This window comes from Protopterus annectens, chromosome 11.part0, assembly GCF_019279795.1.
Source record: "Protopterus annectens isolate FY-2018-M chromosome 11.part0, PAN1.0, whole genome shotgun sequence".
NCBI classification, from domain to species: Eukaryota; Metazoa; Chordata; order Ceratodontiformes; family Protopteridae; genus Protopterus; species Protopterus annectens.
Window position 1 is genome coordinate 900,440,501 of NC_056745.1, and position 288,358 is coordinate 900,728,858.

A 288,358-nucleotide genomic window follows, 5' to 3' on the forward strand; every position below is an offset into this window, starting at 1 on the left:
ATACCCTCAGAATTAAACTATTTTCAGAATTTTTCCTGTGTCATTCTTGCCCCCATCACAGCTGATTATCAATTCACCTCCAAATAGACTCAGTCCATTCATCACCCCATATGAAGAACTGTAACTCAGTATTGGATGGGGCAAAAGTCATCCAGAAGAACCAACATACAGGTGTCCATGAGGGCTGCTTGTGGCCTTGCTAATGTCCTGGCAACAGAGGGCATTTTTATATTCCAACCCCATCCCCTAGGTAGAGGGGAAGAGCTACCTGTATCAACATAAGGATACACTACTACACTTCTCCCCTTATAAGTGAATATGTTTTATGGCATAAATGTGTATATACACTACAACAATGTTCTGATAGTTTTCCCTATGTAGAAAGGCACATATTTGCATACTGAGGTTCTACTGACATTTCTTTAAATGCAGATCTATTATGGATGTGGTTAGGATCCTCCAAGTGCTATTGCAGCCTGGAATGCACAAGGGAAGTTCCATTATAGTAAAAACATATTGATACCCAACATATAATCTTAAGTAATGTCTTTTAAAAGTGTGCATGTGCTTTCAACCATCTCTCTAAAGTAAGATTATTTTACTGCTGGTTAAAGAGAAAACTGAAATTTAAGATGAAAGTTTAATTGCAGAGCTTTTAGTCATCATTTTTGAATTTCCTTATTTCTGCAGCATTTTTGTTATTTTGATATAAAAGAGTCTGTAAAAGGTCCTGTAGTAAGCTCGCAATATTCAAATAAGCAGTGCACATGATCTACAGTGCAGTAGCTCACTAAATGTATACTCACTGCTAGGAAGAATGCAGATTAAAAATTAGGATTTTAATTTTCTTGGAGATATATAAGCCATGCTCCTTGGAAGATAGGCACTTGCTCCCATTTAATTTTGGTGTGCTACTCAATAACAGTACAGCAAAGCATAATGATCCATAACTAGAAGGCGATAATTGCCGCCAAGGAGGCAATGTGCTACTATAGCCAAAAAAAATCACACTGCAATTTAAGGCCAAAGAGAAGGCAATGAAGAAATAAGAAAAAATGTGGGAGTGACTGCTATTCAGTATTCATCCTTGCTTATATCATAGGCATTGAGCTATAGTCATCTTCTTCTGGCTTTTCCTGGTTAGGGGTCGCCACAGTGGATCACCTGTCCGCTCATGATTGGCAGTGGAGTTTTACGGTGTCGAGTTGCCAGCCCGGCGCCCAACCTTCCACAAAAGGCACACACACACACACACACACCTAGGGCCAATTTAGAGTGTCCAATCCACCTACAGCATGTATTTTGGGATGTGGAAGGAAACCAGAGCACCCAGAGAAAACCCACGCGACCACAGGGAGGACATGCAGACTCCGCACAGAAGGCACCCCAGCTGAGGATCGAACCGGAGAACCTCTTGCTGTGAGGCAGCAACGCTAACCGCTGCACCACTGTGGCCGCCCTGTTGAGCTACAGTCATCAACACACAAAAAGGGCAGAAAAAGCATGAGAGACTGAAATAGAACTATTGCAATACACAGAGGAATGTATATCAGAGTGGAGCGGAGTACAGCTGAAACTATGTAAAATGGAAAACATAGAATGTTCAGATTTGTTTAAATAGAGACAGATCCAACAATCATACAAACAGGGAAGAAACTGATGGTGAATGAGTCACAAACTGTAGGTTATCATTGGAAATGGTACAACTAGCTGGTACCAATGCCTGCTGTAACCTGAATCTTGAGAATTTGCTATTTTTAACTCCTATAGTGGTCCTACCAGTCTGTGTCCCTTCTCTTCTTCATATTATGCTATAAAAGTTAAACAAAAGCTTCATCCTCATAAAATGGGGCAATTAACTGGAAATAATACATAAAAATAGCAAATGATTTAATATAGAGCTTATGTTGTGCCATATCTTGTTCAATATAGCTTAATTTTCAAAAAGGACCAGAAACAATATGGCTGACATAAAATCTATCAATTACATAGCGCACATTTCCGAACCTGTTCAATAAAGATGAAGTGAGGAAAGGAAGGCTTAACGCATTTTTTTTGTACATTGCTATATGGCAAGGTGTCTTCATACTGATGTGTATTTAGTATATCTCCACAATGGAGACAGAAAAACCTGACAGCAAGTAGTATTGAAACAGAGAAAATGACCAGTATCATCACAGATAACATAAACATGGAGCTTATCGATATAGTTATGCAATACCAGCGATGCTTACTGTTGTAGACCTGTGCAACTGTATTCAGGCAATCTATATTAATAAATTTGTAAGGAATAAAATAAAATGTAGATATATCAGATATCCAGTAGTCAGCATGCAAATCAAGACAGTAAACCAGAATGCAGTAGCCAATCAAGAAAATTAAACACCTGAAGTCCTTCAAATAATGCAACAGATTAGCAAAAATCATATATTCAGAAGTCTAAAGGCTGTTCTGAGGTGAGCTGTGTCCTGCTTTTTGAGCAATTTAAGACCTCTTATTTCATTACAAAACTAGTGGCTCAACAAGTATCCATACTGTGAATTACATCTACACCAACAAACAAACAAAAATGCACTGAAGAGATAGGTTCCTAACTCAATGTGTTTCCAGCCTACATAATAAGTTAATATTACAGGTCAAGCAAAGTACTGATTTGCCTGTCTTTAAGGCTAATCAACAATTGGATGGGTAAATACAAATTTAGACCAGTGTTATCAATCATGTATGGCCCTGCTCGATTTGGGAGGTAAGAACTTACATAAAGGGGCAGTAAAGCAATGCAAAACAGTGCAAAAAAGTATACAATACATTATATATATATATATATATATATATATATATATATATATATATATATATATATGGGTCTAGGACTAATGCGCGAACGGCTGTTTCACTGAATCTGTAACGGCCGGGCATACTTACACGAAAGTGCTTTTCACAGAGGAAGCACTTTTGCACAAGTATGCCTGGAGGTAGAGGGAGTTGTGGAGGAGTGACTGTTGCGGAGATCATACTATGGTGAGTTTAAGGGAATTTTTCCCTTTTCCCCACTGTAGTGCGATCTCAGAGTGAGAATAATAAAGTAGAGGGGGGGGCTGGGGGGTGCAGGGGGGCTTGCCCCCTGCATAAACGTTAATTTCCTGTTTTTTTTTTGTTTTTTTTAACACACTTTAGTGAAGGTGCTTTTTCAGTGAAAAGCTTTTTCACTAAAGTGTGTTCGGTGATAATGGATTCAGACTTTTGATCTTTCGATCAAAAGTCCTAGATCCATATATATATATATCTATATATATATATATATATATATATATATATATATATATATATATATATGGTTCTACCTGACTTCACCGACACGCCGGAACATCGACAGCGAAATCGGGAGCCGCAGAAGAGCGAAAGTGCAGAAGACCCACGCGACGGGACCCAGAAGATCGACAGTGCAGAAGACCGACCCGACGGATGAAAGCACCGGCGCTGAGGATGCCGAAATGGGAAAAGGCTGTGTAAGTATGCGGTAGTGACGGACGTTAGGGTGCGAGTAAGGTAAGTGTGGATAGGGGTGGCTTAAGTGAGTTAGGCTTAGGGAGCGGGTCAGGTAAGTGCGGTAGTGAATGTGTTTGGGTTAGGGATAAGTGAGTTAGGGTTAGGGAGGGTCAGGTAAGTGTGCGTAGTGATTGTGTTTGGGTTAGGGGCGGATAAGTGAGTTAGGGTTAGGGAGGTCAGGTAAGTGTGCGGTAGTGACGGACCTTAGGGTTAGGGTTTGGGTCAGGGTTGTAGGTAGTTGTGTATGTGAGGTTTAGTGTGGGTTTGCAGGATTTTGGTGTGCTTGTGTTGTGTATGTGGTTTTGGATGGGGAATGTGTTTTGTTTGTTGATTGTGGTGTGAAGTGTATAAGGTTTCGTGTTTGTGTACCGTCGGTTATTTCGTTGTCGGGCATGTGGATTTTCGTGTTTTTGTACTGTCGGTTATGTGGTTTCGGTGATTGCGTTGTCGGTGTTGTGGTGTTTCGGTGAAGTCAGGTAGAACCATATATATATATGGGCTCATTTGACTGACACCCATTTGACTGACACCCAACTGACCTAAATTTCATTTGACCTAAAACTCATTTGACTGACTCCCACTTCACTGGCAGCTTACAATGCAAAATTTCAACATACTAAATCTGAAACCATAGACAAGCACACTTAGAACACCAATAACTAACCCTTTCCAGAACTTTAAAACTACTTACTAACCCTCTTAACAGAAACGGGACAATGTACAACCAAACTAGGTGGGGGGACATTCCCCCCATACACCCCAATGTGGGGGGCTGTGCCCCCCAGCCCCCTAATTATATATACTAACTCCAGGATTGTACTACAGTGGGGAAAAGAGCATATACCTGTAATTACCTTATAGTACTCTACACGCTCCCACTACTGCTGAGAACACACAAAACCTTTGTCAAATTACTTTAGATACTTCCCATAAATATGTAAATAGAAAAACCCACATTTAAAACACTACAACACTACTTTCTACATGACTATCAGAACAGTCAGCACTATAAGTTACACAATTTTTTTTTATCACAAGCAAGTCACAGGTTAAGGAAAACACACAGCAAGTCTATATCTTAAATGTCGGTGAACTGAGAGTCAGTCAAATGAGTTTTGGGTCAAATGAAATTTACATCAAATGGGTATCAGTCAAATGATATTTAGATCAACTGAAGTAGACCCATATATATATATATATATATATATATATATATATATATATATATATATATATATATATATATATATATATATATGTAATGGGGAGAGTGAAAGCTACAAACAGTACAAAGCAATGCAGTCCAGTCCAGAACAATATAGTATAACTCAATACATATTGATACAGTATAACCCAGTGCAAGTCAACCCAGCTCAGCAAAGTGCCATACAATATTATAAGGATCAATAAAATAGCAGGGATGGATTCCCAGCACAATAAACCAAGATGTGTTCAATAGAGTAATAGCGGTTTTACTTCGTATGCACTGTGACTGGGAGCATACATCATGCTAAAGCTCCAATGCTCAAGAACGTTGCTATTTAACTGCCATGCTATGATATAACACCTCAGCTCTGCATTTTATATCTCTTGTGTTCTTAGACTAGTGTGATATCGGGGATAGTATGTGTTATAGCGGGGATCCCCCCTAGCATCTCTGTATGCTGGTTTATATCCTTACCTTACACAGCTAAGCATTGTGTCTTTGTTTTTACCACCCAACCTAGTGCTGTAGTAATTATGCGCACAACTCATTGTTTAGCCAGGCCTGTATCCTGTATTTGCCATCAGTATTTGCCTCCCACTGTAGTTGGGCATAGTAGCTTTTCACTTTATAACTATTGGTAGTGTTGCTATCTTGACACTGAATTTACTAGTAAATTGTAAGGTTGTTTTTCATTTGTTTCACAAAGTGTCTGCTGGAATTGTGTTACATTTTGATAACTGTATAGCTGAACTGTGATAAGCTCTAAACTAAGTAGTCTGCTTTTGATATACTGTATATTTGAGTACTGAATTACCAGAAGCTCTAAACCAAGCTCTGCTTTTGTTGCACTGTATATTTGAGTACTGATTTACTAGAAGCTCTAAGCCAAGTAGCCTGCTGTTGTTTGACTGTATATTCAAGTACTGCATTGCTAGAAGTAATTGCTTTTCAAATATTGTGCTCTAGTGGCATATGTTCTGACTCTTTCTTCACCCTGTTGTATAGCTTCTATTCCTCTATTATTTAATTTCCCCCTGTCTGGCCCTGTTCTATTCACTTCTCCTCCCTCATCTTTTTACAACTATGCATTTCTTATCTACTATCCCTCACCTCCTTTCACCCTGTATTTCTCTCCTATCCTTCTCAATATAAGTAACTTTCTCTTTTCTGTCCTACAACTCCCTTTCTCACCGTCTATCGGTTTGTCCCTCCTAATATTGCTCTCGTTTTTCTCACCCTTGTCCTTTATTCTGTCTTTATTTTACAGGTCTCTTGCACCACCACAAAGGCTTTGTAAACCCTTGCCAACCGAGGAGAACCATCCATTCCCTCTTTGAGTCTTGCGTCAGTGGTGGTATTTTCCCAGAAACAGTTCTGTTTAAACATAGTGTATGTGTCATTGTATAATTTTTCTCTGTCCTTATTCCATTTTATGTACCTTCACATATAATTGGTCCCGGACAGCTACAATACATATCTGTGCACCCCTCCCCACCCCTTTGCTTTTTTAGCCTTCAGTTAGATATCCCTACTTAGTTAACTAAATGCTTGGCTGTTTCTTCTGCTAGCTCTACTGCTTTCAAACTCCTTTTTCCCACTGGCATAGCTCTCCATATCTTAACCTGCTTACTGTGTATTTTTTTTTACTCAACCTGGTTAGAGCCTTACAGATGTTCACTCATAAGACCTCATACCCAAGTTTTCTGTTTTTGCCCCACTAACCTCTTAGGTTTATTTATAAGCTCTGCAGCCTGACAGGCCTTCCTCCATAGATTAAGGCAAAAAAATAAACAAATAAAAGAAAACTGGCTGTCCATTTTTGGCTTAGTTGCAGTTTTCTGACCCTAAAAAAACTCACTGATTGTTTTTGGCTTTCTCTGCCCTGGACAGTGTAGCCCTGCTCTGTTCACCTTTGCTAACACTCGGGCTCACTTCGCTCCCCTACCTTACCCTCATTCCCACACCCTCCCACATCACTTACATTTATTCTCATCCTGTTCTTACCACACCCCATCAGCCCCACCTCACCCATCAAATTTCCACCCAGTCAAATCCTCTATTTCATTTTTCACTACCACTCCCACCAAATTCCCTCCTTCAGCTTCATAACTGCCCCCCACTCTTCCAATTACTCATACTGCCATCCACTTTCCCACCTAACTAATACTCTATTGCTACCTCTTTCATTGTCAACTTTCACACTCCCATTTGAACCTTCCAGTCTCCTCCATACTGCTACAACATGCTCTTACACCTACTCCTTTTGATACCACTACTTACAGTTCCCACTCTAACCACATCCTACCATAGACCTCTTCCTGATAAATCCTCTAGTTCCACCTTACCTTATATTCACTCTGATAACACATCACCATATCCTTCCATATACTATCTTCACTGTTCTCTCACCACTTCTTACACCTATTCAGACACAATCTATCCCCTAATCTCTACTACCCCTCAAACTCAAATCCAAACTCCTTCCACTACACCCCCTTAGGTATACCCCCCCTCATCTCTATTCTTTCCCTACTTCTCACAGGTGATATTCATCTTAACCTCGGTCCACTAATCCACTCATCTGACCCCTTTATCCCACCTAATTCCGCCTCCACCCAGATGACCACCCCACCTCTCCCTACCTCATCTGCTAAACACCTTAAAATCTTAGGTCTCAATATTTGTAGTGCAGCAAATAAACTCCCTGAACTCCTGGATATCATTACACTCTCCAGACATCCTCTCCATCTCCTGGCTAAAACCTCACATATCAAACAAAGGAATCCTCCCCTCAGGCTACAATATCTTCTGCCAAGACAGGCCTTCTAAAAAAGATGGAGGAGTAGCTATCCTATAGTCAGAAAGCCTCTCTCCATCCTCTACCATACCCCCACCCCCTGTTTCCACCCAGCTGAAAAACTCATAGATAACTATAACCTAAATAATTACAAAAAGATTGCCATCACTACTATCTGCATACCACCTGGTAACAATATCCCTACACTAGCACTCTTTCTAGCATGGATCTCCCAAACCATCATCTACAAAACCATTATTATTGAAGATGTCAATGTAGTGTCTTTCGGCTTTTCCCCATTAGGGGTTGCCACAGCGGAACTCCGGTCCACTAATGATTGGCAGTGGATTTTTACAGTGCTGAGCTGCCAGCTCGACACCCAGCCTTCAAGGAAGGCACACCCATTCACGCACATACCTACCTGCATGTCTTTAATGTCACTCAACCATGGGGAGGACATGCAGGCTCCACACAGAAGGAGCTCCAGCCGAGAATCAAACAGGAGAACCTCTTGCTGTGAGGTGACAATGCTAACCGCTGCACCACAGCTGCTATTATTGGAGATGTCAATATTGATTGGAATTCTCTCACCACCCACTCCCCCAGTACAAGCATTAACCATTATGGCTTCAACCAACTGATCACCTCCCCAACTCATATTAATCAACAATCCAATACCAGCGCCACTCTAGACTGGATACTTACCTCCCACCCTGACCGTTATCATAACCCCTCTATTCTCCCTGACACACTAAGTGATCATCACCCTATCTCTATAAATCTTCACCTATTCCAACCATCTAAACACACACATATAGAGGGACTGTCATAATCTATCCAACTTTAACACTGATTTATTTAATCAAACACTCTCATCTATAAATTAGTCCTCTCTCCAGTAACTCCCCCTCAAAGAAGCTGTTCTCACATTGAACAGCGTCTTCCTTAACACTCTTTACTCCCTAGCCCTTACCAGAAAAGTTTGTGTTAAAATAAACTTTGCACCTTGGATAAGAAAAGCCACTATGTCTCTCATGCAGAAAAGAGACTCTGCATGGAAAACCTGGAACAAACATAGAACCCTTTCCAGCCTCCAACTCTATAGAGAACTTTGTAATACCACAAAAAAACAAATCACCCTTGACAAGAAACATTTTTACCTAAATCCTCAAAAAAAACACTCCACCCCCAAAAGATTCTGGAGTACCATCAATAAGCTTTTACACCCAGGTAATCCTTCCCCTCCTAACTCCTCCTGAAACGTCTCCCCCCCAAGAAACTGCTACATCCCTCAACTCATTCTTCATAGACTCCATACAGAAACTAATCAAATCTAACACAAAGATTAATCATGACACCCCTCCCCCCACCAACCACACCACCTTCTCTATCAAGCCTATCCCCACAACTGTTATCAGATTCCTACTTTCTAAACTTAAATACTAGCCCCCTTCAGCAGATAATCTGCCTTCCCTTTACCTCAGAATAGCAGCCCCTTCCATAGCTTATCCAGTCTCCATACTTATTAACCGATCAATTCAGGAAAACCTAGTCCCACAAATATGGAAAAAAATCTTATATTGTTCCTTTGCACAAAGGTGGCAACTCCACCAACCCCTCAAATTTCAGACCTATCGCTATCTTATCCGCTATCTCAAAAATCCTAGAAAACTGTATTCCCAAACAACTCATGGCACATATAATTCAAGAAAATCTCCTCAACCCAATCCAAAATGGCTTCTGCCCATGCCATAGTACCACTACCACTCTACTGTCCTTCACTAACTCCATCTCCACTTCTCTCAATAACAACAAACTAGGATATTCCCTCTTCCTGGTCCTCTCAAAGGCTTTCAATACTGTTTCACATAACCTTTTGCTCTCCAAACTTTCTTCCTTCAACCTCTCTACCTCCACCCTTAACTGGTTCTCTTCGTACCTATCAAATAGAGCTAAATCTGTCAAATGGATGTCAGCTACTTATCCATTCCTTCTCATTCTTACTGGAGTCCTCCAAGACTCTATCCTGAGTTCCCTACTATTTAACATTTTTACTAATGATCTCTTCCAGTCTTGCCCCCACTCTAAACATATATAATATGCTGATGACTCTGCTATCATCTCTATGTCTGATAATCTAACTTACCTATATACCCTAACACAAGACACATTACACTCTGTTGAAAGATGGCTCACTACTAACCAACTCCTACTTAACCCCAGCAAAATTAAACTTCTTCTTTTCCTTCCCAAACCTCTCCAATGCCTCAAATCTTCCTTCTCAATCTCATCCCTAAACAATACAACTATTCTGGCTGAGTCACATACTAAACTACTTGGTATTCTCATAGATGACAAACTAAAATTTGACACCCATAGGTTCATAGGTTCATAGGCTGGTACTAGGCTATCAGCCTTAGGGCCTATAAAAGCCTAGCCATAACAATTCCCCGGCTATTTCTTCCCACAATATTTACTTCCTTGGACACCTGTCTAGCAGGGTGAATGACGTAATCCCTGGGGTGAATTTCCTATTTCCCATCCAATCGTCAAGGTTCCTTTTGAAGAGGGACAAAGAGGCGCTCTGCTTGACATGTATGGGCAGTGTATTCCAGAGTCTGGGGAGTCTCTGGGTTAGGAACCTATCCCTCCAGCATGTTTTGTTCATTGTGATGACAAGGTTTAGATCCCTGGAGCATGTAGCTCTGAGGTAAAGGATTTCTTTAAGTGTAGTATGTCCAACCGCTCTGGGTTTGACATGGCCTTGTATGTTAAGCAGAGATCGCCTCTGAGTAGACAATATGCAACAGAGTATAGCTGGAGTTTTTTTAGATGATTAGCATAGGGCATCTGCTTTAGGCCTGTGATTCTTTTAGTGAGGTATTTCTGTGGCCTTTCCAGTTGTTGCAGATGTCTTGAGAGGTACATACCAAATGGGGCATTATATTCTATAATGGGTTTAATGAGGGATGAGTACAGTGGGACAATGACCTCCTTTTTCTGGATGAAAAGCCCTTGGTGATGAGGTGTGCCACATAAAAGTATTTCCTGACTGTTGTGGAGATGTGGTTATTGAAGGTGAGACCACTGTCCATCTGTGTCTCTAAGTTTCTTATCACACTTTCAGTGTTTAGTGTACTGCCACCTATGTGGGAATTCATGGATACATTTTTTTTTCCCAAAGGGGATAACTATACATTTCTTGGCATTGAGCTTGAGCCCATGGCTCTGGCACCAAGCATCTGTTTCTGTAAGGCCATTTTGTAGAATATCCACATCATTTGGGGATTTAATATTGTCTCCCTGTTTGCAGTCATCTGCGAACTTTTTTAGCCAGAGTCCCTTAGTGTTGGCCTGTACTTCAGAGAAGTAGATGCCAAACAAGAGCGGTCCCAGGACTGAACCCTGAGGTAGTCCACTTATCACTTGTCTGGAGCTGGATTTGAAGTCAGCTACTTTTACATTGTGGGTTCTGTCAGTAAGCCAGTTGGCAACCCATCGAGTGACATAGGGATTAATGCTCAGCTTAGTAAGTTTATCTATGATTTCAGAGTGGAGGATGGTGTTGAAGGCCTTGGCAAGGTCCAGATAGGCTGTGTGGACCACCTTATCCTCATCCAGAGCTCTGGAGACTGATTCGAAGAAGTCAATCAGGTTCAGGAGACAAGATTGGCCCTTCATAAACCCAAACTGGGTGGGGTCCTGTTTTTGAAGGTTGCCAATGTCTTTGTTTATAAGTTACATGATAATACATTCCATGGCCTTGCAGATCAGGCTCGTCAGACTGATGGGGCAGCAGTTCCCAGGATCCAAGGTGGATCCCCCCTTGTGGAGTGGGATAACTAGCTGTGTGCCACTCAGTGAACCCACATCAACAACTGCATCAAAAAGACCCACCAGAAACATGGATTGCTATACAGAAATAAAAAATTCCTTACACAAGAATCCAAAGTATCCCTTGCCTAAGCCTACCTCATTCCTACTTTACTATATGCTGCTCCTATTTTCATCAACCTCCAAAAAAATCTCTTAAACAAACTTGATCTAACTTATAATAAAATCGCTAGGTTTGCCACAAATCTCCCCTATCACACACACCACTGCCTCTCAATAAAAAAACTAACCTGGCTAGAGTTCTATAACCAACTCCATCTGCCTCAACTGCATTTGACACACTCCATCTTGCTACAACCCCTAGCTTGTCCCACACTAACAACTCTCGTCTCCCCTTACATCCCTAACCATGAGCTTCATAGCTCTGACCAACACCTACTCCAAGTTTCCAAACTTAATAAAACCATAGGTAAAAGTTTTTATAGTCATGCAGTCTCCACATCTTGGAACAAGTTTCCTCTCCTCATCAAATCTCTCCATAATTCACTCAGCTTCAAACTTGCCCTAAAGGACTACCTACGCAACTCCTGGTCCTGTCCCTGTAAAGAACCTACTTGAAGCAATTTTTCTCCCCAGCCCTCTTCTCCCATCAAGCCAATGCCTCTGTTTCCTCTATCCTAGACTCCCCTGCTAGTAATTTTTTTTCCTCCATTTTCAGTAATCTATGCAACTAGTTTCTTAAATACTTTTAGTGCATCATACAACTCTCACCTTTGTCTTTCCTGCTCTTACCCTGCCTCCCATCTATTTTCTGGGACTTAACTCTATGCTATAAGTAGGACCTGCCTATCCTCTAGTCCTTCCTTCCCTCTTTCCCTTATTTCCTACCATACAACTAGATTCAACTACATGTTATTGTAAGGTTATTAATTGCACCTTTTTAAAAATGTTTAACACAATTTATATTCTCATTTTATGATTTTGTTTATATCTTTATTTTCTCTTTTGTATACATCTGTAACTCACATTTGTAACTAATTGCAAACATTGTATCTGGAACTTTTCTCCTCAGGTCTCTGCTGAAAAAGGGCACCTGCCCAGCCAGACTAACCCAGTTAACAAATGGCAAATAAATAAATAAATATTATATGAGTGCCTGAGCAGCACACAGGCAGGAATATTCCAATGCAATGATTCATGCTGTACCTAGTTGCAGATATAAAAATGTGTAGCGTTCATTGATGCCACATCACAATAGGCAAGAAGTCTTAGATATAGCTGACCCCAACACTTCACAAGGCAGTTAATGCAGTAGGTAAAATGACATAGCATTTTGAGATGTGGGTAATAAAATAGGAAGAATGTTAAAAGAGATGGTGGGTACAACAAGCATGTGTGTCAGAACAGAGTATTCAAGGTATCAGCAGCAGGCTCAGATGTCACAGATTTAAATACCTGCATAGCTAGCACTTTTTTCACAAAGGTTTCAACAGACTGTGAACTGGAAAACAGCTTTCATATATTTAAAACAAAAAAAGGCATCATGTGACTATGGCATACCAGCCCAATCAATGTTTACAAGCTCATCCTGTCCAAAATCTCTGTAAATGTTCAGCATCATTAATTCCTGGCTCATGGTAGGTATCTAATTTGACCTGCCATACATACTCCCAACATTCCAGTAGTTCTTCCAAAAAACTCTGCTCATATGGAGAGACAACCTTCTTTAATTCTGCAAATGTACAATTGCAGTTCAAATATTTTGTGGAAAGTTTGAGCAAAGCATTAGCTCTGTCCCTCTCCTTTAGAGCATGCATGGCATATGCTCATAAATTCATTCGGACAACATCCTAGACATTTTTCCCACATAAAATGCTCCTCATCTTATGCTGCATGCTATATATATATATATATATATATATATATATATATATATATATATATATATATAGATCTAGGATTATTGAACGAAAATTCAAGAGTTCGAATCCACAATCACTGAACACACTTTAATAAAAGCACTTTCACCGAAAAAGCGCTTTCGTTAAAGTGCGTTAAAAAATAAAAATAAAAATAAATCTACTTTTATGCAGGGGGCCAAGCCCCCCTGCACTCCCCACAGCCCCCCACACCCTCCCTACTTTAATATTCTCACTCCGAGATCATACTACAGTGAGGAAAAGGGAATATTCCCTTATCCACACCATAGTACAATCTCCACAACAGTCATCCCCCCACGACTCCCTCAAGCTGCAGGCATACTTCCCGAAAGTGCATTTTCGGTAAAAAGCACTTTCATGGAAGTATACCTGGCTGTTTGTGCTGTAGTGAAAAGTTCCTTCGGGGAGCAGTACCGATTGCATATATATATATATATATATATATATATATATATATATATATCACATCTTGCACCATGCAGGTAATTTTCCCAGGGAATAAAATACTGGATACCCCCAACTATAGGCCTTTTCTTCCTTTCCAAAAGGTCTTTCAAAGTCTGTCCCCTTTCAAACACAAATTCTGGACCTTTATCCACTATTCTGGCTGTAAGGAAAAAAATGTAATATTCTCCAATTCTTCATCATAATATTCATAATAGCAGTGGCATCCACTGAATGAATCTGTCAACAGTAACAGCTATTTACATCCACTGAATGAATCTGTCAGCAGTAACAGCTGTTTAAGCTTTGATAGTATGTAGTATGCACATAATATGAGTTAAGAGAAATGTGTTAAAGGACAGATGGTAAGGGTAAGTAAATTAATTCAAAATGAGGATGAGTTTAAAAATGGGAAAGATCTTTTATTTTGTAGATTAGAAAAAAGAGGTTATCCTAAGAAATTAATTGATCAACAGTTTTCTGAGGCTTTAAATGTATGACAAGAGAAGCAGAAACATGTATGCCAATTGATACAGAATAAGAAATATATGGTAAGAGGTTAGAAAATAAAGACAAAAATAAGGCAATGAAATTAATTCATTTGGTGGATGCCATTTTACAGTTGTAAATGTAGGGCAAAAACATAGAAGTAATGCATTAGGGTGTGTGGTCCAATATAACAGGGCACTAAACAATCATCCACATCAAGGATGCAATATAGCAGGCAGTAAACAATCATCCACATCAAGGATACAACATAGCAGGCCAGTAAACAATCATCCACATCAAGGATACAATATAGCTAGCCAGTAAACAATCATCCACATCAAGGATACACTACAGCAGACAGTAAACAATCATCCAAATCAAGGATACAATATAGCAGGCAGTAAACAATCATCCACATCAAGGATACAATATAGCAGGTAGTAAACAATCATCCACATCAAGGATAGAATATGGCAGGCAGTAAACAATCCTCCACATCAAGGATAAAATATAGCAGGCAGTAAGCAATCATCCACATCAAGGATACAATATAGCAGGCAGTAAACAGTCATCCACATCAAGGATACAATATAGCAGGCAGTAAACAATCATCCACATCAAGGATACAATATAGCAGGCAGTAAACAATCATCCACATCAAGGATACACTATAGCAGGTAGTAAACAATCATCCACATCAAAGATACACTATAGCAGGCAGTAAACAATCATCCACATCAAGGATACAATATAGCAGGCCATTAAACAATCATCCACGTCAAGGATACAATATAGCAGGCCATTAAACAATCATCCACATCAAGGATACAATATATCAGGCAGTAAACAATCATCCACATCAAGGATACAATATAGCAGGCAGTAAACAATCATCCACATCAAAGATACAATATAGCAGGCGGTAAATAATTTAGCTTAAACTAAACATGGATACCACTTTAGGCACTGAAGAAGGATTAGTCCTCAAATAAACCCTGTCCCTATGGAAAATGAGGTACAGTTGACTCACCATAAGAGCTTGTAACCTGAATACACCTCTTGCAGAAGTCAGAACAATTAATAAAGCTATTTTCTATGTAAAAAACCTCAAGTCAGCCAGATTAGCTGATTCAAATGGAGAAAATATTAGCTTCTCTTACAAAAAATTAAGATCCCAAGGGGAGACCACTGGTTTTCTTGGAAGCCTGTTATGCAAAACTCTTTTCAAGACTATTTTGACATGTGACTGCCTTGAAAGAGAAGGATCCATGGGCAGACATGCTAACATGGCCAACAAATGAACAATAATAGTGGAATAAGAAAGGCCATAGGATAGTAACTACTGTAAAACCTTGAATGAGTGCTGGTTATGTTGTCGCTACCAACTAGAAAACCTTTTCTATTTGCTAATATATGATTTTCTAGTAGAAGGCTTTCTTACCTCCATTAGTACCTGCTGCGCATTCTCAGAAAACAGTTGCCTAAAAGGAATTAAGACAGTATCATCCAGGCAGTCAACTGAAGATGATTAATGTCGGGGTGTATCAAAAACCCCTGTTTTGTGTGAGTAGATCCATTCTGTGAGGAAGCTTGTGGTAATTGCTACTGGCAATTTCCAAAAGCAGGGAGAACCATAGTTGCTTGGGCTAGAAGGGAGTCTCCACAATGATCTTGGGGGTATTCCTTCTGAGTCTTCAGAAATACCTGGGATATTAGTGGAATGAGTAGAAAGGCATACAGGAAAATTCCTGTCCAAAGAAAGCAAAAATCATCTGTCTTCCAGGTCTTCTTGCATGGATTCCTGGAACAGAGTTTTGCCAGTTGATTGTTCAGAGAAGAGGCAAATATGTCTTCTTGAGAAACTCCCCACAAATCAATCAAATTTTGGGAGAATCCCAATCTAGTTTCAATTCATGAGGGTTTAACCTGGTCCTACTCAGTTTGTCTGCCACATAATTGTGCTCTGACTGAATGTAGGATACCTGTAGACTGAGATTGACCTGTGAAGCTGTAGTCCAAGCTAACATGGCTGGTCTGCAAAGGATGTATGTCCTGGTTTACCCTTGCTTGTTGATGTACCACATCACTGTGGTATTGCCTGTAACCACTTGAAGAAGTCCTGGGGACCAAAGATGGTTCAGAGAATTGAGTGCCTTGATCAGGACAAGCATCTCCTTGATATTTATGTGCTTGCTTCTGTCTTTGGTGTCCTACACCCCCATATGTTTATCTCTCCTGAAACTGCTCCCCAAGCAAACTCTGAAGCATCTGTGGTGACTGACTTTTTTGGAGGAGAGGAGAGTTTGATTTAAGGATATCTTTTGTTGCCACCAAATGATTTCTCTTCTACCAAACCCCAGTACTAGGATCTAAAAAGATAAAGAGTGTTGATGCTGGGACCAAAGAGATTTCAGAAACAACTGTAGCTTTCTAATAGGGAGTCTTGCCAGGGGTATAATAAGAATCATAGATGCCATAAGACACAAAATCTTGAAATATTCCCTCACAGTGACTGAAGCCTGACTGGAAAACCTTAGAAATAGATCTAAATAAAGATCTATTTTTCCTGTGGAAGCAAAGCTCTTTGAACTGAGGTATCTAGTTGACATCCCAAGGACACAAACTTGGGTGAGGAAGTCAAGAAAGGCTTTTACACTTTTAAAATTTCCCTTGGAATCCCAGTTTTTGCAAGCAATCTCTTACCCAAGACATAGATTCCTGATATTTTCAAAAAGCCTCTGCAAAGAGAAGCAAGTCATCTAAATATGAAAAATTGTGGACACCCTGTAGACTGCAATGAGCTATAACTGAAGCTAGATACTTTGTGAACACTCTTGGTACAGTGGATAGTCCAAAGGGTAAGGCACAGAACTGATAATGTCATCCATACATAAAAAAAACCTTAAGAAATTCCTGAAATCTGGACAAACAGGAATGTGATGATAAGCATCTTTTAAGTCTAGTGTTACTAGAAAACTTGAAAGAGGAAGAAGAGGCAACAGGTTGTGGAGTGACATCATTTTGAATAGGGGCACTATCCCAAACAGGTTTAGGAAAGAAAGATCCAGAACTGTATCCAAGGATTTTCTTTCTTTGAGACTAGGAACATCCTTTAATAATAAACCTTCCCCACCTGGGATTGAGGAACTGGTTATATCACTACTTGGGATAGCTTGTGATGAAGAACAGGTGGAAACAAAACAGTCTGATCTGCAGGATGAGGAAAGACCCCATGGAAAGGATGAATTTCCTCCCACTGCCATCTGTAACCCTAATGAATGATTTTCAGAAGCAATTTGTCTGAAACAATCTATTGCCAAAGAGAAAATTAGAGATTCAGACTTTGTGGAATAGAAAGATGGTCAGGGTGGGAGGGGGCCACAAAGTGTCTTGAATAGTTATTCAGACTTGTTGGAGTGTCCCTGGTTTGGGAATGTCTGAGACTTCTTTTTGGAACCTTGCCACTTCTTAAACATCTGTTTCCCTGAATTCTCTTGAGACTGCTTATTCTGTATTTTGCTGAATCTGGATGAGGAGAAAGAAAAACCCTTGGACAATTTTGAAAAGAAGGGCTGAAAAATCTTAGAGATTCTCTGGATCAGCTTGCCCCTTTCATCACACTTTTTGATCACCTCTCAAGCAGAGAGGTCAAACACTAAATCTCTATGCAAGGGAGAGTTTAAAATCTGATTTTTAACATCATCTGGATGGTTCTGAGAACGCAGCCAAGCAAACCTTCTTAAAACCATGCCAGTGGCCATAGCCCTAGAAAAATGATCAGCAGAATTGTACGCACAGTGTAACAGAAGAAACTAAGTTATCTAAAGCAGATTTTCTTCACAAGACAGAACTGTAGATAAAACATTCCTCATACTTTCACAATATATCAGATTAAACTTTAGCATATACGCCTAACAATTTAAAATTCTGAAATTCTAAGTTGCAAAAATATAAACTTTTTTCCCATACCTATCAATAATTTTCCTATCCTTATTAGAAAAAGTAGGACTGGAATTAATTAAGTGCTTAAGAGGAGTCAACTAAAGTGATAACTGCTGGGTCAGGTTTGGGAATAGTGTATAAAAGTTTAAAAGACTTAGGAACTTTAGACATCCTATCTGCCTTTTTAGGGACAGATGGTAGGGAAACTGCAGGCATTAAGACACACATCTTCTAAAGCAGAGAGGACTGGAGGAACGGGAGAAGGTTCTGGAAAATCCTTCTGTAAAACTCACAGTATTTCTAAGGGATTAAAACACCTCTGTGTTCTCCCACTGAAAACATTGGGACACCCTACAATAGTCTTTTAGAAACAGAAACCTCCCACAGGGAGAATCAGAAACTGAGTTCTCCTCAGAATCTGAATCAGAAATCTGAGGGCAAAACCTTGAATCTGTCTCTGCATCTTCCTGTTCAGATTTAGAATCTTGATTCTCTTCAGGAATGGAGGCATCTGTCTTTCTTTTACCAGAAAATACTCCACAAGAAGGATCAATAGCCTAAATCAAATCCTAAGCCAGTCCCAGTAAAACTACTCATATCCAAAGAAATTTGAAGAGAAGTAGATGCATGTTGGTTTTCTGTTACTTTTTGATAGGAAAAACAAGGCCAGCCATGTTACTAATGGCAACTGCTGCTTCCCCAGGGATGGGCACAGCATTCTGATATAACAAAGAAACCTTCCCCGTTGCCTCTCCCAGGACCAACAAGAGTAGTTTTCCCTTGCCCACTGGGGGGACCTGGGTTCATATTACATTGTCGAACTTTAAAAAGTCTGAATGCCATATGGTCGAACCTATACGTTCGAACTTTCAAAAGTTTGAAAATGTCAAAAAATAAAATTAATAAAAAAAAAAAAAACTACCTGACAGTTGTAAGCTGGGGGGAAAGCACCCCTGCACCCCCCACCCCCCCCACTCTTTAAATATACCAACTCCGAGATCACACTACAATGCAGTAAAGGGAAATCTTCCCTTTCCGCACTGAACAGAAATCCCCATTGAAATGTTCGAATTTTCCAAGTTCGCACATATGGATTCAACAATATGGCGTTCAAACTTCTTACGATTTGACAATGTAATATGTATCTGGGGGGCCCCAACACCGACAGAGGATGTGGCTAAACTCTGATCAATACTGTATGTAGGTGCTACACCAGAGGGATCCAGGGTAAAAGATGAGTGGTCCAAGTTACAACAAATGGCTGCAGCAGAGTTACCCACCTGCAGCTGTGGCACATTGCTAGCTTGCTGTGGCGGCAGATGGTGTTTGCTTAACTTTTTCTTTTTGTGGCTGGGCTGTGGGAGTGACAATCTGTTCCACTGTCAAGATGAAAATAGTGCCTCTGTCCTGGGGAAAACAAGCATCAATTCCAGTATAACTATGAGTCACAAGAGTTACTTTATTTTTTCTGAGGAAAACACAGTAAAAAGCACATTCAAACATTATGGCAGCCCCACAATATTAAAATAAATACAATTTCTCCACAGAAAATGTTCATCAGTTAGATAATTCTACTTTTAAACTGACAGAAACAACAAGTACTCCATTTAAAAGTATGTTACAGTCTCAAGACTATCCATTAAAACACAACAATTCTAGTTTTAAAATAACTATCCTGAAGAGAAAAGTAATAAAACATCAGTAAAAAATTTTTAAAAAATGACGTTTTTTTTCACCTAAGAGAACTTATCTGCCCAGCTAAAGAAAGCCCAATCTAACCACTGATCCTCAAAGCCTTGGAGAAGTGTACTCTTCAGTGCAAGTAAAGCTCAGAAGGGCACCACACCTAAACCTGTCTTTTAGTCAGCTCAGCTCGAGCTGCTTCACAATTTGGGCTCATGGAAGGTACCCTGGCCAGCTGTTTTATTTTTGGCAGGATATAACCCATATTGCTAAGGCTATTACAGCAGTGATCAATATGAAGAACACTGTGCGATACTACAGATACTTGTGTAAAAGATGTTGAGGTAAATGCAGACGCAGGTTAATGGAGTAGCAGAATAGCCAAGAACATTCAAGAGATATCTTTTCTAAACCTGTCCCTCCAGATACACTGCTGACTAATCCATGGCATTTAGGCAAGGGTCTATATTAGATAAACGAAAGTTTATCTTACTGAACGTTAAAATGATCGAACATCCCGGAACTCAAAACTGCAGTTGTGAGGGGCTGTGCCCCCCACACTCCCGCTAAATATATATTCCAACTCTGAGATCGTACTACAGTGAAGAAAGGGCAAATATTCCCATCTTCACTGTACCACAATCACACAATTGCAGTTTTGGGTTCCAGGATTTTCGCTCATGTCAGCATTCGGCAAGATAAACTTTTGTTTATCTAATATAGACCCTTTAGGCAAATTAGGATGTACACAACACCCTATAGCACTGTTGTCCAATTAATCCATTTGCCTGGCTCCCCCTAATCCATCCTTTAACAGGAATTTACATACCAGTGGTTGCTCTTCCCCCACCACAGCCAGGGTTCCCCGCTGTATAACATGAGAAAACTGCGATTAAATGTTTAAGTCAAATAAGATCTGAAGAAGCCATTTTGCTGAAAGTGTTTATCTCTGAGAATATTGGATCTATGTTCAGCTACTGAAAAATAAAAAGTTGAATGGCTAAATTTCGAAATCAAAACAGTGAAAGGAGCAATTACGGAACAATAACATCTGCAAAAAAAAAAAATCATCAAATGTCCACAGTCGGCCAACATCGTAAACACAACCAGCTAAGGGGAGGGCTTCACCACCACACCCCCAATGTAGGGGGGGCTGCACCCCAACCCCCCAACTATATATACCAACTCCAAGATCGCACTACAGTGGGAATAGGGCAAATTTATAAGGTTTCCCTTCACTTACGTTGGCTATTAGCCAACTATGGCCATTCAGTGATGTTTCTTTTTCACAGATGTTATTTGGTAATTGTCCTTTTCACTGTTTTGAGTTTGGGATTTAGCCATTTGACTTTTTTATTTTTCGGGTAGCTGAACTTAGACCCAAAATATTTAAGGTGGTTGAAAATGACATGGACTGTATGGTTTTGCTTTTTTGACTAAGAAAGATACTGGCCAACAAGATCTGGATAATTGGTTGATTTTGCCATACTAATTCACCTTTTAGTTTTTAGTTAGTCCTGCCATAATTAGATGAAAATTGTTGAAACATGGCAGCTTCCGAGTGGGTTTGATTTCCCTCAGTCTACCAAGATTTAGTACATGAAGCTGTCAATAAGAAAATAGCATTCAATAACCCCATGTAGCTACTATGGCAGTAAAATATTTTTTCAACATTTCTTTTTCCAGCCAAACTGGAAATGAAATACAAGAATTTAACTCTGGCCATCACTTCATTGAAGGAGACAGAAAGCAAACTGAAGGCAGTAAATTTATGGAACGAATACTTCCCTGGTTAGCAGATATTTAAAATGAAACACTTGGTTGTGGACTCATGGATTTTTAATTTTATTACTGGTACAATTTGCAGTTAACTGTTCTGATTTTAAGCTTTTTGAGGGAAGGAGGAGTGTGGGGATTTGTATGCCATTTTACCCTCTATATATATAGTTATGATAATTTATGCTTAAATGGGTTGCACTGTTCAAGTCCCCGAAACTATGTTCTTTGAATATATATGGGATGACTTGTGGCATCAAAGGATTTAATCGTTTTAAATACTGAAACTATCATATATCACATATAACTTACCTGCAAAAAATATATATTTATTAACTGACAAACACAGATTACTAAAGTTCAAAAGTATTTTTGTCTGGCAGGTATACTATATAGTATACTGTAATTAATTCAAATAATGACAACTCAACTGGAGTAGCCATTCTCATTCACACAGATTTTATCTAAGTAACAGATGGCTACAGAGATTCTAAACAATAATTTTACCTCTCAAAATCCATACTATCAATATTAACATGACTATAAGGTATTTTATGTTCCTTTCATGAACTAAAACATTGTCATCGTGGCCTAACAAATTTAAAAATCACCATTTGTTACATTAGCTGGTAGGTTTAAGACCATTCTAAACACTAAAAGCAGTAAAACAGAACCTAATATATCTTCATACAGTGATAGTCATAAACTTTTATCAATTTTTTGAACCTTCAATGTCTAGTAGGCATTTTGTCAGTGCAGAATCTTTCACAGATGGGAATAACAATATTAACATAGTTCTAAATTGCTTTATCACACTTTTTTATGTTCTTTTTTTTTTTTGCACATGTTGTAATAGCAGTATTGCTTACCATAGTGCTAACTTTTACGTGTGCTTTTTTGGTGATATTATTTATTTTCTAGTTACATTTTTCTAGACAGAACTTCTATCAGAATGCTAAAATGAATTTTCTGTGAAACGTTGCCCCAGTATGACATCATGTTAGGTAAACAGCACTGGAGTAAGATGGAAGTATTGCAGAGGCTTCTAATTTTTTTCTTGGACTTCAGTTGTGACAGGATAAAAGCAATATAAACGTGTTCACATTCAATTTTGTAATCTAATCATTAATGCACTTTACAATTTAAATGGCACTACTTTTCAAGTAGTAACCTTTAACTCATTAAAGCCTATAACTCCTTCTTGTATACTTCCAGTTAATACCCATAGTCCCGTATGGTGTCTAGACATTTTTTGAGTCTGGCTTCTTTAACTAAGTGACTTACCACCTAATAATAGGTAGTATCAGAAAGGTCAAGTAATTAACAAAATGACACCAAGATTGTTAATCTAGGATGTCCTGCAGCTGAGAAATTAATTGTTTGCCACTTATTTTTCATATTTTCATAACTGAGAAACTATTGTATTGACAGGTATGGTGTGAAATACCATAGTGAGAGACAGGAAAATGTATTGTCAGTTTCCATTTATGTTATACTATACCGGCAATACTGCAAAATGTCTGTTAGTAATAATAAAAATGAGTAATATTTCCATATGTACTTAATACTTCAAAAAACAAGTGACTTACAAACTATTTCAAGGCATCAAGATAAATCTTAAATGTTGAATAAAACTGTCATTTTAATTGCAGTGTAAGTTGCACACCTTGAGAGATATTTAGTAATATTTATACTGAAAATTATATAATTAAGCATATGGTTTCATATTTCTATAAATATCTCAATAAACATGCACACAGAGAAGAATTTCTTGCTGTCATGTGAAAGCTTATATCTGCTTGTACAGTTTTCAGGATATGACACTATAGCAAAAATATAATTTTGGGTTTGCGTGCATTAAATACATTACAGTATTGATGGAAAAACTCTGACTGCACTATTATTAATGCAAAGAATACTTCTTACTAAAGAAAAACTGGAACTTTCTTTAACAGAAAAACTCAATATACATAATTTCTACAAGAAACTTATCCATTCACAAAAAATGTTCTACAAAGAAATTAGTTGGTTACACCTGTGTCATATTAGTTTCAGTCAAAATGAAGATTTGTCCCGGTCCCCTTCAATAATAAACATCACACCAAATGACATTTGATGACCTTTATTAAATTTCCATAACATAGCTTTGATCACCAACTTTATTAATTACAGCTATTCATGATATAATTGATTCTAAATACAGCATAACATCCTTATAATGTTAATCAGGGCAGGGTACCTACTCACCCTGCTCCAGTAAGCAGCATCCATACCTCTACTCACTTTACTTATGAAGCAGCGTCCCATCTCACTTCACTGTTAATCAGGGCAGCGTACCTACTCACCCTGTCCAACAAGCAGGGTCCATACCACTGCTCCCTTACTTTACTTATGAAGCAGCGTCCCAACTCACTTCATGCAAAATCCATGAATTACCTTCCACCAAATAAGCACCATCCTTACATCAGCTTGCTTATCTATCCAGCAAGCTTTCTCCAACTACTCATTTCCTTTCCCCAGATCCTTGAAATGAACATCCAGACATCAGCGGGGGGGCAGAAGAGGGCAAGCCTATCCCTCTTCTCCGCCAACCAGCCTGACCAGGCTGTTCCCCCTCCCTTCTACCCAAAATTCTTCAATCCACTTCCCATAAAGGGAAGGGTCAAGCCAAACATCATTTGGTGTACCCATCATCTGTAAAGCACCTTAGAACCCCATCAAACTTCAATCCATGCCATCACTGAAACACACCCTAATGAAACTAAATAAAGTAGGATTACCGTGACCCCGTTGTAACACCCTTTTAGCCCTCTGCCTTCAAAGCTGGAATCATGGCTCAACCTGAATGTATTGACAGCTTATAACCACAACAAAACCACACTATAACCCCTTGAACTCAAGATGGCACCCAGTCAAACAACTAGTAACAAGTCTCTCACCCAAAACCCTGTTAATCATAGCATATCACCTTAACCCACCCACTACCCAGTTCTATATGTGCAGCAACTCCATTACCATAGGGAACAGTCTAATTCCAACTTTAATGCCCTACCTTAGCTAGCAAAAACTAGCACCCCTTGACCTAGTTCACGAAAACCCGCCTATGCTCAGCAACAAAATATTCTACATACCCAGCCATAAACACCCCCAATTTGCTCATTACTGAACCATTCTTAACCCCTGTTTGGCCCTGGCCTTTCCCCTGGAGAGCTCTTTCCTTATATTACCTGTACCACTAGTAGGCAATTAAGACCTGTCCTACCACAGCCTTATCCTGCAACCAAGCTTCCTTTAAACCTTTTAATTCCCCTGTAACAACGCACCAAATGCAAGGAGGGCACGCAAGGCCCACACAACTGGGTGAAATGCTGCAAACCACTGCATCACTGCATCCCATGACTTTTAATAATAGAACTCTTAATTCTACCATGTATTGTACATTATCCTGTATCACAAATCAAACAATGGTCATAATACATTAATACTTATTCTAGAGTAAACAAAATGTTGGTTATGCTTCATCATCCTGGACAGTCACAAATTTCTTCTTCTGGATCACTGTGCTTGCCTTTACACCTATCCATTTCTGATTACTCACCCAATGACCCCACCACTTAATCGACACCAAAGCATGATCATCTGCGAACTCACTGCATCTCACCACTGGAACTCGGCACACCATCATCTACAAAGAAAAGGACAAAATGAAACCCTCTAATAGGAACGAGAAGGCTGCACCCTATACCCACCTATTCCAAACTACAGCCACAGTGTTCCAAGACCCCATCTGCAAGAAAGAAAAAGACATGTAAAACATCCAAAATACATAACATATTCCAAGACATCTTCATGGACAACCTATCCTGCCAACCCGGGAAGGAATGTACCACTGACACTCCCATCTGTGACAAAGCAGCCATAACTGAAGCAATTATTCCTCTGACTCTATCAAATACCCAAGATAAATTTAACTACCAGTGGAATATATTAAAAGTAAAGCAATCTGAAGGGACCTATCCCTAACTACAAGCAATTCCAGACCACCAAAGCTGTTGAACATGCTACACACAAAAAAAAACAAAACAAAAAAAACCCACCCTCAGAGCCACACGGTCCAGGGATCTAAACCTTGTCATCATCCTGAACAAAACCTGCTGGAGGGATAGGTTCCTGACCCAGAGACTCACCAGACTCTGGAACAGACTGCCCATACATGTCAAACAGAGTGCCTCTTTGGCCCTCTTCAAAGGAACCTTGATGACTGAATGGGATATAGGACATTTACCCCGCGGATCACGTCAGTCACCCTGCTAGACAGGGATCCAGGGAAGCAAATACTATGAAAGGAAAAGTGCTTCGCCCAACTGACAACGGCCCTGCCTAAAACCACAGCCACAATGGAACCTCTCTTTCCACTAAACGTACCAAGCACTACTTTTATGGCTTATAAATTGCCAACACAATAGGATTTGCTCTAACCTACCCCCTGCCCAAAAGATTCAAAGTCCAAAACTCAAATGCACCTCACTGCCCAGTGCCTTGCTCTCAGCCTTCCATTTCCAAAATGAAAAACACCAGCATTTGAATTGTGGAACAAATAGGAAAATGAGTAACACATACTAATGGCTTACTAACAATTTCAGCCAGGAAGGTCATAGGATGGTTAAAATTTGTTGATTTTATTTCTAACAAGGATCTCTTAATGAATTAATACAAGCTGCAACAATCCCAAAGGTTTCTCATTTGTTCCATTGCTCCTGCCCATCACTCCGGCCACTTGTGGATCCCACCTGCACAGATCTTTGGCTCATATACCAAACAACAATGAAGAGCAGGACCAAGGACCACCCATTTATGTGAAGTATAAGCTTAGTTTTACCCATTTTTTTTTATGTTTATTCCCCAACTGTTTTCTTACGTGTTCAAAATAAGTTCATGCTAATTGCATTTCCCCTTATACTTTACTATAACTTAATAGCTCACCCTGCCCCATAGATGCAAACAAATGCTTACCCTACTGACAACAGTCATAATTACCGTGTATAAACTAAAATACCATGAGCTTCAACACTGTCCAAAATCAATTTAGCAAACAACACAGTATGTTAGTTTCCCCCCCATAAAGCTTCCTACACAAACGGCAAGTTATCATCTAAGAGATGGCAGCATACATAGTATAAATGCATATGTAAATAAATAAATACAAGCATGTTTGTTAAGTACCAAACTGGCATGAACAGTTGTCCCAAGCATCCCCACTGCCCCCCAATCCCCATAAACCGACTGAGACTAGACAACTCCAATGAAACCATAAGCTATGGGTTAAAATATTAGCAATTTAAATTTTTTTTATTAAATGTCTACCTTCCACCAGATTCCTGAAGATGGAGGCTATCGACTGACAAAAGGAAAATCTGCCATGCATGCGCCTGGTGTACCTGCTAACACCATATCAGCAAGCCCGTGAAAAGCCCCTTGCAGCTGAAGTGAAATGTGCCAGCAATGAAAAGCTACGGAGAAAGCAGGAACCCTCCACCCACTAAACACAACTGACAGAGCCGCCATACACCTCCGTTACCTAGTCATCTTCCACCAAAGTCAGTGGAACACAATTGACAGGCATGAACTGGAAGCAAATCTACGCACATACAAACTGAAAAATATCCGTCTCCCCAATCCTGCACCGAGCAAACGTCCAACTGCACTTCCCTCCTGACTTGCCAGCTGCACGCATCAACCAAATGCAACACCTTATTAACTAGTGTTGTCCTTACTGACATGAAAATTTTTTAAGACAACCTATTCAAAATGGTTTATTTTGCTACCATTTATGTAAAAGAATCTATCCTTTAAACAACTCCAAGAAACCATTGCTGCCCAAAAGCCTTAAACAGATAAATTAAATCACACTACTGACACATCTCCTAAGTACATCCCTTTTATTATTGTGTGTCATTTCTGTCACAGTTCAAAGAGCTGACAGCTCAGGGGCTATAAGCATTGCTGTACGCAAATACCTGCCTTCCTAAAATAAAGCCTTTAGCCTACCAGAAAACACTAAAAGGGGGTCAACTCTGAAGCTATTGCTGCCACTTTGGATGGTTGAGCAGCATGCCCTGCTGTACCCTGCTCCATATAACCAGTACCGCTACACAGCACATGCGCAATGAACGGCCTACACATGGACTACCTACTAGCCCACGAAAACGTCTCGTCAGAAGGCCGGTCCATCTTTCATCCCACAACTACACCCCACATTCCCTTTTTTTTTTTTTTTTTATGAAGCGCAAGTGAAGGCAAATCCATGCGATGAACAGGAACCGCCAACAATGGCAAAGGGGGTGGATGGGGACCAAGCCCCTTACAGATTAAGCCCCTTACAGATTCCATGAAGGGGAGCACAGGAAATGTGGCCATAGTGTAATCAGTTGTGACCCCGTGAAAGCACCTGAACTGCCACAATTCACCAATTCCTATAAACATGCGGACAGTGAACAATCAATTATTCTGAACGCCACCTCAGCCTGTGAAAGCCAAGCTGTCATCTAACAGGAGAAACTCAACGGTGTCACGCCAGCATGGTTATTCCACCACTAACTGAAAAGTAAGCAAAATCCTAACTCTTGCATCATGAAACCAATACTGAGAACCTGTCATGATATAACTAAACCTGGTGCTCTGACTACCACTAACCCAGACTCCTGTCATATAACTCAGCAACAGCCAGCCAGCTTCATGGACAAAAGCACTCCACTCAAGACACTCTACAAACCGACAGCTCCCACTACCGTAACAAAACTTAGGAAAGTAATAACTGCAAATATCGGAGCCTTGTTACCTGTATAACACTGAACCTGCCATGCTCCTGGTGTTTGTAAGTGTCATAACTGAACATACTATCGTTCTGCTATACATATTTACACCAGAGGAAATTAAGGGAATTCTCTTGATATACTGCTGCTTAAGAGTCAATATACATGTTCAATAGTGGAATACCAATGACCATAGCTTTATGGATCACTGTCAAAGTTATGTAGCATACCGAAAGAATCCATCATGAAGCTCCTTTTAACATCATTAGCCACCCACTCCCAGAAGGACAAGGCCCCCTTCACTACCCAAAATACTCAAACCTCCCATGCTTTAATAATACCCAGCTAGGAAAGCAGAAGAAATAAATTAAGCCTACCCACTTTCCTCCCTGCACACATTATTAATCCAAGGCCTACCTGATCCCTTAGTACCAACTGGTCATCATGGACGTAAACCTGCACTGTTAAGTTCTAATCTAGGATGTTCTGCAGCTGAGAAATTAATTGTTTGCCACTTATTTTTCATATTTTCATAACAGAGAAACTATTGTATTGATAGGTATGGTGTGAAATACCATAGTGAGAGACAGGAAAATGTATTGTCAGTTTCCATTTATGTTATACTATACCGGCAATACTGCAAAATGTCTGTTAGTAATAATAAAAATGAGTAATATTTCATATGTACTTAATACTTCAAAAAACAAGTGACTTACAAACTATTTCAAGGCATCAAGATAAATCTTAAATGTTGAATAAAACTGTCATTTTAATTGCAGTGTAAGTTGCACACCTTGAGAGATAGTTAGTAATATTTATATTAAAAATTATATAATTAAGCATATGGTTTCATATTTCTATAAATATCTCAATAAACATGCACACAGAGAAGAATTTCTTGCTGTCATGTGAAAGCTTATATCTGCTTGTACAGTTTTCAGGATGTGACAATATAGCAAAAATATAATTTTGGGTTTGCGTGCATTAAATACATTACAGTATTGATGGAAAAAAGGACTGCACTATTATTACTGCAAAGAATACTTCTTCCTAAAGAAAAACTGGAACTTTCTTTAACAGAGAAACTCAATATACATAATTTCTACAAGAAACTTATCCATTCACAAAAAAATGTTCCACAAAGAAATTAATTGGTTACACCTGTGTTGTATTAGTTTCAGTCAAAATGAAGATTTATCAATTTCCTTTTAAATAAGCACATTTTTCCTTAATAGCAATATATATATATATTTACAAAGATTATTGGGAGAAGGCAAGGCTAAAGGAAAGAGAAGAGAGTAGGTTGTTTGAAAAGTTGTATTGTTTTACTCTATAAATTGTGCTGTTATTATCTGATTTAACGTTTTGGTTGTTTGTGTTAAAATGTATCAGATTTCTTAATAAGTAAAAACATGAGAATCACAAACTGAAGTATGTGAATTAAAAGATTATTTAGTTACAACTGCAGACCTACTACAGTTGGTATACAATCTGTATCTGATATCCGTATAAATGTAATTTGCTGTTCAACATAACATAAAGGGGGGTGTGCAACATCAGTTGTAAAAGAAAGAAAATGGGATGGCAATTAAATTTAAATAAAGGGATGCAAAGACACATTATTTAGCTGTGAACTGTGTGCAAGTGCAGACTAGTACAACATCAAATCACACCCTCAGTGCACTCATGACATCGCTGACATGAACCTCAAACAAATGGGAGTGAAACTGAAAACAGATCTCTTCCTTTAGACAATATTCAAAATAACCAGTCTGTGTCGACTTGGCTTTATGAGGTTGAAATGAATTCCTCGAGATGATGTTTGCAGAGATGAGACAAATATTGTTGTACCAGCATCCACCATTGTCAAAAACAGTATTAGTAGTACCCAAAGTGTTATACGTGCAAACACACACACACACACACACACACACACACACACACTCTCTCTCTCACTTAAAATACTGTGTGTGCATGCGTGTGTGTGTGTGTGTGTGTGTGTGTGTGTGTGTGTGTGTGTGTGTGTGTGTGTGTGTGTGTGTGTGTGTGTGTGTGCATCCAGTGATAGGTTGGTCTCCACATCTCAACCTCTGTGCCAAAAAGACCTGTCTATAGTAGTAATAGTAAATTATAGATGCCAACTGTAGTACATGAGCTGGGAAATTAAACCAACTTTTAAAAAGGTTTTGCAAATATAATTTTCTATCATTAATTGGCTTGTCCAGTGCTGCATTATACTTTTGTATTCATTTTGTGAGTCATGCATTATAACAGTGCTTTTTCCATGATGTGTCCTGCAAAAGCTGCAAATACAAATTCTTGTAATAAATACCTTTCATTTGTAATCATACTTTGCCCTGCCACTACCAGCTGAACTTTTTGTTGCTGAAACTGTGTCAGGTTCATATTCATAATTGTTTATGAAATGACATAATAATCTGGGATGATAGAACAAAAATAGAGACAACATATGAGTTAGCAAGTCAGTTGCCCTATAGTCTTGTTGCAGATGTTGTAGGTGATCCAGCTATTTGGTACTTCTGGCTTCAGTCTGTGTATGACTGTCTAACTATAGGATGATTCATTTTTACGAATCATGCAACTGCCATACCAGACTGTGCAAGACCCATTTACGTTTGTAAATCTGATTGTAAATAACTAAGCACATAAATAAATGGGCAAGTGCATACACAAATAAAATACAGTTGATGGAATAAGAAAACACAAGCAGTGATGAAAGGAGGTTGAAGATTTGCATATGACCTGAGTGACCAGGATAGCATAAACATGGATTACAATAGAAGACAGATAACAGAGAGAGAACAAACAATGTTATGCAAGAAAAGGTCAAAACAGATTGAGAGAGGTATTAATGTGGAGGTGTGAGGGTAGAAGTAATGGTGATAAGTGAATTTCTAATGAAGAGAGGAGTTCAGCACAAGATAGTCATAGATAGTGAGTAGACAATGTAATGTGGATGAGATACCAGACTGATAGGGATTCATACCATACTTTGAACTTTGATTTATAGTGACTAGATATAGATTGCATTCCAGAACTATTATCTTTATTTCCAGATTCTTTCTAAATATTAATCCAGTTTTCTGATATGTTTTTTCCTCATATGACAGCCCCATGGCAGTATTTTTTTTACTTCATTTGTGAGAGTGTCATTTCTGCAAAAGTGAGTTAGACTGAATGTTAATGCGTGAGAATGTTACACTGTATGAAACACCAGAACAAATAAAACAGTAATTGTCAAACTGTAGTCACTCCAGCAAACACCAGATGGATACATTAGTAAAATAAAGTTCTCAGTAACCCAGAATGAATGAATGCCCAGATCTCAGGAATAATCTTTAGTCATAACTAATAAGAACATCAAAAGAATCAGTCACGTGCTACTGGGATGTGTACTGAACCAACTGTTGCTCATGTTATAGTTGCATGTTGTAGGTCACAACTCTGAATGAGCTAAGACACCTAGTATTAGGGTTGCTTTCTGTGTTAACCTTCTCCAGCTCATCTCCAAGGCATTAGCACTCTTTTCAAAAGATTAAAGAGATGCAGATGTGCTCTTCATTGCCCTCTAAACTGTCAGCCAGCAAGCTTGATAGAATACCATGTAGCTTTCAGTAATGAAAAAAGCATAATACAAATCGCAATTCTTTCATTCTTTACTATGTAAACTCCCTTACCAACTGTGGCATTATACTTTCAGGAACCCCCATCTCCATAAATGTACTGTGCTTATATGAAATCTTTACCTGTCAGTGAACCAAACCAGCAGAATCTTAATCTAAAAGCAACCATGGGCTCTCACATGTGTATTAGCATTAGCTTTTAGTTTCAGTTGACCAAGCAATGAAGTATACAAGGTCTCCTGCTTTAATATGAGGTATATCTTATACTATTACATGGAATCAACTTACCTCCAGATATTAAAAACTAAGAATTAGTCGAGTCATTCAAAATAAATCCCAGGCACCATATGGTGAAATAAACTAAATGCAACTGATTTGCCAAAGGTTATTTCTAAGTCTTAGACTGTATCTGTGGGGTGCCCATGGTGGTGCAGCAGTTAGCATTGTCACCTCACAGCAAGAGGTTATCCGGTTCGATCCTCGGCTGGGGTGCTTTCTGTGCAGAGTCTGCATGTCCTCTCTGTGGTCACGTGGGTTTCCTCCGGGTGCTCCGGTTTCCTGCCACATCCTAAAGACATGCTGTAGGTGGATTGGACACTCTAAATTGGCCCTAGGCATGAGTGTGTGCATGTGTGTGCCTTCTGTGGAAGGTTGGGTGCTGGGCTGGCAACTCCACACTGTAAAACTCCACTGCCAATCATGAGCGGACAGATGATCCGCTGTGGCGACCCCTAACCAGGAAAAGCCAAAAGAAGAAGACTGTTTACTCTGTATTTTAACTGCAAAAATGTATATATTGCAGATCTGAATAAGATTCTCCCATATATTCATACCTAAGTACTGGTTAAAATATCAGTTCTACAACTTTACAGTCTAGATAATAATTTTAACCAACATAGAACTGATATCATATGTCTTCTCAGCTCTTGTAGTAAAGTGTACTTTTTACCCAAGTTGTAACTGAAACTAGACAGTAGACCAGTTTACTTACCTGGCTATTAAATTGGAAAATAAATAAATAAATAAATAATGCTTATTACCAAAATAAACATACCTAGTATGGTTCGTCTGACATATGAGCCATCTACTGTTGAATCAGTTGCTTAGAATCTGCATTTCTGTTTGTTTATCCTTTTGTTATAAATCTCTAAATCCCTTATGATTTCAGCAGTCATCTAACCACCTGCCCACACAAGTCAAATGTCTCAATGACTTGTTGATTACACTGATTTTATTTTAGATGGTTTGCTTATTAAATGTATTGTCTCCCTTCCTTTTCTGTTACTGCATTAAACTCTTGTATTACTGTGTACATTGCTTGTACTGTCAGCCACCTGCTTTCTGAGCTATTTTGGATCCATTCCCTGCACATTTTTTTCTGTTTCATGCTTCAGAACTCCTGCTGAAAGCAATATATATGTTTTATTCAGCTGGAACTTTGTTATGTTTCTTACAATTGGTCTCTTAACATAATTTACATTCCTGAATTTCTCCATGTAACATTATTCTTCAGGATCTTAATACTTTCTTAAAATGTCGTGCAATAACTTTAGCTTGGCTGACTGGTTTGGACTCTTCACTCTAAATGATGCATGTTAGCCAGTTTGTAGTCAAGGCAACCAGAAAACGGTATTATAGTGGTGTTTCTAGGGAACTTTCTATTGGGCAAGTACTTTTTTCTTCGTTGTCATTTTTGTAGCCATACCATTCCTTACATAGTAATACAACTTTTTGTATGTCTAATGAATTATTAATACACATATGTACAAAACTCTGAATTTCATGTGTCCTGTTAAGCTGAATGCCTGCTTTGGTTGCTGCTAAATGTGATTTCTGTTCTCTACTCAACACAGTAGGAATGCCACTTATCAGCATAGGCAGCTATGTGTCATTTATTTCCCTGCACAGTGATAATACGATTCTCCACAAACAGCATAAAATTTTACCAAGATCAACAGACTACTGCTGGTGAACACCTCACTAGAGGCAACAAGAGGAAAGTTATGATGGCTTTCAGTCATACTCAAATGTATGACCACACAGAAATATCACAAACTGTTGGATATGCTGTGTGTTTTTTTTCAACCAAAACTTTGCACCATATATGGAATTAGAACTATTAGAGAAAAACCTGTTGCTACATCTTAAATCACAGTTCATTTATTTCTACAACAATAATTAACTTTGATCAGAAAATATCTCTTTTTATTTATTTATTTGTTTCTGACATTTTAGTACATTCAATTTAAGCGAATGGAAGGCACTTATCCAGGGGTTACACTGAAATCCCAAAACCCCAGAATAAATTTGTAGGTTACTTAGAATGCCATATCCTGTAAAACAAATAATCTGCTTAACCCATTTCCCTAGATATAGTTCTAATTTTCAAGCCTCACTAATTAATAATACATTGCAGGTCTTATATAGTTCCTCTAATGATTCAGTGTCACTCACGTGAATCCTTATAAGAATATCCAACATTGCTTTCTATTTACATTGGTGCTTACATTTGCACGCGAATCTTGAACATTTTATATTTTCTGAAGTGCTTGTACTCATAAGTAAAGCAACAGAATTAGCCCATTTTTCATTCAGAGAAAAAAAAGTTATGTGACTTGTCTGTTTCTCACCATTAGTTACAAAATCTTGAGAAATGGGCTGGTTACAGGTTTTGTGGAGAAATAAATATACTTTTTAAGAAAGCAAAGACAGGTACCTAGGTTTGAAACATGTATATTATATTGTATCTTTTAAATGTTCTGTAAACTATAGCACGATAACTACAGTAGAGGACATGAAAGTAAATATAGCATGTGCCAAAAAGGAGAGGAAAAATAAAACACAGTCATACTCCATTGATTCGGAGTTGTCCTTTAAATGCGCATTTCCTCTTGTTAACATGGTTGCTAGGCAGCACATCTGAAGAGAGACACTAATCCAAATGTTTCTTTTACAGCCTCTGTGATAGCATGTTAAAGACTGACTGGTCATTCATCAAAAGAGCTGAAAAGTATTGATGTTCTGCCTAAATTGTATTCATTTTGTAACGGCAGTGAACAAGTATGCATCAGTGAGAAAATTCTGAGTGAAGAAGGTACGGTCTACACAGCTGAATTCTTAACTACTGTGTGACAAAGCCACAGACAGTCAAAGTCTGAGTATCATGCAATACATCCATCAGCATATCCTACAATACAACCACCCTCCCAACCCCAAATGCTCTAGATACACAGATGTCAGAAACTGGTTAAACAATTTATTCATTTGAAAAATTGCTGTCATCCAGCTCTCCTGATCATTCTGTTATATAAACTTCTCTAAACAAAACAGTAAAATTCAGCCTGGGAAACCATGAGAAAATCTTTCTAAGTCATTCAAAACCTGTGATGATTGGAAATTATTTCAACTCAGCTGTGTTTTGCTTTAGTAACGGAGAAAATCTTAACTTATTTTGACTATTTTCAATACAAAGCCAATCTACTAAAAGTGTATGTTAATGCATTTCGATCTGTCCTTAGACTGACAGCACATTCTAATCTACATAATTTCTGAAGGAAAATGAAAGTGCCTTCCACTTCAGGTTCTTACCTGCTTCAAGATAAATTAGTCAAAACTGTAGTTAAGGTTATAATTAAGTCATTATTTTCACTATTATAAACAATGGTCACAGTCTTCGATATGGTGCCACACTCCCAAGTGAGGCACAGTCATCACTCAGATGCTTTTTCACCTGATGCACACGCTGAATACTTAACAAAGAACTCTGGGAAAATCTACTACCATGTAGTCTGACAGTTAATGTAGTTGGTTATGGCTATGAACCATTAACAAGCTCTTCTTAATGACCAGGGTTTGATTCCCTCATCTTCAACTGGCATATTATGCAATCCTGAGTAGGTCACTTAACCAGTCAGTGCTCCCTGGTTGAATCTGGAAAAGATCCATGTGTGTATCCATGCTCAACCCTGGTTTTCAAATGCAAAATAAAAATAAATAAATAAAATCCTCAGATAACTGAATGTCGCAATGGCTGGAGGTTCTTTGAGTGGTAGACAAACAATATGATTTCAGAAGGAATCATGGAACAAACCTGGAAATTATCTACTTTTCTAATGTCATTGCTCAATGAATGCATGGTTATTACCAGATTCTGCTGATTTGTTCATAACTTTTACCTTGGTTGATCATTCCATTTCTTTATTAAACTATCTTCCATTAATTTAAAATGTCATAGTTCAATGTAGTTTTCTAGCTATCAAGCAGAAAAATAAAAACATTGAATAGTTTGGTTGGTTTAGTTCAATATAATCTGGTTCAGTTGAATTTTATCTAGAACCCTCATGGTTACAAATTAGGTGGACTCACCCAGAGGGCCTGTTTCAGACACAACCTGAAATACAATGAATAACTCATTATTACACTTTAGAACAAATAAGTTTTAATACTCAATGCCTATTTGTAACCTGCTCCTAAGAAGCAGATGAAGGCATCAAATCAATAATAACCCAGATGGAAAATCCTCCTTCTCTGTAGTCTTTGTCTGTGAATTCATGGAGATTTGAAGCAACTTCTATGACAAGAGTGGATGTTTCTGTGGCTGGAGTGAGTGGTATATAAATATATGGGTCTGCTTTGATTCACTGAAAACTCATTTCACTGAATTTCAAAACACGCACACCAAATCGCTGAAAGCTCAAATCACTGAAAACTCATTTCACTGAATCACATTTCACTGAATGTAAGTTCTGTTGGGCAGATAACATGTATATGCTCTTTTCCCCACTGTAGTGTGATCCTGAAGTTAGTATATATAGTTGTGGGGGCACAGCTCCCCACATTAGGGGTGAGGGGGGCACAGCCCCTCACCTACTTTTGGTTTTATATTGTTAGCTTTCAGTGAAATGAGATTCATAAATATAAAAGTGGGGGCTGTGCCCCACCAACTATATATGATATAGATATATATATATATATATATATATATATATATATATATATATATATATATATATATATATATATATATATATATATATATATATATATATATCATATATACTAACTCCAGGATCGCACTACAGTGGGGAAAAGGGCATATACATTTTATTTGCCCAACAGTACTTACATTCAGTGAAATATGATTCAATTAAATGAGTATTCAGTGATTTGAGCTTTCAGTGATTTTTTTTGAGGGTGAATTGAAATTCAGTGAAATGAGTTTTCAGTGAATCAAAGTAGACCTCATATATATATATATATATATATATATATATATATATATATATATATATATTTTTTTTTTTTTTTTTTTAGAAAGTTTATAAAGTTAAAGTTGATTCTGTCAGAGGTTGACTTAGCAGAATGCCCTGCTGTCTTTTATCATCAAAACTACTCTTAGTTGAGAGATGAGTTAACTGAATGGAAGAATGTTTTCTACTCTCTTTTGGAGTAGGGGATATGTTTGAGTTATGGTGAGTGGCACTGTATGCTAATGGCAAAACACTGGGAAATACCAGGGATAGTTTTAGAGTTGTGCATGTATGCTAGTACATAACAAATGAGAGTGAGTGTCTTGTGTAGTGATACTATAAGAAGAAGCTTTTTTTTTAATGTAAAGTCTACTGCTAACATTATGGGTATTGTCAGGATTAGGGTTAACACACATGAGACATATGGTGCAAGGAGAGTACAGCATGAAGATATTAAACTGCCATAAACTTAATTTCATCGGTCTATTGTTAAAGTGAAACAATGGAGAAATGAGCACACAGGCACAGTATGTGATGGCCATCATTAAAGACTTGCATCAACTGCAGATGTACAAAATGAAATAATGTCACATTATTATTATTATTATTATTATTATTATTATTATTATTATTATTATGTAGAATATGAATGGTCAAAGCATGCGTTCAAAAGATATTGAGTATGTGAAAACCTGTATGTATTGATTTGAACTCTGTACTATGAACTATTAAGTAAACTTTGAATAGTGGAAAAGTACTGAAAAGCAAGAGCCTGTCTGATAGCAGGAAATGTGCCTTATATGGAAGTATATCCGATTTTCTTTCTCTGCCTAAAGATGTAGTAATGTGAACTGCTTCAAGCTTATGGGCAAAACACTGATTGGTTAATTGTCTTTTGTACTATTTTAATTGGTCTAGTTTATATTTTTGTACTGTCAGCAATATCACCAGCATATAAGCTTATGCATTCCTTTGTTTGAGGAGTCTCCCTGGTACTTTCCAGTAGGCTTCAACACGTGTGTAATAAATACCACTGAAAGAGAGGAAGAAGTGTCTTGTCTTCATTTAAGGTAAAATGCAAACACAACAATTGGTGCCATTTACTTGGGTCTGAATTGACAATGGCTGTGGTAGTTGGGGATTGAATGAAGTACTGCTAGTAAAAGGGCCCATGACAGAATTTTCTGTTCTGGCAGTGTTTCTTTCATTTCCTATACTTATCTGCTTCCCAAATTTGGTATTGATAATTTTATAGAAATGTAATAATTCCTCTCATTCAGTTGTTTTGAGGTAAGTGGCATGTATTTTTTTTCTTTTCCCTCTGCTCTTGATTGTGCAGTATGAGAGTGGGATAAAATGAAACACTGGTGACATAAGAGTGAAAGGAGATATGAGAGTGGAGAAAACAATGTTTACAAAATGTCATAGCTACCTATGTAAAATACAGAATAGCTTATTGTGTGAAAATGGGAGTGAGTGTGGGAACCATAAAAGAGCCAGAAAGAGGTACACCAGCTGGTTATATGTTTTTTCGTGTGTCCCGGGAAAGTTGTATGTTTATAAGTCAGTGGTCGCCCTCACTGAGGACGATGGTAAACTTGCCTTTCCAGAGAATGGAAGTTTTAATAAAAATATTTTGCTAAATCTCCAAGGGAAATTAAGAAGTAAAGGGAGAAGAATACCAGGGTTGAGCTGGGCAGCATTTAATGATTGGATGACAGAGGCGAAAGAAAGAGAAAATGATTTGGTTATTAGTACTTTAAAGAATAATCAGCAGAAGTTAAAAGAGTAACTGAAATAATTACAATAAACTACTAGTAATTTAGATATAGTAAATGGTAAATGTTTGAAGGACCCACCCTTTAAGGGGCTTTATCCTGTGAAGGAATTAGCTAAATTACAGATAACTGAATCGTCGGACGACGATAATGCTTGGCTCCCCCCATCACCAACTGCACCACCGATTGCACCCCCGCAGTATCAGCCCCCCCCCCTCACTCAACAAGGAGCGGAAGGACAGCAGCCAGATTCCACCACTAAAGACCCCACCCCTAAAGAAAGAGAACGAGCAGTGGATAGTCACTCTAGTGACTCAGATCCAGACACAAGCGATAGAAAAAAGGGACCAAAAACTCATAGTAAGACTCATAAAGAAGCAAAACTGTAATGTATTTTAAAGCTAAACCCTATTATAAAGGTAACGGAAAACAATATTTACACCATCGAAGGCTTTTTGGTCAGTTCCCCGCTATAATTGACAGTGGGGACGGGTAATTTGGACAAGATAAATTTAATCCTGATTCAGGGTTGGTGTCATCAGACGATGACAGATTGTTACCTTTGAGGGAGTTACCTAACCCGGCACATGCTAGAAGTGCACAGGAACCACCGACCATTGTAGTATCTAAGGCATGGTCGGCGGTTGATATTCAAGCCATTACTAAATCGTTACCGCCTATTCGTACTAATCCAGCTAAATTCCAGCGTGTGCTGGCAGGACATATTTGTTTACAAAATCCTACGATAGAAGAAGTTAAGGCAGTTCTTCAGAACGCCATACTGGCTGATCTGATGAAATGGATTTGGGACCATGCCAGTGTCCCTACTCCGATTCTGAAACATGACTCACATGGAGATAATGGGTTTGAATCGGTTAGACAGAGTATAGTAGATGCTATCACAATAATAGTTCCACCCACACCCAACTGGTCCAAAATCAAGTCAGTTCTTCAAAAAGAAGACGAACCCATGGACAAGTATTTAAATCGTCTCACTGAAGCCTTTGAGGCTTATTCTGTGTACCCCAAACCCACTGAAGGGCCAGCACAAAGTGGATTGTCGGCTGCTTTTGTAGATGGGTTATGCCCACAAGTATGAGATAAGCTAAAAGAAGTGTGTTTAAACTGGCCTAGTCTTGGATTGCATGAATTAGTTACACAAGTGCAATACCTCTCTGACCACTCAGCACAGGAAAAAAAGAATTTACAAGAGAAATTGGTTAAGGCACAGATTCAGATGTGTACTGCCTTCGGGCAGTGTGGACAGGGAGGACGTGGATGGGGAAGAGGGAGAAGTGGACGCCAAGGGGCTGGAAACCATAATAGACAAAACTGGCAGGATGATCGATCAGCCACACCCCAAAATCAAACAGAGTGTTTTAATTGTGGCCAAGTAGGCCACTGGATAAATGAATGCCCATATCTGGTTGAACAACCTGCCCCACCCATTGATACGTCACCTCAGTGGAATTCTAATTGGACTCCAGTCAATCGGCAGTCATCACAATGAAGATTCCCTGAGCAAGGACAACAGCAGTTGTGCCCTTTCATACCTGTGGATCAAGATGGACCACATGTTATGTTACTTGTCAAAAATAAACCGTACCCCTTCTTGATTGATACTGGAGCATCCAAATCTATGTTAGCCGGTGAAGCAGCAATAAATGTCCCCCTCTCCAATAAAGTAACCAGAGGGGTAGGTGTCTCTGGCATTGCTATTGAATATTCTGAAACCATTCCAGTCCCAGTGACTCTGGGACCTTTGCAAGACAATCATGCATTTTTAGTAGGACCCTCAGTACCTTTAAATTTATTGGGAAGTGATTTGCTCTGTAAGATGGGAGCAACTATCTTCTGTACCACTGAAGGAGTATATTTACAAGTACCTTCAGACAAACAAGATAGTATTTTGGCTACTTTAGATGAAAACGTCACTCTGCAAACAATGTGTATGCAGTCTGACCTCGATAAGAATAAACATTTAACCTCATTACCCTCTCACCTATGGACCACTCATGATAATGATGTTGGGTTTCTAATTTCAGCCACTCCTGTTAAAATAACCTTAAAACCTGGAGCAAAGTTATCTCAGGTACCACAGTACCCTTTGACAGTAGAGGCCACATCTGGTATTGCCCCCGTCATTTCTGCCCTGGTGCAACAAGGAATTATAGTACCTGCAACAAGTCCATGTAATACCCCAATTCTACTTGTAAAGAAACCTGGTAAACAAGCTTACAGATTTGTGCAAGACTTGCGAGAAGTCAGTAAAGCTGTCTTGCCTGTTTTCTCAATTGTACCAAACCCAGCTACGATTTTAAGCTGTATCCCACCTACAGCACTTTGTTTTACAGTTATAGATATTTCATCAGCTTTCTTCTCTATCCCAGTACATGCAGATAGTCAGTATTTGTTTGCATTCACTTATAAGGGTCAGCAGTACCCTTGGACCCAACTACCTCAAGGGTATGTAGAATCTCCAACCTTGTTTTCCAGAGAAATGCATAGACAACTGCAGAATTTACAATTACCACCACATTCAGTATTGGTTCAGTATGTAGATGATATTCTTCTTGCTTCACAAGATACCCAGTCTTGTATAGAGGACTCACTTTTGTTTTAAGATTTTTAGCCGAACGAGGTTTTAAGGTAAATAAATCTAAATTGCAGTTTGCGCAACAAAACGTACAATACCTGGGACATATCATTTCCACAGGTTCATGTCAAATACTTCCAAGCAGAATCACCTCAATTCAGACTCCTCCCTGCCCTGTAACTCAGAGACAACTCAGGGGATTCCTCGGCCTATCAGGTTATTGTAAACAGTGGGTGCCCAATTTTTCAGAAATGTTGGCCCCTCTGTTACAGCTTTTAAAAAAGGAGGTCGCAGACCCCCTACCTTGGTCCCCTGAACATGAAACTGCCTTTCAGCCTATTAAAATGACATTGATTAACCCATCTGCCCTGGGGCTCCCAGATTACTCTTAACCCTTTGTTTTCTTCTTTTGCAAAAGAAATAAAACTGCCCTGGGCCTGCTGGCACAAGTGCGCACAGGAGGCTATCGACCTATAGCATATTACAGTACTCAGTTAGACCCTGTTGCTTCTGGCTACCCATCCTGTTTATGTGCAGTAGCAGCCGCTGCTGTTTTGATAGATATGGCAGCACCATTGACATTAGGGCATGACACTATATTAGCAGTACCTCATGCGGTACACGCATTACTTTTAAAAACAAAGACTCAATATCTTTTTAATGCTCGCCTCACTAAATATGAATTCAGTTTATTAAGTAATCCTGCTATTCAAATTACACGTTGCCCACCACTAAACCCTGCTTCATTAAGTGCAACTAGTGGCGAGGGTGAACCACATGACTGCGTGCTTGTAGTTAACACTGTTCTGTCTCCTAGATTAGATTTGCAAGATGTTCCTTTGCTTAATCCTGATTTAGTTCTTTTTGTGGATGGATCCTGTTTACGAAATAATTTTGGTGAACTTCAGGCTGCATGGTCAGTCTGCTTGCCATCTCAGGCTTTGCAAACTGGACAATTACCGTCTGGCACTTCCACACAAGCCGCGGAATTAGTGGCACTTTTGCATGCATGTAAAATGGCCAAAGACAAATCTGTTACTATTTATACAGACTCACGTTATGCCCATGGTGTTGTTCATTATTTTGGTACCCTATGGAAGGAAAGGGGGGTTTTGACATCCTCTGGGGCACCAATAAAAAATTGCCTGTATATTGATCACCTCTTGCAGGACTTATTATTACCTTCCAAAATTGCTGTTGTCAAGTGTGCAGCTCACCAGTCTAATGACTCCCTAGTAGCTAAGGGAAATAATTTAGCTGACTGGGCTGCCAAGCAGGCTGCTCTTTCGAATACTGTTCAGGGAATATTTCTGCAGCCTATTGTACAAACACTTAATTTTGACACTACTGTATTGAAAGCTTTACAAACTGAAGCATCGGAATCAGAAAGAAAAACATGGCTGGCCCATAACTGTTTTCAATGCTCTGATTCAATTTGGCAGCACCTGGATGGAAGATTAATTTGCCCCACATCCATGTTAAATTCTCTTATAAAAGCGTACCATTTGCCAGCTCATGTCGGGGTACAAGCATTGATTAAACAAATCCAGAAGGATTGGTTTGCCCCAGGACTTTCTGCTTCTGTGCAACATTTTTTGAGCATGTGCTCCATTTGTTTACAGCACAACATTTCAAAGGGCACTCTGGCTCCCACTCAACCTGTGCCAAAACTAATGGGATCATTTTGTGCCTTACAATGGGACTTTATTGAACTTCCACCCTGTGCTCATTTTAGATATGTTTTGACTATTGTTGATATTTTTTCTGGATGGTTAGAAGCCTACCTATGTGCTAAGAATGATGCTATTTCAGTTGCAAAAAACGTGTTATGAATTGATACCTCGCTTTGGTGTTCCTTGTCAAATATATTCTGACCGAGGGACACATTTTACTGCTACGTTAGTTGATTCATTGTGTACAATGTTAGGCATTACTTTGAAATTTCATTGTCCATACAGACCACAGGCATCTGGTATTATTGAACGTATAAATCAGACTTTGAAAACCAGACTTGCTAAAGTCACTTCAGAAACAGGCCTAACTTGGGTACAGGCCTTACCACTAGCTTTACTTTCTATGTGGTCACAACCGCATCCTACTAAGGGTCTTTCTCCACATGAAATCCTCAAGGGTCGCCCTTTGCGTATGCCCATGACACCACCACCACCTTTTTCTGAATATGATGCATTTGATAATGATGTTCTTTTGTATTGCAAATCTTTTGTTTCTTTCTTACAGTTTCACCACCGACAAGTAGCAGTTGCTCAACATCTTCCTGATCCTTTTCTAGCATCTGCTTTGCAACCAGGGGATTGGGTCTATGTTAAATCCTTCTCTAGAAAAACAGTGCTCCAGCCACGCTGGAAGGGGCCCTTCCTGCTTCTTCTAACTACATCATCTGCTGTGCGACTGCATGGATCTACAACTTGGATCCACATTTCACACGTCAAAAAAGTTGTGCTGTCTGAAGATCAACAGCCTTTACCTTTTTCAACTCCAGATTCTCCTCCCATTGCTACACATACTCACAGTAGAACTGTTCCAGTACCTGACAATGCCTAATATTTACCCTTTTGGAAAACTCCAAACTTCTGAAACTACACAGTCTCAACCACCATTTCCACACAAATACTGGACAATCATTTTGGTGGTCATTCTTGTTGTACTGTTATTTTTGCTGTGGCCATTTTTATTTCCTGCTCCATCGATGCATTACACCAAATGAGCCATTTGGCACCTACCTTTCAATACCTATCAAGCCATCAAATATGTTTATGCTTCTACATTCAACGTCTCTAACTGCTGGATCTGCACTTCTATTCCCTCCGTACATGGGGGATTGCCATTGGCTGCAATTCCACTAAGTATCATTGATACATGGACTAGTCTACTTGACAACACTGCCAACATTATATCCAGTAAATCTATTGCATTACAACTTTCTCTCCGCCGGAATGGCACTCTGTGTTTCCGACAGAATTACTCAAGTCAACATCACTGGACTCAAAAAATGGGACAAAGTATCTGCAATATGACAATTGAATACCAGTGCAATTATACAGAAGGAAAATGGTTAGCCTCGGGCTGTCGAGTTTCATTTGATGCCATTCAGACGATATTGAGAAATGCCTCATTATTTGGTTCTCATAATATCATATTTCTTCCCATATCCCATGGCATAACCACGGGCAGTGACCATTCTTCAAATGTTACCACCCTGGTACAAGACTGTAATTTTATATGCGGAAGAAGGGCCTATAAGTGGCTACTGGAAAATTGGTCTGCTAGCTGTTTCTTAGGTTATCTAGTCACAGCCATCCGACATATATCTGCCTTACCCCAAGGGAAAATTCAGAACGTGCGAGAAGTTAAAAAGCCTACCAATCCATTAGGCCAAATTGATGCATCATGGATTTATCATCATGACTTAGCTCATGCTAGCACCAAAGGACTATCTCATATGGACTTGGGTGATGATGTCATATCATGGGCTGGTATAATCCCAGCATACAGAGCAGCAAAAGCAATCTGGGAACTGAGAAAACTGTCTAAATTGCTTGAAGTATTAACCAATGCCACATTTTCTGCCTTAGAACTAGTGACTGATGAACTGACTACCATGACAGCTGTAGTCCTCCAAAACCGTATGGCTCTCGATTTCACCCTAGCGGCGAAAGGCGGAACTTGTGTTTTAATCCAAGAGGAGTGCTGTACATTTATTCCTGACAATCAGCACAAAATAGAAAGTCATCTTGAACTCATTCAGAGAGTCTCCGACCTCTCTAAGGCCAAGGAGGCCGATAACTCAACGTGGGCATGGCTAACCAACTTGTTCTCAGGTTGGGGAAGTTGACTTTTAAAGTTAATCCTATTAATCGCAGTATTAGCTGTTATTGCTTTTCTTGTTGAGTTTTTAATCAAAGCATTGATTTTGAAATTAATGTCTTTCAAGACTACTAAAAAGGTGCCAAAGCTTTATATGCCTATAGTTATGAATGATGAAATAAAAATATGTGACAATGTTGAAGGAACTAGCCACATGGTTATGTTAGACATAGGGCAACTGTATGATAGACTAAATGGTGATGCTTAAACAGCATCAAATGGGGGATTATAGAATATGAATGGTCAAAGCATGTGTTCAAAGGAGATTGAGTATGTGAAAACCTGTATGTATTGATTTGAACTCTGTACTATGAACTATTAAGTAAACTGTGAATAGTGGAAATGTACTGAAAAACAAGAGCTGTCTGATAGCAGGAAATGTGCCTTATATGTAAGTATATCCGATTTTCTTTCTCTGCCTAGAGATGTAGTAATATGAACTGCTTAAAGCTTACTGGTAAACCACTGACTGGTTAATTGTCTTTTGTACTATTTTAATTGGTCTATTTTATATTTTTGTACTGTCAGCAATATCACCAGCATATAAGCTTATGCATTCCTTTGTTTGGGGAGTATCCCTGGTACTTTCCAGTAGGCTGCCACATGTGTGTAATAAATACCACTGAAAGAGAGGAAGAAGTGTCTTGTCTTCATTTAAGGTAAAATGCAAACACAACAATTATTATTATTATTGTGCATGGGGTGCGGTAATTATACTCTGATATCCGGAATAAAAATCAGGTAAGTGCTACTATAGCAGGAGACCTGATGTTAACAAATGTTAAGCACCACCAATTTAACTTGTTAAGGTCAGAAAAAAACAAATTTGTTTCTGCCTGCTCTCTATACTGATAATATATCCCATACTCTCATAAACCTAGAAAGTAGCTAGAATAACAGGATGGGTGTTCATCAGTATTCTCTGAAGGATGCAAAGTCTGAAACTGAAATTAATAGTATTATTTAGTGACTTCAATCCTCAGTGATTTGTTCAAAAAACATTTTATGAAGAACCAACCAAACATATAAGGCAAAGTTCTTGACAGTCTGTGAAAATCTGAACATTTGATCGGCATGGCAAGGTGAATATAAACAAAAGGGACTGTGCTACACTGTGATCCTGACAGCACTTGCTAAGTGCTTTATGGTTTTGAAAGCCAGAAAACTTGCAACTAGTAGTACATGGAGCATAAAAAGATGCATATACTACAAAGAAATAGGATCAGGCCCCTGATTAGAACTTTTAATTATGTGTTCTAAACATGGATGCCAAGATTAACCACACAAGCATAGCTCTCAAGGTGAATTTAATGGCATCTATGTTACAAGCACATAATGAGCAGGTTATGATTGGTGACATAATCATAATTCGCTGTATTATAGGTTCCTAAGTAAATGCTAGGCAATCAGTCTGCAGAATGTTACACATTTAGCCAATATCCTGACAGTGACTCTAGACTCAAACCCTTAACCATTATGCCATCCCCACCCCCCATTCCCAATGGGATAGCATTAATTAAAAAACTGTCAGAACGTTTCTTTTTTATATAATACTCTAATAAAAATAAAACAGTTTTATGCATATTTTACTATTTCTTACCTGTAGCATTTTGTGAAAAAATACCTTGCAGAGACAGCAAACACAAACTAAGCAGTAGACTTACTAAATACACATATATATATATATATATATATATATATATAAATATATATATATATATATATATATATATATATATATATATATATATATATATATATATGGCTCCACTTTCTGAATCTTGAAATACTTACATTTCGAATTTTAGTATCTCAAGACCAAAATACCTAACTTCCAGAAACACGAAAACTCACAACACTGATGTGCACAATATCGATAAAAACAGAATAAAAGTAAAAATCCACCCCTCTCCAGACATAAAAATAAAAAAACACTAAGAAACTCATAACAAATTATACTGCCATACATTTTTGCAGTGGGGAAAGCTCCCCTGTCCTCCCCATGTGTGAGGCTGCACCCACACACCCCTGCACACACCTTGAGGTCGCACTAAAATGAAAAAAACAACAAACCTACTTTTACATGCCCTACACTCCTATTGCACACTGTCATACCTGCACACACTAGTAACACACACTGCACATGTACAAAAATCACCAACACTAACACACACACACACACACACACACACACACACACACACACACACACACACACACACACACACACACACACACACCTACTCCAACCTACTCCTAACACATCGCAAAAAATTACAAAATAACACATTTCTACCCAAAACCCTTACACAATAACAGCCTACCTGAATCTCTACACATAACCACACATTAGCTGTAATGTCTAAATCCAAGATCACACTGCACTTTAAAGAGACAGCAAACCATAAAAAACATACCGTACCGCAACTATCATAGGTTCAGTAAACTACAGTTCATCAAAATGCAGTGTTGAATAACTGCACTTTCAGTATTCTGGTCTTGAGATACTGAAATTCAAAATTTCAGTTTTTCAAGATTTAGAAGTGGACCCAAAAATATATATATATGGGTCTACCTGACAAGGTCAACAAGCCACAACATCGACAACCAGTTTACCGACACCACATAACCGACAGTTCACAAACACGAAACCTCACATGCCCGACAACGAAATCACTGACACCACATAACCGACAGTTCACAAACACGAAACCTCACATGCCCAACACACCATAATAACGACAATCAACAAACAAAACAAATCCCCTGTCCAAAAAGCACACACACAACACAAGCACACCAAAATCCTTACAAACCCACACTAAACCTCACATACACAACTATCTACAACCTTAACCCAAACCCTAACCCTAAGGTCCGTCACTATCGTACACTTACCTAACCCGCGCCCTAACCCTAACTCACTTAACCCGCCCCTAACCCAAAGACTATCACTACCGCACACTTACCTAACCCGTGCCCTAACCCTAACTCACTTAACCCACCCCTAACCCAAAGACTATCACTACCGCACACTTACCTAACCCGCGCCCTAACTCTAACTCACTTAACCCACCCCTATCCCTACAGACCGTCAATATCGCACACTTACCTTACTCACACCCTAACGTCCGTCACTACCGCATACTTACACAGCCTTTTCCCATGTCGGTGTTCTCAGCGTCAGTGCTTTCATCCATCGGTCTGCTCAGTTGTCGATCTTCTGGCATCGGTGTTCTCGGTGTTGGCGTTCTGAGCTGCCGACGTTGTCAGGTAGACCCATATATATATATATATATATATATATATATATATATATATATATATACATATATATGTGTGTGTATATATATATATATATAAATATATATATATATATATACTGATTTTATTCTTTTGATTGAAATGCTCAAAAGCCAACATCTGTTTGATGGACAGAAACAGATGGCTGACAGATGTGTGAAATTGTCAGTCACAGGGGAAGGAGAATATGCCCTTTCCCCAGGAATTGTGTGATCTTGGAGTTAAAATATATAACTAGAAGGAAGTGTAGGGGATGCTCATATAAGGAGTGCAAGAGATGCTTGTCCTCCACAAAAACACTTGCTTACTTGCTTTTTATTTTATATGTTCCTCATAGCATGCACAGTTAGCTATCATCATTGTGTTGTTAATGTTAGTTCATTGAATTTTGTCCATCGATATTATACTATTTTTTTAAATAAATATAAAATAAAAAAAATAAATACAATTTTACATTCCATAATAACAATATATCATTTTTGGTCATGGGTGATTTAGTGCTGAAACAGCTTGTCATCAAATTTGGGTAGCTGTCTATTTGGTTAGGGGATGATATAACGCTATACAGAAACATGCATTAGAGAAGTAATGAGTTCACAACCTTTTCCTTATTTGCCTTCCTCTAGCTAGAGACTATATAATAGCTGGAGGTGAGGATTATCAAACTAACAGTTTCAAAAATGTGTGATATTTCTGTTGATTTTATACTTTGCATGTTATCTAGTCTTTTAAACAAGATTTATCATTATTTTTAAAAGTGAGGCATGGAGGGTGAAATAGTTCAGTTTCAGGCAAGTTTAAGAGACAGCTGTAACTCTCTTTGTGTACGGCACTGCCCAGGCCTCACTCTTTTTTTCTAATGCTTCCTAAACTGATGTGGCCTATACTGAGACTATGATTGGAGCTTTTAGATGTCAGAAACTGCAAAGGTATAATTTGCATCTATTCATGCTGTAGTCAACTTTTTTTGTTAGTTGACTGCACTATTTAGATGTGTGCTCCACTTTGGTTGCAGTTCTACCATGAAATAATATATATATATATATATATATATATATATATATATATATAAGTAAGGGGGTGTGAGGCATGAAGCTCTGTATGCAATTTTTTTCTTCTCTGGTCTTAGCTGCAATTGGTGATATCCAGGTTTTTTCAAATATAATTTTACTGAATTGTTTGGCACCATCCAGTTCCAGGATGTGTGTGTGTGTGTGTGTGTGTGTGTGTGTGTGTGTGTGTGTGTGTGTGTGTGTGTGTGTGTGTGTGTGTGTGTGTGTGTGTGTGTTTCAAAGAACAGAGAAAAGTGTGAATCAATTCCTTCATTATTTTACACTTCTGCCTGAAATAGGGAGCAGATTTCAGACAACAGTGGAAGTATAAACTGAATACTTTGTTATTTAGTATTTTAACTGTCCGTGATAGCAGGTAAATCTCAGATGACCAAGAATGTATACTTCACTAAGTATCAGTGGTATCTTGCATTGTGCATGGAGGGAGTTGTTGTCTGTGATGATTTCATTTTCATTGTACTGTGTACTTAATGGTTAGTGTTTTCATTGGGTTATGTTTAATGTTATGGGCTTTATTACCCTTTTTCTTTCTGTAATGAGCCACACCACAGCCCCACATATCAAAATTCATCTTTTGCTTTGGTTCAAAATATTTTCTCTCTTCTAATACTTTTCAGTAAGCATCTATTCCTTTTTATTATGTTTTCACACATTTGACCTTTTTCATTTGCCACATCTAACAAGTGAGTCTTGCCCCTGCTGTTTTATTTAAAACAATTATACAGTCATGAAAATCATTACCCAGCCAGACAATACTGGACCATAGCAATGATCATCTACATACGTATCTAAATAGTGGTAATCTTGGTATTAACAAAAAACATTTTATAAACATCTTTTGATCAGTATTTTTCTATCTGAGTTGTCTTTTCCCTAAATAGCTATTTATATATAGCCAGTGATGAAAAGAAAGAAGAACCTACATTAGAAGAAGTAAGAATAACATTAAGGAAAATTAAGTCAGGGAAAACAGCAGGCTCAGATGATGTCATGCTAGTAACTTAGGGGAGAGATGACTCTGGGGGGAGGGGTAGTCATAGCAGTATGAGAGAAAGGCATATCTCAGATGAATGCAGAATAAGAATACTAGTACCACTGTACAAGCACAAAGGAGAGCAAGTGCAGGTGGTACAGAGGTATCAGACTTGTCAAATTACATGAAAGTGCTGAACAGGGTGATTGATAAATGAATACACAGAATGGTAGAAGGTAATATGGGAGATAACACTGTGGATTTAGATCAGGATTCATGACAGCCATCTCTATATTTTCAGTGAGTCAGATAGTGAAGAAGAAACTAGAGATGAGGACAGGGTCCAAATGAACATTCCTAGACTTGGAGAAAGCATTATAATATGGTTTCAGCAAGGAAACATTGTCAGAATTAGTGCAGGCTATCCCCAAGGTTACCACGGTCTCAGACCAAAGGCCAAAATGAGTGTAGTATCATATCCTTTGGTAAACATGACTGCCCTTGCCCCTACCACATTAATGGGAACTCCCTCAAAGCAGACTCAGTTATCAGGGGACTGAGCACATTTGTTTACATTGACCATGTAGACACAATTGTTTGTAAATCCTTCAGTTTCTCCTAGATGATTACTACGGGTATTTCCTCCTGGTCCAAGGATGTTACCATACCTCTTTACTTCTCCATATTAGGTCCATAATTGAATACTGTGCTCCTTGTGATATTTACCTGTCCAGATAAATGATCCAACATGAAAGACACAGATTCTTCACAATGAAAACCAAGGGCTTGTGTTCTATTACCTATGCAGAATGCCTTAGAGCATCTTTACTGCTTGGTCCCAGGACCATTATCACTATCTCATAAACTGATTTTCAGTGCTCATCATTTGAAGGTTACCTTAGTGGCTAGGGATTGTTCTTTACAACTTACTGGTCTACTGTTGGCTCCTGTTGTCCATCGGGGTGGCTTGTGGCACTGGCTGTTGGGCTGCAGCCCCACCAATAAAAAAAATAGAAAAAAAGACAATGTTTTGTAGTTATTTTTTTTTCTTTTTTTCAAGGAAATAAACTTTACTACTACAGTTACCAGTCTCAGAATTCATGAAAAAAAATTTGGGACCTTCAAAGATATCTTAAGGGAAAAATATTGCTCATTCCACTTGCTGAACTGTTTTCAAATCTGGGAATAAGGCAATGATGCCTTATCACAGATCTTACTGACTTGTGCAGAAACTCCACAAGAAAAAGGCTCATCAGATTGCTGCATGTAGCAGAGAAGAGCTATTTCAATGGGACCAGGCTGCCTCAGGTGACTAGCTCAGACTGAGGCAGCCTGAGACTAGCAATGAAAGAAGTAACATAGTGTATAAAATGCAGGCACAGTAGCAAGTTTTTTTTTCTACTCCTGCATGTGCATGTTATCTACTTAGTAAAAAGGTAAGTATTTTAACTGTATGTGTGTACGTCTGCATGTATGCTTGAGGGAGGAGCATAAATGCTCTGACGCGACCTTGATTTTTGCAGAATGTGTCTGATTTGACTCATATATTGATCTGTTCCTAGCAAATGTGGTTTTATGGCAAATCAGTGAGAACTGCAGTCTTGCATTTTGGACTTAGAAACCTTCAGAAAAAGCATGCTAATGCAGCCTGCTGCATGACTCTAAAAATGAAAGCAATAGTGGAATGTGTAGAAATACATGTGTGGACATGTGCTAATTATGTAGTAACTAAAAAGTAAGTATTTTAATTGTTTGTGTGTGTGTGTGTGTGTGTGTGTGTGTGTGTGTGTGTGTGTGTGTGTGTGTGTGTGTGTGTGTGTCTGTGTGTGTGTGTGTGTGTGTGTGTGTGTGTGTGTGTGTGTGTGTGTACATACCTGTGTTGGAAGCATGAATGACCTGTCCCTTATTTTTGAAGAGTATGTCTGATGTTAACTCATAATTTGGTCTGTTCCTTGCAAAGCTTGTGTTTTCATGGCAAATCGGTGAGAACTGCAGTCACTAACTAAAGACAGATATTTGAGTTTCAAACTTGGTAGCCTTCAGAAAAAGCATGTTAATTCAACCTGCTATCCAGGCCACTTTAAATACATAAAAATATCTATCCCTGACTTTGGTCCTTCGTTACACGTTATTTTTCAGCTTTCTCCTTGATTTTAAAACTAGAGGTATTGCAGTATGTCAAAGGAAAAATATACTTTAAAAATGATCAAAACACTGTAGGTTCAGGTTAAGGCACTTTAATCTTGCAGCAAGGAGACAAAAACGTGCTAATACAGAGTTTGTCTAACCAGAAACAGGAAATGCATTCATTTTTATAGGTTATCAAATTAATCCTGTCCTACCATGCTGACATAACAAATTACCACCTTTTGGTCATTATCTGCTGACCATCTTTCCCATGATTTTCTGCTGATTTAAACAATTTTTATGTGAAACATCCTGAGGAAAACAACATGGCCTTGGTTACTTTCAGTTAAATACTTGTTATATTACATTCAAGATACTATAGCTAAATCGAACACAATGCTAGCAGTTCATTTCTCTAAAAAGCATTTGTCTAACTTATCTCTAACTACTGCAGCTGCAGAGGTTTCCATCCTCTGAACAAAGCTGTCTGTCTGAAATCATTACATTTATTCAATGGTATATTGTCTGTTCATATGCTTCTGACCTAGCAGATTAACACCTGTTTTTCAAGTACATTTCCACAAGGCATAAACAAGAATATTGCTGTGCTAGCAGTTACTAGGTCAGAGGGAAACTTGCAAGTTTCAGTAAGCATGCTGCAGTTTCAATAAGGATTATTTTCGACCTCATATGAAACTCAATTTATAGAAATCACAGTGCATAAGAAATAGAATGAAAAGCATATTAAAAACACTTGATTATTAATTTGTTATTAAGCAAGCACATATTAATACATATTTTTATAACATCTCCCTCCTGTTAATACTTTTTATTCTATTTTCAAAAAAGGATAAACAGTTTACTTCTTTTCCTAACCTCTTCCATTTAAGATTTGCAGTTAAGAAAGTCATTTAGTTTAAACTTTTATGAAAGCATCTCACATTCTAGGAGCTCTTCAAATTCAGTACTTTGATACATAGTTTCAGATACGGATATATCTATGAATTCCTTAATTAATTTCTCCATGCAGGGGATTCCACAACAAATACAAGCTCCTATTAGGAATAAATCTACCCCAATAGAAATCAGTATGTTCATAAAGATGAAACCCCACCCCCCAAAGGCATTCTGAAAAAACTCTGTAAGAGGGTTTGGGCCTGGTTTGGTCATGGCCGACACTTGCTGAATCACCTCGAGATGATCGTTGATCTCATGCTGATGGTCAGGAATAAACACACAGCATTCTTGTTTGATTAAAGCGCAAGTCCCACCTCTCGCCACTAGGGTGAAGTCAAGAGCCATTCGGTTTTGAAGCACTACAGTTCTCATGGCATTCAGTTCATCAGTTATCAGTTCAAGGGCAGAAAAAGTTGCATTACTCATTATTTTGAGAAGTTTAGACAGTTCCCATATTGATTTAACTCCGCCATACATGGATGATATACCTGCCCAGGATATAACAGCATCACTCAAGTCCATGTGCACAAGTTTGGTTCCCACATTACGATGGTTTTTCCACCCTGCTTCGATTCATCCCACTGGATTCTCTGGTTTCTTAACAGTCTGTTTGGTTACGTCTCGAGTATTTCGAATACTCCCTTGAGGCAAGGCTGCAGTGTGTCGGATGGCCGGAACCAGGTATCCCAAAAAACAACTGCCAGACCAATTCTCAGGTAACCATTTATATGCCTTTTTCCCACATACAAAATAACAGTCCTCTACCTTTGTCATTACTTTGTTACGAAAAGACTGCCCTGCATGAAACATTTTCTTATCTATCACTGATAACTGTTTGAAAAGTACAGGATTGTGCTGTACCTGATCAAGAGTTTTATGCATAGATTTTAAAAATGAATCATAATCTGTACTACAAGATCCACTCAAATCATTTGATTTTCTATAACATTTGTACTGTACAGTAACATTACATTTACTCCACCCAACTTGGATGGAGTCGTTTTTATAAAAACATGCAATTCCTTTTTGTGTCAGAGGCAAATACAGTGCTACTTTATCTTGTGCTTTAATAGCAACTGTGTCAAAAAACAGATTTTTCCCAGGTCTCATTGACCCCTAGGGGGATAGCAGTCATTAACAAACCCCCGTATGCTGTTGGTATGGCCGTACAGACCCAGCAGTTCGAAACATTGAAAGTCTCTGCATATACACGTGTAATTGCCTGATAAGTGTTAAAGTTCGGATGCCAGTCTATGTTTGGTTCATTACGTCTAATCAGTTCAACCTTTGTGGCAGGAAAAAAGTATGGCCACAGCAAAAAGAACAATGTGATCAATATTGCAACAAAAACAATCATACAAGTGTTCTGAAATTGTTCAGTGTCTCTACTCACTCTGTATCTGGCCATTTTGTTCTTGTTGTGCAGCAGTAATAAGGTTTTTGTCCAGTTCAAAGTTTTTAACCAGTTTACAGTGTGTCAAATGGATCCAAGAAGCTCATTCCACGATTTTGATTGCGGTGGTTGTCGACAGCAGTACCTGGTATGGACCTTCCCACTTTGGAGAGCTCCAGTTCTTCCGCTTCATAATCTTCACCCAGACCCAAGTGCCTGGGGCTACTGGCGCTTCTGATTTCGGTTGCTCTTTATCTGAAACAGAATTTAACTGCAAAAGTTTGTTATTCAAAAATCTCCTCATATAACCTGCAAGTGAACTGTCAGCCTCCTGCTCTGTAGACATGAGAGGTTTCCACTGAGGTGTATAGTATGCCCTCCCAAACAAAGTTTCAAAAGGAGTTAATCCCTTTACATTTGGAACAGTTCTCATACTCAACAGTGCTAAAGGCAAACAGTGCACCCAATTTTTCTGTGTTTCTTCTATCAATTTCCTAAGCCTATTCTTCAGTACCCCATTGTGCCGCTCTACTAGTCCTGCAGATTGGGGGTGATACGCACAGTGATTCTTTAATGATATTCCGAAGTAATGACTAAGTTGCTGAATTGTTTGGTTCATGAAATGTGTCCTGTTATCACTATAAATCTTTTCAGGTATCCCAAATCTGGGTATAATTTCTTTAACAAGGACCTTTGCAACCGTAGCTGCATCTGGGTTTTTAGTTGGAAATGCTTCTACCCATTTGGAAAACATGTCTATAATAACTAAGCAGTATTTATTATTCTCACATTTATTCAATTCTATGAAGTCCATACAAATGGTATGGAACGGATATGGTGGTGTTGGAAAATTCCCTCGCTTAGGCTTCAATGCCCCTTGTGCATGATGCTTGTTATAAACATGGCATACTGCACAAAATTTTTTTGTATAGTTTGTAAACCCATAAGTTGCAAACACTCGATTCACTAGCTGTACCATCCCCCCTGTTGAGACATGGCTCTGCCCATGGCTCAACAATGCTGCATATCTAAATAAATTAGATGGCAAAATTGGTTTCTTTTCCTTGGAGATGTACAGTCCCTTTTCGAGGATTGCTCCTCATTTTATCCACTTTTGTTTCTCAAGATTTAAGTGTCTGCATTGTTTTTAACATCTCTAAATCTAAAGTCTCTGAGGGTTGTAATTCCTCGCTCAAAAGAAAAGTTTCTGTGGCTGAAGCTGCCTGCTTTGCAGCTGTATCAGCCCTTGCATTACCTTTTGAAATTCCATCCTGCTGTTTTGTATGAGCTACGCATTTGCAAATAGCTACTTTCTTAGGTAACTGAATTGAATCTAACAAGGCTAAAATAAGTTGCATATGATTAATCGGTTTACCAGTAGATGTTATCATTCCTCTATTTTTCCACTGTTGTGCAAAAACATGTACAGTAGTAAAAGCATACTGACTGTCAGTATAAATGTTCACTTTCTTACCTTTTGCTAAGGTACATGCCCTTGTCAGGGCAATCAATTCTTCTGCTTGTGCAGATAAGTTGTGTGGCAAAGATTTTGCTTCTAAAGTTTCAGTATCAGAAACGACTGCATACCCCACTAGGTTCTGTCCTGTAGGACCCCCTCCTGCACGAGCCATCCACATAGCATGTCACCTCGGCATCATCCAAGGGAACATCCGTAAGGCCTTGTCTAGGTAGTGTCTTTTGCTCAATCTCCTGCAGGCAGCAGTGCAGTTTGCCATCTACAGGGGTTGGAAGCAAAGTTGATGGATTCAAAGTTGTACATCGTTCAATTGTCATATGAGGTTGGCCCAACAGAATGGTCATACAGGAAAGATGTCTAGCTGGAGAAAGATATGCTACTTTTTCTCGCAGTAAAATGATTGTGACTGCATGAGGCACTCTCAATGTGAGAGGGTGGAACAATACTACTGAGGCTGAAGCCTGCACTGCCATTGCAGCTGCAACTACTGCTTGTACACAGTGGGGCAAAGACCGCATCACTGGCTCTAACTGTGATGAATAGTAAGCTATGGGGCATTGTTTGTCCCCATGTTGCTGTGTCAACACTGATGTCATATAACCTTGCTTGCAATCTACAGTTTGAATAAACTGCTTGTTATAGTTTGGTAATCCTAAAACTAAGGATGATGCTATCAATTGTTTTAGCTTACAGAAAGCTGCTTCTGCTTCAGGTGTCCATTGTAATAAATCCTGTGCAGCCATCGATTTTTTAAATATTAAATCGGCCAGTGGAGCAGATTCCAAAGCATAGTTTGGTATCCAACTCCGACAAAAATTAGTAGTTCCCAGGAAGGACATAATTTCCTTCTTGGTAGTTGGTCTAGGTGCTTGTAAAATTGCTGTTTTTCTGTTTTCATCTAATATTCTACCTTCTTTGGATATTACATATCCTAAATATTTAACTTGTTTTCTCCAAAGCTGTAACTTGTCTTTGTTTACTTTGTGACCTTGAGTAGCTAAAAATTGTAACAAAGCTATTGTGTCTTCTTTGCATTCTTGCTGGGTGGGGGCTGCCAGCAGAATGTCGTCTACATAAAGTAGAATCTGACTACCTTTCGGTGGGATAAATCCCGCCAGGTTGCTTGCCATTTCTTGTGCAAATATCATTGGGCTTTCACAATACCCCTGTGGTAATCTGGTATATGTATACCGCTTTCCCTGAAATGTGAATGCAAACCAATATTGGCTGTCAGGGTGTATCGGTATCGAGAAAAATGCATTACGTATGTCTACCACTGAAAAATATTTCTGTTCTGGCTTTAAATCATTCAGTAAGGTATGCGGATCCGGCACCGTTGGTGCTCTAGGTATAACTGCATTGTTTACTGCTTGTAAGTCTTGGACCATACGCCATTCCCCGTTTGCTTTCTTGACAGGAAATAAGGGTGTGTTACATGGTGAATCAGGGGATTCTATTAAGACTCCTTCCTTGAGTAAGGCTGCTACGATAGGTTTGATTCTTACCTCTGCATCCTTTCTCAAGGGATACTGTCTTTTCTGTGGTCTAAAAGCTGGCTTTGGCGTTATGGTAACTGGTCCTGCTGTTCGTATTAATCCTACATCTGATTTCCCTGCAGACCAGAGAATGTCTGGTATGTCCCGCAAGGCTTTTTCCTCTTCTTCTAATAATAGTAATACTCAGCTATCCTCACTAGCCTGTGAGTGTACAGCTGGGTGTGTCTGTGTGATCCAATTCAATTTCTGTTTCTGTACTCCTTGTTCTGTGAGTTCTAGTTCTGTCTGTTTTTCCCACCTCGTGACTTTCTCATCTAAGCCTGCCCATTTTAGAGTTTTATTCTTAGTCAAACTAACATGGGGCAGTCAATTAGATTTGTAGAGTGTCAAAAATTCCTGGGGCAATGAACAGCTTGCTACACTGTTCCCTTCTGTATCTCAGTACAAATTTCGCAATACCACCCTATTTGCATGGTTCTGAAACAATTCTTGTTCATAATCTTTATCAGGTCCTGGTCTATTATAGTAATATAGAGTACAATGCAACAAATGCTGTTTGTCAATGTCGAGGGAGGGGAACTTGCTGATAGCTACATTCATTAGTTCTTCTGTTACTGCCCCTGGACCAGTCGTAACCAAGTCCTGGCTGTAACCAATAATGCATTTCACCCTCCGGTCGCACTACAAAAGTGTCCATTTGTCGCTGTGCTTCCATACCCTGCATGGCTGGAACTACTGCTATGCCAAATATCTGCATTAAATCTCTACCCAAAAGGTTCACTGGGCATTTTGCAGAAACTACAATTTTACTTTTCTGAGTCATCCCTGAAACAGGGTCTATTATGGTAATATCACGGGAGAGTGGCTCCTGATATAGCTGTCCGTTAGCTGCTTTCACTAGTATATAGTCTGGTGATTCTGTATCTTCTGGTAGTTTGGAAGGGTGTATCAGGGTCCGTGAAGCCCCTGAGTCACACAAAAATTTAACTTCCCCCCCCTCCACCAGAAGTGTCACTCCCAGTTTTGTATCTGCTAAGTAAAGGTCTAAGCTCAAAAGAGCTAGGTCCAAAATTTCATTTTCTTCTACATCTGTGTATTCATATACATCCTCTACCCCTTGTGTCACATCCTCTTCACCTGCTATCACTTTTACACTTGCCTTTTCCTGCTCACTTTCACTCAATGATTCCTGACTATCATATAGTTATTCCTCATCCTCCTTATTTTCTGTAGTCGCCTTTTTATTTAGCCTGCAATCCCTTGCTAAATGTCCTTTTTTCCCACACTTAAAATACTCACCCTTTTTCTTACTTTCTTCGAAATCTTCTGATCGTTTGTCAGATTGTTTATTTCCTTGGGCATTTTTCTTACCCTTTTTCCCAGTTTGTACTACAAATACGTCTGTCCCATCTTCTGCTGAAAATACTTGGGTTTTCTTTTTCTTTTTACTGTTAAAATGTCTTTCTGCATGTCTAGCATATTCAAGTAAGGCTTGTAACCTACTTGTTCGATGATCTATCATATGCTTCATAATGAAGCTACTAATAGGTGCAATGCACCCTTTCAAAAATGCGTTTTTCAATTGTTGTTCATACGGGGAATCATTTGCTTGATTTTTAGGAACTGTCATGCTACTATGATTGTTAAAGCATTCTAATAACCTGGCATAGTACCCATCTACTGTTTCTTTTTCCTGCTGTATACATTGATTAATACAAGTCTAATCAGCCCTAGGCTTCCACTTTTCAGAGATCCAGTCTGTCAGACCTTTCACTCTGCCATCTAGTTCTGCATCAGTATGTAGGAGTGGTCTAAGATGTGCGTCACGAGGATTCCAGCTGCCACAAATCATGTGCCAATCTGGACCTACAATTTGTCTTTACTTTTTCTACTTCCTCTCCATTCAAATGGTAACTTAATCTCATACCTTGTAAATCTTCTAAAAACTTCCTAAAATTCATTTTTGGGTGGGGAATACCTTCTGTGGCTTTCTGGATATCTTCCGGTGTCCACGGTCTATAAACTAAAAGAGTCGGATCTTGTCCTGCCTGTCCTGCCTGAGGATTCGGTACTTCTATGAGCGGACATATTTCTTCTTCGCTCATAGCTTGTGAAGCTCTATTTAACTCATTTAATTCAATTTCCCTCCTCAAGTCGCGTGTTCAAGACCTGGTCTCAATGGGATCCCTGACAAAAGGTTGTGCTTTTACAGGGACAGCTGGGTATAGCGGAGGTGGATCAGCATGTCCACTCGCTTCATATTCTGGCAACGGAAGTGGAGGGGGCGAAGGAGGGGCCATCGCTATTACTAAATTATTAGCATCTTTGTCTAAAAACATCGTTTTTTAATTTTTAATTCTTTGTTCCCTACAATTTGCTTCCTCAAGCCACCTGTGTGCCTGAGGGACTCCTAATTGTCTCTGCTTTTTTAATTTGCCTTTTGCGTCTATTTTTAACTGTTTTACAAGTTTCATAAGTGTGAGTTTATCTAAATTACCCTCAAATTTGTACTTATCGACCCATTTGGTATAATATTTAACATTATCGGAATGCTGTAATTGCATATACTTTGCATCTTCGGTTAGGGGTGTGTCCCGGGAGCTTTTTGTGCACTGATTTCCCATTGGTGTCTTAGCTAAGCTGTAAATTGTTACGTAACCCTTTCTATCATGTGGTACCACAAGTCTACACCTTTTTTTACAGTTTATCTAGAATAACTGTCTACCTATTATGTTTCCCTGATCTATGACAAAAAACAGTAATACCTTCTTCTGTCTCTAATTTGTGTAAGCAATTTACCTGACAAAAAAAGAATAATTCTGTAACTAGTCCCTGATCTTGAAACAAAAATAAGGTAATTCCTCCTTACCTGACCCTGCATGAGTTGATCCACCGGATCGTTGACTCGTCCTCCAATCCCAGATCAGAAACAGTGGCTGGCCTCTTTCAAACAACAATTCAGTCGGAGGTCTTTCAAAGCATAAGAGCTGATTTGGCCTCTTCGCCATACGGATGCATGCCACCGGGCCCAATTCTGACCTAGGTCCAGAGCGAGAGATACATATTCCGGTCCGAAGGACCAATCTGTCAAAGGAAAAAATATACTTTAAAAATTATCAAAACATGGTAGGTTCAGGTTAAGGCACTTTAATCTTGCAGCAAGGAGACAAAAACATGCTAATACAGAGTTTGTCTAACCAGAAACAGGAAATGCATTCATTTTTATAGGTTATCAAATTAATCCTGTCCTACCATGCTGGCGTAACAAATTACCACCTTTTGGTCATCATCTGCTGACCATCTTTCCCATGATTTTCTGCTGATTTAAACATTTTTTTTGTGAAACATCCTGAGGAAAACAACATGGCCTTGGTTACTTTCAGTTAGATACTTGTTATGTTACATTCAAGATACTATAGCTAAATCGAACATAATGCTAGCAGTTCATTTCTCTAAAAAGCCTTTGTCTAACTTATCTCTAACTACTGCAGCTGCAGAGGTTCCCATCCTCTGAACAAAGCTGTCTGTCTGAAATCATTACATTTATTCAATGGTATATTGTCTATTCATATGCTTCTGACCTAGCAGATTAACACCTGTTTTTCAAGTACATTTCCACAAGGCATAAACAAGAATATTGCTGTGCTAGCAGTTACTAGGTCAGAGGGCAATTTACAAGTTTCAGTAAGCATGCTGCAATTTCAATAAGGATTATTTTCGGCCTCACATGAAACTCAATTTATAGAAATCACAGTGCATAAGAAATAGAATGAAAAGCATATTAAAAACACTTGATTATTAATTTGTTATTAAGCAAACACATATTAATACATATTTTTCTAACACAGTAGTTTAAACAAAGGGTTATGATCACAGTGAGTTGAAAATATACATTCCTGTATATTAGTTATTAATGTGCTTATCCATTCATTTGATTGCAGTCAAGCTTCTCAGGTACATAGTCACAGTTGCACCAGTGACTGTAATTGATTGTCATTTAGGTCTTCTTCCCTTCATTGTTGTTGGTTTTGTACAGACTTCTTACACAAATAAGTTCAGAGGTATAGTGTGTGTGTGTGTGGAGGTGTGCATAGAAGTTCTCAACTGTCCCTGACTTTGCTCAAATTTTGTTCTGCTTTCTTGTAAAAGTTTGGTGTTCTGGCAAATCAGTGGGGATTGTGGTTCCTAAATGATAGACATTTCAGTTTCAGACTAGGTAACCTTCAGAAGAAGCATACCAATACAAAGCGTGTTATTCTAGCAACTTTCTAAACATGTAAAAACAATATCTGTCCCTAATTTTAGTCCTTTGTCCTTCATTCTTCTATAGCTTTGTATTTTTTATGTTTGCATTTTTAATATTCTTTAAGTACCACACACACACATTCAATTTAATTAGAAAACATAATAAAAATATAAAGATATGTGGATGGTTCACTGAAACAGTTGAAGACATTTTCTAGATATATGATAGAGCCTCACAGCAAGTGGTTCTCTGGTTCAGTTCTTGGCTGCGGTGCCTTCTCTGTGGAGTCTGCATGGACTCCCTGTGTTCCCATGGGTTTTCTCCTGGTAATCTGGTTTCCTTCCACACTCCAAAGACATGCAGTAGGTGGACTGGACATTCTAAATTGGCCAGAGGCATATGTGTGCCTGCATGTGAGTGGTATGAAAGAATAACAGAGGCAGGGTTAGCTACAAAGTGGTTTGAACCTTGGATCTAGATGATTGCCACTGTTGAAGTGACACCTTATCCCCATGTGAAAAATGGGCAAAAGGGGATGTGGATGGATGCATGGAGTAGTCCATCTCCTTTTTAGCTTTCTCACTGATTAATGAGCTAAGATGTTGAGACATATGTGAGGGCTGGGAGGAGATGGATTACTTTGCACACTGTATTCTAACAGCAGTAAGCTGAGAAGATAAATGCCTCTGTTAAGGTTACTTATGTGTTTATTTATTTGCTTGATTGGAACCAAACATCAAATATGTACAGTCACAGTTATGCAAGTTGCTCTAATTGCTGGCCACATTTTTGTATGCGTGTGTGTGTGTGTGTGTGTGTGTGTGTGTGTGTGTGTGTGTGTGTGTGTGTGTGTGTGTTTGCGTGTTTGTGTCTGCAGGGTGTTAAATTTACAATGGCCAATGACTATTTTTTATTTCATTACATCCTGATATCTGAGATATATATATATATATATCTATATATATATATATATATATATATATATATATATATATATATATATATATATATATATATATATATATATATATATATATATATATATATATATATATATAGTCAGTAACACTGTCTTTAATTACTAGTTACAGGGGCTTTAAAAAGTGATTGTTTGCTATTAGTTCACATTAAGCAGTTTTATATATATATATATATATATATATATATATATATATATATATATATATATATATATTATATTATATTATATTATGTGATATCTATATAGCTATATAGATATATTTGATTTATTTATTTATTTATTTATTTACTTTGCAGAAGTTGTATGCATCCTATAAAGCTAGATTGAATACTTTACTCTTTGGATCACAATTATATATCTGAGGTGTACAGCCAATTTAATAACTGTAATTGATGGGAATTAGCTGTGGCAAAAATGACTATGTATGTGAAGTGGAGGTTTTGCAGTGTATCTAAAAGTAACAAGTTTCTTACCATTTTTTTTTATTTTCCATCACAGTAAGACATCAACATTATATTCAATATGTGAATGTCTGTGGTGGTCTGGGCAGCATGCGTATGATATCAACTATTCACTGTCAGATTGTCCATCCGGCAGTATTGTCATCTAACACTACTTGGCTGTCTAGTTAAGCTGAGTCTGCATGTACTCCCTGTCTCTGTATGGGCTTTATCCATGTGTTTTAGTTTATTCACCCAGACCTTCAGCTATATTTTATTATTATTTATTATTTGTTTGCTTTTCTTAACCAGAAAAGTCCACTGGGCTGGTGTGAGCCCATTTTTAGTGGAGGCCTGGGGAGAAAAGCTCAAAAACAATGTGCATAATAAAGAATTTGTTTAGAAAGTTAATAACAGCATATAACAATATACAAGAGTAATGACATAAGAGTCAGAAGTAACATAGACAATATATGGCTATTTTTTTATGGAAGACTTGGGTGCATAGGAAGGTATTCAGTATATCAGACAGATTATAATAATCTACACATACACATTTTTTTTAGCATGTGAGGCAAGATAAGGCACACTGTGCTGTAATTAAGGGTGAATACTTAATTAGGGTGAGTGAAGAAGAGTGTGGGTATCTGAGAGATGAGATAATATATGCCTCTGAGCATTTGTATATTTGCTTTCATCCCAATCTAACTCAAGAGGGGTATGAAGGTAAGCACTATTCTCAGACAAAATGTATGCATCCTTGCAGGAATTTGTCTTCTCAGTTTATTGCAGACCTATTATTGCGATCGCTTTAAACATCAAGTTTTAGAAACGATTCAACTTATTCTTCATTGAAAGAAAAAATTAAACTGAATTCCTTAACTTACATCAGTAGAACAAAAATTTGTAAAACAAGAAAGCTGTAAGATGCATTTCAGAGAATCTAGTACCCTGTGACTTCTTGTGGCCTAGCAGGCCCCAAACATCCAGTTTAATTCATTCAGTTCCTCCAAACTTACTACAGTGGAGTCTTGGCTGGTTAGGTCATGTTAAAAGTATGATGGAGAGCTAAGAAGTAAGACAAAGTGTGAAAAAATAAGCAAGTGTTAATCTATTCAAATGGCATAAAGTCAGAATCAATGGAAAAGAGGAAAGGTAGTGAGGAGGCACAGGGAGACTAGTGTATAGGAGGGTACTCTATGGAGTCCTTTGTCCATGGCGCCATATCACCTAAGGCATTCAGATATCTGATGTGCATATATTCAGTAGAGTGGTTATAATGAGTGGATACTTATAAAAGCAGTCTGTAGATGAAAGTGACTGACCCCGTCTGTTGTTTGGTCCTAGGTAATAGTCACTGACCTGCTGTAATAGAGTCCACACCATTCAATATAACAACACTAATTCAAGTGATTCCTGCAGACCCTCTGTGTTTGAGGTCACCAGCCACAGCTATTCTCTGTTTACTGTCATTTTCAGTTTTCAGTAATCCCTCTGTCCATGAGGGTTAAAGTATGCTCTTTTCACCAACTCTTAAAAATCTGTTGTTTCACTCTTCAAAATCCTTTACGCATGTACATACTGAATTTGCCTTTGCCCTTGATATCTCTGCTATGGTTAAAAGGGTGAAAAAGATCAGTCAACTTGCTCATTCATCAAGTAATTAACTATACTACCTTTGTGCACTAAGCAAACTTATTCAAGCTGCAGAGGAGAGAGATTTACTCCTGTTATTCTCCTGGCAAAAGCTTGTATAGTCAAGTACACAATTCTTGCAAAACAAACATTATTTGTGCACAGTGTAAGCAAACATCTGTTATAATTGCAATGCCTATTTCTTAATTAACAACATTTATTTTTTTCTGTTATGGATTATTGTAGTATATTTTGCTGCAGGAATCATTAAGTGTATTCAGTGCACAAAAATAAAGCATTCAAAAAGCTATTCGTGTGTGTACATATAGTAGTGAGGTCTATAAAAATATAAGCTTTATAGAACTGTGTATAACATGTAAAATCAGCTGTTTTATAATGAGTCATTTGGACGCAACATAGGTTCATTCTACCATAACCTGACTTAAATTTGAAACAGTGGTTGTTTTACTATGAGATTACATTTGCATGTTAATTATCTGATCTGTTAAACTACAGCTGCAGGCCAAAACTCCATTTGGTTTTGTCTTTGTTTCTATGTATAGTTTTTCTTTAGATTTTGTATAATTTGTGTTTGGTATTTGTTGTTATCAGTTCTTTTTTTACCTTTTAGGTGGATTTGCATACTTATCCTGCCATTTCATACAAAACAAAACAAACTTGCCATATTTGCTTTCTAGTCACTTAAACTCATGAAGTTTGTTTGCATGGAAAAAAACTTTACTGGCTAATTGAAGACAGCAAAAGCATTTTTATGCAATATATAAATAAGCTTTGGTAAACTTTCTTATGCACTAAAAATAAGGGTATAAAATTCAAATCTTAACTGTTTTCTGGACCAAAGAATTCTGAGTCACTTAGCTACGGCTCAAGTAAAGGAACCTTTATTTGTGTGCATACCATGTTTTAGTCACATGGTACTTCAACTAATTTGCTTTTAGTACAAATCAATTTCATTTTGCAATACAAAGAATATGCTGTTTTATCTATAACACTGAGATCCCCTGCAATTAACTCCACACCATACCTCATAACTTCTAACCCAGGATTTAGCAAGCTCTTCACGGTGTGCAGGATTAGTGCAAGAGCTGTTGCAGGCAATATGGCCGACATGCGATCCAGGAATGAGCTCCCAGGATGTGCACAAATGCTACTGCACTATTCCTGCATGGACACAGCCACTGTATGCTAATTACCACATTTGCTGGTGAAAAACATGCAAATGAGGTGAAGTAGCAATCCAGGAAGCAGGCAGGCATCCCTGCAGGAATAGTGTAGACTGCAGAAATATATTCAGCCAGTAGCCGAATACATTTCGGCAAACTACAAAATGAAGGCATGACAGCTCATAAAAAAGCATGTATTATAAGGGTTAGGCATGCCAATAGCCAAATATATGGCCATAGGCATGAAAAATAGTTTCAAAATTATAAAAAATAACTTTTTGTTTTAGCCAGTTTTGGCCGTTTAAGCTTAGGGCAGCAGTGCGCAAACGGGATCGGCCTGAAAATAAGGAAAAAAGCTGGAAATAAGCTTTGAAACCAAAATCATCATTTTGCCATAATAGTCAATGGTATGTATAACACAATAACCCCATGGAATAGTGGTTGCTAAGGGGGAAGGCTGAGTGGAAGGGGGTGTTTCTGAAGCTGCCTAGCAGTATTTACATTGCCTAAACAAGTGTGCTTGTCGCACACCAGGTTTTAAACAAAAACAAAAAAAAACAGGAAATAGCAGCTCTGTTGACATCTGAGCACAGGGTTTGCACGGCGTGCCCCGGGGCTTAAACAGGAAGGCAATGGGAAGGGAAAACAGCAGTAGGAAGGTAATCAAAGAGAACTAGCATAGCTGGCGGGTGAAATGTATCAGAATCAACCAATTACACAGACAGCAGTCCAGCTCAGCCCAGCACACTACTATAAATTATGCAAACACCTTTCACTCTGGTTTTTCTCATAAACTCTACAACACCAGTGTACACAAACGAGGATGTTTTATCTAACAAAACCAACAAAATGATAGGAGCTGCTGTCGCTCTCATAAATCAATATGTGGAAGAGGCTGAGGGTGGTGAGGATAAGAGTGCTGATGACCAACCAACAGTGAGGAGAAGGAGAAGAGTGCACAGACCCAGGGTAACCTACCAGGGACTACATGAGCTGGATATAGTGGAGCGCTATAGGGTGGACAGGGACCTTGTACAGCAAATTCTTGAGCTGTGTCTGCCACGCCTCACACACAGAACCAACAGAAGGGAACCCATCCTAGTGGATACCAAGGTATGTGTAGGCTTAAGAAAACTAGCCACAGGTACCTTCCAAAGGCCAACTGGGGATATCATGGGGATCTCACAGGCATCACCATCCAGGGTACTCCACCAGTTCCTGGATGCCATGTCCACAACACCCGTGAGGCATTGACCAGAAATATGCATCTCTTCCACAAAATAGCAGAATACCCTGAGGCAGTGGGTACTATAGACTGTATGCACATACACATCAAAGCATTACCCGGTGAGCAGGGGAGAGTCTACATAAACCTCAAGGGCTTCCCCTCCATCAACTGCCAGGTTGTGAGCCATACCCAGGGCATTATAATGAATGTGTGTGCTGGCAGCCCTGGAAGCTATCACGACTCCCAAATCTGGCATATGACGCAGCTGTACCAGAGATTTGCCAGTGGGGACATCCCATATGGCCACCTAGTGGGGATGCTGGTTATGCACTGAAGCCGTGGCTGATGACACCCATCAGAAATGCACACACACCTGAACAAGAACTCCATAATGAGGCACACACACAAACCATAATCATAATAGAGCATGTGTTTGGGATGCTCAAGTCACTGTTCTGGTGCCTGGACATATCCGGTGGAGCCTTGTAGTACTCTCCAGCTACATGTACCTAAATTTTCATTGTATGTGCCATGCTACACAATATGATCCTGTGGAAATAGGTGCAGCAGGAACAGCACGGGGCAGGGCCACACAGCCCCCCACCATTGCCTAGGCCAGCACAGGCACAGACTGACTCGGAGGAACAACCTGAGCCTGCCCCTGTAGGCAGAAGGAGGCATGCCCAGTATGCCCAGGCTTTGGCAAAGAGGCAACGCATAGCACATACACTGACATGGTAGGAACTCAGGGAATGACACCTCTCTCTGACTCGCACATACAGTAAAAAGGATGCCAAACATGACACTACCTGTGCTTTACCATGTATAGGGAGTATACTATGTGCATCCGACATAGTCAGCCCTCCAGCACCATCCTCAATACTGGCACAGCCACAATAAGTCACTGTCCCTATCAATTGCTGAATGGAGTATAATGTTCTGCTACTTGTATCTATGGTACAGATGTGAGCATGCAAGGGAATCGGGTGGCTGAATGGGATGGCAACAGATAGTAGACACCTATATGGGCAGCATGAAATCCATAACAAATACTGGTGTCAACATAGTAGGCATTAATAGACAAGGTGACAAATCCACTGCAGGACATGTGGTATGCCAAATGTGTGGCCATAGGACACACACATGCATGTCAGTGAGGCTCACATACCCAACAACAGTCTCAGCCAGCAGGACAGGTGTAGATGACCACAAAGAAAGGCTGCACTAATGCCTCCAATTGATGGCAATGGAGAACAGCCCCCCTCCAGACCTACACAGACAGACTACAACAGGTCAGGCAGTTGGATGTTAGTTCTGAAGGGTAAGAAGTCTGAAACTGAAATGTAGGTCAATAAAACCTAAGATCTGTACTCCAATGATATGCCTCTAGTCTGCATGATAGGTCAGAATACAGATGAAATGGAAGCCAACAGGGTACCTGAAATACTAGTACAGTCATAGCAAATGTTTACAGTTGTCAGGTGTGCCCCCCCCCCCCCATAATCCTACATAGAAATGTAGTAACATGTACATTTGGGTATAATAACAAGAGGTTGGCCAAATTAGCAGGATAGATTGTTGCACATGTACAATATGCAGGGCTCTGTGTGTTAGGTTGTTGTGTGTTGTATATTGTGTGGAAGTGGTCAGCATGTAGGCATGGAATGTTGTGTCCCAGTGGCCTATGGCCAGTACTGTTAATGACAGGGCCATGTTCTGACAACTGCAGTGCCAAACAAAATGCATCCTACCGAGACTCAGTCCAGCAGTAATCCATAGTAATTGTTTGGATGTACTATCTCTCACCATCTGAAAGAAGGACATGCCATGAATGTGGCCCCAGACATACACACAATACACAGATGGAAGTACCCTAGACAGAGTATATTAAATGTAACTGTCAAATGTACGGGTCTATATTATAATTGCAAAAGCTGTCTTTCGGAAAATACATGTTCATTGACATATAAACGTTGAAGAACGAGAACAGCGACGTACCAAAAGAGTGAAATGGAGAACGCCCAATGCATTTCCGGAAGTAACGCTGCCATACAGGTAAGGTAAAGCTAACTGTACAAACCTTACCTAAAACATTTTTTCAAACGTTTTTGCCGGGGGGCAAGCCCGCCTGCACCCCATACCCCCCCTACTTATATATACCAACTCCGAGACTGCATTACAGTGGGGAAAAGGGTTCATTTCCTCATCCCCATGATCACCTTGCTGGCCAAGAAAATCTGTTTGGCATTCTCCATTTCACTCTTTTGGTACTTTGCTGTTCTCGTTCTTTGACGTTTATGTGTCAATGAACATGTATTTATGAAAGACAGCTTTCACGATTCTGATATAGACCCAAATGCACACACCTTTGGAATTGTACATACAGGTTTTTCAGCACATTAGTTGTCTGTGTAGTATGGAATACTGATGTAGTCTGGCCAAACACTGGCAGACCACAAAAGGCACAGTTATGAAGTACTAAGAAACTGCTGATGTCCCTGCACAAGCAAGCATAAGGGGAATGTCCCACATATATATGTGAGTCAGCTGCAAAAAGCTTCCATAGCACACATGCACACACCCCACCCCACCATCAGCCACAGGTCCATCACAAGTCATATCCCTGCTGTTGGGAATGAGTACAGTATGACCCCCTATTCTGTATGGGAATACCCACAGAATGCAGCATGCTGAAGAGGTGTCCCATGCAGGTGTGTCCCTAGCTGTAAGTAGCACCCTACCAGCATCCACACCAATGGATTAATAAGTACAGAAACTATTGCCATTAACACCTTACACACCTACCCTGTCACCCCAGGGGAATCCAGTGGCTTGCAGTCTGGAACTGTAGGAGTGACAGAATGCACTGGCCTGCTACAGATGGCCTGCATCACTACCAAATACCCTACAGTCCTCTGTCAAAGGCCTGTGCCTCACATATACTGCCAATGTATGTTATCTCATGGAGTCCCAAGTAATGACATAACACATTCCACAGAACACAAATGCAAAGCCATGTCGACAAATCCCAGTAGCATGCCCACCATGTCCTACTGCATGAACTGTGGACCAACCCCTAAATACTTCTGGGATGAAGGGATAACTATCGGGATACTTATCAGATATCCCTCGCATAATGTTGGGAAGAGACTAGAATAACAGGGAGTGTTGTAGAAGCATGGACGTCATGGAGTGTGTGAAGTCTGAAACTCTGATGTGTGCCCATACTATCCCTACCCAAAAACCCAGTAATGGGTGGCTACAAACCTGCTTGTAAACCACAATGTGAAGGGGAACTGACAAGATATATGAGCCCTGCTTTTGGGTAACCTGTGTGAATCTGCACAACTGAGAGGTATGGCCACAGCAGGATATGGCCATTCTGTCACATCAATAGATGTACAAGCAGGGGATCCTCAGCCACCACAGTAACAATGTGCTGGACCATTTACACAGACCCATCAGCAAGTGTCTGCAGCTCCCCCTCCAGAATGGCATGAGAGTGCAAGAATATGTATGCTGAAGACCACAATATTGGACACAGCTTCATTCATCTTGTATTCCCCAGGAAATTACTGTGAGCAAATAAGTATATCTGCCATTAGTTGATGATGTAATACATCACAGTGTAAAACAGTACACATGTCTGAATATCTCTGCTAACACCAAAACCATGTAGCACAAGCAGCACAGACACAATTAGTTACAGTATCCCACTATCCTTTGCCCATTGTGACTCCATATTGTCACCCTATCTACAGATATCCTGCAGAAACAGGTTGCTAGCTGTAGGTGTAGAACACAAATGTCTGTACTGGAGTACAGCCTACCTGTAATGGATTCACACATTCAGTACAGAAGGTCATACTGGGCATGCTCCCACACTTAGTCTGACAACAACAGTGGACTATACATATCTGTCAGTCACAGATTTCTGTAAACACATACCACATTGCACACCATTCATGCTTTGCAAACACTTCAGATAGGAATACAAACATATATCCAAGGACAACACACTATAATAGGTCAAACATGCACAAACAGAGATGTGAGGAAGAGAGAGACAGATAGTGACAAAGAGCTTCCCATTATGAGGCCTCCCCCACCCACCACACATCCAATTGGCCAATATCACGTGATGTGCTGATGTCTATCACTGTAGACATTTGCTTCTGGTAGCCCTCAGCACTATAGTGCCTGTGGTGCTTGTGGTAACTGTGTAACATGACAGTACAAGTCATTATTCATCTAGCAGTCAAATACACAGTCCTGTCAAATGTAAACTGTGTGATTGAGTACTGTGTGTGTGTTTCCAGAGGAATGGTTTATGGCCCATACACACACACACTGCACTCTTTAGTGCTCTAGTTTAGCTAGCCTACTGAGGTCAGTCACCTTGAAATACCCCTTTGGAGAAGGCTTATGCCAATAAGCTCTGTGGTGTGTGCAATAACTGCTATGGTGTGACATACTAGTTAGGTAGGAGTTCTAATCCCAGACATGGAAACTGTGTGTGTGTGTGTGTGTGTGTGTGTGTGTGTGTGTGTGTGTGTGTGTGTGTGTGTGTGTGTGTGTGTGTGTGTGTGTGTGTGTGCGCGTGTGTGTGTGTGTGTGTGTGTGCGCATGTGTGTGTATGCGTGTGTGTGCGTGTGTGTGTGTGTGTGTGTGTGTGTGTGTGTGTGTGTGTGTGTAGGGATCAATGATTTTGAGGCCATTCACAGACACTATACCTCCCATTGCCCTACTTTAGCAAGACTGCTGATGTCAGTCTCCTTGAAATACCTCCTAGGAGAAGGTTCAATCCTATAAGCAGTGTGGCACGTGCAATAACTGTGTAATGTTATAGTTAGGTAGGAGTTCTAATCCCAGACATGGAAACTGTGTGTGTGTGTGTGTGTGTGTGTGTGTGTGTGTGTGTGTGTGTGTGTGTGTGTGTGTGTGTGTGTGTGTGTGTGTGTATGTGTGTGTGTGGGTGTGTGTAGGGTTTAATGATTTTGAGGCCATTCACAGACATTATACCTCCCATTGCCCTACTTTAGCAAGACTGCTGATGTCAGTCTCCTTGAAATACCTCCTAGGAGAAGGTTCAATCCTATAAGCAGTGTGGCACATGCAATAACTGTGTAATGCTATAGTTAGGTAATAGTTCTAATCCCAGACATGGAAACTGTGTGTGTGTGTGTGTGTGTGTGTGTGTGTGTGTGTGTGTGTGTGTGTGTGTGTGTGTGTGTGTGTGTGTGTGTGTCTGTGTGTGTGTGTGTGTGTGTGTGTGTGTGTGTGTGTGTGTGTGTGTAGGGATCAATGATTTTGAGGCCATTCACCGACACTATACCTCCCATTGCCCTACTTTAGCAAGCCTGCTGATGTCAGTCATCTTGAAATACTTCCTAGGAGAAGGTTCAATCCTATAAGCAGTGTGGCATGTGCAATAACTGTGTAATGCTATAGTGTAACATGCTAGTTAGGTAGGAGTTCTAATTCCAGACATGGCCATTCACAGGCACTACACCTCCCATTGCCCTCTTTAGCTAGCCAGCTGATGTCATCTACCTTGAAATAAACCTTTGGAGAAAGGCTAGCCCTATAAGCTCTGTGGTGCATGCCATAAATGTGGAACAATGTAGTAGCAGGAACTGCACAGTTATGGGTTTGAATCTCATCTGTGGCAAGTGTTTATGTGTGTACCTCAAAAGGTTTTTGTCCCCATTTACAGCCAGTGCACATCTCAGAGCCTGACTTTAGCAGTCCTGCAGATATCATCCACTTTACAAGTATCTGTTGCTAAGCCTAAACCATTTCAGATCAGTGGTGCATGTGGTAAACGTGTAACATAATGGTCTGTAAAGGTTGTTAGATAGAGGTTTTACCTCACCCTTGGCAAATGTAAATGTGTGATTAGGGTAAAATTATTTTTGGGATCTCTCACCCACTACATCACCCAATCCCAGTATTTACAAGGGCTGGTGATGTTCCTCCCCTTAGAAGTACCTTGGGACAACATCCATCCAATAAACTCCGTGGTGCATGTGATAAATGTGGTACACCATAGTAGCAATGCATAGCTAGGGGTTTAAATCTCAGTACTGGCAAGTGTGTGTGTGTCTGTCATCAGTATTCTGTGTGGAGGTTGCTGTGATTGTGTAATGACAGGATACATTCTGGGGTGGGTTTTGCTAAATTATTATATTGAGGACCTACTATATATCACAATGTCCACCTTACAAGGACAACAGATGTCAAACAGCAGAGAGGCTGGTGTAGATAATCCATAGCACTACATGTGACATTATTGATCAGTGAATAATATAGGCAACTCTTGTATTACTTATCGAACCCTCTCCACCCATGTCTCATACACAAACACACTTGGCTGCAACAACCACTATATTGGTAATTCCCTGCATATTACCCACAGATAGTAACCATGGTGTGATTGCAGTGGACTACATGCCTGTTAACCACAACACTGCCACTGACATCAGAATGTACTGTGATGTGCAACATCTCCTGACTGAGTGTGTTATCCAGCAAGTAAAAGGACATGGCACCCTGTTCCATCCCTACAATAGGCAAATAAATGCTTGCAGTGGTCCTTTGCTATGTTCCCCACTGGACACCTGCAACAACTGTAGAGTCTGAAAATGTAACCAACAAAGGGAATACCATGCCTTATACACATGCCCTGTATGGACAGATGCCACTAACTCCACTGAATACCTGTATCATGCTGTCAATGTAGTTGCAGGCACAACCTCAGTTCCATAGCCAGGTCTCACCACATGAGGTCAGGAATGCCACATCAGATGATAACAATCTGTCCACACAACATGCCCCAGAGACCTCAAGTAGACTTCCACACATCACAGAACATGCATGTGGGACATGTACACAACCCAGACACTGTCCCTGTTATAGAATATAGATCACATACATGGCAAGCATTGCACAGCACTGGCCACCCACAAAAGTAACCCAGATGAGTGGATGGTGAATACTGGCACAACTACTACACACCTGTGAAGCAATGAACCCATGGAAATACACTCTTATAACTAAGCACTTCATGTGGATATTGGCCCTTTTCCTTCACTGTGAGCAGGATTTCATGTGGGTGTTTGACAAACAGCATCACAGTGGGTAGTTGGATATACATCTTACAACATACAATGTGGAGACAGGCCAACAAACAGGAGGGGGATGTTCCAGACATGGGGACAGAATGTAAGTACTGCTTTTCTACATTTGATGTAATGTTGGTTTAACAGGATTTGTGTGGATATGGCTGTTCTACATGATTTAATATCTGACATGACAGTGTTATGTGGTTGAGGAAATTCTCACCTATAGGGCTAGCTGCAGATTGGCCAGAGTTTGTAGTCTTACATGTGTTGCTTTACTCAGACATTTCCTATCTTTAGGGATGCAGTAGCATACTCTGAGGATTGCAGTCAGTACATGGTGACATCCATGTGAGTTGCTGACTTCATATCCCTCAGAAGACATATGTCACAACAAACCCTGTTACACCAGTAAATATATCAGATAATCACAGCAACATGTCAATATTGGCCCTGTGTTTGTGCCTACAACCTCAAGTCTGTCAACCTTTGTACATATCTCATGCAGTAAGAGGTGCATATATTCAGTACATCATTATTTACTGACATCATACCTAATAACAAGCCAGTGAGATATCAGACTGCTAGACATGTTATGTATAGTAGGACTTATATTTGCGGTCAAACCCTAGACATTCTGTTGTAGTCTGTACAGTAGTGAGGTCTGTGTACTTATGGTGATTGTTGACAGAGTGTGTATTGTAAATATTTACTTTGGCCTGTGTACAAACTGTGGTAGATGTCATTGTTCTTGGTCCTGTTCTATCTGATGTTACATACTGCTCCAGTGTATGGTACCCAATCAGCATACATGTTTGTAGGGCCAGACCGACATATGTCCCATGCCAAAGTCAGCCCACTTGCTCAGAATACATTGTGTATTGGCCCAGTATATGTATTATTAATGTGTGAGTGGCACATATGAGGATGGTGTTGTCCACACAGTCCATATACTGTAATATTAATTACGCTTACTATATGTGACTGTGGCTGTGTCCAGATTGGTTGTGGGTGTGCACTTTCACACAGGTGTCTGTTACTCCATGCTGTTACATGCCTGTAGAGCCTGCTATATTTGCAAGTACATGTGTATTCCCCATAAGAACCGTAGGCCAGTGCTGTGACAGTCTGCCTGTAGTTTGCACAGTGCTTTGTGACATGCCTAGCAGCTCAGTGTATTTACCCAGTGTGATGTTATGTCCTTATATTTGTCAGATGTACTGTTTCCAGGCCACCATAACTGTTGTGTATTTCTAACAAAGCAGTTGGGTGCTGTACAGATGTATGTCACTAACTAGTGGGTGGTATGTGGGCTTGTGACCTCTCCACCAGTTAATATGTGTCAAGACAGACAGGAATGTGTGAATGCATAAACTGTGTGAGCTTATCTATTCCAGTATTTTTGTGATATCATCATTTATGTGGCTGTAAACATCCACTTTGTCAGGCTTGATCCATATGTTTTGCATTAAGGGGTTCTGTGTATACCTCTGGACTTAACAGAGTGTGTCAGACTGTCCACATTTATTGGTCATATCTCTGCTGTATTCCACAGGATCATTACTGTGATTTGTGTGGTACTGCACTATGATGATCTTATGATGTCTATCAGTAACTGATGATGTACATGTCAGTATCACATGTGACTTCCCACACAACATTTCTGTTAAGACAACCCCTGTTACTATAGCAACATTCTGCATTTATATCTGCAATACTTACATGACATCCCCTTGCACTAAGAGGTTGCGACTATTGGTGCTGAGGTATGACTCCACTACATGTTATGGACATATGTTATACAAATATGTATGTATATATAATATATAAAAAAAAAAATATATATATATATATATATATATATATATATATATATACAGAGAGAGAGATACACACACACACACACACACACACACACACACACACACATATATATATATATATATATATATATATATATATATATATATATATATATATATATATATATATATATATACATATATATATGCATATACATACACACACACATATATATATACATATAGACAAATATATGTTTACAGATATACATATTATATATATATATATATATATATATATATATATATATATATATACACACACACACACACACACACACACACATATATATATATATATATATATATATATATATATATATATATATATATATATGTATATATATAGATCTATATTTGAATATATATATATATATATATATATATATATATATATATAAAGCAATATACAGATGCATATAAATACATATATAAATATAAATGTGTATGTACATGTATACATATATCTACATATGTATGTATATATATATATATATATATATATATATATATATATATATATATATATATATACTTGTTATATGTAAACATGAGTGTTGTATTTACCTTCCCAGACATATCCCACCATATTTCTCTGTGTGTTTATATAGATATAATAACATACTGATTCCACAATATTTTAAGCACTACACAATTGTAAAAGTCAAAGCAGTTGTTCACTACTATTCAGTATGTGTACTGACAGACATATTGGAAAAAACAACAAATGTTTTCATAGCTGTGATGGTTTAGTGGTTAACTGCTGTGACTATAGTGTACAGGGTCCTGGGTTCAAGACCTTTAAGGGCTGTTTATTTTTTTGCTAGGCAGAACAAGGACTGTTGGATAAAGAGTGGTTAAGGCAGTTTTAAGCAGCTTTAAGTGGGTTTGCATGGGTTTGGGTGACGGTAAGCGGTGCTAATGTATGGTTAAATGAAAAGGTGCTTACACCATGTAGGCTTCGCTTACCAGTGCACAACTCTGCTTAGCATTTATATTGCAGCAATGCTGAAACCTGATAAGCATAGCTCAGCCCTGGTAACCAGTGATCGCATTCCTGTCCAATAAAAATAGCAGTGTAATGGCACCTTTGATAAGTGTATTTAATTCCATGTACATAACATGCTTCTATGTGCTGTCATTACAGTAGCAAGGGGTGTGAGTCTACTGTCTGGGACACCTGAGTGTATATGGCTTGTTCCGTTTGATGTGTTTCATAAATGGGCTGTATCCCAAGTTATATGCAGCCACGCTGGCATGTAGTCTATTATTACATTACTACTGTTAACAGTGCTTTCCCAAGTAAGAGTAGATTGCAGATTGTAGTACTGGAACTAAACACCCCTTCACGCAAAGATGGACTCTGAGTCCTGACTATCGTGTTCTTGGTGTGTGAGCTGTGTGTCATTAAGTATTTGCTAATGGATATTGATCTGACATGTGGATATTAACTGCAGACTACTGTGTGTATAGGACATGTCATCGAGGGCTGCTGTCATGTAATAATGGCATACTTATCAGTGTCAAATATCTATCTGTCAAAACATTCATCCTAATGCATAACCAGTTGGCTAGCTGATGTCTGTCTGTCCTCTGTACAGATGTGCATATGTTAGGTATCCATCTTGGCTTCCTACAGGCAAGCTATGATTGACTGACCCTGACATGTCTGCCCAGCTGTGTTATAAATGCCACAACTAGGAAACCCCACCCTGTATGCACCACGTGCCATGGATACCTCAACTATACTACCACAGTCAACAGAGCATGCTTGGGTATAGGTCTCCAAGACAGACACTGGCCATGTTATATAATATATGTTGCATACATGTCAATTGGAGCACCTCACTGGCCCTCTGCAAGAGGCAACCTGATGATTGGATGTTGCATTTAACTCTCACCCTGAGGATCACTCATGTGGCATCAGTTGATAAATGGCCTGCTGACAAATGGCAGGTGGCATGATACCACTGTACCCACATCCCCTACTCTTGTCATTCCTCCTTGGACAATATCCTGGTACACACCTAGGTACACCTGCTTCTATGGACCCCAGTACTGACAAATGCATCAGTGTGCATTACTGAGAATAACAGTGTATGTGTGTTTATAAACCTGTAGTTGATAATACCCCGAGGGCCATCACACCCACTACACCCCCCATTGCCATAGTTAGAAATGACTGCTGCTGAAATGGACATTACATGTACCTTGTTGCACTCTTCACCCTATGGGCTACCTGGAGCTTTCAGAACCAGCACAACACTGTTGTACAAATGGGTAGATAGGCATGGGTTACCCTCTAAGTCCTGGCAAGTGTGTGTATGTGTGCATGTGTGCAAGTATGTATATTTGTAGGATACAGCATTCTGAGGCCACATTCTCCTAATGCAATACACCTTGCCATACAGTATATGGCATAGTGATGTTGCTGACCATAGGAGAGCCATGACAAACCATCACCCTACTATCCCTGTGGCATGTGCAATAGATGCATATCCCTGTAGTAGCACTCTTGAGATAGACAAGGGGTTGTATTGCAGTCCTGGTCCATGTGTTATTGTGGGTATGTCAGAGTATTATCATGGGTTTCAGTGAGTAAAATATCCAATGTGGCATGTGGCTTCTGGGTATATGGTCTTTACACCATGGTACCCCAAGTACATGTCCCATGGTTCATTGTATGGAGACCACTGTCACCATCAACCATACAGGTAACTGATTACACTATCCAGACCAATGATGCATGTGCTGTGTGCAAATTATCTGTAACAGAATGGACTCACTGACAAGGTAGTTAGCACTGATAAACCCAGGTCTCTCGGATGTGTCTATGACTGTTATGTGTTTGCCAATGTGCATATGACAGTATGTCACACTATGTATTGTTCATAAACAACTAGTATATTCCCCATTACCATACTGGGCCTGGTGATGTTCTTCACTTAAAAAGTAACCTGGGACACACCTCATCCTAAAAGCTGTGTGGTGTGTGCAATTAAGACCACATACATTAGTAGCAATAAGTACCTAGGTAGGGGTTCTACTTTCAATGTTGCCAACTAAGCGTGTGTGTGTGTGTATGTGAAGGGATCTACTTCAGTATGCAGAAAATACATGTCCCAGGAGGTCATCTGAGAACTGACAGGTAAATGCTAACATTTCAAAGGTATCATCTTGTGGAAATTCATTCCATCAAAACTAGAAGTAGATGTGTAAATGTCCTCTTCCCCACTGTATAACTGTACAGCGATACTGTATATATAGCTGGGTGTGGATCTTGTGGACACAGCCACCATCATTGTGGTTATTGTTGTGTGTATCCCCCCACTTAGTTGGCTGCAATAGTGTACAGTTTATGTTAACAGGTTAAGTAGTTATCAATCACACTATCTGTGGTTCTACACCACCCCACACCCTCCAAAGGATAAGGCTATGCCACCCACACCAGCAAACCTATGTTTACCAAGTAGAGGATTGCACTACATTGGGGAAGAGGACATATACCCTGCCAGTACCATTGTCAATGATATTAAAATAGCAGACTGATTATTTCCCTATGTGATGTTGTGCCTATTCTGTCTTGGTGGAATTACATAGGCTAAAATGGGTTCCCTGCAGAATTACATACATCCATGTGTACAGTATTCTCTGTGTGTTGCATCATCACTAAAGCCTCTGTGTGTGTGTTATATACAAACATGTGCTGTGTACCACCCAGTACATTTACCATTGTTCACTGTAGAAGGGCTGCTGACATCAGCCACCATGCACTCACCTGTATACACCCCCTCAGACCTATCAGGCACGTGGCACATGAAATAACTGTTATACAGACCTGTGACTTGTGTTCAGCTGTACCCAAGATATGTCACAGTCAAGGTGTCTCCACAGTGCCATACCCCTTGTAGGAAATAGCAGCAGACTAACATCATGCTGACACATACACACCTACAACACAAACGGAATACATTATGGAGACGAAAATCAGTCAGTGTTAATAACAGCTATAATGCATCATGGCTGGACAGTTACACATCCTGACATGTAAGCATTAAACTTTAGTGTTGAAAACATGTTACACAGTATTACATTGGTACACCTTAGTACATTCACCTTGTGCATCAGAACCATATTAGCCTGTCCCTGTATCGATGTTATGGATGACAGGGATGTGGCACAGGTGTCATCATTTGCACAGGGTGTGTTGTGGGTTTGCCAGAGACCTAGGCTGAGCCATGTGGTTGACATTATGTGTGTGTGCTAGGGGGTTTCATTATTAATTGGGCTGTGCAGATGTGGTGTGTGTAGGTATGGGGTTGCCCTAACTGTGTTGGTGATGTGTGTGTGTATGCATGCACACAGTTCTGCCATGTAGCTGCCCTATAGAGGGGTTTCTTGGACAGCTGCAGACCATACCTGGCAGGGTGTGCAGTTCATCATCTCTGGCCACAGACACAAGAACTCTGCCTGCCAGAGGTTCCATAGGTACTACCAGGTACAAGGCCAGATATGGTACTCTCCCCTGATGATGACAAATGTCCGCTGGATCTGGGTCCCTCTTGGGACCAGCCAAGGCCATCTGCACATGGTCTGCTATGTTGTGGTGTAGACAGCACCCCCCCCTGTAGTGCTGGTGCTGGTACTGCCACTACGGGAGTGGCTTTGACTTGTTACACGTCCATGTTGACCTCAACTTGTTGGTGTTGCTCACGTACGTCCACGTGGCTGTCACACTACTCCCATCATATGCTCAAGCACAGACATTGCACGGTCGAGGATTCCCACCATCTCACACAATCATCTATCCAGGACCTCTGCAAAATAACGGTGGGCACCTGCAAGATCACGGATGTTGTCAATAACAGCAGAATGAGTAGCCCTCTGGAGCCTCAGACCCAGACTGGTGTAATGTTCCATATGTGCCTGTGCCTCCATGATGGCCTGAAACATGCATCTGGTGACACCTGCTGTGGCACTTCTGCCAGGGGCATGATGACCAGCAGCCCTCCCATGAGCACCCTTGTACATCTGCCTGTCTGGTACCTCAGCAGTCATACGGCTATGGTTGCTGTGTCCAGACACACTTGCATAGTCACCACACTGTCCTTTCCCATGCCACCACCTGCCAACTGTCCCTCATCTATGGCCACTGGTGATGGGGTATGTTTAGGCAATGTGACTGTATGCGGGGATGGGGTGGATAACAGTGGGATGTCAACCGATGGCACAGCTTCAGCCCCTGACAACCCTGCCTGTGCCTCACCATACCTATCATCATTGTCAGAGTCTGTATTGACACTAACATCAGTTTGCCTGCAGGAGGGACCCTGACCCACCTCGCCACCTGTGAGGGGAAAGCAAGAAATGCACTTTAAGACCTGTACATCATTGATTAACTGTACATGCACTCACACACACACACACACACACACACACACACACACACACACACACACACACACACACACATACACACTTACAGGTGAGATTGCATAATGATATTACACAGAGACCTCTCATTACCCAACTGTCAACATGCATGACATATGGCACTCAACAGCATGCACTGCAGCTATAGTCAATCCCTGTTACCAACATTATACATTTCTGTGATGCATGAGTTGTGTTAGTAGGTGATGCCTCTTCCCCTGGCGCACACTGCACCCATGTACACAGTATTGCTGTGCACCTGTTCAGCACCCTACCATGTACTGTGCACCATACCTCACAGGTGTACATGCCATTTGTGAATATGTATATGTGTGTCAGTTATGTTTACTCTGCTCCTCACAGCCCCTATATGTTTGTCCGACACATACCTGGGGTGATATGAGGGCAGATGCCAATAGCGAATGCCTGATGTCTGATTTGCAGATCGCACCATCAGCGGTGCATTATGAACAATAAATACAATTACACTGACAACCTTCAAAGCTTACTGTGGCTATGAGGAGTGTACACACCCTTATTGACATGGCACTCTCTTCACTGATATGCCATGGGGTCACAATATTGCATATGTTAACATTACACAAACCTGACAAACGCAGTATCAAACAAATGTGTTAGTTTTGCAGATGCTGATTGAGATGCATACAATATGTGGGTGCATAAGTGTCACCCTTAACATGATGGTTTGTTGCATCAACTGTTAAGTGTACTACAGCAGTCACTATTCCTGGAAGGGGCATACTAGCATGGCCCACCTGCACTTGCCAGTATTTGGTCACTCTGCCCTACAAATGTCCCCCAACTCTGCCAGATTGCAAGGTCAGCTCATGTACACAGCCCTTGGAGATCACACAGTGCCTTCACTATTGCTGTGGAGTCAGGGTTATGTCTGCCACAATTCATGACCTTGACTGTGTGCAGATGCAGCCATTCTTAGTGAGCTTTGGATGTCTGCTTCAGTTCATTGTTGTGTTTCAGGATGACACCCTCCCCATCCTCAGCCTTTTTGCAGATGCTTGACAACTATGGGCCACACATGAGTGTCATTTTGCAGTGTCCCAAATTCAGAACACCATGTGTACTGGCCTAGTCCCTGCTAATGAACGGCAAACATACTGGTGTACACTGGCACCAGCAAGGTACAGATGAGGATGGTGGGTCTGAGATGGAGTGAGGTTTAGCTTGTGCAGCCATGTATCTTTATTAATGCTGTCTGTAGGTTTCGAACTTGGTCTTGGTACACCATTACACATTGCAGCACATGCCTTTGGGGGACTTTTGATGTTATGCATATGCTACCTGTAGAGAGCCCTGGATGTTGTTTCCTGTGGAACAACTTTTCCATCTGATTACCTTAACCCATAGGCCACACTTATGCAGAGTCCAGGTGATTGTCGACACAGGTACTGCACAGCCAGTGCTCGCTAGACAGTCCTGCAACTCCCTCAGTGTTGCTGCATGTTTCTAGGCAACCTCCATGACCAGTTTGCAACATGTGTTGTCCTCTGTCTTGGATGGTCATCTGTTTATTTTCTACATTAATGTTGTCCCATACCTCCTCATCACATACATGACTGTCTGCACTGTTTGCCATGGTATATGCAATGGTGAGGTAAGGCTACATCTCCCACTCCTGCGTGCTACATGTTGGATATGGGATCCATTCCATGGCTTGTAAGATCTGTGTAAGCCATGGCTGCCTCTGTTGCAGGTGAGTGGGCAAATGTGATGGACATATGTCTTGGACAGCAGACCATTTCTTGGTGTGACACTGAGGACCTGTACTTGATGGAAGGTGCATACTCATGAAGAGTGAATGCTGTCAGTACCTCAAAAGCTGCTTCCACAATATATTATTTGGAGTGTGTGCACACATATGCTTCAAGTGTCTGTTTAGGTATGTACCCATATTTGCTGTCCTAACATAGGTTTCCATATGACACATTCATTACTCATGTTAGGATCATATTACAGGTTGTAAGGGTTCTGGATTGTGGTATTGTGATATTCCATTGTGTAGATCTGTAACAGTTGCTATTGTAATAGTAGTATATACACTGCTGTAGCACTGTATAAGGGTGATGTTTCAGACATGTTCCTACAGTAGGCCATTTGTCCCACCATTATGTTCATCTCTGTGCACACATCTTGCAATGACAGGTTGTTAGTTATATTGCAGGACTCTTTTTGCCCTGGTATATGCAATGGTGAGGTAAGGCTACATCTCCCACTCCTGCGTGCTACCTGTTGGATATGGGATCCATTCCATGGCTTGTAAGATCTGTGTAAGCCATGGCTGCCTCTGTTGCAGGTGAGTGGGCAAATGTGATGGACATATGTCTTGGACAGCAGACCATTTCTTGGTGTGACATTGAGGACCTGTACTTGATGGAAGGTGCATACTCATGAAGAGTGAATGCTGTCAGTACCTCAAAAGCTGCTTCCACAATATATTATTTGGAGTGTGTGCACACATATGCTTCAAGTGTCTGTTTAGGTATGTACCCATGTTTGCTGTCCTAACATAGGTTTCCATATGACACATTCATTACTCATGTTAGGATCATATTACAGGTTGTAAGGGTTCTGGATTGTGGTATTGTGATATTCCATTGTGTAGATCTGTAACAGTTGCTATTGTAATAGTGGTATATACACTGCTGTAGCACTGTATAAGGGTGATGTTTCAGACATGTTCCTACAGTAGACCATTTGTCCCACCATTATGTTCATCTCTGTGCACACATCTTGCAATGACAGGTTGTTAGTTATATTGCAGGACTCTTACATACCCTTCATATGCCACCATGGCGACCACTGTGATGCAGTGCAGTTAACAGCAACAATGCATAAACATGTACAGCATGCATTATGGGTAGGTGTGTTAAATGTGTGCATGGCAAATACCATGGCCATAACATGGCCGGTGTATTGGCAAACCTGAACAAATGCACCATACTCACCAGCTACAGGCTGCTGCCCCAGATTTATACTAGAGGGACCTACATAGTTATGTGAGAGATGTGAAGTCAGTAGCCACACCAGTGGCATTGATACAAGGTGGGAGCAGCATTTTAGTACATCAACAGTACAAACCCAATACTACAGATTATGCATATCTGTTCATTACTACACTGCAGCAACAGACTATATATATTTTATCTGACATATACATGATGAAACTTTACAGATGCAGATGGATAAGCAACAGTGGTCTACTGATGTGGCCTGTGGCCTTACCTGCATGCTCTTCATCCATTGTGTGGGTAGCACCCACCTCCACAATGCTATTAGCTGGGTCTTGGCTTTGCTGGAGGGCAGGTGCCCCTAGACTGGTGAGGAGCTCCTCAGCATGTGTCGGGGGGGGATGGTATGACTCCCCCCTGGGGCTAGCTGGTCCCTCCTAACTGCAGCAAAACACTGACGGGCATGGTGGATGAGGTCAGTGCAGCAATGTCGGACCAGCTCATAACTGGGGTTATGCAGGCCGACATCATTTGCCCTGTGGCTAAGCTTGTTCCACAGGGCAGGCCTCTCATTCAGATCATGGGCTGTATGGCCAAAGAAGGTTTGGTGGTGCTGCACCATGTAGTTTATTATAACATCATTTTCCCGGGGGGAATAAACTGGAAGCGGCTCTCTAGACATGGTACCTGAAAGACATAAAGAGGCAAAAAGGTCTGAGGAACTCATACTGCAAAAATATAATAGCTATTAATTGACATCTCTGCCCCCCCCCCCAACATATCTGCAACAATAATCTGAACACACAACTCATTAGGTATGTTTACAGCAAACCTACTGTTGGGACATATATCATATTGTACCACAAATATTGCAATGTGTTTCTAGTCAGGTTCCATGTTGAAACACTATCATTGGTGGCCTGTTGCTAACAATGTCACCAGCATGCCATTGTAAGGGCCACTATGGTTCCATATATGCATGTGTTTTGTTTCCTATGTGACTGCTCCAAATCTGGTGTTTTGTGTTAATGGGGATATTGATGCATGCTGTTATAAGTAATCCTGGATAGTGTGGACTATTACTACCCACATATGTTTTATAACTGTGACACAATAGCATGTCTGGGAAGGCTGTTCCCAGCAGAAACACCTCTACCACCTCATCTGGCCATGTTACCAGGCCACAGCACATCTGAGACCCACCCCAGGACCTCATCATCTGCTGGTCCTGCACTACCTTCAGGTGGAACCATATCAGGGGATGGTGTTAGTTCCCCCCCTGGGAGCACACACAGACAGGATCCTGTCACCTGAAGTCAGGTCAGGGGTCTGGTTGGAGGATCTGCTACACCATCTTGAGGTCCTTGGTACATAATTACAGGGTATGCATGCTCCTCCTGCTCATCCTCCAGCTCAGCCACCTTCAGGGCCATAAAGGTGCAGTGGTGACTGTCCATGGGTGGGGATCTTGGTCCCACTGTTTCCATTTAGGGGCTCATGGGCTTCCACTTTCCAAACACCACTCCCCATCCAAAGTGTTTACCCACCACATGTGTCATATACCACCCCTGTATGCTGTCTTCCAACCCAACCTACCTCCCCAAATATACCTACTATCCTTCTCCAACATCCCACTCGCACCTTCACAAACAAGGGCAATGTATTCCACACATGGATTTCACACCAGACATAACTGTCCATTTTGGGCACACGCTTATATATATATATATATATATATATATATATATATATATATATATATATATATAGATATATATGTGTGTGTGTGTGTGTGTGTGTTTGTATATATGTAGACATACACTATATATATATATATATATATATATATATATATATATTTTTTTTTTTTTTTTTGCATATATATATATATATATATATATATATATATATATATATGTGTGTCTGTATATCTGTAGACGTACATATATATATATAGAATGCATTCAGACACTAAATCTCCTTCCTCCACAGCTGCACTGTTCTGCCTTGCTACAAAACAGTAGAGTGTCACATGTGGACACAGCCTAACATTAGGGGTGTATATATATATATATATATATATATATATATATATATATATATATATATATATATATATATATATATAGACAGATAGTAGATATGCCTATTACAAACCTATAAAGTTTGTGCATGATACATTTCACATTAGCATAACTGTTCTGAAGGTGGTGGGGTCTGAAACTCATGTGTCTATCATGGCGTCATTACTTCCACATTCAGCTATTTGCCACACTAATATACATTTCTTGAGGTGGAGAACACACACACTATGATGGCTTACATCTTGTCATTCAGTGCTGATCTGCACAGTTAACAGGTTTGGCCCACTGCCTACAGGGCCAGAAGCTATGTCCATAGCAGTTGTTCAGCAGGACATCATTACAGCAACAAGTCTTGATGGCACATATAAATCTTTCCACATCATCTATCCCATTATTACAGACCAAGTACCACATTCAATTACATGCATATATATTTCCCATACCTGTTTTAGTATTGTCCTCTCTTCTATGTACACTTTATGTGTCCCTTGTATTTAATTTTGTTTTGGTTTGGCTTGTAGTATTTGTTGATGTTCTTGTTCTCTCTCTCTCTCTCTCTCTCTCTCTCTCTCTCTCTCTTTCTCTCCACTACAGGGATTGAGCTGGTTTGAATAGGTTGCAGCATGGATTTTGTAGGTGATGTTCATGATCAGGTGATGTCCTCTGCACCAATCAGTGTTCACCACTTGCTAATTGCATGCAGCCAGCTGTGTGGTACTTCCAATTACCAATGTCATGGCAACCAACTACTATATATTACTACATCATGTGGATGTTGTCCCTTTATCTTTCCTGTATGAAAGACATCCTTCCTGTGTGTGGGCAGTGTTACAGACAGCAGGTACCAATACCTCTTACAACAGGACTTGCGGACACAGGCCAACTACATATTTGTATAAGGTTCTAGACCTATGGACAGTGTGAGTATTGCTGTTATATGCATTGAATACCACTAGTTTTACAGGGTTTGTGTGTACATACTAGTTTTGCATGGAATGCAGTCTGTCTGCATAGCTCTTAGCCATGGGCCTATCCACATGATGACCAGAAGATCGGCTATGCTTTGTCGGTTCACCACACAGGTCTTGTCTCTGATATATCAGTGGCATTCTCTCTCTGTTGAGTGCTATCAATGCATGACAACATTCATTTATGTTTCTGATTTCATATTCCTGAGTAAGGGTATGTTGCAAGCTATCCTGTAACACCAGCAACTTTCACAGTGTATAAAAGCAATATTGCAAATATGGCCCTGTGTTCCAGCCTCTGTCCTCCACCTATATACCAGGCTTTGTCCAGATGTCATGTAGTAAGAGGTTGTTAAGTAGTGGCCTATCATTATTTAGTGCTGGCAGTCCTGCTATCATTCCAGTGATGTTGTGGACTCCCACACAAATTGTGGGGTAGGCTCCATATATATGAGGACTACAGCTGGACAAAATGTGTGTGACCTTGTACAGTCCAGAGGCCAGTGTATGTAAAACACTGTTATATGCCCTTGTAAGACATTTTATGAGGGAGGGGTATGAATTGTTTTTAACCTAAGCTGTTACAACATGTGAGGAATATCAGTAGTAAGACACATTAAGGTATATGGCTGTACATTTTCATATATTTCACCATGGGAATAGTGGTGGGATAGAGCTTATTGTCTTACAGACAGTTCTGTTTGTCAGTGTGATAGTGATGGTTTAAGTTATGCATTGTTATGTAGCAGATATATTTTCATTGTGACAACTTAATTATTTTCCCCCTAAGGGTTGAGTACAGATTGCAATTGGAGACTGCCAAACTACATCTGTAATTAATAAGTGTTGGTTGGTTCTTATCTGCAAGGCAAGTGTATTTTTACTGTTGTACTACTTGAAGGCCTTAACCTGGACAGCAACATATGTTATTTGTCAGATTACTGTATCAAATGTTTTGTTTGAGAGTTACATTACTCAGTTATTATGTATTTCAAACAACTAACTGCTATACGAGATGGCATATACAAATGAAATAGTATACAAATAAACATTTCTAGGTAAAACTTGTGTGTGGTGTCATGTCCTTTGCATTGTTTGTGAGTATATGTTTCATGCAATAATTGCCTTTTGTACGAAAGAATCAAACACTGGCCATTGTAAAAGGTGGCGACTGTAGGAATACTAGCTGTTCGATAAGCTGTACACCCTCTAAATATACTCTTCTTATACATATCTATAAGTAGTAATATATTTATATGTGTATGTATGTGTATACACACACACACACACACACACACCCACAGATATATATATATATATATATATATATATATATATATATATATATATATATATATATATATATATACATTTATGCATGTGTCTGTGTGTGTGTGTGTGTGTGTGTGTGTATAGGTATCATTGGAAAGTTTACTGGTTCCACTTTGTACATTCCCTATTGTAGACAGACTGTTCTGCATGATATGTTAGTGATATCATCCTGACATTATACAGCTGATATGACTTACTGTTAACTTGTTGTGGCTATGTTGTGCAGGGTCCTGGGTTTGGCACTTGCAAGTGTTGGTTATTGTGTTGCAAGGCAGATCTGTTCAGCTGTGGAGGAGGGGATGATGTCAATAATTACAAGAGATACTTATTTTGGGCCCCTTCACCCCCATTAACAGTGCCTTTGGTCAGATGTTTTGCAGTGAGAGGTTCAGAGTGTTGATCCAATGTGCAAACCCAATACACATTTATTTATATATGTATATATATATATATATATATATATATATATATATATATATATATATATATATATTGACATATATATATATAGATATAGATATATATATATATATATATATATATATATATATATATATATATATATATATATATATATATATATATATATATATATATATATATATATATATATATATATATGTATATATATATATATATATATATATATATATATATATATATATATATATATATATATATATATGTTCATAGGTTCATAGGGTCATACTAGGCTATCTGCCCTAGGGCATTTATAAGCCTAGCCAGAGTGTGTTTGGCTTTCGCCACCCATTTTAAATTAATTTTGATATGCCCTTTTTCAAGGTTAGTATACTGTGCCTCTGTCTACCAGTGACACAGAAGTGATACCCGGGGTAAACCTATGATCTCCCATCCACTCATCAAGATTCCTCTTGAAGAGAGTCAATGAGGGACTCTGCCTAACCTGGACTGGGATTTTATTCCAGAGTGAAGGGAGCCTCTGGATTATGAATCTGTCCCTCCAGCATGTCCTATTTATTTCAGTGCTGAGGTTCAAGTCTCTCGAGTGCGTAGCTCGATGGGATTTGGATTTTCTGAGGTGCAGCATGTCCATTAATTCCGGGTTGGACATGGCTTAATACGTCAGGCACAGATCGCCTCTGAGCAGGCGGTATGCCACTAAGTAGAGCTGGAGTTTCTTTAACCGGGCAGCATATGGCATCTGTTTGAGCCTTTGATCCTCTTGGTGAGGTACTTTTGGGGTCTTTCCAGTTGCTGCAGGTGTCTGGTAAGGTACATCCCAAAAGGGCATTGTACTCAATTATGGGCCTGATGAGGGATGAGTAAAGAGGCATGATGACCTCCCCTGATCTAGATGTGAATCCCTTCATGATTAGGTGGGCTATATAAAATGTTTTTCTAACCACTTTGGCCACGTGGTTGTCAAATGAGAGATTGCTATCAACTTGGGTCCCCAGGTCCCTAATTACTTCTTCTGTACTTAATGGATTACCACCTATGTGGTAATTTGTGGGCACTTTGTTTTTGCCAAAGGGGATGACTATACACTTTTTGGCATTTAGCTTGAGGCCATGGCTCTGGCACCAGTTGTCTGTTTCTATGAGGCCCTTTTGGAGGATGCTTGTGTCGACTGGAGACTCGATTATGGCGCCCAGTTTGCAGTCATCTACAAACTTGGTCAGCCACAGTCCTTCCGTGTTGGCCTGTACCTCCGAGAAATATATACTGAACAAGAGAGGTCCCAGGACTGAGCCTTGTGGGATGCCACTTGTAACTGGTTTGGAGTCTGACATGGCTCCAGCAATTCTAACCATATGGGTTCTGTCCTTGAGCCAGTTTGCAACCCATCTAGTGACATAGGGGTTTATATTTAAGTTGGTGAGCTTATCTATAATGCCCGAGTGGGTATTGTATCGAAGGCTTTTGCGAGGTCCAGGTAGGCTGTGTGGACCACCTTCCCCTCGTCAATGGCCTTGGTGACTGTTTCAAAGAAATCAACCAGGTTTAAGAGGCAGGATCTGCCCTTAACAAAGCCGAACTGGGTAGGATCCAGTGTCTGTAGGTCCCCAATATCTTTATTTATGAGGTCCATGATGATCCTTTCCATAGCTTTGCAGACCAAGCTAGTCAGGCTTATGGGGTGATAGTTTCCAGGATCCGTTGAGGCACCACCTTTATGGAGAGGGACCACTGTTGCTGCACGCCACTCTTTGAGTACATATCCTGTAGTAAGGCTGAGATTGAACAGTAGTTTTATGTTTGGGTTTAGCTCTTCTTGGAGTTCATGTAGGACGCAGCCCGGGACACCGTCTGGTCCCATTGATGCTGTGTTTTTTGCTTTGGAGAGGGCGGCTCTTACCTGAGCATCTGAGATGTCTGGGTTTGATATTTGCCCTTTTGGTGGGGAGGGGGGGAGAAGTTTGCGCTGAACCTGTCAGCTAGGATGTTGGCAATGTCTGTGGGTTCAGTGTATTTGTTGTCATTTTGGACAAATTCTGAGCATATCTGGGAATTACCACCCAGGTTCCTAACATAACTAAAGAAAGTCTTGTGATTATCCTTAGTGTCCTGTGCAATTTTTCTCTCTAAGCTGGCCTTAGAAGATTTTATGAGTGCTCAGAGTTTTTGCTAATACTGATCATAGATGTCTTTCTTTTTTGGGATTTTGCTCTATCTTGTAGTATCTTCTTTCTTCTATTGTATAGTTTGTTTATGGCTGGGGTCCACCAGACAGGACGTCTGCCTTTGGAGGATTGGGTCTTGGTTTTATTTGGGATTGCATGATCCATGCATTCCTGAAGGTGTTCATAGAATGCTTATAAAGGATTCTGCGGTCTGGGCCGTATTTTCCACAGGCTTGGGGCTTTGAAGAATTCCACCTCGGTTTTGAGGAGTGTGAAATTTGCTTTAGAGAAGTTTTTCACTGTGGTTTTCTGGGCAGGGGGTGGGGCCAGGATGTGAATATCCAGTGAGATTAGTTTATGGTCTGATCTTACCAGTGAGGGATACACTTCTGGTCTGGAGCATAGAGTCCCCATGTTGGTGATGATCAGGTCCAGTATGTTTTCCCTCTTGAGGAGTGGTAACAAGTTGTTCCATAGCATTTGAGTTTATAAATTCTAGGAACCTTTGGACTAGGGTGTTGGAGCTAGAGTAATGCTCCCAGTCTATGTTTGGGTAGTTGAAGTCACCCAATATAATGGTGTTTGGAGAGACCTTCATATTTTCCAGTGTTCTCAGGAAGGCCGAGTGGGGTTCCTGGGTTTAGGAGGGTGGTCTGTAGCAGGCAGTTTTAGCCACTGTTAGTTGCACATGAATAGTCTCTGATGCTTCGTGCTGTGCCACCAACCTGGATGTGTGGGTATCTTTGCCAAATATTGATACTCCCCCTCCTTTGTGGTTAAGTGCAAGTTTTGGGGCCGAAAAGCATGGTATGAGGTATAACCTGGTAGTGCTGGGGTGCTCTCGGCCTTGAACCAGGTTTCTGTTACTGCACAGATATCAATGTTCTCCATGCTAAGGAGAGTTTTGAGTGCATGCATCTTGAGGTTTAGACTTCTGGCATTGAGTAGCATTACTCTTAGTTTCTTATCCCTTGTGATACCTATGGAGTTGGGTTTGTCTTTGAGCCTTGCCTAAAAAAGGCACTATGGGGGAAGCAAGAGCCTTTGCCAATATCCGAAAGCCCAGGGGTGACAGGTGCAAGCTGTCCCTAGCGAAGCATCGGGGCTTGTCGAGCATGTCATCCCAGGCTGACAGGCATTGATCCTTTGAATGACACCAATACTTAAGCCAATTGTTGAAATTGATCATCTTGTCTTCATATTGTGGTGTCATTCTTGGTGAGGGTAAGATGCTACTCAAGGTAAAGGTCATACCGGCCTGGGCTACATGCTCAGAGAGCTCCTCTATGTCTCTTTTCATGTAGTCCAGGGAGGTACATCTCAGGTCATTCACACCAGCATGGACAATGACAGAGTCATATTTGTACTTGCTTTGGAGTGACCTGAGTGCTTGTGTTATGTGGCGGATCCTAGTGCCTGACAGGCAGCTCACCGTGACCTTCTCCTTGTTCAGCCTGGTGAGCAGGATGTCAGTGTGCCTGATGATAGAATCACCTATTACAAGTGTATCAGGTGTGTTGTTTAGCCTCAAGGGCTGTGACTGTTCAGCCCACTGGCTTTGTGAGCTATGTGTTGCACGTGTTTTGTTTTGGGGTAGTGGTTGCTTGGTGTCTACCTTGGAGGTCCCTTCTGCTTAGATAGATTTTTATTTAGAGCCTCCGAGTATGTTTTTGTGTGTTTATGTGTTTGGTTTGCTGTCGTGGTAGGTCAATGTGAGACTGGAATCGTAGTGAGTGTGATTTCCTTCTCCTCCTGACTGGTTACGCCAGTACTGAGTTGAGAGAGGTTAGCTTCCAGTTTGGCTATATGGTTGCATCTCTCACATGTGTTGGAATTTGTTGGGAGGAGGAGAGGGTTGTCTGTGTACATGAGGCAGTTGTAACATTGCCTCAAGATTCCCAGATTCACCAGCTGGACCGGAGAGGAGATTGACAACTGACCTTTGGACATGCTAGAATAGTATTGGAAATTCCTTTATAATTGAAAAAAGGGCCAATGGGGAACAAGGTACTCAAGGGGAGTTTGTGAGGGTGTAGTGCTTTTAATTTTTTAGTGCTGACATATAATTGCTTTAGTGAGCAAGTGCCAGGTAACTTAAATGCAATGTGTTACAGGTAACTTAAATGAAAAACGACAAACAGTAACTTTCTTTCAAGTGAAACAAGGAAATAAGTACAGTAAGCAATGCAGATATCACTAGGGATCCACAGAAGCACTGAAAAGCCATGTTTTAGGTGGAATTAGCATTTCAGGGAAATAACAAGCAAACAAACAACAAGCATACAAACAAAGCTAGATTCAGCAGGCCTGTATCTAGTCTATGCTACAGCAAACAAGGTGTACCAATTTCAGTAAGAAACAGTTCAAATATGCAGGCACTATAAGTATATATATATATATATATATATATATATATATATATATATATATATACATACATACATCTAAATATATATTTTCCCCCTACTGTTGAATGGCTGTGCTGCATGATATGTTTGAGAAAATATCAAAATTTATTTACATCTCAAATGGCTTAGTAGTAAATAACTTGGCTATAGTATCCAGGGTCCTGTTTGAGACTTGCAAGGGCTGATTATTTTGTTGCTGGGCAGAACAGGTGCTGTTGGAGACAGAGTGGTTAAGGCACTTTAAAGCAGTTGTAAGTGTGTTTGCGTGGGTTTGCATGGAGCTAAGCGATGCTTATGTGAGATTGGCTTAGCTTACTTACGGCCACTTAAACCCACACTAATTTCAAATAAAGAAAAGAAAAAATGGAGACAGGAAAGTGATGAAATCTGGGCAAGCTGGGGGACAAACAAGAGGAGAAACAGGTAAGGATGTGCAGAAAGGGTGTAGGAAAGGACCATAGCTCTGCATTTTGTTTGGCAGCAACAGCTGCTTTCAATGTGGGCAATTTAGAATTTGGAGCCTCACACCCTACAGGGAGGTGTGTGGGCATCATACAATATGGATGATTGGTAGGGTTAGATTATGTGATGTGTACATATCTCTGGGCAAAATACAGAGCTATGTATGGGGACGTGATTTTTTTGTGGGACAGATGCCTTTTTTAAGGTGAGAGTGGGATGTTAAGAAAGGATTATAGGTAAGTGTGGTGAGTGAGGTTTGGCAGGAGAGGTTGCATTTGCAGACAGACAAGACAGCAGACGGGTGGTGTATGACACATGGGGGGTAAACACCTTGATGGGGATGGTGGTTGGGAATCCGAGGCTCATGAGCCCCAGATGGTAATAGTGGCACTGATGTCCCCACCCGATGGCAGTCACCACTACTCCTTCACAGCCCCAAAGGTGGCTGTGCTGGGGCTGGGATGGAGGGCTTCCTGCCCCACTAGCTGTGTCAGGCTGCTCTCCACTTGGTGCAGGTGGTCATCCAGCTCCATCTGGAGGACACTGCACACCATGCCACAGACATTTTTTTTAAGGTGAGAGTGGGATGTTAAGGAAGGATTATAGGTAAGTGTGGTGAGGGAGATTTGGCAGAAGAGGTTGCATTTCCAGACAAGACAGACAAGACAGCAGACAGGGGCAGTGTATGACACACTGGGGGGTAAACACCTTGATTGGGAGGGTGGTTGGGAATCCGAGGCTCATGTGCCCCCCCAAATGGTAGTAGTGGCACTGATGTCCCCACCCAATGGCAGTCATTACTACTCCTTCACAGCCACAAAGGTGGCTGTGCTGGGTTCAGGGCTGGAGGGGCCTCCTGCCCCACTGGCTGTGCCAGTCTGCTCTCCACCTGATGCATGCGGTCATCCAGCTCCATCTGGAGGACACTGCACACCATGCCACAGACCTCATCCCGGGTGACAACATCCTCACCACGCCCCATCCCCTGCAGCGGTTCCATCCGAGGGTGGTGCAGGACCAGCAGATGAGGGAGGTCACGGTTGGGTCCCAGATGTGCTGGGACTCAGTGCCTCAGCCAGGTGGGGTGGAGAGGCGGATCTGCTGAGATCTACCTTCCCATATGTGCTATGATGTGGAAATTAACAATGAATATTGGTTAGTCATGCACAGCACATTACAACATTTGTCAAAATAGCATGCATGGATATTCCCATTTACCCAAAACAGTGCAATTATAACAGTGCTATAGCAAACAGAACCCATGCATATATGGAATGGCATTCAGGGTTGCAACAGCATGCCAGTTAGTGGTATGTCAGGCAGGCAATAAAATGATTATTCAACAGGGAATATTAGTATGCACACAGTTTAAGCAATGATAAACCAAATGGAACAATGGTCCCAAAAGTAGAGGTTTGTTTAGGAACATACCCATGTTGGTTTCACTGTGATGGTTGGATCGGTTGACTGGTGGGGGAAGGGAACATTTTCAATTGACAACTGCTATCAAGTATATTTGTCAGTACACTACTATTCACTACTCTACATTCTGACCACACTTACACTCTACCTGGGCCATGGGGCTGCTACAGCACACCAACAGCTGTAGATATCAACAGAGCAATTGTACCCTTATTTTAGCTATACACATCAGACCTGTTTCTATACCAATTTCTTTACCTGTGGGCCCTGTGGAGATAAACTGTGTGCACATTACATTGCTGTTTCTACACATATTTCAGATTCACATATTAGTTGCAGGCCCTGGAGTGTGTGTCGTGCCTTTCACATACATCTACTGTGACATTCTCTGTGTGCAGGTTTCTTGGCAACTGTGGAAACTATCCGTGACAGCATGACACTTGAGGGGCTTGTCTGGGCCAGACTGCAGAGTGTGGATGTCTAGCTTGCATCTATTTGTAGGACTGGGGCTGATCAACACAGCAATTTTACACCTTTCATAGTTGTAAACATCATACTAGTACTTCTATTCAGATTTCTTTACCTGTGTACCCTATATGGAAAATGTATGTGTTGCAGTACGCTAAGTTTTTTATTCAGATTTCAGTTTATAACTGTAGAACCAGACTGAGATGTTAGTGGAGGTCCCTGGATTCGAACCATGGTGTGTGTGCAAAATTGAACTACAGGCCTAGTCCTTATCAGACCGAGGTACTGGGAGGTGTTGTAGGTTGCTTGTGACATTTCTATCTAGTACATATTTTTGTGCACAGTATTTTTATTACGACATGTTGTATTATTTGTTTCTCATTTTCAGCACAAATTATGCATACACAACAGACACTGGTGTCACTGTTTGTGAAACATTTGCACATTAGCTGGATTGCACATTTTACTGTTTTACAACTACATACTGCAATTTAGATTCCTGAGTACACGGTGTAGGTTTTCCATGTACCAGTTAGCCTTATACATTTTCAGTACATTCACAGCTACATACAGCTGAAATTGAAAGGTTAACACAAGACAATGCTGGCAGACAAACAAGTAAAACACATTCTGATGGAAATATGTACTGTTGCTTTTTTTCAGTTATTTGACATGCCCATTCTGAAATATGCAGACAAGCAGTGCTAACTCAGTTCACCTCACTTAATGCGTTCTGCAGGACATACACATTTCTATCTTTCAGGTACAAGTGAGATGACACACACCAGTGTTTGGGATCACCTTTATTAGTTTTGACATACATATCTGTGCACAACTCAAAAATCTACAATTAGTATTCCTGTATGATCTGCACAGGGGAATGCTTTTCATTTATAACTATTACAGTAGCCCCAACATGACTCTTTCTTGGCAGGTTCACTCAGACACACTCATACATATTCTAATATTCCTCTCCTGCATATTGTAACTTGTTTGCTACTGACATCTGTATTACACAGCAGCTGAGAATACTCCATTGTAATGCTGGCAGCCTGACACAGGGATTTATTCCTGACTTTTACAGCACAATTATATATACAGGCAGTACTACCATTATTATAATTTTGATTTCTTACTGCTAATATTAGGGGGTATTCTTTACTCACCATAATGCCGATGCAACCAGGCCAGTCACTGGGCATGAGTCTTCACATTCTGGGACCTCTCCACAGCAGCTGTAAGGGGAGACATCACACATTAATCACACCTGCAAAGTCACAGGTTGAACATTTTCCATACTTAGAGGTACATAAGACTGCATACTTACAGACAGGTGGGGCATCCTGTGCTCGGGCTTCTATGATCCACTGGTCCAAGAGTGCACCCCTCCTCCACTTCAGGTCATCATGGTGGTGACGTACCTGTTCTCCAGTCTGGGGTATGCCAGTGGCACTGGTGAGATTGCATGCAAGCTGGTCCCAGGCCTCTGCTTTGTACTGTGAGCCCTAGTACTGGCCCTGCAGCAGCCTGCCATCATGCTTTTTTACTAGGAGCCAAACCATGACCCTGGACTCCTAGATGCCCCAACTTTGTGCTTGGAAGCAAACACCTTCACCAACATCAGACATTTTGGTCCTGCTGTGAGCAATCCCAAATGTTTATGGCTGTATTCCCACCTGTGAGGTTTAAATAGGGCAGTATTCCCGCTTTTCTTGATTGGTCAGTTTTATATGCTGAACTATGCTTAGTTCTGGGCAAAACCGCATAGCAATGCTTAAACTAGGTAAGCAGAGCTGAAAGCAGGTAAGCAATGCTTACACTAGCAAAGCATTACTTAAATCTGTTTTTTTCATTACATTTATAAATTATTTTTTACATTGATATTTTACATATTCCCACCCCTACTGTGCTATATATGAGCCATATGATTGACATCTATCATTCAAATTCCTTAAAAGTTTATTAAATAATTTGGCAGAGGCAGGATTTGAACTGAGCATGTTTTACATGCTAAACCATGGCAGTACAACTATGCTACAGTAGCTTAGTGACATTTTTTTATCTCATTAGCACTTGTCTATCATTTATAGGATTTCAGCCAGGCTAAGCATAGCAACGAGCCATGCAAACAAACTGCGCACCACTTAAATTTCGTATTTATTTGATGAAAAAATATATATTTTTAAATTTTTATTGTTTTCCTCTTGCCCTACTGCTTCCATGCATGTAGGGCAAGAGTGTATACATTTTGTTGTGCACTAGAAGGCTGCTGCCTTCTAGGTGTTTGTGTTTTGTTTTTTTGTTTTTTTTAGTGTCCATGGACATTGAAATGTTAGCTACTTACATTTCAGTGTCTGCGGATACTCATTTACTATATAATATTAGAGCCAGGCTCTAATATTATATAACTTGATACTCATCTGTGCCACAAATTGACATACCGCACTTTCTGAGCGAAGGGGGCATGTTACATGTGCAGGCACTGCTGACACATGCCCATTGCACTCATTCTTGGTTCATGTCCATTTAGATTAAATAGCAATGCACCTTTGCAAGAATAATCTTATTCTTGCATGGAGCTTCGTGAATCCTGGGGTAAATCTTAAACAAAAATGTTACTTATCATTTAATGTAATTCACAAAAAGGACACATCTTTTATGAAGAAAACACATATACATACAAAAAAAGCCAAAGTAAAAAAAATGACATTCTGCAAAATCCTACCCTGGGATGGGAAAGCACACACAGTAGCATATTTTACATTCATTAGCATGTGTACCATATATCTTGGATGCCTCAGGTTACCAGAAACTAGCAGAAGAGCACTAAAGCGCGTTTCTCTTAAACAATGTCATTGTATAATTACAAAAATGCAGGTCATACCAACCATGGGTAAATTGTGTGATACCCAAACTCATTATTACTTAAATATTACACTTCCTTAAATTCCATTTTTCATTCCATACAGTACAAAGGCCAGATTATTGTTTTCAAGATTCTGAATTGTATGCCCTTGCTCATAACATAATCTTTTCATATTTGGACAACCAATTTAATTATTGAGTTAGTTGTACCTAGCCTGTCCCAAATTTCCTTGCCAGAGTTACCACATCCTGATTGATGTTAACCCTGAGATACTTGAACATGGTCACTTGTTCTACACATGGTCATAGGAATATGTATCAAAGGCTTCCTCTTGTCATGAAACCATCTTGGTCTTCCTTTTGTTGGTGTTTATTTCAAGAGAATATTAATTTGACTGCACATCTACCTTATTTAATAATCATTGCAAGTCCTCTGATCATGTTGAGACAAGGACACTATCATCAGCATAATGCAGGTTGCTAATATTTTGACCATTTATTCAAAACCTACCCTGAGACAGTTCAGTCACAGAGTTCCTCATTACCTCTTTATTTTACAGAATATAGTAAACAGTTGAGATAATGACAAACTTGTTGAACTATTTTCTTCACTTAGAAAGCTTCTGAAAGAACATTCTGTACTCTGACACATGCTTGCTCATATGTGGGACTGTACCCCCCACCCCCCAGCTAATTATATATTTTTACTCTGAGATTGCACAGTCCCAAGGAAAAGGGCATAGTCATCTAAATGGGGATTGTCAATCCCACATGCCTGTTGACCATCTGTTTGGTTGACCATATTCTGTCAATTAAACAAATGTCGACTCAAGTGCCATTCAACAAAGTTACTAGAACACATACAGATGCATAAGTAAGATGAGATTAAGCCTGGATAACACAGAAAATTTATATAGAATGGCAGTCTCATTTACTGTTGAGTTATTTAAAGAAATGCATTTGAAAAAGGAAAGGGTAGTGAAAGGGAAGAGGAATTAAAACTGATTGTAAAAGTGGTTATGTTAGATGAGTCAGTGGTTTTCAGATTTTGAAACAGAACAGGTGCAGAACTAAAAGCGGAAGAAAAGACATATCCAGCAAAAGAAAAGATCACTATCCCTTTGTGTATTTACTGAGACCTTACCTGGAGCAGTGACATCTCAAGAGACCTATTCTCCATAAACATACAGAGGCTCAGGTAGTTAAAGATGTATCAGACACAGAGGAGAAATGAAAGAGCACATCAACAAACTCTTTGGACCATTTCTCAGATAAACTGTTACAGCAGGGAGAAGCTCAGGACCCAGTCAATGTTTAGGAGCACAGCAGTAAGCAAATCATGCTTCAGCAATTCTAACCATATGGGTTCTGTCCTTGAGCCAGTTTGCAACCCATCTAGTGACATAGGGGTTTATATTTAAGTTGGTGAGCTTATCTATAATGCCCAGTGGGTATTATGTCGAAGGCTTTGCGAGGTCAGGTAGGCTGTGTGGACCACCTTCCCTCGTCAATGGCCTTGGTGACTGTTTCAAAGAAATCAACCAGGTTTAAGAGGCAGGATCTGCCCTTAACAAAGCGGAACTGGGTAGGATCCAGTGTCTGTAGGTCCCCAATATCTTTATTTATAGGGTCCATGATGATCCTTTCCATAGCTTTGCAGACCAAGCTAGTCAGGCTTATGGGGTGATAGTTTCCAGGATCCGTTGAGGCACCACCTTTATGGAGAGGGACCACTGTTGCTGTACGCCACTCTTTGAGTACATATCCTGTAGTAAGGCTGAGATTGAACAGTGGTTTTATGTTTGGGTTTAGCTCTTCTTGGAGTTCATGTAGGACGCAGCCCGGGACACCGTCTGGTCCCATTGATGCTGTGTTTTTTGCTTTGGAGAGGGCGGCTCTTACCTGAGCATCTGAGATGTCTGGGTTTGATATTTGCCCTTTTGGTGGGGAGGGGGGGAGAAGTTTGCGCTGAACCTGTCAGCTAGGATGTTGGCAATGTCTGTGGGTTCAGTGTATTTTTTGTCATTTTGGACTAATTCTGAGCATATCTGGGAATTACCACCCAGGTTCCTAACATAACTAAAGAAAGTCTTGTGATTATCCTTAGTGTCCTGTGCAATTTTTCTCTCTAAGCTGGCCTTAGAAGATTTTATGAGTGCTCGTAGTTTTTTGCTAATACTGATCAGAGATGCCTTCCCTTTTTGGGATTTTGCTCTATCATGTAGTAGCTTCCTTCTTCTATTGTATAGTTTGTTTATGGCTGGGGTCCACCAGACAGGACGTCTGCCTTTGGAGGATTGGGTCTTGGTTTTATTTGGGATTGCATGATCCATGCATTCCTGAAGGTGTTCATAGAATGCGTTTATAAAGGATTCTGCGGTCTGGGCCGTATTTTCCACAGGCTTGGGGGCTTTGAAGAATTCCACCTCGGTTTTGAGGAGTGTGAAATTTGCTTTAGAGAAGTTTTTCACTGTGGTTTTCTGGGCAGGGGGTGGGGCCAGGATGTGAATATCCAGTGAGATTAGTTTATGGTCTGATCTTACCAGTGAGGGATACACTTCTGGTCTGGAGCATAGAGTCCCCATGTTGGTGATGATCAGGTCCAGTATGTTTTCCCCTCTTGAGGGAGTGGTAACAAGTTGTTCCATAGCATTTGAGTTTATAAATTCTAGGAACCTTTGGACTAGGGTGTTGGAGCTAGAGTAATGCTCCCAGTCTATGTTTGGGTAGTTGAAGTCACCCAATATAATGGTGTTTGGAGAGACCTTCATATTTTCCAGTGTTCTCAGGAAGGCCGAGTGGGGTTCCTGGGTTTAGGAGGGTGGTCTGTAGCAGGCAGTTTTAGCCACTGTTAGTTGCACATGAATAGTCTCTGATGCTTCGTGCTGTGCCACCAACCTGGATGTGTGGGTATCTTTGCCAAATATTGATACTCCCCCTCCTTTTGTGGTTAAGTGCAAGTTTTGGGGCCGAAAAGCATGGTATGAGGTATAACCTGGTAGTGCTGGGGTGCTCTCGGGAGCCTTGAACCAGGTTTCTGTTACTGCACAGATATCAATGTTCTCCATGCTAAGGAGAGTTTTGAGTGCATGCATCTTGAGGTTTAGACTTCTGGCATTGAGTAGCATTACTCTTAGTTTCTTATCCCTTGTGATACCTATGGAGTTGGGTTTGTCTTTTGAGCCTTGCCTAAAAAAGGCACTATGGGGGAAGCAAGAGCCTTTGCCAATATCCGAAAGCCCAGGGGTGACAGGTGCAAGCTGTCCCTAGCGAAGCATCGGGGCTTGTCGAGCATGTCATCCCAGGCTGACAGGCATTGGATCCCCTTTGAATGACACCAATACTTAAGCCAATTGTTGAAATTGATCATCTTGTCTTCATATTGTGGTGTCATTCTTGGTGAGGGTAAGATGCTACTCAAGGTAAGGGTCATACCGGCCTGGGCTACATGCTCAGAGAGCTCCTCTATGTCTCTTTTCATGTAGTCCAGGGAGGTACATCTCAGGTCATTCACACCAGCATGGACAATGACAGAGTCATATTTGTACTTGCTTTGGAGTGACCTGAGTGCTTGTGTTATGTGGCGGATCCTAGTGCCTGACAGGCAGCTCACCGTGACCTTCTCCTTGTTCAGCCTGGTGAGCAGGATGTCAGTGTGCCTGATGATAGAATCACCTATTACAAGTGTATCAGGTGTGTTGTTTAGCCTCAAGGGCTGTGACTGTTCAGCCCACTGGCTTTGTGAGCTATGTGTTGCACGTGTTTTGTTTTGGGGTAGTGGTTGCTTGGGTGTCTGCTTTGGAGGTCTCTACTGCTTAGGCAGATTTTTATTTAGAGCCTCCGAGTATGTTTTTGTGTGTTTATGTGTTTGGTTTGCTGTCGTGGTAGGTCAATGTGAGACTGGAATCGTAGTGAGTGTGATTTCCTTCTCCTCCTGACTGGTTACGCCAGTACTGAGTTGAGAGAGGTTAGCTTCCAGTTTGGCTATATGGTTGCATCTCTCACATGTGTTGGAATTTGTTGGGAGGAGGAGAGGGTTGTCTGTGTACATGAGGCAGTTGTAACATTGCCTCAAGATTCCCAGATTCACCAGCTGGACCGGAGAGGAGATTGACAACTGACCTTTGGACATGCTAGAATAGTATTGGAAATTCCTTTATAATTGAAAAAGGGCCAATGGGGAACAAGGTACTCAAGGGGAGTTTGTGAGGGTGTAGTGCTTTTAATTTTTTAGTGCTGACATATAATTGCTTTAGTGAGCAAGTGCCAGGTAACTTAAATGCAATGTGTTACAGGTAACTTAAATGCAAAAACGACAAACAGTAACTTTCTTTCAAGTGAAACAAGGAAATAAGTACAGTAAGCAATGCAGATATCACTAGGGATCCACAGAAGCACTGAAAAGCCATGTTTTAGGTGGAATTAGCATTTCAGGGAAATAACAAGCAAACAAACAACAAGCATACAAACAAAGCTAGATTCAGCAGGCCTGTATCTAGTCTATGCTACAGCAAACAAGGTGTACCAATTTCAGTAAGAAACAGTTCAAATATGCAGGCACTATAAGTATATATATATATATATATATATATATATATATATATATATATATATATATATATATACATACATACATCTAAATATATATTTTCCCCCTACTGTTGAATGGCTGTGCTGCATGATATGTTTGAGAAAATATCAAAATTTATTTACATCTCAAATGGCTTAGTAGTAAATAACTTGGCTATAGTATCCAGGGTCCTGCGTTTGAGACTTGCAAGGGCTGATTATTTTGTTGCTGGGCAGAACAGGTGCTGTTGGAGACAGAGTGGTTAAGGCACTTTAAAGCAGTTGTAAGTGTGTTTGCGTGGGTTTGCATGGAGCTAAGCGATGCTTATGTGAGATTGGCTTAGCTTACGCCTACTTACGGCCACTTAAACCCACACTAATTTCAAATAAAGAAAAGAAAAAATGGAGACAGGAAAGTGATGAAATCTGGGCAAGCTGGGGGACAAACAAGAGGAGAAACAGGTAAGGATGTGCAGAAAGGGTGTAGGAAAGGACCATAGCTCTGCATTTTGTTTGGCAGCAACAGCTGCTTTCAATGTGGGCAATTTAGAATTTGGAGCCTCACACCCTACAGGGAGGTGTGTGGGCATCATACAATATGGATGATTGGTAGGGTTAGATTATGTGATGTGTACATATCTCTGGGCAAAATACAGAGCTATGTATGGGGACGTGATTTTTTTGTGGGACAGATGCCCTTTTTTAAGGTGAGAGTGGGATGTTAAGAAAGGATTATAGGTAAGTGTGGTGAGTGAGGTTTGGCAGGAGAGGTTGCATTTGCAGACAGACAAGACAGCAGACGGGGTGGTGTATGACACATGGGGGGTAAACACCTTGATGGGGAGGGTGGTTGGGAATCCGAGGCTCAAGAGCCCCCAGATGGTAGTAGTGGCACTGATGTCCCCACCCGATGGCAGTCACCACTACTCCTTCACAGCCCCAAAGGTGGCTGTGCTGGGGGCTGGGATGGAGGGGCTTCCTGCCCCACTAGCTGTGCCAGGCTGCTCTCCACTTGGTGCAGGTGGTCATCCAGCTCCATCTGGAGGACACTGCACACCATGCCACAGACATTTTTTTTAAGGTGAGAGTGGGATGTTAAGGAAGGATTATAGGTAAGTGTGGTGAGGGAGATTTGGCAGAAGAGGTTGCATTTCCAGACAAGACAGACAAGACAGCAGACAGGGGCAGTGTATGACACACTGGGGGGTAAACACCTTGATTGGGAGGGTGGTTGGGAATCCGAGGCTCATGAGCCCCCCCAAATGGTAGTAGTGGCACTGATGTCCCCACCCAATGGCAGTCATTACTACTCCTTCACAGCCACAAAGGTGGCTGTGCTGGGTTCAGGGCTGGAGGGGCCTCCTGCCCCACTGGCTGTGCCAGTCTGCTCTCCACCTGATGCATGCGGTCATCCAGCTCCATCTGGAGGACACTGCACACCATGCCACAGACCTCATCCCGGGTGACAACATCCTCACCATGCCCCATCCCCTGCAGCGGTTCCATCCGAGGGTGGTGCAGGACCAGCAGATGAGGGAGGTCACGGTTGGGTCCCAGATGTGCTGGGACTCAGTGCCTCAGCCAGGTGGGGTGGAGAGGCGGATCTGCTGAGATCTACCTTCCCATATGTGCTATGATGTGGAAATTAACAATGAATATTGGTTAGTCATGCACAGCACATTACAACATTTGTCAAAATAGCATGCATGGATATTCCCATTTACCCAAAACAGTGCAATTATAACAGTGCTATAGCAAACAGAACCCATGCATATATGGAATGGCATTCAGGGTTGCAACAGCATGCCAGTTAGTGGTATGTCAGGCAGGCAATAAAATGATTATTCAACAGGGAATATTAGTATGCACACAGTTTAAGCAATGATAAACCAAATGGAACAATGGTCCCAAAAGTAGAGGTTTGTTTAGGAACATACCCATGTTGGTTTCACTGTGATGGTTGGATCGGTTGACTGGTGGGGAAGGGAACATTTTCAATTGACAACTGCTATCAAGTATATTTGTCAGTACACTACTATTCACTACTCTACATTCTGACCACACTTACACTCTACCTGGGCCATGGGGCTGCTACAGCACACCAACAGCTGTAGATATCAACAGAGCAATTGTACCCTTATTTTAGCTATACACATCAGACCTGTTTCTATACCAATTTCTTTACCTGTGGGCCCTGTGGAGATAAACTGTGTGCACATTACATTGCTGTTTCTACACATATTTCAGATTCACATATTAGTTGCAGGCCCTGGAGTGTGTGTCGTGCCTTTCACATACATCTACTGTGACATTCTCTGTGTGCAGGTTTCTTGGCAACTGTGGAAACTATCCGTGACAGCATGACACTTGAGGGGCTTGTCTGGGCCAGACTGCAGAGTGTGGATGTCTAGCTTGCATCTATTTGTAGGACTGGGGCTGATCAACACAGCAATTTTACACCTTTCATAGTTGTAAACATCATACTAGTACTTCTATTCAGATTTCTTTACCTGTGTACCCTATATGGAAAATGTATGTGTTGCAGTACGTTACCTTTTTTATTCAGATTTCAGTTTATAACTGTAGAACCAGACTGAGATGTTAGTGGAGGTCCCTGGATTCGAACCATGGTGTGTGTGCAAAATTGAACTACAGGCCTAGTCCTTATCAGACCGAGGTACTGGGGAGGTGTTGTAGGTTGCTTGTGACATTTCTATCTAGTACATATTTTTGTGCACAGTATTTTTATTACGACATGTTGTATTATTTGTTTCTCATTTTCAGCACAAATTATGCATACACAACAGACACTGGTGTCACTGTTTGTGAAACATTTGCACATTAGCTGGATTGCACATTTTACTGTTTTACAACTACATACTGCAATTTAGATTCCTGAGTACACGGTGTAGGTTTTCCATGTACCTGTTAGCCTTATACATTTTCAGTACATTCACAGCTACATACAGCTGAAATTGAAAGGTTAACACAAGACAATGCTGGCAGACAAACAAGTAAAACACATTCTGATGGAAATATGTACTGTTGCTTTTTCAGTTATTTGACATGCCCATTCTGAAATATGCAGACAAGCAGTGCTAACTCAGTTCACCTCACTTAATGCGTTCTGCAGGACATACACATTTCTATCTTTCAGGTACAAGTGAGATGACACACACCAGTGTTTGGGATCACCTTTATTAGTTTTGACATACATATCTGTGCACAACTCAAAATCTACAATTAGTATTCCTGTATGATCTGCACAGGGGAATGCTTTTCATTTATAACTATTACAGTAGCCCCAACATGACTCTTTCTTGGCAGGTTCACTCAGACACACTCATACATATTCTAATATTCCTCTCCTGCATATTGTAACTTGTTTGCTACTGACATCTGTATTACACAGCAGCTGAGAATACTCCATTGTAATGCTGGCAGCCTGACACAGGGATTTATTCCTGACTTTTACAGCACAATTATATATACAGGCAGTACTACCATTATTATAATTTTGATTTCTTACTGCTAATATTAGGGGGTATTCTTTACTCACCATAATGCCGATGCAACCAGGCCAGTCACTGGGCATGAGTCTTCACATTCTGGGACCTCTCCACAGCAGCTGTAAGGGGAGACATCACACATTAATCACACCTGCAAAGTCACAGGTTGAACATTTTCCATACTTAGAGGTACATAAGACTGCATACTTACAGACAGGTGGGGCATCCTGTGCTCGGGCTTCTATGATCCACTGGTCCAAGAGTGCACCCCTCCTCCACTTCAGGTCATCATGGTGGTGGCGTACCTGTTCTCCAGTCTGGGGTATGCCAGTGGCACTGGTGAGATTGCATGCAAGCTGGTCCCAGGCCTCTGCTTTGTACTGTGAGCCCTAGTACTGGCCCTGCAGCAGCCTGCCATCATGCTTTTTTACTAGGAGCCAAACCATGACCCTGGACTCCTAGATGCCCCAACTTTGTGCTTGGAAGCAAACACCTTCACCAACATCAGACATTTTGGTCCTGCTGTGAGCAATCCCAAATGTTTATGGCTGTATTCCCACCTGTGAGGTTTAAATAGGGCAGTATTCCCGCGCTTTTTCTTGATTGGTCAGTTTTTATATGCTGAACTATGCTTAGTTCTGCGCAAACCCGCATAGCAATGCTTAAACTAGGTAAGCACAGCTGAAAGCAGGTAAGCAATGCTTACACTAGCAAAGCATTGCTTAAATCTATTTTTTTCATTACATTTATAAATTATTTTTTTACATTTATATTTTACATATTCCCACCCCTACTGTGCTATATATGAGCCATATGATTGACATCTATCATTCAAATTCCTTAAAAGTTTATTAAATAATTTGGCAGAGGCAGGATTTGAACTGAGCATGTTTTACATGCTAAACCATGGCAGTACAACTATGCTACAGTAGCTTAGTGACATTTTTATGTCATTAGCACTTGTCTATCATTTATAGGATTTCAGCCAGGCTAAGCATAGCAACGAGCCATGCAAACAAACTGCGCACCACTTAAATTTCGTATTTATTTGATGAAAAAATATATATTTTTAAATTTTTATTGTTTTCCTCTTGCCCTACTGCTTCCATGCATGTAGGGCAAGAGTGTATGTATACATTTTGGGTTGTGCACTAGAAGGCTGCTGCCTTCTAGGTGTTTGTGTTTTGTTTTTTTGTTTTTTTTAGTGTCCATGGACATTGAAATGTTAGCTACTTACATTTCAGTGTCTGCGGATACTCATTTACTATATAATATTAGAGCCAGGCTCTAATATTATATAACTTGATACTCATCTGTGCCACAAATTGACATACCGCACTTTCTGAGCGAAGGGGGCATGTTACATGTGCAGGCACTGCTGACACATGCCCATTGCACTCATTCTTGGTTCATGTCCATTTAGATTAAATAGCAATGCACCTTTGCAAGAATAATCTTATTCTTGCATGGAGCTCGTGAATCCTGGGGTAAATCTTAAACAAAAATGTTACTTATCATTTATTGTAATTCACAAAAAGGACACATCTTTTATGAAGAAAACACATATACATACAAAAAAAGCCAAAGTAAAAAAAATGACATTCTGCAAAATCCTACCCTGGGATGGGAAAGCACACACAGTAGCATATTTTACATTCATTAGCATGTGTACCATATATCTTGGATGCCTCAGGTTACCAGAAACTAGCAGAAGAGCACTAAAGCGCGTTTCTCTTAAACAATGTCATTGTATAATTACAAAAATGCAGGTCATACCAACCATGGGTAAATTGTGTGATACCCAAACTCATTATTACTTAAATATTACACTTCCTTAAATTCCATTTTTCATTCCATACAGTACAAAGGCCAGATTATTGTTTTCAAGATTCTGAATTGTATGCCCTTGCTCATAACATAATCTTTTCATATTTGGACAACCAATTTAATTATTGAGTTAGTTGTACCTAGCCTGTCCCAAATTTCCTTGCCAGAGTTACCACATCCTGATTGATGTTAACCCTGAGATACTTGAACATGGTCACTTGTTCTACACATGGTCATAGGAATATGTATCAAAGGCTTCCTCTTGTCATGAAACCATCTTGGTCTTCCTTTTGTTGGTGTTTATTTCAAGAGAATATTCATTTGACTGCACATCTACCTTATTTAATAATCATTGCAAGTCCTCTGATCATGTTGAGACAAGGACACTATCATCAGCATAATGCAGGTTGCTAATATTTTGACCATTTATTCAAAACCTACCCTGAGACAGTTCAGTCACAGAGTTCCTCATTACCTCTTTATTTTACAGAATATAGTAAACAGTTGAGATAATGACAAACTTGTTGAACTATTTTCTTCACTTAGAAAGCTTCTGAAAGAACATTCTGTACTCTGACACATGCTTGCTCATATGTGGGACTGTACCCCCCACCCCCCAGCTAATTATATATTTTTACTCTGAGATTGCACAGTCCCAAGGAAAAGGGCATAGTCATCTAAATGGGGATTGTCAATCCCACATGCCTGTTGACCATCTGTTTGGTTGACCATATTCTGTCAATTAAACAAATGTCGACCAAGTGCCATTCAACAAAGTTACTAGAACACATACAGATGCATAAGTAAGATGAGATTAAGCCTGGATAACACAGAAAATTTATATAGAATGGCAGTCTCATTTACTGTTGAGTTATTTAAAGAAATGCATTTGAAAAAGGAAAGGGTAGTGAAAGGGAAGAGGAATTAAAACTGATTGTAAAAGTGGTTATGTTAGATGAGTCAGTGGTTTTCAGATTTTGAAACAGAACAGGTGCAGAACTAAAAGCGGAAGAAAAGACATATCCAGCAAAAGAAAAGATCACTATCCCTTTGTGTATTTACTGAGACCTTACCTGGAGCAGTGACATCTCAAGAGACCTATTCTCCATAAACATACAGAGGCTCAGGTAGTTAAAGATGTATCAGACACAGAGGAGAAATGAAAGAGCACATCAACAAACTCTTTGGACCATTTCTCAGATAAACTGTTACAGCAGGGAGAAGCTCAGGACCCAGTCAATGTTTAGGAGCACAGCAGTAAGCAAATCATGCTTCAGCGACAACTTGAACCCAGAATATCTGGATCAGTACTATGACTGCTCAGTTATTAATCTTTTGAAGCAAGCAGCTGAGACTTGGGTCAACTTGTGTGAAACTTCACATCTCCCACCTACATATGTGAGTTACATACAAGCAGATCAGTGAGAACGGAAGAAGTACAACTGTATTTTATTTTGTTTTGGGTAATTGGGCTGGTCTGCATACCTTTTTTTTTTTTTTTTTTTTACCCACAACCCAAGCTCACCGTAGAACAAACATTAAGTGAAGTAATACCTTCCTGCCCCCAAACACATTACACAAGAAATTGCACAAAGACATAAAAGGAAATTTATATCAGCAATTGCACTGAGCCATGACTCACAAAAACTGATATATTAATTAGAAGCATTTGGAAGCACAGGCCCTAATTAAAGTATAAGAGCACAGCACTTTATAAAATGAAACTCTTCAAGTAAGTTTGGAACCCAGACCCTCCAAATTATCATTCTGGTTACAGCACCATTCAGCTATTGATGCAGCTTAGAATGCAAGCTTTCATCTCTGTCTCATAAATATGTGATTCACACACAGACCAATGAGAATAGAAGTGAAACAGACATGCAAATGCAGTTGAGGTACTAGAGAGGATATCCTCAAGAATTTTACATGGACTACCTTAGAAATCTTGCAAGTCTTATAACGACAGACACTCGCAGACTCTATCAAAACATATGACAATGTGGGAGAAATGATAGAACCTTCAAAACTATTATAGCAGGTAAGCCCAAGAATCTTGTAATTAAAACACATAACAGAACTATTTGAAGATAAAAGGCGGCCCATTGCATAGCTTTCTAAATATATTATGTTATCTAAGATATTGTGTGGAATTCAGGAAGGCTTTGAGTACATACCAGAATATCATAGTGAGGGTTAAGCCTATACCATCTATAACCATGTTTCTCAAAACTAATATATAAATCATAACACTGCCAAGACAACTTACCTTCAAAGTAGTCGTATTGGAGAACGCATTTAGTAGCCTATATCCAGTGTCCTCAAACCACCTTCCAAAAGAAAAAGAAAAGCAAAAAAATATATATATCTTATCACAGAGAATAAGTGTAAATGCTTCAGCGACTTTGGTTAACAGCCTTACTTAAAATCATCAACATCAAGACTGCAATAAATCCTCCTTTCTACTTGAATTTTATAACGCTGTTGATGTGGTTACAAAGCTATCACAATAGTATGCAACATACTATACTTCCTTACTTCAGCATACAAACTGTTTGTCTCTTCAAATATTTCTGTTTCCTTAATATTTCACAGCTCTCATTGTAAGTATCATTTAGTTGCACTAGTAGGTCCAAACACTATTTAGTTCAATGATTTTTAACCCTCACATGTTTCTGTTTAACATTTGAAGAATTCCACCTCGGTTTTGAGGAGTGTGAAATTTGCTTTAGAGAAGTTTTTCACTGTGGTTTTCTGGGCAGGGGGTGGGGTCAGGATGTGAATATCCAGTGAGATTAGTTTATGGTCTGATCTTACCAGTGAGGGATACACTTCTGGTCTGGAGCATAGAGTCCCCATGTTGGTGATGATCAGGTCCAGTATGTTTTCCCCTCTTGAGGGAGTGGTAACAAGTTGTTCCATAGCATTTGAGTTTATAAATTCTAGGAACCTTTGGACTAGGGTGTTGGAGCTAGAGTAATGCTCCCAGTCTATGTTTGGGTAGTTGAAGTCACCCAATATAATGGTGTTTGGAGAGACCTTCATATTTTCCAGTGTTCTCAGGAAGGCCGAGTGGGGTTCCTGGGTTTAGGAGGGTGGTCTGTAGCAGGCAGTTTTAGCCACTGTTAGTTGCACATGAATAGTCTCTGATGCTTCGTGCTGTGCCACCAACCTGGATGTGTGGGTATCTTTGCCAAATATTGATACTCCCCCTCCTTTTGTGGTTCAGTGCAAGTTTTGGGGCCGAAAAGCATGGTATGAGGTATAACCTGGTAGTGCTGGGGTGCTCTCGGGAGCCTTGAACCAGGTTTCTGTTACTGCACAGATATCAATGTTCTCCATGCTAAGGAGAGTTTTGAGTGCATGCATCTTGAGGTTTAGACTTCTGGCATTGAGTAGCATTACTCTTAGTTTCTTATCCCTTGTGATACCTATGGAGTTGGGTTTGTCTTTTGAGCCTTGCCTAAAAAAGGCACTATGGGGGAAGCAAGAGCCTTTGCCAATATCCGAAAGCCCAGGGTGACAGGTGCAAGCTGTCCCTAGCGGCATCGGGCTTGTCGAGCATGTCATCCCAGGCTGACAGGCATTGGATCCCCTTTGAATGACACCAATACTTAAGCCAATTGTTGAAATTGATCATCTTGTCTTCATATTGTGGTGTCATTCTTGGTGAGGGTAAGATGCTACTCAAGGTAAGGGTCATACCGGCCTGGGCTACATGCTCAGAGAGCTCCTCTATGTCTCTTTTCATGTAGTCCAGGGAGGTACATCTCAGGTCATTCACACCAGCATGGACAATGACAGAGTCATATTTGTACTTGCTTTGGAGTGACCTGAGTGCTTGTGCTATGTGGCGGATCCTAGTGCCTGACAGGCAGCTCACCGTGACCTTCTCCTTGTTCAGCCTGGTGAGCAGGATGTCAGTGTGCCTGATGATAGAATCACCTATTACAAGTGTATCAGGTGTGTTGTTTAGCCTCAAGGGCTGTGACTGTTCAGCCCACTGGCTTTGTGAGCTATGTGTTGCACGTGTTTTGTTTTGGGGTAGTGGTTGCTTGGGTGTCTGCTTTGGAGGTCTCTACTGCTTAGGCAGATTTTTATTTAGAGCCTCCGAGTATGTTTTTGTGTGTTTATGTGTTTGGTTTGCTGTCGTGGTAGGTCTATGTGAGACTGGAATCGTAGTGAGTGTGATTTCCTTCTCCTCCTGACTGGTTACGCCAGTACTGAGTTGAGAGAGGTTAGCTTCCAGTTTGGCTATATGGTTGCATCTCTCACATGTGTTGGAATTTGTTGGGAGGAGGAGAGGGTTGTCTGTGTACATGAGGCAGTTGTAACATTGCCTCAAGATTCCCAGATTCACCAGCTGGACCGGAGAGGAGATTGACAACTGACCTTTGGACATGCTAGAATAGTATTGGAAATTCCTTTATAATTGAAAAAGGGCCAATGGGGAACAAGGTACTCAAGGGGAGTTTGTGAGGGTGTAGTGCTTTTAATTTTTTAGTGCTGACATATAATTGCTTTAGTGAGAAAGTGCCAGGTAACTTAAATGCAATGTGTTACAGGTAACTTAAATGCAAAAACGACAAACAGTAACTTTCTTTCAAGTGAAACAAGGAAATAAGTACAGTAAGCAATGCAGATATCACTAGGGATCCACAGAAGCACTGAAAAGCCATGTTTTAGGTGGAATTAGCATTTCAGGGAAATAACAAGCAAACAAACAACAAGCATACAAACAAAGCTAGATTCAGCAGGCCTGTATCTAGTCTATGCTACAGCAAACAAGGTGTACCAATTTCAGTAAGAAACAGTTCAAATATGCAGGCACTATAAGTATATATATATATATATATATATATATATATATATATATATATACATACATACATCTAAATATATATTTTCCCCCTACTGTTGAATGGCTGTGCTGCATGATATGTTTGAGAAAATATCAAAATTTATTTACATCTCAAATGGCTTAGTAGTAAATAACTTGGCTATAGTATCCAGGGTCCTGCGTTTGAGACTTGCAAGGGCTGATTATTTTGTTGCTGGGCAGAACAGGTGCTGTTGGAGACAGAGTGGTTAAGGCACTTTAAAGCAGTTGTAAGTGTGTTTGCGTGGGTTTGCATGGAGCTAAGCGATGCTTATGTGAGATTGGCTTAGCTTACGCCTACTTACGGCCATTTAAACCCACACTAATTTCAAATAAAGAAAAGAAAAAATGGAGACAGGAAAGTGATGAAATCTGGGCAAGCTGGGGGACAAACAAGAGGAGAAACAGGTAAGGATGTGCAGAAAGGGTGTAGGAAAGGACCATAGCTCTGCATTTTGTTTGGCAGCAACAGCTGCTTTCAATGTGGGCAATTTAGAATTTGGAGCCTCACACCCTACAGGGAGGTGTGTGGGCATCATACAATATGGATGATTGGTAGGGTTAGATTATGTGATGTGTACATATCTCTGGGCAAAATACAGAGCTATATATGGGGACGTGATTTCTTTGTGGGACAGATGCCCTTTTTTAAGGTGAGAGTGGGATGTTAAGAAAGGATTATAGGTAAGTGTGGTGAGTGAGGTTTGGCAGGAGAGGTTGCATTTGCAGACAGATAAGACAGCAGACGGGGTGGTGTATGACACATGGGGGGCAAACACCTTGATGGGGATGGTGGTTGGGAATCCGAGGCTCAAGAGCCCCCAGATGGTAGTAGTGGCACTGATGTCCCCACCCGATGGCAGTCACCACTACTCCTTCACAGCCCCAAAGGTGGCTGTGCTGGGGGCTGGGATGGAGGGGCTTCCTGCCCCACTAGCTGTGCCAGGCTGCTCTCCACTTGGTGCAGGTGGTCATCCAGCTCCATCTGGAGGACACTGCACACCATGCCACAGACATTTTTTTTAAGGTGAGAGTGGGATGTTAAGGAAGGATTATAGGTAAGTGTGGTGAGGGAGATTTGGCAGAAGAGGTTGCATTTCCAGACAAGACAGACAAGACAGCAGACAGGGGCAGTGTATGACACACTGGGGGGTAAACACCTTGACTGGGAGGGTGGTTGGGAATCCGAGGCTCATGAGCCCCCCCAAATGGTAGTAGTGGCACTGATGTCCCCACCCAATGGCAGTCATTACTACTCCTTCACAGCCACAAAGGTGGCTGTGCTGGGTTCAGGGCTGGAGGGGCCTCCTGCCCCACTGGCTGTGCCAGTCTGCTCTCCACCTGATGCATGCGGTCATCCAGCTCCATCTGGAGGACACTGCACACCATGCCACAGACCTCATCCCGGGTGACAACATCCTCACCACGCCCCATCCCCTGCAGCGGTTCCATCCGAGGGTGGTGCAGGACCAGCAGATGAGGGAGGTCACGGTTGGGTCCCAGATGTGCTGGGACTCAGTGCCTCAGCCAGGTGGGGTGGAGAGGCGGATCTGCTGAGATCTACCTTCCCATATGTGCTATGATGTGGAAATTAACAATGAATATTGGTTAGTCATGCACAGCACATTACAACATTTGTCAAAATAGCATGCATGGATATTCCCATTTACCCAAAACAGTGCAATTATAACAGTGCTATAGCAAACAGAACCCATGCATATATGGAATGGCATTCAGGGTTGCAACAGCATGCCAGTTAGTGGTATGTCAGGCAGGCAATAAAATGATTATTCAACAGGGAATATTAGTATGCACACAGTTTAAGCAATGATAAACCAAATGGAACAATGGTCCCAAAAGTAGAGGTTTGTTTAGGAACATACCCATGTTGGTTTCACTGTGATGGTTGGATCGGTTGACTGGTGGGGGAAGGGAACATTTTCAATTGACAACTGCTATCAAGTATATTTGTCAGTACACTACTATTCACTACTCTACATTCTGACCACACTTACACTCTACCTGGGCCATGGGGCTGCTACAGCACACCAACAGCTGTAGATATCAACAGAGCAATTGTACCCTTATTTTAGCTATACACATCAGACCTGTTTCTATACCAATTTCTTTACCTGTGGGCCCTGTGGAGATAAACTGTGTGCACATTACATTGCTGTTTCTACACATATTTCAGATTCACATATTAGTTGCAGGCCCTGGAGTGTGTGTCGTGCCTTTCACATACATCTACTGTGACATTCTCTGTGTGCAGGTTTCTTGGCAACTGTGGAAACTATCCGTGACAGCATGACACTTGAGGGGCTTGTCTGGGCCAGACTGCAGAGTGTGGATGTCTAGCTTGCATCTATTTGTAGGACTGGGGCTGATCAACACAGCAATTTTACACCTTTCATAGTTGTAAACATCATACTAGTACTTCTATTCAGATTTCTTTACCTGTGTACCCTATATGGAAAATGTATGTGTTGCAGTACGTTACCTTTTTTATTCAGATTTCAGTTTATAACTGTAGAACCAGACTGAGATGTTAGTGGAGGTCCCTGGATTCGAACCATGGTGTGTGTGCAAAATTGAACTACAGGCCTAGTCCTTATCAGACCGAGGTACTGGGGAGGTGTTGTAGGTTGCTTGTGACATTTCTATCTAGTACATATTTTTGTGCACAGTATTTTTATTACGACATGTTGTATTATTTGTTTCTCATTTTCAGCACAAATTATGCATACACAACAGACACTGGTGTCACTGTTTGTGAAACATTTGCACATTAGCTGGATTGCACATTTTACTGTTTTACAACTACATACTGCAATTTAGATTCCTGAGTACACGGTGTAGGTTTTCCATGTACCTGTTAGCCTTATACATTTTCAGTACATTCACAGCTACATACAGCTGAAATTGAAAGGTTAACACAAGACAATGCTGGCAGACAAACAAGTAAAACACATTCTGATGGAAATATGTACTGTTGCTTTTTTTCAGTTATTTGACATGCCCATTCTGAAATATGCAGACAAGCAGTGCTAACTCAGTTCACCTCACTTAATGCGTTCTGCAGGACATACACATTTCTATCTTTCAGGTACAAGTGAGATGACACACACCAGTGTTTGGGATCACCTTTATTAGTTTTGACATACATATCTGTGCACAACTCAAAAATCTACAATTAGTATTCCTGTATGATCTGCACAGGGAATGCTTTTCATTTATAACTATTACAGTAGCCCCAACATGACTCTTTCTTGGCAGGTTCACTCAGACACACTCATACATATTCTAATATTCCTCTCCTGCATATTGTAACTTGTTTGCTACTGACATCTGTATTACACAGCAGCTGAGAATACTCCATTGTAATGCTGGCAGCCTGACACAGGGATTTATTCCTGACTTTTACAGCACAATTATATATACAGGCAGTACTACCATTATTATAATTTTGATTTCTTACTGCTAATATTAGGGGGTATTCTTTACTCACCATAATGCCGATGCAACCAGGCCAGTCACTGGGCATGAGTCTTCACATTCTGGGACCTCTCCACAGCAGCTGTAAGGGGAGACATCACACATTAATCACACCTGCAAAGTCACAGGTTGAACATTTTCCATACTTAGAGGTACATAAGACTGCATACTTACAGACAGGTGGGGCATCCTGTGCTCGGGCTTCTATGATCCACTGGTCCAAGAGTGCACCCCTCCTCCACTTCAGGTCATCATGGTGGTGACGTACCTGTTCTCCAGTCTGGGGTATGCCAGTGGCACTGGTGAGATTGCATGCAAGCTGGTCCCAGGCCTCTGCTTTGTACTGTGAGCCCTAGTACTGGCCCTGCAGCAGCCTGCCATCATGCTTTTTTACTAGGAGCCAAACCATGACCCTGGACTCCTAGATGCCCCAACTTTGTGCTTGGAAGCAAACACCTTCACCAACATCAGACATTTTGGTCCTGCTGTGAGCAATCCCAAATGTTTATGGCTGTATTCCCACCTGTGAGGTTTAAATAGGGCAGTATTCCCGCGCTTTTTCTTGATTGGTCAGTTTTTATATGCTGAACTATGCTTAGTTCTGCGCAAACCCGCATAGCAATGCTTAAACTAGGTAAGCACAGCTGAAAGCAGGTAAGCAATGCTTACACTAGCAAAGCATTGCTTAAATCTATTTTTTTCATTACATTTATAAATTATTTTTTTACATTTATATTTTACATATTCCCACCCCTACTGTGCTATATATGAGCCATATGATTGACATCTATCATTCAAATTCCTTAAAAGTTTATTAAATAATTTGGCAGAGGCAGGATTTGAACTGAGCATGTTTTACATGCTAAACCATGGCAGTACAACTATGCTACAGTAGCTTAGTGACATTTTTTTATCTCATTAGCACTTGTCTATCATTTATAGGATTTCAGCCAGGCTAAGCATAGCAACGAGCCATGCAAACAAACTGCGCACCACTTAAATTTCGTATTTATTTGATGAAAAAATATATATTTTTAAATTTTTATTGTTTTCCTCTTGCCCTACTGCTTCCATGCATGTAGGGCAAGAGTGTATGTATACATTTTGGGTTGTGCACTAGAAGGCTGCTGCCTTCTAGGTGTTTGTGTTTTGTTTTTTTGTTTTTTTTAGTGTCCATGGACATTGAAATGTTAGCTACTTACATTTCAGTGTCTGCGGATACTCATTTACTATATAATATTAGAGCCAGGCTCTAATATTATATAACTTGATACGCATCTGTGCCACAAATTGACATACCGCACTTTCTGAGCGAAGGGGGCATGTTACATGTGCAGGCACTGCTGACACATGCCCATTGCACTCATTCTTGGTTCATGTCCATTTAGATTAAATAGCAATGCACCTTTGCAAGAATAATCTTATTCTTGCATGGAGCTTCGTGAATCCTGGGGTAAATCTTAAACAAAAATGTTACTTATCATTTAATGTAATTCACAAAAAGGACACATCTTTTATGAAGAAAACACATATACATACAAAAAAAGCCAAAGTAAAAAAAATGACATTCTGCAAAATCCTACCCTGGGATGGGAAAGCACACACAGTAGCATATTTTACATTCATTAGCATGTGTACCATATATCTTGGATGCCTCAGGTTACCAGAAACTAGCAGAAGAGCACTAAAGCGCGTTTCTCTTAAACAATGTCATTGTATAATTACAAAATGCAGGTCATACCAACCATGGGTAAATTGTGTGATACCCAAACTCATTATTACTTAAATATTACACTTCCTTAAATTCCATTTTTCATTCCATACAGTACAAAGGCCAGATTATTGTTTTCAAGATTCTGAATTGTATGCCCTTGCTCATAACATAATCTTTTCATATTTGGACAACCAATTTAATTATTGAGTTAGTTGTACCTAGCCTGTCCCAAATTTCCTTGCCAGAGTTACCACATCCTGATTGATGTTAACCCTGAGATACTTGAACATGGTCACTTGTTCTAGACATGGTCATAGGAACATGTATCAAAGGCTTCCTCTTGTCATGAAACCATCTTGGTCTTCCTTTTGTTGGTGTTTATTTCAAGAGAATATTCATTTGACTGCACATCTACCTTATTTAATAATCATTGCAAGTCCTCTGATCATGTTGAGACAAGGACACTATCATCAGCATAATGCAGGTTGCTAATATTTTGACCATTTATTCAAAACCTACCCTGAGACAGTTCAGTCACAGAGTTCCTCATTACCTCTTTATTTTACAGAATATAGTAAACAGTTGAGATAATGACAAACTTGTTGAACTATTTTCTTCACTTAGAAAGCTTCTGAAAGAACATTCTGTACTCTGACACATGCTTGCTCATATGTGGGACTGTACCCCCCACCCCCCAGCTAATTATATATTTTTACTCTGAGATTGCACAGTCCCAAGGAAAAGGGCATAGTCATCTAAATGGGGATTGTCAATCCCACATGCCTGTTGACCATCTGTTTGGTTGACCATATTCTGTCAATTAAACAAATGTCGACCAAGTGCCATTCAACAAAGTTACTAGAACACATACAGATGCATAAGTAAGATGAGATTAAGCCTGGATAACACAGAAAATTTATATAGAATGGCAGTCTCATTTACTGTTGAGTTATTTAAAGAAATGCATTTGAAAAAGGAAAGGGTAGTGAAAGGGAAGGGGAATTAAAACTGATTGTAAAAGTGGTTATGTTAGATGAGTCAGTGGTTTTCAGATTTTGAAACAGAACAGGTGCAGAACTAAAAGCGGAAGAAAAGACATATCCAGCAAAAGAAAAGATCACTATCCCTTTGTGTATTTACTGAGACCTTACCTGGAGCAGTGACATCTCAAGAGACCTATTCTCCATAAACATACAGAGGCTCAGGTAGTTAAAGATGTATCAGACACAGAGGAGAAATGAAAGAGCACATCAACAAACTCTTTGGACCATTTCTCAGATAAACTGTTACAGCAGGGAGAAGCTCAGGACCCAGTCAATGTTTAGGAGCACAGCAGTAAGCAAATCATGCTTCAGCGACAACTTGAACCCAGAATATCTGGATCAGTACTATGACTGCTCAGTTATTAATCTTTTGAAGCAAGCAGCTGAGACTTGGGTCAACTTGTGTGAAACTTCACATCTCCCACCTACATATGTGAGTTACATACAAGCAGATCAGTGAGAACGGAAGAAGTACAACTGTATTTTATTTTGTTTTGGGTAATTGGGCTGGTCTGCATACCTTTTTTTTTTTTTTTTTTTTACCCACAACCCAAGCTCACCGTAGAACAAACATTAAGTGAAGTAATACCTTCCTGCCCCAAACACATTACACAAGAAATTGCACAAAGACATAAAAGGAAATTTATATCAGCAATTGCACTGAGCCATGACTCACAAAAACTGATATATTAATTAGAAGCATTTGGAAGCACAGGCCCTAATTAAAGTATAAGAGCACAGCACTTTATAAAATGAAACTCTTCAAGTAAGTTTGGAACCCAGACCCTCCAAATTATCATTCTGGTTACAGCACCATTCAGCTATTGATGCAGCTTAGAATGCAAGCTTTCATCTCTGTCTCATAAATATGTGATTCACACACAGACCAATGAGAATAGAAGTGAAACAGACATGCAAATGCAGCTGAGGTACTAGAGAGGATATCCTCAAGAATTTTACATGGACTACCTTAGAAATCTTGCAAGTCTTATAACGACAGACACTCGCAGACTCTATCAAAACATATGACAATGTGGGAGAAATGATAGAACCTTCAAAACTATTATAGCAGGTAAGCCCAAGAATCTTGTAATTAAAACACATAACAGAACTATTTGAAGATAAAAGGCGGCCCATTGCATAGCTTTCTAAATATATTATGTTATCTAAGATATTGTGTGGAATTCAGGAAGGCTTTGAGTACATACCAGAATATCATAGTGAGGGTTAAGCCTATACCATCTATAACCATGTTTCTCAAAACTAATATATAAATCATAACACTGCCAAGACAACTTACCTTCAAAGTAGTCGTATTGGAGAACGCATTTAGTAGCCTATATCCAGTGTCCTCAAACCACCTTCCAAAAGAAAAAGAAAAGCAAAAAAATATATATATCTTATCACAGAGAATAAGTGTAAATGCTTCAGAGACTTTGGTTAACAGCCTTACTTAAAATCATCAACATCAAGACTGCAATAAATCCTCCTTTCTACTTGAATTTTATAACGCTGTTGATGTGGTTACAAAGCTATCACAATAGTATGCAACATACTATACTTCCTTACTTCAGCATACAAACTGTTTGTCTCTTCAAATATTTCTGTTTCCTTAATATTTCACAGCTCTCATTGTAAGTATCATTTAGTTGCACTAGTAGGTCCAAACACTATTTAGTTCAATGATTTTTAACCCTCACATGTTTCTGTTTAACATTTGTTAGAGATCACATTTTACTGGACCTGGACTGTCATTATTTGTCCTCTGTGGAATTTTGCTGTCAATGTTGCATTTGTTTTTGACTGTATATTTCTGACATTGGTCAAATCTGCACTATGCTTCATATATTGTTTTGCTGTTTGAGCCCAGGTCATTTCTGAAAAGGGCCTTTGGACCAACCCACCTACTTAGTTAATAAATAAATAATGCATGTTCATAGTGTCCTTATCTGTAGTCACATGTTTTTCTTTTTAAGTTAGTTAACAACATTAAACACAAGCACCTCTGTTCATGGCCAGCCCAGGAACACTGTCTAGTAAAGTGATATACTTGATTTGCACTACAGATAAATACTAACTGAAGGAATCAAACCCAAGACTGCAGGTTAAAGTTGATTAGCAGTCCATAGCCACAATCCCCATACATTTTATGTAGTTTTCAAATTTCTCTTATGCAGAATTTTAGCTGTTAGTCTTCCAAAAACGTGCATTTGCATCCCTGAATTGCATCAGACTGTGTATTTTACTGATACCTTTATATGATTTCACATCTCTGTGTAACTGCATTATTTTTCCACTGCCTTGTATAGATAGATAGATGTTAGCATAGCTTTTGGCTATTATAGTATGAAAATGCTGCAGAAGGGACAGAATTGATGGACGAGAAGTACTTGGAGGCATTTGCCTTCAAGATATGCATGTAAACAGAGCTGTTAGTTGTTACAACAGTGTGGATGGCCATATGTTGTTATTCTTAGCTTTTTTTTTAGCCTACTGGGTTTAGGGAATTCTAACACAAAGAGGCAGGAAAAGATAAGGTGTGATGACAGAAAAGGTGATGGCCAATCAAAGTGAATTAATCTGAATGCTTCAGCAGCATCCATCCTAACATCTGCTGTCATGCATTGTTGGCACTTTCACACTAGTCGTTACACTGAGTCTCATTTTCCATGCTATAGTGATTCACTGCTGGAGACATAAACATTAGTAAAGGAAGTGCTCACTGAGTAGGGGAGAGCCCATATGGCTGTAGAAGATTTGCAAACAGACAATGGTATGCAGACAAAGCAGACAAGAACAAAACAAAAGATAAACTATTTTCTAAAATGATGTATAATTTTCACTGCATCGAGAAATGTTAAATTGTGTCATAATAAAAATTAACAAGTAACCAATTTATTTACTTTTTGGTTTGTGATTACCAAGTAGCCAGTTCATTAGCTGTTTGGTCTGAGATTTACTACTGTGTGTCTCATAGTCCAAGTTTCATAATAATACTAAATCATGCTCATTAAAACTTTTGAAATGAAACATAATTGTAAAGAAATGAGTTTTGAACTTTGTGATGCAAGCTAACATTAGCATAGCATATTTGTAAGGCGAAGTACACAAAAGCAATTATTATAGCAAGCAGAATGAAAATCAGCATGAAGAACAGACTCAAATAATTAAAAGTTGCGTGAAAAAGTAAGCGCTGTAAGCCAACAGCCCTGTTCATATGCTTCACTGAATATTTTAACTCTTGATTGAATGAAATTATAGACATACAAGTGCGTGTGCATAGGATGCAAAGTTCTCACTGAATAATTTGAGGACTAGGTGAAATCTTCAAAAACATTCTTCTTTTCATACATTCTGGTTATCATTAATTTTAATAAGAACAACTAGTGCTTGGATGAGACAGCTTCTGGAAATAGAATTTAATTAAAATATTCTCACCCATACTCCCCACTGAGGCACAGAAAAACTCAGACCTCATATGAAGTGAATGTGCGAGATACTCAGTTTGACAGAAATGTAAGGTGGGTATAATATGATTTATCACTGTAGCAGTCACCTGTGACAGTGGTCTAAAAATAATTAATACATTTATAACATGAATACACGAATAATTGTTAAGCTCACCCACCAAACAGTCAAAAACGAAATAACATAAAATAAAATAGAAGCAGAAGTGGCAGGTGGGAGCTAACAGTATACAAGTGCTAGACATCTGAAGGAGGTTTGGAAGAAATTTAGAGTTGGACCGTAAGTGCATTAACAATCTTCTTTAAATGTAGCTGGCATTACGTCATACTAATACAGCTAGGAATTACATGCTTAACCTAAAGAGCATTAAGTGTCATAATGTAGCACCATAGAACAGAGTAGAACTGATGCAACGGAGCACCTGCAAATGTCTGCTGATTCTGTCAGTGCAATGCATGAATATATTTGGTCCAGCTCAGTTCCAACATGTCAAAATGAAGGCCTTAGCCCTAAGGCTATTAATATGGTACACAGCTGTGGTGCCACAAAATGAGAACACAAAAAAGCAGAGGCAACAGCAGGAACACTTATATGTGCCCTTCGGTGCATAATTTAAGTACTGTTCCAGTTAAAGTGACAGTAATATGCTGAGTTCTGCATCAGTTCAGCTTTAAAACAGATGTCAGTCATACACATATAATTACATCCCTTTTGTAAGGGTTGGGGACTGAGTAATTTAGTCTTTGTCACTTACATGAGCCCCACAAGGCAGGTTTGCATTTTTTGTGTGTTGTGGGGGGAGTGATCCAAAGGTACTTTTCAACTTAATCAGTTTTCTTAGAGTCTCACATGGAATATAAATTGATGTTGTGCAAATCAAAACAAGATTCTGTGCAATGGTTTCAGCCAGTTCACATGTGTATTTCAGATGCAGAGACAAACGTAATAAAAGATTGTTTTAGATATATACTATGTCCAAATGTGTCTAACTGTGTATGTGTTTGTCCGCGTGTGTGCGTGTGTGCGAGCGTGCATGCGCGCGCGTGTGTGTGTGTGTGTGTGTGTGTGTGTGTGTGTGTGTGTGTGTGTGTGTGTGTGTGTGTGTGTGTGTGTGTGTGTACATCTGCATCTCTGTCTGTTGCATGGTTGAACTGCACATACTCTCTGGTCAGAAATATTGTTGTAAGCTACTCTGCAAATTTGAGTCTTTTTCATTTTTAGTTTCAGACGTATTTTTCTATATGTAAACCAATAAAATAAAAAAACAGTCATAAAATGCAGACTTCTTGTTTTATTCCCAAAGTACAAAGAAACACAGCTGTGTTTTATGGTACTTTGGGAATAAAGCAAGAAGTCCACATTTCATGACTGTTTTTTTATTTTATTGGTTTACAAGTTGGTTTATTTGCACCTTTTCATGTGTTGTATTTTTCTACATGCTTTTCCAGTCTAGCATATATAGATATATTAATTTTAAAAGTCACTTTCAAAATACATAGCAGTGACAAGCATTAATCTTATATTTCAGAAATCTAAATATTGTTCATAATTTATTGAGGTACCATACCATGCTAGTTTCATCCAGTACCTATATGAATCACTCAATGAACAAATGCCCATGTATATGACATTTATCAAAATGTGCATGACTTTCTTTGTCACTGCAATTACATATATTCCATTTAAAGCCTAGAATGGTTGGGCTGGCCTGTACTGGAATATGTGGATCCCAAAGCTGTTCATCATAAGATTTGGAACATCTTACATAATTATTGCATACTTTTACCTATGACTATTGAGTGATGTTAGAAGACATTAAAAATATTAGTATCCACTTGCCTGTATTGGAAGAGACACTTCTAGGGAAGAATCTCCTGTGGTGGTAGGGGCTTCTTCCTTTGCCATGGTCCTGGGGTGCTTCTTATTTGAGCATTCCATTTGGTCCAAGTGCCTGCCAGAGTTAATTTAGTGGTCCTTAGGTATGGTTGAAATAAAGATGAGTACTCAGTTCCATTCAAGATCTAATAAAGGAACTTCCACTTTGAATGGAACTGTGGCAAATGGCTTGATAGTAGCCAACGCATGGTTCAGAAAGAGAGACAGTCACAAGATCACATACACATACAAGAGTAGCCAACATGCAGCTCAGGTAGACTTATTCCTAGTAAGGAAAAGACACTGGGGTAGAATCCATGATTGCAAAGTCACACAGTGAAACAGTCAGCCCACAGCATAAACCACTAGTTGCCACAGTCAGCTGCAAGCAGTGGTCAGAGAAGACTGTAAGGTCAACAGAGACCAAGCTGAAGACGTGGAAGTTGACTGGGGAGAAAAAAACTACAGCAGTTCAAGGAATTACTCAGGGCTCTAGCACCTCAGGATGAGGAGGAAATAGGTGGAGATGAACAAGAATGGCAGCGGCTAAACACAGCATGTGTTAGGACTACAGTAAAGATATGTGGCAGAGCCAGATGGAAAGCTGGTGGTGGAATGCAGAAGTCCAGGAAGTCATCAAAAGAAAGGAGTGCAGGAAGAAGTGGAGATAGAAAAGACTGACCAAGCTAGGAAGGACTACTGGTTGGCTAATAAAGAAGCTAAGAAAGAAGTAGCAATAGCAAAGAGTAGGGCATCAGAGACACTCTACCAACTTCTGGAAAGTGACTCAGTAAGGGGCACAAAGAAACTATATCAGTTTGCAAGGCAAAGACAGAAAGATAAAGAAAATAGTCAGACACCCTTCATAAGGAATGCCAGCAACAACCTGCTCACCAGTCCACAGGACATCAAAGGCAGATGGAAGGAGTATTTCCAGCAGCTTCCAAATGAAGAAAACCCCAAAGAAGCTTTACTACCCCAGAAACAGCCTACGATGAGAAAAGAAGAGGAGCCCAGCCTACAAGAAGTAAGAACAGCACTAAGGAAAATGAAGTCAGGGAAAGCAGCATGGCAGACTTAGATGAGGTCACAGCAGATATCATAAAGATGGTGGATGAGATAGGGAAGAAATGGCTCTTGAGGGTACAAATAGCAGTGTGGAGAGAAAGGCACATCCCAGATGACTGGAGAATAAGCATACTCATACCAGTGTACAAGAACAAAGGAGACATCCACAACTGTAGAAAGTACAGAGGCATCAAACTCCTATCACATTGCATGAAAGTTCTGGAGAGGATGACTGATAAACAGATACACAGAGTAGAAGAATGTCAGATTGGAAATGAGCATGTAAGATGGGAGATGAACAGTTCAGATTCAGATCAGGATGCAGCACAATTGACCTGATGTTTGCAGTGAGACATGTTTGCAGTGAGACAGATACTTGAGAAGAAGCTAGAGATGAGGAGAGAGTCCAACTGGGCATTCCTAGACTTGGAGAAAGCATATGCCAAGGTCCCAAGAAAGCTGATCTGAGCAGTACTGCAGTGGTTTGAAGCCCGAGAAACATTGGTAGAATTAATGCAGGCTATGTATAAGGACCTAATGACTCAAGTATGAACAGTGTTTGGCCTCATAGAGGGGTTTCCATTGGGAGTGGGTGTATACCAGGGTTCATCTCTGAGCCCACTACTGTTCATACTGGTGATGGGCTACATTAACAAAAAGGTCAGATGTGACAGATCAACAAAGCTGCTGTATGCAAATGATGTGGCATTACAGGCTGACTCAGAGGTAGAACTTTAGCAAAGGATAGAAGAATGGAATGTAAAACTGAAGGCACATGGGATGAAACTAAGCACAGATAAGATGGTGGCAATTGCAGCAAATTGGGGAAATCAAAAGAAGCTGAGAATAGAGATAGAAGGGACGATAGTGGAACAGGTAAACAGCTTCAAGTATCTGGGAGAGGTGGTTGAGGAGAAGGGAAGTCTGAATGAACAGGTCAAAGCTAGAATCGGAGGAAATATAGCCAACTGGCATATAGTGTCAGGTGTAGTCAATGACAGAAGAATGCCAAAGAAGCTGAAAAGTAAGGTGTAAAAGACAGCGGTGTGACCAGTACTACTGTATGGTACAGAAACATGGGCAGTAAAGGCAAAACAATTGAAGAACCTAGAGGTGATGGAAATTAAGTGCCTGAGAAGGGTGGTAGGATGCATACTGCGGGACAGTCGAAGAAATGAAGATGTAAGAGCAGAAGCCAAAGTAGCTCCAATTGAAAAATGATCAACACACAAATTTCACTTTATAGTGTTACAACAAATAGGTAGGAACATTAGAGGTGGGCCCTGGGAATTAAAACTTGAAGAACAGGAACTCATTTGGCAAATTATAACATATGCACATATTCCACCAGGGCTCAATGAATACTGTTCGATAAAATGTATTTTGAAATTAAAAACTCTTCAGAGATGAAGTTTAGTTGAACAACTTTTTCATTAGTCAAATAAATCTAGCCATAGTTATTTATTTATACATATTTATTTATATATTTACATGAATTTTATATTTTATATTTCCACTTGTTTGAGTTGTCTGAATAAGATTTTATCTAGCATTTAATAATATTTATGTTCAATTACATACATAAGGAAATAAGTGACAGGATTAATGTGTTTTTTTTAAATTGTTGCTGGTTTTAAAAAGTATTATGATATATATATTTATTTATATATATATTTTATCTAATACTTTTTAGTATAATACTGGCTCTTTAAAATTTCTTCAATCACTCTAATTATTTTCGTAATTAATTATTTCATCTTAATTGATGGCATTATTTTAACTGGGGGATCTTGGGGTTTCTTTGTCTGAAGAAGTTCATGTATTTCCTGAACGAAAGCACTAACAATAAACTGGCTTGGATTGTACAGCTTGCGGCCTAATTTGTTTTTTTGGTTACAAGTTTATTATTTTTTTATTTTTTTTAACTAGTTTGGTATGGTAAGAGAAGCTGCACTTAATTCTCAGCCACTTTTTTGCCAAAATGGAGCTAGTACACCAGGAGGGATGATCACTGAGGTGAATGCCGAGGGGAATTTAACCCTTCTGGTACAGCAACTACTCGAGCGAGTGGGCAATCTTTCTAGGAGATTGGATTCATCAAACACAACTATCAGTGGAACAGTACCTGGATCTGGTTCCAACAACCAAAATGCAAGCAGAAATATTTTGACTTATGCAGCAGTTTCTGCATTACCTTTAAGCAATTATATCAATAATGGACTATCTTCCACTTCCCATGTTGAAGAGGTTGTTAATACAATGAATACAATGCATAATACACACTCCACACAACTAGCATCTTACTCAATTCCCACAATGTCTGACTATCTAAGGACTCCACAATTCTTTAGCCCTACTGATACTAATTTGACTGCTAACTCTACAGACCAGCCTCAGCTTATATTCATCTGTAGTAACTTGAACTGTTTTGACCAACAAAACATATAGAACACATTCGCTCAGACATTATCATTACACAAGGGTCGCCCAACCATGGCCCTGTTAACTGTAGACTATTTGTTTCACTAGCAACATATATAAAGCATATAGCACATATTCTCTCAGACCTCATTAATCTGAGCAATCTTAATCCTGGACAGTCACCAATTCAGATTTGCCAAAGACAGTCCTGCCTCTTTAACCTTGTTAATTCATTTGAAAAAATCACCACAACAGTAGAGAGTGGTTATGCAGTGTTCTGAACATGTTTAAGGTGTTTGATACTCTTCCCCATGCATATATATCTGGCAGACTTATAAATCTGAATATAAATTGATATGTTCTGCATTGGGTAGCCAAATGGTTCTCTGACAGAAACTATACAGTTAGAATCACAGGTGCCACTTCTGAAAGAAAAAGTTACCCTTGACGTACTTCAGGGCTCATTATTAGGCCCACCCCTTTTTGCATGTATTTCTCATACCTTCTAGCCAACACTATTAGCTTAAGGTTATGTAAATTTATGGGTAACTGTAATTTTTGTGACATTATTTGTTCTTCAACTACCTCACAATTGCTCCAACATGAGCTTGACTACACTAAAAACTGATGCACAGACAGCGATCTAAAACTGAGTGAAAAAATGTAGTGTAGTTCATTTTGATAAGCAAAACATATTACTTGTTATATCATATTGCAGACCCCTCCCTCCATTTAGATATTATTGCATGAGATCTAAACATTCATAATGGTAATTCCTTAGCTTTTCATCATCATGTCACTACAGTAGTTTGGAAATCCATCTGTCTGGCAAAACTAATTTCAAAAGAATCTCCTTTAAATCCAAAAAGGTTTTAATTCCCCTTTACTTATCTCTTATCAGACCAATTATTGAATATATGCCCCTTATGACATGCTTTTGTCAAAACATATCAGTCAGCTTGAGCAACCTCAGAAATTCATACCTAAAAAGATAAATGACCTCAATATCTCCAGTTACCAAGACAGATTAACAGTCATTTCTTTGAACTCAGCCTCTTATAGACTCATCTGTCTCATCTATGTCTTGACATTGAAACCATGAGTGACCTAACTCTCTTTGACCTTCTCTACCTTCATAGAAAAAATGTTTCCTGAAATATCTGGTTAAAGGGCCTAAACATTTATTAATAGATAAATAATTCACGCTTGCATGATAGAGACATATCCCAGTATAGCCCCCCCCCCCAACATATGGAACAACCTTCAACCTTCCCACTATATGACAAGCATCAACCATGCCACCTTCAATGTAAAGCTGAATAATATGACAGGCAGCCGCAAATTCTCCCCAGTGTATCTTGTGTTGCCCTCTTTAAGGCTGTGGGGAATATTTTAATATGGTATATTGGTTAGGTCTGTAATGGCGTGTAAATTAATTACTATGAACCTATGTTACTATGTTAGCTGTGGCATTTGAGACAATGATGTCTGCCAGGGGTGGTGTTGTCAGAGGTGTTCCTGAGAGAGAAAAGTCCTGGGGTCATTTCAATGTCCCTGGCTATTAGATATAACATGTAACACTATAGCATGTGCCAGTACAGGGAGTTGCTGGAACAAAAAGGAGGGTTTCAAGGCAGGAATGCATAAGTATGATTATAAGATAATTGTTGTGAGGGTAAATATAGAGCCACATATCAGGGTTTGCAGTACTTAATTACCTTGTTAGGTAAATAATAAGATGCAAATGAGTTCTCATTGCTTGTGTAGTCAGATGTAGGAAGCTGCAGTTGTTGAAAGGTGTGGAGTTTTCTTCTCTAATTTCATTATATAATGGGTTCTTAGCCAAGATGAGTTTGGGTCATTGCTATCATAATAGATCCTTAGTTGTAAGTGTTGGCCTTCTAATTTGTATCTGCTATTACCTAGTGTCATGCCATCCTCTTCACATTTCTGCTTTCTGCCAGAAGTATATATGAAACCCACAGAGCAAGTGCTTTTGTCTTCTTACAATGTCAAAAATAAGAGGCTTAGTTTTGTGTAAAAGCAATAGGTGCAGTCCTGTATGGCTTACTTTCCATATCTTACATTGATTTACTAACAGACATAGGACTAAACCCAGTAAGAGATATTGACTACTAGACAGAGGCCTAACCCCACTAAGAAGTATTAACTACAATACAGATGTCTAAACCCATTAAGAGGTGTTTACTACTACACAGAGGCCTAAGCCCACTAAGTGGTACCACACATTGTCCATATTGCATGTACACTCATGCTCACCTGTCTATAATATGTTTCAGAATGTTATTACTTCATCTTACCTTGTCTATCTTCTCTTTCTGTCTCGTTCTGCTACAATATTACTAGTTGCTGGTTTGTTTAAAAATGGAGTGTTATTTTAAGCACTATATTTTTAATGCAATCCATCTTATCAATCATTAGTGATGCACATGGTTTTCTATCTGCAGTATATGTGTCATGTCTCCTAGTGATGTATTTTTAAATTATACAGCTCTGTATCTCCATGCAACTTCCTTGTGTTTTTGCAAAGTTGTTTCTAAATTCTAAATTGTTTCTTTTTTCTATCTCTTTCCAGGTTTTTAATGGATATATGGCATCAATCTGCCATTATCATTTAGGCATTAACTGTTAGCATAATTCAGTGAGCTAAAACCTATTTTGTACTATCCAATAAGTCTGATAAGTGAAAAAAGTCAAAATGCAATTATGAATTTGGCAGTTCACACAGGAAATTCATAAGCAGGTTTGTTCATTCATGATTACAGTCAGAAACAAAGCTATAATTTTTCTCATATACTGAAACATTTGAGTAAACTTTAATATTAAAACTTCTTGAAATAAAAAAAAATCTAAATCAATGGCTGAATGCATATGTGCTGTTGAAAGTTTCCATAACTAGTATACATGATAGGAAAACAAGATTCTAAGCACATAGTCAAATGGATTTATTCAAACAGTTTAATTTTTCCATTCTGCCGTACTTTTCCATGATGAGACTGAGGGGAGAGGAGGGTGGCTGAAACATCCTCTGCATTTCAATTATGGAACAATATAGAATATGACATTTTTATGCTCCAGTCTAAACCAGCATGCACTCTACAGAATGTATGTAAATTCAGGTAGCTAACACATATTTATTTATGTCAACATTAATTTATTATACAGGTAAGTATTCTGATCCTTAAGGAACATATTCAAGCACAATGCAGGGACATAAAGCAAAAATACAAACAATAATACGTAAGAGAAGTATCCTGCTCACTGGTTGGAGCCACTATGAAACAAGTATCAGCTTATAGTAACCATACTGATGCTACAATTATGAGGAGAATGCCGAGTAAACTAACTTTGTAACAAGGACAGAAGGAAAAAGGGAGAGTGAGGCTTAGACTAGGAAAGAAGATGGAGTAGTACATACATTTTATTATATTTTAAATGTGCAACTAATTCCATCTCTGAGAATTTCATACATTTTATCAAAGTCTAGTAATAAGTTTTATTTCCAATGTGATCTAATTATAACACTGACACTTTTAAAATGTTACTAATTTGCAATTAGATGAGAAAAATGTGTTGCTGGTCTGGGAAGTAACATCACAACACTGTACATTTGAGATATTATGTAACTAGTGACAAATTGAAACATACAAATAGTATTGGTTACTAAGCCAATAGCAGAGCTCTTACTTTAGTTAGTTTGGCTATGACCATTTATAGATGCATCTCTGTCTCCCAGCTGACAGCTTAAAATTCTTAAATATTTTAAGTCAATGGCATTATTAACACTACATAAATTATACATCTTTGGGCACTGAATAGATTTAAAAAGCAGTGAATCAGCTATTTATTTACAAGCTATGATTCCATGTTAAAGTACATATATTTAAAGGCTATAATGCTATATATATATATATATATATATATATATATATATATATATATATATATATATATATATCATTTTAATATACAGAGCAGAGGTCTTCAGATACAACAAAGGTTTAGTCTTGAAATGTCTGCTATGATTTACATTATAATTGTTTAGTAAAACTTGTATTCTTCATCAATTCCAAGAGAGTCCATATTTCCCCTGTAGTTTATTTAGCATTTCCACTGTGGACGATTGCTAATGTAAATACTGTTTATAGTTATAGTTCTTTATTCCTTACATTTTTATTTGTTGTATTTTCTCTGTCTATTTTATTATTTATACTGTTCAAGTACTGTTACCAATTGCAATTTGCAGTTATATTATATTAAAATAAAAGAGTGTTTAAAAAGCTGCAAGCAGAATACTGTAATATAATCATGCAGGTCATGAAGGCTTTGTTCAGTCATCCATATGATATAGTCAAATATTCCGATTGACAGTACAGTTGACTATATATATAAAAAACCATGCACTGTTTTACTTTTATTATATGATTTCTGTAAAATAATATTGTAAGACTTTGGCACTAATACCACAGGTTTAATGGGTACTGTTGGGCAATGTAGGCTGCTGACCACCACTACAAAGTCTACACCAGCTATATAGTAATCAGTAGATTTAGTTGCATTGCAAATGTTAGTAACACTCTGACGGTCAAGTGATAAGCAAAGGAATATGTGAAGTGGCTTGGGAAAACATGGAAATTAACTGATTTGTTTGTTATGTGTTAGGAGCAGTGCTGAAAGAGACATTCTCATGTCGGTGTAAACAACTTTCCATTGCCAAGATGATCAGATACATTATGATACTGTGTTTATCAATGACTCCACATGCACAATATTCTAACTGGTGTGATTTCAATATCTATTTCATCATTTTCATATCTCATTTTTTAGAAAACAAAATCTGCATTCAGTCTGTACAACAAGATTTTGCTACTGTTCAGATTTAATTAAATGCCTGTTATTGATAATTTGAAAAAATACTTCCAATTTTTGTTCACCCCTTTCTCGGGAACTGATTGACCTAACTTGGAATCTGTTCTTTGCTTGCACTATTTTACCTTCCTGAGTATAGAGCATGATTCCTTTTAAACTTTCAACATATTGACTTATTGTTTAATAAGAATTTAAGGAATTTGCCCTGTCCGTAATCATTGATTTTTTTTTCATTTACCACTCATAAAAATCACAGGAAACTCATTACTGCTGAAAGATTTTCATTAAAGTAACTCCCTTGTTCCCTTTAAATATAATTTAGACAATAGGATGGATGACCGTAAAGTCACCTCCGCAGGTCAGACCCTACAATTACTAATGGACAGGAGTAGAAAATGAACTGCAGTGCTAGGCTTTTAATAATCTTTTTGATCAATCGTCTATTATAAACCTATGAACATATTCATCAATGATGTATGCATTTGTAGCATAGTCATTGTTTAAAAATGACAGTTTTGGGGGTAGGAATCATAAGTTTTTCATAGCACAAATTGGCTTAAGCCATCTACACTAATTAGTGATCTGTGTTAGTGAGCCCAACAGAAGAGTGGAAACCATAATTGCCCTATTAACTATAATACCCCATAGAACAAACTGCTGTAAGAGATGTAAGATGAATTATATTACAAAATAGACTGCAGCAAGTTGAATATAAATTATCATTAAATTCTGCTATACATTCTTAGACTTGATCCCTGAATGGAACAGGCTGGCAGTGTACTATAATATTATAGCAGTCAACAAGGTATTGTGCTACCATCGGCTTGTAGCCCTCACCCTGATGGCTAATGCAGGAAATCTTTGCTGGTGTATTGTTCTGTTTGGAAGAAGCTATTGGTTTCTCCTATAGGCCATTACTATTTGGCCCTCTCTCTGTAACTGTGCAGTCTAAGCAGTGTGCTGCAGAAAGCACAGTAATACCTAAGGTGTACTGCAATGTAGCAACTCTTGTGGCATGTCAATTGGAGCATAATGCAGCAGCACAGCAGCTCCATAAAGGTAGTGTACAATAGCAGACATTCTACTAGGTCATAATACTCCATAAAAAGGCGGATAGCAGATGGAAGCAGAATTGCAGTCTTACAGTGTTACAATATTTAAGAATCACAAGGAAATTACCACAAAGCTTGAATTTTGCCATGTACCTAATATGACCAGATGAGCTGCGAAGTCTCGATTTATTTGCTTACACATTCATTCATTTATTTATTTGAGCATGTTTGACTCATGTGAATCTTCCTACAGCCTTCCTAACCAGTGCCCGGCATCCATGCCAGGTCTGCCTGCTTATCTGTGCCCCCCAGAACTAACAACAATATTGTTGGGGCTGGCCACAGAACCTAAAGCCATCCTGGATGCCATCATCAGGCCAGAGGTTTTTACTTTAAGCCTACCCCATTACTCTACCCCCATTACAGACTTGACACTCAAGGGGCAGGTCTGGAATAGGGGCCAAGAGGTGCATCTTCCTGCCTTTGCAGCAGTTCTGCCAGGCCCACTACTTTTTTCCCTATTTGGAAAATCCCCCCCCCCTCCAAAATGATGTCCTGATGTCCCAAGCCTCAACCTGGGATCACCAGGAGGAGCACCCACATAACTGCTAACCCTCCTGGATAGGCAAACCTTACTCCTATTGCTCCATTAGTTGCCTAAGTTACTAACTGAACCCAGGTCAGCTGGACTGTGGTCAGGGCTTTATCCCTCTACACCACAGGTTCAGCACTAAGTCTAGATTTAAATCAAGTCTTTGAACCTGCCATTCACTGAGCATTTACACAATAATTCAACATTCTTGCATTCTTGCTGTCTGTCAAAGAAGCATTTTTATTTAATGTTGGTACATGCTAATTCCAGTCTAAGGAATTTGCCAAGTGTGTGCGCGAGTGTGTGCATATGTACGTGTGTGTGTGTGTGAGTGTGTGCATGTGTGTGTCTGTGTGTGTGTGTGTGTGTGTGTGTGTGTGTGTGTGTGTGTGTGTGTGTGTGTGTGTGTGTGTGTGTGTGTGTGTGCGTGTGTGTGTGTTTGTGTACAGAGAAAGAGAGACATTGCTTTAGCCTCTGCTAAATAGCTGGTAATAAACAACATATGGCTGAAAATGCTCTTTTGTAAAGGAACAACAAAGATGTTTACCAAAAGAAATCTGCCTAGCAAAATATCTGCAGAATATCAGCAGAATGTTGTTTTGTACTCTGTGCCAGATCTCACTAAGAACTTGTAGAGTAGAAGTAAGGCAGAAGCCTTCCTAGAAGAAAAAACATTCAGGGTATTTCTTTCAATATAAAGTACTACATAATAATAAAAGTTGCATTGTTTTTAGATGTAGTGGCATTGTGATTAGATGTAAACTTAAAAGCAATAATTGTCTTTTAGTCTATGTGGTGGTCCACTGTGCCAAATATAGTATTGTTAACTGCATAAGGGAATAATCTATTAGTTATTTCATAATGTCATCTAGAAGGTATTTTAGTATTACTTATTCCATTAAAGACCATAAACAAAAAAGGTCCAAATGTAGCTGAAGACTGAGGCAATCTTTCAGAAATGTAACAATAGCAAACAATATGGTATGGGACCAATTACAGATGGGATAAAGACACTGAATATGAAATAGTCCAACACAGTCCCCTGATGAATGCCACAAGTAATCAGTTTTATGGAAAAACACTCATTTTATCCCAGAAGGAGTTACCATGAAGAGCCTTAGACCATGTGTTATGCCTTTACCTAGACTGCAGCTTAGACTGTGCCACAAACATTTGGATCTGTGGGCAGAATGGGATTTTTCATGAGTCATACCCATTATATAAAGGAATAGCAAATTATGCACTGTTCTTCCCCAAATGTTCATCACTATGATATTCACAAAAAAAGTCAGTCAAGATATATTTACTGTAGCTGTTTTTTATATAATATCATGTGGAACCTATTATCTAGATATCTAAAACAGTTATATTTATTTATATCATAAAAAGTGTAAAACAATTTAAATTTTAATTTAAGTGAGTCCTCATGATGCTTCAAGAGACTGGTCATCCGGCAATTGCTGTCTGAAAGTATTTGTGTAAATCTGTGTATTTTTATCTAATTAAATTTAGTTGAACTAGTTAAGTTAAACTGTAGTAGTAGACTTAACTAGCATTGCTTTGGTACAGAAAGTAATCTTTGTGAAATACAGATGATAAGGTGGCAGTTAAAGAGGAGACACAATGAAGTAATAATTAAAGAGGAGAGACAGTGAGGTAATAATTAAAGAGGAGAGACAGTGAGGTGATAATTAAAGAGGAGAGACAGTGAGATGATAATTAAAGAGGAGATGGAGGGTGCAGTTGACCGCATAGATTAGACTCTCTCTAAGCAAGAAGAAGTAAACAAGAAAACTGAGATGAGGATTTGTTAAAATGATGTTGAAATATCCCTAGATGTGTCCATGCATTAATTGCTGAAATTCCCTAATATACCCATGACATGTGCCATGCGGTTAGAGGGGTCCAGGAATGAAAGTCATGATTTTTTGTAAGAACAATACAACATCATTTTGTGCCTAAAACAGAGATGTTCTGAAATGCAGAATAAATCAGTTGAGACTTATGGACAAATTGAGTTCCATCTAGTTACTTTGTAGGAAAGGATTAGATAATAAATCTAACACTGTTTAAGCATGGGTGGATAAGAAAGGCTCAGACATGAGTTCATAAAAAACTAAGATGGCACTCTGGACTGGGTTCTCCAGGCAGTCTTGGGATTTGAAAAAGATTATCAGTTGATGTAGATGGCTACTGACTATACTAATAGTAATTCCTATGTGATATTAGCAAAGTTTGTTACATGTTACAAAAAAGAACAGAATATATGTTAGATTTGGTAACCTGGGAAAATATAATGCTGAGAGTCTGTAAGTATATATTAACTATGATTTTCAGAAACTACATTGCAAAGATCCCAGTTTACAGAAGTCATTTAAGAGTGCTGCAGGTATATGATTATGTATAAAATCAGTATTGAAGGTCTTTGTTTCCAGAGTGCAGGTGTTTGCAATTTCTTGATCAACTATTTACCAGATATGAGGTTTACATTATACAATGGACTATAAAACTGACTACCTCCAAAATCTGTCACAAGATCAAATTCACTGGAAATCAAAGATGGTATGTCCAAAGTCTTAGGAGGAATCAGGCAGTTATCTCTGACTTCATCTTCTGCACTCTACCACAGGATAATAAATTGGTTTTCCCTAATAACTGTCTGAAATAAGGTTTCTGGATAATCAGAAAAATGTTAATAAAATGTGAGTTTTGACTGATTGTTTGCTTGGTACTTTATGCTGAAGTGATGTCTATGCACATTGGGACTGACTTCATACTATGCTGTGGTCATATGTAGTCATTTGTATGGATAATTTCTATCATGACTTAAGATCATAGACAAACAAAAGTATGTAATAGAAGCTATGATTAACATTTCTACACAGATGTATGCATATTTTGATGAGAATTTTTTGTGTGCTTATTCTGATCTTTATACTAAAACTTTGACCAGGACTGAAAGTTTTATTTATGAACACTTGGATGACAGACTTTAGCATGCTGCTAACTTGACAGAATTTAAACATTTAAAATGATGCTTATCACATCAGTGGACAAATGAAGTATGAGAATTGTTGACCTAGATTCCTGTGTGGAGCAATGAACAGAGTGTTCTGCTTGCATGCCTATTTTGCTTAAAGCTCAGATTTGCTACTTATGAACATCTAAATGATATTTTCTTGGTCATACACATTGTATATTAAATATAGTAGAATGTATGATCAAGGTTTATATTGATGATACTTTTATGGTTGGTTTTTTTTTTTTAGTCATGCAAATTAGGCCATGGAGCACCACTCTTGACTAAAATTCACATATAAACTGGTGTTAGTTGGCTATTTTTTGTAAAAAAAAAAGTTTCAAGTACATGGATAACAGTGTGAGATGTGTATGCAACAGAATTTTTAATAAAGGTTTAAATTCATACTTACATGTTTGATTTCATGAGACTTATATTTATTACACCGAATTTATCCACCATAATTTTGATCAGATTTATTGCCTGGTTCCATACAATAGAGGGATGGAGCCCTGACTGTGATTCAAGTAGTTGGGAGTCCAATTAGTGGGGCAATCAGGGAAGGAGTAAGGCAGGGAGTAGGTAATAGTCAAGGGTATGACCCAATCTACTGTCCCAGGGAGAGGTATGGGGGGGTACATGTAGTGGTTGTCACACAGAGTCAGTGTGCTTTGTACAGATTAATGTAATCACCACTCATGTTTCCTAGAGAAGGCTATGGCTACTTTGAGGCAATGACCCTTGCAGAAGTGAGGAGATGATCTCTGAGGTGAACAAACTGCCTGTCCTTCCCAGACATTTTGCCAAGTGTATGCAAGGGGATAGGGTGCAAGCAAAAAAAACACACCTGATGGCTTCCTAAAGGATGACTTCTACCTGCTGACTCAAGCCCCACAGGGGAATGAATGGGTCAGGAAGGGGGTGATTGTCAGGAAGCAGTGGAGAAACTGGCAGAAAAAAATGATCATAGTTTGCAAACATACTTCTGAGCATTTTGATAGGAAGTTTTTCATACTGACAGTTTATTACAGTTAACAACTATGATTAATATTAGACTATAAAACATGCAATAGTTGAGTAGCTACTAAAATGTAGTGGAATTCTTAACCATGGTTTTTGTGTGCACTTGGGAATATTTCGAGGAGGCAACTTGAACACCCTATGATTATTCTTTGTAATGGTGTTAGGATTATGAACATTGGAATAAATATTTCTATGATCGAATTCTTGGGTACCAATATATACGTATTTGTATTATGTCAACAAATTCACATACATTAGCATGAATGTATGCAACAGTACCTTTGAGCAAGTTCTGCAAAGGACGTATGACTGCATGTAATAAAGACTTGTCAATGCCAGTAACTTATTAGAATCTAAAATGCTATTTAATTCTTAAATGGGGAATATGATGTAATGGAACTTTTCATAAAAGTTTTCAGGCACATTTGTTAATAGTATTTATGGTCAAGGTTACCACGGGTATTTATGAATACTTTGAAGCCAGAGTTTTGAATATAAGCATTTGTATATATAATACTAACTAAAAGTTTACGTTAATATTGAAGACTAATTCGATCATAAAGCTCAGTCTAGAGATTGATATAGTTATTTTACCAGGTGGGCTCAACAAGTTGCATTTAAGTGTTTTGTTGTTAAACTTGTTTTAATCATAGGGTTAAGAACAGCTGTCCTTTTTTATTTGGGGAAAAGAAATGACATTACAGTTTATTAACTGTCATCTGTCTTGTTCAGTCATGGCTGAGGGAGGAATTTGGAGTGTCAAGCTGATGAGCACTACCTCTGAATGGTAACCAAAACTTTACATTTTATAAACCAGTATTTCTTTAATGGAACATTTATTAATGGAAAATTTACAGTCCTCCAATTGTAAATTCCTGGAAAGGAAATGTTTCCAAATAATATATCTCCTGGAATAGGTGTTCTTTTTTTTTTTTACTTTCCTCTTGTTAATGTGTTCCCCGACTTGGTTGTATGCTATAAAATGTAGTGAAAATTTTTAGCAAGGGAAAAAAATTCAAGGAGTTGTAATCTTAGAAAATTTGTCATTCTGGGTGTTTGCAAATGGAAAATTGTTATACCTCCTATGCTAGTCTGGTGAATGAAATATTAGACTAAGGTGCCTAGAATGCTGGGACATACTGAACTGCTTCGTTTTGGTCTGGTCACCTAATCTTTGTTTTAGATTTCTTAACCTTAAGGGAATAGTATAATTGTTTGACTGCATATAGCCTCCTCAAGGTTCTAATTCATATTTGTCTACTCTAAGTCAGTGTTAGCTGTTGATTTTTTTCTTCAGTTTGTTATTAAACTTTACTGATTGAGTTCCTTGTGGAATGCTTGATAGGTATATTATTAATTTGGAAGGGGACTGGGAATGCTATTTGATTGTACCTTAATGGAAGATGGACAGTACCAAATGGTTTCTTAGTATATGAGTTGATGGGTGTTGGAATAGGATGGAAATATGATACTTTGGATTTGCTGTGACTGCTTTTTTTGAATGTGGTGAAGTGAGAATTGGATAAGGAGTATACAAATTGATAATATAGCATGGATTGAACTTAGATTATATTGGTAAAGTTGAGAATGGGGGTTTCAATCAAGGATCAACACTTTATGATTGGATGGATAAGAGCAACTTACAGACAAATTTTAAACAGAATGTTACTGAACCTTATCTATGTTCTCCCTTCATACAATAATGCTGAGAGCTATGTCTTCTTTCCAGATGAAGTACGAGAAGGTGGTCAGTAATTCTTATATCATTACAAGTGTTATGAGCTCAGCCTTTTAATGTATGAGTGATTGGACAGTATTAAGATGTTTACTGATCTTATATATACAAATAAGTGATGTTCATGTAAACAATAAACAGTCAACTGGGTGTCCAGGATACCAAGTTCATCTCATTGCAGTCGTGGTTATATAATGTAGATGATTGTAGGAGGCATTTCATCTAGAACCAAAAAGGTTCTTATCCCTCTATATTGTGCACTGTTTAGACCACATTTAGTGCCCCATCTGGAATGTAGCCATATCAAACAACTAGAATACCAAACAGTTTCCTAACTAAAAGATTGCAGACTTAAAACACAAGAGTTATCAGAAGAGGCCAGAAGCACTGACCCTTTTTACAGTGTCCCATTAACTCATTAGAGGTGATCTGTGCCTTGCCTTTCAGGTCATTAGGGAGTCAGTAGTCCAAGACCTCTTATACCACCACAAATGACAAGTCCCCCAGATACTAAAACTAGGGATCTAAACCTGCTTCAGCAAATAAACAAAACATGGTGTAGACAGATTTGTCACATAACACTTACCTCTTCATTGGAGTAAACTTATACTCTAAATTAAGCAATGCAATACACCATTTTCCTTCAAAAATAAATTGGACATTTGGATGGTAATCCACAAATTTAACTCTGATATGACTGGCCTGTTGCTAATTGAAAAAGAAGGTAAGGTCTAAGCAGGGTACTGTCAGGTTTAAATGGCCACAGGGCCCAGTAACCTCATATGTTCTGTGATTCTGTAAGAGATCCTGGTACTTTCTAGAAGAACTTGATTGCACAGGGTTTATGATAAAGGTGTTATATATAACTGCAGTTAAACAAATTGAACACTAATAAATTTATAAATCTTACTAGTTTGTGTTTGACAGGGGGAAAGAAAAGATGTCTATGACAGCTGGCCAGACATTGCATTGCATATTAGGTAGATAAATTAGGTTCATAATTTAAGTAAAAGGGTTGTGTAATGCAGTTATGATGCAGTTGATTTTGATAGTCTATTGTTGAAGTATTAGGCATGTAAAGGGGGTATGATAAGTGAATTGAGGTTTTAGTTTTGAAGTGGGAAATGGCCATGGTTTAAGTACTGTTGCAAAAATGCTAATATCTTTACAGAACATGTTATCAAATATAAAATTATGTAAGGAGTATAGCTGTATTTAGTGTTTTTTTTTTTTTTTTGGAAGTGCTTTTACATGTACTACTTGACTAGATTCTGTTAAGATGATGCTGTACAAGAACTTTTTTTCATTTCTTAAGATGTTCAACAAAACTAATTAAAAAAAAAAAACAGGAAAACAGATCACAGTTTTAACAAGTAGTCTTATATTACTGAGCAATAAGCTAGTGAGGAAAAACAATATATATATATATATATATATATATATATATATATATATATATATATAGTAACACCTTCTGTTAAGTAGCTTCCCACAGTATCTGTTTATGACAGCATTACTAATAGTTTTAAAATGATACCTTGCTAATTTGTTAAGTGGACTTTTGTAAAGACATGACCCGAACAATAAACAAACAAAAGTACAGTTGTAAATATAATGGAAGTGATTTATGGTGGTCCGCATAATGTTACAAAAGGCAATATATGCATCATACCATTTATATATATATATATGTCATTCATTAAATGCATAAGGGCACTACATGTTTAGAAATCACTAGAAAAACAGGTAGAAGTAAATCTGACTGTGTTGAGTTCAATACTAAACTGGGAAGGATAATGGGCCTAAAAAATGATGCAGATGTAGACAAGAGGAAAATAATATGGAAGTACCAAATCAGTCAAAGTTTGAGGAATGTAAGCAAATTGTTGATGTTCTAATAAAAGAATTGATCATCTATCATCTCAGAAATGGGCAAAATCAACTAACCCTTTCAGATAATCTCAGAGTTTAGTCCTTAAGGTAGCATGGTCTACTGTGATTATCGGCCCATTTTAGAGGAGTTCTGCTGCAAAGGGCTTGCATACTGCTACTCATCTGTCAGCAAAATCTTCATCTTAACGGTATGACATCATGGTTGTTCAAACCATAAAGAGTAGGATGAGGAAAGGAGAATTAATTCAATAATTAGCAGAGCTCAGGTGTTTTGAACTTAAGCTTGTGAAGTAAGGAAAGATAGCAGATAAATATGTCTGCCACCAGTAAAAAGCCAGCTCACCATATCTAGAGAAAAAAGGATGACATTATTTAGTACAGATTACACAGAGAAAGTGACTCTAGTCAAGCCTCAGTAACAACTTTTCTTCCTATAGCTTCTTTAGCATTCTTTCAAAGAATCACTTGAAAAAAATATATTTGTTTAAGTTGCAGTTTCTTTTAATGAGTAAAATTCCATGAAACATCATTATTCATTCTTCTGTGATATATTTAAGCAATAACCCATGCCTGGGTGTGGATAATGCTGGATTTGCCCATGGTTGGTGTGGTTTGGTCACAAGGGCGAAGCCCGAGTGGCCGAACAAATACAACCGCAGGTAAATCCAGCATTACCCACACCCAGAAGTGGGTTATTGCTATTATACAATTACATTATTTAAGAAAAAAAATACTTACTTTTCTTAAATAATGGCATTGTATAATGCCTCTTTGCCGCCTTTCCGCTGCTGTCCCAGTATTCTGCGGCAGTTCTGATGTTCTGCACATGCGTATGGTTATGCAATACATCAGAACTGTGTGTGTGGAAGCAACGGAGAAAGGAAGAGCTCTGTTGCTTTTTTTTAAGATATCCCGCTATGTTAAACTCATTTAACATAGCGAGATAACAGCAAAGGAGCTCTTCCATTCTCCGTTGCTATCCAAAAAAAAAAAAAAAGACTCATACTAATGGAAAAAGTCCAGGTAACCGGACCTTCTTCCATTAGTATAAGTCTGATTTACAATGTGCACGCTGACCAATCAATGTGCACATTTTGGAATATTAATGGGGGGGTTGTTGTATAATTAATATGTTTTCTATGTTGATTATATTTTTCCAATTTTTAAATCACCATATTTGTTCTGTTAAATAATTTTACATTACTTGCTTTGCCATTAAAGTATACACTGCCCTAGGAGTGTATTTTTATATTATTTATGCAAATAGCTGAATATGGATAGACATAAATTTACACCATGATTTGAGAAGTGGGCACTATTAAATAATCATAGAGGGAAACCAGAACTTTTACATGTGTCTGTTTAAAGTCCTAAATGGCTAGACCTCTTATGGCCCCTATCGTCATTTGCCTAGTATTGTTCCTATGTTCCTATTACTTAATGTCTATGGGAACATAGCTGCTTGTGATTATAATCCATTATTTGTCTATTACTTATTAAATTTTAGTTGGTTTAGATAACCTTGTAACAAGCTCTTCAGAAGGTGATAAAATCAATGAAGCAATAATTTATTCCATAACAATTAAAATGCTGCTACAGTATTATACCTGACAATATTAGCACAAGAGAACATTTTGATGTAGACAGTTAAACTCCCAATGATTTTTTTCCTTTAGTCAGTATGTCCCATGTTGTTCATGGGGCTTATCATGTCCATTAACAGTTGTTTAAAAGATCAATCTATTTTTTGCTACAAAAATGTTTTTATAGATAGCAACAATCATTGAAAGGAAAAGGTATATGCTTGAGCAGTGAGGTAGTGAGTGGTGTTTTCCAGATGTTTGGCTTTAAATTTTGTGTCAGGCAAAAGTTAAAGATGTGGTGAAGAGGATGGGCTAGAAATATACTGCAGTTATAGATAAACCAGGGAAAATGTGGTCTGAACCTGGGTTTGAGGCTGTGGCCAAGTCTTCAAGTAAGTTACTAATTTCCTAATGTAAGATTTTTTTGAAGTAAAAAAGAGGAGGAAGTTCGGGGACTCTGGAAGAGAGGAAACAGGTGTGGAGATAAATGCTGATAGTATGTAGAGGGTGTATGTTCAAACAATTATTAATTTGAAACATCTGTTTTACTAAAAACAGAAAAAGTACACAAGTTAATAGTTAGATGTCTAAACATCTTCATTATAATGTTTGTCTTAATCATACATAACTTTAAAATATATGTAAACTTGTTGAATGAAAGAAGTAGTTCAATACCCAAAGTATTACTTTGAAGCTATTAGTATACTTCTGTTTTTTTTTTTTTTTTTTTTTTTTTTACTTAATTCATATTGGGTAAAACATACTTTTAGCTTCTGTAAATCAGTATGACAAGCGATAGCGAAAACAACCACGCAGATCACCACACTGTGTAGCATATACCAAAAAAGCTTTAATATACCACTTAAAAACCAATAGAAAACAATAATAAAAAATAAATAGTGAAACATTGGATGAATAGCATAAAACTGAATAACCACTTCAGGAAGTGTCCCTTCTTCGGATCCATCCATTCAGAATCAACCTTTTCACTAAAAAGAAGTAGCCATCCAATGAGAATTAAAACACTGGCCTACACCCCTTCAAAATCAGCTTAATCAGAACAACTCCATTCAAATCAGGAAGTTTGTCAGCCTGTAAATCAGCCATCCAATACGATTCAATCACCTCTGTCATATTTAGCAAGTCTCTGCCTCTCTTATATTCTTTGTTTAAACTGGATAATCTTTTTCATTCAGTTATTTTATATGACAAGTGACAACAAATTAAAATGAGAAAGTTACAAAGGGATTATTCAGATTTTAAATCTGGAAATATCTTTGTATGGCCTAAGCCTAGGATTAGATCTACCAGAGATGAAGTGAGTACAGAAAATACAGGTGGGATGAATGCACCTGTTAATGACAATAAAATAACTATGGTCAAAGGGAATAATGTGGTACATAAACAGAACAGTTTAAATAATATTGGACATCTACATTGTACTAAAGCAAATGATAAAAATACATGTGAAGGAATTTCTAGTGTGTTAACTAGTGATGGGTGTGACCCTGAATTATCTTTTGGTCACGATGTACCTAATAGCCAAAAATTACCTAAGTAGCATCTAAATGATACATCTAATAAGAATACAATCAGTCATTACATGTTGGGAGCTAGACCAAAGGAACCAGTGACTGATAACTAATTTTTTCCATGCTGCCCATACCTATGAAGTTGAAAGGCTTGGACAAATGCAGTTGTTCAATATGTCGAGGAAGGAAACAGAGGAAGGTGTCACTGTAACAAATAACAACTCAGAAGATTGCTTGGTGTACAATCTTTCGAAGTATCAGTTAAGTTCCACACAATGCAATGGTCTTAATAAAGATGTACATTTTATTCCTTCCATACCCTCTAAGCTCCATGATATTGTATTAGATATGAAATTATTTGGCCAGAATGTGATACTCAGAAGTATATTTGGTAACAATATACATAGAGAGACACCTGGATTTAGGAAGCCTAGTATATATGTGCCTACTCCACATCCTATTGTAGAAACTTTCATCAAGACCTGTGAAAGTGACATGTTAGTCAAATCAGTTCCAAACATCAATCTGGTTTCTACATTCTCACCAATGAGGAAAGAGCAGTGTTGAGAGAACTAATGAGAAATGATGAGATTGTCTTAAGACCAGCTGATAAAGGTGGCGCAACTGTCATTATGGATTGTGATTTTTATACCAACAAGATGAGGCATATGCTGTCTGAGCATTCTACATATCATGACAAGAGACAGAAAATATTATTAAAAATCTGAAGGATGATCTTCTCTATATGCTCACACAGAATCGGATTGATGAGAAACTGTATGATTTTTTTCTTGTTGAATGTCCAGTCATACCTGTTATCAAAGGACTACCTAAGATACACAAATGTGCTGTTGATCCGTCTGTCAGGCCAATAGTATCAGGGAGAGGCTGGTCCACAGAGCCACTATCAATCTGGGTTGAGAAGAAGCTTAAACCTGTCTTAATAAGTACACCAGCAGTACTGAAGGATTCTGCACACTTTTTACAGTGTTTAAATCGAGTGGTTTATATTCAACCGAATAATGCTAATTTTGTTTTTGTGTGGGTGTGACTAACTTATTCAGAGTTATTCCTAATGAGTTTGGCCTTAGAGTCATTAAGGAATTTATTACAAAAATTGTTATTATGAACAAACTATTGTTAAATTAATCTGCTCTCTTACACAATGGATTCTAGACAACAACATTTTTATGTTTTGTGATGAATGTTTTGGACAAAACTGAGATGTCGACATAGGCACCCCATGTGCAAACATATATGCTAATTTAAGTTTGGCATATTGGGAGGACATGGTGATACACAATGAAAATAATATTTGGAAAGATTCTATTTTATTCTATAGCAGATTTGTGGGTGATATATTTCTGCTATGGCAAGGCACACCAGATGATCTAAATGCATTTGTAAATTATCTGGAGAATAGTACATCTTTCTTAAAATTTACTGTGCATACATTAGATAAAGCGATCAAATTTCTTGATTTCAAGCTATTTAAAATGGATGATGGTATGATAAGTACTTCAGTCTATAGAAAATCTTGCTGGAAAAATAATCTACTAACACGTAGTAGTATGCACCCACAGCATGTTTTTTTCTTTTTTTTTTTTTTCAATAATAAATCTTTATTATTTTTCCAATTGTTAATAAAATAATACATAAAGCAAAAAAAAAAAAAAAACAGTATCAAAAAAAAAAAAAAAAAACTTATAACAACAATACTACAATATATATACATTATATACATGAATGCTTTCAACAGTTAAATGAGATCATTATACATTGAAATAAAATTCTGAAAAAGAGTATTAAAAGATCTAGTATCAATATACAGGCTTATTAATACTGACTTCCAAATTAAGTATGTACTTCCAGGGGATAACTGGATTCGGAACATTAAGCCAACACAATAGTAAAGATTTGCTCCCATATTTTCGGATTATTTATATTTTTCTTATGATCTTTGATTAATAATTTATGTGCTAGAATATGTTTTATCGCTATACTTTTAAAGTTTTCCCATGAAGTCTGAGATGGATTCAACCAATTTGTAGCTATATAAAGCTTCATTAACAAGAAAATATTTATAAGTGTTATCAACATTCCACACTTTCCTGGGAATTTATGATTCTACATATCCCTCCGAACAACTTGGACAGATCCCAAATAAGCATGTTTTTTTTCTAATATTGCCAAAGAAAAAGTTCTTAGAAGATCTAGGTTATGCACTGAGAAGAATGTATTTTTGAAAGAAACTAAGTATCTATCTTCCTGATTGCATGCTCGTTATTATAGAGAGCACAAGATACAAGGTGCTCTGGTTAAGAAGAACTCGAGGGAAACCTTGATTTAATACTGGAAATTATGAAGAAGAGCAAGCAGCTAGATCTGATATATGTGCAAGCAAATACAACCATTTGAAAGTTGTACTGAAACAGACAAGTGACATTAATAGAGTGTGTAATATTATTAAAGATAATTGGAAGATTCTCTTAACTGATCAAAGCATTAAAGAAGTTGTAAGTGATCCCCCTTCCTTTGCTTTTAAAAAAATATGAACTTAAAAAGGATGTTGTGTAATGATGTTTCCTTTAAAAGACGTGCTGTTATGTCATCTAGGATTGGCACATTTTATTGTAGGTATTGTAAAGCCTGCAAGCATATCAGCAATTACAAACAATTTAAGCATCCAATTACCAATAAGATATATCATCCTAATTTACATGCAGATTGTCTCACAAAAAATATTGTACATCTTACAAAGTGTAAAAATTGTTCATCTTTTTATGTGGGCAAAACAAACAGATCGCTCAAGGATCAGATTTTACAGCATATGAGTGACATAAGAATATTTTCTAAACACAAAGCCTTAGTCCAACACATTAAAAAACATAAAGATCATGTTTTTTTGTTTATTGTCTTACAGATACAGAAATAAGATAAAAGAGATAAGAGAGGCAGAAAACTGCTAAATAGGACAGAGATGATTGAATCATATTGGGTAGCTGATTTACAGGCTGATGAACCTCCTGGTTTGAATGGAGTAGTTCCAATTAAGCTGATTTTGAAGGGGTGTAGGCCTGTGATTTAATTCTGATTGGCTATGTACTATGGATGTCATCTACCTGATTTACATTATTTTTATCTAATGTTGTATTGAGGTTAATTAATGATATATTTTGATACAGTTTAAAGGAAACAATAATTTATAAAAAGAGCATGCAACCAGCCTATTATGGATATCAGTAAATTTATTTTTACTTTGTTCAGTAAAGCAAGTCTTAGTATGTTGTTACAAATGTAATATTATAACTGCATAGTAAATTGTTTTATCAACTGTTTTACAAAATCCATATCAAGTATGAACCTTTAATGGAAGGCAATGGCTTTAATTTTGGAGCCATATATACCAAAGAATGATACTGCCTAAATTTAAAATGATTACTCGGCAGCCATATTTGTTTAAAATGTGCTTATCTAACTAAAATATAGCTCAGGTGGGCATTATTTAAGAAATGTGTATGACCATTACAGTTTAATTTGATGAGACTCAAATAAATATGTGTATGGAGTGCTGAAATTAAAATGACTTGTCAAACGGCTTATGTATTTGCAGACACTAATAGTTCCATCCTGACCAAATTGTACTGTTCATTAGCCCTATTACCTAATTGATTTTTTTTTGCCAACTCCCACATCCACTGAGTAAGCTGGTATATGAACAGACCAGAGCAATTTGGTCTGAGCATTTTTTTAAATTGCCAGTATATGAGTAGTATGGTCCCCCTGAATATTTTACCATTTGTTGGGTAAGTTAGGGCTGTGAGATTGTTCAGATGACTTGTATTTGTTACTTTGCAAACTATGAACATCCTGCATTCAGTGAAATACAAGTCTTTCTGATTGTTTCTTCTGGAAAAGTTGATGAGCCCCTTATCTTTCCATTTACCAATAAAAGAACTCAAGGTCCAACTAATATACTTTCACGTCATAATTGAATATAGTTGGGAATAGAAAATGTAATGGTTTCAGAACACCTAATATCAACATTATAACAAAACAATACCTTACAAATTCCAGTCACATAAAGAGTCAAGAGTCAACTTTGCAAGGATCCGGTAACCCTCCAAAAATCTTAAGATATTTCCTAACTCAGTAAGTGCCTGCAGTTTAACAAATTATTAGCATGTATGACAGTCACTTTATAATATATTCATTTTTTTCCTCAGAAAAGTAGTCCCAGTCATATGTTTCTGAATTATGAATTCTGCCTAGAGATATAGTACTGAAATTCAATGTTTTTATAGAAATTCAGAAATAAATACAAAGCTATATAACTAGAGATAAATAACCAAAAGAATTTTATTTTGCACCTTTCACTTAAGCAGCTATACACAAACTGACTTTTGAAATGTGTATCAAAACTGATCAGCAGGACATTCAGTCAGTTGTAGACAAAACCTTGACCTCAGTATGACTGAAATAGGTAAGAAATTCAACACTCGCGTCATACATATGACCAATCCAAACATTTTCCAGCAATGCAGATTCCATTAGCAAATCTAAGTGATGCCTTTCTTTCAGCTAAAACCAGTTATTGTTAATCACCAAAATAGTTTTACCCTGTCAAAACTAATCAAATGTACAGGCTCTGGTTATATTACCCTGAGATTTCTTTAACTCCAGGAACTGAATTATAATGCCTATCAAATAGAAACACCAGAGACACTGCTATTAAAATTCAATGAAGACAAGTAATTGCCAAAGTCCTCCATAAATTATTTTTATCAAACAATACATCCATATCACTCCAATCATCAGTTACAAAACTTCCACAGAAAACCTCTGCATAAACAGCTACAGTAGCACTTGTCAGAAATCATTCTTATAACCAGGTGGCATGACTTTTACAAAGACCATTTTGTTAGAACTCAACTGTATATCTCCACCAATAAAAAGAGATCTGATGTCAGGAATGGCACATAGGCCAGTGCAAAGTTCCAGTGCATTACAAGGCAGATTAAACTAGCAGTAACTCATCTTAAATCTCTAAACTACTTTTACTAGACCCAAACTACATTGTCCTGCATTGGTTCTTCGATTAACTTAGCAGCATATATAAGCAGTTAATTGCAACACAGCACTATCTTCCAAAATAAGAAGTAAAACATTTCCTTTCTGTTACTTGTGCTATAATTGTTCAGATGTGTTTGCTTGTGCATCTTTTCATCTGATGTTCTTTGCTTGAGTCTGTTTTGTAAACTAATCATTTGCACCACATAGTGAGTGTGATATTTTTATTAATTTGTGTCACATTAACAATGTGTGCAGTGTGATTCTTCTCTGACTGAGTGCAAACATGTATTTAGTAAGTAGGTATGGGTGACAAAGCCTCCCATGGGTAGGGGTGCAGTGAGTTTTGCCTCTGCAAAAATGTTGTTTTAATTGTTTTTAGCATGATTGTTTGGCATAATTTGGTTATGTGCAGCTTAGAATCTGCGCTGTTACTGCAGTGCAGTTAGACAAGAACAGTGTGGATTTACAGTATAATATATCCAAAGAATTGGTGAAATTGGCTGCAAAACTGGTACCTCATAAATACAAGCAATATCGAAACAGAGCCATTCTAGGCAAAGAAACAATCTAGTCAAAGCTTCTCATACTTCCTCATAAAGGCATATGATGATTCAATAGTAAAACAGATGTCATTCTTAAAATATCTTAACATTCTTTTAAATCCAGCTTCAGTTTCTGTCTCTAAACTAAACAATATAAAATGAAAAACACTATAAACAATTTGGCAGACTATATAAAATTAACTATTTCCTTACTATTAGGCTGATATCAGCACAATTCCACAAACAAGGTAAAAAACACAAAGAAAAGCAGGAAGCCAGGAGTAGGTCCACCACTGTTTTATTAAATCAAATAACCATAAGCGCTTTCGTAAAGTTCATTACAAGACTTCATCAGATGAAAAAAAAAAGGGGGGGGGTTAAGGCTAGCCATGCATCCCAAATCTCTAATGAGTTCTGATACCTTTTTTTTTTTTTTTTTTTTTTATCTGATGAAGTCTTGTAATGAACTTGACGAAAGCGCTTATGGTTATTTGATTTAATAAAACAATGGTGGACCTACTCCTGGCTTCCAGCTTTCCTTCGTGTTTCTTACTATTAGGTTAATAAACCACTAATGTGCTGGTGTTCTTGTACTAAAACTGCTACTTGGTTCCATTCAAGAAATGAAACTATCAGCTCATCCTTAACTAGTTAGATAGAGCTTACAGCAAAACTGCTTAATCTGATGCACTAAACAGCAATAGAATCCACTGTAACACACTATTAAATCATCACAAATAGTATGAATGCAAAACACGCAGGTGAGCACACACAGACACACACACACACACACACACACACACACACACACTCACATATATATATATATATATATATATATATATATATATATATATATATATATATATATATATATATATGCATATACCTTCACTTCCCCTAAAGCTCATTTGACTGAGACCAAATGACTGACACTTCACTTCCCCTAAAGTCATTTCCCCTAAAACTCATTTCCCTGACAAGTAACACTGGCAGTGTGTAGAGCACTGTAAGGTAAGTAAAAGGAATATGTCCTTTTCCCCACTGTAGTGTGACCCTGGAGTTAATATATATAGTTAGGAGGAGTGTGGTGGGCATAAAAATTAAATGCTTCACTCTGATATGCTAGTTCAACTGATGTACAACTACCCATGTCTTGAACCTCCTTACAGGACCTGTGCTATTCTAGAGTCATGAAAAGGGCAGGGAAAAATCATCATCAACCCATCACATCCAAGCCACCATTTTTTTTTCTACTATTAGCATCGGCCAGGCGTTATAGATTAATACACACCAAAACAAGCCGATATAAGAACATTTTTTTCCACAGCCCATCAAGTTCATAAATGGTTAACTCAGCATATTAGGCTGGGGTATTCTTTTTCCCAAGCCTCCGAGGATTTTGCAGTATTGTTGACATATTGTTAATATTCGTTTCTTTCATAGTTTATTTCAGTATTTCTTGCACTAAGTTTTTCATTGCACCTTGTATGTATATGTATATTTACTTTTTTTTTGTCTTGTTCTCAATAGTTGCATGCATGTTGCTTGTCATCTTAATAGTTGTATGTATGTCATTTATATAATTGATACTCGGAGAGTCACTGAAACCAGAGTCAAATTTCTTGTATGTGCGCATACTTGGCCAATAAATGTGATTCTGATTCTGTAAAGAAACAGTTGTACTTGTTCATAGGTTCATAGGGTCATAGGTGTTTATTAGGCTAACGACCACAAGGGGCATTTTAAGGCTAGCCATGCATCCCAATGAGTTCTGATACCCTTGATAAGTGTAACAATGGGCCTGGAAGATGAACCATTTACAGATTACCTGTTTGTATCAGAGACAGGTGCCAGACCAGGGATGAATTTCCGGTTCCCATCCAATTGTCCAAGTTGCACTTGAATTGGATTAGGGAGGAATTCTGCTTCACATGGATGGGGAGCCTGTTCCATAGATGGGGTAGTCTCTGGGATGCATATCTATCTCTCCAGCAGGTCCTGTTTGTATCACAGGCAAGGTTTAAGTCTTTAGAACAGGTAATTCTGGTACTGTTTGTTTTGCGGACATGCAGGAGGGCCATCAGAGTGGGGTCTGACAATGCCCTGTATGCCAGGCATAGATCTCCCCTCAAAAGCCTGTAGGGGACAGAATACAGGGATATAGCCTTGAAGTGGTCCGCATAGGATATATTTCTTATGCCCCATATTCTGTTAGTGAGGAACCTCTGTGGATGTTCCAATTGTTGGATATGACCGGTTTGGTACATACCAAAGGGGGCATTGTACTCAATGATAGGTCTGATGCATGCCGAATACAGTGGAACAATGACTTTCTTGGACTTAGATGCCATATCTTTGTTTATAAGTTGCACAACACAGAATGATTTCCTCACCACTGTAGACACATAATGATCAAAGGCTAGATTACTATCTATGTGTGTCCCTAAGTCCCTGACTACTGGGTGTGTTCTCAGTATGATAGTTACCAGGGATGGATGACTTCCCAAAGGGTACTATTATGCATTTCTTGGCATTTAGTTTTAGTCTATGACTCTAACACCAGTTGTCTGTCTGTGTCAGCCCCTCCTGGAGAACATTTGTGTCAGTGTGAGATTCAATGACAGCTCCTAATTTGCAATCATCTGCAAATTTAGTCAGCCAGAGACCACTGACATTGGCCTTGACTTCTGAGAAGTAAATGCCAAAAAGGAGTGGTCCAAGGAATGATCCCTGAGGGACTTCACTTGTGACTGGCCTCTTTGTAGGGGTGAACTCCCCAATCCAATTCTAACATCCTGGGTCCTTTCTGTGAACCGGATGGCTATCCACTGGGTGACATACAGGTTTGTACCTAATCTCTTGAGTTTGTCAACAATGCCAGAGTGGGGTATTGTGCCAAATGCCTTGGCCAGGTCAAAGTAGGCAGTGTGAATGATTTTGTTCTCATCCATTGCTTTGGTGAACTTCTCAAAGAAGTCCACCAGGTTGAGTAGGCATGATCTACCCTTGAATAAACCAAACTGGGTTGGGTTCAGTGTCTGGAGGTTTACTATATCTCCATTGGTCATCTCCATGATAATTCTTTCCATGGCTTTACATATAAGACTAGTGAGACTTATGGGTCTGTAGTTTCCAGGGTCTGTAGATGGCCCGCCTTTGTGCAGAGGGATGACTGTTGCCTTTCTCCATTCATGAGGCATGAAGCTTGTTTGGAGGCTACAGTTAAATAGTAATTCCAGAGGCCCTGATAGGTCATGTTTCATGCTATTTAGAAGACATCCTGGGATATTGTCTGGGCCCATTGATGCAGTGTTCTTGGTCTTAGACAGAGCATTAAGGACCTATTCCCTAGTAATAGTAGGGGGAGTTATAGGTTCATAGGTTGGTACTAGGCTATCGGCCCTAGGGCCTATACAAGCCTAGCCATAACAATTCCCTGGCTATTTCTTCCCACACTATTTACTTTCCTGGACCCCTGTCTAGCAGGGCGGCTGACATGATCCCCGGGGTGAATTTCCTTTCTCCCATCAAATCATCAAGGTTCCTTTTGAAGAGGGCAAAAGAGGCGCTCTGGTTGACATGTATGGGCAGTCTATTCCAGAGTCTGGGGAGTCTCTGGGTCAGGAACCTATCCCTACAGCATGTTTTGTTTATTGTGATGACAAGGTTTAGATCCCTGGAGCGTGTGGCTCTGAGGGATTGGGATTTCTTTAAGTGTAGCATGTCCAACAGCTCTGGGTTTGACTTGGCTTAGTATGTTAAGCAGAGATCACCTCAGAGTAGACGATATGCGACAGAGTATAGCTCAAGTTTTTTAAGGCGGTCAGCATAGGGCATCTGCTTTAGGCCTGTAATTCTTTTAGTGAGGTATTTCTGTGGCCTTTCCAGTTGTTGCAGATGCCTTGAGAGGTACATACCAAATGGAGCATTGTATTCTATAATGGGTCTAATGAGGGATGAGTACAGTGGGACAATGACCTCCTTTTTTCTTGATGAAAAGCCCTTAGTGATGAGGTGTGCCACATAGAAGGATTTCCTGACTGTTGTGGTAATGTGGTTATTGAAGGTGAGACCACTGTCCACCTGTGTCCCTAAGTCTCTTATCACTTTTTTGGTGTTTAGTGTACTGCCACCTGTGTGGTAATTCATGGGTACATGCTTTTTCCCAAAGGGGATAACTATACATTTCTTGGCATTGAGCTTGAGCCCATGGCTCTGGCACCAAGCATATGTTTCTGTAAGGCCCTTTTGTAGAGTATCCACATCATTTGGGGATACACTGATGGCTCCCAATTTGCAGTCAACTGCGGACTTTGTTAGCCAGAGTCCATTAGTGTTGGCCTGTACTTCAGAGAAGTAGATGCCAAACAAGAGAGGTCCCAGGACTGAACCCTGAGGTACTCCACTTGTCACTTGTCTGGAGCTGGATTTGGAATCAGCTACTTTTACAATGTTGGTTCTGTCAGTAAGCCAGCTGGCAACCCATCGAGTGATGTAAGGATTAATGCCCAGCTTAGTAAATTTATCTATGATTCCAGAGTGGGGGATGGTGTCAAAGGCCTTGGCGAGGTCCAGATAGGCATATTTGATAATATTTCCTGACGGAAGGTTGAGGGGGAGAGAGGAGTAAAGTTGGAGTTAAATTTATCAGCCAGAAGGTTTGCTATATCTTCTGGCTCAGTATAGGTGGCTCCATTTACAATGAGGTCTGCACACAATTGTGTATTGCTTTTGAGGCTGCTTGGCCTGGGAGGCCAAACCTACCTCAAATTTGGCTTTGCTCGAATTTATTTGTCCCCTAAGTTGTTTGTTTAGTTTAATGAGAGTGTTTTTATCCTGCTGGGTGCTGCACCTTTTCATTTTTGCCATTCCTCCTGTTATACATCTGAGTGATTTTGTGATTCCACCAGGATAGCTTGTTTTTTTGAGTTATTTCTGTACTTCTTCCTGGTGGGTACAGCTGCCTCTGTACAGCTATTAACATGCTTGTACAGAGTTTTTGTGAACAGTTCTGCATAGGCAGAAGTGTTCTCAGGGTTTATAGGGGCTTGCAATTTTGTCAGGTTCTCACAATAGCAGGAGGTTAGCCTTAGAGTATCTATATTACGTAATCAAACATTTAAAAGTTTGAACGTCATATGGTTGACACCATATGATCGAACTTTTAAAAGTTCGAAAATGTAATAAAAAAAAAAAAAAAAAAAGAAAAAACCTACCTGAAAGGTTTAAGCTGGGAGGCAAGCACCCCTGCACCCCCCACCCCTCCCGGTCTTTAATTATACCAACTCCGAGATCACACTACAGTGCACAAAAGGGAAATCTTCCCATTCCATACTGTATGGAGATCTCTGTTGAAATCTTTGAACTTTTAAAAGTTTGTTCATATGGTGTCGACCATATGACTTTCAAACTTTTAAAAGTTCGACAACATGATATAGATCCACCTTAGAATAGTTCCTGAATATTCCTGGTTTAGCTGGGGGTCCAAGTTTTATTTTTACTTTAAAGGAGACCATTTTGTGGTCTGACCTTACCATGGAAGGCATTACAGTTGGGGGTGTGCAGCACTCTCCCATATTAGTGAGGACCAGATCCAGTATGGTTGCACCCCTGGTTGGTGTATTGACTATCTGGTCCAGGGAGTTTGTGTTTACAAAATCCAGGAATCTCTGTGCATGTACATTTGATGTCATATAGGATTCCTAGTTAATAGTGATTTAATTAATGTCACCCATGAATATGGTTTTGGGTTGGATGGTTAGTGTTTCTAATAAGTTTAAATACATGGTATAGGTTTCCTGGGTAATAGAGGGGGACCTATAGCTTGCAAGGAAATGGTGTAGGATTTTACCTATGATGATTTGAACATGGAGCAGGTCAAGCACACTGTCCTGTATGACCAGCTTTGAAGTATGTTTATTTTGGATGTAAATAGAAACACCTCTACCTTTAGTCCCTGCCTGTGAAGTAGCTAATCTAAATGTGTAGAAGGCATTATAACCCTGCACTGTTGCTGTGCTGTCCACGGCTTTAAACCATGTTTCTGAGGCCGCACAGACATCAGTATTCTCTAGGGTAAAGAGAGCTTCCAGGGAGTGGAGGTGTTTTTTAGGCTCCTAGCATTGAGCAGTAATACCTTTAGATTTTCTTGGTTTGATTTGCTATGTTGGAAGTACTTTCAGTTTGGCATTGCCTAAAAAAGCACTATGGGGGAAGACAATGTTTTAGCTAATATTTGAAAGCATAGAGGGGAGAGGTGCTGACCATCCCTAGCAAAGCAGCTTGATCTGTTGACCATCTCCTTCCATACTGACAAATATTGCACCCCCTTAGAATGACACCAGAAACTAATCCAATTATTGTAGTCAATCATCTTTTGTTTGTATTGTAGCATCATCCTTGGAGAAGGTAAAATGCTGCTCAATGCTAGGCTCATACCAGCTTGAGACACATATTCTGAAAGCTCTATGATGTATCTCTTAATATAGTCTAGGGAGGTATGTCTCAGGTCATTTACTCCCACATGGATTATGACTGAGTCATATTGGTAATTGAGATCCAATGACCTGAGTGCATGTGTAATGTGGCAGATCCTAGCCCCTGATGAGCAACTGACTGTAACTTTTTCCTTACTCAGCCTGGTAAGAGGGACATCAGTGTGTCTCACAATGGAGTCTTCAGTGACTAGAATGTTGGATTGTGTAGTGACTTGCCTTATGAGCTTAGAGGTAGAGGCTCCATGAGATGTAGCTCAATGTGTTAATGTGGGTGTTGTTTTGAAGGAGTGTGTTTGGGGCTGCTGAGGGTATTTGTTATGTGTACTTTGTCTAGAAGGTCTTTGTGATTTAGGAAGGTTACATGCAAGTGCTTCAGTATATGTGGGATTATACGTCTGCTTTGGATTGTGCATGATGGGTGCAGCATGTGTACTACTCATAGCTGTATTGACATTAGGAGTACTTTTATGTGAGAGCTTTGACTCCAGTGATGTTGTGTAAATACATCTCTCACATACCGTATCCGTTTGTTTGAGAATTAGCTGGTTATCAGTAAACATGAGGCAATTTCTACATTCCCTCAGGATGCCCATATCCACCAAGCCGGTAACAGAGACAGTAGGAAAGTTCATATCCATGGCAACAGACCCTTTTTTATTGATTAGACTGTCGGATTAAGAATATCAATCACTGTTAGGAGTATCTGGTTTGCAGCTATGTGGACAGTGCTTGTCACTGCAAACTAGTTGTCCTGTGTACAACTAGATATTGGAGAAATTTCAATTGTGCTTTTACAGGAAAAAAGTCACTTAATGTGTCTGAGTCCATACAGAGCACTGCCAAACCCTTGAGGGGAAACTAATATGCAGACCCTGAAAATTTAAGGATGAAGTATTTAGGGAGATACTCTGAAGTTAGAAAGAAATCAAGCAGCACTTACTGAAAACAAGGAATTAGCTTGTCAAGAATGATGAAAAAAGGGGAGTCATATGAATGGCTACTGCCTGGCTACTACTAATGCTGGTCTCACCACAGCTTCACTCTGTTGGGATACAATACTCCTTTGCTTCTTCTCTCACCAGAAGCAAAATGTTAGCACCAATCCCAAAAATAGAAGCAGGCCACAGCCTGATTGGTGATGCACACTCTTGTCCCAGATGATGCAAGTGTCTGTACACTTATAGCCTTTTTCTGGTAGATGCCTCAAACAGCAACCAGACCAATCAGGTACATTAAGCACAGACACTCACTCTCCAACCAGGAACAGTCAGGAATCAATGCACTCTGCTCCTACTCTCACCAGGATCAGAATATAAGCACAGATTCCAAGCTGTCAGCTATAAAGTAGTTATTAGGCTTTCTGGAGAAAGAAAATATAAATAAAACTAAAAACTATAAAGAAAAATAGTTTGTCTGTCTTGCAACCTGAGTCACTTGATTGTGACAAAAGATAGGTGCGTTGTTTTTACTCTTTCCACAGCAAAGAAGGCAAAAGAATAAATAAATAATGAAGATAGGTAGAGTTTTATTATGTGACACTCAGACTGGAATGTATATTTTAATTTTATTCAGTTAGTTGCTAGGCATGAATGTTTGTAAAAAAACATCTTTTGCAAGAAGGCAAAAATGCAAAGTATTATTTGATGACACAGAGTCCACAGAATTTTGGCAAAAGCGTTATACTTCTTGACACTTCTGAGATACAAGAGTAGGCAAAGTGGTACCTGCATTAAAACAGCAATTTCTGTGAGCTGCACTTAAACACTGTTCATTATATTTTGAGCTTAAGAATGGAATTACAGTAGCAGTGTATGTAAACAAATTTACTGATGTTTATTTTTTAAGACAGAGAAATCTGGGTGGGTAAAGACTGAATTTTACTGAAATTCAACCCACTAAGAATCGGATTTCCTACCTAGAAAATCACCGTCAACAAGTTCTGCTGGCAATGATACCCTTTCAGGGGATTTCCCCTTCTCTGAGGTGTGTGACCTTGGAGTCAGTACATATAAATTTGGGGGCTTGTCTCCCACATCAGTGGTATAGGAAGTTTGCACCACTGCAAAAAAAAGTAGTCTTTAGAAACTGTTTTTTGGCTATTTCTTTGAGGGAAGGAAGTTTAGGGATTTTGACCCCTGGCAAGTTTAATTTTGTCCACTCATATTGGAAGCAAAAAATTTACTTGCACAGAATTATTTTTATGTCTGTAGTATAATAATTCACAGCATTTAATTTTCATGGTCTGCTAGCATATCACTTTGACAAAATAACTCATAAATGCCTTACCTTATTATCTTCTTTCATGTTTTTGTTAAACATTTAGAATCTGCACTGCTAAGAAACATTTATTTTAATACCAATATTTCAGTGATTCAAGCCATATTATTTCATTGGTTCTGTAAAAGCACTGACAACTTTCAGTTTACTGCATACATTGTCTAGTTACAGCCTTACCACGTTGCAATTTATACCCTTAATAGATTCTAAGTATACACTCTGCATCATATAATCTGCAAAGCTTTGGTTTGATCATTCAAACCTATATTTATGGACAGAACTTCAGAAAGTGTCATGCCATTTTGTTTTGATACGATCCACATTTACTTGTCTAAATACTTTTGTCAGATGGTTTGGTATTTTTAAAAAGAAGTTTCCATAGCATGCGTTTAGTTCAAATTCATAGCTGCAATACACCTTAAAAGCTTTTTTTTTATGCAGTCCCAAATGTAGAAGTCAGATCTTCACATATTTCTAGCAATTTAATAACCTTACAGAACAGGAAAGCTATTTGTGAAAGAATCACCAAAACAAAGAGGCAGATAGAAAAAATCTGCAAATAGTGACATGATTTTGGCTGTGATGTTATTTCAAACATTACGGGCCTAGTTCTGCATACCCAAACAAGAAATATACATTCACATTATAAGATTTCTACCTAGGTGTACCTCAGTTTCTCTAGAAGCACAATAACAACTAAATTAAAAATTTAAACATTTATTTTTGTTGGAGTAGAAGCAGAGGCTATAGGGAGCTAAACAGTGTAGTTGTTTCTATTTTAGGATAAATGTCATTGTTATTAAAGAATGCCAATTCTACTTTGTAGTTGTTGTAGTTTCAGTGTATAATCACTTAAGAAAATGTTCCCTGTAGTTCAAAAAAAAAACAGACCTCTCCGAAATCCTTCTTGACTAACAAATGTGGTTGAAAGAAGAGATGAGAAAATCAAGTAAAATAAAAACATATGTGGTCAGTGTGAGAAAATAAATGTCACAGAAAGCTAAGATTTTTTACCCAGAAAAAGCAAACATGGTTCCCTGATGATAATATAGGAGAAATAAAATAAATAGTTTACTAGTAAATGATTGCTTAAGGAAGCTGAAGAATCAGAGAAATACAACTGGATGTGATTCTTGATAGTTCCTTTAATTTCATGTCATGACAGGGTTATTTCAGTCTTTAGTGCATTTAAACGATGACAGCAGTACAGACAGTATTTCTGAAATGAATATTCTCACTTACATTGACTGAAAAGGGTGGAGTTGATAAGGATACTGCACAAAGGATACACAACTGTAAAGACGACACATTCCAGACAACTTTGCAAAGGAATCACAACTGCAAAAATGTTCTATTGCTTTTGTATCTCATCAAATCATTGAATATGCAGCAGCACAGGCTAACACTAAAACCCTCCTTTCTGCCACACTATCTCCTTTTCTGCACTCATCAATCACAACTTCATCCCATACTTCTTCCCTAACATTTCCTATAATCATACCTACCTCTATCTTACCCTTGCTGTACCTAATAACAGCTGTAAAATGTAACATCAACTTTAACAGCAACTTTTGTTGAAACAATAAACGCTGTATCTTATCCTTGTTGTACCTGATGACAGTTGTAAAATGTAACATCAACGTTTTGTTGAAACGAATATTTTTAACTGTTGGAGCTACTATATATAGATATATATATATATATATATATATATATATATATATATATATATATATATATATATATATATATATTACACTAATCCTATTTGTAGTAAACGTACTGTAATGTGAACTTAAATTATTCAGCTGTTATCGTCTGCGCAAATGCTATTTGTGGAGCTTTTCTCCCCGGACCTCCACTGAAAAAGGACTCATGTCCAGTCGGACTTTCCTGGTAAACAAATGTAAAATAAATAAAAAATAAATAAAAAAAATTTTCCCAGGAAATAATTACACTCAAGTTGTTATGATGAACTGTAATAGATTTAACGCCACAGTATGGACAATCCTGGATCATCTGCACCTCAGTTATGTGATATTCTCAGTCCCCAAACACAGGTGTTGCATAATTTGTTTAAAATAGTACTTATATACTTTTTAGTTGTTGCGTCTTTCGGCTGTTCCCGGTTAGGGGTCACCACAGTGGAACTCCGGTCCGCTAATGATTGGTAGTTGATTTTTATGTGCCGAGTTACCAGCCTTGACGCACAACATTCAACGAAGGTATGCCCATTCAAGCATGTCTCCATGCAGAAGACGCTCTAGCTGAGAATCGAACCGGACAGCGTCTTACTGTGAGGCGACAACGCTACCGCAGCACCACCACTTTTTAGTACAGATTATAAATTTATCTACAAATAAAGAACTCATTATTAACAACTTTATTTATAAACCTCTGTAAATTACTTCTTTAATTCATACTTCTGTCAGTGATATGGTCTGATTTCATACACACATACTGTTTTTCACTCAGACTATGACTCAGTGTGTATGAGAGAAAATTTTAGAAATATGCTAATACCTGATTTTTGCATCATACTGTACTAGAAGGGCAATCTTAAGTATGTTATTCTAAAAGTACATAACATTCTCCCAGATTTTTAATACTCTATATTACCTTGTCAAAACATATCTTCAAGAAGGTGAGTAGTGTAGTTAAAAATGTGTTTTTTACTTACTGTACATTACAGCCTCATTACACCGTCATTTATTTTCATAGTAACTGGTACCGTGCCACTATAAATCAATTGTTAATGAGATCAGAAAATGATGCTAATGTACTTTGTACTTCTCACAGCATTATCTTTCTTCATATTTATAAACCAGATGCCATTGATGGTGAATATACTAAAAGAACACCATTACTCCATTTAACAATTCAAATATAGACATATCAATGGTAATTTGAATTAAACAAGCGTCGGACATAAATATTGTACTATCTTTCAACAATAACCATGCAATAATGCACAATGTTGACTGATGATGACTATATTTACCTCTGACATGCCTGATCCTTATTTATAGCCTTTTCATATGCCATACTATACAAATGGGGAGGGATCCCAGTATGAAATCTGCAGTGTACCATTTATTTGGAAAGGATAAACCATGAAGAATTACTTAAGAAACTCCCCATGCTTTATACATCAACATGTGTGCTATTAGGTTGGCATCACATAAGAACAAACCTAGAGGAAAGCCCCTCACATAGAGGATGACAGAAGAAGCATGGAACTATCAACAATATATGTAAATCTAGGTTCCCAGTATCTGAAAGGCTTTTGGACTTTAATAGAGTGAAGCAAAATCCCTACTTCCTGCAGTCTGCACCATCATTGGTGCATACCATGGCATCATATTTACTGCAAAACAAAGTGTTTTTTTTACATAAGATTCCTCTTTTAACATCCATTATCAGTGCTCCTTACAGTCTAGCATTTGCATCTCCTGGCTCCTCTCCTCAGTTGCCCTGGCAAAGTAAATGGATGATCAGGGTGTCCTGACATAGTACCATCCTGAAGTTATATAAGGCTTTCTTCCCTTTGGCCAATACTTAATCATGACCCATGGCACCTCTTGTCATTGAATGTAATAAAGTCACTGTGATTAGTATGTATGTATGTTCTGCCATTCATATACCCTCTCCTGCGGCCAGTCTACCTGCTTCCCCCATTCGCTTTTACCTGCCTGAGGTATAGCACCCAGCTTCCACTGGGGGTGCTAACAGGCAAGAAACCTACCCTTCTTTGGATGAATGAACTAGAATGTAAGACTCAAATTTCCACCTTGCCTTGTCAGCTAGTTTTTCCAACGATCAGGCCTGCTATGCAGACCAAGATTTCCTGCATCAAATTTAGCGGTTCATCCTTCTGTGTCAAAGAATCAGTAGTACATGAGATGCTACTTCTAAGGTCTGGATATTAACCTTTTGAACTACAAAATATTGAAATAAATAAGATCCAAATGTAAAAAAAAAAAAAACTTGGGCTACTGCAAACAACTGATGTATAAGCCGAAAAAATACAACTTAGAAGCATACATTAGGTTTTAGTTTGTACAACATTTGAAGTACTTACAAAATACTTTAACAGAATTAACCAAGTATTCCATTATTTCAGAAACAGTGCAATCTTAGGATTAAACAATTCAAAATTGGGTTTGGGGAATATACAGGGACTTAAACTCTTGCAAAAAATGTTTTATTTGTATTACTTAAGATTTGTGTTGCTGTGCATTAATTGTCTGTGCTGATTTCTTTGAACTTTTTACATTTTCTTCCTGCTCAGTTTTATCTTCATTTATTTGATATTTTATGTTTTCAGATTCCATCATTCAGGCTTTAGACATTTCTGATGCATATTCCCTTGCCATCATGTGTCTTCTTTAATTGAGACACATCCATAACAAAATGAGAGAACATTGTAATTACACCAAGAAGGCAGAAAACCGCAACCTTGTTTTGGATTCAAAGGGAGAAGTGGCACTTTTGAATCTCTAGGTTTGTGCTATGTTATTATTACTAAAGTGGCCACATGTCTTGATTGAAATGCACAACTAAAAAAAATAGTGTAACAGTGGTTCCCCTTCACAATATCGAATGAATGGAAGCTCGAAATGCATAAGCTCGAGACGAAAATCTCGAACTTCCACCCACTCGAAATTGTGAATGGGAAGTTTAGGGTTAGAGAAAAAAGGATTCACTTACCTTTCTGCAGGGGGCCAGGTTCCCCTGCACCCTTGCAGGTTAAATACACATGCTACGTGACCACAGTATAGCGGAGGACTGAAAAGTCTTCCGTTTTGCGCTTACGCATATAGCGTGGAATGGGAGATTTCCCTTTCCTTCACTGTAGTGCGATCTCAGAGTAGGAATATTTAAGTAGGGGGATGTGGGGGGTGCAACATTAGAAAGGTGTACATTTTTTTTTAATGTCCCCTTCACATTTTCAAGTTTCTTTAAACTCGGGATTCTGGATTCAGACTTATGAATTTCAAGTTTAGAGAAATTCGATCATATGAAGGGGAACCATAACAGTAGGTCCAGTGAAGGCAGCTACTTTAGTACAAATAAAAATCTGTCTTGCTTGGCTGTGTGACATAGAGGGTTAAGTCAGTTTCTCGTGCACTGAACGAGCTAGGTGGGATGAGATAGGAGTCAGGAGGAAATGTCTGCTTGTCCATTCTCGGGTAAGATGCAGTAGTTTCCAGTCTGCCCAGTGCTCTTGTACAAACAGAAGCTTGTACAGAGGTCATTGACCAGGTGGACATATGCTTGGCTTCCCAAGATAGTGGTGGTAGGTCTCAAGAATGTGCACATGGGATCTGGTGCACATCATTGGAGGGTATTGGAAGCCCCAGAATAATGTGGTATCGACATCAGCCACCAGCAGAAAGGGTTACAGCAGGATTAGGGACAAGGGAAAATATTTGCATTGATTGGGCTCAAGGATAAAGTGGGCTATTGATTAAAGGAATGCCTAGCAGCCAGGGATATATAGCTAGATAGGTAAGGTCTTCTTCGTGTCTTGATCTGTGGAATAAGCCAGAGTCCCATGGCTGTTGGGATAGGTGACCTAACTGTGGTCAAGGCTAGAAGGGATGCCTTCTGTGGCAGCACAACATTCCCTATCAGCCCTTACCCATGTTCCACCTGCATGGAATCTCAAAACTAGGTAGACCTGCTGCTCAGAGTCACCAGTCCCCCATATGATAAAGTGAGGTGACAGAGGAGGCCTGGTTTGCACTGAGGAGTTATCATGGCTATCCAAACTAAGGCTACAGTCATTGTGGTTACATCCCTACTCCATTGCATGTGTTCGCATATGTATACATGGGCCACTGTACACCTTAAAACATAGTTTAGAAGCATCACCATCCTCATACCTAAGGTGCCAATGTCTTCTAAACATTCCCATACACCTAGTCCACTGACAAAACTGAGCACAAATCTTTCCAGAGTTACAGATATCACACATTCCCCAGCCCAGCCCTTACCTTCTACTCTTGACAGAGACAAGCAGAAAAAGCTTTGTCACTCCTGTCCCACCCTATGCAGGATCCAAAAGGTGCATGACCCACTAATCAAACTCAAGTAACCTAAATCATAGTCAGGACATCATCCATCTATGTCATATGGGACAGCAAGTGACAGGCTTTACTCTATTGCTAATATATATCACACTTAAAAGTGCAAAATGCCATTCCAGTGAAGTTAGGTCATACAGTCTTGTGAGATATGTTCAGTGCAGAGTTAAAAAACACACTCAAAAATGATGGAATAGCAATCATATTTTGTAGGAGTTATAGCACGTCACATATGCTAAACAGATGCTGTCGAGCTTGTAAAGCCCTCATACCTCACAAGAAAATGGGGAATGTGGGGAAATTAACATCTGCTGAACTCATTCCACAGCATGACATCTACAACTTTTGAAAATAAGAATATTACCATTAAGGTGCAATCAATTAACTGTAACTGTACAAATTAACTACATTATGTTATAGTTCTACAATTCATTCCATAATATGTACAGTACACTCTTCATATCACTTTTCTTAATGTCTATAATGTCACACAGACATGGTGGGCATAGAATATCTGGTATGCATCACAGTCATTAATATTTTAAAATAAGCATACGGAGAAACTGCAACCTTTTATTAGAATGAAATCACTAACACCATTAATGGCATGTTTCTGTCTTTAGGACTGTTTTGCATTAAGTATGAGAGCAAATGGTTGCCAAATGTCAGCTGCATTTGTCAGTAGCAATGAGAGAAGAAATGTTCCAAAAATCTGATTATATTATTGAAAACTATAGAACAATGTAAAAGAGCCCTTGTGCTTCTACAATAACTTAAACAAATAACTGCTTTGGATTAGTTGATGTCTTGTCAACAGTTTATTCAAAAAAATGTTAGATTTGCTTAAACAAATAAATTCCCTTGCTGCATTACAGCTCTGGGTAACACTCCAGAGAGACAAAATGCCTGAGATAGCAAGCACATCTGTGTACTTAAGAATCTCATTAGCCATGCAGCCATGGAGCCATGAGAACAAAATGTGAGAATAACAGCAAACACAGATTTAATTGAAAGTGAGGTTTTATCTGAAGAAAAATGGTGGGGGTTTAATGCCAGTGCAAACTATTTCCTTATTTCCTCTCTAGAGGACCCCTTTTGAATCCATCTTATATGCCTCAGCTCTCTAAGCAATTTCTCCTGTAGCAAGGAAAATAGAGTATTAATTACCCTCTTTTCACCAGAAGTGTGAGGTCCCTCTGGTGTTAGGGGGTGCGTGACACTATACCTAATATCGTAGTAAAAGTGCACTGTGAACAGTGGACTCTTACATTCTACTGCTGCTCTTAACATCCTGTCATCAGTCAGCACATTATAAGTAATAGGATGAATAACTAATGTAGAAATTCATATTTCTTTTATGAGAATCTCACAAACAAGAAATCTCATGAACATTGCTTACATTGCTGGCCCTATTATCTATGCTTTATGGTAGATACAAATAATAAATAAATAAAGGTTATTGTATGTAATGAGTTTGTTGTACCTTTTCTTTCTAGTTGAGTGACTACAGATTGCCCTTAGCAGACTACATGGCAATGCTATGATATATATCTGGTGAGGAGCTACTGTGGAATGCATTACATGGCCCTGTGTTTTTTTTTGGGGGGGCGGGGGGTTTGCTCAAAGTTTTTGTTCACTACTTCTGAATAAAGCTGTCCACTGCTGTTCTTCCTAATTGTCATCACTTGATAGTAATGAGTCCCATGTATGCTGGAATACGTTTCTGTATGCCTTAGTACCATATATGTACCTGGTCCATTCCCCCAAGAGAAAGTGGACTAGACCTCTTTATTTCATATTTGTTACTAGTAATTTTAAGTTATCTTTATATTTTGTAAAATAATGATTCCTTGTGTATTTTCTGTTGCTTCAATAAATAGGACGACTCAGACAGAGTTGATGCATTTTCCATAATCTCAGTCAACTATTTATTTGTTTATTGTTATTGCTGAGAATGCCTGTGCAGTCATTGGTACAGTCTTATAATCATAAAGATCAGTGACCTGCAGTGAATGAATAAAATAATAAAACTTAATTTTCTACCCTTATTATTCTAGGAATTGCACTAGATGTTGCTGTAATTTTCAGAACTAATATCTGCTGTTCTCTTGCTTGAATGTAGAGCAGCCTACATATAAAGCATTAAATAAAACAACTTGAAACTAGTAGAAAGTACAGGAATAAGAAGTAATGTGTTGTTTTATTAATCTGCTCTAGAATGTAGGCTTTGCATGAAAAAGTTTAACAGTACACATCTAGTGTCCCTTCTGAAATTTCATCTCATTCCTAATAATAATTTTTAAAAAAATGACACAGACCATAAAAAATGATTTACTTCCATGAACAGCCTAGTTATACACACAGACGATCCATAACGTAATATAATTATCCTGTCCAATCACCAACTGGGCCTACTGCTAATTGTATTGTTATGAGCAATTATCTACCTCTCTAAGGACTGGCCTTAATTGAATGTTGTTCTTATAGGACTTTTTGTTACTTTCCACTGTATGTTGCTGTATTACATTTGTACTATGCTGCTCATATGTAATGTATTGCTTTATAGTATATGTATAATGTTGTGCCACATGATTCTATATATGTACTATGTATTAGTTATACTGTCTGGAGCTTTTTTCCCCGGGCCTCCAGTGCAAATGGGCTGACCTAGGCCCAGTGAGCTATCCCAGTAAACAAATGCAAATAAATAAATAAATAAATAAACTGACAGAAATATATAAAGCAAAAGTCATAGAATGCATGCATTCAACATTATACACAGTATGTAGTAAATAGAGTCAAAATTACGGCATTAAAAGTCAGAGCTCGATCTGCAAGCCATATGAAATGAATTAAGAAAGGACAATCTGGATAGAAAAAGCTTGATTTATTTAACAGTTGTTAAGAGGGAAAGTCCGACTTGGAACACATCCAATTTTCAACAGAGGTCTGGAGAGAAATGCTCCAGACACATGTCTTTGTAATGTGGTAGGAAACCAGAGCACCCAGAGAAAACCCACCTGAATGCAGGGAGGGCATGCTGACTCCACACAGAAGGCACTCCAGCTGAGAATTGAACTGGAGAACCTCTTCCTATGAGGCAACAACACTACCACTGCACCACCACCACATTATATAAACATCTGCAAAAAGTGGGCAATAATTGGATATTGTATATGGATCATGCAAAGAAGTGATGAAAGATAATGAGAATAAGAAGCAGTCAGGGAAGTCAAGTAGATCGGCACAGAAAAAAGTGCATGTTTTGGATACAGTAAAATGTTATGAGCCTGGAGTCTTCCATGTGTGCAATGTGCGCACCCTGAGTAGATTTATGCCACTATGAGAAAAGTGGCAAAAATGTTGTTAAGCAAATGACAATATAAACTAAAGAATTGCATTATAACCAGGGATCATTTCGGTGAGAGACAGCAAGATCCAGTGATTTTGGTAATGGAGAGTTGATAAACAGAACATGAATGGGGAAAGGGATACCTTGTGCTATGTAATACGCTAATGTCTACCTTTTTCTAGACACTACATGCATATACCTGGCTGGGCAGATAAGGACCACCCATCATATGGTGATATCAGACCTTTTCAGCTTGTTTTCCTGGGGGCACTAATGTGACATGGACAATGACAGATCAGATTTACAGGATAAAGTGGCTATACTTTTTACTTATTTTTGTATTTAAATAAGATGATTTAAGTTCAGGAGTGTCACACCATCACCTTATTAAAATTAGAGCTTACTCAACTTTAAACAGAGTAGATCCTGACATTCTTCTACAATATCAGTCCCACGTGACTCAGAGCAGGTGCCTTGCCTTTGCACTTTTTTGTTATTATATTAATTTTGTAACAAGTAAGCCTGCCAAGCAAGAGTTTCAATGGCAACTTAAGTGTGCTGTCTAGTTAACTGACTTGTTCACAATCATATATTATGCAAATGGAGACTATGGGAATCAAACTCAGGACTACAATATGGAATTTGTTAAAAATAAGACTCAAACTCATATGCTCCTAAACAATATTGTCTTATGCTTCTAAGCTATATTGTCAGGCAGTATATTTCACTGATATTGAGCTGTGCCAAATCTCAATACAACCTGCATTGGAGGTCACTGCAGTTTATCCTCACCTCTTGAAAATGTTGGTGGCTTGCTGCTCTCCTTTTGCAAGATATGCAGAGATTGTTCATGGCCCTACAATATGCAGTTTGTAAGCATCTGCCCACCGTTATCTTCCAAAGTGAGTCCCACTTCTAATTTATGAATACACTAACTGAGATTGCACTAACATAGAATAAAGGTGTGTTCAGCCTTTGTCCCTGGGTTATCCTATGAGTTATTGCTGTCTTTTTGGATGACTGTATTTAGTTTGAAAATATTATTTTGCAGAGACTTTTACCATAGTATGCCATATTTTATGATACAATGTTGCAATTTTCGGAGAGTTTTCCCCTTTCCTCCACTGTGGTGCAACCATGGGGTTGGTATATATAATTTTGAGGATGGTGGAGGTCTTGCTCCCTACATTGGGGGGTGCAGGGGTACTTGCCTCCTGCAAAAACAATTTCTTTTATTTCTTTTTTGGCTCACCATTTTGGAAACAAAATTTCTGGTAAATGGTCAGCCAAAAAATAAAATAGATTGTTGACAGCTCGTAGGTAAACTTTTCCCCTGCATTACTAGATATAGGAGGGACAGACTCCACCTTGCAGAAACCATGACTGGTTATCACTTATTGACACTTTTTAAATTTCTGTGGAAAATGCGACAGCAGAAAAATAAAGATAAGACGTTGCGTGGAAGTGAATTTATCTTTGGAATACAGAGTAGTTCTGTCAGTCATAACTTCAGCAGTTCATTTATTATTAAGGAAACCAGTGCAGGTTCTACTACTCATGCAGGTTCCTGCCACACAGCCAGTGTTAAAGATCCATGCCAGTTAGCTGTTTCTTAATGTGTCAAGGGCTTGGGCTATAAGACTTTGTCAATATTTTAAAGTGGTGCAAAAGCAGGCTTGGGTTACTAAAATACTGTAAACCCAAAGAACACCATGGTCCCAAAAACCACCAAACTGACATCCAGCCATCTAGGGATACATTTCCATAAGAAATAATGCATGTTGGTCAATTAAAAGGGCTATTGCTCCTAATACAGCCCTTAAAAAAGAAAAGGATGAGTTCTCTACCTCTGACATATTCTACAGATCATGATCATTTTAAAATGAGACAGACTAACTCATCAGTAAGAGGAGGCTCACATCATGATTGCAGCTTTCAAATTATGGGTGGAACAGTGGCACACTTGATAGTGGATACTGCTGTTGCCCCACAGTAAGAAGTTCTTTGGTTTGATTTTGTGCTGGGGTGCCTTCTTTGTGGAGTCTTCATGTCCTCCTTGTGTTCATGTGGGTTTTTTCTGGGTACTCCAGTTTCCTCACAAATTCCAAAGACATATAGCAGGTGGATTGGACAATCTAAATTTCCTGTAGTTGTGTGTGTGGTACGGAATGGCTACAACAGGGCTAGCCACTCAGCAGTGTGAACACGGGCTCTAAGTGATGGTCACTGTTGATGTCACACTCTAACCCCACATACAGGATGGGAAAAGGCAGCTAATGCAGATTTAGAAATAAAGGATGATTCTCCAAAGGATGCATCCTTTAGGGAAACTCTTAACGTCATGATAAACTTGCCTAAGTTCATGTTGAACATATTTCCTCTCTCATAATAAAGAGTTTGCCAGCTGTAGAGGAAGGATCATGAACTTTGGATTGCTCTAAAATTAGTCTCCTTTTATTACATTTCTTTGTTAGCCTGGTAAACCAACTAGGCATAAGTGCATTTTTTTTCATTGATAACTGAGATCATTGGAAAAGTGACTTGCTCAAATATCAAATAGTAGGCATATGAAAACAAAAGGAATAGTCCTCCATATTTAACCTCCATAATTAATGTTTCTAGTTAAAATTCGGAGTCCTTGCTTCCAGTTTTAAAGAAGGCAGTTAGGGTAGATGGGTGGAATAGAGGTCATAAACAATGATTCACAACATTTAAATAATTTAGAAGCATATCCTTCCATAAATGTTCTCAGTCCGAATCCTGTTCAGATAAAATAGCAGATTTAAGTACAAATCCTCCTGACAAGAAATAAAAGAGAGTAGGCAGATTAGGCAGATTTTGGAGGGCTATTTACTTCTGCAAAAGGGCAGTTAATTATCTTACCTGTACATGTCACTATTAACCTCCCATGCTAAATCAGATCCTAAACAATCTACTGTTTACCAAAGAACAATGTTGATGACAAGCTAGGGAACCTAACAACCATAGCTGATTGAGTGATTAAAATTCTGAGTATGCAGTGATGATTACTCTAGCCATTACAGTAACAATTAGAAGGCACACACAATTGAAAAATCAGGCTTGTATGACAAATCTGATGTAGGCCTTGATATAGGTCTCCACTGTAAAGGATGATATTTTTGGAAAGCTAGCTGATATTCCTTGCTTAGTTTGAAGAAGAAGGGGATAGTATTAGATGTGGACTCAGATACCTCTTCAGTACTATAATACAATATTCTAAAACTTTTCAATGTAACAAAAGGACTTTCTACAAAAAACTTTTCAACAGTAGCAGCATCAAGGAGGCTTTAATCTCTAAAGGTAGTTTACTGGTTTAAGAATAGTAAAAAGAAGGAATATGTCACTTTTACCCCTCTTCTTGCAACTGCCATGTCACCATGTGGGGAGCTGCAAGGGCAGAAAGTACTGCAGCATATCTCATGTGATAACATTTGTTTTATTTCTTTTTTCTGCCCTAGTTCCTCAAACACTATAGAACAAAATACAAACAGGTGTAAGTCTAGCTTTCTAGCTACTTCATAATGAACCAGTTGACTTGGTACCAGAAAAAAAGGCAGGTTCCCATTGCAAGATGTTTGTGGTTCCAAAGAAAGACAGCAAATAGAAAGCAGTTCTGGACATCCATGCTCTAGACTCACAAAATATCCCAAAGGTTTCAGATAACGACATTCAACAACTTGTTTTTTTTTTCTGAATAGTTAGAGATGAATGGCCTTTCTGGATGAAAATGTGTATAACTGTGCATCTTCCTATGCCCATTATACAGGAACTAATTGATAGTCTAACTTCGAAATTTTCATTTTTAGTTCTCATCTCTCCATTTTGAACTTTCTTCATCCCAAAAAAGCAGTCGGGTACCTACTTGAAGGGCCATCACATGCAAAGGAAACCACATCCGGATGCCACCTTAATTGTGCCACACAAGCTGTTATAGACCCAGCTGTCAGTGGTGATCAAATGTCTTAGATGCTTATATATTATGTTGAACAGAAATTAACCTGCACTAAAGATTTAGGTTTTGAGATCAGTTTTGAATGCCAGAGTTTACATTATTTTCCTTGCTCAAGATTATTATTATTACTATTATAGTAATATAATAATATTACAGTATTATAATATGTAATGCAGAGGGAGGTGAATGAAGGTGTATGGCTTGCTTGCCTGTTCTGTGGGGATTACTGGGCACTTTGGAGTTATATGGTGAAGTATAATTTCTCTGGTGGATATTGAGGAAACCACTTCCCATGCTTGAGGCAATAGGGTGGATGGTGAAGTATAATTTCTCTGGTGGATATTGAGGAAACCACTTCCCATGCTTGAGGCAATAGGGTGGAGGCTGCTTGTTTGCAATGTTCCTCACAGAAGAGAAGGATGAGCAGCATAGATAGCCCATTGCATGTTCCCCTGTGCTCTGTAAGGCAGTCCTTCACAGGGAAAGAACAGTAGTGGCTAAAAAAGTAAGGCCACCAATCATTTTTCAACAAAATTGACCATAGTGTTTGCAATATGTTAATTTTTCATTACATGTATATATATTATTCACTTTTTTTTTAAGTATCTTTGTTTCCTGTTTACACAGTTTTGCTTGTCTGCAGCGATTTTTACTGAAAATTGTATGAGAACTGATAAATTTATGCATATGATCTGTACTGGTTAGAATGGGTAGAAAGCATGATTTAAGCAACGTTATAAAGGTACAAGTTTCCCCTTATATCCATCACCTTGAATTCTCATCCCCCTAATGTTCATAGGTTCATATGTGTGTACTAGGCTAATGGCCCTGGGGCCATTACAAGCCTAGCCATAGGATTACCCTGGCATAGTGCCACTGACCTTAGTTCCCAGTGCATCTGTTGAGTAGAGCCACTGGTGTTATCCCCGGGGTGATTTTTCTGTTTCCCATCCACTCATCTAGATTTCTCTTGAAGAGGGTCAGCGAGGTGCTCTTCTTGACATGGATGGGAAGTCTGTTCCATAGCATGGGCAGTCTCTAGGTTATGCACCTGTCCCTCCAGCATGTTCTGTTAAGTCTGGTAATGAGGTTGAAGTCTCTGGAGCGTGTTGTGCAGAGGGATTGGGATTTATTTAGATGTAGCATTTCTAACAGAGCTGGGTCAGACATGGCTTTGTAAGTCGAGCAGAGATCGCCTCTAAGTAGGAGATATGAGACAGAGAATAGCTGGAGTTTTTTTAAGTCTGTTCATATAGGACAAGTGTTTAAGGCCTAGGATCTTCTTTGTGAGGCACTTTTGTGGCCTCTCCAGTTGTTGCAGGTATCTAGTGAGGTACATGCTAAATGGGGCATTGTACTCGATGATTGGCCTAATGAGGGAAGAGTAGAGGGAGACAATGACCTCTTTCTTCCTGGATGCAAAACCCTTAGTAATGAGATGTGCCACATAGAATGGCTTTCTGACCACAGTGACAATGTGGTGATCAAAAGAGAGGTTGCTGTCAACCTGTGTTTCCAGATCTGTTATAACGTCTTCTGAGTTCAGTGGACTACCATCAATGTGGTAATTCATGGGAACTGGGTTTTTCCCAAAGGGGATGATGACACATTTTTTGGCATTGAGCTTAAGGCCATGAATTTACAAACTCAAATGCCCTGGATCAACTGGCCAACACCCCCACCAGAAGGAACAGCATATTGGACCTGGTCATCACCAACATGGGTGACCAGTGTTCCACACCTGATGTCAACCCCTCGCTGGTTAGATCAGACCATAGACTAAGCACTCTGGATATTCACATTCTGCCCCCAACCCCAATCAAGGAAACCACCGTGAAAAACTTTTCAAAAGCAAACTTCACATTGCTTAAGACTGAGGTGGAAAGGTTCACAGCCCCCAGGCCAGTGGACAATGCTGTCCAAGCTGCTGAAACCTATACAAAGGCACTCTAGGATCATCTGCAGGAATGCATGGATCATGCTATCTCAAGTAAAACCAAGACTCACTCCTCCAAGAAAAGGAAACCAGTCTGGTGGACCCCTGCCATAAACAGGCTCTACAATAGAAGGAGGAAACTAGTACAGATAAGAGCAAAATCCCTAGAAGAAAAGACATCCCTGATGGTTTACAGGCAGCAGCTGGAAAGGCCCCAAAAGTTCCTCACCAAAAGGATGAAGGGTCTCAAAAATATGTCTTATGCTGCCCGACTGAAAGAACTCCAGCTCTATTCAGTCGCATACCGCTTGCTCAGAGGTGACCTGTGCCTGACATATAAGGCCATGTCAAACCCAGATTTGATGAATATGCTTCACCTCAAAAAATCTAGATCCCTCAGAACCACAAGGGCAGGAGACTTAAACCTTGACACGGTTATTAATAGAACGTGCTGGAGGGACAGATTCATCACCCAGAGACTCCCTATGCTGTGGAACAAAATCCCGGTACATGTGAGGCAGAGCACCTCGCTGGCCTTGTTCAAGAGGAATCTTGACCAATGGATGGGAGATCGCAGATATACCCCAGGGATTACTTCAGTGTCACTGCTTGACAGAGGCATAGCAAAATAATAGGCATAGTTTTCTTCAAACTAAAGGGGTGGTGAAAGCCACATAACTATGGGCTAGGCTTATAAATGCCTTTGGGCAGATAGCCTAGTATGAACCTATGAACCTATGAACCTATGAGTATCAGCAAGAAACTATGATCCCTCATTAAATCATCCAAGGCTAGCTTAGAAAGAAAAATTGCCAAGGATTCCAAAGATAACCGCAAAGCATTCTTTAGGTATGTCAAGAACCTAAGTGGAAACTCTCAGATCTGCTCTGAGTTGGTGCAGAATGGCACAAAATACACTGAACCAACTGATATTGCCAACATTTTGTTCAGTGCAAACTTCACACCCCTCTCACCCGCTAAAGGGCCTATAACCATACCAGAAAAATGTAAGGCCCCAGCAATCACCGACACACAGGTTAAAACAGCCCTATCCAAAGCCAAAAACACAGCCTCAATGGGACTGGACGGTGTCCCAGGCTGTGTCTTACAAGAGCTCCAAAATTAACTAACCCCTCACCTAAACACACTGTTCAAACTCAGCCTCTCTACAGGCTATGTACCCACAGAGTGGCGCACAGCAACAGTTATCCCATTCCACAAAGGTGGCACCACAACAGACCCCGAGAACTATCATCCTATAAGCCTGACTAGCCTGGTCTGCAAGGCTATGGAGCACATCGTCATGGAACTCATTAACAGAGACATTGGGAACCTCCAAACTTTGGACTCCACCCAGTTTGACTTTGTTATGGGCAGATCATGCCTCCTAAACCTGGTGGACTTCTTTGAGACAACTACCAAGGCATTAGATGAGGGTAAGGAGGTCCACACAGCCTACCTAGACCTCGCAAAGGCTTTCAACACCATTCCCCATTCTGGTATTATAGAAAAACTCACCAACCTGAACATTAGCCTCTACATCACGAGATGAGTTGCAAATTGGCTCATGGACAGAACCCTCATGGTGAGAGTTGCAAACTCTAGGTCCGACTCTAAACCGGTTACAAGTGGCATCCCCCAGGTTTCAGTCCTAGGACACTTCTCAGAGGTACAGGCAAGCACAGGAGGACTTTGGCTGACCAAGTTCACAGATGACTGCAAACTAGGGGCCATAACTGATTCTCCGGCTGATGCAGACACCCTCTAGAAGGGTCTAACTGAGACGGATACCTGGTGTCAAAATCATGGCCTCAAGCTGAATGCCAAAAAGTGCATAGTCATCCCCTTTGGAAAAAACAGAGTACCCATGAACTACCACATAGGTGGTAGTCCCCTAAATACAGAAAAAGTAATAAGGGATCTGGGGACCCAAGTAGATAGCAATCTCTCCTTGGATAATCATATTGCCAAGGTGATTAGAAAATCCTTCTACGTGGTCCACCTAATCTCAAAAGGGCTCTCATCCAGAACAAAGGAGGTTATTGTGCCTCTCTACTCATCACTTATTAGACCCATTATAGAATACAACACCCCGTTTGGGATGTACCTTACAAGACACCTGCATCAGCTGGAAAGACCACTAAAGTACCTCACCAAGAGGATTACTGGCCTCAAACAGATGACCTATGCAGCCTGACTAAAGAAACTCCAGCTGTACTCGGTTGCATACCGCTTACTCAGAGGTGATCTCTGCTTGACATACAAGGCCATGTCCAACCCAGAATTGATGGATATGCTCCACCTAAAAAAAAAAACAAATCCTGAGAGCCACATGCTCTAGGGATATAAACCTTACCACAATAATAAATAGGATGTGCTGGAGGGATAGATTCCTGACCCAGAGACTCCCCATGCTTTGGAACAAGATTCCAATATACATCAGGCAGAGCCCCTCAATAGCACTTTTCAAGAGAAACCTTGACGGGTGGATGGGAAACAGAAAATTTACCCCAGAGATCACTGCAGGGGCTCTACTGGACAGAGGCACAGGGGACTAATGGCTCTGCTGGTCAGAGGCACAGGGAACTAATCTAAAGGGGTGGCAAATGCCAACACACTCTGGCTAGGTTTATAAATGCCCTTGGGCAGATAGCCTACTACTTACCTATGAACCTATGGTTCTGACACCAGTCATTGGACACAGTGTGGCCATTCTGTAGGATGCCAACATCACTTGGGGAGTTAATAATAGCTCCCAACTTGCAAAAATCTGTGAACTTTGTCAGCCGGAGTTCCTTCATGTTGGCCTGGACTTCAGAGAAGTAAATACCAAACAGGAGAGGACCCAGGACCGAACCCTGTGGGACTCCACTCGTAACTAATCAGCAGTCTGACTTGGGGTCAGCTACTTTCACACTGTGGGTTCTATCTGTGAGCCAGTTTGCAACCCACCTAGTGATATAGGGGTTGATGCCAAGCTTAGTGAGTTTTTCTATGATTCCTGAGTGGGGAATGGTATCAAAAGCCTTGGCCAGATCAAGGTAGGTGGTATGAACCACCTTGCCTTCATCCACACCTCTGGTGACTGACTCAAAGAAGTCAACCAAGTTGAGCAAGCATGATTTACCCTTCACAAAACCCAAGTGTGTGGGATTCAGAGTTTGGAGATTCCCTATATCCTTTTTTATTAGGTCCATGATTATGTGTTCCATAGCTTTGCATATCAGACTCATCAGGCTAATGGGGCGATAGTTCCCAGGGTCTGTAGTCGCTCCTCCTTTGTGAAGAGGGATGACTGTAGCAGTGTGCCATTCAGCAGGGACAAAGCCTGAGGTGAGGTTGTGATTGAACAGGGCACAAAGGTGAGGTGCCAGTTCACTCTGTAGTTCATGTAGAACACAGCCAGGGATATTGTCAGGTCCCATAGAAGCTGTATTCTTGGCCTTGGACAGTGCTGTTTTAACCTGTGCAGCAGTAACACTGGGTGCATGGCAATCTACTGGTATTGTGATTGGTCCTTTGGAGGGGGTGAAGTTGGCACTGAATCTGTCGGCCAGTATACTGGCAATATCTGTTGGCTCGGTATAGGAGGTACCATTGTGCAGTAGCTCAGAGCAAATCTGGGTATTGCCGTGGAGATTCTTTACATAACTATCGAAGGCCTTATGGTTGTCTTTACTATCTGCTGCAATTCTGTTTTCATACCTAGCTTTAGAGGATTTGATGAGGGATCTCAACTTTTTGTTGAGGAAGATAAGTGAGTTTTTCCAGTCTTGGGACTTCACCTTATTCCGCATCAGTTTCCTCCTTCTATTGTAGAGTTTGTTTATGCCAGGGGACACCAGATTGGCTTCCTTTTTTTGGAGGAGAGTGTCTTGGTTCTATTGGTTATGGCAAGATCCATGCATTTGTGTACATGTTCTTACAGTGCATTGGTGTATGATTTTGCTGTCACGCAACTATTCTCCATTTACATGGGTGCCGTGAAGTTAGCCACTTCTGTTTTTAGGATCTCAAAGTTAGCTTTGGAGAAGTTTTTCATGGTGGCTACCTTTGCTGGGGGGGGGGGGTGGATTTATAAGGTGATTAGTTTGTGGTCGGATCTAACCAGGGAGGAGTTGACTACTGATGCAGAGCAACGATTGCCCAAGTTAGTAATGACCAGGTCAAGGATGTTGCTACCTCTAGTGGGGGTAAGAACGAGCTGGTCCAGGGCATTGGAATTAATGAACTCCAGGAAACATTGGGCAAGTGTACTGGTACATGAGTAGTTTACCCAGTTAATAGAGGGGTAATTGAAGTCGCCTAGTAAGAGAGTGTTAGGTTGGACCCTAATATTCTCCAGGGTGCATCCTACTCTATTTTACCATCACAATACTATCACTGTCTCAGACTGTCTTACATTAACTCCAGGCTTGCCACCTTTTCTTCTATTATACAAATAAACTAAGATTGCACGATAATTGTACTACTGACCAGTCACATCTCCCCCACCCCTCCTTATCACAAACCACAGGGCAAAACACCTAACCACATTGTCAAAACCCACCCTGAAGTCAAAACTTTTCCAACCTTACCTTCAGCTGCACACATATCATTAGATAACATAATCTCTGTTTATACTTGATATTACATTCTATCACATAAATACTACTTCTACTATTGTTAAACCGACTATCACAGTTGACATGCTCCTTCTAACCTGCCTAGCTTCTTTACAATTAATTTTCTACCTCACTACAGCTATATCCTTGCTTACCCTCACACATCAATACACATCAACAACCTTCTCCAACCATCACCCCAATAAACAACACAGCTTCTCACATATCTCCTCTCAGCTTTTCCCCTATACCCTCCCATATTATTCAAGCCACAAATTGGCCTCCTCACCTCTTACAAAACCACACTTAATACCAGTATCATCACATAGGAATAAAAAACACTTCTCATGGTACTCCTTCCTCATTACCTACCTACTCAAATGTGGAGACATACATCCTAGCCCTGGCCCACCTTATAATCCTAACCAAAAGAGTAACCCCCATAATTTAAACATACTTCCACTAAATCTTTGAAGTATATGTAATAAAATAGCCCCATTGCATGCCTGGATTGATTAAAATAAATCTGACATGCTAGCCCTTACAGAAACATGGCTACACCCCAGTGTAAAAGATTCAGAAATCATGTTTCCAAACTTTGCAATAACCAGAAGAGATAGATTTAAAAAAAGGGAGAGGGATAGTACTTCTATATCCCTCTACACTCAACATCACACCCTATATCAGTAATATACCCATCTTTTCCAGTGCTGAGGTACTAATCTCCTTTTTGAACCTTAATATATCAAAAATAATTTACATAATAGTAATATATATCCCACCAGGTAACAATATACCAGTGTTGGAAAATATTTTATCCTGGACATCCCAAACAATAAACTATGAAACAATAATCTTAGGAGACGTAAATATAGATTGGCAAACCATAGCTTCCAACTCCCCGACAAATAATATAAATCTGCATGTTTTTTCTCAGCTTATCAATGCTCCAGCAAGATACAAAAAAGATTGTACCTGCCAATCCACCTTAGACTGGATTCTAGTATCCCACCCTGCCAATTACCCCTCTTCTGGTACACTGTCTAACTCCCTGAGTGATCAGCTATGAGCTTATTCCCTTAGAACAAACTCCCAATAACTGAGTGCACACTATAAAATCGGTTAGGAACTCAACTAATTTTTGTCAGCATAAATTAGACAATCTCCCACAGGAAATAGACTGGACATCCCTTAAACAACTAAACAACTACCCCTTAATGCTGCTGTACTATACTTTAATAATGCCTTCCTTCACATACTTAATACACCAGCTCCCCATTTGTATGAAAAGAATCAAAAAGAACTCAGCACCATGGCTGTCTAAAGAATGTAAACACCTGATGAAGCAAAGGGACCTAGCCTGGTCAACCTGGAAACAAAACAAAAATGAAGAAAATAATGTTAATTTCAAAACACGACATAACAAAGTGACAAAACTAATCAACAGAGATAAGAAGTCATATTATTCCCAGCTTCAACTCCAGCATAAAATCAACCCCAGTAAATTTTGGCACTCCATATATTCTCTACTTAACCCTGGAAGAAATGGAGAGCACACCCTATCGCCAGATACATCTCCATCACAAATAGCCAAAAATTTTAACAAGTACTTCATAAAATTAGTTTCAGACTTATTAACTAACACCCCTAATGCTGGACTCCCCCCCCCCTATCCTTCGACCTATTCAAACACCAACCCCAGGTCATCAACTACTTCTAACCCTGTCATAACTAACCCCCACACACAACAAAATGTCATACAAACCCCATTCTCATTTCAGCCCATACCCACTGACTCCATTAAGAAACTGCTACAAAAACTAAAACCCTGCTCTAGCTCAGCTGATAATCTCCCCCCATACTACCTCAAACTGGCTGCTAACTCAGTCGCCTACCTAATCAGTATCCTTATAAATAGGTCTTTATCCAAATCAGAAGTATCTACCATATGGAAACAATCTCACACCACCCCCATCCACAAAGAAGGCAACTTTTTTGATCGATCCAATTTCCGTCCTATATCCATCTTGTCACCCATAGCCAAAATTCTCGAGAGAGGTATCTATCAGCAGGTAATGCAATATCTATTGCAAAACAACCTTTTCACCAAAACCCAACAAGGTTTCCGACCTAGACACAGCACAGCTATAGGCCTATTATCTTTTACAGACACCATGAACAAGGCCAGAGATGCAGGATGCTATACAGCCTCAGTATTCCTTGATCTCTCCAAGGCCTTTGACACAGTGTCTCACACCTTACTTTTGAACACACTGTCTAACCTAGGCTTCTCACATAACACAGTAAAATGGTTTCATAGCTACCTCAAGGATCATAAACAGTAAAATGGTCCAGTGAACTCTTACCCTTCCTCCACAACCTTACTGGAGTCCCCCAAGGCTCCATCCTAGGACCCCCTACTCTTCAACATTTTCACAAAGAACCTTCACACTGCCTCTTACCCTGGGACCCTCATTCAGTATGCTGATGATTCCACCATAATCTGCACTGCTCAATCATTACCAGAACTACTTCCAAAACCTCAACAGTATTTTACTGCAATCAAATCCTGGCTAAGAAATGCCCAATTCTTTCTTAATCCAAAGAAGACAAAAGTAGTACTTTTTCATCCCAAAGATACCTCCCCTGTCGCTGATCATTTCAACATCCTTGCATCTGACAACACTTTCACTGAAATAGTGCAGGAAACCAAACTTCTAGGTGTTATCATTGACAATAAACTTTCATTTTCCCCACATATACATCAAAATATAAAGAAAACTCATCAAAAACTGGGACTCTTATATAGAAACAAACATTTCTTTACTGCAGCAAACAAAACTACCCTTGCAAAAACATTTTTACTTCCCTCCCTTCTTTATGGTCCTCGCATTTTGTCTGTTAGAATAGCTCATCTGGCTAAAGGACAGGAATTAATATCAGTTCCAGAACAGTTAGGTGAAGTCTAGCAGAAGATTTTAATCTGGTGGCAAGAAGACCGGCTAAGAAACCGCTGATGACAAAGGAGCAGCTTCAACTTACAAAATTCTATCCTAAGCAAGTTGGAACAGTGCTACAACAAAGTTGCAATGTTTGCCACAAACTCTAAATATCACACACACAACTGTAAACCACTTCTAGAATTAAACTGGCTTGAACTCCCCAACCAACTTGCCTTTATTCAGTTATCCACCTTACAAAACCTTATTTTCAAGCCTACTGCCTGCCCTGCACTAACCAGTCTTGTCACACCTTACACACCAAATCGACCACTATGATCAGAAAGACAAAAATCTCTTAGCTATCTCAAAACCCACAAGAAAACCTGGTCACTCTCTGTATTCATACTCTGTCTCTATACTTTGGAATTCACTACCTCTACTTACCAGATCTATCCCTGCACTAACCTATTTCAAAGCCTCTTTAAAAAAATCACCCGAAAAATACATGGCTCTGCTCCTGCATAAAGCCTGCCTAATGCTCAGGTCTTCCTCTTCTGTCACATTTCAATCCCTCACAGACTGCAAGATCCTAAGGCTCTTCTAATTCCTTCTCTGCTTCTATACCATATCCTTAAGCTACTGCTCAGGCTTTATTGCTTCTATTCTTCTTAACTATCTCTCACTATCTATCTGCATCACTAAATTTCTGGCTGCTATTTTCCTAACTGAAACTAACATTCGATTTTGCTCGTACTATTCCAGTCAATGTCACACAATGCACTACCTACGTACTACTTTTTTGGACAATGTCTACATCATGTATGGTGAGAGAGACCATTATTGTCTGTAGTGTTTTAACTGTATAGAATTGTCTAGATGGGTATATCTCAACATCTTGTAGTAGTTTGTTCTTTCAACTTATTTTTTGTATAGTATTTCTAATGTCATTTTTATTGTATTGGATTATACTGTATTTGCATTGTACTGTATGTGGAGCTTTTCTCCCCAGGCCTCTGCTGAAAATGGGTTCTGTAGACCCAGTCAGACAAACCCGGTAAACAAATGTCAAATAAATAAATAAATATATAAAGTTATAGCACTCTGAAGGCTACTCACAACATGATATTGCTAAACATTCGGCTATTTCGTGATGTGGAGTAAAAAATATCGTTAATTTGGGTGGTGCAACACATTGTGCTAACTCTGGCCATGATTGCAAAACATCACTCAGAGATAACAGATGTCTGAAGAGCATTGTTGCATCAAGTCCTCGCATTTTGTCTGTTAGAATAGCTCATCTGGCTAAAAGACAGGAATTAATATCAGTTCCAGAACAGTTAGGTGAAGTCTAGCAGAAGATTTTAATCTGGTGGCAAGAAGACCGGCTAAGAAACCGCTGATGACAAAGGAGCAGCTTCAAGACTGGATAAAGTTTTGTCATGCCTTGAAAGATAAGTCTGCTGAGTTATGGGAACAAGTGTTATCTATTGATGAAAGTACGTTTCAGCAAGTGCAAGCTTTAGGCTGCAATTATGTGAGATGTTCTGTTGGTGAATGCCTGAATCCAAAGTATGTGATTAAGACAGTCAAATATCCTCCATCCATTATGGTATGGCGAGCCATCTCAGTGACAGGGTATTATAGAATTCACATATTCAACAAAAGAGAAAAAGTGAATGCTGTGAAGTATATTTCTGTTCTGAACTCAAAAGTAAAACTCCATATGAACATTTCTGTAACAACAATATTTCAGCAGGATTCAGCTACATGCCATACTGCCAAGACAGTCAAGAAATGGTTTGCTGACAACCATATTCATCTCTTTCCAAACTGGCCATCAAATTTGCCATATCTCAATGTAATACAAAACTGTTGGAATATCATGAAGACGAAAGTGGCAGCACATTGGCCAGCCTCAGAAAAGGATTTAAAAGATGTCATCAAGCACATTTGGGTGACTGAGATCATGTCGGAGTACTGCAAATAACTGATTCACAGCATGCCATCTCATATCAAGACTGTGTTGAAGAATAAATGACATCCTACCAAATATTGGCTGGTAGATGTGTAGAATTTTGTTTTTCTCTGTTTTTCAATAAACATTTGCTTGTCAGACTGAATGGAGCTACAGTATTTGTTGTTCTAATACAAAAAGACAAGAAACAGGCAATATTGGTCAAAAAATTTAAGTGGCCTTATTTTTTGGCCACTGCTGTAGGTCCAACAAAAGAAGACCCTCAAACTGCTGATGGTTGATTCAATAATAGCCCCCTCCCAGTCCACTGACAGTCTAATGATAAGGAATGAATAGGATGGTTGGCCAGAAGGTAGATGATGGTCAACAGACATCAGTGGGCAAAAAATGATAAAAACAGAAGATAATTATCATCATTATTATTATTATTATTATTATTATTATTATCATTGAAAATCACAAGGTTTAGCTTCACATGATAACACTCTATACATCTGCTGTGAAATGTCAGCTAGGGTTCATCGATTCATATCATTATGTACCCTAATAGATCCCACATTTTTAGACTGCACATGTGGAAATTCAGTAATTGTAAATCTGGAAAAACTGCAACAGTTCTTTGAAACACATGGCAATCATTTGTCTTCATCCAGAAAAACTCTAACATAGTAGACACAGTAGCACAATCCAACAATGAGAACACACTTTTCCCATGTAATTCCTAGTTTCTGACAATGATCACATCAGACTATATGTGAAGACTGAAACAATAATTATCAAGGTGCTGCTTACTGTGATGGATCCAAAGTCTTCTTAAGACACTAAGGTATTGCTGGCTGGATTCTGCTGAAAACAAAGTCTAGTTATAATTGCATTCACAGTCTGTTGCCCACAGAAACTTGCAGAATATACACTGATACACCACCACCAAACTCTGTCACTTTAAAAGCAGTAACCAATAAATAACTTTTTATAACAAACCACATGGACTACTGTTGCAGCTTTAGTTACACTGAACCACTTTTTACTTCTCATTCAGCATAAATGATAACTTTCCTGTACAATATGCGTCTAACAATTTCATTTGCTATAGTCTCTTTATAGTGATTTTGCATCCTGTTTTTCTCCTTGGTATTCTGTTTTCATCTTTGTATGAAAACATCTGTTTGCTGGTGTTTGTAGCAAAATATGTTTTCATCCTGTAGAGAAATAATACTGGTATTGTCTTTTAAGGAACCATCTTGTGCAAATGCTGACTTGATGAAAGCATATACATTCAAACTTCCTTGCTTAAAAGTGTCATGTGATAGAAACATGTACAGACTGTTTTCCTGTTGTCTATTCTTTAAGGAAGCAGATTAGCTTTCTTACTGACAATGTGAAATGCATACATCCTGTTTTTTTACATTTTTGCTAAGTCTGTAAGAGGTCATCTTTCTTGCTGACAGTGTGAAATGCATACATTCTTGCTAAATTTGTAGGAAACCATGCCCATTAAGCAAATTCCTTATTTTTCAAGCACAGTCATTTAATATGGATACTAATCACATATTGCTAAACTCTATTTCTACATTTAAGCAAGCTTTATTTTATACCTTAATTATTTTGCATATTTGTAACAGAATTACTTTCAACATTTTATTCACTGTTAAATACGCTCTAACAATTCCCTCTTTTTATTTTTTACAGAAAACACTTTATACTGATATGTATTCTTTTCTTTTGATACAAGTCAAAATGCAGTTTCACATAGTTAATACAATAATATTAAGTATTGCTACTAAAACTGAATGTATTTAACAACTTTTTCTTTTGCTGACCATTCTGTGAAAATATTTTATAAGCTATAAGCTGTGTCTGCTTTAGTTTTATTTTATAACTAGATTAATTTATTCTTTTGTAATCACATAATTTAATTTATGACTTAGAACTGTTCCATTAACTCTTTCCAGCTGTTGAATTAACTATTTACTTTTATTAGTCATTTTATACCAAAAGATTAGAGATAGACTAATATCTATAAGAGACAGGAACTGTGTGCTACTGCAAATGTTATTTAGTGCTATAAATATACAGTTTCAATGTCATTTTAACCATAACATTGTGGTCATATCTCTGAACTGCCCATTAACACTTTGGTTGACAGTGAAGTGAACATATTAAACACCTTGGTAAAGTACTGAACTGAGCTTAGATAATAAATATTTGAATGTAATTATTTCCGTATATTTAATACTTGATAATTTAAATAAACATGATTTATACACTAAATAATGCTATGTACACATTAGTCCATTAGCTGTATGAGTACAATATTTTAATATAATTTCCTCTAACCGTGGTAACCAATACTAGTACAGATAAAATGGTGGTCCAAAAAAAACAGTGATAAAACTACAGCTTGAAACCAGTGATAAAATTACAGCTTGACAAATTACTTTTGAACTTGTTACTTTACAATGTGTCCTATACAGTATGTATCTACACAGACTGTTTGCTACTCATGAATTTCAATCTAGTAGGTACCCTGGACCCATTTTTTAAATTTCATTTGTACTGAATTCTTTAGTATTTGTACATACAAAGACTATAAAGTACATTTAGTCTAATCTTATAAATTTAGTAACATTAACATCAAGCAAAATCTTGGAAAATTCTTATGTCTCTTTAGAAGTATCTAGTGGAATTGCCACCAGAGGCAACTACATACCCAACAATTAGAAACATTCATGCTTTTTGCATACCAACATTGTCTTGCCAAACCATATAAAAAATAGTAACCAGTCTTGCTCAATTTTTACATATCTTTACTCTCTCTTGTATAGCTTTAATAAAGCAATTTTAAGCCATCTCTTGTATAGCTTTACATTTTAACAGATTATAAATACAATTTAGTACTAAATAATACAATAATAACTAGCATGATAGCTATTAACAACTTGTAAAATATCTTATCCTGTCAGATTTAGTCTGTTTACCAGTATTTCTAATGCACTAATACCTGTTTTCCCCTCCCCCAAAAAAAGAGTATTGTCAAGAAGGAATGAGATATTATTTCTTCCTGTAGTTTTATTTTAGACCCTTTTGTAATACTAATCACATAGTCAGTGCAAAACTGAGAAAGTACCCCTCCCCCTGCAGCATTGTTTATTTGCTTTATGCTGTGAGAATAGAATGTATGCCAGCCCAACACTTTGGTTATACATTTGCTTTATTAGGTTACTAACAAACTATGGACCTTTGTCTGATTTGATCATTTTTGGCTGTTTTCAATGACAGAATATTTTTTTTCTGTTGCCTTTGCTGTCTACTACTACTAATAGTTATTTGCACCCTCCTGTATACTTTATTTGAACTGTATGATAGCAGTGGGGGTAGTTTCACCTCATCACTGATATTCTGTCCTGCCTTATATAAGTGGTACATTTTGTGTTATTTCTGCTTAATATCTGAGCTTTGGCCAGCTAAGATCTACCTGAAATCAACTGGACGTATAAGTGAATTTAAGTACACTTTTATCAGCTCTTTTTCATATAGTACTGCATTTAAATTATTTATTTGTGTTTCTCACTGAATATTAACTCAAATGAAGTTGTGGCTGTGTCTCTACAAAATACTTGTTAGAATTTCTGTGTAGCCATTGATAGCAGCAGGAGGGGGGGGTAGTTTCACCTCATCACTGATATTCTGTCCTGCCTTATATAAGTGGTACATTGTGGGTTATTTCTGCCTAATATCTGAGCTTTGGCTGGCTAAGATCTACTTGAAATCAACTAGATGTATAAGTGAATGTAAGTACATATTTATCTGCTCTTTTTCATATAGTACTGCAGTTCATTTATTTATTTGTGTTTCTCACTGAATATTAACTCAACTGAAGTTGTGACTGTGTCTCTGCAGTTAGTTCCCCACCCATCCTCCCTGTTCTTGTTTTGGTGTTAAAGTTGGTGGCTTTGAAATTGCCCGCCCCTCTTGTAAATTTGTATTTGGATACTCCTTCTGAGCCCATCTCATTTGCTCACTCAACTGAGTGCAGTGAGATCATATTCTGATTTCAGGCACTCCTACTGTGTACAAAGAAAGCATTTGGGAAGGACAACTCCTGTAGCCTCTTAATCCTGCTCTGTTCCCTCCCCAGAAATAAATAAATAAATAATATATCTATATATTTTATTCAGCTGCTCTTACTGTAACTGTCTTAGTTGCTGTTCTGTGTGCTATCTGTTCAGTCGCTCTTACTCTGCACTTATTACTGCTTGTTAGTAGCCTTCTAATTTACTGCCTTCTGCACTTGTTTTTTAGTAATTTGTTAATTTAATTGCATTTATTTAAACTGTATTTGCCATAATATTGCTACACAGTCAAGTGTGCTACCCTGCACTACAATTAGAATTGTATTTACAGCTGTTTTAGCTGCTTTTCTGTTTTAAAAAAAATTCTAAACTTGTTTCCTGCCTTTCCTGTAACTAGTCTAGTCCAGATACAGACTTGCTGTAGCCAGGACTTTTGGTAAGCTTCTGGGCTCCCCAAGCCTTTCTGTGTTGGAGGCAAGCCTTATAGCTTCTCAGTTGGAGTGGTAAGCACTAGGTAGCCTATCTACCATGTGAAGAGTGGGTTTTGGCCCACAAATTGTAGTTCATTGGCCATTTGGGCAGTTTTTCCATCTCTTTCTACTTTCTTTTTTAAAACCCCACATTTGCGTTTGGTCCCCACCTTTCCTGTAACTAGTGTAGTCCAGGTACAGATTTGTTGTATACAGGACTCTTGGTAAGCATCTGAGCCCCCCAAGCCCTTCTGTGTTGGAGAGAAGCCTTCTAGCTTATCACTGGGAGTGGTAAGCACTAGGTAACCTATCTACCACAGGAGGAGTGGTTTCTGGCCCAGAAATTATAGTTTATTGGCCATTTGGGAAGCTTTTCCAGCTCTTTCAACCTTCTGATTTAAAAGCCTATGCTTGCACTGGTTTCCTGCCTTTCCTGTTACTAGTCTAGTCCAGGTACAGCTTTGCTGTATCCAGGACTCTTTGTAAACTTCTGAGCCCCCAAGCCTTTCTGTGTTGGAGGGAAGCCTTATAGCTTATCAGTGGTAGTAGTAAGCACTAGGTAGCCTATCTACCATGGGAAGAGTGAGTTTTGGCCCAGAAATTGTAGTTTATTGGCCGTTTGGGCAGTTTTCCATCTCTTTCAACTTACTGGCTTAAAAGCCTGCATTTGCACTTGTTCCCCGCTTTTCTGTAACTAGTCTAGTCCAGGTACAGATTTGCTGTATCCAGGACTCTTTGTAAGTTCCTGAGCCCCCCAAGACTTTCTGTGTTGGACGGAAGCCTTCTAGCTTATCAGTGGGAGTGGTAAGCATTAGGTAGCCTATCTACCACAAGAGGAGTGGTTCCTGGCCTAATAATTGTAGCTATTGGCCGCTTGGGCAGTTTTTTTCCATCTCTTTCAACATTCTGGTTTAAAAGCCACACTTCACTTGTTTCCCACCTTTCCTGTAACTAGCCTAGTCCAGATACAGAGTTGCTGTATCCAGGACTGTTGGTAAGCTTCTGAGCTCCGCAAGCCTTTCTGTGTTGAAGGAAAGCCTTCTAGCTTATCAGTGGGAGTAGTAAGCACTAGTTAGCCTGTCTACCACAAGAGGAGTGGTTCTTGGCCCAGAAATTGTAATTTATTGACCATTTGGACAGTTTGCCCATCTCTTTCAACTTTCTGGTTTAAAAGACCACATCTGCACTTGTTTCCCATCTTTCCTGTAACTAACCTATTGGGTAGCACTAGAAAGCCTTAAACTGATACAAGCCTTCTATCTTAGAAGAGAGACTTTGGAGTGATTAAGTATCAGTTTTCTGTACTTTCTTGCTGTACTTAACTGTTTTCTGCCTAAACGCTGATTTTCCAGCATTTATTGTGATTTAAAAGCTTGTTTTTTTCACATATTGCACTTATTTGACTGCCTGCACTTTTAAAAAAGTTTTTTTTTGTTTAAATAATTTGTTTAACTGTTGTAGGCTACACACTAAAGTGTGATAGCCTTTTCTGATCGTTTGTAGTCATTTAAAGCTGTTTTAAGTGTATTCATTACTGTTTTTGCCTTATCTTTTCAAAAGAAAAGTCCTTGTTTCCCACCTTTCTAAGCTAGTATAGTCCAGTTTTCAGGCTAGTGCTGGATTTAGGGCTGTGTTACAAGTTTCTGAGTTGCCCATACCTTACTTGGATAGAAGGAAGTTTTTCTGTTCACCTGTGAGAGAGGGGAGCTTTGAGCAGTCTATCTGTCCATGGACGAGTGGTTCCAGCCCAGAAGTTAGTAGTTTATTGGCCATTTTAGGCTAATTTATATCTCTTTCATTTCCCTGCTATAAAAAATGCTTTTGCACAGTTTTTCACAATGAGCAGCTCCAGTTAGCTAGGGTTAAATTATTCCCTGCTCTACTAAGTCTCCTCTTCAGTTTTTCCCTTGAAACTAAACTAACTCTCAACCTAAGCACTCAAAAAGCATCCTACAGCCCAGCACGTCCTCAGACCTAATAGCAAGCACTAATATACCCTGACACTTGATTGCCCAGCAGGGCAAGGCTCTTTATTTACCACTCACCAGCCAAGTGACTAAGCAGCTCACCTTACTATTAAGGCATGACCAAAGGGCAATTTCAGGTGTGCTCTCCAGTCCAGCTGGTGAATCTGGGTATCCCAAGGCAATGTTACAACTGCCTCATATACACAGACAACCCACTCATCCTACCTCAAAACACTAACATATGCGAGAGATGCAATTATGCAGCCAAACTGGAGACTAAGCTGTCTCCACCCAAGACTGGAATAGACAGTCAAGAGGAGAAGGTTAACACTTGCACCACACCTCCAGCCACACATAGACCTACTAAACCAGCACTGGCAAAAAATACACATAAATACACAAAATCATACTCGGATGCTCTAAATAAAAACCTGCAAAAGCATCAGAGACCTCCAAAGCAGACAACCAAACAACCTGCACCTCCCATCACAAACCAGACAACACATAAAACACAAAATCAGTGTGCTGCACAATCACAACCCTTAAGAAATAACATATCTAATACACTAGTAATAGGTGACTCTATAGTCAGGCACACTGATGTCCTACTCACTAGATTGGACAAGCAGAAGGTTACTGTTAGCTGCATGTTGGAAGCAAGAATCCGCCACATAATACAAGCACTCAGGTCACTCCAGAACAAGTACAAATATGACTCTGTCATTGTTCATGTTGGTGTGAATGACCTGAGACGTACCTCCCTGGACTACATGAAAAGAGAAATGGAAGAGCTCTCTGATCATGTAGCCCAGGCTGGTGTGACTCTGTCCTGAGTAGCATCCTGCCCTCACCAAGAATGATATCTCAGTATAAAGAAAAATGATCAATTTCAACAATTGGCTAAGCTTCTGGTGTCATTCAAAGGGGATCCAGTGTCTGTCAAACTGGGACGACATGCTCGACAAGCCGCATTGCTTCACAACAGACGGCTTGCACCTGTCACCGCTAGGCTTTCAAATACTGACCAAGGCTCTTGCTGCCCCCATAGTGCCTTTTTTAGGCAAGGCTCAAAAGTCAAACCCACCTCCGTACACAGCACAATTAACAAAAAACTGAGGGTTATGCTACTCAATGCCAAGAGTTTAAATCTTAAAATGCACGTGCTCGAAGCACTCCTCAGTATGGAGAACGTTGACATCTGTGCAGTAACTGAAACCTGGTTCAAGGCTCCAGAGAGTATCTCAGCACTACTGGGCTACAACTCATACCACATGTTTCAGCAACAGAACACGGACCGAAACACAAAAGGAGGGGGGTGTATCCATATTCATCCATGATACCTACACCTCCAGGTTAGTGATGCAGCATGATACCTTTGAGATCATCCATCTGCAACTAACATCGGTCAAATCTGCAGTGAAAATTGTGGCCTGCAACAGATCACCCTAGGGCCACCACTCCACCTTTCTGGAGACACTAGAAAACATGAAGGTCCTACCGAACACCCTAATATTGGGCAATTTCAATTACCCTACCATTAACTGGGAAAATTACTCGAGTACAAACTCCCAGGCCCAGCGCTTCCTGTTATTCATCAACTCAAATGCCCTGGATCAAGTGGTAAACTCCCCTACCAGAGGTGAAAACATATTGGACCTGGTCATCACCAACATGGGCGACAGGTGTTCCACACCAGAGGTCAACCCATCACTGGTTAGATCAGACCATAAACTAATCACTCTGGATGTCCACACCCCACCACCACCCCCAACTAAGGAAACCACAGTAAAAAACTTTTCTAAAGCAAACTTCACCTTACTTAAGACCAAGGCTGTAAGTTTCACAGCCCCCACGCTAAAGGATAATGCTGCCCAAGATGCAGAAGCCTTTACAAATGCACTCTATGAGCACCTACAAGGATGCATGGATCATGCCATCCCTAGCAAAACCAAGACTCGCTCCTCTAAGAAAAGGAAACCAGTTTGGTGGATCCCTGCCATAAACAGGCTATGCAATAGAAGGAGGAAACTAGTTCAGAAAATAAAGAAAATCCCAAGAAGGAAAGACATCACTGATCAGTATCAGTAAGAAACTAAGGACCCTCATAAAATCATCCAAGGCTAACTTCAAAAGAAAAATAGCCAATGATTCAAAAGATAACCACAACGCATTCTTTAGCTATGTTAAGAATCTAAGTGGCAACTTGCAGATATGCACTGAACTAGTGCAAAATAGCACAAAATATACTGAACCTACTGATATCGCCATCATCCTGGCAGATAGATTCAGTGCAAACTTCATCCCCTCTCACCACCAAATGGGTCCACAACAATACTGGAAAAGTGTAGTTTCCCAGAAATCACAGATGCACAGATGAAAACAGCCCTTTCAAAAGCCAAAAACACAGCATCAATGGGGCCAGATGGTTTCCCAGGCTGCGTCTTACACGAACTACAAAATGAACTAACCCCCAACCTAAACATGATGTTCAACCTCAGCCTCTCCACAGGCTACATGCCCATAGAATGGTGCACAGCAACGGTTATTCCACTCCACAAAGGAGGGGCCACAACTGACCCTGGTAACTATCGACCCATAAGCCTGACTAGGATGGTTTGCAAGGCTATGGAGCACATCATCATGGAACTCATTCACAAAGACTTTGGGAACCTCCAAACACTTGACCCAACTCAGTTCCGCTTTGTTAAGGGCAGATCACGCCTACTAAACCTGGTTGACTTCTTCGAGACAGTCACCAAGGCCATAGACAAGGGAAAGGTGGTTCACATGGCCTACCTTGACCTTGCCAAGCCTTTTGACACTATTCCTCACTCAGTATTACAGAAAAACTCACCAGCCTGAACATAAACCCTTACGTCACGAGATGGGTTGCCAACTGGCTTACAGACAGAACTCACACGGTAAGAGTAGTGGGCTCCAGGTCCAACTCTAAACCAGTCACAAGTGGTGTCCCACAAAGCCCGGTCCTGGGACCCTTACTGTTCGGCATATACTTCTCAGAAGTACAGGCAAACACAGGAGGACTATGGCTAACCAAGTTTACCAATGACTGCAAACTGGGAGCCATAATTGACTCTCCAGCTGACACAGACATCCTCCAAAAGGGCCTTACTGAGATGCACACCTGGTGTCAAAGTCATTGCCTCAAGCTAAATGCCAAAAAATGCATAGTCATCCTGTTTGGGAAAAACAAAACACGAATTACCACATAGGTGGCATCCCCCTTAATACAAAAGAGGTAATAAGAGATCTGGGGACCCAGGTAGATAGTAATCTCTCCTTTGACAATCATATTGCCAACGTAGTTAGGAAATCCTCCTATGTGGCCCATCTAATTACTAAAGGGTTTGCATCTAGAAATAAAGAGGTTATAGTGCCCTTCTACTCATCACTTATCAGACCCATCATAGAGTACAATGCCCCATTTGGGATGTACCTCACAAGATATTTCCAACAGCTGAAAAGACCACAAAAGTACCTCACCAAGAGGATTACTGGTCTCAAACATATATTCTATGCAGCCCGACTGAAAAAACTCCGGTTGTACTCAGTGGCATATCGCTTCCTCAGAGGTGATCTCTGCCTGACTTACAAAGCCATGTCCAACTCAGAATTGATGGACATGTTCCACCTAATGAAATCCAAGTCACTGCGAGCAACGCGCTCTAGTGAGCTAAACCTCACCACAGCAATAAATAGAACATGCTGGAGGGATAGATTCCTGTCACAGAGACTCCCCATGCTTTGGAACAAAATTCCAAACTACATTAGGCAGAGCCCCTCACTAACACTCTTCAAGAGAAACCTTGACGAGTAGATGGGTAACAGAAAATACAGCCCTGGGACCACTTCATTGGCTCTGCTTGACAGAGGATCAGTTAATTAATCAATGGGGCGGTGAAAGCTGACACACTCAACTAGGCTTATAAATGCCCTCCGGCAGATAGCCTAGTACCTACCTATGAACTTACAAACCTATGTACACTATAGCTGCTGTACTTGATGTAACTGAGGTTTTTTACTTTTAACATTTGCCTACAGATTATTAGTGACATGTATGCACAATTGGGACATTTTATTACAATTACCAAATAGTGTTGTATGTGAAAATTTAACAATTATGTTTTAATAACACGTTTTTAGAAAACTCAAGTCACTTGTCTGGCAATCAGTCTTTTTTTACCTTATCTGCTGAGCTCACATTTCAGATTTTGTAGGCTATAGTTAATCCTTTTTAACATTTTTCTTTTAATCATCTGTTAATACAGTTGCAATTTGATAGTACAATCCAGTTATATAACACTTAGAATTATGATAAGCATTTGTGATTTGCATAACTATGCATTTATACTACCTAAATAGACATTATTTTACAATTAGCTTACATATTTTTGCAACTTTGATTTCAGTATTTTTTTATTTATTTAACTGTCCTGCCATTCATTTTATAAAGACTGCTTGACTAATACCATATGGGATTTTATTTATTTTTAAAATTCAGAACTTTAACTGTTTCATGTAGTGTTACTATAAAATTGTAAAAAATTGTAAAAAACAAAATAGATAGCTTAACTAGCACATGCTTATTTACATTATTAAAATTTGCCGTTGTCTGCCTTTCATTCTTGTGCATTTTAACAAATTTACTTTATATGAAAAGATAGTACATATATGTCAGTCTTGTGATTTTAGATCTTTACTGTTATTAACTACTCTCATTTGATTTTTATGCACTAGAACTGTTTTGTTTACCTTTGGACTTTGCTATGAGAATGGCAGTCATATGCTCTACTTTACTGTAGTACTAATAAGTGTTTTGCTTTAACTGAATGAAAGTAAAACATTTGGGAATCATTTGTCCATACATCAGATCCTGACATGTATGCTTAACCATTTTCAAAATACAAGTATACTGTAAAATATGCCTTTCTTGTACAGATCAGCTGTAGTTTCGTGCTCTTTTGCAATGTTTTCTTAAGCACAGCTGTTGTATGCAGGAAGTCTGTCTCTGTCAGTTCAGCTAATTTATTTTCTTTATCCTGTAACTGCTGTTCAAGAGTTGTCTGTAATGTTGCACAGTCTTTCTGACATTTTTCAGTAACCTGTTCTGCTGAATCTAAAACTCCTACGCATTTTTGAAAAAAAGTTTGTATAAGTTGACTAAACTTCCTGGACTCATTGTATCTGTCTTTTAGACATTTATTACATTCTTTTGTAACAAGATATACTGGAGGTTCTCTCAGTAACTGATTTGACTGTTGTTGTAACTCTTGAAATTAACCTTTCACATATACTGGAGGCTCTCTCAGTAACTGATTTGACTGTTGTTGAACTCTGAAATTAACCTTTCACATGTGTTGGCAGGACATAACTGTTCAACATTTGAATATAATGTAAGCATATTAACTTTTTCTGGTTCTTTACCATTAAAATTTTCATTTGCGTGGTCTAACCTTTGAATAATGTCATGCACTATATTTTTATGACATTGTACACAGAAAGCAGTTTCATATGATTTACACAACAAACATTTGTCATACCCCACATGGTTTTCTTTGAGATACCAGTCAAATATTGTAATACATTTGCATAATGCCTTACTATCAACTTGCCCTAATAAGGTTTTACATTTACTAATGTGCTGTGTATACCGACATTGCAGTTTATTCCTTATTTTATCTGGTTGTTCTGCTACATTAAGAGTAAAGCTTGGCTTACACCTGCTTGAATCTTGTCTAGTAGCATCCATACTAAAAATGTGACACATAAAAAGGTCTTACCAGTTAGCAAGAAAACAGGTGATCAGGCTGTTGTTGCAGATTGCTGGAAAGTTTTCAGAGTCACTCAAGAAGCTGGTGAAACACAGCAGGCAGCGAGCTGCTGTGAAAAGTAGATGTCCAACTTTCTTGGAGAATTTATGGCACTGTGACTTTCCTGCACAGCAGGCTCAATCTGGATTCAGATGTCTGAGAAACTTTACTGCCACAAGCTGCATAAACTGGAGTACTTCTGTTTAGGATTTACACATATGTACAAATGTTAGTTACTGCAATTTCACTGAAGTGACCCCCTACATACATAACTCCCCTGTGTTCAAATGCAGGCTAGGCTCGCCATTGAAAAATTAATTATCAAGGTGCTGCTTACTGTGATGGATCCAAAGTCTTCTTAAGACTCTAAGGTCTTGCTGGCTGGATTCCGCTGAAAACAAAGTCTGGTTATAATTGCATTCACAGTCTGTTGCCCTCAGAAACTTGCAGAATATACACTGATGCAGCACCACCAACCTCTTTCACTTTAAAAGCAGTAACCAATAAATAACTTTTTATAACAAACCATATGGACTACTGTTGCAGCTTTAGTTACACTGTGCCACTGTTTGCTTCTCGTTCAACATAAATGATAACTTTCCTGTACAAAATACTTCTAACAATTTAATTTTCTATAGTCTCTTTATAGTGGTTTTACATCTTGTTTTTCTCCTTGGTATTCTATTTTCATCTTTGTATGAAAACATCTGTTTGCTGGTGTTTGTAGAAAAATATGTTTTCATCCTGTAGAGCAATAATACTGGTATTGTCTTTTAAGGAACCATCTTGTGCAAATGCTGACTTGATGAAAGCATAGCCATTCAAACTTTCTTGCTTAACAGTATCATATGATATAAACAGGTACAGACAGTTTTCCTGTTGTCCATTCTTTAAGGAAGCATTTACATTTTTGCTAAGTCTGTAAGAGGTCAGCTTTCTTGCTGACAGTGTGAAATGCATACATTCTTGCTAATTTTGTAGGAAAACATGTCCATTAAGCAAATTCCTTATTTTAAAGCCACAGTCATTTAGTATGGATGCTAATCACATATTGCTAAACTCTATTTCTACATATAAGCAAGCTTTACTTTATACCTCATTTATTTTGCATATTTGTAACAGAATTACTTTCAACCTATTATTCACTGTTAAATACACTCTAACAAAGACATCATCTGGATTAGGAGTGGATAGTTTGTTCAGGACACTGAACATCATGGCCAAAAATGGCAGGACTTAAACCACAAAGTTCACTATATTGGAAAAGCGGTGCTCTTGGGAATGCCTTGTTGATTTACAAGACACTGTACAGTTTCTTATTATGGCTTCTTCACTGTTGTATTATAATGTTGATATACAAAATATGGCTTCACATATATATATATTTTTGCAGACATTAATTGATATTTATGAGGTTGAATTTTTGAAACTAAATTATGCAGCGTCAGAAGAAATTAAGGTAGTCGATAATTTTAAAGGATCTGATGCCTTTTTTGAGGAGCATAAAAAACTGATTCATTAAACAATGAACTTGAACAGTAAAAACTTAAAAAGTTTAAAGGTGATTTGAATAATTATCAGACTGATTTTAGACTGACATTGCTTTTACTAGAAAATGACAAAAACATAGTGTCAGATTTTTTCCAATATATAACTCCTCTTCTGCTAACCCTTGCCATGGTGGGGGTGCTTTTAAAAGGAAGAGGAATGACAAATACAATATAAATAAGTTTATTCTGAAGGTCTCTGAGTCTTTGGGGTAATTTTAATCAACTATTGATACAGACATTGATCTGCGGATGCTTCTTTGAGTAGTAAAAGACCTTGTGCTATTGATAGAGGTACAAGTGTTACCACCCCTCTAGATTTAAAAGAAGGGGCAAGAAACATCACAGAAACTGAAATTCTGGTTCAGATCCAGAAACTGCGACAACAGTACATTCCTCTGAGAGCTTTGTAGTTAGTATTAGTGATTTTTTATGTTATCTAAACATGTAATATCTTTATTGAATCAAGGATTGACATTTGCTCCTCATGTTTATTTATCCTATGCACAAACTGTTGAAGAGACTGGTGAATTTTGCAGGTTGTTGAATTTTATGTATTAGCCTCACAACTGACCAAATGAGAAGGCTGATAATGCTGATTTAGTGGGTCTTGAATTTAAGAAATCTGATTTTGACCCTGCCCTATGCAATCCATCCAGCAAATCATGCTTTTGAACAAAATATATTGCATGATTTTTTTTTCAAGACACAAATATGTTTTTTTAGGATTTTTCTTATAATTTAACTATTAATGAACTTCAGGCCTTGCATGAACTTAGGAATGCTAAGGATATGTTAATTACACAATCTGATAAAGGCGGGATAGTGGTATTGTGGGATAGAGTGTCTTATTTTACTGAGGAGGCATTTAACCAATTGCATAATATTGTTTTTTATCATCAAGTGTTTATAGATCCCATGGAATATTTAAAAAACCCAGTGAGAGTTTTACTTCTACTTCTGTGGAAGAAGATATTATTACCATTGACCTCATGATGCACTTACAGGTGCAATCTTTTGAGAGAAAATACTTTTACATGGTTGTGTTGCTGTCAGCCATCTTTGTTGTGGTGACAGTCCAAACTCATTTGATGTTTTTTAGGATTTTTCTAATAATTTAACTAATTATGAACTTCAGGTCTTGCATGAACTTAGGACTGCTGAAGATATTTTTGCTAGACAAGCTGATAAAGGTATGGCAGTGGTATTTTGGGACAGATGATCTTATTTTAGTGAGGCATATAACCAATTGCATAATATTGCTTTTTATCAAGTGTTTATAGATCTCATGGAATATTTCAAAAAATGCAGTGACAGTTTTCATTATACTTCTATGGAACAGGATATTATTAGCACTGACCTCATGTGGCACTTACAGGTCCAATCTTTTGAGAGACAATAATTTCACATGATTGTGTTGCTGTCAGCCATCTTTGTTGTGTATTACAGTCCAAACTCATCCAATATTTTATCAATGTTCATTTTACGCTGTTGAAGAAGTGGATAGCAATGGTTCTTTCCTAATTTCCTCCTGAAAATTCCTATATTGCTTCCCTTTGTTCTTTCCCCTGCTTGCTCCCCCTATCACCACTTTCCTATCTACCTCATTTTCACACCTTTAATCTGGTCAAAAAATAGAATCGCACACCACACATATAAATAATAAATCCCTAATGAAGCCCTTCCTTTTTGTCCTCTGCATTTGTGTGGAGTTTGGCATCATTCACCAATCCTGAGTGATGGTGAATGTCACTTCATTTCCTATAGCATGGTGAGGTTACCTCCTTCCAAAGATGCTTAAAGCCACTGCACTAAGGAAACACATAGTTGAAGCAGATTAAAGGCACTAATTTTAAATGTTTCCTATATTTATTTAGACTAACGAATGTATCAATATGCAAATCCATATGTGTACTGTTCACATAATTCGACTGAGTAATGCTCATTTTTATACAATACTTCACTGTAGTCATTCTCTATCATATTTTGTGCTCAAAATAAGAGATCACTGCTGTTATGCCTGCTGCCACAGAAAGAGCTAGGCAACAGGTGTTTTATGTACACTCAGTACTGTCCAACGTGCTGACTGTCATGACTCTCTGCTTAGCATGTTTGTGTGGAGGAAGCCAAATCAATATAACTATTGTAATTTTCTCAATAAAGCAGAGACTCACATGGGCTCATCACTTAACTCTGCACAAACATGGAAAGCAGTACTAATAGTCCTTAATGTCATAAAACTTACAACACAAAATTTGAGATATAAACTAAATTATGAACACCATAGTATCTGACCACTTTTTCTACCATAGCCTGTATGGATATGGTAGAAAAAGTGGTCAGATATTATGAACACCATAGTATCTGACCACTTTCTCTACCATAGCCTGTATGGATAAGTACTTCTCAAGTTTACATAGTAGTCATTAAATGTGTATCTCACATGCACAAACACTTTGCCATCAATTGCACAAACCAGCTGCTAGTGGGTGGACTATAGAAAGAGCTGATTGGCAAGAATTATCATATTTACTGCCCAGTTACTCTTCATCCCATAATAACCCATGTAAAACCACAACCAAAGGAAAAGCACTTGTTACTGAATGAACACATATTTACATAGACAGACTCAAGTGCGCCCTGCACCCATGCACATGAAAATGGATATGTCAGTACTAGTTCCCAAAAGTCACTACACTACACAAATAAATAGCACAACTGCATTGTTACATCATCTAAAGGTACTGATAATAGACATTTAGATTATCTTAGACATGTATTTATGCAGACATCAATTCATCACCAATATGAGCACACATACATACACAGTTGCATCTATGCTGATCACAAACATATGTGTGTCAGTGTGTGACAATAAGTGTAAAATGTACACAACATACTGACAAACAACTGCATAAGTCTCAGTTCTGCTACATGCAATTCTGACAGTTATTTGCATCTAGTTTGAGAAGCTGTCTTCTAAAGTATACATGAACATTGGAAACACAACAGAAAATACAAAATCCACACTTTGCACACTGGCCTCATAATAGAATATGTTACCCACATCATATAATGATGATGGCATCAATTATAAAGACCAGTATGAGAAGGCAAACCCATACTTCATGAATGGTGCAATCATTAACTACTGCATTCTGCAGATGGCAACAATATACTTACATGTGGTTTAATTTACCACAGCAGCTGCATTATGTGTCTGTCTCTATGTATACGTAAGTGTGTGTGCATAGTCATACAGACATCAGTCTGTATCCTACTGTCACCAATCCAGTCCTATGGAGAGAAAGTATTTTGACAATTGTCATGCCCACACAGCCAGTTTATGCAGGCCTTCCAACATCTTCTCGCAAACATCCAGTGATGATTTTTATCCATTATAAACTGTCCAGCAGCAGTGTAAAAGTCAGACTTATACCATAGTGCTTGCACTAAGTACTGAGTTCTCTAGCTTGTGTAACTAGTTAGGAAGGCATTCTAATCTCACTGCAGTCAACTGGTGTGTGTATGTAGTCAGAAGAGCATAAGTCTGTTTCTTACTGTCAGCAATCCAGTCCCATAGAGAACAAATATTTTGACAGTCATACATGCCTGCACAGCTAGTTAATACCATTTTAGAACAGCATGTGAGACATCTTCTGTCAAATATCCAGTGATGATGTCATTCACTATAAATTGTCTAGCAGCAATGTAAAATCAGACTTGTACCATGGTGCTTGGATTAAGTACTAAGTTATCTAACTTGTGTATCTAGTTAGATAGGGGTTCTAATCTTACTGCAGTCAACTGGTGTGTCTGTGTGTAGTCAGAAGAGCATAAGTCTATATCCCACTGTCAGGAATCCAGTCACATGGAGAACAAATATTTTGACAGTCACCCATGCCTACCCAGCTATTTCATACAAGCCTCCTTCATCTTTTCACAAACATACACTACTGATGTCAGCAGCTAGAATGTGTTGTCTGAAACTCTAAAAGCCAGACTTTTGTTGTGGCTCTTGTGTTAAGTACTGTGTTTTCTAGATAGTTAAGTAGGGGTTCTAGTCTCACTGCAGGCAACTTATGAGTGTGTGTTGGTGTTCAGTTAGTTCACATTCAAGACATTTTAGAATAGCATGTGAGACACTCCTACAAGCATCTTCTTCCCACCAGACACTGCTAATGTCATTAACTATAATGTGTTGTCTGACACTGTAAAAGCCAGACTTCTGTGGTTGCACTTTCATTAAGTACAGTGTTCTGTAAATATTTAGGTAGGGGCTCTAGTCTGACTGCGGTCAACTTGTGAATGTGTGTTGGTGTTCATTTAGTTCACATTTGAGAGATCATTTTAGAACGGCATGTGAGACACTGCTAATACCACCCCCCCCCCCGCAGCACTGCTGATATCATCAGCTATAAAGTGTTATCTGACACTCTAAAATCCAGACATGTGCTGTGGCTCTGCTGTTATGTAGAGATTCTAGTCTCACTGTGGTCAACTGGTGGATGTGTGTTAATTCAAAAATCAGTATGTTTCCAATTTTAGAATGGCATGTGAGTCCACAGCTATGTCAGACACTCCTATGAACATATCCTTGTAAATACACTGATGATGTCACCCTGTATAAAGTGCCCTCTGACATTATTCAAGTCAACATTGTTCTGTGGCAGTAATGTTAATTACTGTGTTTTCCAGCTTCTGTAACTTGATATTTAGGGGTTCTAGTCTGACAGCAAGCAACTTGAGTGTGTATACATTCAAATAATATTTTTGAGATAATTTTACACCAAGATGTGACTGCACATCCATGTCATACACTCCTCCTAACATGTTCTTCTCATCATCCAATGATGCTATCATACTTTATAAAGTGCAATGTGACACTGATAAAGTCAGAAATATGTGGTGGTACTAGTGTTACGTTGTATCAAATTCAGCTTATATACCTACACTGGTATAATTTTCGAATCAGACTCAATCTATTGCAGTATGTGTGGTTGGTGGTACATTATGATCATTGTATAATCTTTTGGATCACTTTTCATTTCACTACCACTTAGGAGAACCGTTTATGTAGCCCCATGCATCCAACATCCCCTTTTTTCCCTCTGGTCACATGACAGCCTTCCTGAAGAGGAGCACGGGATGTCCTCATATCAAAGATGCATACACACATCATGAAGCAGAGTCCTGCCATGAGCCTCTGCAACTCATCTCCAGACCACTGGATGTGTAATTGCTAATTCTGTCATGGGGTGGTGCACATTTAACATATGAAGAAAGGCACTATGTAATGCAATGAAACAAATGCACCCATATTCACAGAGCCTTACTGTCTTCCAGCATATAGATATATGGAGTTTGGTTTAAATGTTATAATAATTTCTAAGATTTTATGTGCTGTTGGCCATTAGGTTAGTAATGTCCTATGTCCCTATAAACATTTCACATGTCAGTATTGCTGTCATTGACATGTGCTATGTTGAGGTGTGTATGCATGGTAGGCCTACAAGAGGGTATTAGAAGCTGTGATATGAGGTAATGTGTTGATGTCTGCTGCTGCCATTTCATTACATGTTCCTTCCATAACAACTGTAGTAATATGCCTACTGAGAACTGTTGACATGGGATGATACCATGTATATTGTTGGCTTAGCAAGACATGCATTTTTGTAGGGAACAGATCCACATTCTAGGCAGTTCTCATTCAACCATCACAGTGATACTTTCTGTGTGACACAGCTGTGCATGTGTCTACCTACCATCATTAAATTCTCTCTGACATACATCAGTATAAAATCATACTGATTACATGGACACATAAGTCTTGTTTCATCCACATATTGCAATGCTGTGATATACACAAAAATAACACATTTTGGTTCAGTTACAATCTTGTGGAATTCATTGTATGCGTAATTGTGTTGCTATTCCCAAGGATTATTGAGGTGGTCACCAGCACCATTGTGTCACTATCAGCATTTGTGTCAGTAAATGTTCGGCATGAGCCATAACTAACTCATTTGTTATATGTCCTTATATGGTATCAGGCTGCTGAAACGCAGTTTTCTTTTGAAAAACATATAGGCATATGTTGTGCAATTGATATAATTATGTCACATTGGCAGAGTTGTATGACTATGTCAAAAAGTACCATTGTGTGGCATGTGATGCATAACCAAGGTTGCATTTGCAGATGTTGCCATAAATCATTTATTTAAGTAAGTGTGAAATGTTAAAGGGAATATACAACTAAGAGCAGAGCTGTTTGTGGATGTTACCAGCCTTACTCAAATGAAGAAAATAGACAATCTGCTAGCTGGCAGTTTGTTTTACACTTCACCCCCCTGTCACCACTGGCCATCAAACAAAGTATATATGCAAACATTACTCAGATTTTCTCGGGACAGCAGCTCATCTATGCATTCTCTAAGGCTAAAAACACAGACTTAATGGTCCCTAACACTGTCCAATTTTGCCTATAACGTGACTTAAAACCTAAGCTAGCAGACACAATTGAATCCCTATTTAAACACAACCTCCAGTCAGCCTATGTTCTTGCAGAAGGGTGTATATCAACACACACCAATATCTGAGTACAATGTACCCTTTTGTATCTATCTCACCACACATTTTCCAGGGATGATTTACTCATGTGTATAACTTTTGCCATGCTGAGCTCCCACACTCCTTATCAGCCATGCATAAGTACTCTTTGTGATGCATAACCATTAGGAGTTGACTGTGCAGACTTCTCTTTAAGATGTTATACAAGATGTGTGTGTGTGGTATGTGTTCCTTTGATGTACCCAGTAAATACATAGCTCATTGACAACATTGACAGCATGGGTTACATTCTCGCAAGTGTTTATTGTGGCATATATATGCCATGCAAACTTCTTAACTAGCCAGGATTGCTTGTAATTTAAACAGGTTCAAGTGTCCCTCTTAACACATCCAAAAAGTGGTCATTGTTTGAAGAAGGTGTCCTTGATTCCCCTTATAGATTACTGACAAATCATTACAGTTGTACAAGTGTGTTCATGCAGAACAGATGTAAGAACTCACAATCACATGTTTTATGTCAATGACACAACTGGTGGTGTGACTATTCTGATATTGTCCATGATTATGCGTACTTCCACCTACTGTTGTCCATGAACTACTTGCTATGTATCCTGATTTGTTGAGAGTTATGCGGACATTGCATTCATATTCAAGAAACTCATTTTGCACATCTTTACAATATGCACATAACCCCTACTGTATATATTTTCCTTGATAAATGTCCTCTTCAGTGATCATGTCAAGTCGGTTATATCACAACCAGTCATCTCCACTGATATGTGAATTTGTGTGACAGTCACATAATATACAAATAACTGTGATGATATGAATACACCCACACAGGAGGTGTAAACTGCAGTGTGTACTGTATTATGTACATATGTGATTACTGTTCATTCTACAACTGTCTTGTCTTTGGGGTATATGTATTTACATGCCCTTATCTGGTGCACATTACCATGTTTCACTTGTCCTCTTCAGCTTTCTTTATCCCTACCTCTCATGTGTGTGGCCCTTTTCAATACACATACTTCCCCAGACTAGTGTATTTATAATGCAGTCTAAGTACCCCTGATCACCACCAAAACCTTTATTTCAGTATGCCTACATGTCTGTACTGTGCTTTTTACTGACTACACTTTCCTATAATGCGCTAGAAATGTATTCATTTTCTTAAATTACACCCTGGTAGTCCACACAATCTCGCAGAACAAGCTTGCTCTTAAGTAAACTTGTCTACCTGTCTGAATGTGTTCATGCAGGTTTACACAGTTTCCTGAATGGCAACACTGTTCCTGGCCATGAAACCACACTTGTGTTCATGTAAGCACAATGTGTGGCATGCATATGCAATTAGAGCTGCTGCTCATCGCAATAACAAGTAAACTCCATGTAGGCATTGCTCTAAGCCTACAGAGATGTTTATTGAATCCCTGGGATCATTAAATATAAAAGAATTAAAGCAGAATGAGTTTATAAAAATTAATGAAAAACAATATCAAATGAAAGCACAAATAATATAAAGCAAAATAAATATAGAACTCACTGAAATAAAACTGAGCCAGCAAGCAGAAATAAAAATAATAATTCATTCATTTATTTGTGCATTTATCTTTGTTTACTGGGAAAGTCTGACTGGGTAATACCCATTTTCAGAGGAAGCCCAAGGAGAAGCAAGCAAATGAAAACTCAACAAATTGAAAGCAATAATCACCAGCTTTAAAACCACATTTAAAATATGTATATATTAATTCACTTGCACAGTTTTAAAAACCTGGGTCAGGATTCATGAATGACTACTCATCATGCTACACTTTCCTTTGTGAAGAGCAGTAAAGAGTATGTCTCCAGCAGTTCAGGAAAAAGCAGTAATCACTGTGGTCGGCCAGAAAACAAGAGATATCAGAATGATATACTGTTGTTGTGTCTTTCGGCTTTTCGCAGTTAGGACTCGCCACAGCGGAACTCCGGTCCGCTAATGATTGGCAGTTGAGTTTTACGTGCTGAGTTGCCAGCCCTAAATCACAACCTTCAACGAAGGTACGCCCATTCATGCATGTCTCCATGCAGAAGACGCTCTAGCTGAGAGTCGAACCGGACAGCATCTTACTGTGAGGCGAGAGTGCTACCGCAGCACCACTGTCGGGAATATCAGAATGATATACTAATTATCAGAATTATATGCTAATGGACAGTTATGAGGTCAAGACAGCCTCACAGGCTAAAGACAATCATAAGTCCTTCTACAGCAGTATCTGAAACCTCAAAGGCTGCACACATTAGTGTGCTGAACTAGTGGTCAGTGGTGCCACCTTCACTGAGCAGAGCAACATAGCAAATTTGCTGGCTGACAACTTCAGCTCAAGCTTCACCCCCTCCTCCCTTTGTGTTATACCTACTAACATAAACCCCCAACTATTAACAGGGAGCAGGTCTTGGCAGTGCTCACTAGGGCCAAAAGCACAGCCTCAGTAAGACCCAACAATATCATAGGATGCCTACTAAAGGTGGACCATCAACCAACCCTGGAAACTACAGACCTATTAGTCTAACTAGTCTAATATGCAAAGCCATGGAATGAATTCTCACGGAAATGATCAACAAAAACATAGTCAACCTTCAGTCACTAGATCCAACCCAGTTTGTCTTTGGCAAGTGGGAAATAATGCCTACTAAATGTCATGTATTTTTTTGAGATGTTCTCCAAGGTAATGGATGAAGGGGAAAATGGTGCATACCACGTACATGGACCTGGCTAAGGCATTTGATACAATACCCCACTCATGTATAGTTGACAAATTCACTGAATTGTGCATAAACCCCTACATAACTTGCTGGATTGTCAGCTGGATCACAGACAGGACCTGGGATGTCAGGATTGGCAATGCCACCTCCACTAAAAGATCAGTCTCCATTTGGGTACCTCTGGGCCTCGTGCCGGTACTGCTCCTATTTGGCATCTACTTCTCAGTGGTAAAGGCTAATGTCAAGGGCCTTCTGTTGACCAAGTTCACAAATGCCTGCAAATTGGGAGCTATCATAGATTCCCCCATGACACAAACATCTTACAAGAGGGTCTAACATAGACAAATGAATGGTGCCAAATTCACAGACTAAAACCCAATGCCAAGAAATGCATTGTTGTGCCTTTTGGGAAAACTGCCACCCAGACCAATTACTCCATTGATAAGAAACCTCTAAGAGTTGACACGGTAGTCAGGAATCTGGGAACATTTGTAGGTATAAAAAACAAAAATCCAAGTGACCACCACAGCTAAAAGCATACGTAGTTTATTAAAAATATGGCAGGATAAGCACTTTCACACAAAGTGCTTCTTCAGATCCATATAACAAACAAACATTGCACCCAAGTTTAAATATCTTAACGATAATAAAACAACCAATGAGAGCTGAGCAATAAAACAATTAAGTCACTGATGTGATCCACGTTTCTTAAGAACAGGTTTTAAAGGTATGGTAACATTGAGTCCTGGTAATTTATCTGCTTGCATTCTTGCTATCCACTACATTTCAACTAGCTCTACTCTATTATTAATATCCCCTCCCTTATTATCCGATATCAATTGCAGTACTGTAAATTCAAACATGTGCCCTTCATTATTGGATATGTGCTTAGCTAAAGCATTAACAAGATTCATTTTTCTGATGTCACCCAAATGTTGCATAATACGTTCTCTAAGCATTCTAGTCATCTTAACAATATAGAAAGAGGCACATGATCTACATCTGGCTAGATAAACTAATTTCTTAGATCTACAATCAGCATACAAGCTGAAAGTAAATAAACGATTTGTAGAGGGATGCATGTAGGTATCTCTCTTTGAAACAAATAAGCAGGCCCTGCAATTTCTGCATGGGAATGTACCATGCCTATTACAAGTCACCCTAATATGGCTGTTCGTGGTATAGCAGAGCTGCCTTTTCAAAGAAAGGTTGTTTTAAATGTATAACTGGGTCTATCACCCACTATAACTCTTTTCTGATCATTAGAGGCCAAAATAGGCCAATATTTATTTATAATATCACATACTTTATAGATGTTACTACTATAGGTAAGGGGTAGTCTTAAAACATTTCTATTCAATCCCCCATGTGGCACTCTTGTATCAGAATCATGAACTGTTCTGTGAAAAATGGCTTCCCTATTGTATCATGCAGGCTTTTGACCTGTAACATAACTCTACTTAGGTCATTTTTATTATATCCACTCTTCATTAGCTCATTTTTCTACTCCAAAGATGCTCCCTGGTTATCTTGATCTTCAGTATGAAGTCTAGACATTCTTAAAAACTGCCTTTTGGCTATGCTGTTAAAAACATGCTTAGGGTGCATACTGGAGTGATGCAACAATGCATCCTTTCATAGGTTCATAGGTGTGTACTAGACTAATGTCCCTGGAGCCTTTATAAGCCTAGCTCATAGGATTACCCTGGCATTGTGCCACCTGACCACAAAGTATATACAGCAGATTCCAGTCCTCAGCTCGGACAGGACGTTGATGTTATAGATTTCCTATACAAAAGTATGGAAAGTCAGAAACCCAGTAAAAAACACAGGTTTATTGTCACGAAAAAATGTATACTCCAACAGTCAAACACTTTCCTGGTTAAGCGCTTTCATCTGAATACCTCAGATTTCTTCAGAACCAAGATTTTCACATAAAGCAATCCTTTTAAAGTTAATTAGGCACCAAAATGCCTTGTTAAGATGCTAAATTCTTAAAGAAACAATATCTTGAGCTTTTAAATGTTATTAAACACATAAATCCTATACAAAAATGCTATACAAAGAATTATCATACAAAATATGTTTTATAAAAAATGTTTTATAAAAATGTTTTATAAAAATCGAATGAACTTGTGCAAATACTGTTAAAAAGTTTTATAAAAATTGTATAAAAAGATGTTTTTGAGTCAGTAATTTTTGAATATAGTATTTATAGTGAACACACTATAAGGATGTTTTGGGTCAATAATTTTTGAATATGGTATTTATAGTGAACACACTATAAGGGATCAACAAAGGTATTATAAAATTAAATCAAGTAAATATAATGTAAATATAATATATTATTAGTCTCTGTGTTATGAGCCTGTCCCTCCAGCTTGTTCTGTTGATTGTGGTAATGAGGTTGAGGTCTCTGGAGCGTGTAGTGCGGAGAGATTGGGATTTCTTTAGATGTAGCATTTCTAACAGGGCTGGGTCAGACATGGCTTTGTAAGTCAAGCAGAGATCGCCTCTAAGTAGGCGATATGAGACAGAGAATAGTTGGAGTTTTTTGAGTCTGTCCATATAGGATAAGTGTTTAAAGCTTAATATCCTCTTTGTGAGGTATTTTTGTGGCCTCTCCAGTTGTTGGTGTCTAGTGAGGTACATGCCAAATGGGACATTGTACTCGATGAATGACCTAATGAGGGAAGAGTAGAGGGGAAACAATGACCTCTTTCTTCCTGGATGCAAAACCCATAGTAATGAGATGTGCCACATTGAAGGACTTTCTGACCACAGTGGCAATGTGGTGGTCAAAAGAGAGGCTGCTGTCAACCTGTGTTCCCAGATCTCTTATGATGCCTTCTGTTTTCAGTGGACTACCATCAATGTTGTAATTCATGGGAACCAGGTTTTTCCCAAAGGGGATGACAACACATTTTTTGACATTGAGCTTAAGGCCATGGTTCTGACACTAGTCATTGGTCTCAGTGAGGCCTTTCTGTAGGATGTCAACATCACTTGGGGAAATGATTATGGCTCCCAACTTGCAATAGTCTGCAAAATTTGTCAGCCAGAGTCCCTTCATGTTGGCCTGGACTTCAGAGAAGTAGATATCAAACAGGAGAGGACCCAGGACCGAACCCTGTGGGACTCCCCTCATGACTGGTCGACAGTCTGACTTGGAGTCAACTACTTTCACACTGTGGGTTCTATCTGTGAGCCAGTTTGCAACCCACCTAATAATATAGGGGTTGATGCCTAGCTTAGTGAGATTTTCTATGATTCCTGAGTGGGGAATGGTATCAAAGGCCTTGGCCAGATCAAGGTAGGCTGTATGAACCACCTTGCTTCATCCACAGCTCTGGTGACTGACTCAAAGAAGTCAACCAGGTTTAGCAGGCATGATCTACCCTTCACAAAACCAAACTGTGTGGGATCCGGAGTTTGGAGGTTCCCTATATCGTTGTTTATTAGGGTCCATAATGATGTGTTCCTTAGCTTTGCATATCAGACTTGTCAGGCTAATGGGGCGATAGTTCCCAGGGTCTGTAGTCGCTCCTCCTTTGTGGAGAGGGATGACTACAGCAGTGCACCATTTTGTAGGGACAAAGCCTGAGGTGAGGCTGTGATTGAACAGGGCACACAAGTGAGGTGCCAGTTCACTCTGTAGTTCATGTAGAACACAGCCAGGGATATTGTCAGGTCCCATAGAAGCTGTATACATGGCTTTGGACAGAGCTGCTTTAACCTGTGCAGCAGTAATACTGGGTGCCTGGCAAACTACTGGTATTGTGATTGGTCCTTTGGTGGGGGGAGGGGTAAAGTTGGCAGTGAATCTCTCGGCCAGTATATTGGCAATATCTGTTGGCTCAGTATAGGAGGTGCCATTGTGCAACAGCTCTGAGCAAATCTGGGTATTGCTGTGGAGATTCTTTACATAACTATAGAAGGGCTTGTGGTTATCTTTACTATCTGCCGCAATTCTGTTTTCATAGCTAGCTTTAGAGGATTTGGTGAGGGATCTCAACTTTTTGTGGAGGCTGATAAGGGAGTTTTTCCAGGCTTGGGACTTCACCTTATTTCTCATCAGTTTCCTCCTTCTGTTATAGAGTTTTTTTATGGCAGGGGACCACCAGATTGGCTTCCTTTTTTTTGGAAGAGAGCGTCTTGGTTCTATTGGGTATGGTGAGATCCATGCATTTGTGGTCATGTTTGTACAGGGCATTAGTGTAGGATTCAGCAGTCATGCAGCTGTTCTCCAATTGCATGGGTGCCATGAAGTTAGCCATCTCTGTTTTTAGGAGCCCAAAGTTAGCTTTGAAGAAGTTTTTCATGGTGGTTATCTTTGCGGGGGGGGTGTCGATTTCCAAGGTGATTAGTTTGTGGTTGGATCTAACCAGGGAGGCGTTGACTATTGGTACAGAGCAAAGGCCACCCCATGTTAGTAATGACCAGTTCAAGGATGTTTCTACCTCTAGTGGGGTAAGAATGGGCTGGTCCAGGGCATTAGAATTAATTAATTCCAGGAAACACTGGGCAAGTGTATTGGTACATGAGTAGTTTCCCATGTAATATAGGGGTAGTTGAAGTTGCCCAGTATGAGAGTGTTAAGTTGGATCCTAATATTCTCTAGGGTGCTTAAGGAACATGGAGTGTGAGTCTTGGGTCATGGTTGGGTACCTATTGCAGGCTATGACCTAAATCTCTGTGTTACCCAATGTTAGCTACAACTGAAGTATCTCTGATGCATCATGTTGGGCTACCAGTCTGGAGGTGTGCGCATCTTTTATGAATATGTCAACACCACCGCCTTTGGAGCTACAGTCCAAGTTTTGGGGCCAAAAGGTATGGAATGAGTTATAGCCTGGTAGTGCAGCGGTGCTTTTCCTAAATAAAGAACTATGAATCATGCCATTCATCAGAGTAACCTTAGTATCTAAAAAATCGATAGAATTACTAGAAAAATTCAAAGTGAACCTAAAGCAGTCACTATTTCATTCAAAATATTCTACAAACTGTTGCAATTGCACGTGTACCTCACCACAGAACAAAGATATCATCCACGAATCTTTTGTAATGTAGCAAATGTGGAGTAAATATATGTTGCGAAAGGACCACCCTGCTTTCCCAGTCTGCCAACACCAAGTTGGCATAACTTTTCGTGCAGGGTTCCCCATAGCTACTCCAAGATTCTACATATAAATGGTCTCCTTAAACATAAACAAACTGCTTTCCAAAACCAGTTCTAGCAACATGCCTAACAACTCAATGTGCATGGAAGAATAATCAGTGCTATTTCTCAGAAAACACTTCACAGAATCAATCCCAAAATCATGAAGTATTATCATAAATAAAGTACAAATGTCCATTGTAACCAATAAAACATCAGATTGAAATTGCCCATAACTTCTGCAAAAATCTCCTAGAGTGCATAGAAAGTGCTCAGTGTCTTTAAGAACAGCTATCACTTTTTCCAAAGGTATCTTTAACTGACTTTCAATGAAGATGGAAATAAATTCAGCCACCCATCCCCTCCCTGATACAATAGGACGAAAGGAAGGCTGCAACAGTGATTTATGCACCTTGGGTAGACCATGAATAATATGAATGAATGGCTTTTCAACCAACATGAAGTCATATAGGTCATTGTTAATCATAGACGTTAGTAATAAATCATATATGGTTTCATGCACTTTCTCTACGACTGATTCAACAGCCGACCGCAGTATAACCCTATAAGTGGTAGTGTCACTTAACATATCTTGCATGCTATTGACATAAAACACTAAATCTAATACAACAATCACCCCTCCTTTATCAGCTGGGCATATTGCTAGCCTGGAATCATTCCTTAGTTGTTGTAGAGCCATAGCCTCATGTTTATCTAAATTATAAAATGTATTGTTCGCTGGCAGAGGATCAAACACTTTCTTCTCACAAAGTTTAACAAAAGTGTCAACCATAGGTGGCAACTGAGGATTGCTTCAGCGGGTTAGCTACAGAATCTCCCTCATTTGAAAATGCAAGTTTAAGTACTACATTTCTTGCAAAATGTTTTGATATCTCCATTAAATCACTAACCTTTGAAGGGCGAGCTGGTACAAAAGTTAATCCTTTATTAAGTAAACTGCTCTACGATGCAGTAAGTTCAACAGAGGATAAATTAAAAACTAACATTCATACATCTTGAAGCGTGTTAGCTCTATAAAGTTCTCCTCTGATGATGTTTTCCTCCTCTTCTGGCCTTGACTGAAAAGACGCCCTCTCCTCTGTGGTTGAAGCAGCCAGAAAGGGGCTGGTAACCCAGGAAAGCACTTCCTGCAGTTGTCATGTGATTTATAGTCTTTGGTCTAGCACCACCTTGTGTCATCTGGTTGGTGTGCAGCTGTGGAGACATATTCAAAGTCCCCAATCCTGTAGTGCCAGAAGCCAAATCTATTGGAGCAGTTTGAGACTCAGCAAGCAAATTTACTTGGTTTTCAATAGCTTAAGGTGTTTTTTGCTCTATATTCAGTGGAACTCCTGTTGAAGGGGCAGTGGTGGCATTATCATTCCTTTCTGATCCCCGAGGCCATACAAAAATATGTCCCTTCTTAAAATCACTGAAATCCCTTTCAAGTTTTTTTTTTCTTTTTCTGCCCCTGTAGCCAGTCATCATAGGCTAACACATTCAGCAAAACATTATCAATTTCAGCTATATAGCTCTCTTCATTGTACTTATTCAAAGTTCTCTCTGCATACTTTCTATTCAAGCAGCCAGTTTTGTTTCTTGAGGGCTAAAGAATTCAATCAACAGCTTAATATAACTAAAGCTCGAGTCCATATTCAGAGTCTGCCATTGCTTAAGTTGTAGCGGGAAGGTCTCACCGTATGTGGGCATGTGAAGAATTCGTAAGCCCCTTGGGACCACTTTGTAGTGAAGGCAAACCTCCATATCTCCCTATATATCCATAGTCTTTTGAGCTTAAATAAACCATTTTCAAAATTTTTTAAAGCAATTTTAAAAGTGTCCCAGTGAGGGGGCTCCATATTAGGTTCATCACCTGTCAAATTCAGTCACAATAATGGGTTGACATCCAAGATGAGCAAATGCTTGAAATGACCATTCCTACTAACTTCTTCATTGGGTCGGTAGCCAAGCTCGATGTCAGCTCCTCCAGGCATGTGCTGCTGTGTTACCACAATGATAAATAGAATAAAAAATGCAACCACCAGCAGCCAAAGGTCACCAAGGAGAACAAACAGAAAATGTAAAAACCAAAAACTCCAAGCAACCACCACAGCTAAAAGTATACGTAGTTTATTAAAATACAGCAGGATAAGTGCTTTCAAATAAAGTGCTTATTCAGATTTATATAACAGACAAATGTTACACCCAAGTTTAAATATCTTAACAATAATAAAATAACCAGTGAAAGCTCATCAATAATGAAGGGTACATGTTTGAATTTACAGTACTGCAATTGATATCAGATAATAAGGGGGGGGGTGATATTAATAATAGAGTAGAGCTAGCTGAAATGCAGTGGATAGCAAGAATGCAAGCAGATAAATTACCAGGAATCAATGTTACCATGCCTTAAAACCTGTTCTTAAGAAACGTAGATCACATCAATGACTTAATTATTTTATTGATCAGCTCTCATTGGTTGTTTCATTATTGTTAAGATATTTAAACTTGGATGTAATGTTTGTCTGTTATATGGATCTGAAGAAGCACTTTGTGTGAAAATGCTTTTTTTAATAAACTATATATGCTTTTAGCTGTAGTGGTCGCTTGGAGTTTTTTGTTTTTACATTTGCTGTTTGTTCTCCTGGGTGACCTTTGGCTGCTGGTGGTTGCATTTTTTATTCTATTTAACATTTATAGATAATAATCTGGCCTTTGACCAGCATGTGGCCAAGGCAGTAAGAAAGTCATTCTATGTCACCCAACTTATAAGTAAAGGGCATAGCATCCTGGTCCAAGGAAGTCATAGTGCTGCTTTATTTTGCCCTTATCAGACCCATCATTGAGTATAAACCCCCCTTCGGCATGTAACTAACCAGACATATGCAACCGTTGGAATGACTACAAAATTTCCTTACCAGGAGAATGCAATGTATAAGCACAATGTCCAGTATGGATCTCATTAAAGGCCTCTCTATACTCTGTCTCCTACAGCTTACTGAGAGGTGATCCATGCCTGGCATAAAAGGCACCCTCAGATCCATCTATGATGGACCTTTGATGGACAACTGCAAAATGAACAGCATCTGAACCACTTGATCCAAGGATTCATATTTTGCTTGTGACATAAATAAGACATGTTGGTAAGACAGATATTTGTCTCAGAGGATCCCCATTCTCTGGAACAGGCTTCCCATTTATGGGAAACAGACTTCCTCCCAACCCTATTTGGCCATAACCCTGACTAATGGATGGGAAACTGGAAATTCACTCCAGGCCCAGTCTCCATGTTTCTGATAGACAGAGGCAGACAGTAATGCCCAAACTTACATACCCTCCTTCATAACATCTAGAAACTTCCTAACTAATATATATACCCCCTCCTGATAAACACCCATGATTCAGAGGGACACAATAGGGTTGAATTACATGTCTAGGTTTACAAAGGTCCTGGTGGTCTTCAGCATAGTAATAAGTATAAACCCATGAACATATAATTAGCCATGGTGTATGCTAATAAAGTAAAAAAAAAATATGGAGGAGGGATTCAGAGATGTATAAAGCAGCTACAAATAGGACGCACCAGATTTTTCAGTGAATTCAGCAATATGTCTGCATGCAGCCGCAGGAAAACTTTAAAATATGTTAGGGGTTGCTACAACTGTTGGAAATCTGTATCTGCAAGAGTCTGTGGAAGAAGATACTGCTGCTGGTGATGATGTTGCCAGACATCACACTCAAAAGTGTAGGGTTTTTGGACCATATTAAACCTACCATGGCTCCATGAGATTGAAGTAATGGAAGGCTGTAAGGTGGACAGGGACACCAAATGGAAAATAGAGGAAATCTGGCAGACCCATCTGAGGCCCCATGGGAATTCTGAAGAACCCATTCCCAACTGATACTAAGATATGAGTAGCTTTGCATTTTCTAGCCACAGGGAGCTTTTAGCACATGTAGGAGGCACAGTGGGGTTTTCAAAGGCTTCAGTCTCAAAGATATTCTACCAGTTCAAGGTTTAGGTCCCTAGACCATATAGCTTGGAGGGATTGGGATTTCTTTAGGTGTAGCATGTCCAACAGCTCTGGGTTTTGACATAGCTTTATATGTTAGGCAGAGATCACCTCGGAGTAGGTGATATGCTAAAGAGTAAAGCTGGAGTTTTTTTTGAGACGGTCAGTGTAGGGTATCTGTTTGAGGCCAGTAATCCTCTTTGTGAGGTACTTCTGTGGACTTTCCAGCTGCTACAGATGTCTTGTGAGGTACATTCCAAAAGGGGCGTTGTACTCTATAATGGGTCTAATGAGTGTCGAGTAGAGGGGAACAATGATCTCTTTTTTCCTGGATAATAACCCTTTTATGATAAGGTGTGCCAAGTAGAAGGACTTCCTGACTCCGAGGAGGAAATTGTGCATATCTGTAGACATCTTTCTAAAAAATGACAGCTGGAAATTTTTACACAGGGGCTACACTGGATCACAGTAGCAGGCTGATGCCTGGAATAGTTTAACCAAGGCAGTCACCCATACTGCTGTCATCCCACACAAGGGTGAACATTGCTGTCACCACTGCAGTAACAAAAAATGTGAAAACAGGTCCCTCTGAACAGATGGGAGGAATAATATAGGTCCCATTATCCACCTCAGTACTGTAATGCATACCCCGTAACCATGAAATACACTACCATGACATGGCAGCACACACGTCTTTATTGCTGTTATTTCTTATGTGTAGCCCCTACAGAGATTAAAGAAAATCAGGAAGCATATCAGGAAAGACTACAACACCTCAAAGAGGCACAGGGTAAGCATGGATTCAGTTATTACTGATTGACATGTCAACCTATCACTGATTTTTACCTATAGGTTATCATTTATGTGGACATCAGATTACAAGTAGTTGTCAGACAACTACATTTGTATGCATATTCTACATTTGCAAGCTGTGTCAACTTGCATGAATAGTTCAAGTATCCTTGAACTAGTTAAAAAAAAACAGATGGATGGATGCGGGTTCAATCCCACACAACAGAAAATATGCATGATTTGCATTTTATAGGATAACATACATCTTAGCACTCCCACAGTGGGAGCCCACCCAACATTGTCTTAATTTATATATATATATATATATATATATATATATATATATATATATATATATATATATATATATGGGTTCCATACACTAGATCGAATTTTCACTAATTCGAAATAGTGCATGGTATGCTCACTGCAGAGAAAGTGCACTTAATCAAAAGTGTACTTACGCAAAGTTCAGTACAATGAACGGGTGTTGTACTGAACTTCCATGCAGTACTCATGGTCCTTAGGGTTAGGGCATGGGTCATAGTAATGGGCTATCCCCTTACTATGACCCGTGCCCTAACCTTAAGGTCTGTGATGACTGCAGCGCAGTGAAGGACATAACAATGTCCTCCACTATGGTGCGATAGTCATGAACCTTAGGGTTAAGGCATGGGTTAGGGTAAGGGGATAGCTTTACTAACTATCCTCTTACCCTAACCCATGCCCTAACCCTAAGGTCTGTGACTATCACACCATAGTGGAAGACATAGCTTGTTTTTTTATGTCCTCCTCTGCACTGCGGTGTTTTCGGTGAAGTGCACTTGCACAAAAGTTCACTTTAGTTAAAGTGAACTTTCGGAGAAGTGAGGCTTCCTATTACAAGTTCAAAGTAGTGAACTTTCATTCTTGTAATAGGAATCCACACACACACACACACACACACACACACACACACACACACACACACACACACACACACACACACACACACACACACACATATATATATATATATATATATATATATATATATATATATATATATATCATGGCATTGGTTTAACAGCATTTTATGGCCTTACATGTTTATATTGAGATGCAAATAATCTTAAAAATATATGTGGAATATGTAATGACGGTGACATTGCAATTACAAAATATTTATGACATTCATTCATATTCCTTTTCGTCACAGTCACTAGCACAGGGAGCTAGACTGGCCACAGCTGCTTCAACTGTCATCCTTCCACAAGTAGCCAAGGTGGCACCATCACCAGTAGCAGAGATATGCAGCACCTCTGGGTCATAACCAGCCAAGTTTGCCTTCACAACACCTGCACTATCTGCATCAGGTAGCTCTTCCCTGGGGACTGGTCTAGTGGTACACATCAGGAGTAGTGGTAGTGGAGGTGGTGATTATGTCACCAGACAAGAGATGGCAGGACTAGTGGAGGAGAATGCTGCAGCAGATTGACAAATTGCTGCTCCACCTGGCACTGCCCCAGGTGTCTGCTGCAGGAGACAGTGGTGACAATTTTGAAGGTAAGAACTAGATTTCGACTGTGCTTACTCAGGATGGGAATGCAACTCCGAAATCCCATACCTAACCCCAATCATGGTGTTCGCCTCCCTCTTGTGTCCTTTACCATCCCTGTCTGTTTGTATTTAATTATTTGTTTTTATGTACTGAGAAAGTCTAACTAGATAAAGCCCCTTTTAAGAGGAAGCTCCATATTACACACACACACACACACACACACACACACACACACACACACACACACACACACACACACACACACACACACACACACACACACACAGACACACACACACACACACACACACACATATATATATACACACAGTCAATTACATTAGCCAGCAATAAAAATATAATATATAATTTTGAAGTGTTATATATAAAAGGGCTAGGGTGCAGAATAACATGCTATGCTAAAAGGTTACTCCATGCCTGGGTCTAAAAACTTAGGGTTCTGTCTGTCTCTATTTATTGTGTGCTATCAGAGACTACCAGAGCACTATGACTAATTCTAAAGGAGGAGTCTTCCATGATTTGCTGAAAAACTTTCAGACTTGTAAATCATTGGTCACCAATGCACAAGGCAGAAGTACTTGAGTAGTCCACTGAATTCAATGGGCAGAATCAGAAGAAGCAGCTGCTCATCCTATACATGAGACTAGGTACTGCAAGCAGTACCTAATGGTAAGCTAGACTACCAGCAGTATAAAGTTCCACATATATTTGGAGGTGTATGGCAGAGTTTGGAGCCATGGGGAAGACAGGGAGAGCATATCCATGGTTGGGCAGTGGTCCTGATCCCTCCATATTTTAATGGGGATGGCTAGCACAGAATCTTGAGTTAAAAAAAAAATAAACAAATTCCTTGGTGAGCTAGAGGTCGCATGTGTCCATCTACTGACAGGGATAGGGATGCATGTTTCAAAATGCTGTGGCAGACAAACACACTATGTATTTTTACATTCTATTTATGTTATTGTTATCACTTAAACTCATTAGATGTGTATTGTTTGCTTGCTGAAGGTACAGTGTAAAAATAAAACTGCAACAGTGCATATGATAGAATTTACATAGGTGAACCTGTGTCACTGCTGTTGGCAGTTTTCAAAATTAGCAACCACTGCAGTCCTTACTAATAAGACAACTGTTCCTTGTTGTTTTGTATCCCATATGGGATTCCACACTGATTTTATGAAGCCTCATTTAGCAAATGCGGCTATTTTTTCTTTCCTTATCTGCATTTATTAGGCAGCTTGACAAAATAATGGGTTGTGACGTTTGTAAAAAAAAAAAAAATTAAAATAAAATTTGGAGATTTTTCAAAATTTACAGCATTACATATAGTTTCAGATTTGGCACATTTTAATACAGTCTGTTTAAATATTTTCAGCCAAAAGTTATGGAATAACATTCTTTCAAACTGTCACTTGTAAATTTGTATCAATTGTCATATCCAAAGCAAATAACATTATTGCACTTTATTCTCCACTCTGTACTAATGTGAGCACGAATGCATGCTTGTAGTTAATTTTTTTTCTTTCATTTGCAGACAGAAGATTCTGCTTCATCAATCCTTCAGTACAAGTCCTTAAAGACTTCTGAGCATATTTAGTCTTCTAAATATGAAGTAATAGTTTGATTGAATGATTTTTTCACATGAAGGAAGGTAAGCTTTATTTTAGTACATAATCATGCTCTGACAACAACCCCCCCCCCCCCCCTCGTACTTCTTTATGCTGAGTATTCACATGAGGACAAATGACTGTAATAAGTATTTTTTCCTTCTATTATGTATCCCTCTCTATAATGATATTAAGCTATTTATTTCTTGTTTCCATAAACCCCCATTATCTATTTGTGGCCAGTATGTTCCAGTATCAGAGTGTAATATGTAACTTTACCTTGCCTTTTTCCACTGCAGATCTCAAGCACATGAAGTACTCACTCCATGTTCACACATATTTAGATTTTCACTCTAGCGTTTCTGCAGTATTTACCAATAGTTCCTATTAAAGCAATATATTACTTTGTTTTTTTTCAAGCTTTAGTAAACTGAATGCATTGCTTTTTTTAATACCATAACTGAATGCATGATATAATTCAGAAATGAGTAAGACGTTCATAAATAAGCTGAATTAAGCAAGTATGATGCAGCTAATGTCTCAGTTTTGCTGTCTCATTTCTTATGTTCTCTCGCCATTATGTACACTGCTATATCCCTTCTGTAGAATTCATGTCAGTAAATAGAAACCACACACAAGGAAACTACTAAAACTATAAAAAAGTAAACTGACCTACCATAAATATCATTTTACCAGAAAAATTTAAGAAAGTGCTTTGCAGGGTAGCAAACTTCTTAGCACTCCCACTCCTTACTTATATATATTAACTTCATAGTCATATGATTATGGAGAAAATCCAGACCGCAATTAATGGAAAATGACTTCCTGTATCAACTCAGAAACTTTACAAAACTAAATAAATAAATAAACAAAACCAAAACTATGCTTACAAATTGAATAACAGAAAAATGAAAGTCCACTAACTCCATAAGATCCTGAAATTAAAAAAAAAAAAAAAAAAAACAAGAAAAAAGTGAAAACAAAACCTCTCAAAATGTACTAAATGAAGAACACCAGTTCATAGGTTCATAGGTAGGTACTAGGCTATCGCCCCAAGGGCCTAAGTAAGCCTAGCCAAAAAGGTTCGCTGGCTTATGCCACCCAAGAAAGTTATTTTCCTGTGCCCCTGTCAAGAAGAGCCACAGAAGTGATCCCCGGGGTGTATTTCCTATTTCCCATCCACTCATAGGTTCGTATGTTCATAGGTGTGTACTAGGCTAAAGGCCCTGGAGCCTTTACAAGCCTAGCCCATAGAATTACCCTGGCATCATGCCACTCGACCTTAGCTCCTAGTGCCTCTGTCGAGCAGAGCCACTGGAGTGATCCCCGGGATGAATTTTCTATTTCCCATCCACTCATCAAGATTTCTCTTGAAGAAGGGCAGTGAGGTGTTCTGCTTGACATGTACAAGAAATCTATTCTTGAAGAGTGCTAATGAGGAACTTTGCTTGACATAGATGGGTAGCTGGTTCCAGAGTATGGGAAGTCTCTGGGACAGGAATCTATCCCTCCAGCATGTCCTGTTTATTGTGGTGACAAGGTTTAGGTCCCTAGAGTCTGTAGTTTGGAGGAATTGGGATTTCTTTAGGTGTAGCATGTCCAACAGCTCTGGGTTTGACATAGCTTTATATGTTAGGCAGAGATCACCTCGGAGTAGGCGATATGCTACGGAGTAAAGCTGGAGTTTTTTGAAATGGTCAGTGTAGGGCATCTGTTTGAGGCCAGTAATCCTCTTTGTGAGGTACTTCTGTGGCCTTTCCAGCTGCTGCAGATGTCTTGTGAGGTACATTCCAAAAGGGGCATTGTACTCTATAATGGGTCTAATGAGTGACGAGTAGTTCAGTTTCAATAATATTGAAAATTAACCAAATTTGCTCACTGAAAGTGCATCCAACAACTAACAACTTCTTGACTGTAAACACTATCAAAACCATAACCATGTTTTTTTTTTTTTTTGGTACTCTAAAAAAGCTAACAGCATGCTAATGTCTCTCCATCTCAGATTCCTCACACAATCCTTTTCTCTCTACCACTTCTGAATGATAATTTTGTATCTTGTTTTACTCCACTTACCAATATACAACTGAATAAGGCACGTACACAGTTAAAGGCTACTTTCTCTCTCTCTCTCTCTCTCTCTCTCTCTCTCTCTCTCTCTCTCTCTCTCTCTCTCTCTCTCTCTCTCTCTCTCTCTCTCTCTCTCTCTCTCTCTCTCCCTCTTTCTGTCATTCTCTCATGAGTTGCAACTGGCTCTTAGAGTGACCCCTCGGACAGCCACCTGCATTCACAGAGTCTATAAGGCAAAGGTGGGGACAAATGGAAGTAGGCTGCCATGTCTTTCTTCCATATGACACATATATACATTCACACTTATGGAGATGTTCGAGTTCCCAATCCACCTACTGCATGTCTTTGAAATGTGGGAGAAAACTAGAGCAGCTGGATAAAATCAACTTAAATACAGGATGGACATGCAGATGCCACACAAAATGCACCTCAGACAAGAAATGAACAGAATAGCTTCTACTCCTCTATTTCTAATCCTTTTACCACAGAGACAAGAAAATCCATTACTACCAATATCCTAATTCTAGGCTCAAATATGGACTAGCTACTATTGCTTTTAAGTCAGCCACCAACTTTATTGCAATAGACTACAGAAACTAAAATGCTTCCATTCATAGACTCCTCAAATAACAGACAGCATCAATGCACAATAATAACAAAGGCTGAGAAGCTTCCTGTCAATGCAAGAGCAGAGTTACTCTTTCATACCATTATAATTAGGCTTGTTGACTCTGGTTGATGCCCTCCGCTAAAACATAAACTTTTTAAACATGGACTCTCTTACAACCTGAGAAACGCAGATGCCCTGCTACATGCCAGACCACCATATACATTATTTATCAGAGAGAGAGAGAGAGTGAAAGAGAGAGAACTTTAAAAAAAATACCCTGGGATGCTGTAACAGACTATTGAAGAACATTGGGCATATCACTGAATTAAATTAAGTTTGGAACAGATGAAAGTTGTCACAAGACATTTTAGTGGTGGGGGAAGGAGCTGGGATTAGGTAGAGTAGATGAGTTGGTAGGGTGTTTGAGGGGAGTGGTTAAGAAGGGGTTAAACAGGCTGGTGGCTGGTGGAGGAAGTGAGGTAGGTGTGTGGGTGAATCTTGTAGGCTTTTGGGGTGGGTTTAGTTGTTGGGAGTTACATTTGATGTGATCTTATTGTTGAAGCAGGATCACGCCCAGACAACTTGAGGATTAAGGTAGGCCTTGGGTATTTGCAGCAAGACAGTGATTATGAGACCATGATGGAGGCACATTCTATGAGGCAGAGATGGGCCAGTATCGTGGTGCAAGCGGAGGAGTTGTTTTGAGATATTCCAGATGAGGGGGCTACAACTTTGACACAGTGTCCTAAGACCAGGAAGCGGCAACAGGCGGTGACCATTGCAGGATTAGCTAAAGCCAAGAGAGCTGGGTGAACTAGAACTGTGGAGCAGAGAGGACCAGAGGTCAAGGCACCAGTGGCAACACCTTCAGCCACATCAGGTAATGATTTGGTAGATTCTGATGGGGGAACCTGAAGGGCAGTCAGTAGGGAGAGATTGTTTGGGGTTGAGTGGGAGTATGCCAGGTAGGGGTAATAGGGGGTTCAGGGTCTCGCAAGGTGTGGATATAGGTCCAGCTGTTAGTGCAGGTTTGCAGGCATTAGCAGGCTGTGATTTCTGTTTTGAGAGTACACCTTCGATGCTGGAGGAGGATGGGGACCCTTGTTTAGATAAGTTAGGGTCAGAGTTTGGGACACGAGTGGGGGACTGGTTAACAACGCAGGCATTAGGGCAGGAGGGTGCATCAATCCTGTTAACTTCTTATGTCTTGCTCGCAGTGAAGAAGAAGGTTTGGAAAGGGGAGTTTGTAGATATTTTTGAAATGATCAATGTAGAAGGGGTACAGCGTTTAATGGAGGCCGAGACGGTGAATGGTAATGACCTGTTGGCAGCATTGGCAGCAATGGGCTGTAGATGAGTGAGTACGTTTCGGCAAAGGACATGGGAAAAAAGGGTATTGGGCTTTATATATTATATAGCAGTGTGGTTGGAGAGGGACTCTACTTTGGCCCTTCCATTACTAGCATATTGTTTGACTATACAGGAGGCACAAAGGTTACAGCCATTTAATGCGTGGCTCTGGTATTATCAAAAGTTTCATAAAAGGAAGGCAGTTGATAAATCTATGCATTGGGAAGTTAGACATTTGGATATTTGGCTGTCGACCATAATGGACAGCTTTGGGGGGGTAGTAGGGTGAGTAGGCCAGCAGAAGGGGCCGTGGGGGTTTGTTCAGTGTTTAATGCAGGGAGATGTTCATGGGTGGGTTGTAGGTTTTCCCATGCTTGTTCTTAGTGCATGAGTACACACGCAGCGACACAATGTGGTAGGGGCAAAAGTCAGTTTGGGGGTCAGGTGTCTTAACTTTTAGGGCAGAGAGGTTGAAGTGGCCCTCCCAATGGTCTACAGGGGGCACATGGTATGGGCAATTTTCTTGGCCAAAGAGGTGAGTCCTTTTGGGGAATCAGGGGGCACACTGGCAACTAATTCCCCTATTATGGCAAAGGTTTTGAGGGACTGGATGGTGAATTATCCTCTGCCAGCAGTGGCCTGGAAGGAGCTCTTGAGGGTGTTGATTGACAAGGAATGTCAGGCAGATATATTGCTGGGCCCATTTGATTGTCCTCCATTTGCCCATTTTAAAGTGTCACCTTTGGGTTTGGTGCCCAAGAAGAGGCCAGGAGAGTTTAATTTAATTCATCATTTATCTTATCTGAAAGGCAATTCTGTGAATGATTTCATCCCAGGGGAGGAAGTTAAAGTGGTGTATGCTTCTCTTGATGATGCAGTCTGGATCATTAGAAGATTTGAGGATCTTTGGTTTGTTAAGATAGATATTGAGTTGGCTTTTCACCTTCTGCCAGTGCGGGAAGAGGATTGGCCCTTACTGGGCATGGTGGCAGGGGATATTTTTTATTTTGATACAGCCATGCCTATGAGATATGCAGTGGCTTGTGCTACCTTTAAAAAGTTTAGCACAGCTTTACCCTGGAGATGGCAACACAGAGTAGAAGAGCAGAGAGCAGTACATTACTTAGATGACTTCCAGCTAGTGGGAGAGGGGGAGAGAGGGTGCACAAGTGCTGATGCATGAGTTTCTGGAGATATTCAGGAATTGGGGGTGCCATTGGCTAAACATACATTGGTGGGTCCAGCTAAGGTGTTAGACTTCTTGGGTTTGAATTTGGATGCAGAAAAAGGTTTATTTCACTTACCGTGGGAATAGGTGGTGCAGTTGCAGGAGAAAATCAGGTTGTTACTGTGCAAGAGCAAGATTCGGGTGGGAGATGTTATGGAGTTATTATGGGTGATGAATTTTGCTTGCAGGGTGGTTCATCCGGGATGCACATTTTGCTGAAAGGAAGGAAGAGTAAGCACCATAAGGTAAGGGTTAGTAAATTAGCAAGGGGGGATTTAACATTGTGGTCGCATGTTTTGAATCAGTTTAATGGGTTCACATTTTGGCAGACAGATTGGGTAGGTCAAGGGGAATTACAATTGTTTACAGATGCAGCTGGGGTATGGGTATGGGAGCCTATTTTGCAGGGCAATGGTTTTTGCTACCATGGCCTTCTCATTGGTCTGATGAGTGGAAAAGGGATGTCGCCTTCTTGGAGCTTATGCCTATTTGGGTTGCATCAGTAGTATGGCAGGATCGGTTGAGAGGAAGGAGAGTAGTGTTTAATTCAATGCAGAAAGAAAAAACAAACTGTAGAAAAAACTGCTAGGGCGTCCTGGAATACAAGCAGACCAATTCCAAAGACATGCATCTGGAGCATTTCTCCCCGGGCCTCCGCTGAAAACAGGCTCTGTGGAACCTAGTCGGACATTCCCGGTCAACAAATGTTAAATAAAATAAATAAATAAATAAAATAAACAAATGTATAAATCTGAACGCTGTTTTATTTATAATAAATACTGTAGCGTTTTCGCTACTAAAAACAAAGTAGCTTCCTCAGAGAGAAACAGGTAATAGACGCCAAAACCTTTTAAATAACAAAGTATCAATTACATCACTTCCTGTTCGGAAATAATAAAATAAATCAATAAAATAATATAAACAGTAAATCATTCCTGTACATAAGAATGTCTTTTGATTCATACTTAAAATCATGGAATCAGCATCAGTTGGAAGTTACAATATATCGCAAAATACAAAATATCTAAAAGTTAATATGTATATATAATAAATTTATAAAAATACATAAAACTTGCTAGAAAAAACTAAAAAGTCAAAAAATAGGTATTACATTTAATTATTACTTTTAATTATTATTTACTTTTAATTAAAATACAAATAAACGAAAAAACCAAAGTATGTGACAAAGAGATAGCTAACCAGGGACACTCTATAAAGGAAGCGGTCTCCAAATATAGATAACCCAATATGAAAAAACCACAAGGTTAAAATTAAAAATAAAAATACAAACTTAAAATGGACCTTACTCGTGACCACCAAAGTATTTAATTACCTCAAAAAAGCTCTGTATTTTAAAATAGATGAAATATTACAATGTTCATTTAGCCCTGGTGCATTAAATGCATCCAGTTTCAACTGCCATTCGAGTTCACAAATTTCTAGCAGTAAAGGAATGGGACCCCCTCGTAAGCTTGGTGGAATATGATCCACTGCCATAAAAAGAAAACTATGTCCTGGGTTATGAAAAATATGTTTTGCTAATGCATTCTCACATTTGTTGTTTCGTATAGCGTAAACGTGTTGATAAATACGTTCACGGAATTTTCTGTCGGTTTTCCCGACGTAAAAATTAAATGTAATACCTATTTTTTGACTTTTTAGTTTTTTCTAGCAAGTTTTATGTATTTTTATAAATTTATTATATATACATATTAACTTTTAGATATTTTGTATTTTGCAATATATTGTAACTTCCAACTGATGCTGATTCCATGATTTTAAGTATGAATGAAAAGACATTCTTATGTACAGGAATGATTTACTGTTTATATTATTTTATTGATTTATTTTATTATTTCCAAACAGGAAGTGATGTAATTGATACTTTGTTATTTAAAAGGTTTTGGCGCCTTTTACCTGTTTCTCTCTGAGGAAGCTACTTTGTTTTTAGTAGCGAAAACGCTACAGTATTTATTATAAATAAAACAGCGTTCAGATTTATACATTTGTTGGTCTGCTTGTATTCCAGGATGCCCTAGCAGTTTTTTCTACAGTTTGTTTTTTCTTTCTCCATTGGTTTATTATGGCAACGGGTTGTTCTGGGAGTCCGAGGAGTCCAAATTTGTTGTTTACGGATACTCCCGTTCAAAACGATATACCTGCTTTGTTGCAGGTTCTTTCACAGAAGTTTGACAGTTTCAACGACCGTTTGTTGAATTTAGAGCAGAATTGCTCTTTGCGGTTTCAACCACATCTTGAAACTCAGAGGACTGGTAACAATGTTAACCGAAGAGGAGATGGTTCGCAATCCACTTTACCTCCAGGTCAACCTATTCGGTTAAAGTTAACACTGTTTTCAAAGACTTAAGCAACCGTTTTAAAACGGAATACTGTGTCAGGAGAATGCGTAATATTTGCCTTCAGGTCAATGCCTTCAGTGAAAGGCTGAAAGCAACAAAATTACGCAAGTTACAAAGAGATTTCCATGACTTTGAATCTCAGCAAATATTTGTATGGCCGAAAGGCAACAGTGTTACACAGAATGCAAGTAGCACAAATGATAATGTGAATCGTTTACCATCTACCACAAATATGGTTAACTCTCTTCGTAATATGAATGACCCTCAAACCAATAATGAACTATTACTGGCCACATCTTTGGAGGGTGTTAATACCACTTTTTCCACTGTGTCTGATACGCCCCCTCCCAACCAACTAGCACTGAAACAACCACCCAGTAATCTAGGAGCTAGACCGAAGGATTCATACCCTGACAATTCTTCAGGTCCTTCTTCCTCTACTTTTTTACCTTACCCCGTGAAACAACAATTTTACAACAGGGGCCGATCAATGAGTCGGGGACCAAGAAAAAGGAAACTGTCAAAAGAAGACTACAACCCAGTAAGAACAAGAATGTGACTGAACTACTATATAATTACTCTGATTTTATTTTTTCTGATGCTGATATTTCTCTATTGAATCAGGGACTTAATTTTATTCCAGCCTGCCCTGATACTATTAGTCAGGTACTAATTGACCTTAGATTATTTTGCAGACAGGTAGCTTTGAAGGTGTTTTTTAAAGACAAAGCTGACTCTACCAGTGTTACTGGGAATACTATTTTTAAGCGCAAAAGCACTTTTATGCCTCCATTTTCTTATAACATTGAATGTTTTTTAAACTTGTGTGAACAAGATTTTTATAAGTTATTTTCCAATAAGGTGAGACCTAGTTTTTATAATCTTACTCTAGAAGAATTTATCTCTTTGAAACATTTGAACAATTGCAATGAGATCACTATTAAACCTGCTGACAAGGGGGGTGGGGTAGTCATTCCAAATACCACTGACTATAATATGAGTATGCACTCAATGCTTAATGATGATACTACATATGTCAGAATGAAGTTATATGATGTCAATAGAATCATCAAAAATGTGCATGATGTGTTATATGACCTTCTCATTTGTAGACAAATTAGTGAAGAAATGTATAATTATTTGGTTATAGATAATCCCACTGTACCAATAATTAAGGGATTACCTAAAATTCATAAGAACCAATACCCCATCCCTTTAAGACCCATTGTTTCGGGAGATAACTGGGTCACTGCTAACATCTCTTCTTTTATAGAATTTTTACTCAGACCCGTAGTCGATTCTTTTGCAACCATACTAAAGGATACATATCAACTACTTGATTAATTATCTGAGATACATCTAGCCCTAAATGAACATGAGTACCTTCTAATTACCTTAGACGTGAAAAACCTTTTCACGTCTATTCCTAATGATTCAGGTATTGAAGCGGTGAGAGAAATATTATTAGAAGAAACGTCATTCACCAATGATAGACAGTTGTTAATAGGCGAATTATTGGATTTAGTTCTCAATAACAATGCATTTATGTTTTTGAACAATTACTACCTACAGAAATGGGGGGTGGCAATGGGCACTCCTTGCGCCAACACGTATTCCAACTTGGTTGTCTTAAGCTGGGAACGGAGTTGCCTGTTCTCCCACCCCTTGTTTTCTAAGGTAAAGGCCTACAAACGTTTTGTGGATGATATTCTTATCATTTGGGAGGGCACTGAGAGTGATTTTAAGGATTTTTTAGCTTATTTAGAAACCACCTCTACCTTTCTCAAATTCACCATGGAATGTTCTCATGAAAAAATAAATTTTTAGATATAACACTAAGCATCACTAAAGATGGCCTGATTACATCCACACTTTATAGGAAACCAACTTGGAGGAATACCCTTCTTACTTTCGATAGTATGCATCCCAGATATATTTTTCCTGGTATCATTAAAAGTCAGTTCATCAGGTTGACTAGACTTTGCAAGGGTATTCCTGACTTACATTTTGAAGCAGATCACTTAGAATTACTCTTTAAGGAGAGAGGCTATGATTCAAGCCTAGTTAGTAACATCAGGAATAGTATTATAGGAAACATACAGACTGAAAATAGATTTGTTAGAACCAGAAAAAGAGAAGCTATAAATACACAAACAAAATTTGTAGCCAGCTTTAGTGAAACATATATTAGAACATCCTTCACATCAATTTGATTTTAGAGTCTTAGAAACAATTATAAGTAATAAAAGAGGTGGTGATAATGTGTTGTTCTTAAATAACAAAGAACTGAAATGGATTCTAAGATTGGCTGCCCATATACCCCCTGGTATTAACAGCCAGATCTCTATCAAACCTGTTCTAGAAGCTAGATAAGTTATATGTATTATTGTATCCTCTCATTTTAGTATTTATTTATTTATTTACTCAAATGTGTTTCTATATATATATAATTGTACATATCTCTATGTTTTTAGTCTAAATACATACATTCATATTCGTTCTGAACTTATTTAGAAATTATTTTTAAAAAATTTTTAATACTTGATTTTGTATTTTCACACATTTTTATGTACATTCTCATAAATATTTCATGCATATACTTTGACCATATCAGTTTAGAATATATTTCATTTGAGCTATGGCCCTGCATCTAGTAGGCCTTTGCATTTAACTAACTCATATGACTTTGTCACACAGTTAGGTATTGATATCTATATATTCCTATACTCCTTTAGTTTGACATTATACAGCTATGCATAACTTTAAATAACATATAAATTGATTGTTTCATACTATTCTACTAATTTATTCTCATTTATTTATTTATTTATATACTTTTATAACAAAAATAAATACATATTTTTATAACAACAACTTCATTATATTAAAATTTTTAGAATTTTATAAACATTATATGTCATTGCATTTCTGCATAGAACATCCAATGTTTAATATTTATTTATTTACTTATTTGGTAAGCATTTTGTCCTAATTGCGCTCATATATTTATTTATAAACAACATACAGTAATGCTTGACTTTGAATGACACTGCATAAATACAAGGTCTATTGGAAATGCCTGATTATTTTATCTTTATCTTCTTTTATTTGGTCTAATTGATTAATTGTTTAATGAAGTAATAAATTATCTTAATTTTGGTGCCCTTTTACTATGTTATGTTATATAAATGGAAGTTTCAAATGTTTGTATATTGTCTGATGAAGCGTAGTAGTTGCTACGCGAAAGCGCTCACATCCAAATAAATGTTTTTTCTTGTTTAATCCATCCTGGTCTATGGTCAATCTTGTGGAAAACGGATGCTGATTTATCTCATTTTGGTGGAATTGGACTTTTTGTTAAATATTTCAACTGCTTCGTGGTGAGAGAACCTGGTCTCCATTGCCTTAATAATGAAAAAGTGAAATGAATATTATGGAGCCTGACCTGGAAAGGTATGGTGTAGAGAATGAACAATCTAGGGAAAACGAACAGGAATATGATGAAAATTTTCCACCCCTACGTAGGTCCGAAAGATTACTCAATAAGCGAGGATTACAGAATGAGAATTTTCAATGGAGGGGAGGAAGAAGGGGGAGGGGGAGATATCAATAAACCCCTCACTGGACCTCCCAGATATTTCACAAGTTCTTTCACCTGATATTCTTTCTGACAAACATTGTCACACTTGGAATAATTTTAGCATATATAATTTTAGTAGTATTAAAATTGAGAAAGAACACTTTGTCCTATTTTCTAAGGGTTTAAAATTCATTCCAGACAATAAGGGTGATGTGGCTAGAAGCTTGTTGGATATCAAGTTATTTCTGAGAAAAGTGAATCTTAAGGTGACATTGCCCAATATCAATAGGGATGAAAGTGAAGTAGTAAGGAAGAAAAGTGTGTACAACCCCCCTTTGCACCCTCAGATTAAGAACCTAGAGAAAGTAATTGAAAGTGAAATAAGAAATAATGATAATAGAGTTACAAGGTTCTATAATATGACCACAAAAGAAAAAGAATTACTATATGAAATCAGGAATAACAGAAATGTAAGAGTAATGAAGCCGGACAAAGGGGGTGGCATAATCATTATGGATTACATTGTTTATGATAGTAAAATGTATAATTTGTTATGGGACGAAGATAAATACAGCATAGTTTCTAAAAATGAAATTAACATAGCCTACAGCAGGATTGATATAGCATTGTATGATATGCTAAATGAGGGACTAATAAGCCCTGTTTGTTATAAATTTCTGAAAGTTGACAAACCCAAAATACCCACCATTTTCGGAATACCGAAAATTCACAAAAACAAAGATGATCCCCCTTTGCGTCCCATTGTCTCTGCTGATGGGTCTAAGACTGAAACACTGGCAAAATATGTTGATGTCAAATTAAAACCTTTATGGACAGGGAGATGTAATATCTTGAAGGACTCTTGGGACTTGCTGAAAGATCTCAATTCTTGTGTTTGGGACAAGGATGTCTTGTTCCTCACTATAGACATTGTTGACTTGTTTTCTTCTATCCCATATGAAGAGGGTAAAATTATTATGGAAGATATAGTCTTTGGACATGAAGAAATCAATAGGAATGATAAACTAGCCAGTTTATGGCTTTTGGACCTGGTCCTGAAGAATAATTATATATACTTTAAAGGAGAGTTCTTTCAGCAGATAAAAGGAGTTGCTATGGGGGCAGCTTGTGCCCCCACTTATGCTAATCTTATCTTAGCCCATTGGGAGGAGAAGTATGTCATCAATTCCCAATATAAGAACTGTTGGATGTTATATAGGAGGTTTTTGGATGACATAGTAATACTTTGGACGGCAGGGAGGGATAGACTAGATGAGTTTCTAACCTACATCAATGACACCACTAGTTTTTTGAGATTCACACACAATATTTCCGAAGGTTGTTTGATATATTTAGATGTAGAGCTTTATAAAGGAGAGAAGCAATACAATACTAGAGTTCATCGTAAGTCCATGTATTGTAACTCCTTCCTACATTTTGAGAGTGCACACCCCAAACATTGTAAAAAAAGTATTGTCAAAGGACAGTTTGTCAGGGGTAGTCGCATGACCAGCTCGGATTTAGATTTTCAAAAGGTAAGTGAATTTTTAGAGAGAATGTTTGAGGAGAGGGGATACCCTAATGAATTTGTAGAACAAATAAGAAGAGAAGTTGAAGAGGGAAGGAGAGAGAGATTTGCCCCTATCTATAAGACAGGTATTGTCAGCAACAACAACATCCCAAAAATTAATAGAGTGATAGATTCAAGGGATAGAAATATTAATGAAGGCTGTGATTTTTCCCAGACCTTAATACTTGAATACAACAAGATTAATACTGGGATTAGTAAAATCTTTTTTAGAGAATGGGACAAATTTGTATCCCTAACCGATATAGAAGGGGTTGGTAACATTCCAAGAAAAGTGAACTATAGAAATGCTAGGAACTTGGGAAATATACTTGAAAACAATATATCTCAAAACATTTCTAAAACAGTTAGAAAAGGTACTTACAAGTGTGGGCACTGTAGGCAATGTTGTTATGTTATGAATAGTGACAGCTATTATATAGCCAGTAGAAACAAAATGATCAATAGTCAGGAATACTTTAATTGTGATACCAAAGGGATAGTATACCTGGCTTTTTGTGAAACATGTGGGGCTTTCTATATAGGAAAATCTGAAAGAGCTTTAAGAAAAAGAATTTATGAACATACCTATGAAATATCTATTAAAAAGGAGAGTAATACCCTATATAAGCATAGCAAAGTATGTAAAGATTATAAATTCAAGTTCTTAGTTATAGAAAGCATTTTAAAGGATGTTAGAGGAGGTCCTTGGGAGTCCAGAATTGAATATAGGGAGCTGTGGTGGCAAGTGGCCCTAAATGCAGATAAATTTCCAGGGCTTAATGACAATATATCTATATTACCTTTACTCAAGTTAAGAGCTGCTAAACTGTAAGATAATTGTTTTGCAGTAATAATTTTTATAACCACAAGAGGGCTCCATTACACCTGATTCAGGCTCACACTATGTTTATTTATTTGTTTTATCTAAAGTTATTTTATGGGATTTTATGAGTTTTAACAAGTCTTTCTTATGAAAACATTATGAAGTTCATAGGTTTTAATGTTCACGTATGAGAATTCATAGGTTTTATATCAAGAAGGTTGTGTTTTTATCTCAAGTGGTAGCATAATATGTGAATATTGAATTGTTTTCTATGCAGTAGCACTTTATTATTATTACATCATGAATTTATGCCTTTTGAAACATTTAATGGAAATATGTAATTATATATACATTTTTTATTTTTTTAAATGTTACATACATATGTTTTATGAATTCTACAAACAGTCATATGTGCAATATTTTAAATGGTATTTTGAAATGACTTTCTTAATTTTAATTTCAAATGTCTCTTTAAATTTTAGAATAATTTCAATCAATCAATTGATGGTCAACGTTATACATACTGTGTTAATTGAATGTACTGATTGTCTGAAGAAGTCGAGAATCTGACGAAAACGCATACTGTCCGTTATCAGAGGATTAAGGCGTTTACATGTTTTTTCGTGGCTGGTGACAGCCTTGTCTGCTTGGTTTTGGAATAAAGAGCTTTGGCTGACTTCCTGGTGGCGATTGTTTCGTTTTGTGGTTGCCTTTTGACTCAGTTTCAGTTTGGTTGCATTTCCCACTTTTGGTTTTATTATATATACATATTAACTTTTAGATATTTTGTATTTTGCGATATATTGTAACTTCCAACTGATGCTGATTCCATGATTTTAAGTATGAATGAAAAGACATTCTTATGTACAGGAATGATTTACTGTTTATATTATTTTATTGATTTATTTTATTATTTCCGAACAGGAAGTGATGTAATTGATACTCTGTTATTTAAAAGGTTTTGGCGCCTTTTACCTGTTTCTCTCTGAGGAAGCTACTTTGTTTTTAGTAGCGAAAACGCTACAGTATTTATTATAAATAAAACAGCGTTCAGATTTATACATTTGTTGGTCTGCTTGTATTCCAGGACGCCCTAGCAGTTTTTTCTACAGTTTGTTTTTTTCTTTCTCCATTGGTTTATTATGGCAATGGGTTGTTCTGGGAGTCCGAGGAGTCCAAATTTGTTGTTTACGGATACTCCCATTCAAAACGATATACCTGCTTTGTTGCAGGTTCTTTCACAGAAGTTTGACAGTTTCAACGACCGTTTGTTGAATTTAGAGCAGAATTGCTCTTTGCGGTTTCAACCACATCTTGAAACTCAGAGGACTGGTAACAATGTTAACCGAAGAGGAGATGGTTCGCAATCCACTTTACCTCCAGGTCAACCTATTCGGGTGGCAACTTTAGATGATGACCGAACGGAATCAGCGGTTCCTTTTCCTAACCGAACAGCACTTACTCACAACTGTAACCCAACGCTTATTGGCAGTCCGTCGCTTTCTGAATGGATTAATAATATGGCAGATTATGCTTCTTTCTTCAAGCCTTCAGGTCAGGATTTGCCGGCGACAGGTGCTGATTCTGAGAACACTCAAACGGAAGGTATGGTGGATAAATTAAAAGTTTTTGACTCTAAGGTTCTTAGGTTAAAAAAACTGCAGCTCGAAGTTGCATATTTTAAACAATGTCTCAATGAAGATATAATCCCTAAGGGTTTAAGGAACAATTTTTCACCCTCAAGTATTATATCTGATGTGGAATTTGTATCTGATTTAACAGCGCTTTTTCAGCGGCAACGTGCACAGCTTTTGGAAGTTATTATTAAACATTATACGTTAAATATTGACAAGCTAATTCAAGAAATTAACTTGCTAGACTCGGACATGAAGTCCAACCTTGATTTTATTAACTTTAAGTATGACTATAACCGCATCTTTACTAGTATAGATGCTCTTATAGTAAAGATGAAAACCAACAAATCTAAAAAATTGTTTAGAGATAGAAATGCCTATCAACAACAAAAGGCATATCCTAATCTCTTGCTTACTAAGCCTAACAGGATGACAGGAGATTTTGACAACAATACTCCTGTAAATGATAACCTTGAAGGATCCAATCCGGGCACAGTCAACACAAACAGTGATGATGGCATTCCTGGCCCAAGGCGTAGTAACAGAGCCAGGAAAAATGTTCAAACTTTTGGTCAACATAATGAACATTCAGGCTCTTTGAATAATACCAACAAGGGCCCTAACCAAAATAATTTTTTAGGTTATGGCAACAAGCGACAGAACAAAGCAAAGAACAAGAACTGGAACAATTAGACACTTTTGATAAAATTTATTCAAATGATGCTTTGCCATGTATTGTCTTTAATAACAAACGTGACTTCAAAATTTACAACTTTTCTAAAGTAGTGCTTGACCCAGAATTAGTGGAATTTCTTTCTCTGGGCAATACTTTTCTTCCTTCGAACAATTATGACTTAGCGAAACTGCTTATTGATTTTAAGTGTTTTGTTAGAAAACTGAATTTGAAGTTACTGTTTGGTTCTGACAATAACAATTCAAACCATGCTTTGAGGTTATCTAGTACTTTCAATCCCCCCCTTCACCACAGCTTACTTCTTTTTGAAAATATTTGCGAGCTGGATATTAGATACATGAGTTCTAATAATAAGTACAAGAGAATTAATTCGAACATCTCTAGAGAACAGGTAATGGCTCTGAACAACTTATGTCGTTCATCGGTCAGGGTCATCAAACCAGATAAAGGGGGAGGTTTAGTCATTTTTGAAAAATCCCAGTACATTGATAAAATGCTTTTGGTTCTGGATACTCCAGCCTATAGAACTTCATCGTTGAATGAAATGAATGTTGTTTTCAAAAGATTAAGAGGGTATCTAAGGGACCTTTACCTTTTAGGTAAAACTGATGTGGAAACATACAAATTTATTGATATAATTACACCAAAGGTCCCGGTCATGTTCGGAATACCGAAAATCCACAAAAATTTGTCAGACCCTCCTATGAGGGCATTAGTGGATGGGAGATGTTCAATGACATACCCTTGTTCAAAACTGATTGATTCGATCCTTTCTAAATATATAAAAACTATACCAAGTATTTACAAAGATTCTTGGTCTTTTTTGGATAACATCAATGGAATAAAATTTGACGATTCTTTTAATTTTTTAACGATTGATGTCGTAGATTTATACACATCAATCCCTCACCAGGAAGCCATAGAATGGATTGGCCTTCTTTTGGAAGAATTAAAAGCTTCCAAAAATGAAATTGACATCGTCACGGAGCTCCTTGACATTGTTTTGTCATCAAACTTTTTCATATTTGAAAAAGAGTACTATCTACAAGTACAGGGTGTAGCCATGGGCTCACCCTGTGGAGCCAGTGTTGCTAACATGTTTATGGCATACTGGGAAAGACAGTACATTTTTAGGAGACCAGAATTTATGGTTAACATTTGTTATTATACTAGGTTCCTAGACGATGTCTTTATTTTATTTAAAGGTGATGCTTCTATGGCCAGTTCATTTGTCCACTCATTAAACAATACCACAGCATTTTTAAAATTTACTTATGTTTTTTCACATGAGGAAATTGACTATCTTGATGTAAAATTAATCAAAAATACATCAATTCAGAAATTCGCCTCCAAAATCTACAGGAAGGCTACTTACTGCAATTCCTATTTGCACTTCACAAGTTTCCACCCATTTAGACAAAAACGTGCAATAGTGAAAGGCCAATTGGTTAGGGCAGTGAGAATGTGTAGCTACCTGACAGATTTTCAAGTGGAGTGTGAAATTTTAAAAGAACTATTCTTAAATCGTGGTTATCCTATTACTATGATAGAAGAACTAACCTTAGAAGTGGAAAACAAGAGATTGAGAGGCTTTTACAAGGCCCTACTTAATGTTGACAGCGAAACACCTTTGTACTCTCAAGACAAGGTTGCTTCTGGTTTGACTTTTAGTAGTCTGAATGATACAAATATTGAAATTAAAGATGAGGTTTCCTACCCTCTGCGCTTTGTGACGGTGTTCAATTATAATTCACAACAAATCATGAGTATTCTTCAAAAAAATTGGCATTTAATTTCAAGTAATGCTTTTTTATTTGAAAAATTGGGTCCCTGCCCTAAAGTGGTTTATAAAAGAGGGGTTAACATAAAGGAACTTTTACAAAGGAATTTTGAATTAGAAAGCTTTACCAGACAGAAAGGTACATTTTGTTGTGGTGCTTGTAACTGGTGTAAGATGCTGAGAACAGGTAGTACTTTTCATGTCAGGAACACCAAATTTGAAATTAGATTCAAATTGAACTGTGAATCTAAATCTATAGTGTACATTGCTTTCTGTGTCTGTTGTCAGGTTTTTTACGTCGGGAAAACCGACAGAAAATTCCGTGAACGTATTTATCAACACGTTTACGCTATACGAAACAACAAATGTGAGAATGCATTAGCAAAACATATTTTTCATAACCCAGGACATAGTTTTCTTTTTATGGCAGTGGATCATATTCCACCAAGCTTACGAGGGTGTCCCATTCCTTTACTGCTAGAAATTCGTGAACTCGAATGGCAGTTGAAACTGGATGCATTTAATGCACCAGGGCTAAATGAACATTGTAATATTTCATCTATTTTAAAATACAGAGCTTTTTTGAGGTAATTAAATACTTTGGTGGTCACGAGTAAGGTCCATTTTAAGTTTGTATTTTTATTTTTAATTTTAACCCTGTGTTTTTTTCATATTGGGTTATCTAGATTTGGAGACCGCTTCCTTTATAGAGTGTCCCTGGTTAGCTATCTCTTTGTCACATACTTTGGTTTTTTCATTTATTTGTATTTTAATTAAAAGTAAATGTAATAATTAAAAGTAATAATTAAATGTAATACCTATTTTTTGACTTTTTAGTTTTTTCTAGCAAGTTTTATGTATTTTTATAAATTTATTATATATACATATTAACTTTTAGATATTTTGTATTTTGCGATATATTGTAACTTCCAACGGATGCTGATTCCATGATTTTAAGTATGAATGAAAAGACATTCTTATGTACAGGAATGATTTACTGTTTATATTATTTTATTGATTTATTTTATTATTTCCGAACAGGAAGTGATGTAATTGATACTTTGTTATTTAAAAGGTTTTGGCACCTTTTACCTGTTTCTCTCTGAGGAAGCTACTTTGTTTTTAGTAGCAAAAATGCTACAGTATTTATTATAATTAAAACAGCGTTCAGATTTATACATTTGTTGGTCTGCTTGTATTCCAGGATGCCCTAGCAGTTTTTTCTAGTGTTTAATTCAGATAACATTGCAGTCATGAGGATGCTACAGGTTAAGATGGCTAAATTAAAGTGATTGTTGTTAGTTCTTAGGATGTTAGTGTTGTAGAGCTTGTTGATTAACTTTTTTTTTACAAGGGTATATGTACCAGGGGTAAAGAATGAGATAGCTGACACCTGTCTCATTTCCAGTTTTACAGGTTCCGGCAGTTGGCTTCATTAGCAGCAGAGGACCCCATGGTGGTAACCGGGCATGATTTGGCAGATTGGGCAGGAGTGATCCATGGGTTGGTGCAGCAGTCATGGGCAGTATCTACAAGAAAAGCTTACAGTAGGGCTTTGTTTGATTTTGATAAATTTGTGAGGCAGTTACCGGAAGAGGAGTGTGTGTGTGGTCGGAACATTTATTGCTGCATTATTTAGCTTTGCTAAGGAAACAAGGTAAGGCAGTATGGTCAGTAAGGGTGGTTCTTGCAGCAATTGGGGTATTTGCTCGATTGGCCAGATTGGAGGATTGAACCAAGTCATGGACAGTGTTGCGAGTATTGAAAGGTTGGGGTAGAATGGAAGGCTCTTCTAGGTATAGGAGATGGCTGGTGACCATGGAGATTTTGAAAATGTTGAAGGGTTTCAGCAGAGTGTATGGTTATGTGTCATGGGGTACGGCTAGTGTATGGATGTATTCTGGTGCTTTCCAGGTGTCTGAGTTGCTGGGTTAATTGATATGGAGTGATGTGCTTATATTGCGAACAGCGGTGCACATTAGGTTTAGATCTTCGAAAACTGATCAAGAAGGGACAGAGACATTGGTAGTTCTTGGGGAAAGTAGGTCGACATGGATGTGTCTGGTGACTTGAGGAAAGAGGCTGTTGACTGATAAGGGAGGCAGAACATGAGAATTGTTTTTTACATCAGTAGGTGGTAGACCATTGATGGGTGAGCAACTGAATCTGATTATGAGAAGAGCTCTTATTAACATGGGTTTGGAAAGGGATATGTTTTCCTTTCATTCTTTTAGGATGGGTAGAGCAAATGACCTAGCTAAGGGAGGAACTTTGATTGACGTCATTAAGAGGGTAGGGTGGTGGTCAACTAATGCATTTTTGACTTATATTAGATAAGTGATGCATTTATTGTGGTTGTTAATTTTTTTTTTCTCCTGGGGACAGGATCTTTATTTTAGGCCACTCATTCATGTACTGGGCAGCAAGGCGGGCTGCAGTTAGAAGTTGTTGTTATCTTTCGGCTTTTTCCAGTTAGGGGTCACCACAGCAGAACTCCGGTCTGCTAATGCTTGGCAGTAGACTTTCATGAACGCCAAGATGCCAACTTGACATTCAACCTTCAACGAAGGCATGCTGCAGTTTGAAGTAATGGCATGAATTTGGGATTGCAACGCTTTGGAGTGAAGGTTACCTGGCATGGTATTAGAGGTTTGAGGTGGAGCCTGTTACTCCAGGTATTTACCATGTTGATAAGTCAGTGGGGATTGCTGCGAATTTTGGTGATTCACTTAGGTGGGAATGATTTGGGTAAGGTTCTAAAGAAGCAGATCGTTTATAACATTGGTAAGGATTGTTTAGCATTAAGAAAGCTTTATCCTTCATTTTCTGTGGTTTGGTATGAAATTATCCCTAGATTAGTTTGGAGGGAGGCTGATAATTTTTCGGCAATTGAGAAAGCAAGGAGATATATTAATTGTATGTTAACGAAACAGTTGAAGGGGATGGGGTGAGTACAATCAGACATGTTGAGTTTGAGGATAGGGATCGTATGTGGTACAGGACTGATGGGGTTCACCTGAGTGAATTTGGGTTGGATTTGTTTACTTTAAATTTGGGATTATTTCAAATGGTGGAAATTGGAAAAGGATAATTGTGAGGTGGAGTTCAGGGAAGAGTTAAGACAGGGACTGGGTGACAGTGAAGAGTTACCGAATAGCTGGGTAACTACAGCAGAGCTAGTAAGGGAGATGGCTAGAAAGGTGCTTGGTGTGACATCTGGAAAGAGGAAGGAGGACAAGGAGACCTGGTGGTGTAATGAGGAAGTACAGGAGTGTATACAGAGTATGAAGAGTTGTATGAAAGGCTGGACACTAAGGAGGGAGAAAAGGACCTGTAGCAATTGGCTAGACAGGGGGACCGAGCTAGTAAAGATGTGCAGCAGATAAGGGTGATAAACGATAATGAGGGAAATGTACTCACAAGCGAGGAAGAGTGTGTTGAGCAGATGGAAAGAGTACTTTGAGGGGCTGATGAATTAAGAGAATGAGAGAGAGAGAAGGTTGGATGATGTGATGATAGTGAATCAAGAAGTGCAATGGATTAGCAAGCAGGAAGTAAGGACAGCTATGAAGTGGGTGAAGAATGGATAGGCTGTTGGTCCAGATGACATACCTGTGGAAGCATGGAGGTGTTTAGGTGAAATGGCAGTGGAGTTTTTAACTAAATTGTTTAATGAAATCTTGGAAAGTGAGAGGATGCCTGAGGAATGGAGAAAAAGTGTTTTGGTACCGATTTTTAAGAATAAGGGTGATGTGCAGAGCTGTAGTAACTGCAGAGGGATTACATTGATTAGTCATAGCATGAAGTTATGGCAAAGAGTAGTGAAAGCTAGGTTAAGAAGGGAGGTGATGATTATTGATCAGCAGCATGGTTTCATGCCAGGAAAGAGTACTACAGATGCAATGTTTGCTCGGAGAATGTTGATGGAGAAGTACAGAGAAGGTCAGAAGGAGTTGCATTGTGTCTTTGTGGACTTAGAGAAAGCATATGACAGGGTGCCTAGAGAGGAGTTGTGGTACTGTATGAGGAAGTGGGGAGTGTCAGAGAAGTATGTAAGAGTGGATATGTATGAGGGTAGTGTGACAGCAGTAAGGTCTGCAGTGGGAGTGACAGATGAGTTTAAGGTGGAGGTGGGATTACATCAAGGATCAGCTCTGAGCCCTTTCTTATTTGTAATGGTGATGGACAGGTTAACAGACAAGATCAGGTAGGAGTCCCCGTGGACTATGATGTTTGCAGATGACATTGTGATCTGCAGTGAGAGTGGGGAACAGGTGGAGGAGACCCTAGAGAGGTGGAGATATGCTCTAGAGAGAAAAGGAATGAAGGTCAGCAGGACTAAGACAGAATATATATGTGTGAATGAGAGGGAGGATAGAGGAATGGTGAGGATGCAGTGAGTAGAGGTGGTGAAGGTGGTTGAGTTTAAATACTTGGGATCAACTGTTCAGAGTAATAGTGAGTGTGGAAGAGAGGTGAAGAAGAGAGTACAGGCAGGATGGAGTGGGTGGAGAAGAGTGTCAGGAGTGATTTGTGACAGATGAGTAACAGTAAGAGTGAAAGTGAAGGTCTACAAGAAGGTAGTGAGAACAGCTATGTTATATGGGTTGGAGACAGTGGCAATGACAAAAAGGCAGGAGTCAGAGCTGGATGTGGCAGAGTTAAAGATGTTAAGATTTGCACTGGGTGTGACGAGGGTGGACAGGATTAGGAAGATCAGCCCAGGTTGGAAGGTTTGGAGACAAAGCTAGAGAGGCAAGATTACATTGGTTTGGACATGAGTTGAGGAGGGATGCAGAGTATATTAGGAAAAAGATGCTAAGGATGAAGCTGCTAGGTAACAGGAAAAGAGGAAGGCCTAAGATAAGGTTTATGGATGTGGTGAGAGAGGACATGCAGGTGGTTGGTGTGACAGAACAAGATGCAGAGGACAGGAAGAAATGGAAACAGATGATCTGCTTTGGTGACGCCGAATGGGAGCAGCCGAAAGAAAAAGAAGAAGTTAGTGGGGTTATGGGGTGAGGGGAAACAGCCCCTTTTGAGGCTGGTGGGCAGACTAGAGAGACAGGGTTGCCCCTCTTCTGTTCCCCATCTGGTCTATAGTTGGTGGAAGGACTGAAAAAGCTTGATGGTGGAGATGTTTGAATTGATGGTTTCGGTTGGTGATGTAATACTGAAGGTGAGCTGGAACGCTGCCTTGTTAGTATAATGATAAATGAGCAAATGGGGGACGCTGCTCATCCAAGGGCGAGTAGGTACACAGCCTTATTGGTTATGCATTTTGTTTTCATTGACAATATGTTCATTTCAAGGATTGATTTGTTATGGTGTTAAATAATGTTTCATATATTAATTGATGCAATAAAGGTCATCAAAGGTCTTTGGGTATCATGAGTTTTATTTAAAATGTAATGTGACAAATATTTGAAGACACAACTTAAAGAATTTCTCATAAAGGAATGCAAATGTCTTAGGCGCACAGAGTAATAATTAAGTCTGCAGCCTTGTCCAACCACTGAAACAATTATTTGCTCAACTAGATACACAACTTATATGTTCTTTTACTTCTCCTGTAGAGACATATCCTTAGTCACTTTTGTTTCTCTATAGCTTCCAGGATGATTTATTTTCCGGCAATTCATATGGCATGAAATCCTGCATGTATGTTTCTTCATCTAGGAACCAGTGTTCTTGTTTTTTGCCTATAGAGCTTTTCTGAAGCTGTATTAGTATGCACACTTGTCCACTTCAGCTATTTTGGAAAGCTTTTCTATACTTTAATCATCTTTATACCTGAATATTTAGTTATCTTTAAACCTCAGTTTTAATATCTAAATTGTCACTGATGCTTTATGTTTATGCTGCCTTTGGCCTAGGTTATGGCTGAAAAGGGTCCTCAGACCAAAGTTCACTTACCTGGTTAAAATTTGAAATAAATAAAGATATGAATGTTATCTAAAATGATTACCTACAGTGCTGTGATTGTAATATTACATGAACAAGCCAAAGTATTAAAATATGAAGAAAAATCATAGGCGGTGGTATAGGCTGGAGTATACTGAATGCAATCTGTAGAAATTGTTGTTACAGATGTTTGGTTCACAAAATGAAGCTGTATTATGGAGCAAAATAGAAAAAAAAGAAAAAGTAACACGATAGCATTCTCATGTTGTATTGCACAAATATCACACATACAAGGAACTAAGAAAAACTGGATCAAGACAGGAAAAAGTGGGTTCTGTTAAGAAGATCAAGTCATCAGAAAGATGAACTTTATATGGTTAAGACTATATGATCAGCTTTCCAAAATCTCAAACCTTTGGTATGGAGATTGCAGTACGGTGGGGATCAGGGAATTTACCCTATTCCCCACTGTAGTGCAATCCCGGAGTTGGTATATAAAATGTGCAAGGGTTGTGGGTGGCAAAATTAACCTACATGGGAGGCAGGGGGCTTGCCAGTCCTGCCCTGCAAAAACATAGTTTTTTGTTGTTTTGTGTCATTTGAATTTTTGGAAAGGCAATCATATGGTCTCAACCATATGAAGTTTAACTTTCTGAAGAGTCAATCTTCTGAAATAGAGCCAAAAAAGTAAATTACCTGTCAGCCATAGACCTTGAAAGCTATAACATTTTGAATGCAGTGAGGGTATCATTTCAAGCTGTCAGCTGCCCTGTACTTTTTTAATTTTACTGAACACATATCTTTAACCCGCACTGCTGTAGTTCATTCCTGTACCAACATCCAGCACTGGAAAATTTTGTTTAAGAAAACTTCCATCTATGAAGCAGTCTTATTGCCACTGCCGCAAAATTCATTTATATTCATTCTTAATCAGGTATGAAAGCAGTCACATGTCAACCAGGTTGTTGAATTTGCACTATACTCAACCAGCAATGCCTTCATGCTGACAGCACAAACGCATGTCAGTTCCTTAGCTTTCGTACTCAGAGATACCAGGTGGGCAACTATATAAAAACCTGAAACAGTTTATAATAAAGGCACAGCTAAGTGGTGAAATGTGAAGATATGTATAAAAATCTGGTAGTTTCTGTAGAACTGCAGCAAAATGTAAAGTATAAATAATGTAAAATATCTAGTAAACATCTTGTAAAGAAAGACCATATAAGTCTTGTAGTTATTTTCCTGAATTGCTGCAGTAAACTATAAAAGCAAAGTGTGACCTTTTCTATTGGGGATGGCAACCAAATATGTACACATGCATCCATCTGATCCACCTGAATCACCATATCCCATTAGCTTGGCTTTTAGGAAACTGTTCTGTCTGCAGTTTAAATTCCAATTGACACGGGACTCTGTCTCACTAAAGAAGAAGTTGGTTTGGAAAAATTATGCTATCGACTTATCTCACAGTGGTGACTTAGCTTAAACATGTCTCCAGGTGGTCTGGTGAAGCAATCATGTCTTGAGAAGTCTGTATCTTGCAGTTATTTTCAATAGCTGTTGCTTGGATGTTGCTGCCTAAGAACTATTATTCCACAACAGTGGATTTATTTTTCATTTTGTCTTGTCTGTTTTTATTTTCTACTTCCTAAGGGTAGTGATCAGCAGACTTTTTATAACTCTTTTAGCTAAAGGTTAGAGATAGAGATAGCCAGTTCAGGTAGATAACGTTTTTCTAATGTAATCTGATTGAAACTTATTTCCAGTTTCTCAGAGCAATAGCCTGTCATATGTTCGTAGGTAATTATTAGGCTTGAAGTTCAGGTGACCATTCAAGAGCTTAGCCGAATTTTCCAAATGCCCCAAAGCACTGACTGGTTAAGTGACTCGATCAAGGTCCCACAGTAGGCAAAGAAAGGATAAGGGAATGAAATCATGGACCACATATGCACATTTTATTTGTTTTTTTTTTTCATGGACTACATATGCATATTTTATTTTTTCTTAAACTGCATTGTTTAATTTCTTTTAGAAAACAATTTATTTCATTTGAAAAGCTTGTGGCTGCTTGTTTATATATTAATCAATAAGGAGACTAATCAGTTGTGATTAGCTGTTGGCAAATAGCTTTCAGAAGCAGAAAGACTGTTTAGCCTAAACTTAACCAAAGTTTTTTTTTTTTATTTAACATATAGTTAATTTGGATCATTTCTAAAAATGGTACAGTAAAGGGTAAGTTGAATGAAATGTGTTACTACTCTTGTAAATTAGTGTGTGTGTGTGTGTGTGTGTGTGTGTGTGTGTGTGTGTGTGTGTGTGTGTGTGTGTGTGTGTGTGAGTGTGTGTGTAAATGCAATAGCTTAGTCAATACTCTGGAAAAGCTAGCACTATAAGAGAATGAGTTCTCAGTGAGTTGGGAGAAATCTGCGAAGACAGTGCCCCTAACCTTGCCCTGTGGTAGATCAGTGTGGAGCCTTACTTTCACATGCCTGCTACAAATGTTTGCTACATACTTGTAAGGCCAAGTTTCACATATTTGTTCTTACTGATTTATAATCATATTTATTTTTATTTATATTATACTGGCAGCAGTGGTAAAGACGATGAATCCATATCCCCAACTGTCACACTGGCAATGACAAATTAATTCTTAGTCTGCCACTGGTATTTGCAAACATCAAAAGAGATATCATCTAATTTTATTTATTTGTTTATTTATTTATTTGTTTATTTATTTATTTGTTTATTTATATATTATCGTTTGTGAGTTGTTCTGAATAAAACAATTCTGTTAGGGATAACCTTAAAGAATAAAGTTGTATCACTGCTGAAAATGTTAACAGTGAAGAAAGCTCAGTTATTTACCCAAACTTCATCTGCAGCTTGATCACTGTTTTCCTCTGATCATCTATACATGTTCAGCCAGGAGAATGTCTGTCTTTCCAGAAGACAACTTCCCATATGTGGGATCAGGCTGTATTCCCATACCAGTCACTTGCTTTCTTGCTTTTTATTTAGGATCATGATCTGATAAATGGGCATCCTGAGATCATAACATCCTGCTTCTTTCCTGATGGTACCTATTATCATCTAAAATGAAATTCATGTCCTTAATGCCTGTCCAGTACATGAAACAACACTAAAAAATCAAAAAACATGCCATAGTTGTTTTGACTGACTACTCAATAAAATTAACTTTTTGATGTAAAGATAGAACATTTCTCTTTTGGTAACTACAAGCTGTTTAGATGTGTAACTGTCTGTGTAACAGCATTGCATATTGCATTTTTAACATGATGGAGACGTGTAATAAGGTGATAATTAGGTGTAATAATACTATTATACAGTTTAGGTTAGTGATTTAGCAAGCTCTAAGGTTTTGTTGTGACAGCACGTAAGTGATTAAAAAAGCAAGCAACAAAGCAACACTTACAAATTAAAGGTACAAACAAATTCTAATGCTCACTTAAATTCTGTGTTTATCATTAAACCCAAAGCAAAGCACTGAAGGTGAGAACAGAAGTATATGTTAATGCAAGTGTCATGAATCACAAAGTTACACTTACAGAACTGGTGACTAGATAAACATATGGGAAAATAGGCAAGCATATGAAGTTAACAGTTTAGTTCATCAATATGAAAGCTAACTGTTGGCATGCAACCAGTTAAAATATGTATATAAATGTGTGATAAAAGAAATAAGCAGATGTAACTTGTTTATTCTGCCTATGCAAATACCATGAGAGTTGACTTATTTTTGAGCAGGGTATTTCATCAATTCTTTGTAAAGTAGTTTCACAGCAGCTTTGTATTTTAAACTTCTATGTCAAGCCACAAGTAAAGACTATTTTCCTCTTTTTCACTCTTCATATAATTGCCAGAAATGAAATAAGATGTGTGTGTGTGTGTGTGTGTGTGTGTGTGTGTGTGTGTGTGTGTGTGTGTGTGTGTGTGTGTGTGTGTGTGTGTGTGTGTCGGTCAATATGCACATGTACAAACAGTGCCTGAATGTACAAACACAGGTTAATAAATATGTACCTCAAGAAGTACAAGGCATGCAATAACAAGTACATGAACAGAGGTATAAACTAAATGAAGGAAAACACAGCATAAAGCACACTAAACAGATTTTGACATGGTACTAAGCAGACCAGCCATACCATACAACTCACAGTGCACACAAGAGTGCAGCTTTCATACCATATTAAATCCATTGTGTGTGGTGGGCTGTGGAAGCAAAATGTCTGATAAAAACACACAATAAGATGTATGTCAAGTGATGCCCATTACTGCCATAGGACATACAGTTGTACATTCAGACACTGGTCATTTTATGTGTTCTGCCATCAGCAGTGCATTGTGGGAAATGAAAAAAAGCAGAATCCAATCTATCACAGTGTAAATAGATGTGTTCCATCAAGAGTAGTAGCTGTGTTGGTTTGAGTGAAATTCCAATAGTAACTTGAAGGTTATATAATGTAGCTGTGAACATAGAGATAAAATTGCATGTGCAATGTGACAAGATGACCAAGTATTTACTGCTGATGCCGTTTCTAAAATCACAAACAATGTCAGTGGTTCATGTTTCATCAAATGCAGCATAGCAAATAAACAACCACACTTAGCCAGCTTGCACAGGTTTCAGTCTAGGACAGCATTAAAAGTAATAACATATAAGAGGACAACATTTCATTCTTTAATATTACTAACTCAGTCCCCTACACTACTTCATTGAGTAAGGTGTATACAGACAAAATGATGAATGCAAAGCTATTTATGACAAGGAACTTAGAGAGTACAGTTATTTCTGTCTGTGATAACAATGAGCATTCTACTGTTTAAATAACTCAATTATACTGTAAAAGCTGGAGTGCACATGTATCCATTTAAAATATACACTAGATCATGTGCAACGCATGTAAAATGAGATGCACATAAACACAGCTGCCCAGTTTCTAGTTGTACATCCAGTAACACATTTACAGCCTCACCATGTATTCATCCTTCCTTCCTTCATTCCTTCATTCCTTCGTCCAAGCACCTTTATTGAATTATCACTTGTGACATAGGCACATTTACATTCTTATAAAAGTTATCAAACTATATTAACATAACAAACATTATACTTCACATGTATTGCTATATATCATATAACATAAGCAATATTACATAAATTATTCAATTCCTGCTTTTTTAACAAGAAACATCTTCATTAAACCATTGTCCTTTTCAATGTCACAGTAAAGAGTTTTTGGAAACAAAACCATATTTGTAACAGCATTATATCAGCTATGGAGGGAACAAAAAGGACTCAGGTGAGATTGTAGGCAACAGAATTAAAGGAAATGGAGTAAACAAAGCAGAAGTAAAAGAAAAGTAGGGAAAGAAAAGTGCAAACATTAGAGAAAGGGCTTACTATAGATAGACAAAGCATGTTATAATAATGGTTGAATGACTGGAAATTCATATTCTAAAATATGTACTATATATCTTACATAATGTTAATAAATGTCAGTTTCACTATGTGTGCTTCATTTAGCCATTGCATGCTTTGCTGGTGTAACTGTATTGCTTCAGTATTGTAACATTGTATGCCTTAAAATTAGCTCAGTTCATGGTTTAAAAGGATATGTGGACCCTCTTACTTATCCATTTACAAAATTCACTAATAAACAATTGTACTGGAATACATTTTTTGAAATATGCCCTGCAAGAATGTAGTTCTTTCAAGGATTCCTCCCTGCCTTTCCACAAATACCCGTACATAGTCCAATATCAAAGAATGAGCTAGACAGTCAGCTGTTGAAAACACCATGATAGAATGTGACCTTTGCCACTAGCAAGTAGCTTAATCCTTCAATCAAGACAGCCTAATCTCAGTGTTATGGCTTTTCCTCAAATTAGATAGAAAAATGTCAAAATGTGCCATGGCTGATTTCAAACCAGAGTAGCTGAAGTTTCATCATCATTTTCCAAAACTGCAAACCAAAACAGAATACTGAATATTAACCCATACATGTTGAGATTGCCATTTTCAAGGGAACTTTCTTTAAGGGTTCTAAAGTCAAACTGTTTCACTAATGCAAAGTCAGAAAATTTAAGCAACTTAATAACAAATGAGTTAAGGATTGAATCCTAATTATAATGGACTAGTTTAAACAACCAAAATGCTACTCATGACCTTTAAAATATCTACAGGCCAAAGACATCCCAGAAAAAATACTGTATAAGTTCCTGTTCCATCTGCTCAGAACTCACAGAAGTGAGAGGAAAAAGGCTAGATTTTACCATGTCAACTTTATTAGCAAATAAAATAAACTGCCACTTAGCACCATTTCTGTAACAAAGATTCTCCTACTTATAGATGTGCTGATTGTACAGCCAGTCAAACATCCCCCCAGAATATTGGCTGGTCAGTTTTTCTAAGCTCTTCCTCTAGCTAAAATGCTAGCACTATTATACAAGATCTCTGACCAACAAAAATGTAAAAGTTAACTAACCTAGGATGGTCATTCATGATGGCTGATTTCCTCCACCTTATCTCCATACTGGCTTTAGCTGTCCATAACTCCTCCATAGTCATCAAGCCATGGGTTGTTTGCATGAACAGTGTGTGGATTCCATACCTGCCATGCATGCACACACATACATTTCTAGTTTGTGTGGAAGACTGTGGGATGTTTGCATGAACAGTGTGTGGACTCCATATATGCCATGCTTGCACAGACATGAATTTCTAGTTTGTATGGCTTTTGATTTAGTGCACTGGAAAAGGTACTTTCAAAGCTGAAAACTAATGAACTGGGAGCATGTGCATCTCCTGGTGCTAAAAAAAGGATCAATGCTGTCTTAGAACTGAATAAATTTAACCCTATTAAAGGATGGCACTTTTCCACCTGCACAAGTGTTACAGTTGAATAAATTTAACTCTATCAAAGTGGCAGCCTGACACCTGCACAAGTTTAAGCAAAATGAATGGAACAAGACAGTTTTCCTGGGTTGCCCCTTAAAATGAACACTTCTATATACTAGGCGTATTGTATATACTAGGCTTATCCAGTTAAACACATAAACAAAGAAGTTCTTAGTAGCATTCTATTAACTAAACAAATAACAAATTACCTTATTCTATCTCATTTCTTCTCATGATGGACATAAATGATTTTGATCTGTTTTCTTATGCTCAATATTCTTATCATATTACATAGCTTGATATAAAATATGTATAGAGCTGTGATTAATAGAAGGTCATAGGCCATCTACAGCTGTTTCACAGCATTTTGATAACTTTGCAGTCAAGCTGAAAATCTGGATTAATTTTTACAGGAGAAATTCATGATCTCATGACGATGAGAAACTTACAACACTTTCTAGGTTCATACTGTAGCTAATAGGAGCTGACAGGATACAGGGTGAGGTCCCCAGCTCTATCCCCTAAACATTGCACTATACTTTTTCTGACTGGTGTTTCCAGTATAAGGTGATCATGTTGGTATCCAAAGAAATAACTGTTACAGAAAGAAACATGAATATGCAGAGACTACAACCCTAAAGTGTTATGAAATGAAATTGCCAAGAGGGATGTGTAGATTTTGTTCAATGAAAGTAAATAATTAACCTCACAAAAAAAAATTATGATAAAATAAAACAAAAACAGTAAGAATGTTTCCAGCAAAAATCAATTGATATCATTATACAAAAATGACTAACAACAGGAATTTAAATTCACTATATAATTTCAATTTGTTAAGTCCAACTCCTAATTGCTTAACAGCAAATTTAAGATTTAACAACCAGGAACCTTTGTCGCTTGTTGGAGTATTAAATATAGAAAACAGTAGGTTAGTCAAGAACATTCTCCCTAGACACTGAATAATAAAAAATAAAGGGACGTAATAACCACATTTAAGTGTTTCATATCGGAGGTTATCCTGTGGCATCTGAATGACTAGTACATTTCAGAGTGCATGTTTAGTGTTAAATTCATATATGATAGATGCCAAGACAACCAGCCTAACTCAGTGAAGTTCATTTTTATACATTGTACCTCACCCCGACAATATTAACCAACTGTTACCTACAGAAAAAAGTAATTATATTAAAGAATTAAACAAACGGGGAGTGGGGGTGGTGATTATAGTATGTAACTTTTCACCTCACTGACAAAACTTTAGTCATTCCAAACGTATGCAGTTTTACTTCCAGATTATACTTTTTCTGGTAAATATTTCCTACCGCTAAACTCTTGTTGTCTTTAATAGGTAACACCTTCCACAATTAAAATCAAAAATAAACTGTTCCACCTTCCATCTAGTTCTCTCCTTTCTTGTACCAAAACATATGCAACCCTTGTGAAATCTAAACTTCATGTAAATAATGCATATAGTATGCTTAGACTCTGGTTACAGATTTTTGTTCTTACAATCTTGCCATATTAATAGTTCTACATTCTGTTTTACAGCTTTACAACTAATACATTTGACTGATATTGCTGTTTGCAACCTACCACTACTTTTGGATCTATTAAAATTATCTTTTCACTCTAGTGACTGTGTTAACTGACAGAGGCATTTAAAATATTTCATCTGTTGTCCACTCATCTATACTTCATTGGCCATAATTTACTTCATTAGAAAACAAAGGGAAGCTGAATAATACATCTGACAGAATACTGAATCCAAGTAAAGTTTTTTAATCTCAATAGACCTCTTAGTCCATACAAAATAATTTGGTAAAGAGAGGTTAAGAGATTAATGGCACAAAACATAACAGGGGGCTCTTTTGTCAGATGTCCAAAGAAAGTTTCTTGCAAATGTTTGTATTTTTAATATTTTACATTTTCAGCACACAATTCCTTGTAAGATTAGAAGTAGTGGGAATACTTGTCCATCTGGAGAATAGATTGCCACTTTTCTGATTCCATTAGTTATTTTCAGTGCTGCTTGACAACAGAGTAATTTTCATGGCTTCCAGCATTTATTCAGTCATTGCACTGTGATCCACTGGAGAAGATGTCAGGGGATGGAAAACTTGCTTGGAAAGGGGAGGGTTTCTGCCAGCAATCTGGCACAAACTCAGAATAGGGGTGGCATTGCAATCAAGTGTCATAGGTTCGAACTAGGCTAACTGCCCTTGCAAGCCATTTTAAGCCTAGCCAATTATCCCTTGTGAGACTCAAATCCTGCACTTTATGTTTATAAGGCAAACACCTTAACCATTAGGCCACCCTCCCAACCCTTGGCATTGACAGGAGGTCTGTGTCAAACTAATGCCATGTGTAGTAATTTGTATGATGTAAGTAACTTACGCCAGTTAGAATATGCAAAAACAAATACCCTGAAATTAGGGACAGTGTATGTGATGCTGCCAGCTGATATGTGCAAAGCCAGTGACCATTTGAAGTGTTGGGACTCACGAGTCACAAAATACTAAGACTTAATGGCCAAAAGAATGGACTTACATACTAAGTCTAAGATGCCATTGTTTAGAATATTTCCTTTTCTCATAGGTATGGCAATTTTGGAGTTGGTATATATATATATATATATATATATATATATATATATATATATATATATATATATATATATATATATATATATATACATATCAGTTTGGGAGGTGTGGGGGGGGCTTGCCCCTCTGCAAAATGATGTTTTAAGGAGAAAAGCAATCTTCAAGATTTTCTCTGCTCCTGTGTTTTCAGTCTTTTTTTTTTTGGCATTTCGAGTGCCAGCATTTCAGTAGGGAGCTTGCAAAGCCACTTCTCCTTCTCAAACTGCCAATGGAGCAGTTGCAGCCCCAGGGGAACATAATAACAAGGACACAAAAAAGAAAATGAGCATGGGGAGCATATTTAAAGCAACTGACCGCTGGCTCAAGGTCAGGCAAAGGAGACCAAGCATTTTAGTATCACAGTTTTTCAGATTATTTTCTTTTTCCAGTTCTCAAAACATCCATATAAAATTACCAACATATACAGCTTTCATATTTCCTTCTGGAAATCCTTGACATTTTCTGGACTTGCTGGGTGCATGAAAACATCCTAGAGGTTCATCTCTCTCTCTCTCTCTTTCTCTTCCCCCTTCTGTCTCTTTCTTGCTATTGCTCTTTCTCTCTCTCTCTCTCTCTCTCTCTCTCATACACTCACTTTAACCGTCTCTCTCAGCCTTTTTTTAATTTCTGAGCATTAAAGTTAAATGTTTTCATTTTCCTTACAATAAAGTAATTTCTTTTATCTTTGACTAAGGGTAGAGAGTAATCTGATGCATGATATTAAGAAAAACTTATACAATGTATTATGTGTTAGTAGCTATTAGCAGCAAAGTTTTAGCGCAGTTATCAGTCAATGTTGCAGTGTTCCTGAAACCACTATCATGTAAGACATATGAAAAAGTGTTGGTCCTTCTGAAGGTACCAAGTCATATGATGTTTCTTTAGTGTTTCCTAATGTAAAAGTGACAAATGCTATAACTGCTGGAAACCAGTCTTACATACTGGCTGAATTAGTTTAACACAATGAATACATGTGTATTATTTGGGGAAGGAGTGAACCTTCTTTGTGTGACATCTTCTAATCTCTAAAGTAAAATGATGTGTAGCTTCCAATATAAGACAGCTGTGATACCTGTTCTGATGTTATGCTAACTAAGAATAAGCTCTAAAAAACACAACATCTTCTTTCAAAGACTGACCCAAGGGAGAGCAGCAAGTTGGTGTACACTACACAATACTGATGACAGTTATTACAATACATAAAGCAGAATCAAAAAGACATTGAAACAGCACTGTACAATATAAGAAGCCCTTTAAATCCTACTTCCAGGTGCAAAGTGAGTCATGCGATGCATAGACATAGCACAAGGAATACGATATACAATAAAACGTTATACATAATACATACAATGCAGTTTATTAGTAAACAGATATCTAGACACAGCTCATGAGCTGCCTGTTTTAGAGCAGTTTGGAAGTTCATGGAGTTAGTTTCTCCTGTTAATCAATTTGGCTGGTGTTGTGTAACAGAACACAGGTGTTAACTGTCACTATTGAGCCCTGCAGCTATCAGACATGGCTGGCGGAATACACTGGGCTTTACCCTCTGTCCACTCTGAGTGGTGGCTCACCGATGCAAATCCATCTCTCAGAAGAAATGGAGGAGTTGTGCAGAGAGAGAGAGAGGGGGAGAAGTTTTTGCTATTTATGTGGCAACATAAACTGTCCATGTTTTATGAATAAAAGTACTTATAGTATTAAAAAAGCTTTTGCTCTTTGTATGTTTTATAAAACTGTTCAAGTTTCATAATACACTGGAGGTTATGTTGTAAGCAGGGGTGTAGCAAGAAATTCCCTTTTGTACTCAAATACGTAGTGTGAACCCCACCTTGGACAACTATCACTTAATGGATGCACCTCTCAAAATGCTGTCCCCATGTACTTAATAAATGTAACATTTTTAGCTCTAAAATTATTAAATATATCATTTTTAGATTAGCAATATTGCACCTGTTGTTGGAATCATTCATTTGCACAGTTGTAGACATAATATGTCCTGAAAAAAAGCTACATTGATGTGATGCTCAGAAAAAAATGTACTCAATAGAGTACAAAAAGAATGTCTGGCTGCACCCTTGGTTGTAAGGTGCAGCTTCCTAAAGAACCCAAAATCCACATTGCACCATTTATTTCTATATTTGCAGTTCTAAATTTGTAAATCCTGTTTTTATCACCCTTTCACTGTAATTATATATGTTTTTATTATTATTTGCTGTCAAGTAGTTCATTAAGTAACACATAGCAGTATATTGATTTGTGCAACAGCCATGCATGTGCATAGTGACTCATAACGCCACCTAGACATGGTTGTCCTGTTACTATATACCAAGTCACTTCTGCTGAAAAACAATAATTGAATTTAATTCACCCATTAGGAAAGAAAAACATGTCTGTGTCAGCCATAACATTTCAATACTAGCATGACAACCAGGGATGTAAGATACTGTTATGCATGGGAACTTAGAAAATGTGCAGATTGCTCTAGCCTGTTGCATATGAGATTGTTGAGCAAATCCGACTATGTAGTCAGTATTCTCAAGGAAGTGAATGGATGCATCTTTCAGGCATTTCCACATGATTGTTTGGTGTTTTCAAAGATATATATTAAAAAACAAAAAAATCAAGCCAGGATAAATTGGGTCAAATATAGTTACTAGGCATGCAGTCCAGGAGACCATTAATAAGCCTAGCCCAAATTCCAAATTGCCTCAAAGAACTGTCTGGCTAAGTGGCTTGCTGAAGGTCCTACAGGAGGCAAATGAATGCTGAGGGAATCAAACCCTGTTCCACCACAAGATGTGGATCATTAACAGTGAACTCTCCACAAAGGAGGACTGACTACAGATCCCAGGAACTATCGCCCCATTAGCCTGATGAGTCTGATATGCAAAGCTATGGAACACATAATCATGGACCTAATAAACAAGGATATAGGGAATCTCCAAACTCTGGATCCTACACAGTTTGGTTTTGTGAAGGGTAGATCACGCCTCCTCAACTTGGTCGACTTCTTTGAGTCAGTCACCAGAGCTGTGGATGAAGGTAAGGTGGTTCATACAACCTACCTTGATCTGGCCAAGGCCTTTGATACCATTCCCTACTCAGGAATCATAGAAAAACTTACTAAGCTAGGCATCAACCCCTATATCACTAGGTGGGTTGCAAACTGGCTCACAGATAGAACCCACAGTGTGAAAGTAGCTGACTCCAAGTCAGACTGCCGACTAGTCATGAGTGGAGTCCCACAGGGTTCGGTCCTGGGTCCTCTCCTGTTTGGTATCTACTTCTCTGAATTCCAGGCCAACACAAAGGGACTGGCTGACAAAGTTCACAGATGATTGCAAGTTGGGAGCTATTATTAACTCCCAAGTGATGTTGACATCTTGTAGAAAGACCTCAATGAGACCAATGACTGATGTCAGAATCATGGCCTTAAACTCAATGCCAAAAATGTGTCCTCATCCCCTTTGGGAAAAACCAGGTTCCATTGAATTACCACATTGATGGTACTCCACAGAACACAGAAGGCATTCTAAGTGATCTGGGAACTCAGGTTGACAGCAACTTCTCTTTTGATCACCACATTGCCACTGTGGTCAGAAAGTCCTTCTATGTGGTACATCTCATTACTAAGGGTTTTGCATCCAGGAAGAAAGAGATCATTGTCTCCCTCTACTCTTCCCTCATTAGGCCAATCATCAAGTATAATTCCTTATTTGGCATGTACCTCACTAGACACCTGCAACAACTGGAGAGGTCGCAAAAGTACCTCACAAAGAGGATCCTAGGCCTTAAACACTTGTGCTATATGGCCAAACTCAGAAAACTCCAACTATTCTCTGTCTCATATCACCTACTTAGAGGCAATCTCTGCCTGACTTACAAAGCCATGTCTGACCCAGCTCTGTTAGAAATGCTACATATAAAGAAATCCCAATTGCTCTGCACCACATGCTCCAGAGACCTCAACCTCATTATCACAATCAACAGAACATGCAGCAATTGTCAAGTTGGGGGCCCCCTAGGCACTTCCAGTATAAGTATCATCCTGTCAATGCCACACCTCCTAAGAAACCTTTTAGTTTGTGCTGCAAACCTTTAGGAGTAGTACGCACAGGTAGACCTTAGCTACAAGCTGTTACATTACAACAGACCTATATACACACTTTGTTGACCTATCTAACAAAGGGACACTTACAGTTACTGGCATTTACTTCCAACAATGATACATTACAACAACTATATGTGCAGGTCTGGACTTAAATGAAGTGATGACTAGGCCTACTGTTTCAACACCCACCCCGCACACCCTCCAGTCCTCTCCTCTGATCCACACCCTGTTTTGGCTCCCCATACCATGCACATTATTTTTTTCTTCCTTTTCTCACATTTTGCCTTACTTTCAGCTTTTTCAAGAAGCCATAACTTTCTATATGCTCTGAAGTGCATTTTAAAGGGTTTTTTTACACAACTTTTTCATCCAATAATGGCTTGAACAAAAATTATTAAGGAAAGAAATTCACTGTTGCTGTTCAGCTTTAGTTTTCTTTGCATTCTTTCAGCACTCCTTTTCTAACCAAGACAGCACAGCAATAACCATTTAGGAAATAACTTAATTGAGCTGGTGCCCCCAAAGCCATAGGTGTTATATATGTGCCCTGGGATGCATTTTAGAGCATTTTCTCAGCATTTTACTCCAATGGTGGCATAAACAAAAATCATGAAAAAGAAAAGAATTAGAGTCTTATTTTTTTCTTTCAAGGACGACATGAGTTGTGCCCAAGGCTTAATGTTCAAAGCTGACAAAATAGTAGCTCACAATAAATTAGCAAGCCAGTTGGGGAAATACATAGGTCTTATCTGGGAATACTGCCTTCTTCCCTAACCCCCCACAAAAGACAGTCACTGCCAATACATCCCTCTGGTGTTAGACTAGGATGAAAGCAGAGGTTTAAATTGCCTTAGCCATATATTTCAAGAAACTGCTGATATATGTACACATATCCTCAACTTTAACCCTCAAAGTCAGCCCCATGTATATGTCCCTGATGTGTGACTGCGAGAATGATTTCAGTAATATATTCTAATTTGTTGCTCTTTGACAGTACACCATCCCTACACAAGCTATAGGAACCTTATTTTTACACCTCTGAGGTCTGTGAGAAAAGTAAATAAACAATGACCACACTGTCCTTAGCTCAATCACAAGCTATAATGACTTCATGTACACACCTCTAAGGTTTGACTGTGATGAAAATTAAAGTCGTAATAACCACACAATCCCCAGATCCCCAGCAGCTTTCTGTACACACACATTTGAGCAGGGCTGGTTTTAGAATGGGTGTGGTTGAATCCAGAGGCTTTTATTAGCTTTATCCTAAAAGGGTCATATCTCAGCATTGTTCAGGTTAGACAGCTCAGTCCGAAAATTGATAGATTTTTGTTCTCATTTTTCTTCAACCAGCAGTAGCTTTTGTGGGGTCCCCACAGAGTCAAGGATGATTAAGGGAGCCCCCAGTATCCATTTATTCAGTCTGGTGAGTGGGGGCCACCAGACTCCAAGAAGATCTGTGTTTGAATGTTATGTGATATATCTTATGTCTTACTTTTGAAATATAATTACTTGTTAAGTACATTTTTTACTGATACCCAGAAAATAATGTCTGTGTCCTGGCATTACTGGGTGCATGCACATACACAAATCAGTGATATTGTTTACACACACACAAGCATAAGTCATAGCAGTCCTAGTTTTGCAGTTATTTCATCAAATAGCAATATATTGTGCAACACTGGTACTGCCACACCAGATCAGTAACTGCTGTTTAGCAGTCGTCAAACAGCAGCAGGGGTAAGTCCCTTATTTACCTTACTGGGCAGTAATGCATACCTGTCACTGCCCCTGATTTCACAAACCTTCCCTGATTGTGTTCATACATTTGCTTTCTCCTTCGCAACAAGCTTGATTTGCTGGTAAATCATTTAGGACTACAAACAGTCAATCAATCCAGACATCTGAGTTTTATACTTATGGTCCAAAAATATGTGTTGATGCAAAAGGTGTTGTTCTACTAACTTTTTAAGTGCATTAGAGTAATATTTAAAATGTAGTCTTGATTCTGAGCCTCTATTCTGTTATTTTTGGGACTGCAATGAATTCTTAAGCAAAGGAATTGAGAGTTATACTATCTGGTATTATGCTTGTATTTATAAAACTCCCTGAAGGACAAAACCATCCCTGATTATCAGAAGTATCAGCTCTTCTTAAAGTCCAAAGTTTACACTGAGATAAGTCACTGTGAGTGGCTGATCTCTCTAGTGCCTACCTTGCTCATGTTCATTATCACCTTCATCCTAACAGGGTCATATCACAGCCCTGTGCAGGTTAAAGAACATAATTAGGAAATTAATACATTTTTTCTTCCTCATTTTTCCCCAACCTGCAGCAGCTTTTTTTGGGGATCTTGCACAGTCAAGGATGATTAATGAGGGCCCCCTGTAGTCACGGGTATAGCAAGTAGAGAAAATGTCCAACAGCAGGATTTAACTAAGCCACCAGCATTATGTCAGTGGTAAAATATTTAATAGAATTCTGATGCCTGTTACTTGACAAAACACTGTTACTACAACCAAAAATATCTTTGAATTATGGGGGCCCCCAGAGAACAGGTAGCCCCCAGCGACCACAGGGTTCTCTGGTGCCTAAAGCCGGCTATGGGAACAGGTTCATAACCTAGAGACTGCCCATGCTATGGAACAGACTTCCCATACATGTCAAGCAGAGCACCTCAATGGCCCTCTTCAAGAGAAATCTTGATGAGTGGATGGGAAATAGAAAATTCACGCTGAGAATCACTCCAGTGGTTCTACTTGACAGAGGCACTAGGAACTAAGGTTGGGTGGCATGATGCCAGGGTAATCCTATGGGTTAGGCTTGTAAAGGCTCCAGGACAATTAGCCTAGTACACACCTATGAACCTATGTATAGCCTTAATCCTCTGAATCAGCTGCAAGAATAATTAGATAACTTCACTGAAGGAAGAAGTGATCAACAGTCTTCTGACCATCCTTATGAAAATCCAACTAACTGAGGTTACAAAACATTTTTTCCTATTTTTTTCTTCTCATGCCTGCCAACAATGTGTCCCTTTCTATAGGTCTTGGGATAATTCATTTCCCCATGGAGATGACAGTCAACCAGAGAGGTGTCATCCAGGCAGGACGAAAGGAGTTCAGTCCCCATCCCTGTCTGCCTGCCTTTCAGAACTGCATCTGTACCAAAATCACTCTTATCCTAATGCTCAGAATATTGGATTTCTATCCCCACACTGCAGTTGCCTGCATTTAAGGATGGAATCTAACTGTCACAAACTGAAGAATAACCAAAAGCCCAAGTGTATAAGTGCTCATTTAGGACACTGTGGGGAGGACAACATTTTTTTGTTAGATGTAAACTCTCCATATGGCATCATGACATCTGCAATGTTGCCCAATGGCATACATGCACTCCTGCATGCTTTGCTGAAATGTGGGTACTATGGGACGCACTGCTTGAAGGGCAGTGATGCAGGTGTTGGCACATGTTGTGTCCTTTGTCTCCTGCCTCTACAAGGTAACAGTCATGCAGTGAGTTAGGCAATTTGCAACCCACCACCCAAGGTGGACTAGTTGACATAAGCCACTCATTCTGACCCACTATTGCTGGCTGTTCCAGTCTACTGGTCACTTGTATGAACTTCTTGGCTTCATTTCTGCATACCACAAAGATACCAAGATTTATAAAACCATTTGATTCAAATGTGGCTTAGAATCCCTATACAGAACATACAAGTAGAAGTATAAATCAGCATATGCATAATTAATTAATTTAATTTTCTTATTCTTGCCTACTGATCTAGAGCTACCCAATGGCCACGGGTCTAGGACTATTCACCGAAAGCACATTTCACTGAAACACATTTGACTGTGCACAATTCACTGAAAACACAATTCACTGAAAACACAATTCACTGAAACACATTTCACTAAAAGTTATATATGGCCTTTTCCCCATTATAGTGCGACCCTGGAGTTAGTATATATAGTAAGGGGGTGGGGGCGTAGCCCCCCACCTATTTTAAATATTTTGAACTATATACATGGATACTTGCAATTCCAATAAATTACTCTTTTCTGAACATAATATACATCCAAAGTATGTGGGGGGCGGTGCCCCCCACACCCCCCCTTACTATATATACTAACTCCAGGATCGCACTACAGTGGGGAAAAGGCCATATATAACTTTCAGTGAAATGTGTTTCAGTGAATTTTGTTTTCAGTGAATTGAGCTTTCAGTGATTTGTGCACAGTCATTTGACTTTCAGTGAAATGTTCTTTCAGTGAATAGTCCTAGACCCATGGCCACACCATGTTTAGTATGACAGCTATTCAGGAGATTCCAGTGAAGTCTTATAGGGATAATTACTCCAACAACTATTGCAATTTTCCTCCAGTGACAGCAAGATGAAATTCCCAATCAAGAGTTATGGTAGCTGGAGGATTTTTCTGTTCTATTCTAACATTTAATTTTGTAGTACTACCAGATCCTTTGGGGAAGGGGGTTGTCTAGGTATTCTTTTGGAACAGCTTTTTATAAGGCTGTAGAAACAAGTAACAGGGGAAAAGTACCGGACATCTTTTTGGGATTTTTTTATTCATGCCATGTACCACTGTTAATTACTAAGAGCGTACGCTCTAGCCACTACCTGGTTGTGCTTCAGAGGAATCATAAACTGATTTGTGTGTGTGTGTGTGTGTGTGTGTGTGTGTGTGTGTGTGTGTGTGTGTGTGTGTGTGTGTGTGTGTGTTTGGATATGTGGGTGTGTGTCTGCGTGAGTGTACGTTTATGCATGTTTTAAATATTATAATGTATATATGCCCTTGATTGCAATACTAAACAGCCTTTGGCTGCAACCAATGATTAGGCACTGTCTGTATATTACCTGTAACTACTACAGGGAGTGGCCTTAAGACACTTGAATTTGCTGTTAGCATTCTTAGCTCTGCATTAAGGAATAATGATAAACAATTAAAATTAAACAATTTCCTAATACAGCCTAATATGACATAACTTGTTTGAAAAGGAAAATTTATTTATAATAAGTTTGGCCAAACAGACATATAGTGCTATTACATTAATACTCTTGGCAGTTACAAATTGCAGCTAGAGATGTGTATCTGATACACCAAACCTCCCTGCTACATTTTTACTATTATAGAAATTTATGGAAATTACTAGCGAATGTAAAGTAAATCTAAAAAATATAAACAGTAGTATTTTCCTTTTAATATGTTTTGAGTGCAACTAAAACAAACACTGGCTGTTATTGAATCTAAGCTTCTGCAGTGCTTTGAAATTACTGTCCAGCTCAGAAACACACAACTAAAACCAGAATAAACAGCACAACATTGTCATTACTAATGTTGCTGCAAAATTATCTGCAATAAGTTCCTGACCCCTGAAGGTTTCTTGTAGCTTGTACCTGATTCACTGAAGTACACTCCTTATAATTCATACTGTTTATGGTCAAACTAGCAACCATTTATTTTTCTTTTTGAGAATTCTTTTTTATTGCAAATTTTCAATCTTACATGTCAAACAAAAACCATGACAGAAAATACATCAAAATGAGAATATACATTAAGCAGTTGTGTATAGGATAAATACATCAAAACAACAACTATATACAAATCATACAATGCCCACAGCAATTCCTATAGAATTCCAGTACAGCGTGATAAGGACTATTGGTATCTGTAAAATAACAGTACTTATTTAAGTATATGTTCAGATAATATTTCCCAGAATTCCTTAATAACTGGTTTGTGCTTAATATTGTGGAACAGGAATTTATGTGCCTTGAGGTAATTAATAGCTATGTGTTTAAAACCTTCCCATGAGAGGGAGTGTCTGTTTTTCCAATTCAAGGAGATGTAATTTTTGATTAACATAAAATTAGGAATCAGTACCTTGCATTTTCTTTCTGATAATCCAGGGGGGGGAATATGAAGAATGGTAAATTCCCATGACAGGGTGGATTTTTCATATCCAATTCTTTCAAGAATCACCATCAAGGCACACCATAGCTTGTAGGAACATTTGCAGCTCCAAAACAAGTGAAGGATATCATCCGATTGGTTCGGGCAATATTTACATTTAGGGGATAGATTAGGGAAGATTTTGTTAAGGATCGTAGGGGTAAAATACGCATTGTTCATGATCATCATTTGAGTGTATTTCATCTTCTTGAAGGGAATAGATTTAGTGTTTAGGTTTATAGCGTTAGCGAATTGGTTTTGGTTAATATCAGGGTTGATCTTTGACCAGATTTTCGAAACATTTAGTTTATTTTGGTATCTAAGCGTCATGATGACTTTGTATACATTTGAGGTCATTTTTTTTTCACTGAGCAGGAGATTTATTAGTGTTTTACACGTTAAGATATCATTGTCCGAAACTAGTGGGTGTTTTAGGAATTTTCTTACTAGTTCTCTAATTTGTCGTAGTATCATTAAGTACTTGTATGGCAAGTCGAGACTAGTTCTTATGTCAGGTATTGATTGATGTCTAAGGGGGAAAAGGTCCGAGATAGAGGTGTTTAACAGAAGGGGGTATTTCTCCAAGTTTAGCATGTACCCATTTAATTTAAGATTAGGGTTTAGATTAAGTGGTTGTAAAATAAAAAACGAGTGTGAAAGGTTCAGAGATTTAAAGATTGCCTGCAGGGATTTTATACTAAATAGTATGTTTTTTGTGTGTTTTAGGGTCCCTAAGTTATCTTCATTTAAAAATGGGAAAGCAGCAGGGTTGAATTTTAATGTTTTAATATAGTTATTATAAAGAGACATCCATGGTGGGGCCCATAACAGTTTATTCTTATTATAGGACGCTATTTTAAAAATTCTACTGGCGTTAATAATCTCATAATAGGTTTTTAAAGTCAGGTAGGCCCAGTCCCCCCTGCTCCTTAGGACAGATAAGCTTAGTCCCCCCTGCTCCTTAGGACAGATAAGCTTAGGCACTTGGGCTTCAGGCCAGTTATTTTACATTAAGAAGGTTCGTGGTCTGCACTCTTGTGGGAGAAGAGGCTGGACTCTGCCCTTCTGAGCTGGGAATTTCTGGTTAAAGGTTTATAGTGCCTGAATATTTGAACTGTATCTTACTGAAATTGGTACACCTTGTTTGCTCTAGCATAGACTACATCCAGGCCTGCTGAATCTAGCTTTGTTTATATGCTTGTTGTTTGTTTGCTTGTTATTTCCCTGGAAGCTAATTCCACCTAATACGCGGCTTCTCAGCGCTTCTGTGGATCACTAGTGATATCTGCATTGCTTACTGTACTAGTTCCTTGTTTCACTTGAAAGAAAGTTACTGTTTGTCGTTTTTGCATTTAGTTACTTGTAACACATTGCACTCAAGTTACCTGGCACTTGCTCACTAAAGCAATTATATAAGTCAGCACTAAAAATTAAAAGCACTACACCCTCACTCCCCACTGGCCCTTGTTTTCAATTATTAAGGAATTCTCAATATTATTCTAGCATGTCCAAAGGTCAGTTGTCAATCTCCTCTCTGGTCCAGCTGGTGAATCTGGGAATCTTGAGGCAATGTTATAACTGCCTCATGTACACAGACAACCCTCTCCTCCTCCCACATAACACAAATACTTGCGAGAGATGCAGCTATTTAGCCAAACTGGAGGCTGAGCTCTCTCAACTCAGGACTGGCAAGACCAGACAGGAGGAGAAGGCAACTACACACACCACAAAACCAGCCTCACATAATGCTACCACACCACTGAATCAAACACATAAACACACAAAGACATACTCGGAGGCTCTGAGTAAAATTTACCTAAACAGCAGAGGCCTCCAAAGCAGACACCCAAACAACTGCTACCTCAAGACACCCCACAAGCAACACATAAACCACAAAAGCAGTGTGCAAAGCAGTCACAGCCCTTAAGGCCAAATACAACACCAAACATACTTGTCACAGGTGACTCCATAGTCAGACACACTGACGTCCCACTCACCAGGCTGAACAAGGAGAGGGTCACAGTAAGCTGCCTATCGGGCGCTAGAATCCACCACATAACACAAGCACTCTGGTCACTCCACGGCAAGTACAAATATGACACAGTCATTGTCCATGCTGGTGTGAACGACCTGAGACGTATCTCCCTGGACTACATGAAAAGAGACATAGAGGAGCTCTCTGATTATGTAGCCCAGGCAGGTATGACCCTGACCCTGAGCAGTATCCTTCCTTCACCAAGAATGATGCCACAATATAGAGACAAGATGATCAGCTTTAACAATTGGCTTAATGTCTGGTGTCATTCAAAGGGGATCCAGTGTCTGTCTGCCTGGGATGACATGCTTGACAAGCCACGCTGCTTCGCAAGGGATGGCTTGCACCTATCACCCCTGGGATTCCGGATATTGGCTAAGGCTCTTGCCACTCCCATAGTGCCTTTTTTAGGCAAGGCTCAAATTCTAAACCTACCACCCTAGAAAACAAAAATGGGAAGAAACTGAGGGTAATGCTGCTCAATGCCAGAAGTCTAAATCTCAAAATGCACGCACTCGAGGGCCTTCTCAGTATGGAAAACATCGATGTCTGTGCTGCAACTGAAACCTGGTTCAAGGCTCCTGAGAGCACCCCGGCACTATTAGGTTTTACCTCATATCATGCGTTCCGGCCCCAAAACCCGGACCACACCACAAAAGGAGGGGGTGTATCCATATTCATAAAGGATACCCACACCTCCAGGTTGGTGGCAACGCACGAAGCTTCGGAAACCATCCAGGTGCAACTAACCATAGGCAAAACTGCTCTACAAATTGTAGCATGCTACAGGCCACCCTCTCAAACTCAGGAACCCACACAGCCTTCCTGAAGACACTGGAGGGTATAAATGTATCTCCAAACACCATCATATTGGGTGACTTCAACTACCCGAATATAGACTGGGAACATTACTCAAGCCCTAACTTTCTAGCCCAATGGTTCATGGAGTTCATAAATTCAAATGCCATGGAACAGCTAGTCACTGTTCCCATGAGAGGAGAAAATATACTAGATCTCATTATCACAAACATGGGGACAAAATGCTCCACACCAGAAGTATATCCCTCATTGGTGAGATCTGATCATAAACTAATCTCACTGGAAATCCACATCCCGCCCCACCCCAAACAAAAAGACCACAGTGAAGAACTTCTCTAAAGCAAACTTCACACTACTCAAGACTGGTGTGGTATCCTTCAAGGCCCCTGAGCCAGTGGAAACCACAACCAAAGCTGCGGAAGCCCTTACAAATGCCTTCTATGAACACCTCCAGGACTGCATGGATCAGGCAATCCCAAATAAAACCAAGACTCTTTCCACAAAGGGCAAACGTCCAGTCTGGTGGACCCCAGCCATTAACAAACTTTACAATAAGAGGAGAAAGCTATTACATGATAGAACAAAATCCATAAAAGGGAAGTCACCCCTGATCATTATTAGTAAAAATACGAGCACTCATAAAATCAACTAACGCCAATTTTGAGAGAAAAATTGCCATGGATTCAAAGGAAAATCATAAGGCCTTTTCAGCTGTGTTAGGAACCTGGGTGGAAACTCCCAGATATGCTCAGAATTAGTCCAAAATGATACAAAAATCACTGAACCCACAGGCATTGCCAACATACTGGCAGACAGGTTCAGTGCAAACTTCAAGCCCCCCTCCCCCGCTAAAGGAGAGATAACTATCCCAGCAGAGTGTAGCCTCCCAGACATCTCAAATGCGCAGGTGAAAGCTGCTCTCTCTAAAGCTAAAAACACAGCATCAATGGGACCGGATGGTGTCCCCGGCTGTGTGCTACACGAGCTAAATGAGGAATTAAACCCGCACACAAGGCAGCTGTTTAATCTCAGCCTTACCACAGGATACATGCCCAAGGAGTGGCGTACGGCAACTGTGGTCCCACTCCACAAAGGCGGTGCCTCTACGGACCCTGGTAATTACCGCCCCATAAGCTTAACAAGTCTAGTCTGCAAAGCTATGGAGAGGATCATAATGGAGCTCATAAACAAAGATATAGGGGACTTGCAGACATTGGACCCGACCCAGTTTGGCTTCGTCAAGGGCAGATCATGCCTTTTGAACTTGGTCGACTTCTTCGAAACAGTCACCAAGGCCATTGATGAGGGAAAGGCAGTCCATACAGCCTACCTTGACCTTGCAAAGGCCTTCGACACAATAAACCACTCGGGTATTGTAGAAAAACTTACCAGCTTAAATGTAAACCCATATGTCACAAGATGGGTTGCAAACTGGCTTAAGGACAGAACCCACAGGGTTAGAGTTGCTGGCGCTATGTCAGACTCCAAGCCGGTCACAAGTGGTGTCCCACAGGGCTCGGTCCTTGGCCCCCTATTGTTTGGCATTTACTTCTCAGAAGTACAGGCCAACATGGGAAGACTTTGGCTGACAAAGTTTGCAGACGACTGCAAACTGGGCGTCATAGTGGAAAGTGCATCGGACACGGATGTCCTTCAGAAGGGACTCACGGAAACAGATAGCTGGTGCCAGAGCCATGGCCTGAAGTTAAACGCCAAAAAATGTATAGTCATACCCTTCGGGAAAAACAAGGTAACCCCAAGCTATCATATAGGTGGCAATCCACTAAGCACAGAAGAGGTTATCAGGGACCTGGGGACCCAGGTTGACAGTGGCCTTTCTTTTGACACTCACATTGCTAAAGTGGTTAGAAAGACCTTCTACATTGCCCACCTGATCATGAAGGATTCACATCCAGATCTAGTGAGGTCATTGTTCCCCTGTACTCTTCACTTATCAGACCAATGATCGAGTACAATGCCCCATTCGGGATGTATCTCACCCGACATCTGCAGCAATTGGAGAGACCCCAAAAGTTCCTCACCAAAAGGATAAAGGGACTCCAAAATCTGTCATATGCTGCCAGATTGAAGAAACTCCAGCTCTGTTCAGTTGCATACCGTCTGCTCAGAGGTGACATGTGCCTGACATACAAGGCCATGTCCAACCCGGAATTAATGGACATGCTCCACCTCAAAAAATCCAAATCCACCAAAACCACTAGAGCAAGTGACTTAAACCTTAGCACAGATATAAATAGGACGTGCTGGAGGGATAGATTTATCACTCAGAGACTCCCTATGCTGTGGAATAAAATCCCGATCCATGTGAGGCAGAGCACCTCGCTGGCTCTGTTCAAGAGAAATCTTGGCCTGTGGATGGGAGATCGTAGGTTTATTCCAGGAATCATCTCTGTGTCACTGCTGGACAGAGGCACAACAAACTAATGGGCACAGTATTTTTTCATATAAGGGGTGGCGTAAGCCACAAAAAATTGGGCTAGGCTTATAAATGCCTTAGGGCAGATAGCCTAGTATAAACCTATGAACCTATGAACCTATGAATAGCTAATCCTGACCGATTTGGGGTCCCAGGTAAATTTAGAAATAGCTGTTATAACTTTTTTAAAAAAATTATGCAGAGTGTTAGTAGTTGCCTGAAACAGGTACAGAAGCCTAGGAAGAATGTTCATTTTAATCACTGTTGTTCTGGCCAAAAAAGGGAGCTTGAGCTTAGACCATCTTATGATATCATTTTGGACGTTTGACCAGTACCTGACTACATTGTCCTGATAGTAACTGTGGTTACCTTGCAAAAATTGAATACCTAAGTATTGTAGTTGATCTTTGAATTTGATCTCTGTACTTGATGTAATGTTAGGCAACCTCGAGTGAATGTTTAAAGGGAGTATTAAGGATTTTTCCCTATTAAGCTTATAGTTTGCTAGGTTAGAGAATATTTTAATAGAAGAAAGTATTTTAGTTGGGTCAGAGCTGGGGATGGTGAAATATATGTTCAGGTCATCCGCGTATGCCGATAGGGAAATCTTTAAGTTATATATATTAGGGGGATGGTGAAAGGTAGCTTGTTTAATAAGCATGAATAGTGGTTCCATATATAAGTTAGAGGAGAGGGGAAAGAGGGCAACCTTGCCTGACTCCATTGACAATTTTGATTCTGTTAGATATGTGTTTATTGATTTGTAGGGTGGTATATGCTGTAGAATAGAGAGTTTTTAATTTGTTTATTAAAGAGATTGGGATGTTGAAGTATGGTAAGACAGCAAATAAGAATTTAGTACTTAGTCTATCAAACGCCTTTGATGCATCTACTACTAAAGCATATACCGGGTGCTTTTTTAGGTTAGAATGATGTATCAACGCTTCTAAAAGTAAGGTCTGATCATTAGTTTGTCTACCTGGAATAAAACCCGATTGTTCGGAGGAAATAATATATGAGATAACGGCTTTGAGCCTATTAGCCAGGATCGTGGCTAGAATTTTCATGTCTAAGTTAATCATGGAGATGGGTCTGTAGTTCCCAGGATTTTTTGAGTCTGTATTATGTTTGTGGATGAGAGCAGTTCTAGAGGCGTTCAAATGGATATCTTTAAACCCATTGGAAATAATATAATTAAACAATAACCTTAAGATTTTGGAGATTTTCATATTAAAAGCTTTATAAAATTCTGCCGTAAAACCGTCTGGGCCAGGGGATTTGTTGAGTTTAAGGTTTTTTATGACAGAAATAATTTCTTGTGTATTAATATCTCTCTCTAGGAATTTATTTTGTCTCTCTGTTAGTTTAGAAAAAGTTAGGCTATTAAGAAAAGATTGTATTTCTGTTTCATCAGTCATGTTCTCAGAGGGCCCATATGTTTGGGAGAAGATATTTTCAAAAATTTTAATAATTTGAGTAGGTTTCTGGTAATCCTTGCCTTGGAATTGTATTTCAGGTATAAAAGTAGAGGATTTAGTTAGGTTGATCACTCTGGCCAGAAATCTAGAGGGACTATGTATTACATCTGCGTATAAAGCCAAGGATTTAATCTCATGTAAACTCAGGTTATCTGCTTGTAAGCCCATTCACAATCTATGGGAGATTGGAAGGAGTCCTTTGATTGAAGAAAACCATCCAGATATACATTAATTAGAGATTTTATTTCCTCTCTCCCTAGAAGGTTAGGATTCAACTTCCAGCAGATATCTGTTCTGATTGATGGGTCCTTGCTATGTTGGTGAATACTTATAGAGATCTTCGAGTGGTCTGAAAGTGTTCTCGGAGATCGGGTAAAAGAAATGTCCATGTTATAGAATGCCAGGGATATAAGGAAAAAGTCCAGTCTAGACCAGCTTTTGGCACAGCTAGAGAAAAAAGTGTAATTTTTCTTTTTCTGAACCGGATCCGAAAATATGTATGGGTCAAATAAATTGAAGTCTTCTTTCAATTCGATGATGGCTTTGTGGGCTAAGTAGTTAAATCTCGCTTTGGGATTTTATCTGTCTGTTTTGGGGTCCTGTACTGAATTCCAATCTCCTCCTACAATATAATAATGGTTAGGAAATAAGGTGATGAGGTTGTACAATTTCATGAGGAAAATTTGTTGGGATGTACAGGGGGCATATATGTTTATAACGAGAATAGGTTTAACTAATAAGGGGTGTTTTGTAGTGAAGTAACACCACCTACCCTCCTCATCTGACCCCACCTTTTCTATAGCTGAGCTAAAATTGTTTTTAATAATAATGGCCACCCCTGAACTATTCGTAGTGCCTTCTGACGCTATGATCTTTTTGATCCAGGGTCTCGATTTTTCTTGTTCCCATTGCTGATTCAGTAGATGAGTCTCCTGAAGGAAGGTAATATTAGAGGAAGATTTGAGGGTTAAATGCATAAGCAGTTTTTTTTTTTTAGGTGATTGTAATCCCTTAATGTTCCATGATTCTATGTTCCACAACATTTAAGTGAGATAAGTACATTAAGCTCTGGGGAATAGCTTACGGAATAGAAACAACACTGTACATTATTGACACTCTGTATTATGAGCATGAGGGCAAGTATGATAAATCCTTCCCGCTTAAAGCCGGTGCCTATCCACCTCCCCCTAAGCCCAGAAGGGTCTGGGAAAATAATGTAACGTGGTCTTGGAATCACCAAATAAGAGAAAAATATTGTTCCCAGATAGTACTTTCTAAAACACCATATACCAAAATGCATAGCAAAGCCCATGCAGTGTTTAGCACATAATTAAACCTCTGCCAAATAAAGGTACAAGTATGCAGAGTTACATATTTCGAACATAACTGTTCATATCTTATAGAAGGCTGTTGTAAATTGTTAATTAAGGTTGTGAGAGTCTTGAGTGAAACTCTCATTAAATGTGTGAGGGGGGGGGGACTTTCCCAGTTAGGGACTATATATAGTTAGGCAATTAGCCCGGTGACCAAAGGTCAGTGCCATAAATTTTGGCGTCTTTAATGATGACTCCCTTCATGAAAGTGTATCCCAGCTAGCAAACTTATGTATGTCAATAAAGTTAATCCTGTGTAATTATCTACCAGTGCCTCATCCTGCAGAATCGAAGGGTGTTTAAGGAGAGAGAAAAGCTCAATTACCTCATCTCCATTACCTGAACACATCACTATCACTTTGTTTATAGAGAAAAGATCTAGCCTTTTAGATGACCAGGAGCTGTTATAAATCTTGAAGGGAATTAAGCTCCAAATAAACAAGTCCTCTCAGGATCTCTTATTCCCTCAATTATCGATTTATCAATTCCATAGCCCATTCTGATGAGTTGCATGTGCAGGAACAGATCTCAGCTGATTCAAAAACATTGAGTTACAATACAGTATCAGAAAAGGGAAGCCTGCACTGTAATTATCTGAACCCCCTTGATAAATACATTTACCATACATAAATGTCTAAATTTCTATTTAGTTCTTTTACCATCTTACTAGGGATGTACTTTTCTGAAATTCAATTATTTACTGAGGTAACAGTTTCATCATTCAGTATTAACAATGAAAACTAGGGATGTCATATTTCCTCAAGGAAAGGTCATCAGCTATGACATGTGAATTCTGCCTTCAGTTCTTGTCAAAGAGAGTTAACAAGTAGGTTGCGTCTGGAACAAGACTTGCTGAACTGTATTGGTCTTGTAGGTGCAAGCATAAATTTAGCTTTTTTTCATTTAGGTAATTTGTTGCTGAGTGCTGTATATTCAGACCAAAGCTATGGTTTTGAACAATGCAGTCAGATTCTTAGAAGGTGAAAATTTCTTCTTCTCTTGTTTACCAGCAGTTTGACAAGTAGCTACCTCTGTCTATATAGTCACATTGAAACAATACAAATCAAACCAGGGATATATTTTTGTAACTGAACTGAAATAACCAGTCACAAAGGCAACCAAAACCAGAATAGGCAAGTGCATACAATTAACCAGTATTTGTAGGTGCACATAAAGTCATTTGGTCACTAACTAATACACAGGACATTTTCAGAGAGATTGGAAGAAGCGTGCAGCTTCTGGGCAAGCAGTGCTAACCTGCGTGAAATGCACGCTGCAGTCACCCAAAGTTGCTTCCTTCGAAGGTCTCTTCTTTTAATAGGAAATCTTCCAACGTGGGTCAGATCTTGTAAACCTTTACCTACACCTTCCCAGATCGATCTTGATTGTTGGAAGCTTCTGCGGATTCGACTGGCCCACAATCCGAAGGCTGAAGATATCTGGAAGTTTTTAGACCGCCGAGGAAGCGCTAAAAGGTGCTGCGCCTTTAAGAGCCCTTTGCATCAAGGGAAGGCTGAGGGTCATCGAAGCGTCGGAGGTCTGAGAGTCTTGACTAACAGGCCTGTAGTACAAAGATTTATCCAGGGACTGTCTCGAAGGTCGCGAATCCTCCGTAGCTGTCGCTAGACCTAGAAGAACCAGGGAAAGTCAGCCAGTCAGTTAGCAAGGCATGTTTATGATCTTAAAACCTAAAAAGCTCCTCGGATAACTGCCATCATCTGTTCGCATTCTTCGGAAGTGTGTTAATCAGAGATTTACTTTTCTTTTATTACTAAGAGCATATGCTGTAGACGTTCTTTTCAGGAACTGCCTTTTTTAAGCAAAATTCAGCTAATTAAGCGACTTGTGCTAGACTTTCAGTTTCAGAGCTATGAAATAAGACTGACAGTGAACATTTACATTACTCAAAGGTTACTAATGATTTTGTATCTTGCAATAGCACATTTTGGATATTAAAAATATCAGCTAAGCCTTTTGTGTTGCTTTGTCCGGACGCTCTCTAAATGTTTTTTCAAAAATAACCACTGCTTTGTCGTAGTTATGTGCTGATAATTGAACCCCTTGGTGAGTAAAATTGAGGGTATTAGGATTACCTCATTTGAAATCTGATTTGCTTTTTAATCAAATAGGTGCAAAAGGGAGCTAATTTCTGTCTCTCTTGAAGAGAGGGATATTTTTGAGCTTTTCCATTGTATGAATTTCTTTTTTTTTTGATGCAACTGTTATCTTATTCACATGTTGGTAGTTTAGAATCTTAACATACACTGGTCTCGGAATAATATTGTCACTTGCTGGTCTTAGGGCTCTGTGTGCACGTTCAATAATTATTTTATCTGAGAGAGGTTCTTTATCCAGGAAAACAGAAAAGATTTCAGAGATGCTTTCTAATAGGTCTGTTTGTGTTATATTTTCTGGGATGCCTCTAATAATAAGGTTGTTACGTCTGGATCTGGCTTCGAGATCAATTAATTTCTGTTGTATGATCTTTATGTTTGAGTCATTATTATCTTGTTCTTTTTGCATCTGATCCATTTTAATCTAATTTTCCAGCATCCTTGCTTCTGTTTTGTCCATTCTGGTTAAGATTCTGTCGATGGATTCATTGAATGATTTAAGTTGGTGTGAGAGGCCTTGAATTGCTGTTTGAATAGGTAGTAGAGCAGTCTTTAGTTCTTCCATGTAGTTTGAGTCAGATTTCTCTTTTGATGTTACTGGTGTTACCTTAGGTGCCTCTTGTTGTTTAGTAGTTCTGGCCCTTTTTGTGGTTACTTCTTTTTCTGGGGAGGCAATAGTTGAACATTTTGCTTTAGTGGTTTGAGTTTCCATGTGATCCAGTTCTTTCGACATGGTTTAGTATCTTTACACTGACTTTTTTCTTCACAGGAGTGGAGGGCCTCCGAGGCCTAGAGCACATGTAGTCCGGACTATTAGTAGAAGAGACCGACAGATCAGGCACAATCCTTCACAACAGATCCTCTCTCGCCCTCTCAAAATGTTGGTAAGCACAGTAGGTAAGCTTCTTGAATCTTCTGTAGAGTTATTATGTTTTGAAAAGAGCTTCGACCCTTAAAATTAGCTGTTAGATTTTAGGAGAGTGGCAGAGCTCTGTGAAAACACTGCTTATAGGATGGCAGCCATTTTGGAACCCCCCTAGCAACCATTTAACTGTTGAAATCTTGTTACTGCCATACATATCTGGAAATCAATATCCAGTTGTAATTTCAGTCAAGTTTCATGTACTGAGCAAGAAACTATGGCAATCAGTTACAAACTGTATACACTAACCACTATAACATCAGGCTGCTGAAAATAATCCAGAGAAAAGCCACCAAAATGATCTGTAGGTTGAGAAAGGGATAAGGCCAGAGACTAAAGAAGATACAGCTGCTCTTAGTTAAATGTAAAAGAAATGTGGAGGACACGGTTGTGGTGCACACACTCATGTCAGGGAGAAGTGGGGTGGGGGGTCATCCTACAAAGGAAAGGCACAGGAAGGAATGGCTGAAGATTGTAGGTACTAACTATTCCCTGGAACAACAAAATTACTTTCTCATGCAAAGAGTTGTTGATCCATGAAATAGACTACTAAAATATGGATGCAGATGGGAAGCTACAAAGGCATTCAAGAGGGTATGGAGAATGTGGAGAAAAGGTAACAGAGAAGCCAATAACAGAAGGGAGGGAAACATACCTCTCAACCTCTTACAGCAAGAAATCTGGACAAAGCCATATAAAAAAGTGGGACAAAGACCCAAAAATAAGGGAAATTTTTAAATCTTGCTCTTACAAACTTAGAAAGTTGATAGAATAACAGATTTTGCATTAGCATGAATTTTCTGAAGGGTGTGAAGTCTGAAACTCAAATGTCTGTCATTATTTTCTAACTTTAACCAGCCACTAATTTGCTAGAAAAACCACAATTTTATGAAAAACTGACCAAAAAATATGAGGCAAAAACCTGGACATTCTGCAAAAATCTGAACAGTTGAGAGGTATGGAGGGAAAATGTTAAAGGGACTTAAAGGGCAGACTAGACAGACCTATTGTATTTTTCTGCCATCATGAAGATGTGATGTAACATAGCATAATATAAATGCAGTAAAGCAACAGTGATGTGAGTGTGTGCAGCAAGTGCTAACAGTAGAAGAAGCAGATTGTGAAACAGAAAAATGTCAAAATTACATAAAGTAATGAAGTTCTGTAGGATGAATGAGTGGGCAAATAAATACCTAAAGTATCCAGATCTGGAAATATGAAAATAGTAAGGATGATATTGCAATACCACTGACAAGCAAGTACCTGCTCAAAAGTAGAAAGTAAATCATTCCAAAATATTTGCAAAGAATATCTGTTGATATGCTTTACGAACTGCATTTGGGAAACTATGTAAACCATAGCATTAGTGAGAGAAAGCATAGCTTCCAGAAAAGGACTGCCTGACAGAGAGTACATCTAATAACTACATAATGTATTGATCAAAAATTGTCAAAAGTGCAAATGTTCTCATTCCTTTGCCTAAGCTGCTGATTTCAGCCAAATCCCACATTATGAATTTTTATGGTCCAGTTAGTGGTACAGAATGTCATGTAGTCCTACATAAATGAATCTGCATGGTTTCAAGTAATAGAGTGTGTTAGCTCAGGGTAATCAAAGACAATTGTCTCAGTACTTAACGAGCTATTCTCAACTTCTAGGAAACCAGCAATCATTAGAATGGCTTGTTTTCACCTTCTAGGAAACAAAGAATCTTTACTAGTTTTCATTTAAGCAGTTTTAGTTCAGTATGGGAGCATGACATAAAAAGATGATGCATCTATGGTTTCTGCCAGGTGGAATAGTAGAGAGGTTTACAACCAGCACTGGAAAAGCATGTAGGGCAATCAGTAGGGTAATCAGTGTAAAAGGCGTGCCATTGAAGCAAGAATTGCTTATGATGCTAACGGGCTAGAGCAATGAAGCATATCCTACAGCAGGGGTAATTCCAGCAAGCCTCTTGTTAAGTACATATCTAAAAAGAACATTCCATGAACTGGGCAAACAGAAATTCCTGAATAAATTGCTAAAGTGAGAGACAGCAGAAAAGTAAACAGATAATATGACTAGAAGACATGCAAAGAAATGTAGTTTCAAACCAGGTTAAACAGTGTTGCTGAAGTACATTGTACAAGGGAAACATTGTTCTGTTTTCTGAAGTATTATATTGATAAAGATAGAAATGGTCATACAGTTACAATCTCAAATACAATCCACACTATGATGAGATATTTTAAAACCTTTACATATAGAGCAATGAAATGGACAGTGAAGTAAAATCTTAGTCGTCAAGGTCCAAATAAAAAACACACAGGCACCGACAGACTTTTGATGACCTTTATTGTAATGAATAGATAGTAAACATGAAAACTTTATTGAAACAGTCAAATTCAACTCATTGCAACAGAATAACATAAACATAAGGGCAGTGTACCCGTTCACCCTTGGATACGCAGCATCCCTCACTTATTCACTTATCATTGTAATAACAAGGCAGCATCCCTGCTCACCTTAGCATATCACCAATCCAATCCATCAACTCAAGTCTTCCACCATCAAAACTTCACCAGCTCAAATTCCAATTATCCTCCTGAGGGGGAACAGAAGAGGGCTAAGCCTGTCCCTCTTCTCTGCCCACCAAACCATCACCAAAACGGGACAGGCTGGGAGGGAAACAAGATCACACCAAATGTGCCTCCCAACACTCAATCCCACCTCAAAAACCCTTAAGACCCACCCATTAATTCTACCTCACTTCCTCCCTGAACTTCCCATTTACTTACCCTTTCTTCTCTGCTCCCAACCCACACCAATAACCCATCTTACCTACTTCCCTACATCCCAACTTCTCCCCCCACCCACCTCACACTAACACTGTCCCATGACAACTTTGACTGTTTCCAAACTTCATTTGTCACAGTCCAAATAAAAACCACACAGACACCCACAGACATTTGAGGACCTTTATTGTAATGAATAATAAGATAGTAGACATGAAAACTTTATTGAAACAATCAAATTCAACTCATTGCGACAGAATAACATAAATAAACATAAGGGCAATGTACCTGCTCACCCTTGGATAAACAGTGTCCCCCACTTGCTCACTTATCATTGTAATAACAAGGCAGCGTCCCCACTCACCTTAGCATATCACCAATCCAATCCATCAACTCAAGTCTTCCACCATCAAAACTTCATTGCTTCAAATTTCAATTATCCTCTTGAGGGGGAACAGAAGAAGGGCAAGCTTGTCCCTCTTTTCCGCCGATCAGTCTGAAAGGGCTGTTCCCCCTCACACAATACCCCCCTTTCACTAAATCCCCCACCATTAACCCCAAATTAATGTTAAACAGATCAAGACCAAATTTGCTGAGATGAACTCCATCCATCCTATACCACATGGGATCCCTGTTCTCAAACTCCACATGCCATATAGTTCGCACCCCCATTTCTTTCAAATATTTTGCCAGCATAAAATTAACATACTTCTGAGCCCTCCCCACCGCAGAAAAAAAAATTTGCCTCCCTCCAAAACAACCTGGGAATAATTTCAGACCAAAGCAAAACCAATGATGAATAAAGCCTTCTCAATGCTACAACATTCTCGCAAATGTGATAAACCAACTGCCTTTTCGGAATTCTACCCAAATCCTTCCCCCCTAAATGAATCACCAAAACATGCGGCAATCCCCACTGACTTTGCAACATGGTAAATACCTGCAGTATATGGCTCCACATCAACCCTCTAACAACATGCCAGGTGACCTTCAGACCGAAACGTTCCAAACCCAAATTCATTTCATTGCGTCTAACTGCCACATGCCTAGCTACCCAATATATGAAAGAATGACCCAAGATGACGATCCTTCTTTCACCTAAAAAAAAAAACAAAAAAAAAATTAAACCAAAACTTCTCACCAAACTACTTAATATAAGTCAAAAAGGCATTGGAAGACCACCATCCCACCCTCTTGATAACTACAGTCGAACTTCCTCCCTTTGCTAAATCTGATGCCCTGCCCATCCTGAAAGAATGGGAAGAAAACTTATCCCCTTCTAGACCAACACTACTAAGAGCCCTTCTCATAATCAAATTCAACTGGTCACCCGTCAACGCTCTACCATCCACTGATGTAAAAACTAACCCTTGAACTCTGTCTCCTTTAACCATACACAATCTCTTTCCCCACACCACAGGACATCTCCAACTTGACTCAACCGCTTCCAAAACTATTGGTGTCCCCCTCCCTTCCTGATCCATCTTTGAAGACCTCAGCCTAATATGCACCACCTTGGGCAATATAAGCACATCATCCCAGACCAACGAATCCAACAGCTCAGACACACAAAACACCCCACAATACATCCACATGCTTACCATACTCCACACCACATAATCATCCAAACATCCACATACTCTACCCAAACCCCTTAGCAACATTCTTAAAATCCCCTTAGTCACAGGCCAACTCCTATCTGTAGCTGGACCTTCAATGCTACTCCAACCTTTCAATAATCACCCCACCATCTATGACCTAGTCCAGTCCTCTAATCTGGCCAACCACCCAAACATCCCAATAGCTGCCAATGCCACCCTCACTGTTCAAACTGCCTTACCCTGCTTTCTCAACCTGGCTAAATAATGCAGCAACAAACTCTCCGACCACTCACACTCCTCATCCGGTAACTGTGTAACAAAACTGTCAAAATCGCACAATGCCCTACCGCAAGATTTCCTTGTAGATACCGCCCATGACTGTTGCACCAACCTGCCAATTACTACTGGCCACTCTGCCAAATCTTATCTGGAATGACTGATGGATGCAATGCTGCTGTTGGAGCCACCTGCTGAAATCTGCAAAGCTGAAAACGAGACAAACTGTTAGCTATCTCATTATAACCCTGGACACATGCAACCCAGTAAATGAAAAGTTAATCAGCAAACTTTGCAACACAAGTTTATGAAGAACCAATAACAAACAAGATGATTTAGCTGTCTTACCCTGCAACACTCTCACCACTGCCATATTGTCTGAATTAAACACCACCCTCCTTCCCCTCAAGTGATCCTGCCATACCACAGAAGCTGCCCAAATCGGCATCAGCTCCAAAAAGGCAATGTCCCATTTCCAATCTTCAGACCAATTAACAGGCCATGGCACCAAAAACCATTGCCCTGCAAAGTAAGCTCCCATTCCCAAACCCCCGGCTGCATCTGTAAACAATTGCAGATCCCCTTGAATTACCCAATCCAACTGCCAAAATAAGATCTCTTTAAACTGTTGTAAAAACTTTGTCAACAAAGCTAGATCCTATCAAACTAACTTACTGACCCTTACTCTGAGGTGGTTACTCCTCCCCCCTTTCAAGAGAAAAGCCACAGACCGGCACAATGTACGTCCCAGATGCACCGCCCTGCAAGCAAAGTTCATCAAGCTCAACAATTCCATTACATCCCTCACACGAACCTTACTCTTGGACTTCAGCCATGTGACTTTCTCCTGCAGCCGAACCACCTTGTCCTCAGGCAAACAAAACAGACCCTGTCCTGCATCCACTGTCAAACCCAAAAAATCCAACACCTTTGTGGGACCTTCTAACTTATGCTTAGCCAGTGGTACTCCCAAGGCCTCACAAATCCATCCAAACTCCTGCATTGCAACCTGGGCCCCTTCTCTTCCTTCACCCACCAACAAAAAATCATCTAGATAGTGAACTGCTTGCTGCCCATCTACCCTATGTTGCCATATCCAATCCTGAGCTCTGCTAAACTTCTCAAAAGTAGAACATGCCACTGCACACTTCATAGGCATGGCAGTGTCAAAGTAAAAGCTATCACCCACCGCCATGCTCAATAATGGCCAATCCTCCTCCTGCACCAGCAACAAGCAAAAAGTCAACTCAGTATCTACCTTAACCAGCCAAGGATCCACAAAACTCCTAATGATGCTGACTGCATCATCTAAGGACACATACGTCACTTTAACCTCTTCCCCAGGGATGAAATCATTAACAGACCTGCCTTCAGGGTACGACAAATGATAAATTAAACAAACTCACCCTGCTTCTTTTTGGGAAGCAATCCTAGTGGTGACACTTTAAATTCAGTAAAAGGAGGTCAATCAAATGGGCCCAACATTTTCCCTACCTGACACTCTTTCTCAATCAAAGCTCAAAAAACATCCTCCCTCCCTCTCACAGACCTCAAGTTTTTCCCTACCTTATCATCACCGACCAAAGTAGACTTAATCGAAAAACCCCTAGAAAAACCCTCAGTTAATTCCCCAGCCACAGCCGACAGTGGACAATGTGCCAGGAACTCCCTCAAAACCTGAACCTTAATAAGTGAATGGGTCCCCTGGGCATACCCTAACTCCATGAAAGGAACACCCCTTTGGCCAGGAAAATTAGCCCAGCCGCTTACTCCTTGCAATGCCATGCGAGGACCACCCCAACCTCTTGGGACCGTGGAATAAGACACCTGACCACCAAACTTCCCACCACCCCTACCACATTGTGTGGCTGCATGCACCCCCCATACACTTAGAACAAGCATGGGAAAATCTGCAGCTCACCCATGAACACCTCCCAGTGTTAAAGCCCAACATGCCCCGGCAACCCTTCCACTGGCTGAGCCACCTTGTTACCCACTCCAAAAGTGTCCATCGTGGTAGAAAGCCAAATATCCAGGTGTCTGACTTCACAAAGTATGGATTTGTCAACTGCCTTTTGTTTATGAAACTTCTGATCATACCGAAACCATACATTACCTGGCTGTAACCTCTGTGCCTCCCGTATAGTCAAAAAATAGGCTAAGAGCAAAAGGGCCAATTAATTATTCCTCACCAAACACACTGCCATGTAGTATATAAATCCCAAGACCCAATTATCCCATGTCCTTGGTCAAAACCTACCCACCCGCTTGCCACCTATAGCTGCCAGTGCTGCCAACAGGTCCTTCCCATTAGCCAACTCCGCTTCAGTCAAACTCTGAACCCCCTCCACATTAATCAACTTAAAAATATCAATTAATTCCCCTTTCTAAATATTCTCCTTCACGACCAGCGATATGGGCGGGGTCAATAGAATTGGTGCTCCTTCCTGCCATAGAGCCTGCATTGCCAACCAATCCCCTGGCTGCGACCCAAACTCTGACTCTACCTCATCTAGACCAGGCCCCAAATCCCCCTCTAACAATGAAAGGGTATTATCAAAACCCAAATCACAATCAGCAAGAGCCTCCAAACCCCTACCCAATGCAGTGCCTCATACACCCCCACTCATTCCTGAATCCTGAATCGCTCCTCATGACTGCACCTACAGTCTCTACCCCATCAAACCTGGTGAATTATTACCTGTCAAAGATGAAGGTGCTGCCACCAGCATCTCCACCTCCTTTGTCCTCTTTTCCGTTGCCATCTGTCTGGCTCTCTTAGCTCTCGATGTCCAAGTTCTGGTCCCCGTCTGCCACTTTCTTCAAGTATTCGGACACTGCGTACTGGCTGTTGAAACCTCATTAGGGATCTCTCTAAACATGTCTTCTGCCTGTGCGACAATACTGGCCTACTTCTATCTCAATGCTTCTGCCATGATCACCACTCACCCTAAAGGAAAGAAATAAAAACTGTCAAAACATGGAGAAAAAAAAAACAACCAGCCAGTACCATCAGTTTAAAACATATAAATAATAAGTAATCTAAACATTAAAACATTAAATACATTCTCCACCACCACCGCTAAAATTATCATACCTGCCATGTGGCAGAAAAAGGAACCCTATACGCTGCATTCAGAACAAAGTGCCACTAAGCCATATGCTATATCTATCCCCATAACTTAGAGCAACAGTTCAACAAAACTCTTTTTTATTTATTTATTTTTTACCAACACAGCTCTCTCTTAAACCTAGAAATATTCACCCTGCCAAGCCTCGAACCCAAGGCCATGAACACCCTGGCCAGAGTAAAAATCCCCTAACACCAAAGGTTACTATTCTCCCTACCCTCCAAAGCCTTTCCTCAGCCTAGACCCCTACCAACGTTTAGATCCCCATATCCTATATGCAGTGCCATACTCTATTAAAATGTTTATTTTTTTTTTTTTTTTTATATATATGCCCCTATGCAGAGCAAGGCAACTGCAGCACATTGCCTCCTTCCTGCCCATCCACCCTCAGCTAAATCAAGTCCCTAAACTTGCTTTCTCCCTCGACCAACTTAACTCCGATGGTCCCTACCTCATCTCAACCTAATAAAAATGTCATCTGATCAAGAAGCAAACTGTTTGCTTCAGCATCATCTTATCCCATTTTTTTTTTTTATATTTATTCTTACTAACAGGCCTACCCGACAACTGCGGATGCTAGGGGGGACTAAGATGGACAGTGCTAACCCTGCGGGAAAATCAATGACATCCTTGAAACTCAGGGTCAGTTGAGAGGTATACATGAACTGACACAGGAAGCAGCATGGCCCCAGCAAGCTATACTCCCTCAGACCTAACACTACTCTGCCTCCCGAAAACCTACCCACCCTAGGATTTATCCGCTTTCCTCCTTTTATATATATATATATAACTGCGCATGCACACGGCTCCACTCAGAGGAGACGCACACCTTGCTGCAGATCCACTATCCTGGCTACACCACTAGAGCAATCAGGGAAACCACTATCCCAACAATACAACAACTCACTACCTATTCACCCTAACCACTAACAGGAATCATCTATTTTATTATCTTTTTTTTTTTTTTTAAAGGACCCCCCCCCCCCATGCTGCATTAACGGCCAAAGAAAGCCCGTGAAAAGCCACCACCACCAATGATCCACAAAACACCGGATCACTAACCATTATCCCCACCTATGGAAAGGAATAAAATGAGAAGAACAACACCACCATAACCACCAATGAAGCTAACCTGAAAAACTGACCACCACAACCACTCGGCGCCATCCATCAACCTCTAGCACAAGGAACCAACTGCAGTAACTTGCCACCAATCGTAAGTGCTTTAATCTTTATACCACCAACGATATCTAGTTGCATATCCTTGCTCACTCTCACCTCTCAGTTAGCTATCGACTTGAATACTGCAACCCCCATTGCTCTGTTCTCTCTTTTTTTTTATTTATACACACAATAACACACTCCAATGACGTCTACCCTGTCCCCCCCCACCCTTTTTTACCTAACCACCCTGAACTTACTCCCCTGAGAAAAGAGAGAGAAATGGCCTGTATGCCTTTAGCATTTCCAACCCCCCTGCCCAAGGAAACTGTACTCACCTGCTGTCTTGCAACCACTGAAGGCCTACCTTACTCACACCTCAGGTCATCTGGGACGTGATCCTGCTTCCAACAAGATCACACCAAATGTGCCTCCCAACACTCAATCCCACCTCAAAAACCCTTAAGACCCACTCATTAATCCTACCTCACTTCCTCCCTTAGCTTCCCATTTACTTAACCCTTTCTTATCTGCTCCCTACCAACACCATTAACCCATCTTACCTACTTCACTACATCCCAACTTCTCCTCCCCACCCACCCCACACTAACACTGTCCAGTGACAACTTCATATGTTCCCAAACTTCATTTGTGACTATATACCTGAACAAGACATTAAACTCTGCTTATTGTCTAATAGCTTCAACTAATAAAAATGTTTCTAGATTGTCTAAAAAAATAGGTGGAAACTCTTCATATTTTAGGGATACATAGGCTGTGATATTATTTGATGTCTCGTTATAAAATCATGGAATGTCTGCACAATTCTTGCAGCATAATGATACTCTTTAGGGGTTTACAACAAGTGCAAGCATTCTACCAGCTTGCAAAACACCTGCTAGCTGCCCCCTATTTGAAAAGAAAGGAACTCTAATTCACCCTGGCCCAATCTTTCTTAAAGGAGAACTGCATCCACAGACTCAAAAACATGTTTATTTCATCATGGTTTGGTGTTTCCTACATTTTAACACCACTCTGGGGCTATTTACAGGTTTTTAAATATTTTATACATAATTTCTGAGTCTGATTGTTTAGTCTGTCTCTAGGTATCCCAAATTGCAGTGCTCATCTGTAAAAAGTTATATCGCACAAGCCTCTTTCTTCCTAAAGCTCCTGTCATTGCATTGATTTTACATGCATACACTGATGTCTTTCAGTCAGTTAGTTTTAAGTAACATTTCATGCTGTTCAATGACTACTTAAAACACAAACAGTGCAAATGCCACAGAACAGATTTTCAAAGTGCTTCTTACTGCTGCTTCTTTTTAGAATGGCTAAACTGTATTTTTGTTTTGTGAAGCCTGAATTTTACTACTTTGACTCCTCTCCCATACTCCTTCACACCTAACTTCCTTAGCTGTCAAAGTGCTAAGTGTAATTTGAGCTGTTACCTGCTGTGATTGACAGTTCACAGCAGGAGACTTGACTCATATACTGTCTTCCTTGTTCTAGCCTTTACTTTCTGTATGGGTAGGGGAAGGACCAAAACAGATTTTCAAAGTGCTTTTTACTGCTGCTTCTTTTTAGAATGGCTAAACTGTATTTTGTTTTGTGAAGCCTGAATTTTACTACTTTGACTCATCTCCCATACTCCTTCACACATAACTTCCTTAGCTGTCAAAGTGCTAAGTGTAATTTGAGCTGTTACCTGCTGTGATTAACAGTTCACAGCAGGAGACTTGACTCATATACTGTTTTCCTTGTTCTAGCCTTTACTTTCTGTATGGGTAGGGGAAGGACCAAAACAGATTTTCTAAGTGCTTTTTACTGCTGCTTCTTTTTAGAATGGCTAAACTGTATTTTCTTTTGTGAAGCCTAAATTGTACTACTTTGACTCATCTCCCATACTCCTTCACACCTAACTTCTCTAGTAGTCAAAGTGCTATGTGTAATTTGAGCTGTTACCTGTTGTGATTGACAACTCACAGCAGGAGACTTGACTCATGTACTGTTTCCGTCTTCTAGCCTTTACTTTTTGTATGGGTAGGGGAAGGACCAGAG